Raw genomic sequence first — 242,107 nt, 5'->3', positions numbered from 1 at the left:
CTCACTGTACTTTATGGCAATGACTTGTAATACGGGCGGGCTCCAGCAGCAGGATGGGACGGACATGGCCGTGGACTGGTACCTGGCCGTCTGGCTGCTCCTCACCGTCCTGGCCCTCACCCTCGCCTCCGTCTGCGTGAGGCTCTGGGAAGCCGAGGGGGAGCGGCCCCGGGAGCCGGCGGCTGCTGAAGTGGCCCGGGAGAGCGGCCCTGGGGACCAAGTGGGAGTGGGGCTGGAGGCCACAAGGGGACGGCTGCTGGTGGAGGAGGTCGGGGCGGTCGAGGAGCAGAAGGAGGCGGCTGCCGAGCAGCGGGAGAAGGCGGCGGAGGAGCCGAGCCCCGCGGAGGAGCCGAGCCCCATGACGGCCGAGAGCATTCCCTGGCAGCCGCCTGCTGAGCCCCAGGAGGATGCAGGAGACCCCGCAGCATTTCCCAGCAAGGCAGAGGAGGAAGATCTAGACTCCGGAAAAGAGAAGCTGGTGGTGGGAGAGCCGGCAAGCACAGCAGCTACACCAGCCCCAGTGACAAGTACAGCAGCATCGTTTGAGAGTTCTGAAGGTTTTGGATGGCCTTTGGGTATCCTTGGGACCTGCCTGCTGATTGTGATGGGGATCAGCATGTTGGCACACATACAAACTGTGTTTTACCCCCCACCATTTTGTCTGATCTCAAAAGTTAAGCAGAGTTGGGTTTGGGTCTTGTCTGGGGTTAGACGACGATATGGGAGGACCAAGAGGTTTCCCCCAGGGATGGACAGCCATGAGTAGCAGGGCATGTGGGACAGTATGGGCAAGTATCTAGTCCACTGGGTCCCTCCAGTGCTTTGGAAGCATCGGAGATGGAAGGACAGTGAATTATTTTGAGCCTGGTGGGCCCATGACCCTTGAGGCCATCAGAGCAGAGATACAACATAGAGATGGACTCATGATCAAGGGGTGGACTTAGCAATGGACACTATTGCCCAGGTTATTCATGCGTGTGAACACTGCACACAGCCTCTTGTCTCTGAAAGACTGTTACAAGAGATGGAGCCTGACATCACAGACCAGATGGACTCAGCAGCGTTATAGGGACTGGCCCATGCATTACGATAAGAGTGCACTTAAATAAGTGTGATGGTATATTGAAAATGTGGGATCTAAGCATGAAGTGAATGGCATGGAATAAGGGGTGGATAATGTCCTGGGTTTAGCAGCAGCAGTCATTTTTCTCCTTCTTGGTAGCTGGTGCAGTGCAGTGTTTTGACTTTTGGCCTGGGAACAGAGCTGAAAAACAATGATGTTTTGGTTTGTCCAAGGACTTTGTGAGCCTCATGCTCTGCCAGGGAGGAGGGAAGCTGGGAGGAAGCAGAGACAGGACACCTGACCCAAACTGACCAAAGAGGTATTCCATACCACAGCACGTCATGCCCAGGAGGGAACTGGGAGTGAGCCGGAAGGGCTATAGTGGACTGCAGGGTTGGAGGAGGTATTGGTCGGTGCCTGGTCAGGCTGGGGGGGACGAGTTATCGGTCGGCTGGTGATGGGGTGTTGTATTCTCTTCCCTTGTTATTTCCTTTATCATTATTATTATTGGTAGGAGTAGTGATTTGTGTTATACCTTAGTTACTAAACTGTTCTTATCTCAACCCGTGGGAGTTGCATTCTTTCTGATTCTCCTCTCCGTCCCTCCAGGAGTAAGGGGAGGGCAAGAAGGGGGGGAGTGGATTAACAAGCTGTCTGGTTGGGGTTAAACCACGACATAAGTAAATTCAGATAATCTATTTTAATTTACTTATAAAGACAACCACAGAAATTCCATTAATATAATTACTACTTCATAACCAGCAGCTTTAGCTGTAAGTTTCCAGATACAGAGATAGTCATTATCATCCTTAGTGTGCTTTAATTTCTCTTTTTCTGGAAACTGTTGCTTATACAGAGAAAAGACATTTATGGTAAATAACAACTACTTGTCCAAAATTGTTGAGGCCTGGGTAGCCCACTAAAATAGCATACTTGTTACACAATAATGTAACATGTAAAATGGTTTTCTTATGTTAGTTCAAATTTCTTTTGTGAAGAACCAGGTGATCTTTGTGTAGGTTTTCCTCAGGTGAAAAGTATTATGTGTGAAAGTGATATCCCACACCAGTAGCATTAGAATAGAATAATAATAGAATAATAGAATAGTTTGGGTTGGAAGGGACCTTCAAAGGTCATCTAGTCCAACCCCCCTGCAATGGAGCAGGGACATGGCCAACTAGATCAAAGTTACCCAGACCCACATCCAGCCTGGCCTTGAATGTCTCCAGGGATGGAGCATCTACCACTTCTCTGAGCGACCTGTGCCAGTGTTTTATCACTCTCATTCTAAAGAGTTTCTTGCTCACATTCAGCTTGAATCTCCCCCCTGTAAGTTTAAAACCATCACCCCTTGTTGTTCTGTCACAACAGGGCCTGCTAAAACGTTTCTCCCCATCTTTTTTATAGGCCCCTTTTAAGTGCTGAAAGGAAACAGAAGTAACTATCACTTCTTGATTATTCTTCAGTCCTTGCCTGGACTACAGGAGATGAAGAGAAATGCAGCCAGGACTAACTGGCATTTCCCAGCTGCACAGTGGCAGCCAAGCCTCCAACCAACCTTTCCTGATGCTACCTGCAGCCAGTCTCACCATTTACCCACAGGTTTTAACCTTGTGTACATTGGAAAACAGCCTATGCTTCTGTGATCTCAGTCATTCCAAGGATTTTTACTGGTCAATCCTATCAACTTCACAAGAATTGGATTACATTTGAGAGCCCATGGAAAAGAAAATGGAAGGTTATCAGCCTCTTCTAAAGCAAGCAGGGCACATCATCATTGCAGAGGGGATCACATGCAGCCAGGGTTAAGTGGGAACTTTGATTCCACATTACTTTCTCAACTCAGTTACTAATGACTTAAATGAGTTTTAAAATAAGCTGCTCTCCCCCACCCCTAAACCAAACAAAATTAAAAAGTGCAAGTGCCCTTAGCAGAGAAAGGTACAAATGATGCAACTCAATTTATCAGACTAATCTTGCATCACTTGAAATAGGATGAATAATGTGTGGTAGTTCAACAGGGAACATCTCTTCTAATTACTTGCTCATGAGCTTCCCATCAGCCAGTAACTATTTGTCTTAATTGACAGTGTGTACTCCTCAAATAGCTAAACCTTCCTGCTTTGATAAATTAATTCCATTGATGAACCCTTTGTTAACATCGTATAGTAAATCCAGAAATCACACATTAGTGGGACAAACAGCACTGCACCCCAAAATAAAAATCTGCCCAAAGAACACAAAAGAAAGTTACTGCATATATTTATTTAGAAGCTATGGATTTTGTTAACATTTATTACCCCTTTCTTCAAGCTTTAATTCAGGGACAGTTTCTATTAAATTATATTACTTTCCCTTGGGGTCTTTATGGCAAATACGCTGCTACAGAAATGAGATCAGATTCTAAATGGAGGTGAGAGAGGCAAAGAGTACTTGTAATGAGGTCTGTATAAAAGAGAAAAATGCTCAGCCTTCCATCCAAAATAAAAACAGAATAAAATGCATAACTCACAAGTCTATCTGCTCTGAACAGGACCAGCCTTTGGCACCCAGAAGACAACACGAGTTGTCAAGAACCCCCCTACTAGAAGTTTCAGTACCAAGAGAATACAAGAACTGTCAAAGGGTCTCATTTAGGGAAACCTTTTTTTTTTTTTAATTATCTCTGGAGCATCCCTCTACACCAATTGCCCTGTCAGGAATAAGAATTTTCAATCACTTCTTTCCTTCTCTGTAGAGAACTCTAGTAACTGAACCACCAAACAAAAGCTGTTCAGAAACACAAACTGAAAAGAAATATGTAAGCCCTGGCTACAGATAAAATTGTACAAAATACTGAGTTACAGACCAATCAATTTCAAGATCTCCATGTGCTTAAACACAGATACTTTTAAAACTTACAGAAGTTACCCACAGATTAATGACTAGCAAGACTTTCTTACAGTATGTCCAAGTCTCAGGCAGTAAATTTAGCACAATTAAATGTATTGAAAGTATTTATAGCATGTGAGCTTTAATGTATGTTAATGTACCTATGGGTATTTTTTTGTTTGAACTGCTTTTCTTTAATAGTACGCTCAACTTAGCAAACAGAGTTCCCAGTCATCTGCAGGAGTCATTACTAAGCTTGCTATGGACTGAATGTATTTGTCTTCATCATTCATTAAATGAGATAAATACCTGTATCTCCTTTGTAAAGCACTATGGAGAGTCACAAGTTGAAAATGGTATCTGAAAATGGGCTTACACTGAAGCATTGTTATGTCTGTGACCTAGACTGGGAAGCAGAAAGGAAAGAAACGGAGTGAGAATTTAAGCTAGGTCTAAACCCCGTAGAACTTAATAAATCTGCAAAGAGGTGAAAACACATACTGGGTTCCTGTTTTTGGAAGAAATAAATGACATATCCAACTGTTAAGCTATTCATCTCTTCATCTGGAGGAAACATAGGCAGGAGTATTGTAATAAACTAGGTAATGTTCCAAGTGTGGCAAAATTTTCCTTCCTCGGGTCTTATTTTAGTGCCACTTGGACCTTTCCTATGCCTTTCAGGAAAAAAGAATTAAGGATGGAGGTGGAAGAGACAGCAGAGGGTAGCTTCGCACAGTGGTCTCTGGATGTACTGGCTGTTTGACACACCTGGCTTCTTCAGGATTGTACCATTGCTCTTTGCCATAATGTCTCTTTCAGCTGTATATTGTGAGCTTTGCCAGGGACCCACCAACAGGGCAATCAGGCTTCAGGTTTTTAACTAAAATGCTATTCATACTCTCTGGTGCACTCTCTCAGGCGTCCGGTTCACAAAGTGGAGTTTCCATACCCTTCTCCCACAGTGGAGGTGCCAGGACAGAAACGTGGTACTGGTAATCACCTACACACACGAAGCTCTGCTGTAGTCAGCAACATGGCAATGTGCGCTACTTTGCAACACAAAATCTATCTCTCTACAGGGCCTCTTTTGTTTCCTGTGAAATCCAGGAGCAATGCTCACAGACAGCAAACGTTCAGCTAAAACATATACAACTGAGGAGCCAGAGCAGGAAGCTGCATCTGGGCGTCACCAACGAGTGAGCTCTGCAACAGTATGACCAACATGTCAACCCACCCTAGCTTTCCTGCCTAAAAATGTAGACACAAAGCTGTCCATGTGACCATACAGCTGCACCTTATATTGTGTGAGAGCCAGATCAGAAAGCTGCTGATGGTCATTCTGGTGTACACTGTGGGCTCTGCCAGAGTTTCACCAGCTTTTTAAACTTAAATGCTGTACTGCATACTCTGTTTTTGGGGCCCTGTCTCAGGCATCCTGTTCACAAAGTGAGGGCTCCATCCCCTGCTCCCACAATGGAGGTGCTGGGAGAGAAAGTTCCTGCTGGCAATAACCTAGAAACAGGGAGATCTGCTGTAGTGCCAGCAGCATGGCAATGTGCACTACCTTTGCAATGTAATGTCCATCTTCCTTCAGTGCCTCTTAGATGTTCCCTTGCCAGGTTCGGCAGCAATGTTCAGACTGTCAACCTCCAGCTAATGCATATAAAACTGAGGATCTAGAGCAGAAAGCTGGTTCTGGGCATCACCAATAACCAGTGAACTCAGCAACGGTGTCACCATGTCACTCCACCCTAGCTTTCCTGCCTAAAGAAGTAGAAGCATGGCTCTCAGTGTGAACATACAACTCCTGCTTACAATATGGAGGAGTCAGATCAGAAAGCTGCTGCTTTGCATTCGTCTTTATCCTGTGAGCTCCACCAGGTTCCCACCAAGAGGACAGCACACCTTAGCTTTTTAAAATGAAAAGCTATTTTGCATACTCTCTTTCTGGGACCCTCTCTCAGGCGTCCTCTTCACAGAGTGAGGGCTTCATCCACTGCTCCCTCACATTAGGAGCCAGGACAGAAAGTTGGTGCTGACAATCACCTACACACAAGGAGCTCTGATGTAGTGTCAGAAAAATGACAATTTGCTCTACTTTGCAAAGTAAAGAACATCTTCCTACAGTGCCTTTTTGGTGATATCTCACGAGTTCCAGGAGCAATGCTCACAGACTACGAGCCTTCAGTTAATGCATATACTACTGATAAGCCAAAGCACAAAGCTTGTGATGACCATCACTAAAAACAAGTGAGCTCTGCAATGGCATCACCAACATGTCACCCCACCCTAGCTTTCCCACCTAAGGATATAGGGGCATGTATCTCAGTGAGAGCATATAGCTCCAGCTTATACTATGGAGGATTCTGATCAGAAAGCTGCTGCTTTGCATAAAGATTTAGCCTGATCCCTGCATCAGCTTTCTTCAGTGGATCCTTGCATTTGTATGCATTAGCAGGTGGTTCTGAGTCTGTGAGCACTGCGCCTAGATCTGGCGATGGATCTTCAAAGAGGAACTCTAAGAAAATGAACTTTACTTTAAAAAGGTACTGCACATTTTATGTTGCTTACAGTGGAGCACAGCTCACTCTATGCAGGTGTTTCCCAGCACCAGCTTTCTGCCCTGCCACATCCACTGTAGGAGCAGTGCATAGAGCCTTCAGTTGAATCCCCAGCGGCAACTTTCTGCTCTGGATCCTCCACAGGAGACGCAGAAGCTGTATGTTGGCGCTTGGACAGCCTTGCTTCTACCGTTTTAGACATTAAGCTGAGGTGCTTTGAAAATCTGGTGACACTGCTGCAGAGGTGCCTGTTTGCTTCTAATGCCAACGAGCAGCTCTAGCCTCTGCCTTCTCCACTGTTGAAGCAGAGTTCTATGTTTCCCCTTTGAGAGCCTTCCCTCTAGCATCTTGAGCAGGAAACCTGTGGTTCCTCACTTCTATATGCATTAGCTGGACGTTCTGAGTCCGTGATCACTGCGCCTGCATCCTGTAAGGAAAAATGATATGATAGAGGAAATGCAAGATAATCAATCTTTACATCAAAAAGGCTGTGCACCTTGCTATATTGTTGACACCGGAGGACAGTTCACTCTGTGCAGGTGACTCCCAGCATTAGCTTTCTGCCCTGCCACTCCAATGTGGGAGCAGGAGATAGAGCCTTCTGTTGAATGCCCAGTAGCAGCTTTGTCCTCTGGCTCCTCCACAGGAGAAGCAGAAGCTGTATGTTGGTGCTTGGATATCCTTGTTTCTATGGTTCTAGACTGTAAGCAGCGGTGCATTGAAATTCAAGTGACACTGCTTCAGAGGTGCCTGTTAGCTTCTAACGCCCACTAGCAGCTTTCCGCTCCTGCTCAGCCACTGTTGAAGCAGAGCTCTATGTTGGCCCTTTGAGAGCCTTCCCTCCAGCGTTCTGAGCAGGAAACGTGGGGTGCCTTGACATGCTGGTGACACTGCTGCAGAGCTCGCTGGGTTGCTTCTCACCACGAAGAGCATCTTTCTGCTCTGGCTCCTCCCAGTGGAGAAGCAGAGCTCTATGTTGGCACTTTGAGAGCCTTCCCTCTAGCGTTTTGAGCAGGAAACCTGGGGTGACTCGACATACTTTTCATGCTGCTCCAGAGATCCCTGGTTGCTTCTCACTATGACCAGCATCTTTCTGCTCTGGCTCCTCGGATCTCTATGCATTAGCTGGACGTTCAGAGTCTCTGAGCACTTCTCCTGTATCTTGCAAGGAAACATCAAAGAATCTTGAAAGGAATGTGGCTTTCCATTAAAAAGGCTGTTCATATTGCTATATTGGTGAAAGGAGAGAACAGCTCACTCTGTGCAGGTGATTCCCAGAACCAGCTTTCTATCCTGACACCTCCACTGTGGGAACAAAGGATGGAGCCTTCACTTGAACTCCCAGCAGAAGCTTTCTCCTCTAAGAGAAGCACGAATGTTTGCACTCTGCTCGCACAGCCGAAGACCCAGGAGAAAAAGCTTCTGCTGGGAATCTTCAGCACACAGTGAGCTTTCCAACGGTGGCACCATCATAGCAGTTCCTGCTCACATTCATACCTAAAAGTCCATTTGAATCGTACCTCTTCGGACCTTGACCTAGTCTGCCAAGCAGCAGAGTGAGTGAAGCACGAACGTTTGGCCTCAGCTCCCACAGCCGAAGAGCCAGGAGGAAAAGCTAGTGCTGGGCGTACTCAGCACACAGTCAGCTTTGCAGCGTTAGCTATTTCATCGCTGTCTGTCCCCAGTTTTATACCTAAAACCCCACTTGAATCTAACCACTCCGGTGATCACTCTGGTCTGCCCAGCAGCACACTGAGTGCAGCACAAACGTTTGGTCTCTGATCCCTCAGCTAAAGAGCCAGGAGTTAAAGCTGCTGCTTGGAATCTTCAGCACACAGTGAGCTTCCCAACAATGTGACCATCATTGCAGTTGCTCCTCACTTTCATACCTAAAAGTCCATTTGAAACGTACCTCTCCGGAGCTTGCTCTCAGCTGCCCAGCAGAACTGTGAGTGAAGCACAAATGTTTGGCCTTGGCTCCCACAGCCAAAGTGCCAGGAGGGAAAGCTGCTGCTGGGAATCTTCAGCACACAGTGAGCTTTCCAACGGTGGCACCATCATAGCAGTTCCTGCTCACATTCATACCTAAAAGTCCATTTGAATCGTACCTCTCTGGAGCTTGACCTCGTCTGCCAAGCAGCAGAGTGAGTGAAGCACGAACTTTTGGCCTCGGCTCCCACAGCCAAAGAGCTAGGAATTAAAGCTGCTGCTGGGAAACTTCAGCACACAGTGTGCTTTCTAACAGTGGCACTATCATAGCAGTTCCTGCTCACATTCATACCTAAAAGTCCATTTGGATCCTACTTCTCCAGAGGTTGCTCTCAGCTGCCCAACAGCAGACTGATTGAAGCACGAACTTCTGCACTGTGCTCCCACAGTTGAAGAGCCAGGAGAAAAAGCTGGTGCTGGGCATGCTCAGCACACAGTCAGCTTTGCAGCGTTAGCACTTTCATTGCTGTCTGTCCCTGATTTTATACCTGAAACCCCATTTCAATCAAACCATTCCGGTGGTCACTCTGGTCTCCCAGGCAGAAGAGTTAGCGCAGCACGAACGTTTGGCCTCTGCTTCCACAGCCCAAGAGCCAAGAGAAAATACTGGTGCTAGTAATCATCAGCACACAGTGAGCTTTCCAACGGTACCACCATCAAATCAATTGCTCCTCACTTTCATACCTAAAACCCTGCTTGAATCCAATCTCTCCGGTTGTCTTTTTGGGCTGCCTGGAAACATAGTGAGGGAAGCATGAACGTTTCGCATCTGCTCCCACTGCGGAAGAACCAGGAGGGGGGCTGGTGCTGGAAATCTTCTTCACACAGTCAGCTTTGCAGCTGTGCCACTGACATTGCTGTCTCTCGTCGATTTCAAACCTAAAACCCCGTTCGAATCCAACCTCTCCACTTGTCTTTCTGTGCTGCCTGGCAACACAGTGAGTGAAGCATGAACGTTCGGCCTCTGCTCCCACAGCTGAAGAGCCAGGAGGGAAAGCTGGTGATGGGACTCTTCAGCACACAATGTGCTTTTCAACGGTATCACCATCACTGCGGTTGTTCCTCACTTTCATACCCAAAACTCCATTTGAATCCTACTTCTCCGGAGGTTGCTCTCAGCTGCCCAACAGCAGAGTGAAGCACGAACATTTGGCCTCTGCTCCCACAGCCGAAGAGGCAGGGGAAAGCTGTGCTGGGCATACGCAGCACACAGTCAGCTTTGCAGCGTTAGCACTTACATTGCAGTCTGTCCTCTATTCATACCTAAAATCCCATTTGAATCTAACCACTCCGGTGGTCACTCTGTTCTGCCAGGAAACAGGGTGAGTGCAGCACAAATGTTTGGCCTCCTCCCTCAGCTAAAGAGCCAGGAGTTGAAGCTGCTGCTCGGAATCTTCAGCACACAACGAGCTTCCCAACGGTGTCAACGTCATTGCAGTTGCTCCTTACTTTTATACCTAAAAGTCCATTTTGTCCCTCTCCGGACCTTGCTCTCAGCTGCCCAGCAGCCCAGTGAGTGAGGCACGAACGTTTGGTCCCGGCTCCCACAGCCGTAGAGCCAGGAGGGAAAGCTGGTGCTGGCACTCTTCAGCACACAGTGAGCTTTTCAATGGTATCACCATCATTGCAGTTGCTCCTCACTTTCACACCTAAAAGTCCATTTGAATCCAGCGTCTCCGGAGGTTGCTCTCAGCTGCCCAACAGGAGACAGATTGAAGCGCAAACGTTTGCACTGTGCTCCCACAGTCGAAGAGCCAGGAGAAAATGCTGGTGCTGGTAATCATGATCACGCAGGGAGCTTTCCAACAGTACCACCATCATAACAGTTGCTCCTCACTTTCATACCTAAAACCCCGTTTGAATCCAATCTCTCCGGTTGTCTTTCTGGGCTGCCTGGCAACACAGTGAGCGAAGCACCACCGTTTCGCATTTGCTGCCACTGCCGAAGAACCAGGAGGGGGAGCTAGTGCTGGAAATCTTCTTCAGACAGTCAGCTTTGCAGCTTTGCCACTGACATTGCTGTTTCTCCTTGATTTCAAACCTAAAACCCCATTTGAATCCAACCTCTCCGATGGTCACTCTGGGCTGCCTGGCAACAGAGTTAGTGCAGCACTGTTGCAGAATGGCTCCACGAGCAAATCCAGGGGTCCTTGGAGGCCTCGCGCGAGCAAAGCAGAGTGTAGGCCTCACATGTGCGTGACTTAAGCTGGAGGACACACTGCCCTTGAGCTCCGGGGAAAGTCCCTAGGGGCCGGGTTGCGATTAAGGATCCCTGTAAACAGGAACATATCCGGGACGAGAATGAAATGTAACCTTTTAGAACTAACCAATGCTGTTACGACTAGTAGGCATAATTAACACTGTGTGAATATAAGCAATGTGCAAAACGAATAAAGCAGAAGCTGCTTATCACGCATATTGGGTTGTCGTGTCTTGCTTCTCCTCGCTGTTGGCAAATGGCGCCCGAACAGGACCTTAAGCTGGGAATGGCGAGTGTGAGCGGCACCGGTGGCAGTGGCCGGGGAGCGCGGGCAGTACTACTGCGGTGGTGTGACTGACCCGGGTGCTTGGACTGACAAAAGGAGTCCGCCGCTGGGGCGAGCTGGAGCTGCTACACAGGTGGACGATCCAGAGACGGACGATCCAGAAACCGTGGTTACAGGATGATCCAGAAAAGGACGATCCAGAACAAGCCAGCCGAAGAAGATCACAGTATCACAGTATGTTAGAGATTGGAAGGGACCTCAAAAGATCATCTAGTCCAATCCCCCTGCCAGAGCGGGAACACCTAGATAAGGTGGACCGGGAGGTAGCCCCTGATTTATTACAGTGCTTTTTAGAAAAGCAGAGAATTAAGCCTGTGACTCTAAAGCAGCTAGCATGTCTAGTGGCTGTAGGGAAGGCTAAGGGATTCTTTGTGGATCCTAATACAGTTTTTGAGGAGAGTGAGTGACGAAAGTTTCATGATGAACTATTTGACTCAGTGCATAATGATGATAAAATGGCAAAGAAATTTCATAAGCCACGGAGAGAAGTAATAAGTTGTATAAAAAGATACAAGGCAGAAAAGAAAATTGCTGCTGTAGCAATGGAGAAACTAGGGACAGGCGTCCCCGGTCGGTTGCAGCCGAGGGAATATTACAACTCGTTTTCCCCAACTGGCAAGGCGCTCCCTGTGCTTGGAGCATGGGGTTTCTCGGGGGGGCCCCCCCCCCCGCCCGTTGTGCCTGGCACAGCATCGCAGAAGCCTCCTCGGCATAAGGGGAAAGATAAAGTGAAATGACATGCCTGAAAGTACAAGCAGAGAATACAAACACTGTCACCTCTGACCCAGAGAAAGAAAGCCCCGAATCGAAACTGGAACCAGACACAGAGACTCCGGTAGAACTGGACTTGTACCCTCCCCTTCCTGATCCTGACTCAGACTCAGACGGTTCAGACAGTTCGGCTCGTCGGCAGAAGCGAATCAGCCTCAGTGACGGTCAACTGTGACAGCTGCTGAAGAAATTAGAAGCCCTGGAAACAAAAGAAACCTCTGAACCCTCTGCCCCACCCTCCTACAATCCAGTAGTAAAGAAAGGGGAGTGGGAGGGGGGTGTTGGGCATGGGGTAGGGGATTATGGTGATAACCCTGAGAAACGTTGGTGTAGAATGATCAAAATTGCAATTGTTATGGGGGAATTTTCGGTTATGGGTCCCTCGGCATTCCTGGTGTTTAACACTTCACAGGGGGGGAAAGGAGTGGGAGGCATTGGATTTAAAGGTAGTAAAGAAGATACATCAACCAGTAACATCCTACAGATTAAAATCATTGTATATTCAGGCAATTATCACACATATTTTTTTCTGCATATAACCTAGCAGCATATGATATCTGTACAATAGCTCAATTATTGCTTACTCCCCACCTTCAGATATAATTTAAAGTAAGCACAACAGAGAAAAAGGCTGGATACATGATTACTGCCTTTGCCGCTGCTGTGAAACCCCTTCTACAATAAGGTTAGAGTGATCATGGGGGCACTAAAGGTATGAGATGTTATAATTGTGAACAAGTGGGACATTTTAAAAAGAAACACTGTGCTATAAAAAAAATCAGTTCAGCAACCACCCCCCCCCCCCCCCCCCAGGGTATGACCCCATATACAACTCATTTAATACAGTCTTTCTGTGATACTCATGTACTAGAAGTTGATAAAAATAAGTATGTCCAGGTTTCTATCAACCTTTGGAGACCTTTATAAATACTGCTGGCCACTTCTTCCAACATAGGTTGGCCACCTGTGTTGGAATGAGTGTGCATTTTGATCAGTATAAAAGCCCAAGCCTCATGCAGTGTGGGGGGAAGCAGAGCCTCTGCGGGGACGCCCACTAAAATTGGGCCTGCCACCTCGCACTGTGATGATGTTTCTCAAAGCTGGTTTTCTTTGTTAGTCTCCACATGGTCCTTGTGCCATGTTCTGTATGTGGGATTGTGTAGTGGAAGTAATGATTGTCTGGATTTTGTGCTTCAAACGTTATAGTTGTGTGGACTGTGCTTGTGGGATCCCATATATGTGTGTGTGTGTGTGTGTGCAGACAACATTCTGTGTATTTTTTGTTGTTGGGTTCATGCAAAAGTTTTTAACTGGTAGCAGTTTAACATTTCAGGCAAAAAGGGGTTAATGCAAAAGTGCAGTTGCCAACAGATATTTATGGTTGCTGCTGAAGCAGGTAGGCAGCTGTAGCTGCTGCCCAGCAGGCAGACGTTTGTAGCCGTGCAAAGCAGAGTGAGCGACTTTGGGGGAAAAAAAAGTTATTTGATGATGTTTAAAACAACCTAGAGACTAATCCAAGACTTGGAGGAACAAATAGATCGATTGAAACAAGAACTGCTAACTGAAAAAAATGAGAGAGGTAGTGAAAGCACAAGCCTTACGAGCCATCACCTAAGCAGCATCAGGGTAGCAGATACAAAACCTGAATATGTGTGCTTGTAAAGTAGCTATTGTTAGATGCTGTGATTTTGTGTATAAAACCACCTGTATTTACTAGCCAGTTACTAATAAGAAACTACACCTTATATTGTATAGATTTGTCACATATAAAAGAAATGTCACAATACATCATTCATATTCGAAGCCACAAAAGTCAAGATAAGTTAGCTGAAAGTAACGCAAAAGCTAAGAAACTCATAAGCCATATTCATCCTATCGTCAGTCAATTTGATGCTGCCCAGATGGCACATGCTCCATTCCATCAAAATGCACGAGGCCAATGGCAACAGTATCGACTAACATAGACTGAAGCCACCGGAATTCTTTGGAGCTGTGGCAAATGAATGCCACGCGTATTTCTGACTTTGTTCATTTACGTTATGTACGTTACGGTAAATACGTATTCTAAGTTTGCATGAACTACAGCACAACCTGAAGGTTAAATAATTGACTACGTAGTTTGATTAAGGCATGCATCTGTGGATTGATTGCTTTTGTTTTTGTTTTACTATTGATACCTTGCTTATTACAATGTTTGCAACACTTACTTAGTAGATCACTTAGCAAAATTTTCCTTGTACAACAGGGAACATCCTGGATTGTGCAAAAGAAAAACGGGGGAATTGTGGAGCAGTGGTTAGGTAACATAAATTCTGATTCTCATGAGGTCCTGCAGTCGAAAAAATGTAAGCAGAACGTTGAAACAGGAGCTTGCTGGCCACAAGGAATGCACCGCTTATCACAAGGCATGCACCCTGCTGTTGCAGAGATATGTGTGTAAAATCTAGCTTAGCCAATAGCAATATATAGACAGGCACTTGAAACGCTTTGCACATAGCTCTACTGCTGATTGTAGGTCTGATGTAAAATGTTGGTCGCCTGACGCTATTATAGCAGCTTCTTTTCTCATGCCAGGTGTGGCTTCTGCCGGGGCCTTGGCTCAGTTAAACAAGATAGGTTGCTGGCTTGCTAAACAAACAATTGCTACATCAAAGGCAATTTCTGATTTGTTGTTTAATGTTGACTCTGTAAGACATGCAGCACTTCAAAACAGAGCCGCTATAGACTTTCTATTCTTAGCACAAGGACATAGGTGTAAAGAATTTGATTGAATGTGTTGTATGAACCTTTCTGATCATTCTAATTCAATACACGCACAGCTAAGAACCCTGACTCAGCTTACCCAGCAATTGCAAGTGAGTAATGACCTGGGAATAACTGAATGGTTGTCCTCATGGGGCATTACAGGTTGTCTTAAAACAATGCTATTTGAAGGATTGCGCTTATGTTTCATTATTTTAATCATTATAATTGTTAGAGTTGTTTATGGGTGTTTAATGAAACAGGTGAGCAGATTGACCAACAATGTTTTGCTCACACAAGAAGAAAAAGGGGGAATTCAGTCAGCTGATTGGAGCTAGCCCAGCTAGAGCCGCAGCCGGCACGCTACAGCGACCGCGAGCTTCTACCGAGATTAGGAAAATCAGAGGGGATAGCACAGAGACATCCCGATTCCCGACATTTCCTGACACTTCCGGATTCCCGAAGTTCCAGCAGCCCTTGCGAGAGAGCGGCTGACGTGGCGGGGGGCATTCCCACCCCTGCCCCTTGACTTGAAAAAGCCTTTGAGAGGGCAGCGACACGTCACTGCCCACCAGGTGCAGGGAAGAACAGGTAGGTCATTGTGCTGACCAATATGGTCGTCTCCAGAAAGAGAGCTAGCAGTAAGAGGGCTGTAGCAACTCAGAGACCCCAGCCCTAACCGTGGCTGTTCAGGTCTCTGGATGCAGGGAGTGCCAGAGCCTGCTACTGCCGGGGGAGGGAGGACAGCATTCCACCTGTGTGAGGTGTGAGCAGGTAGAAGATCTGCTTAGCTTGGTGGCTGAACTTAAGGAGGAGGTTGAGACACTGAGGAGCATCAGGGAGTGTGAAAGGGAGATCGACTGGTGGAGTAACTCCCTGGCTGACCAGTTGGAACGGCTCCAGGGAGATACCCCCCAAAAGGGGATGGACCCCCTGCCCTCTCAGACAGAGGGGGAGGGCCTGAGACAGCCCCTGTCATTTAGCTGTCGCCCAGAGGTAGGGGACCAAAAAGATAATGAGGGTTGGAAGCGAGTTCTGGTTCGGCATCGTGGGCAGCCCTCCTCCCTTCCTGCCCCGCTTCCCCAGGTGTCCCTCTGTAATAGGTTTGAGGCCCTGGATCTTGAAGGAGAGGTAGGTGAGGATGTGGTGCAAGGCCCGCCTACAAGGCCACATAGGAAAAAGCGGTCGACTTCACACCTCAAGACTGCTTCTGGTAAGAAAGAAAGAAGGGTCACTGTAGTAGGTGATTCCATTCTGAAAGGAACAGAGGGCCTGATATGCAGAGTTGACCCTCATCATAGGGAAGTGTGTAGTCTGCCTGGAGCCTGGATCAGGGATATCACCAGGGCGTTCCCCAGCCTGGTGCACCCGACAGACTACTACCCGCTGCTGGTCTTCCAGACGGGTGAGGGGGAAGCTGCTTCCCGCAGTCTGAGGGAGATAAAGAAAGACTACAGGGCCTTGGGGCGGATGGTGAAAGACTCTGGGGCTCAGGTGATCTTCTCTTCACTCCTTCCATCTTCTATTGGTGATGTGGGACTGAATGGGAAAATTCAGTCCATAAACAATTGGCTTCAAGGCTGGTGCTGCAGGCAGGGCTTTGGATTCTTTGTTAACAGCTGGTTTTATAGGGCACCAGTCTGGACAATGGCATGTGGGAAAGGTTTATCGCACAGAGGCAAAAGGATGCTGGGGCAAGAATTAGCAGGGCTCATTTGGAGAGCTTTAAACTAGATTCGAAGGGGGATGGGGTTGTAGCTGGGCTTGCCTCAGTGGGACAGCGCTCCAGAGCTGATGAAGACTGGGAGGCCTCCTGTAATCCTAGGGTGAAATCGGTGTGCTCAGCTCGCTCCCTGAAATGTCTGTACACCAATGCGCTCAGCATGGGAAATAAGCAGGAGGAGCTGGAAACCTGTGTTAAGTCAGGAGATTATGACCTGGTGGCAATTACAGAGACGTGGTGGGACAGCTCACATGACTGGAATATAGTCATGGAGGGCTATGTTCTTTTCAGGAAAGACAGGCCAGCCAGGCGGGGTGGTGGGGTTGCTCTTTATGTGCAAGAGCAGCTACAATGCATTGAGTTCTGTCCGGGGACAGATGATGAGCGAGTTGAGAGTCTGTGGGTGAGAATTAAGGGGCAGGCTGGCAGGAGCGATACTGTTGTGGGGGTCTGTTACAGGCCACCGGATCAGGGTGAGGAAGTTGACGAGGCTTTCTACAGGCAGCTGAGAGCAGCCTCACAGTCACAGGCCGTGGTCGTCGTGGGGGATTTTAACTTCCCTGATGTTTGCTGGAAGGACTGCTCGGCAACCCAGCTGCAGTCCAGAAGGTTCCTCCAGTGTATAGATGATAACTTCCTCATGCAAATGGTGGACGAGCCAACCAGGAGAGGTGTGCTGCTGGATCTCATCCTCACTAACAAGGAGGGTCTGGTTGAAGGAGTGAAGGTTGAGGGCTGCCTTGGTTGCAGCGACCACGAGATGGTAGAATTCAGGATCTTGTGTGGTAGGGTCAGTAGAATAGCAAGTAGAATCGCAACCCTGGACTTTAGCAGGGCAAACTTTGGCCTCTTCAAGCAATTGCTAGGGGAAATCCCATGGGCTAGGCTGCTTGAAGGTAAAGGGGCCCAAGATAGTTGGTTGATGTTCAAGGACTGCTTTTTCCGAGCTCAAGATCAGAGCATCCCAACATGTAGGAAGTCGAGGAAGAGGGTCAGGAGACCTGCGTGGCTAAATAGGGAATTGCTGGGTACGCTGAAGTGGAAGAGAAGAGTTTACAGGTCATGGAAGGAAGGGCTGGCCACTTGGGAAGAATATAAGGCTGCTGCTAGAGGATGTAGGAAAGCTTCTAGGATGACTAAGGCCTCCTTGGAATTAAAGCTGGCGAGAGGGATCAAGGACAGCAGAAAGAGCTTTTCAAATACATAGCAGATAAAACTAACACCAGAGGCAATGTAGGCCCGCTGATGAACGGGACAGGTGCCCTGGTGACAGAAGATACAGAGATGGCAGAGTTACTGAATGCCTTCTTTGTCTCTGTCTACCCTGCCGGAGGCAGTCCTGAAGAGCCCTGTACCGCTGAGACCTCAGATGAAGATAGGTCAACGGAGCGGTCTGCCTTAGTCAATGAGGAATGGGTTAAAGACCAGTTGAGCAATCTGGACATCCATAAATCCATGGGTCCAGATGGGATGCACCTGCGGGTGCTGAGGGAACTGGCAGAGGCCATTGCTAGACCGCTCTCCATCAGTCTTGGGAAACGGGAGAGGTGCCTGAGGACTGGAGGAAAGCAAATGTCACTCCTGTCTTCAAAAAGGGCAAGAAGGAGGACCCGGGTAACTATAGACCGGTTAGCCTCACCTCCGTTCCTGGGAAAGTGATGGAACACCTTATCCTTGGTGCCATCTTAAGGCATATCAAGGATAAGAGGGTTATGAGGAGCAGTCAACATGGCTTCACCAAGGGGAAGTCATGCTTGACCAATCTCATAGCCTTTTATGAGGAAATAACACGGTGGATGGATGATGGCAGAGAGGTGGATGTGGTCTACCTTGACTTCAGCAAAGCGTTTGACACAGTCTCCCACAGCATCCTTGCAGCTAAATTGAGGAAGTGTGGTCTGGATGATCGGGTAGTGAGGTGGACTGTGAACTGGCTGAAGGAGAGAAGCCAGAGAGTTGTAGTCTATGGGGCGGAGTCTAGTTGGAGGCCTGTATCTAGTGGAGTGCCTCAAGGGTCGGTACTGGGACCAGTATTATTTAATATATTCATCAATGATTTAGATGACGGAATTGAATGTACTATCAGCAAGTTTGCTGATGACACTTAAGCTGGGAGGAGTGGCCGACCCGCCAGAAGGCTGTGCTGCCATCCAGCGAGACCTGGACAGGCTGGAGAGCTGGGCGGGGAATAACTTGATGAAATATAACAAGGGAAAGTGTAGAGTCCTGCATCTGGGCAGGAACAACCCCAGGTTCCAGTATAGATTGGGGAACGACCTCTTAGAGAGCAGTATAGGGGAGAGGGACCTGGGGGTCTTGGTGGACGACAGGGTGACCATGAGCTGACACTGTGCCCTTGTAGCCAAGAAGGCCAATGGCATCCTGGGTTGTATTAGAAGGGGGGGTGGTTAGTAGGTCGAGAGAGGTCCTCCTTCCCCTCTACTCAGCCCTGGTGAGACCTCATCTGGAATATTGTGTCCAGTTTTGGGCCCCTCAGTTTAAGAAGGACAGGGACCTGCTGGAGAGAGTCCAGCGCAGGGCAACTAAGATGATTAAGGGAGTGGAGCATCTCCCCTATGAGGAAAGACTGAGGGAGCTGGGTCTCTATAGTTTGCAGAAGAGGAGACTGAGGGGTGACCTTATTAGTGTGTATAAATATATAAAGGGGGAGTGTCACGAGGATGGAGCCAGGCTCTTCTCAGTGGCAAACAATGATAGGACAAGGGGAAATGGGTGCAAACTGGAACACAAGAGGTTCCACTTAAACTTGAGAAGAAACTTCTTCTCAGTGAGGGTGACAGAACACTGGAACAGGCTGCCCAGGGAGGTTGTGGAGTCTCCTTCTCTGGAGACATTCAAAACCCGCCTTGGACACGTTCCTGTGTAACCTTATGTAGGTGTTCCTGCTCCGGCAGGGGGATTGGACTAGATGATCTTTTGAGGTCCCTTCCAATCTCTAACATACTGTGATACTGTGATACTGTGATACTGTGAATTGTTGCAGAATGGCTCCAAGAGCAAGGCCAGGGATCCTTGGAGGCCTCGTGCGAGCAAAGCAAAGTGTAGGCCTCACATGTACGTGACTTAAGCTGAAGGACACACTGCTCTTGACCTCTGGGAAAAGTCCCTAAGGGCTGGGTAGCGATTAAGGATCCTTGAAAACAGGAACGTATCTGGGAGGAGAATGAAATGTAACCGTTTAGAAATAACCAATGCTGTTACGACTAGTAGGCATAATTAACACTGTGAGAATATAAGCAGTGTGCAACACGAATAAAGCAGAAGCTTGCTTGTCACTCATATTGGGTTGTCGTGTCTTGCTTCTCCTCGCCGTTGGCACAGCACGAACTTTTGGCCTGTGCTCCCTCAGGCGAACACCCAGGAGGGGTAACTGGTGCTGGGAGTCTTCTGCACAGAGTGAGCTTTTCAAGGGTATCACCATCATTGCAGTTGCTCCTCCCTTTCATACCTAAAAGTCCATTTGAATCCTACCCTCCGAAGGTTGCTCTCGACAGCCCAACAGCAGAGTGAATCACGTACTTTAGGCCTCTGATTCCACAGCCGAAGAGGCAGGAGGGAAAGCTGGTGCTGGGCATACTCAGCACACACTCAGCTTTGCAGCGTTAGCATTTACATTGCAGTCTGTCCTCGTTTTCATACTTAAAACCCCATTTGAATCTAACCACCTCGGTGGTCACTGTGGTCTGACAGGCAGCACAGTGAGTACAGCACGAACGTTTGGCTTCTGCTCCCACAGCAGAAGAGCCAGGATTGAAAGCTGGTGCTGGGAATCTTCAGCACACAGCGAGCTTTCCAACGGTGGCTCCATCATCGCAGTTACTCCTCACTTTCATACCTAAAAGTCCATTTGAATTGTACCTCTCTGGAGCTTGCTCTCAGCTGCCCAGCAGCACTGTGAGTGAAGCACGAACGTTTGGCCTGGGCTCCCACAGCCAAAGAGCCAGGAGGGAAAGCTGGTGCTGGGCATACTCAGCACACAGTCAGCTTTGCAGAGGTGCCACAATCATTGCACTTGCTCCTGACTTTTGTACCTAAAAGGCCACTTGAATCCAACCTCTCCGGAGCTTGCTCTCGGCTGCCCTGCAGTACAATGCATTGAGCACTAATGCTTGGCCTCTGCTCCCACAGCCAAAGAGCCAGGAATTAAAGCTTCTGCTGGGAATCATCAGCACACAGTGAGCTTCCCAACGATGTCACCGTCATCGCAGTTGCTACTCACTTTCATACCTAGAAGTCCATTGGAATCATACCTCTCCAGAGCTTGCTGTCAGCCACCCAGCAGCACTGTGAGTGAAGCACGAACGTTTAGCCTCGGCTCCCACAGCCAAAGAGCCAGGAGGGAAAGCTATTGCTGGGTATAGTCAGCACACAGTGAGCTTTCCAGCAGTATCACCATCATTGCAGTTGCTCCTCACTTTCATACCTAAAAGTCCATTTGAATCCTACTTCTCCAGAGGTTGCATTCGGCTGCCCAATAGCAGAGTGAGAGAAGCACGAACGTTTGCACTCTGCTCCCACAGTCGAAGAACCAGGAGAAAAACTGGTGCTGGGAATCATCAGCACTCAGTGAGTTTTCCAACGGCACCACCATCATAACATTTACGGATCACTTTCACACCTAAAATTCCATTTGAAGCCAACGTCTCCGGTGGTCTCTGTGGGTTGCTAGGCAGCAGAGCGAAGCACGAACTTTTCACAACTGCTCCCACTGCCGAAGAACCAAGAGGGGGAGCTGGTGCTGGAAATCTTCACACATTCAGCTTTGCATCTGTGCCACTGACATTGCTGTCTCTTCTCGATTTCATACCTAAAAGCCCGCTTGAATCCAACCTCTCCGGTTGTCTTTCTGGGCTGCCTGGCAACACAGTGAGTGAAGCACGAATGTTTGGCCTCTGCTCCCACAGCCGAAGAGCCAGGAGTGAAAGCTGCTGCTGAGACTCTTCAGCACACAGTGAGTTTTGCAGCAGTGCCACCATCATTGCAGTTGCTCCTCACTTTCATACTGAAAAGTCTCTTTGAATCTTATATCTCAGGAGATTGCTCTCGGCTGCCCTGCAGTACAATGAGTTGAGCAAAAACTTTTGGCCTCTGCTCCCACAGTGGAAGAGCCAGGAATTAAAGCTGCTCCTGGGAAACTTCAGCACACGGTGAGCTTTCCAACGGTGGCACCATCATAACAGTTCCTGCTCACATTGATGCCTAGAAGTCCATTTGAATCGTACCTGTCCGGAGCTTGCTCTCGACTGCCAGGCAGCAGAGTGAGTGAAGCAGGAACGTTTGTTCTCTGCTCCCACAGTCGAAAAGCCAGAAGGGAAAGCTATTGCTGGGCATAGTCAGCACAAAGTCAGCTTTGCAGCGTTAGCATTTACATTGCAGTCTGTCCCCGATTTTATACCTAAAACCCCATTTTAATCTAACCACTCCGGTGGTCACTCTGGTCTGCCAGGCAGCACAGTGAGTGCAGCGCAAAGGTTTGGCCTCTGCTCCCTCAGCTAAAGAGCCAGGAGTTAAAGCTGCTGCTTGGACTCTTCAGCACACAGTGAGTTTTCAAGCAGTGCCACCATCATTGCAGTTGCTCCTCACTTTCATACCTAAAAGTCTATTTGAATTGTATCTCTCCAGAGCTTGCTCTCTGCTGCCCTGCAGTACAGTGAGTTGAGCACCAACGTTTGGCCTCTGCTCCCACAGCCGAAGAGCCAGGAGGGAATGATGGTGCTGGGCATCCTCAGCACACAGTGAGCTTTCCAAAGGTGGCGCCATCATAGCAGTTCCTGCTTACGTTCATGCCTAAAATTCCATTTGAATCGTACCTCTCCGGAGCTTGGTCTCGGGTGCCAAGCAGCAGAGTGAGTGAAGCAGGAACGTTTGGTATCTGCTCCCACAGTCGAAAAGCCAGAAGGGAAAGCTATTGCTGGGCATAGTCAGCACACAGTCAGCTTTGTAGCGTTAGCTCTTACATTGCAGTCTGTCCTCGACCATACCTAAAACCCCATTTGAATCGTACCTCTCTGGAGCTTGCTCTCAGCTGCCCCGCATCAGTGTGAGTGAAGCACAAATGTTTGGCCTCAGCTTGTGGAGCAATGGTTATTCTCACGAGGGCCTGCACAACCCAGGATTAGAGCTGAGTGAGACAGCCTTGAACTCTCTCTGACTCAGCTGAGCCGGGGAGGCCTGGAGTCGAAGAAATGTAAGCAGAACGCTGAAACAGGAGCTTGCTGGCCACAAGGAATGCACCACTTATCACAAGGCATGCACCCTGCTGTTGCAGAGATATGTGTGTAAAACTTAGCTTAGCCAATAGCAATGGCGTGTGAACAGGTTTATGTAGCCAATGAAAGATGTACAGCTGTCAAGTAAACTATCACCAATGGTATAAATTAGGTGAGCCTGTGCAATAAATCGAACAAGAAGCGTAACTCATATTGGGATTGTCTTCTTGATTCGGGTCGCTCCTCCGACATTTGGCATCCCAAACAGGGACTCGAGGTTGGACTCGGACTTCTCCAAACTGTGGCCGGCCGTTGCAGCAAAGGCACAGACGGGGGAGGCGAGGAGCCGGCAGTGCAGGAATCGTCTACTGGCAAAAGCAGCGCAGCTCGGCTACTGGCAAAAGCAGTGAAGCTCGGCTACCGGCAAAAGCGGCGCAGCTCGGCTACTGGCAAAAGCAATGAAGCTCGGCTAGGAGGGACTGCTGATGTGGCCTGCGCACCCACACCTGCCACGTGTAAGACCGCACTCTGAAATCCACCATGGATCGAGAGGCGGCACTCACACTTTTAGAACAATTACTTGCTAAGCGAGAGGCTAGTGTGAGCACGTGTGAGCACGAAAAAGCTCAGAGAGCTATGTCGGTGGGCGAAGGAGAAAGGACATCTTAAGGACCCACAGCTAATGTTCAGCATTGCTGAATGGAGGGAAATGGGGGACTCTTTGTGGGACGCTACCATAGGGGGGAATAAGTCTGCTAAAGACCTGGGGGTCACCTGGAGGGAGGTCATAAATCAGCTGCAGCAGATGGTGGCAGAGAAGAGGATGGCTATGGCAGCTACTAAGCTGTTGGGATCAGAAGGGCGCCCCCCCCGCCTGATACATGTGTTTTTGACCATCTATTGGCCGATACAGCCAAGGGTGTTATTATCCCTATTAAGGACACACCTGAAGAAGTGGCCAAGGAAACTAATAAAGTTCAGCAGAAACCCTCACAGGCGGGGGAAAGGGAGACCCCTCCGGCCCCCCCTGAACCCACACCAAGGGGCCCCAACTCTCATCCTCGGGAAACTCGCCCGCATTACATGACAGGTGAGTCTGACATCGATTCGGAACCCGACGGCGTACCAAGAGAACCCCCTAAGACCGCCCCGGGACCCCTCTCCCCTCAAAAGTCAGGACCCTCAGATAGATCTGTAATGGACATTGAAAAGGGAATAAGGGAGATGGGTGGAATTCCCGTGGGGGATGTCCAGGTGACAACTACTAATGGGGTATTAGTGAAACCCACTGCAACAAATAGTCATTGGCCTGGGGTTATCAGAGATGCCATTTTGGAGGGTGAGTGGCAAGCAGCATCGGCATTGGCATTCCCAGTTCAGACCATAACAGCACCCCAGGGACAGCCTGGGGCACAGTGACGTCCTTTCGACGGGTAGCAGAGAGACAGCTCTGGAGAGGTGCGATTCAAATGGACTTTTAGGTATGAAATCGAGGACAGACTGCAATGTAAGGGCTAATGCAGCAAAGCTGAGTGTGTGCTGAGTATGCCCAGCACCAGCTTTCCCTCCTGCCTCTTTGGCTGTGGGAACAGAGGGCAAACGTTCGTGATTGAATCTGCTGTTGGGCAGCCGAGAGCAACCTCCGGAAAAGTAGGATTAAAATGGACATTTAGGTATGAAAGTGAGGAGGAACTACAATGATGGTGATACCCTTGAAAAGCTCACTCTGTGAAGAAGACTGCCAGCTCCAGCTATCCCTCCTGGGTGTTTGCCTGTGGAAGCAGACGCCAAACGTTCGTGCTGCTCTAACTCTGGTGCGAGGCAGCCCAGAGTGACCACCGGAGAGGTTGGATTCAAATGGTGTTTTAGGAATGAAATCGAGAATAGACAGCAATGTAAGAGGCATCGCTGCAAAGCTGAGTGTGTGCTGAGTATGCCCAGCTATAGCTTTCCCTCCTGGCTTTTCGACTGGGAGCAGAGACCAAACGTTCCTTCTTCACTCACTCTGCTGTTGGGCAGTCGAAAGCAACCTCAGAAGAAGTAGGATTCAAATGAACTTTTAGATATGAAAGTGAGGAGCAACTACAATGATGGTGGCACCGTTGAAAAGCTCACTGTGTGCTGAAGAGTCCCAGCAGCAGCTTTTCCTCCTGGCTCTTTGGCTGTGGGAGCAGAGGCCAAACATTCGTGCTGCACTCACTCTGCTGCCAGGCAGCCCAGAGGGACCACCGGAGAGCTTGGGTTCAAATGACGTTTTAGCTATAAAGTCGAGAATAGACAGCAATGTAAGAGGCATCACTGCAAAGCTGACTGTGTGCTGAGTATGCCCAGCTATATCTTTCCCTCTCAGCTTTTCGACTGTGGGAGCAGAGACAAAAAGTTCCTGCTTCACTCACTCTACTGCAGGGTAGCAGAGAGGAAGATCTGGAGAGGTAAGATTCAAATTGACTTTTAGGTATGAAATCGAGGACAGACTGCAATGTAAGAGCTAAAGCTGCAAAGCTGAGTGTGTGCTGAGTATGCCCAGCACCAGCTTTCCCTCCTGCCTCTTCGGCTGTGGAGGTAGAGGCCAAATGTTCGTCATTCAATCTGCTGTTGGGCAGCCATGAGCAACCGCTGGACAAGTAGGATTCAAATGGACTTTTAGGTATGAAAGTGAGGAGGAACTACAATAATGGTGATACCATTGAAAAGCTCACTCCGTGCAGAAGACTGCCAGAACCAGCTATCTTTTCTGGGTGTTCGCCTGTGGTAGCAGAGGCCAAATGTTCCTGCTGCATTAACTCTGGTGGGAGGCAGCCCAGAGTGACCACCGGAGAGCTTGGATTCAAATGGTGTTTTAGGAATGAAATCGAGAATAGACAGCAATGTAAGAGGCATCGCTGCAAAGCAGACTGTGAGCTGAGTATGCCCAGCTATAACTTTCCCTGTTGGCTTTTCGACTGTGGGAGCAGAGACAAAACGTTCCTGCTTCATCACTCTGCTGCTGGGTAGCAGAGAGGAAGCTCTGGAAAGATACGATTCAAATGGACTTTTAGATATGAAATCGAGGACAGACTGCAATGTAAGGGCTAACGCTGCAAAGCTGAGTGTGTGCTGAGTATGCCCAGCACCAGCTTTCCCTCCTGCCTCTTCGTCCGTGGGAGCAGAGGCCAAACGTTCGTGATTCAATGTGCTGTTGTGCAGCCGAGAGGAACCTCCGGACAAGTAGGATTCAAATGGACTTTTAGGTATGAAAGTGAGGAGGAACTACAATGATGGTGACACCGTTGAAAAGCTGACTGTGTGCTGAAGAGTCCCAGCAGCAGCTTTTCCTCTTGGCTCTTTGGCTTTGGGAGCAGAGGCCACACGTTCGTGCTGCATTAACTTTGCTCCCAGGCAGCTCAGAGTGACCACCGGAGAGCTTGGGTTCAAATGATGTTTTAGCTATAAAATCGAGAATAGACAGCAATGTAAGAGGCATCGCTGCAAAGCTGACTGTGTGCTGAGCATGTCCAGCAATACCTTTCCCTCTCGGCTTTCCGACTGCGGGAGCAGAGACAAAAAGTTCCTGCTTCACTCACTCTGCTGCTGGGTAGAAAAGAGGCAGCTCTGGAGAGGTACGATTGAAATGGACTTTTAGGTATGAAATCGAGGACAGACTGCAATGTAAGTGCTAAACCTGCAAAGGTGAGTGTATGCTGAGTATGCCCAGCACCAGCTTTCCCTCCTGCCTCTTCGGCTGTGGGAGCAGAGGCCAAATGTTTGTGATTCAGTCTGCTGTTGGGCAGCCGAGAGCAACCTCCAGACAAGTAGGATTCAAATGGACTTTTAGGTATGAAAGTGAGGAGGAACTGCAATAATGGTGATACCGTTGAAAGGCTCACTGTGTGCAGAAGACTGCCAGCACCAGCTATTCGTCCTGGGTGTTCACCTGTGGGAGCAGAGGCCAAACATTTGTGCTACACTAACCCTGGTGCAAGGCAGCCCAGAGTGACCACTGGAGAGGTTGGATTCAAATGGTGTTTTAGGAGTGAAATCGAGAATAGACAGCAATATAAGAGGCACTGCTGCAAAGCTGACTGTGTGCTGAGTATGCCCAGCAATAGCTTTCCCTCCTGGCTTTTCGACTGGGAACAGAGAGCAAACGTTCCTTCTTCACTTACTCTGGTGTTGGGCAGTCGAGAGGAACCCCCAGAGAAGTAGGATTCAAATGAACTTTTAGATATGAAAGTGAGGAGCAACTACAATGATGGTGGCACCGTTGAAAAGTTCACTGTGTGCTGAATAGTCCCAGCAGCAGCTTTTCCTCCTGGCTCTTAGGCTGTGGGAGCAGAGGCCAAACGTTTGTGCTGCACTCACTCTGATGCCAGGCAGCCCAGAGTGACCACCGGAGAGCTTGGGTTCAAATGGTGTTTAGCTATAAAATTGAGAAGAGACAGCAATGTAAGAGGCATCGCTGCAAAGCTGACTGTGTGCTGAGTATGCCCAGCTATAGCTTTCCCTCTTGGCTTTTCGACTGTGGGTGCAGAGACAAAAAGTTCCTGCTTCACTCACTCGGTTGCTGGGTAGCAGAGAGGAAGATCTGGAGAGGTACGATTCAAATGGACTTTTAGGTATGAAACTGAGGACAAATTTCTCTTCCCTTGCTAGTACCTGCTATTGCCAGGACACCAGTTCTGCCTTTGTATCTGGTGTGGGCAGCCCCTGGGAGAGTAGGCTTGTGAAGCTGTCATGCTCTTGTCTTCCAGCTTGAAGACAGATTGCCGCAGGACTTCCTCTGTGAGCTACGGCCAGTCCCCATCCTCTTCCTCCACCTGAATTTTGGAACAAAGGACATAGTATCTTTCCTCAGTGTCCTCAATGAAGTCAGCAGCCTGATGCAAGAAATCATCTGTCCTCACAAGGGTGAAGTGAACAAAGTCTTCCTGTTTGACAAAGTGAGTATAGGGTGGAATCATCTCCCCCAAACCCAAGAGAGTGGACACTGAGCAAGAGGGGAAGATTCCTTCCTGGGCATTGTGGTAAGATGTGCTGCATCTTTCCTTGGCAGGGCTGCACATTCCTCTGTGTGTTTGGACTCCCTGGAGTAAAGCTGCCCCATGAGAGCATTCATGCCTTGCAGAGTGCTTTTCAGATCTTCAACTCGTGCTCCAAGATTATTGCAAAAATAGGGTGAGTGTCTGGTGGGGCTGAGGGAGTGCGTGCTGCCTGGGCCAGCATAAAGCAGAGGAAGAGAGTTGCGTCTAGCTTACCCTCCCTTGCCCTCCCTTCCTTGGCAGGAAGGAAACAGTGCCCTGAGAGGTGGCAGGCAACCTCTGGGCTTATCCCTGGGCAGCCAGGCAGAGTGTCTCCAAGCACACCCTGCTAGCCACCGTGCTGGAATGAGCCCTGGTAAAGGCAAGAGGCTCCTTGGTGCCAGAAGCAGGACCTTCTGGGTGACTGGCCTGTGAACAGTGATGGGGCCTAGACACCTGATCTTACATTGCTGTCATCACAGGCAGTGACATTGTGGCACCTTCTTCCCTCCCTCTTTTCCCGTGGGTCACAGGTCACAGCTCAGGGAATGTGGTCTCAGGAGAAGTGCCCAAAAGTTCCTGCCTGTGCTCTTGTGCTCCTTGTCCTTGCCGCCTGGGTCCTTTACAGCTCTCAATACCCTGAACCCCAGGCTGGCAGGGCAGGATGGCCAGTGGCCCAGGCTAGTGCTGGGGGGAGATGCAGGAAGAGATGAAGCTGGGTGGGCAGGACTGCACCTGGAGGGCTGCTGAAGCTGTTTTGTTTCCCTGTGTGCCAGGACAGTGTCTGTGTCTGTTACCAGTGGGATGGCATTCTGTGGCCTCATTGGCCACCCTCTGAGGCAGGAGTACACAGGTACAAGCATGTGTGTGCAGTGTGGGAAACTGGAGTGAGCTGTTGGGAAGAGGAAGACAGGCTGGGAGAGTGCTTGCCCAACAACCAGCCAGGAATTGCCCATGCAGCACCAGTCCTGGGCTGGGGTGAGACACTGGGTTCCACAGTTGGTTGCTACCCTGGGATCTGCTTAACCCACTGTGGGGCTGCGGGTGTCAGAGGTAGGGCAGCCATTGGTCTGGAAGGGCACTGTGGAGCTGGTGGCACAGGTACATGACTGTGTGCTCTTTCTTCATATCTCTGGTAGTCATTGGCCAGAAGGTGAACTTGGCAGCCCGGATGATGATGCTCTGATACTCTGGGCTGGTGACCTGTGATACCTCAACCTATGCCAGCTCTGGGCTGCCCTCTTGCTACTTCAAGGAGCTGCCAGAGAGAAAGATGAAAGGCTTCAAACATCCTGTCACTGTCTATCAATATGTGGGGATCACCAGCAAGAGGTGAGTGTCCTCTAAGAAGTGTGGATGAGGGGATGGTGGCATCAAAGGTCCAGCTTGGCCAGCACAGAGGAGTTCTGCAGAGAGAGCAGAAGCTGCTCTCCGTTCACTGTGAATGCAACGGTCAGAAACCCTGGTGTGGGAGGCTTTTTACCGCTCTTCCCTGCTGTCTCTTCTTGCTGGGAGTGTGGGAATGAAACCAGAGGAATGAGGAAGGTTTTGTTTTGGTAAACACAACCTGGCTTTCAGGCTCTGTCCAAATGACTTTCAATTCTGCTTTCCGTGCTTTGCTTGCTCTACCACATGCTCTGGTAATACTGACTCAAGAAGGTTTTGTCCTAGCTGCTCTTGAGTGGGAAGCTTTGGGCCAGTCTGGTTCCCATGGATAAAGGTGGACCCTCAGGACCTTCTTCATCATGTCTTCCTCCTCAAACCTGGGCTCTTCCTCTGGGCCAGGATTTGACCTTCTTTTTGGACAATGGTTTGAATGTTAGTCTCTGAAAATACAGGAAGACTTAAACCAAAGGTGCCAGATGCTTGGAATCCCAACCCATTAGGTGACACAAGTCCTTGTTTCCAAGACTCTTGTTTTTCTTGGCCAATACAGTAAAGATATCTGCTAACCAGCAGCTCACCCTTGCTTCTTTCACATGTTTCTGGGTCTGGCCTCTGTTGCTGGACTCTCAGTATATTCTCTTGTCCTGGTGTGGCTGTTGGGTTTCTTAATGCTTAAAGCTCTCTCAGCATGCCAACTTGAACTTTGGTGGGGGGAGGGGAGGGGAAGCATGCAGGGGATAACATGCTGCTGGAAAGAAAAACAGGTACCTGAGGAGCACATCCAGCCCCTCCATGCCAGGCTGCTTCTCAACGTCCCTTGGTTTCTAACCAGCGAACTGACATGTATTTTCTTCCCCCCCCTGCTTCTAGCATATTTGGCATGGCTCTTGCCATGAAGATGCCAGATAACACCTCCTTGCTTGGTATGTGGAGAATGCCTTGCTCTTCTGAACCCCAGTTTCTTTCCCTCAGTAACTTGTATTGGGAGAGGAAAAGCTTTTGCTGGGGATAATGTTGCCTGCAGAGGCCCTAAGGAAGTGCTGGCTGTCTCAGTGCCTACATAGCTGGGGCGGAAAGCAGGGTGAGACGCTTGGTGATCCCAGGCATGCTCCAGACCTGATAGGAAGGTTGGTTTTAACTATGGAGCTGCTCACACCCTGGGGGGCTAAACCAGTCCTTGTCCTTGAGATCAGGAAAGAGATTTCCTTCTGCTAGACTGACGGAGAGTTTTGGTGGTTGGTTCTCCCCCTTGTCCTCCTCAAAGGTCCTTTCTTGGCAGCATCTGCTTGTAAACATGGAAAAGTCAGGCAACACGGATGCCTTTAATCACTCAGCGTCTTGCTGGATGTTTTGGGCCCTGTCATGGGTTAACCCCAGTAGGGAACTCTGCCCCACATGGATGCTCACTCCCCACAGTGGGATAGGGAAGAGAACTGGAAGGGTTAAAGTGAGCACACTGGATACAGACAGCTTAATAGGTAAAGCAGATGCTGTGCAGCCATGACAGGCAAAATCAGGCATTCTTTCGCTGCCTCCTGGTGGCAGGCAGGTGTCCAGCCATTCCCAGGAAAGCAGAGCTTCAACATGCGTATCAAGGACTTGGGAAGACAAACACTGGAACTCTTAATGTACCCCCTTCCTCCTCCTTTTCCTCAGTTTTTCTTGCAAAGCACAGCATCATATGCAATGAAATAAGCCAGCTGGGGTCTGCTGTTGCAGCTGTTCCCCATCCCAACTTCTTGTGCACCCCCAGCCTGCTTTTGCTGGCAGGGTAGCATGAGAAATAGAAAATGCCTTGGTGCTGTGCAAACCCTTTTCAGCAAGAACTAAAACATGGTTGTGTATCAACAGTGATGTGCTCTGTGGTTAGTCGTACGGCCAGGAGAAGATGTTCTAAGTCTGTTTGGGACACAGCTGCCTGCAGCAGCTCAAATCATCCCTTCCAGGCTTGTACTGGATCCCTGAGGGGATTTGCATGGGGCTGTCTGAATCTCTGTGGGATAGGGTGTCTGCTACCACTCTGAGGAAGGCAGAGGTGCAAAGCTGGGACAAGAGGGTTGGAAGGCAGCAGGGGTATCATAGGCTGCCAGATGTGGTAGTTGGAGGGAAGCTGTGGTGGAGGGTGCCAGCAAAAGGGATGGCTCTTTGCTTTCTAGCATGCCCCAGCAGCTCACTTTCTTGCTTGTCTTCACAGGTCAGAAGAAGGAGATTGACCTCTTTGTCAGCTGCTTGGAAGCCTCTAACCGGTTTGGACAAAGACACATACTGGCATTTGAGGGCACAAGGGGCTCTTGGAAGAGCCAATTACTTAATCACTTGGGCCAGTTGGGCCAGTCTGCTGGCTGCAGGTACAGGGTTTTGTCCTGTAGTTTTGGGACACTGCTTCTTTCCATCCCTGACAACCATGGGACACTCCGGCCCCTTGGCCAGCGTGCCTTGGCCTTGGATGGAAGCCTCCTTGAAAAGCCTCATGGAAGAGGCATTCCATAGTTATCTCCTGTGTGCTCTGCTCCTGCCCCTGTCTCTTTGGGCTGCCCAGCTTTGGGGTGTTGGAGGTGCTTCTTGATCTGTGGTGTTTCCTCCTTCACAAAGAGAAGGAAAAAGCCCAAACTCAGTGCTTTGCATTGGATTCCAGATGCAACATATAGCAGGGTGGCCTGTCTCAGGATCCCTGCTTGCCCCTGCCTGTTTCCCAGAAGGAATACTGGGCCAGAAAAGCCTTTCTGTGGCTGAGAGGCAGACTCTCAGCGTTTGCCCAAAGGCAAACTCCACTTGCTCCATGATCACCTCTTAGCTCTGCAAGTCCCTCTGCAGCAGGGAGATAGGGAGACATGGGCCAGCGTTGCAGAGACCAGAAGGGGGTCTGGACCTGGCTCTCCCAGTGGCTTGGCAGCAAGTGCCCCTCTGTGCCCTTTCTCATACAAGGAGTGAAACTCTGGGTCCCACTTTGAGGTGAGAGGCTGAAGAGTTCCCCCTAAAGTCAACTCCAGCTCTTTTGTCTTAGAAGGCTTGGGCCGTTGGGAATCTCAGTGCCTTTTGTTTTTGCATGGCAGGGTATTTGGCATGGAACTGCTAGAGTTCATCATGAGGCAGTTCTTCTCTGCCATGCATATTCTGATGGCCAGGGGGATGGGCCTCCATGAGTGTGAATCATGCAGTGCCAGGGAGCACGTGCTACAGACAAATCTCAAGGGGATAATTGAAGAGAGCAACTACTGCTCCTCAGTGACATTTTCCTTGTCAAGGTGAGAGCGAGAGGCCTCTCTGACCCTGGAGAAGGCTTTCTCCTGGGCCCTTCTGGGTCTTCAGCAGTCTTCTAAGGCTGTTGGAGTGCCTTAGCTCAGGGGGAGGGATTGCAGGGGTCACAGCACATGTTTCCCATTCCTGGCCCTGGGGTGACTTAATGTCCTGTGCTGCATCTGGCAGTGCCTGGTGCCTTGTTCGGCATTCTGGAAGCAGCACTGGAATGAGGCTGGGCCTGACCTTGTGCTCAGGTCATTGCTGTGTGAGTGGTCTGCTGCAGACAGCCCAAGATCCCACAGCCAGAAAGCCAGCTCTTCAGGCCACCCCCAAGATGCAGCTCTGCCCGAGCCTGTGCTTCAGGCTCTGGCTGAAGTCCCACTGTGGCCTCTTGCACCTATGCTGGGGAGAGGGAAGGTGCTGAGGCAGAGCAGAGAGGGCTTGCTCTGCCATCTTGCTTGGTGGGTATGTTTAGCAAGCCCTGGAGCCGTGTTTCTCCCTGACTTTGCTTTTCTGTCTAGTTTCCTGTTTCAGACAAGGTTCGCCAAATGCATGAAATACAAAGGAAAGAGGAGTTGCATTCAACCTGGGCAGAAGTGCTAGAGAAGGTGAGCATTTCTCCTTTTCTCCTTCTAGGTCAGAGGAGGAAAACAGCCCTGCTGGCTCTGGGCTCTGTGCCACAGCAGTGTGAGGGAGTGGGAGGACCTGGTCATTGCCCTCTAGAGCCTGAGAAACCCCCCATGTTCTCTCCATAGCTCGACAAGCATACTAGTAACTTTCCTCCCTTAAAACGGTCCCTGGAGGAGAGAGAATTCTGCATTCCCTTGCCCAAGCTCCCTCCTGCACGGCAGGTGATGTTAAGAGTGACCTGAAAATCTCAGCTTAACTGAGAACCAACTCCAGCTTGAGGTGAGGGCCAGGCCCGGGAAACTTCCAGTGAAAATCATTTTGCTCTGCTTAGAGAGCATGTTCAGCACCCGCAGGTCAGTGCACCTGCACTGTGTGGTGTGAGGGAGCCTCGGGCTATTTCAGGTGAGCTTGGAAACATTTGCAGGCTGCAGGTCACTTTGCAAATTGCCTCCTTCCTTCTCTCTTGCTCCACCTAGCTTTTGCAGTCCTGGAGCCATCCCTCACAACAAGCTCAAGGTCCAGCACAGGGGCTGCGGTCATGATCTGCATTGTAAGGCCAGGCGTGAACCTGGACAGCACCGTGCTGCCCAGTAACTTGAAAGGTGAGGGGCAGAGAGCCACTCTGCTGGCTCTTGGCTGTGCCGCAGGGGCTGGAGGGAGGCTGGGCATCACTGTGCTGCAGAGTTGCCCTCTCAGCTTTGGGGCTGTCCTGGGAAGGTGGCTCCGCTCCAACCAGCAGCAGTCCTGGCACTGTATGCAACCATTTTCCCTTCCTGTGTGTGGAGCAGCTTGAGCCTGCTGGTTGCTTTCCAGCAGCAGGTAGAAGAGGAAAAGTTGTTGGTGCAACACTAAAATGACTCCCTTTTCTCACAGAAGCAAATCTGCTGCTGGGACAAAAATTTGACTTGCCTCTGACTCAGCTTTGAACACAGCTTCTATCTCGCTACTTTCTTTTTGAGTTCCCCAGCTAAGAGTGGTTTCATGGCACGTTGCGGTGGTTTAAGCACAGCCACGCATCTCACTCTGTCAACTCCCCCCACTTCCTCCTCCCCACTCCTGGAGGGATGGGGAGGAGAATGGAAAGAATGCAACTCCAGTGGGTTGAGATAAGAACAGTCCAGTAACTAAGGTATAACACAAGCCGCTACTACTACCACCAATAAGAATAATGATAAGGGATAACAAGGGAAGAGAATTCTGAACCACAGTGCTGTGGGGGTATCACTTTGGTTCAAGCTTTAGCAAAAGGCCTGTAATGGCAGGCCTGGTTTCTTCCACTTCTTGTCCTTTAGACTCTCTCGCAGAGCACAGATCATTCAGAAGGGTCTTTCCTGCAGTGCCTTTGAAAGGCTTTTCCTCTTTCAGAAACTACAACGATGGCACATGAATACCCCAGGTTTTTCTCAGATCTTCTGGGAAGTCTTTTGATCTTTGCAAGAGGCTTAGAACTGTCAGGAATGCTCATGAGGGCCTAACACCTGTAAAACTAAAGGTGTGCCTCATGTTTTGCATGGTGATCTGGTCGTGCTGTTCAGTGCTCTTACATGTAATATGCAACACTGCACTGCAATACCTGTAAGGCATCAGACACTGACTTAGATATTGTCTGAAAGAGAGAGAAGAGATACTGCTTCAGCCCCACGATATGTTTCTTTCACAGCTCCTCCTTCTGTAGACCGCTGAGAAGAGCCTGAGAAGTCCCCAGACTGACACCAGTCACTTCCATGGTCATGTCTGTCCACTTCCTCTTTGACCTCTCTATGTAGTGTGATGGTAAACAGCCAATATGTGCCTGGTAGAAGCAAGGCAGCAGTAGGTTGGCCATAGCAGGGCAGTGATCATCTCCCTGCACTGGTGAGGCTGCACCTTGAGTCCTATGTTCAGTTCTGAGCCCCTCACTGCAGGAGAGATATGGAGGTGCTGGAGTGGGTCCAGACAAGGCCAACGGAACTGGTGAAGGGTGGCTATTAAAGGAGGATTGATCTTTTTGCTTGTCCTCTTTGCCATCATAGATGTTGTACCTTGTTTGTTACAATGCATGCAGTGAATGTTATTCCAAGCTTTTGAGAGACATGTATATCCTGCATTGCTAAAAACAGAAGGGGGAACTGAGTGAGATGTAACAAGGAACTTTGACAAAGTGAGTGTAAGGCAGAATCACCTCCCCCAAACCCAAGAGCGTGGACACTGAGCAAGAGGGGAAGATTCCTTCCTGGGCATTGTGGCAAGATGTGCTGCATCAGTCCTTGGCAGGGCTGCACATTCCTCTGTGTGTTTGGACTCCCTGGAGTAAAGCTGCCCCATGAGAGCATTCATGCCTTGCAGAGTGCTTTTCAGATCTTCAACTCGTGCTCCAAGATCATTGAAAAACAGGGTGAGTGTCTGGTGGGGCTGAGGGAGTGTGTGCTGCCTGGGACAGCGTAAAGCAGAGGAAGAGAGTTGTGTCTAGCTTACCCTCCCTTGACTTCCCTTCCTTGGCAGGAAGGAAACAGTGCCCTGAGAGGTGGCAGGCAACCTCTGGGCTTATCCCTAGGGCAACCAGGCAGAGTGTCTGAGGGGATGTCCAAGGGCTGAGGTGCAGAAAGATGGTGGAAACAAAGGAAAGGCTCTCCAGGATGAGAGAGGGGTTGAGGTCAGGGGGGCTCCTGAGGGAAACACTGCCTCACTCCTGGATCTTCGGCTGTGGGAGCAGACGCCAAAGGTTCGTGCTTCACTCACCGTGTTGCCAGGCAGCCCAGAAAGACAACAGGAGAGGTTGGATTCAAGCGGGCTTTTAGGTATGAAATCGAGGAGAGACAGCAATGTAAGTGGCACAGCTGCAAAGCTGACTGTGTGCTGAGTATGCGCAGCACAGCTTTCCCCCCTGCCTCTTCGGCTGTGGCAGCAGAGAACAAAAGTTCGTGCTTCACGCTGCTGTTGGGCAGCCGAGAGCAACCTCCGGAGAAGTAGGATTCAAATGGACTTTTAGGTATGAATGTGAGCAGGAACTGCTATGATGGTGACACCGTTAGAAAGCACACTATCTGCTGAAGTTTCCCAGCAGCAGCTTTAATTCCTAGCTCTTTGGCTGTGGGAGCAGAGGCCAAATGTTCGAGCTCAACTAATTGTATTGCAGGGCATCCGAGAGATAGCACCGGAGAGATATGATTCAGAGACTTTTAGGCATGAAAGTGAGGAGCAACTGCAATGATGGTGGCACCGCTGCAAAACTCACTGTGTGCTGGAGTCTCAGCAGCAGCTTTCACTCCTGGCTCTTCGGCTGTGGGAGCAGAAGCCCAACATTCGTGCTTCAGTCACCCCAGAAAGACAACCAGAGAGGTTGGATTCAAATGGGGTTTTAGGTATGAAATCGAGCAGAGACAGCAATGTAAGTGGCAAAGCTGAAAAGCTGACTGTGTGAGTATTTCCAGCACCAGCTCCCCCACCTGGTTCTTCAGCAGTGGGAGCAAATGCGAAACGTTCGTGCTTCACTGACTGTGTTGCCAGGTACTCCAGAAAGACAACCGGAGAGATTGGATTCAAACGGGGTTTTAGGTATGAAATCGAGCAGAGACAGCAATGTAAGTGGCAAAGCTGCAAAGCTGACTGTGTGAAGAAGATTTCCAGCACCAGCTCCCCCACCTGGTTCTTCAGCAGTGGGAGCAAATGCAAAACGTTCATGCTTCACTCACTGTATTGCCAGGCAGCCCAGAAAGACAACCGGAGAGATTGGGTTCAAACGGGGTTTTAGGTATGAAATCGAGGACAGACAGCAGTGTCAGTGGCACAGATACAAACCTGACTTTGTGAAGATTTGCAGCACCAGCTCGCCCTCCTGGTTTTTCGGCAGTGGGAGCAGATGCCAAACGTTCGTGCATCACTCTGCTGCCTGGCAATGTAGACAGACCACCGGAGACATTGGATTCAAATGGACTTTTAGGTGTGAAAGTGAGTAGCAACTCTTATGAGGGTGGTACCGTTGGAAAGCTCACTGCGTGCTGATGATTCCCAGCACCAGCTTTTTCTCCTGGCTTTTCGGCTGTGGGAGCATAGTGCAAATGGTAGTGCCTCACTCACTCTGCTGTTGGGCAGCCGAGAGCAACCTCCGGAGAAGTAGGACTGAAATGGACTTTAAGGTGTGAAAGTGAGGAGCAACTACAATGATGGTGGCACCACTGCAAAACTCACTGCGTGCTGAAGAGTCCAGGCAGCAGCTTTCACTCCTGACTCTTCGGCTGTGGGAGCAGAGGCCAACTTTCGTGCTTCACTCACTGTGTTGCCAGGCAGCCCAGAAAGACAACAGGAGAAGTTGGATTCAAACGGGGTTTTAGGTATGAAATCGAGGAGAGACAGCAATGTAAGTGGCACAGCTGCAAAGCTGACTGTGTGCAGAGTATGCTCAGCACAGCTTCCCACCCTGCCTCTTCGGCTGTGGCAGCACAGGCCAAACGTTTGTGCTTCACTCTGCTGCTGGGCAGCCGAGAGCAACCTCCGGAAAAATAGAATTCAAATAGACTTTTAGTCGGCAATGTGAGCAGGAACTGCTATGATGGTGCCACTGTTAGAAAGCACACTGTGTACTGAAGTTTCCCAGGATCAGCTTTAATTCCTAGCTCTTCGGCAGTGGGAGCAGAGGCCAAACATTCGTATTCAACACATTGTATTCCAAGGCATCCAAGAGCAAGCAGCGGAGAGATATGATTCAAAGGGATTTTTAGGCATGAAAGTGAGGAGCAACTGCGATGATCGTGTCACCTTTGGAAAGCTCACTGTGTGCTGAAGATTCCCAGCAGCAGCTTTAACTCCTCGTTATTTAGCTGAGGGAGAAGAGGGCAGACGTTCGTGCTGCACTCAATGTGCTCCCGGCAGAACAGAGTGACAACCGGAGTGGTTAGATTCAAATGGACTTTTAGGTGTGAAATCGAAGACAGAGTGCAATGTAAGTGCTAAAGCAACAAAGCTTGCTGTGTGCTGAGTATGCCCAGCACCAGCTTTCCCTCCTGCTTCTTTCCTGTGGGAGCAGATGCCAAACATTCCTGCTTCACTCACTCTGCTGCTTGGCAGGTGAGCGAAAGATCCAGAGAGGTACGATTCAAATGGACTTTTAGGTATGAAAGTGAGGAGCAACTGCGATGATGGTGCCACCTTTAGAAAGCTCACTGTGTGCTGAAGATTCCCAGCAGCAGCTTTAACTCCTGGTTATTTAACTGAGGGAGAAGAGGCCAAACGTTCGTGCTGCACTCAATGTGCTCCTGGCAGAACAGAGTGACAACCGGAGTGGTTAGATTTAAATGGACATTTGGGTTTGAAATCTAAGACAGACTGCAATGTAAGTGCTAATGCTGCAAAGCCTACTGTGTGCTGAGTATGCCCAGCACCAGCTTTCCCTCCTGCCTCTTTGGCTGTGAGAGCAGATGCCAAACATTTGTGTTTCACTCACTCTGCTGCTTGGCAGGTGAGAGAAAGATCCAGAGAGGTACGATTCAAATGGACTTTTAGGTATGAAAGTGAGGAGCAACCGCGATGATGGTGCCACCTTTGGAAAGCTCACTGTGTGCTGAAGATTCCCAGCAGCAGCTTTAATTCCTGGTTATTTAGCTGAGGGAATAGAGGCCAAACGTTTGTGCTGCACTCAATATGCTCCTGGCAGAACAGAGTGACAACCGGAGTGGTTAGATTCAAATAGACTTTTAGGTATGAAATCTAGGAGGGACAGCAATGTCAGTGCACAGGTGCAAAGCTGAATGTGTGAAGATTTCCAGCGCCAGCTCCCCCTCCTGGCTCTTCAGCAGTGGAAACAGATGTTCGTGCCTGGCAGCCCAGAGAGACCACCGGAGAGGTTGGATTCAAATGGACTTTTAGGTATGCAAGTGAGTAGCAACTGCAAAGATGGTGACTCCGTTGAAAAGCTCGCTGTGTGCTGAGGATTCCTAGCTCTCCCTTCTGGCTCTTCAGCTGTGGGAGCAGGGGCCAAACTTTCGTGCTGCACTAAGTCTGGTGCCCAGAAAGACCACCGGAGAATAGGTCTCAAATGGTGTTTTAGGTATGAAATCGAGAATAGACAGCAATGTAAGAGGCATCGCTGCAAAGCTGCCTGTGTGCTAAGTATGCTCAGCAATAGCTCTCTCTCCTGCCTTTTCGACTGTGGGAGCAGAGACCAAACGTTCATGCTCAAATCATTGTATTGCAGGGCAGCGAGAAGAAGCTCCGGAGAGGTTTTACTGAAATAGACTTTTAGGTATCATACTGAGAAGCAACTGTAACGATGGTGACTCCATTGAAAAGCTCAGTATGTGCTGAGGATTCCCAGCAGCAGCTTTAAATCCTGGCTCTTTACCTTTGAGAGCAGAGCTCATACGTTCGTGCTGTACCCTTACTGTGCTGCCTGACAGAACAGAGTGACCACCGGAGTGGTTGGATTCAAATGGGGTTTTAGGTATGAAATTGAGGACAGATTGCAATGTATGTGCTAACGCTGCAATGCTATGTGCTTAGTATGAACAGTACCAGCTTTCCCTCCTGGATTATCCGCAGTGGGAGCAGAGCTCAGACGTTCGTGCTTCACTCACTCTGCTGCTTGGCAGCAGAGAGCAAGCTCCTGAGAGGTATGATTCAAGTGGACTTCTAGATATGAAAGTGAGGAGCAACTGGAATGCTGGTGACACCGTTGAATAGCTCACTGTGTGCTGAAGCAGCAGACTTAACTCCTGGCTCTTTGGCTGTGGGAACAGAGGGCAAACGTTTGTGCTGCCCACACTGTGCTGCCTGACAGACTAGAGTTACTGCCGGAGTGGTTGGATTCAAATGGGGTTTTAGGTATGATATCGAGGTCATACCTAACGCACATAGCATTGCAGCGTTAGCACATACATTGCAATTTGTCCTCGATTTCATACCTAAAACCCCATTTGAATCCAACCACTCCCGTGGTCACTCTGTTCTGTCAGGCACTACAGTGAGGGCACAGCACGAACGTCTGAGCTCTGCTCCCACAGCCGAAGAGCCAGGAGGGAAAGCTGGTGCTGGGCATACTAAGCACATAGCATTGCAGCGTTAGCACATACATTGCAATCTGTCCTCGATTTCATACCTAAAACCCCATTTGAATCCAACCACTCCCGTGGTCACTCTGTTCTGTCAGGCAGTAGAGTGTGGGCAGCACAAACGTCTCAGCTCTGCTCCAACAGCCAAAAAGCCAGGAGTGAAAGCTGCTGCTGGGCATACTCAGCACACAGTCAGCTTTACAGCGGTGTCAACATCATTGCAGTTGCTCCTCACTTTCATACCTAAAAGTCCACTTGAACTGCACCTCTCCAGACCTTGCTCTCAGCTGCCAAGCATCAGACTGAGTGAAGCACGAACGTTTGAGCTCTGCTACCACAGCAGAAGAGCTAGGAGGGAAAGCTGGTGCTGGGCATACTAAGCACATAGCATTGCAGTGTTAGCACATACATTGCAATCTGTCCTCGATATCACACCTAAAACCCCACTGGAATCCAACCACTCCGGCAGTCACTCTGGTCTGTCAGGCAGCAGAGTGTAGGCAGCACGAACGTTTGCCATCTGTTCCCACAGCCAAAGAGCCAGGAGTGAAAGCTGCTGCTGGAATCTTCAGCACACAGTGAGCTTTTCAACGGTGTCACAATCATTGCAGTTGCTCCTCACTTTCATTCCTAAAAGTCCACTTGAATCACATCTCTCCGGAGCTTGCTCTTCGCTGCCAAGCAGCAGAGTGAGTGAAGCACGAACATCTGAGCTCTGCTGCCACTGCTGAAGAGACAGGAGGGAAAGCTGGTGCTGGGCATACTAAGCACATAGCATTGCAGTGTTAGCACATACATTGCAATCTGTCCTCGATTTCATACCTAAAAACCGATTTGAATACAACCACTCCTGTGATCACCCTATTCTGTCAGGCAGTATAGTGAGGGTACAACAGGAACGTCTGAGCTCAGCTCCCACAGCCAAAGAGCCAGGAGTTAAAGCTGCTGCTGGGAACCATCACAACACATTCAGATTTTCAATGGTGTCGTCATCATCATTGCAGTTGCTCCTCACTTTCATACCTAAAAGTCCATTTGAAACCAACCTCTCCGGTGGTCTCTCTGGGCTGCCTGGAACAGAGTGACTGAAGCACGAAAGTTTGTCCTCAGCTCCTGCAGCCGGAGAGCCAGGAGTGAAAACTGCTGCTGGGCATACTCAGCACACAGTCAGCTTTCCAGCAGTGCCACTTTCATCATCATTGCAGTTGCTCCTCACTTTCATACCTAAAAGTCCATTTGAATCCAACCTCTCCGGTGGTCTCTCTGGGCTGCCAGGCAGCACAGTGTATCACGAAGTTTTCACCTCTGCTTCCACTGCCGAAGAGCCATGAGGCGAAGCTGGCGCTGGAAATCTTCACACATTCAGCTTTGCAGCTGTGCCACTGACATTGCTGTCTCTCTTCTCATTTCTAGACCCAAAACCCCGTTGAAGCGACCTCTCAGGAGCTTGCTCTCTGCTGCCAAGCAGCAGAGTGAGTGAAGCACGAACGTCTGAGCTCTGCTCCCACAGCAGAAGAGCCAGGAGGGAAAGCTGGTGCTGGGCATACTAAGCACATAGCATTGCAGCGTTAGCACATACATTGCAATCCGTCCTCGATTTCATACCTAAAACCCATTTGAATCCAACCACTCCGGCAGTCACTCTGTTCTGTCAGGCACTACAGTGAGGGCACAGCACGAACGTCTGAGCTCTGCTCCCACAGACAAAGAGCCAGGAATGAAAGCTGCTGCTGGGCACACTCAGCACACAGTCAGCTCTCCAGCGGTCTCACCATCATTGCAGTTGCTCCTCACTTTCAGAACTAAAAGTCCACTTGAATCGGACCTCTCAGGAGCTTGCTTTCTCCTGCCTAGCAGCAGAGTGAGTGAAGCACGAACGTCTGAGCTCTGCTCCCACAGCAGAAGAGCCAGGAGGGAAAGCTGGTGCTGGGCATACTAAGCACATAGCATTGCAGCGTTAGCACATACATTGCAATCTGTCCTCGATTTCATACCTAAAACCATTTTAATCCAACCACTCCGGCAGTCACTCTGTTCTGTCAGGCACTACAGTGAGGGCACAGCACAAACGTCTGAGCTCTGCTCCCACTGCAAAAGACCCAGGAGTTACTTCTGCTGCTGGGAATCTTCACCTCACAGTGAGCTTTTCAACGGTGTCACCATCATTGCAGTTGCTCCTCACTTTCATTCCTAAAAGTCCACTTGAATCGCACCACTCAGGAGCTTGCTCTCTGCTGCCAAGCAGCAGAGTGAGTGTAGCATGAACGTCTGAGCTCTGCTCCCACAGCCGAAGATCCAGGATGGAAAGCTGGTGCTGGGCATAGTAAGCACATAGCATTGCAGTGTTAGCACATACATTGCAATCTGTCCTCGATTTCATACCTACAACCCCATTTCAATCCAACGACTCTGGCAGTCACTCTGGTCTGTCAGGCAGCACAGTGTGGGCAGCACAAACTTTTGCCCTCTGTTCCCACAGCCAAAGAGCCAGGAGTTAAATCTGCTGCTGAGAATCTCAGCACACAGTGAGCTTTTCAACGGTGTCAGCATCATTGCAGTTGCTCTTCACTTTCATAACTAAAAGTCCACTTGAATCGTACCTCTCAGGAGCTTGCTCTCTCCTGCCAAGCAGCAGAGTGAGTGAAGCATGAACGTCTGAGCTCTGCTCCCACAGCCGAAGAGCGAGGAGGGAAAGCTGGTGCTGGGCATACTAAGCACATAGCATTGCAGCGTTAGCACATACATTGCAATCCGTCCTCGATTTCATACCTAAAACCCATTTGAATCCAACCACTCCGGCAGTCACTCTGTTCTGTCAGGCACTACAGTGAGGGCACAGCACGAACGTCTGAGCTCTGCTCCCACAGCCAAAGAGCCAGGAATGAAAGCTGCTGCTGGGCACACTCAGCACACAGTCAGCTCTCCAGCGGTCTCACCATCATTGCAGTTGCTCCTCACTTTCAGAACTAAAAGTCCACTTGAATCGTACCTCTCAGGAGCTTGCTTTCTCCTGCCTAGCAGCAGAGTGAGTGAAGCACGAACGTCTGAGCTCTGCTCCCACAGCAGAAGAGCCAGGAGGGTCAGCAGTTCAAAGAGCACAGGCATTAACTGGGGAAAAGTGCTAAATTTGGAGCATGTCTCCTACTCCTTTATCACTGCTGGAATTTTGCACAAGTCATGCCAGAAAAAGGTAGGTCTAGGAGTCTGGTTTTCTCTTAACTGACTATTTGTAAGCTTTTTCTGACCCTGTAAGGATTAATTTCCTAACACCTGGGACAGCAGTTAGCATGGGAGCCGTGGAGCACATAAGGAAACAATCCACTCAGCCTTTCCTAGGAGAGACAAATTTAAAAATCCATGATGCAACATTAAATGCTGGGAAGAAGAAACAACAAACTGAAAAAACTGAAACAACAACCAAAAAAGGTCACAAGCAAAGGATTAAACTCCTACAGCAAAAATGGAAAATTCTTTGTTTCTGAATTGAGACAGACAAATGTTAGTTACATGATGGTGAGGGGAACAGGGGGGCAGGAGAGAAACGTGCCCATCACAGTTATAATGGAAGAGAGTACTGGAGCCAAATGGCCTTAACCATATGAGAAACAGGAAGCTTCTGCAATTAATATTGTCTTTGCTGAATCTCCAGCAAGTGAAGAGAACAGGAAGACTTACTAGGCAACCTGGAGAGAAATTGCCATTGCTTTTCTCACTACTGAGCCACAGTGAGGGTGCATGGGGCAGGTCTCTTTCCTCATCAGGTAAAGCTCAGGCTCATCTAGGAATGAAGAGCAAAACTGAAGTTGCTGGCACAAAGTAAAATCAGTAACTTCTGTATGCCAGAGCCTTGTCAAATGGACAGATTATTTGGCTATATTTCATGACTGAAAATTTTGCAGCATGTTGGAGCAGTGAAAACCAGAAGCTCTAACAAAAGTTTTGTTGCACCTTAGACTGCCTGTTCTCTATGACCATGATCAGTAACATGCAAGGTCATACTTTCCTGCGAGTGTTAATAATAATTATAACAGCAGCAGCCGCCTGAGCCCTCACTTAGAAAGATGAATGTGTAGACAGCACACTTGTGGCATATGCTCTTAGGCAGACCAGAGAATTAAGCTGGGAAAGGCTCCCTCCAGAGCACCTGATGGATGGGTCATTAACACATGTGGCTGTCAGAATAGCAGCAGCCAAAAATGAAACTTTTAACAAAGGAAAGTATACTGTAGGGTGTCATTAATCATAGAATCACAGACTATCTCAAGTTGGAAGGGACCCATAAGCACCGTTGAGTCCAACTCGCTGCTCTTCATGTCTTAACCTATCAGCTATGATATTCCCGGTTTTGTGACATGCTTGGTGTTCCAGACAGCAGAGTTTTCCTTTTCTTTTTTATATCTCACTTAACCAAGTGTGCACTGTCTTCACACAAAGAAAACAGTTTTGGAAGATAGACTGAGAAAGTCGGGGCTGTTCAGCCTGGAGAAGAGAAGACGGCATGGAGAACTCATAGCAGCCTTCCAGTATCTGAAGAGGGCCTATAGGGATGCTGGGGAGGGACTGTTCATTAGGGACTGTAGTGATAGGACAAGGGGTAATGGGTTAAAACTTAAACAGGGGAAGATTAGATCAGATATAAGGAGGAAATTCTTTCCTGTTAGGGTGGTGAGGCACTGGAATAGATTGCCCAAGGAGGTTGTGAATGCTCTATCCCTGGCAGTGTTCACGGCCAGGTTGGACAAAGCCTTGGATGGCATGGTTTAGTGCAAGGTGTCCCTGCCCATGGCGGGGGGGTTGGAACTTGATGATCTTAAGGTCCTTTCCAACCCTAACTATTCTATGATTCTATGATTCTAAGTCTTCCTTCCATAACACAGCAGCTAACAAGAGCTTGCAAGTGGGAATAGAACATGGTAAATGTAAAACTTTTAAAGGAGGGTAAAAAATGCTACCCTAGCTGCCTGGGTTGCCATCAATAAATGGCAAATGCTTGCTTAGTCAATTGATTGTGTATGGGTTTATCAGAAGGACAAATGCATTGACACTGTCCCTGCTGTCACTCAAGGTGATTCCAATGTTGGGTCAAATGAGGGGCCTTTACCTCAGGTGGCAAATGTAAACCTACAGTGTTTGGCTTACCGTGTCTTCTGACTGTAGGCAATAAAGCTCATACATAAATTTACCAGCTGGGAAATGGCATTTTCCCTGTCACAATGGGCTGTTTTGGTCAAAAAACAGCTTCCCACGGTGGCTGCCAAACTGAAAGGCAGGAGAACAGCTCATTTCCCCCTGGTCCTCTGGGCCTCTCTTTCCATCAGTTCAGGTGAAAATACTACGTATTAACACAATTTATCCATCTTGTGTGAAAGGGATATAGTAGTGTAACTATAAATTTAGTCAGCATAGTTTACTGAGGGTAAGGTGAATTGATTTTCCATTCTCTGTCTCTCAGAGCTTATTCCTTGAAAAGAGACAAGTCTGGATACAACCTGGGTAAGCAGTAAATCAAAAAGGCTCTTTTTCCTTGCTGCATAGTTGGATAAGATTCAGTGACCATTGCTCCTGCTTTTCTGTATATTTTTAATATATTTTTTAAAAAGAATGCAGCCTAATGTCCCCTTAGGGATGCTGGGAATAGTAGCAAGGTTAGAAGCTCTGATATTCATTGAATAAGCTCATGTACTACAGCTTAGGTTTCATGATTAACCAAAAATATATTTTTGTTGCTTCTAATAGAATATAAATCCTCCTGTTTTCAAAACCTGGAATCTTTAAGGTTTCTTTTTCAGATTCCTGCCACCCTCTCTCCCCCTCCCCCCCCCCCCCCACGGCCCGGTTTTATTAAGCTTTAGGCCCTTAAATTTCCAAGATTTTCAAGCAAAGGTGGTTTATAAGCAGTCGTAACATTAAAAGAACTAAAAATGTACCAAGATATGTATCAAAACATCTTTAATTCATTTTTGAGCGAGAATAGGGTTGTCTGAGTAGAGGGGCCTTGCTTCAAGCAAACAGTTTTAGTAGTAATAAATCTGAGGGTAAGCATTTGGGGTTACATAGGAGGGACGGTAAATCACCATCTGATGTGCAGAAAACCTCTAATAGCTCTGCAGTTCATTCAAAGAGCTCCTAAAACTGAATGCAGACAGGCAGAGGACCTAATTTAGGAAATGCATGGGGACATGAAGACATGTCCGCTGCCCAGGGCTGCTTCTGAGTGAAGCCTAAAGATGCATGGCTTCTCAGACACTGTGATACCTTGCTCAATTCAACTGCCAATCACTTAAAATCCTGTCCAATGTGAGTGGTGCTTGACCATGTAAATGAAAAGCTGCATGGTAGGGAGCACCCTCAACTTTCTAGAAACTTCTCTTAGTTTTATTCCTCTTAAACTTTGCTCCTGCACACTGGAACCCCGCCAACCACATGTCCGTGCAGTCACATGTGGTACAGAGCAGCAGGGGAAGTGTTTACACCTCTTTGCTGCTACATGCGTGGTGATTTTTTATTTGGAGAAGGGATACCTTGTTCTCACACATTTTGCAGTATAAAAACTGGAGAGCAAAAAGAGTTTGATTTCTCATTTTCTCTCTGTCTTTATTTTTTCATCCAAAAAACCTGTTTTATTTTCACATGCTTTTTTATTCCTAGCACTTTGTAGAAGCTAGACCTCTTACTGGTTTCCCAGAAAAATGTGTTACAATACCAAAAATTACAAATCCAGGGCTACATTAAAATCCCAGTGAACCAAATCAGCTCACCATATTCTTATACCTGGTTACAAAGCAGTTCATTACAGTCTCATACCTAGGATACTTGTGAGCTTGTTTCCATGGCGGTTCGTGATTGAATCACGGTAAATAAGCATTTTTACTGCTTTAATTATTACTAGTTTTTGAACAATCTGGCTTACTCAATAAGAAGGGGGGCACTCCTGCTGCTATATTACCACAAATTACAGCTTATAAAAAAAAATATTGCCAAAATATGCAAACCAGAATATCTCTTGGAAAGAAAAACAGCTTGGGCAAGTTCATGCAGAGGAGATGGGGTTCATACAAATGTGTCTAGCAGTCTGTACTTGGCTGTTTCATCAGGAGATCAGATCCACATCAGTCAGAAAGGAGAACCAACACCAACTTCACATACTTTATATTTAAATACTCTTGGATTTTTAAAAAAGCCCAAACCAAACTTTTGTTCTTTCTCAGTTAAAGAGGAAGAGATGAGTTCTGGGCCAAGGTTTTCACTCTGTGTGTCACCCACAGGCATACTGACACTGTCCTGTTTCCTGAAACAGGAGAGAGGTTTTGGTTATAGTTCGAGGAGAGGAAAAAGCTGAAATGTCCAAAGCTTTAGTAAGATAAAACTTTTGTTTTCCAGTTAGTTATCTCCACTGAAACCAATACAACATGATTGTGCTGAGAAGACTTTGACCACTGCTGGCTGGGTGGTTGCATTTTGCAAATGAACAGCACATACCTTCCTCCTGTCAGCTCAGGATCTGCAGGAACGTTGCTTGGTGCATGCCTGCTGTGGCTTGTTGCTATGCTAGTAGGTGCAGGTTAGGTGCAGTTAGTTCCAGTTTATCCATAGATGATATCTGGCTAATCTAAGCACAAGATGTAAGGGACGGAGGGAGAACATTGAGGCTAGGAAACCGGGGAGCTGTTTTTAGCGCTGTTACCAGTGACCTCTTGTGGCTCATACACTGCTGTGCCGGGAAAGCATTTTTCTTGAGCCAGACTGGGAGACTTAACAACAATCTGCATTGCAGGTGGCTCAGCTGTTGCTCTGCCTATGTTGATCCTCTAGCACCTACATATGGTTTGTCAACCTGCAAGTATGCTGAATCTCTCCTTCCAAGCCTTGAGTGAAGGAAAAGGTAAGTTACATGGGAGATGGCTTTATATGCCGCTAAAACCTTGGGTTTTCATTCTCCCTGAGGCTGTCACTTCTCAGTCACTCGCTCCTGCATGCTGGTAGTTTTGGGGCACCCTAAATTCAAACCACAGGTCTTAACAGGCTTTCTTCATGAAGCCTGTTTATGGACAAAATTTCTGGGAAACTACAAGGTTTTGCTGAGGGAAGTATCACAAACCTCGTGATTCCTTGGACACGTACCTGGAATTTGCATTCATATGAAGTTACTGCAAGATGCTGGCAAAGACAGCATTCCATGTCTTAACACATTTAGGGTAGGGAGAGTATCAAGTGTATGAAATGCCTTCTCAACAAAATTAATGACAGCACTGGCAAATGTGACAAGTCCACCCTGCTTTGATGAGGCTGGGCCTTGAGGTCATATCCCACTGACCTACCCTAATCAATCACTATCCAGTGAGCAGACAAGAAACGAGCAGACCGGAGGAGGAAGCAGGGAGTGCTCCAGAAGCTGTCTTGATAGAAGTTCTGGGAGCTACTCTCAATGCCAGATGCCCATGAACCGGCATTAAGTTTATTGACTGCATTTTCTGGTCAATCCAAAGGATGGTCTGAGTGGAGTGTGAGCCCCAGTAGCTCTACCTAGGTCAGAAAGCTCTCAGCAACTTCTGACAGACTGTGAACAAAGTGATTGTCACAGAGCAAGGGACCTGGGATCATACGAAGAGGTGCCAGGGATAAAAATCAACAAAGAGCTTTTTTTCCTTGAACATTGTCACAGCAAAAAGATGAAAAGCACAGGATGGTTTGTTTAAACTTACCATTCCTCTTAATTTATAAGCAGCCAACTATTATAGTACTGGACTTCAAAATTCATATTGCTGAGACTGGTGCTCTGTCTGCTGCTAGCATGCCTGCAAAACAAGAGTGTGTCCCCCATTTCCTTTTACCAACAGGCATCACACAGAACATGGCCTATTGCAGGGAGTGCAGGGAGTACAGGGAGTATGAGCCATTTAGGCTTCTGTGGTCCTGCTTTCTGCCTGCCAAATGTATATACGTTCCAGTGGCAACCTTTGGGTGTCCCTAAGCTGGGATTTTGCAAAAGTCGTATGGCTGTAATGCACCTAAGCAAGCTAAAATGCTAGAGGATAGTGGACACAGAACAAGCAGAATAGCTCTCCTTGTTCATGCAAGGAAGTGCCACTCTCTTCTGCAGCATGCATATCATCTGTGCCCCATACAGTGGTTTATGAACTATCATCCATGAACAGTTGTCATTGTCAGTAGACAGGTGTGTGCATTAACCAAAGTATGTGCGTGCTTCTTCTGATCTCGGGATGTTTAGAAAAGCAGCCATTGTAGTCTTCCTATCACTTTGGAGTCTCAGTTATGTCTACAGCATTCTGGGGCAGTTGACTTCCAGATTAGAGGTATCTAGTAGAAATTATCTTTTTAATATGCTCCTTAATAGGAGGAGTTGAAGCTCTTAACACTGCTTCATATACGTAGGTTTCCTCTTTGTTTTCCCATTCTGCTGCAGAGACCTTGTCAGACCTTGAAGGCATTGGGGTGATGTCAGGTGGCATAAACAATATCTGAAATCTCTGGGTGAAACAGCACATTGCAAAAGCTCAATGTGGACCATGAAGCTGAAAAATAGATAAAACAATTTACTTAAGAGATTTTATTGCTGTAACTTCCATGATGTGGTTCAATCTACTTGGAGGTTTTTCCAGGAACAGCTCCCAGAACAGGGGTGTGGGGACTCTCATGACTGTTACAGATACGTGATTGTAAGGAATGAAATCATCAATCTGCCAGAAGGCAGCTCAGAGGTAAGCATGCAGTAGGTATCTCTGATGCCTGACCTGCTTTCTGGGGGCAATTCTTTTACATAGTGCCACTGTCAAAAGAATCACAGAACAACAGCATGAAGCCTTCTAGTACTGTTTATATCCCCAAAGACAGAGTAGTAGATAACAAACAGACATCTAAGTACCTATGTTAAAGGAATTTGAACAAATTTGAAGAAATCAAGGCCATTCAAATGACCTTTTGTCATTCTCCGGTGTACAGATTAGTGTTGTAAATTAATCAGTCCCTCAGAGGAATGCTACAGAAGTTTTTGCAGGCAGGTCCCCAGGACATGGCTATGTTGTTGCTTTATCTTTTTTTTAGCATTTTTTAAGTCCTCCAGACTTCACTGAGATTTCCTCCACTTACATACACACAATAGCTTCATGACACATTTGCTACAACTAAGAAAACTTGGAAGGACAAAACTCTAGATTCTTCCAGTGACACAGACTGATCACAATAAGGCGAGAAAAGCCTACAGACGTTTCTCACCTTACCACAGACAATCTAGGTATGAGGTAAATTAGGTGACTCAAAGGAGAAATGAGCCTAACAATGGGGCAGGGCAGCGTGGTTACTGTCACCTTTTACAAAATGGCAAGTAACATTTATAGCAGCAGACAAGTTGGGTGAGTTGTGATATTGACCTGTCAGACAAATGGAAAAATATCTTTAATGTGTGTTTGTTAAAAGTCCCGTTAAAATAAAATATTGGAAGCTAGCATTGACTATATTCCCTGAAACGATCTCAGAAGAGGAAGCATCCACCAGTGTGCATCAAGACTCAAAGAAGGATGGAACTGGTATCTGAACTTTGCTCAAGCATCTTACTCTGGATATTTTTGCTGAGAGAACAAGGGCTGGTATTACCCATCATATCACTGACTAGAATGTGCTTTCATAAAAGTTGCAGGACAGCTGAACCCCCAAGTACAGCAACAAATAAATCCGAAATTAATACTGCAAGTCAGTCAGCAATCTGTGGGACACTCATCAGTGTCATCCCAAAATGGAACAGGGACATTTGGCTCCAGATTCCAGGAAGTTCCAGTCAGTTCAGAATGTCCTATCTGAAGTCCAAGGATGTGTGTCCCAAAGTATCATTTCGTATTGCTGGGTTTCTCAACAGAGCTGTTGGGGGCACTGGTGCTCAAATCCAATCTGCTGCTCACGTCCAAAAGAAGCAGCATGCTTAGGTGATGGTATTCCTCGACAGAGTAATTGGAAGAGTCACTTAAATCATTTAGAAGTTTCTACACAATTAAAACTCTACTATCTCAACTATTAACCTCCAAGTGTCTGCTAGCCTGCTTGAAGATGACATCCCTAGTATACCTGATGAGGGCATGGAAAAGCTGATCGGAATTTTTCCAAGAATAAACAAGTTTTCATTCTTTTATAGGAAAAAGAGGTGATTGAGAAAAAAAAAATAAAAAGGCAAAGAAAAGTAAAGCTTAATTAAACTGTCTTTTATGCCTTAAAGAAGGCTCTTAGCTTGGAACCAGCTTCAGTTTTAAGAAAATAAATGTTACAGTGGAAATACACACCAGAGTAGGGCTGCAAGCTACACTAATATAGAAGAACGGGCAAAACCATGCCCTTTTAAAAACTAACAGGAAAATGGATCTGCGAGAGCAATAATACATCACCGCAGAAAAAGGCCATTTCACTGTAAATTTGTTGTTGCAAATGGCCTGAGGTTTTATTTTTGCATCAGTATGAAAACATTAAATTGAACTCATAAAATACAATCAGGTATAAGAATGTCACAAACCAGTATGACTAACAGATAACTGGTCTTGCAGCCTTACGCACCAGGAAGTGGGATATAGAAAGTTTTTTAGCATTTTTATTTGGTTTGGGTTCTTCTTTTTTGAGGGGGGGGGGGGGCAGGGATTTTTTTTTTGTGTGTTTTTTTATTCCCATCAAAGACACCCACTCTTTTCTCATTTCACTTCTAATTTCTTTTATGGCAGATCAGCCAAAAGCTATCACAAAAACCGACTGCTTGGGTTGCCACAGGTACTCTAACTAATTTGTGAATTACTGTATAAAGTGAACTTGTAGTGCTGGCTTTCCAGTCATATTATTATCTACTTTTTTTTTTCTGCTACAAAGCAAAATGCAAATTAGTGAAAACAGACTAAAATCTCATTCACATCTGCATCAAACAAAATATCTGCCACCCTCAGTTGCTGTGTGGCAAAAGATATCTAGGATGACTGACTCATCCATTTGAATATGGCAAGGAATGATAAGAAAAGGAAAAAGGGCAGAGGGAGAAAGCGATTTTAGGGAGAGATTACAGCCTGAGCAAAACCACAATTTCCTGTTCTCTAACTGTATTCTTTTAATTTTTCCTTCCTAGGTGCATAACTTTGCCTATGGCTTTCTTAAAAAACACTTCATTGGAATAGATCCTCATAATTTGATGAAGGTTTAGAAAGTGGAGGTTTAGATCAGACATGAGGAAGAAATTCTTTACTGTGAGGGTGGCGAGAGACTGGCACAGGTTGCCCAAATAAATTGTGGCTGCCCCACCCCTGGCAGTGTTCAAGGCCAGGTTCGTCAGGGCTTTGAGCAACCTACTCTAGGGGAAGGTGTCCCTGCCTACGGCAGTGGGGAACTAGATGAGCTTTGAAGTCTCTTCCAACCCAAACCATTCTATGATTCTATGAAACAATAAACTGCATCACTATTTACTGTCTCATGACTTCTAATTACATCCACAGAATTGGTCAATGGTGATTGCAAATTTTTAAATAATTGGTGTTACATACATTTCAGCATTTAACAGATCTTCACCAAAACAGACATTTTTCTGATATGTTAGTTAGTAGGCACATCTTGTATTATAACCGTGTTTGAATAAGAATAAAATGTGACATTAAGTTATACGTTGTATGAAAATAGATATGCTGGTTTTGAAAACTGGTAATCACAGATAGCACCATCAGACATTCAGGCTAATGCTCCCTCAGTTTTACACTGCTAGCCCTTACTGTTTGTATGAACTCCATTGTATCAAACTTCTGCACGCTTACTGCAGTCGCGCTGCTTTTGCTTCTTGTGTATGGACACAACATTAGTTTTCTTCTGTCTGCCTGGAATTTTCTAGTGTTTAGGGTTATGTTCCAACTTTAAATACTCATCCTTAACAATGGTAATAGTCTTTCAAAAATCAAGAAACTGGAAAATATTTCATTGTATATGTATTAACAGCTGATATTAATGAATTTTAATATTCATATTATTATTCTTCCTTTATTAACTCTCCTGGTTTTTCTAACTCTTGTGCTGTGCTTACTGTAAGACAGCCAACATTGATATAGTTCCTTCAAATAATTTATACTGACCATTGTCTACTGTCTTTCTTGAAAGGCCTCAGGATGAAAATACAAATACTGACCTTAAGTACAGCAGATAGGAACACTTTCTGTTGACCTGTGGTGAAGCACAGCTGTGTATTATTAGTGAAAGGGGTATCTGTGTGCATGGTCCTGATGGTGGGTAAGCATAAGACTGCATGTAGAGTGTATGTAAAACCCACATGGTCTGCTCTTATCACACTTCTGATGTTTGGAAAAAAGTCAATCAAATCCTACTTTTCACTTAGTCCTATTACAATATCTGTTTATCCACTGTAGCACAGAACTGACCATGATAACAGTCTACTGGTTGGGACTGTCTCAAATGGTTGCATTTGCAACAGCCAATAAAAATAACGTAACTGAAAATGCAGTGTCATGTCTTGCATGTGTCTATTCTGCCTTTAAAAGTGAGAACTAAGTCATCTTTCCAAGTAATGGTAGGCTATGAAATTAAATGAGCTGAAAAATATTTTTAAGGAGAGAGATACAGCGTTATCTTGAAATGTAGAGGTGCAGGAAATGGCTAATCACAAACCTAAGCAAGTCTTGGCTTACATTAATTTCAGGTTCTGTGAAATTTAGATTTACGCAAAAATAATATGATTATACTGGTGTGCAGGTTCTTAAATACCCTGTCTTCCTACCATATATGCAAACATGCTATATTGCACTGACTCTTACCTTTTTACATCTGAGGAGACACAGGAGTTTTCACTAACCCACAGGTCAACAGAAATATTAAATTTACAAAGTCCATCTGCTAGCTTCAGTTTTCAATTTATTTTCTTTTTCCCTTGATTTTAACTTTCAAGATACTTTTAACTGTTGAAGAAAAACCAGTCACTTGAGGCAAGCAGGGGGCTACAGTTTACTTCGGTCAATCACCCAGTTTGAACTGGAAAACTAGGACTAGCATATGAGTATAAAATGTCATTTAAACTTTCTAAATACTAGACTGAAATGCAAAGAAAAACAGTACATAGGCTGCAGGGAACTGGTGTCACCAAGAAAAGTGCAAAGAGAACTCAGCTAATTAACAGTAACAATCATTAAAATGGCAACGTAACACTAAACTGGAGGTTCACTAAAATAATATGAGTAAAACTGGAATTTGTAAGTGGTAAGTAAACTGCTGGAGCTGTGGCTGGTGTAGCCTGGCTTTGGGTAAAACTCAAAGGAAATGGCTAATAATTAAATACAAGTACCACCAGACCCTTTCAACCTATTTACTCCTCTGTAATAATGGCTTTTCATTTAAAACTCATTTAACTTGAATGACCTCATCACACCTGCTGAAGTAATTCAAACGTTTTCAGCAGTAGTTAAAAGTAGCATAGGTAACCTGTTCAGAGATCTTCCTACTGGTGAGAAACTATTGGCAGCAGTTCAGCCTCTGCAGCGATTCACGCTTTTGAATTATTCTTGTCTGACTGGAGGGCACTCCATAGTCTTAGCAGGATGAAATTGGGAAGCATTTCAATTTCTCAGTCACTTTCCACTGTTGTAACTCCATGTAGAAACTAGTTTTTAGGAACATACTCACAGCGTCTAACAGAATTGGCTACGTTCCCTGATTAGATGAAGTCATTAAAACCAAAGTAAATGCTAGCTCAGGGCTTTAACCAATCTACGCTAAGTTTCTCTGAAGTACAATGCCTGCTGCTCAACCAGCCTCTCGCACAGCTTTTTCATTAACAAAATGTTTACTGCCCTTGCTTTCAGTGTACCTGCATGAAGTCTAGATGTATCTTCTGTTGTTCCTCTTTTGTTTTAAACTTAGAGCTAGGCAGTAGGAAGTTGTTTTCCATGGGATTATCTAGCAAAAGAGCTTAAAAAGAAATCTTAGGGAAAAGCATAAATTAGCTTTTGTAGAGAAGTAAAAATTGATAGACTGAGAAGGAAATGTACTACTCTTTAATGAATTTCAGATTATGTGAAATGTGCCATAACTTTATCAACATTAGGGAAATTATATGCAAAGATAAAAATTAAAACCTTCAATTAAAAAAGCCTGAAGTAAATTACCAACACTCTGGAACTACTTGTATTATAGTACCCTGCTGAACAGGAAAGACACATTAAAATCGGATGTAAAATTTGAGGATTTAATTCCAGTTTTATGTTGAATATCTCTGAAGGTTAAGGTATGTCCTTGTAGACATTAAGTTAATTGAAAGTGTGACTGCAGAAAAGCTGCAAAAATACAGTATATTAAGCAAGAGAACAAATAAAGGTTCATGCTGAGTTTAAAGACAGCCGTCCTCTATTTCCCATGTATAGTCACTGTTTTCCAGACATTTGCTTCAAAACATCACATCAGAAATATGATTACAATAAACTTCTAAATGTCCAACTTGCTTCTGGTACTTTATGTCTGCATGCCTGTTTTATGTTAAACCTCACTAAGGCCTTTTAAATTAAGAGCCTCTTTGGAAAGAACAGGAATAAATATGGATTTTAAAGTTAAGAAATAGCAGATACTCTGAATAATCCATCTCTGTAAGAAAAAGCTCCCAGTTAATAGATCCCAGTTCCTGAAATCCTTCAGGATTTCAGTGAAAACTCTAACTCAAAGGGTAGGCTATTTTCTGGCTGCATAAACTTAATGCATGTGGAACAGCTGAGCATTGGCACCCTGCAAGATCTGTGCTATTCCACATACACTAAAAACCCCATTCCAACTTACCATTATCCTTGCAACACACTTCTCAGCCTCTGACCTCAGGAATCGCTCACAACCACAGCAAATGGCCCCTTATGTAACTGAGGGGGAGAATACTGGCAGGACCACACTAATTTTTCCAGTGATGTTACTCATGGATCTCTTGGAGCAATCTCTCTTCCAGAAGAACTCTCTGGTGTGCTACAGACCTGCCCTAGCGAGCCTAAAGGAAGGCCACAGTCTGACTGGACACAAAAGAAAAAAAATTCACATCAAGAACAATCAGCCATTGGAATAATCTCCCAGGGAAGTGGTGGACTCCCCAACACTTTAAAGATTTGGCTGGACAGAGTGCTGGGACATCTAATTTAGGTTATGCTTTGCCTGGAAAGGTTGGACCAGATAATCCCTGAGGTCTCTTCCAACTTGGTAGTCTAAGATTATGTGAATAAATTAGTGATACAGCGGTCTAGGAGAGGGGCAGACTGGACACATCATCTTTAGCACCAGCAATCAGCTGGCAAACAGCACGGACCAGGTAAATGCGTGCCTGTTTCTTTCCTGTCAGAAGCAGACATTAGCACCAGTCCAAATTCTGCCCCAGAACTTGTGATGTAAAGTTACGCTTCTCTGAACTGTTTTTGTACTGTGGTCCCATTTTTAGCTCCTCCACTTTTTTTCTGTTTTGCTTAAAAAAACCCAAACCAAATAACTGTTACCTTTTCATCTGTTTAGCAAATGTGAATACAGATTCTTTTATCAAATTATTTTTTCTTAAATTGATTTCTTTTAAAGAATCCTGTTTAAAGTTCCTCAAAACCATTTTTCTGTTTCCTGCTATGACCAAAGTACAGTACAACTAACATTGTCCTGAAACACTTTTTGTAACTTGAGCTTATGCTTGTCACAAGAAGAAGCAACAGATTAATAGTCTGTTACTTTTCACTCTGCTCTGTGTTCCATTCCAATGGCTTCATTAGTAGGCAGCAACCACTGAAAACTAATCCTTAATTCAGTGATGTATGCTGCATGACTTTGTAACTGAAATTATCACATCAGGTGAACCTACTTTAAGCAATTTTTGGTCCTTGATATAAACCTCACATGCAAGAAACACAGTGCTGTCCTCAGAAATTAGAATTCAGGGGACAAGGAGGGTTTTAAACTGTCAAGTGTGTTAGAAAATGGGCCATGGCATTTAAGCATTTAACATGACCTTAACTGGTTTGAGCAGATTGTATTTCAGCTGCTGGGACATGCAAGAGCTTAATTCAGTAAAGTGGGTTTTGTTCTTGCAAAGCAGCATAATTAACGTCAAGATTTTACACAAGGATTAAGAACTACATTAAACACAGTTCAAGAAATGTCCCATTTTCTCTTCTAGAAAACAAGGAATTATCATTTAATTTATGATGAAGCAAGCAGAAAATTTACTGATTCACTTTGAAAAAGACCCAAATAATTTATATCCCCCAACAGTACAGCACTTCTAACTGGAACACAGCTCATTTTCAATAGAAAGGCACACACGCTAATTCAACCAGAAGCACACAAGACAGAATATCCTTCAGTGTGCAGTTAGGTGACACCAGGAACTTGCCATCTTTCATTCTGATGCTTTCTTAAAAACCTGTTTTTCTTATTGTTACAAACCTGAAGGCAGCTGTGTTGGAAAGTCTTAAACTTACCTAAGTTAAATAAATTTATCCAAGATAAATTTAAGCGACACAAGCACTGGAGAAAAGTAGGAGAAGTGGGTCTGCAGAACTAGTAAGTCACTGTATCAGTCTTACTTCAGCTGTAATTCCCCCTAAATGTAAGACTTTGCTCTGGTGATTTTGCTTGGGTTTTTTTAGTCCTTTTTTTGTTGGTTTTGTTGTTTGGTTTTTTTTTGTTAATCAAAACTTAACTGCTCAAGTTAGGCAAAAAGAAATTTATTGCCTGAAAGTCTCACAGTGGTTTGTATTTCAGAAGATGAGTAGATGCATGAGGAAAAACAAAGTTGTGAAGGAAAAGCAAAAGAAGTAATTTTGGTCTCAAAACAAATTACAGCACAAGCTAGCTGCCTTGCAATGTAAATGTGCCTTCTTCAGGACTCTCCAGTAAAGACTTCACAGGCAATCTGTAGGCCCAGCTTGTGCTTCTGTCACCATTCTTCTCTTGCAGCACCTAGATCAGTCTGCAGAATAACACAGGGTCTTCCAGCAGCAGCTAATTTCACAGACATGAGTATAATGTTACACTTTTAAATCAAATGCTGCAATTAATTTGTAGGATGTTAAACCCACAGCAGCAGAAGACATCACATTAAGTTATTTCTGAATAAAAACTCTGCCTTCAAAGCTTGATAGATAAAATGGTGATTTGGGAAGAGCTATTCTTTCCATGTCCTGTCACACTGAAGATTTTTAATGCAAGAAAAAACTTACATAATAGATACATGAACCTTCTTGCTTCTCCAGCCTCTTACTACAGGTCTTTTTTTACTTGCACAGTTAAATTGCATCAGGTTAATCAACAGCATGAAGCACAACCTGTGGCTTGACAGTGGTAAAAATCTGAGCTAGTAAAAATAGCTGGCTGATAAAATGTAAAGCAGGACAATATCTGTCTATTACAAGTCACATACAACAACTGTTCTAATAAAAGCTAGAGACAAAAGCTTGGTGGCTTTGGTTTTTATTTTTTCCTCTCTAGGACCTTCAAGTTCATACAAAATAAAACATCACTGTTCAGCTGACCACAGTATCTCATAGGGCTAAAACATTTTTTCCATGGTTTTAACACTTAGACAATTCAGAATTATATTCGCAGGTGACTATTTGTGCAACACCTTCATCTTACGCAGTTCTGGTCAATTGAACAATGTGTTCTTTGGTAAATGCTCATTTAACAAGCCTTACCTGTACCTAGTCTTTCACAGGATAATAAAAATACAAAAATCTGGTTCAATGTATTTTTAAAAATGAGAGTGCTTTAGTCTTCTTTAATTTCTAAAATACCTAGTGTGATTTTTCACTTATCCCCAGTCTTGTACCAGAGCTTTTCATTTATCCCCGATCTAAGAACTTTTTTTTTTGCCTTTTTTAAATTTTTTTTTTCTTTTTTGTATCACAGACTGCTGTGTTGGACTGAATCTGTCAAAGTTGCTAACAGGAAAGTTAGCAACAAAAATTGAAAATCAGACTGCATCTCAAACACTTGCAACATTTTCTTAGTACCATTACAGCAAGGAAGTATCCCTTAGTATGGTGTAATATTTGGCTGCAGCTATTTGAGCAATCTGAAGGAAGTGCTTACTTTTTAACTCTTCAGGGAAGCTTAAAAGTGGCTCAATTTATTTTTTAGTCCTCTTTAATTCACAGGAAGAAGCCATACATTTTTTAAGTGATTATTCAATTTCAGGTATCTTTTCTAAAGATACCTGTGGTGTATTTAATATACATCTTCCCTCATTCCTTCAAACACACTTAAGCTGTGAGGTAATTTAGGGCAATATATAAGAACACTTTTAAAAATAAAAGCAAGAGATCAGTAAAAAAAACCAACAAAACATTAGGCAGGATAAATAGAAAAATATTCAGTCTTCCTCTTACTACAAATAGTTTCAGCATAATGCACTTTAAAAAGCAAAGTAATCACATCGCTAAGTCCAAAACTAAGAGCACTTTTCAAGCAAGCCTGACTTAAGCAAGCATTTCACCTGAGTATACATTTCAGGAATATGGGCCATAGCAATAGAGAAGACAACGAAAGCGTCCAGGGGCAGATTGTTCCATGTCATTCTACCCCTTACTTAGAGGGGTACAGGAAGGAATTGGGGCGGATTTACCAAAACAAAACAAAAACAACAAAAAAAGACCCCCAAACAAAACAAACAAACAAACAAAAAAAAATCAAACCTTGTCCTGGCTCCATGTGGGCAAAAGATGTCACTTTCTATAGCAGCGAGATGCCTGTCAACCAGTCATTCATGCCAGGCATGAATGCCACCTCAACCAGGTATTCAGGCCTATCAATTAGTACTGACTCTGTCAGTAATTATCTGCACAAAGGAACTGGTATCCAGGGAGATTTTGAGAAACATTAGCAACAGTGTCCTGCTATCCCAAAGAGACCTTTCAGTCTAAGGAGCGTACTTCAGGGACACAAGGCACTTGCTGGAAAGGCCTGAGATGAAACCTGTGAATTTAGAGGATGGTCCTCTGCCCATTCAACAATAAGGGTATGCCACACTTCCTCTGTAAGACAATTCCAAAGGCACTATGATTTAAAATGTGGCATCTTCTTGCACACATGAAGATTATTCCTTTGGAGAGCATGATTCCACCCTCTCATTTATATGCTATATTGGAAGACTGCAATACTCTAAGTTAGATATTTTTACAGTTGTAAAGATATGTTTTGGGAATGACATAGGCAATACAAGATATAGTTCTTTAGGCTGAAAGCTAATCGGAGTCTTCATCATCAAGGTATTCCTCCGCATTACTTAATGTTCGGACTGTACCTGGAAAGAAACAAAGTTCTCTCAGTACAGGATAAAATCATAAAAAGCTTCACATTTGCAATGCTTGCAAACCAGCACCTGAGAAAGCTGATTCCTCTATCATTTAGAATTGTTAGGGCTACACAGATGGGGCTGTATATCTGGATCTCAAAAGCAGGGCTAAGCCAATAATCACATCTATTTGTGACCTTCAAGAGCCATCTTCTGGCTCCTTGGAACCAGAGCTGGAACTCTTACATTCTATTTTCTGTACACGTTACCACTACATCACAAAGGAAAAGATTGGTGAGTTGGTGGAAGAATCCCTATGGTTTTATTCTGAGTGCTTAGCTGGTTGCCATTCTCTATTTAAAATAAAACACATTTCACTTGTTCTTTCTCCTGCTTTTTTTCTCACAAACATTTTTTCCCAAATAAATATTTCTTAGATCTACTTACGAGCTTTTGAAGGATATTAAGGAGAAAACAGGAGTGTTAATGTATATTCACCAGACGTGTGCACTGCCTGGAGAACTACATCAACCGTCAGGACTGTACAAAGATAAACAGTACGGGCTTTTTGTGACAGATAATTATTTGCCTACAGATTTTGAAATGTATGGGAACAGGAATATGGGTTATATATAACATGTATTATCTTATACTACTGAGAGCCAGGAACAACAATATTCTACTCAGTCACAGCTTTGCAATAACATATTACAATAAAGTATTAAAAATATCAGCTGCACACATAACAAGACTGACATAATTCACAGAAGTGATAATCATGTTATCCTAGGCTTCTGGAAGAGGAAAAAGAAGTAAATTTAAAACTGACCTGCTCAACTGCTTTGATAAAAGAAGCTTAAGAGAGTAATTTTTTTGTTTGTTTGTTTTTGAATGGGAGAAGCAGCAAAAAAAGGGAGGAAAGAGAAGAAACAAATTGTAGAGTGCTGTGCTAAAGGGCCATACTTCAAGAAAGGAGAAATCCCATTCTTCTGTGTAACAACTGTTCCCCCCATTCAGAAGCACAATCCTTTTGCATTCTGTGACAGGATTTTAACAACTTTTAATTCTTAGAATATACTTCTGCAAACATGACACTTGAATGTGTGTGTATACAAACAAACCATAAAACTTGAAATTTAAATGGAGACAAAGTAAACTTCCTTGGGTAAAACAAAATGTTTCACAGAATGACTATGATTGAAGCCATATCTAAACAGGAACAGATTTGAAACTGGGCACAGGAAGACTACTGATATAGGAACTAAATTTCTGGAAAACAGCAATTGTTTCACTCACAGATACTGGAAATACTGAAATACAGAATCAACACATACAGAAGAATGAAGTGAATAACTGAGAAAATGTAAAATACAAGAAAAAGATACAGACCAGTGGTGTCTCAGAGATTATAAAAGGCCAAATTAAGACAGAAAAACAAACAAGAAAGATAATACTAAAACTGCAGTTAGACTGAGAACATGGAACTCTTACCGAGGCATACAAGAAAAGATAGCATGTGAGAGTACCAGAGACTGGTAACAGATGAAGTTCCGGTTGGATATAAGGAAGAAGTTATTTACTGTGAGAGTGGCGAAGAGCTTGCCCAAAGAAATTGTAAATGCTTCATTCCTGGCAATGTTCAAGCCAGGCTGGACAAAGCCTTGAGCAAGATGGCCTAGTGTGCGGCATGCCTGCCCGTGGCAGGGGGCTGAAACTATATGATCTTAAGGTCCCTTTGAACTCTAACCATTCTATGAAGTAAGTAAGAATGATAAATCAGTCAGCCATGAAACAAAATTAATTTAGAGGGAGACAAGCAAATACACCAGAAGCTACCTAGCAGCAAAAAATTAAACATTAATAAAATTATTCTGGACATGAGAATACTCCTGTAGCAGGTGCCTACAGTTGACAAAGATGAAAAGTGCTTCAAAAGAATATTAACTAATATTAGAAAAAGAATATGTAAACAGAAGAAACTCTGCTCTTTGTTATCACTGTTTTCTTGAGTCAAAACTGAAGGAAATTTGTCAGGGTTTTCCGGGAAATCCAAATATTACCTCTGTCAAAAAAGCTGGATAGCATTTTTGCTGCAACTGCTCTTCTTGGCCTTCTAAAGCTGTGGTCATCTATTCTTATCATTTAATTCCCACCGCTAACCACCCACAAGTTAGCATCCCATCTGTTCTCCCTAACCCAGTGACAATACAGTTGCTAGACTGCATACCTCACTTACACAAGCTGTAACTCTGCCTGTGTTTTTAAGTAATTTCTCATTTCATGTGTAATTCACCTGCAGTTCCCACCCTAACTTCAGCCTCCTGAAAGCTACAGGTAACATTAATTATGCAGTACTGAACAATGCAGTCGTTGTTCAGGTTTTTAAAACAGACTCTTATCTTTTGGACACAGACACTGCGCTATTAGGAGAAATAAACTCAAGTGGGAGGAAGTGAGACTATTTTGATAAATACCTGAAAGCATTCTTCCTTTATTTCTCTACTAGGGAGTCACTTAGAAAGACACAAGAATGAGAAACTAAAAAAAAAATATGTATCAATAAGGAAATAAAAGAGGAGCATCCATTGGTCTTTGTTTGGCTTAGTCTGGAGGAATGGACAGGCGTAAGGGGGAACATACCACATTGTTTTGGTCTCATACCTTGTCCCTTGTGGTATGCTGCTTTTAAGGTAGTTTCCATCCTTACTTGCTTTCTGTCTCTTCACTCTGAAGAGTCTGTCTTCCATTTCCTCCCCTTCTATTATGGCTTCCACATCTTTGGAGCTCTTTTGCCTCTTGCTGACACAAGATGGCGTTTTGTATGGAGTCAGCCACACTGAATGTGGTAAACCACAGGTCTCTAGCATAGCTCCACTGAACTGGCACTCTCAAAGAGAACCCTTTCAAACACAACTTTCAGCCCATGTAGCTCCCAAGTGCATTTTACAGCTATCAGCATACCGATATTTGGTCAAAATACCAAGTGTCCCCTAAAAAGGAAAAGAATGTAACAGAATAACAAAACCTGAAATACCTGCACTCTGTTTCTTCTTAAGAAGGGAAGCACAAGTTGCATTGGTTGCCATGTCTAATGCCAGTTTCCTCTCATTGTTCTTCAGATCTGTTCTTGCCCCTTTAGAGTAGAAAGTTTTCATCATGAATAACTATCCCAGATATTTTTTTGGGCAATGGCATTACAGTATGTGTTTCAATAGCAAGGGTTGAACAGTAATGGACATGGGAATCTCATCTGTGTACTGCTCTAAAGTAAAATAAAAACTATGGATGCTCTTCCATAAGCTACAGTTGGCTAGGGAACTCGCTGGCTGCTTTCCCCTTCCAGGAAGCAGATGTCATTGCTGTTCTAGGGTTAAGTGCCTAACTTTATCTGCAAAGCAGGATGAGATTTATCTTGAGCAGGTGAGATGTCTATTCTCCAAACAGCTGCCACAATTTTCTGCAAGGATTACGAAGTCAGACAGGTAAGCTGGCTAGGGACCGTAGCTGGGTTACAGAAAAACACTTAAATACAGATTAATAAACATTCAGCAGTCTAGTCTGCCACACAGATTGTTGAAACCTTGGTGAAGATCTTTACCCTTTGCCAGCAGCATCTCTACAATATCTGCATAACCTTTCCATGCAGCAGCATGCAAAGCTGTGTCTCCCAATTTGTTCTGTGGAGTTAGAGGGAAAAGCAACAGGATTAAAATACAGAAAAAAAACCTTTCAGCTTGTATCAAGCATGACTAACATCACACTTCTACTGCAAGGGTCAGCTGGTTTAACCCACCTGTTGATTTAACTCCAGGTTTGCCTGGGTAAACAGAACATCCACTATATCTGCATAAAACAGGGTGGGAGGGGTGAACAAAAAAATTCAGCAGAAATAAAACAGACTTTTTTGCATTCACAGTCTAAATTCTGATTAAGATTCAAAGAAAGAGTGATCAAAACAGCTAATGAAAATCTGTAGGAGTCAGACTGCATTAAGCAAGCTTTAACCTTTCTTAGAATAAAAATTAGAATGACATTTAAAAAATCTTGGCTTTATTATTTAGCACTGCACTTTTAGCAAACAGACTAACAGGCAAATGAAGAAAACCAGGGAACATTTCAAAAAAATTCTCCAATACCTTTGTGGCCTCCATGGCATGCCCAGTACAGAGCTGTATTTCCAGCTTTGTCTAAGCCATTGACCCCAACTCGATTATCCAAACACTCTCTCAACCAGCTTAAGTTGCCTGAAAGACAAATTCAGTTTTGATGATTTTTTTTCCTCTTTGAAAAGTTAAGAGAACCATTAAAGGCACCCAGTTATTTCTGAAGGGTGTCAGTCCTTCTATGAACTTGTGAGGAAAAAAAGTGATTAGCAGCAACACTTATAATTCAAAAAACAATCAGTCCAAGTCACATCAAACCTTTCCTTCTGCTCCCAGACGACTATTAGATCCCTACATAGTTAAATAGATGGTACTAAACTCTTTCAGTGTGTATAAATCACAAAGTGGCAATTCTACCAGGCTGTGAATGAGTTCAGCTTCTAAAAGCTGCAAAACTGAATAGATAACTTGTTCAAAATACCACACAACCAGACAGGATAAATTAATTTTAAGTATATTATTATTTTGGTAGAAACAAACAAATCACCCTATAGCATTACGCAAATTACGCTTACCACGTTTGGCAGCTTCATGCAGTGGGTTATCAATAGACTCTGCTTGCTCTGCCACTGAAATGAGAAAAAAGAGAAATTTAACTACTTCTGAAACTGAACAGATATTGGGCACCTGTATGGAAATAAAACTTTTGATTTATTCCAGAAGATGTCTCCTACTGAAGAAGGGACAACATGAAGCAGCCACAATTACTAATGTATTAGCAGTTTGCAATCTATCGTGTAAAACTGCTACCCTGCCTACGTTTCCTAGGAGGACTTGGAAGAATTGTGCTGTGTGGTCTGTTCATAGGGCTTTTCAAAGTGGTTTTAGTTGAATCTGAAAAAGCATTTCTGTTCAGTTCAAACAGGTATGGAATATTTATTGTGTTGCAATGCCCAAGAAAATAATGTTTTCTGTGGCTGAATATAATCATTAAAAAGTAAAAAAAGCAAGCAGTCCCATTTCTGAAGGTGGGGAGAGGACGGATCAAAGAAGGTCTAGAGAACTACTCACAATCTGATTTAGCTTCCTGTCCATATGCAGTCCAGTTCATATCCATTAGTTAACAATCCAGTATTGATTATCTACCTCTGTAAGAGGCCACCTGACACTGTATTGGGCTTCCTGACCTCAAAGCTATTAAAGGATTGCCATTATCCATCCCTAGGTCTACTTAAAACAAATGCAATGTACAGACTGAAGGAATACAGCCAAGATACTGCTAATAAGAAGATCTTAAAAAATTTCAATACATTGATTTAGAATACCAAGAATAGAAGCCTCAGTTTCATGTGCCGTCTATAAAACCATCCTTTAGATCCAAGTGCTCTTCCCTTCAAAAATGAGAGCATCTGTTGTTGTTACCTGCACAAGCAAAAACATGAATACTTGAAACATTCAAGCTTTCTGCAGGCAATAAAAATACAAGACAGCTTGTCCAGGACTGATATACCGTGGGGACCTATACTGCAGATGTATTCTGAAATACCCTCGTAGAGGACTCTTAAATTCCAATACTGTGATCAATTTTTGAAAATCAGTGTATCGGTCATTTTTATTTGTGATTTCCTTTCATTGTGAATGACCTTGCAAATGGAAATACAGACATTACCATAGTTGCTTGGAATTAGTCCAGTTCTCCCTTTGCAAGTTCCTTTCCACCAGTTTGTATCACTCTGCAGAGAATAAGGAAAATATTTTAGAAGGGATACGCTGCATCTCAGAAGTATTCAGTCTTACTGGACGTCTGAGACTCACCATGTCTGAGATGTAGATAATATCTCCTTCTTCAAAGTACAGTTCATCTGGCTTAGAAAGAAAAAAAGGAAACAAAAACTTGAATGTGCGTACTTAGGTAAAACAAATACCTTGATAAAGCAGAGTACACTCAGCTCTCCTTTCAAAAGAACAAAAACTCAAGTTCTCCAGCAATTAGTCAGTCCTGATAGTCTTTCATATTGTAGTTTGAATTGCCTACAGCTCACTTTTCAGATCTGTGACCTTCCTAATAACTAAAGGAAAAGATTGTGGTCTTTCCAACAGAGCACTGTGCAAGAAAATCAGTGAAATACATCTTGTGTTTGTTAACTTCATACCCTTTCTAGCTGTGCTCAGTTCACAAAATCTTTTCGTTCTCAAATTATCTTTGTTGTCTTTGGAAGAAAAGCAAAAAATCATGTATATTGCTGATCTTAGATTACAGGTAACTTATACTAGAGAAGAAAGCATGCTGCTTTTAAAAAGAGCTGTACTTAAAAAAGGAGAGTGATGATTAATCAGCCAGATTTATTCACATAATATTCACATAATATTCACACCAGCAAAAAGGTTTTTTCATTGAAAACATAATACAGCAAATCTAATAACCCATATCTAATAAAACCCTAGCAGAACTGAAAAAAAATATTGTTACAGACAAGATTAAAATTACGCTTCTCAAAACAGTTAAATCTAGATGCACTTACCGTTCTGGGCTCAAATGTATACAGGGCCCTGAAGACTTTAACCTGCCCTAAAAAGGAAACAAACAAAATCAATATCAGTATCATACCTTCTAAACATAGCATACACATACAGCCCTCAAATCCAAGTAAATTCCTTAAAGCTGCCTGCTGAACAAATTTGTGTAATGCCTCTGAAAATTATTATCATGATGAAAAGACTCACCCCAGCAGCACAGGTTCTAAAAGAAATGGGCCGACTGATCAGCTAAACATAAGCTGCTTCTTGTCAAGGAACAAGGACTTCACACTCACTATGCAGGTCAACTGAAGCGTTACAATCAATTTCTGAGGCAAAGTGTAGTTTTAGTCACATTCACACACCCACACTCATATATGTTGCATAGATTTCTATTAATAATTTCAGATTTGTCAAGTGATGCAGAATTAAGAATAAAGAAATATAACAATGACCAATGTCTGCAACATATTGTCACACTTGTAATCGTTACAGATCAGGAAAATAATGCAGTAGCACAGAAATCACTGCGTTTAAGAAAAATTATGAATGCCAACATCAAGGCATAACTACTATGCAAAACATTTCTGTAGTTTTGTGTCTCATTCTTTTTGGGGGCTAAGTGTACGTAAAACTATAACCATAAAATGAATCCGTGTAAATATTTTAGATTGCCAAATGTGTATGATTTTGCTTAAGATCTGTAACTCTATCCCATCGTCTTGCCAGAGCTTATTTTTTAATAACACCATGAAATTTCAGTTTGGTTTTACTAGTCTCTCTCTCTGCAGCCATTTCCTAGACATAAAAGGTCCAACACTCTCAGACTCTGCCTCAGAAACTAAACACCTGTACTGTGGCAACAGCCAAAAAAAGGATGAAACTTCTGATCTGTCTGTTATCCATACAGAAATGATGAACCAAGGACATACCTCTTAGATCTAAGAGCTTCACAATGAAATGTGTGAACTGAAGCTGGGAAGAAGTAAAAACAAAGAAACAGACAAGGGAAAGACATGACAAAACAGGATGGGTGATGCAAGAGCACTATCCCTTCTCCTTGGCTTTCTTACATGGGTGACAGATAAACACAAGATAGAACTGCACTCTGACAACTCTGGCGACTTTAACCATCACAAACCAATTTTCAAGGTTTTATGTACGTAAAAGGAGGAAATGGACAACAAGAGGGAAGAGTAAGATACATTAAAAGGGGAAATGAGAAGATGGCAGAAGACAGGGAAAAGCAACAAATACAGATTTGTGTACGTCATAGTGTTTCCTGTAATAATGTACTGCATCTGTGTCAACAGGTTTTCTAAAGCTATCACACCCTGAGGAAAAAAAGAATGGAAACACTGACACTGATGAAAGTATTGCTGACGTGTTGTTTAAACAAAAGGCAATTGGGGAGGGGGGGAGGGGGATGGTGTTTGGTGGTGGTTTTTTGTTGGTTTTTTTTTTAATTCTCCACAACTGAAACAGAGAGTTACTTCCCAAAATGTCAAGCTGTGGTGTCACACACAGCACAACTCATTCTAAAACATTTTCCTGTCATGAAATGCAAAGGTTTTAATCTACAGAACTGCAGGTCTAATTAACTGTAATTTTACGGCACCTTACATGGGAGTAAAACAGTACCCACACTACTGGAACCAATCTTTTAAATATTTCTTCATAAACAGATATTAAACCTGGCTATGTTGCTGCATTTAAGAGCTAATAACAACAGGACGCTGGCATGGCAGTTATTTGTGCCAAATTCTAATAAAATAAAAAAATAAACAGCCTAGAAAATTTAAAATAACAAAATGCAAGGATGCAAAGGGTACATTAAACTTGAGTCCCAGGCCTGAAAATGCTGTTAAATTGTATTTTACTAGGCATATGAGTACCTGTAATCACTTGAAGTACTTTTATCTACTAATGCCCATCCCTCAGCACGCAGACAGACTTGGAGCTTGTACTGGCAGGTGTCCTTTGGAATAAGCAAAAAGTCTGACATCACCTGGTGACTTCCTGTGCTCACCCTTACAGCTTTGCTATGAACTACATCGTAGGATTCATGTAGAATAGAGAAATAATACATTAGCACTGACTGGAACTTATCAAAGTTGACTAACTGCAACTCCCCCCAAGTACTTCTAAAGGAAAAATAAAGTAGAACACAAAAGATACAAGTACCTTTTTAAGAGTTCAAGGCACCAGGCAAACATTAAATGACCTAATTCTCAGCATGAGTAAAGAGGGGATTATTCCTTTTAAAAACAAAGCAAATAAGGAACAGTGTTCCACATTAAAGCTTTTCCTAAGCACAAGGACAAATTTAAATGTTTTTTCTTTTCAATCACATACTTTAGCCACAATGCTATATTTTCCCTTCTCAGAGAATCTGCATTAAAAATCTGCAAAACAACTGACAAATAAAAAAAACTAACTTGTTACACATACCAATCAGATACAAATATTCTTAGCATACAAACTCCCCCAGACACAATTTGACAAACCCTCCCTCAGCAATACAATGAGGTAAAGGAGTCAAACCAATGGTTCTCTGTAACCAGCAACGAAAACCTAATGTTTTATCAGGTTGGGCTGACCTTATGCCCTTCGAATTATTTTGGATAACTTCTGCTATACACTTCTGCTTTTGTGAGGAAAGGAAACTGGCAACTCAGATTTCTGACATGACCTCTCAGCTAAGTGCATAAAAGTAAAGAAACTGAGCTGATAAACAGTAACAATAATTTATATACGCAACTTCTCAACTGAAACAAGATCATTGCTGTGCTCATAATACAAAGTAATAAAATGACCATTTTCTGAAAATACTAGAAGCTTTAGAAAGGGGTAGGGGAGAAGAAAAACAGATCCATCTCTGGACAGCATTACATTTAAGCGAAGGTGAACTCCCAGCACCAAACAGCAGGGAAGATAATTTCATTACCCATCAATTTCTATCACTTCTTCAACCAAAAAAAAATAAACAGTACTTGGTACAAGAACCATTTACTTTAGTTAAGAAAGTAAGCATGTCAGTAAGCCAATACTGACAGGTGCTATCAAAGCTTGGACCCAGTGGACCAACAGCAGTCTTGGTTAGTATTTCATATCCTGCTTCCCCTACAGACAAAATGAAATCTCACTGATGCAAACAGGCTTCTACAAATCAGATACTGATCATGATGCAGCATCTTCCATAGCTGTATTTAGAGTAAGCAGGTCTAGACTACTATGAAAATCAGAATAATTAACTTACTTTACAAAAGCAGATTGGGTATCACTAAGCACTATCAGTGCCTGTAATACAGAGACAGGGATAACCTCTATGCTCTAGAAAAATCAGAAGTGGCCATGGTCACCCATTGATAAATTGGGAAACCTCAAGTCTGTCAACTCGTATAAAGGTCCAAGCTAATTCGGTGCTGTCATCAGCTATCTTCCTCCTTGCTCCCGTAAGACTGCACAGAAGCAGTAGGGAATCTGGTCCTCTCTCTAGCACCAACCTGATTGAAAACAACTAATTTGAATCTGCACATGTAACAGACCAAAAAGTTAAAATATTTAAGATTTAGAATATGGGGTAGAAAAAGAACAGTTTAGATTTCCAGGGTCTCTGCTGCTTTTAGAGGCTTCTCCCAGAACCTGTGTAACTGGGAGTATGAATTCTTATACAGGTTCAGATGAATTTCTCTGAAGGAAGTGAGAGGCATCTTCTGCCTGACCTCACAGAAAGTGTGGTGGCAAAAGGACAGCATGCTGGTTTTCTCAATGCTGGCCTAAGCATCTGCAAAAGAAGTATACAACCTGGCAGTGTACACCAACATTTTGAAGATACAATCTTTTTGTCAAGTCACACTATCAGAGGTAAGCTGCAGATCAGAATAACTTCTGATATGCTGGCATAGTTTGCTTTAGCATCATGTTATGATCTGCACATCTCTTAGGAGACATGCAATTTTATTAGAACGACATTATAGCCAGACTGATTTTTTTTTTCTTCTGAGGAACTTGAAAATAAGGTGCTTCACATCCAGACTTTCAAGCAGAAATAAAACTAGCAGAAATATGTTTTACAAGGACGCAGCTTGTAGCTTTGCTTTTTGTAAAGACAGAGTACAATCAGCATTCTAGGACTGTACCAACTGAGAAAAAAGTGGAGTTCCCACTATTTAGTGAACCATCTACTTCTAAGTAGTGCTTGTTAGAAAAGGGGAAGTGAACAGTGAACACAGGGCATACAAATTAGAGGGAAGGAAGGGGGGGATGGTGTATTAAACAAACAAAAAAAGGTAGGAATCTGTTTAGGGACATGGTGAAAAGAATGCAAAGGGTAGACTGGTGCCAGTGTAGATGATAAACTGGGGTAGCCCAGGAACAATTATGACTGCATCATTCAGTATCTGGAGTGGAAGAAGCAAATAGCATTTGTTTACAGAAAATCAGAACGAAGGTCAACAGACCTACTTAAAGGGAGTAACCCTTTACACTACCTATGTTATATTTCCTCCTGCCTCCCTTCCTCTCAACTGGCATTAATTCAAAACTGATTACCTCAAAGACTGGTCTTTCTCCATAAAATGTAAATGTTGTGTGGACTCTAGGCCATGATCAACAAACCTTACTCTATCTGGATGATACAAAATTAAGTAAGGTTTCTTTAAAACATTAATATACCACTTTCATCTCCCCCAAAGCAGTTGCTGCCCACTGTGTAAAACTAATGAAAAATATGAGACAGAAAACATTGTTCAAGGAGACGAACAGCAGAAGCCAATATAGCTTGTCAAGTTCAAAGTAAGTAACTTTTGTAAACAGGATTAGCATCTAACACACAATGTTTAAGTCAATGAACTCTTCAGAGAAAGAACAATGCAGTCTGAGACACCAAGAGAATTCTTGAAAGACAGAGGGGCAACCCTCCTGTTGCATAACGCTGACAGAGAAGAAAGTCTTTGTTATTTTCAACTCCCACTCCACTCTTTTGTATGTTCAGTAGCAAGTCTAAATAGAAAATACAGCTAGAAAAGTAACAATGCAAAGGCCTAGTAGAAAAGCAAAGCTAGGCACTTTTTTTTTTAACAAGTCTCAAAAAAATAAAAATACTAGAAATTAAAAGCTTTTTAAAGCCTCTAAAAGTAATCATGATCCATTAATCAAGGGCTAACCACAGACCCCAAAATACTAGCTCACATGTTGACAAACATGTCAGATGGTTGTCCAAAACATATTGATGTCAAAACCACTCTCTGTAACTGAAATCCTAATGTGCTGTGCATGCCACAGGATTAATAGAGGAGCCTTCTGTCAGATCAAATGCTCTCATGTACTGATGAAAACCACACTTATTGCCAGTTAGTTTTCCTCTCTCTGCATCTCTTTCCCCTGCCCCCATTTTTAAAGCACTGTCCAGCCATTGAACACTGAGGTCCAAGACCCCTGTGATGTACAGTGAACATCTGATGCTGTACAAAGGATGATTATTTATTTTACTTAACATTATCACTTCCCTGACACATCTCCTTCCATCTCTACCTAGCCTACACTTTGCCCCGCCCACGAACACAAAGGAAAGATAGCAACCTTTTCTACAGCTCTTCTTGAACTGTAACAATTCAGCAGCAAGGCAAGCAGGTTCGCTGTTCCCTGACCCAAGTTATAGCCCAGTTTATAGACTGGACAACTGATAACAGTCAGTGAAGACTAATCAACACAGCTTGGCCAAATGCACTATGCCATTCCACCAACTGCAGTCTAAAAGCCACCAAGGGACAGCATTACACTGTGGTAGCAACTATTTCAGCACAAGCAATTCCTGTATTTATTTTTCTTTAATCAGGACAGTTTAATGCCTATAACCCTGAGAGATTCAATGACAGTACCACACGCATCACTGACATTATAGACAGAATAAAGCCAGACATGTAACTACAGAAACATTCTGCAGTATGCTAGGAGACAGTCCATCCTTGAAAATGGGGGGGGGGGGGGGGAAGGGGAAGCAACAGTTTGCAAAACTTTTTCTCTTCAAAAATTAGGGGTTTGACAAAATTAATCTTACTGCTCTGAAAGCCACTACCAAGAGTTTTATTCTCTCCCTCTGCCTTCTTCAGCTATTTATTTCCACCCATTTCCTTTTGCTGTGTCAAACAGTCATGCAGTAAACCAGCTCAGCAAGTTCATTAAGACATAAAAATAACGTAACATAAGAAGGCAGAGCCCTGATCCAACTTGCCGTATCACTAAATGGAATGGAAAGGGAATAGCAGGGTATGAAGTGGGTAGGGAACTTTTTCTTTTGATGGCAGCCTGCATTTTATCAGATCAAGCCTATCACAAAACAGCACTCCAGCAACATAGTACTAGACCTAACACATCTGCGTTAGTGTAACAGCTCTTGCAGGTTAAGTAGGGCTAAAGCCTTTAACTCTGTAAGAATCCTACATTAAAACTGACTAATCTTTCTACAAATCAGAAAACTGAATTACCAACTTCACTGGGAAAATCTGTCCTTTTTACATATTTGGCTGTTAAGAGCAACACCACACCCCTTCAGAAACCCACAGATTTCCTCAGTACCAGCTTTCTGTGAGAGTCCGCAACAGCAATGCTTCCTCTACTGACTTTCTAATTTCAAGTAAGCTCTTTTCAGAAAGATCTTAGCAAACTGCAGGACAGACAAAATTCTTCCATGGACGAAATTCTACATTCAGAAAGCTTTGAAAGATTTTCCTTCCCTGTATTGTTCAAGGCTGATGGTCAAAACTGGGTTTGCACTTACTTGGCTTCAAATTAAAAACTTGTTTTATTAATTGTCTAGTTAAAATACTCAATTATATTATGTATTTAATTATTTCTAAAAACCCACCAGTATTTCAAATATCACTCTAAGTGCAAAAAATATTGAAATTCAGATGTATTTAGGGATCAGTAATCATAGTTTGGAAAACACCAACTAACTTTTCAGTAAATTTACCTAGAAAGGGCGGAGGAGCAAAGAACTTATGTATCAGTAACTAAATGTACCAGAAAGGGCGACAAGCACACTAACGCCAGTTAAACGTCAAAGGACACACTGCGCGTTTGGCTGCAGGGAATACTACAGTGGGAAGCAGTCGGATGCCGCGTTAGAAGAACATAGGTATCATGCGACTATGTTATAAAACCGCTTTTATGTGTCAACATACTGCTAACCCACGCAATCGCTGGGCAAACGCCGGAGTATTTCAACCCGTTTCTTAACAGGCTAGAGGGTTTCCTTTGCATCCTAGCCTACACCAGCTTCCCCTCGGCAGCCCAGTGCCCGAGCACGGAGGGCCGGGCCGTGCGCCCACGGGGCAGCCAGGGCGAGCCATGGGCAGCCTGTCCCCGGACGCCGGTTCTGGCTGAGGCTCACTCTCGAAACTTCTTCCGAGCCAGAGCAGGCGCGGGACACCACCCAGACCCGCGGTCGGGGCAGTTCCACAGCCCCTTCCAGGCGGAGCCGCTGGAGACAGGGCGGCGGAAGCGGCTGCCTCCCCTACCCGTGCAGCGCAAGGGTGGCTGGGCGGGAAATGAGAAGGGCAGGCGGACAGCCCCGCTCCCCACTCCCTGCTCTAATAGCTCAGACCCGACCCCCAGACCGTACACGTGTCAGCGGGCAGCGGGCTACTCCTCACCGACTGCGCGCGGCCCGTGAGCCCGAAGGCGGAAGGGCCGCCGGGGCCCTTCTTTACCTGGCTTGGCAGGTTTAGGTGGCGGCTTAGACATGGCTGGAGTCGGCCGGTGTGCAGACGAGGCAGTGGTAGTGGTCTGCCTTCAGCTGGAGTAACCCTCTCGGCTGCCGAACCAGCGCGCGGAGGGACGCAGGAAGGAAGGGCGAGGGGAGTGGCGGAACGAGGGAAGCTGGGGCTACAGGCAGCGCCCCCCCGTGGCGGCTGCGGAAGTTCCGCTGGCCCCAGGCGAGGACCCAGCCAATCACCGCGCACGCCGAGGCCCCGTCCCCCGAAGGGCAGGAGGAGGCTGCCAATGGGGCGGGGCAGGGGGGGGCTGCGTGAAGCGGAGGGGTTCGCTCTCGGGGGTCGGTTGGCGGCGGCGAGGACTCAGGAGAGCGGGCGAGTATCTGCATTGTGTGTGTGTGTGTGTGTGTGTGTGTGTGTGTGTGTGTGTGTGTGTGTGTGTGAGTCAGTGAGTGTGTCAGTGTGTGTGTGAGTCAGTGAGTGTGTCAGTGTGTCAGTGACCCGTGACTCGGCGGCGGTGGGTTGTGAGCTGCGCCGTGCGCGGCGTGTGACAGCGGCCTCGTGCCGCGGGTAGCTCCGTGATGGGGCATTGGAGGGAAAGCGCCTGGGCCGGGGCGGTTGCCTCGGTGCTGTCCCGGTGTCTGTGAGCAGCGGCTAAAGTACGTCTGCCACAGAGACGCTGAGGTGCTGGGAGCTGTGGGTACCCCCGCCTCGTGTCCCGGCGGTGGGGTTCGGTGTCCGGGATACTTCCACCCGGCTGTGGCGGGGCCTGGGAGGAAGCATACCTCGGCTGTCACCGCGTGCTGCAGCTCCATCGCGCTGTTGGAAAAACTTAGGGTGGAAGCGGTACCTTGTTGGGGTTAGCACGGGTTTATGTCCTGTTTAAAGATGCTAAACCGAGACCAGGTAGTTTAGGAGTTCAGTGTTACAACATTGGTGAGCAATCTGTCGTTGCAATTGGTGCTCCACGTTATTCTGGGGGAGAAAGAGCTCTGGTGGGCTTTTTCATGCTGGGTTTTGGGTTGTTTTTTTTTTTTTTGCCTGAAGCTGGCAAAAAGTCTGCTTTCGTACAGACAGTGACATAAATTAGAGTCCAAAGCTCAGCATGTGTGTCCAGATGTTGTTTAGTTTGTTACATAGCATTTATTTGTGGGACAAAGGCTAATCCTCTGGCACACAAACCTTACTGGCGATCTTTAGTTCTTTATTTTTCTATGGACTGAGTATCACTGCTTCCTTAGAAAAGATCATGCGTTTGCAGTCTCCAGATAGATAGCAAATACCACAAACATGCAATGCATTGTTGAACTTGACAATGACAGTGCTTTTAGAAAACCCTTGCTTGCTAACTTACAAACTTGCCAGTGCCAACTACTACAGGTACTCAGAGGAACATTATCACACTGGTGATGACTTGGGCTAGTCAGTACGTCTTTTTATTTTATTTTAACAAAAAAAAAAATCTTAAACATGAAAATACCACATCACAGACCTGAGAAACAGCTGAACTTTCAATTGTTGCACCAAATGCAAACTCTGTGTCTGAAGCTTACCCTCACAGAAATAGTGTGGTTTTACTTTCAAACTGATGCCTTAAATACAGATACTGGCTTGCTGGGGAGGGGAAATAGTAATTTTCAGTCTTAGGTGTCATAGGCTTTACCTCCTTAAGCATGACCTAGGAGGACAGACCAGGTGAAAACCGGGGTTTTTGCATGTGGTTAAATAGTTAATGGGTTTATGCTCGTGGAAAACAATGATTGACAGACTGGTTTGACAAACTCTGTAGACTAGTGCTGCTGCCAAGAGAAGCATCCCCGTTACTGCCTGTCTTTCTGCTGCACCATACCTTTACAGGCACAGTTAAATGGATGGTAAACTGGAATTTGCGCTGCTGAAAACTAACATTCTTCCCTTCCCTCCTCTTTTGCAGAACTGTTTTTCAGCTGGACTAGTTTTCCAGTGTAGTTCACTATGGACTGTTCAAACACCAACCGCAGAAGAAAGTTCTGAGAAGAGTCAGGGAAAGGCAGGGTTGTGTCTTCTGGCAGGTCTGACCACTGAAGGTGGTCAGCCAGCCACAGCCCCAGGGTTGGTTACTTGGCAGCAACAGGGGTATGGGTAAACAAATGTAACTGTTTCCAGGGTTTCAGTCTTTGCTCTTTTTTGAAGATGATCAAGTGCTATTTAGTCCGTCTCAGTGCTAAGTCAGTTAAAATGGCCAAAGTGCCTTTACAGTAGCTGTAATGACTCCAGATTATTCTGTGGTGGAGCAGAAGGGAAGCACTTGTATGACTGGCGCCGCTAAGTCTCACGACGCAATGGTGAATTCTCACGCTAAGACAAGGTTCATAAAAGACTCCTTGAGCATACTCTTTGTTATAACTCTCAATGAAATTTTTAAAACGTCTTGCTCAGCATGTCACTTCTTTCTTTTTTAAGATTTTTGCTTGTTTTGCCACCACAGCTTCTATTTACCCAATCTTTTTTATACCATTATTGCTTGATCTAGTGATTGCTTTTCTTGAGGGATCTTGTGGTATTCATGTTGACAGAACTGAGTCTCAGAGTTCCCCCCAAATGGTTAATATATTAAGGCAAATTTGTGATGCGGCGTGAATGTTGCAGGTTTTTTTTTGGTCAGCATTAGAACAAGCAGTTGTTCTGGCTTTAGCCTTGCAAAAAGAAAAAAAAAGTTTTATCTGTAATTGATGTTTCTTAATACAATAGCTGCTTTCATTGTTGCTGAATTAACAGTTTTCCCTGGCTACTATTTTTGATAGTGAAAAGCAAGAACTGAGGAGAAAAACCATGAAGGTATTGGTTATTGGCCTTGGAGGGTGAGTATTAGCAATTAAATTTCCTCTGCAACTAAAGACTGGTCTTCCTTTCAGAATGAAATGATGTAATTTCTATTTCTGAATGAATGGGGGTTGGAACTAGATGATCTTAAGGTACTTTCCAAACCTAATTATTCTATGATTCTGTGTTTTTTTAAAGTAGATTACAAATACAACATGTAATGGTCTCAGCTTATAACATGTAACCCTCAAAAAAGAAGTTAAATGTTGTCTCTGAGATCTCAGGTACCACCTTTCCCTAACCTCTTTCCTGGCACTGCTAGATTTACTGTTGAATCTTTTCAGAGCTAGCAAGTATTTAATGGGAATAAACATTTTTGGGGGGTAGGAGGTAAGGAGGAGGATTGCTTCTTTGTGTCTAACTCTACATAAATATGTGTATTAGCATGTACATATGTTTAAAATATTGATTTTTATCTTGATGCATTTTTCCTGTTTTCTAACTCAGTGTAACAAATGGGGGGAAAACAACACTGGCAGAAAAGCTTAAGAAAATGCTTCCCAATTGTGATGTAATCTGTCAAGATGACTTCTTTAAGGTAACTGTATTGATGGAAAGACCTGATAGGTAAAAGTAGGCTTGCGTAGGCTTTAGTGTAACTTCTGTTTTCAGTTCTCCTAGTGATAAACTTTTAAAATTGATGCTGCTTAAAATAATGTTAACTTCATGAGAAATAAAATGAGCACTGGGGTAACTGAACTTACAGTAGCAAGAACCACTGAATATACTCAGCAAAAAGAAGTCCGTTGTCGTCTTTGATCTTTTTCAAGATACTTTGTGCTAATGAAGTTAACGAAATTTTGTTAACTCTACACCAGTATAGCAATCAGTAGTTCTTTGTCTCTAAAATCAAAACAGAAGGACAACTTTTGCATTGACGTTGGAGTTGTTTGTTAAGGATAGTGAAGGAACTCTTACTTCTGAAGTAAAGCTCTAATGAACTTCTCAGGTATGATTGGGAGAATTTGTTGTTCCAGATTAAACAATATTTTTGTGTTTGTATTCTATTTTAACAGTTTTATACAACATTTTAATTTTGAAGATAAATTTAATCACTTGGATACAGAAGTGTATAACCCCCATGTTTGTAACTGAAGAGTATGTATCTGTGACAGTGGTCATAAAAGCAGCCTTGAAAATACTCCTTTTTTTTGCTTCTTCAGCCAGAGTCTGAAGTAGAAACAGATGAACGTGGATTTAAGCTATATGATGGTCAGTAACTTTGATGCATTGCTTTAAATGTTGTACTGAAATTCTCTTATGCTGAGCTTCAGCACTTCTTACTGTCCACTGAGTGTCTTTCATTGTCTTACTCCAAATCAGTCAAAACTTGGATCTGATTCTGACACCACTATTTCGTGTCAGATCACACATAGAGACCAGATGAAGTTCATGGTTAATGCTGGCTCAATGTGCCAATTTAATTTTATAAACTTCTAGATTCAGATTCACTTTAGGCTAATGCTTTGGTTCAGGTCGTATCTAGTTGTGAAAATTTGCTTATTGGCTAATCTCTGCTGATACTTGGTGGTCACAAAATGTATTACTCAGAATATTGGCCAGACCCTTAAATTGTATCTGTAAACTGACTCTTTCTCAGCTATGCAGTCTTTAGCTCAGTTTCTAGACTTCCTGAAATTGGAATGTGAAACTGGAGAGTTAAGTTGGACATTCAGTTTCAACTATGTAGCTTTAATGCTGCTCTTAAAACATCCTCTAAAATGTGTTTGCTCTTCTGTTACCCAAAAGCTGCCTTCTCTATACCTTTCAGTACTTACTCAGTATGTTCTTACATGTCTACAGAAGAAAACAGGTGCTACATTGTGCTGTTTTGCATTCTTCCAATTCATCCATCCATCCCCACCTTCCAAATACTTGCACCCAATAAAAACTCAAAGCAAAAAGTTTTGAGCTCCTGCTCCCTTCACCTGTGTCAGTGACAATTGCCAGAAGGGTACAGGTCTCAGGGTAAGTTTTTTAAGAAGTTTTGTGGAATATGGGAACAGTCCCTTCTGTTTCTGTTGTCAGGGGAAAGGCTGTGAAATGTGTTCACACACCTTCTGGTGCTACAAAACTCAGAGAGACCACCAAAAATACCCCAGTCCTGGGGACAGCTTTAGTTTCAGGGTATCATCAGTTGCAAACATGGAACTACTCATATGTGTGAGAGATATCTGGGGTTAATCCTGTTCCCTTTCATTTAGATTTGTATGTACATTATTTGATTTTTACCAATTAACCTAGGTTTTGAGGGCTTTTTAATTCTCGTTTTTTTAGGGATGCCTAACTTTCTGTTTCCATCTAGTACTTGATGCCCTTTATATGGATGAAATGGTGAAAAGTATTCGCAATTGGATGAAAAGCCCAGCAAGCTCAGGTGTTGTGACAGAAGAGCCACAAAATACATGTGACAATCTGAAAAATACAGATGTTGTTTATATTTTGATTGTTGAAGGCTTTCTGCTATACAATTATGAGTAAGCAGTAATACATAACCTGGTATATTAAAGCCACATTAAAAAGGAAGAGGGAACTAAACATGTTATTATCTTAGGCCACTTAATGAACTGTGGAATAGAAGATATTTTTTGACCCTTCCTTATGAAGAGTGCAAAAGGAGAAGGAGGTAAGGTTGCTGCTCATGGAGGGTCACTGCGCCCCCTAACCTGGACTGCTTCTTTTATACTGGTTTTATTTTGGTTCTTGCAAAATGTAAGCTATTAAGTTCATCTGTCCTTTTTGATTCACAGGGAAGACTGTGTGGGTATTTAACCAACATTAACAAAAGCATGCTGAAATGGGGGAGGGGTTGTTTTGGTTTATGGCTTGGTTTGGGGCTTTTTATTATCATTATGATTCATTTATTTATATTAGAGCACAGAGATATTAAAATGTTTTAGAAACACTATAAAAACAAATTGTCCAAATAAATGATCTTAAATTATTTAGATTACTGGCTGCATATTGGAGTGAAACCATGTTTAAAATGAGAAACAGTTTAAAAAATACTAAGCAGTCTTATCTTTGGTTGACTACACCACATGAAGATTATTGCTAAAGTAGCAATATTCATGTGCGGGTTTAGTGTATACTTTGTTTAGACTGTGCACTAGTTGCACCTTGTTCTCTTACTTAGATTATTGAGCCAATGTCTGAATTGCCTACAAATCTGGTGCAATACTGTGTGCTTGGAGCAATAGATGTGCACAGTCAGAATCTGCTGGCTGAGTGAAGAAATCTGCTGCAGAGGATTTGGTTGATTCCACTTTGTTGGTTTCTCATTAGACTCACCTTTAAGCACTTTAGTGTCCAGGCTGGATGATGGATGTGACTAGGCAAAACCCCTAGTTATTTAAAACTTGGAAATCTGTATACTGAATATTAAACAAACAAACAAACAAAACCCCCAAAAAGTAATTTGGTTTGGTAACCATGCACTTGGCATTAACTATGCCAAGTGCAAGGTCCTACACCTGGGTCGGAGCAATCCCAGGCACAGCTACAGGTTGGGCAAAGAAGAGATTCAGAGCCACCCTGCAGAGAAGGACTTGGGGGTGTTGGTCTATGAGAAGAACACGAGCCAGCTTCAGTGTGCACTCACAGCCCAGAAAGCCAACCGTATCCTGGGCTGCCTCAAAAGGAGCATGACCAGCAGGTCAAAGGAGGTGATCCTGCCCCTCTGCTCAGCTCTCGTGAGACCTCACTTGGCGTATTGTGTGCAGTTCTGGTGTCCTCAACATAAAAAGGACATGGAACTGTTGGAACAAGTCCAGAGGAGGGCCACGAGGATGATCAGGGGATGGAGCACCTCCTGTATGAAGACAGACTGAGAAAGTTGGGGCTGCTCAGCCTGGAGAAGAGAAGGCTGTGTGGAGACCTCATAGCAGCCTTCCAGTATCTGAAGGGGGCCTATAGGGATGCTGGGCAGGGACTCTTCATTAGGGATTGTAGTGATAGGAGAAGGGGTAATGGGTTAAAACCTAAACAGGGGAAGTTTTGATTGGATATAAGGAAGAAGTTCTTTACTGTAAGGGTGGTGAGGCACTGGAATGGGTTGCTCAGGGAAGCTGCGAATGCTCCATCCCTGGCGGTGTTCAAGGCCAGGTTGGACAGAGCCTTGGGTGACATGGTTTAGCATGAGGTGTCCCTGCCCATGGCAGGGGAGTTGGAACTAGATGATCTTAAGGTCCTTTCCAACCCTAATGATTGTATGATTCTATGTAACACTTTCAGTACAGCTTAAGTTACTTTTTCAATTAAACAAAACCCCAGACCCACAACTTTTACCTTATCTTAAATGTAACTTGATTGGCCGAAATAGGTAAATTAGCAAGAGTCTATATCACAGATTATATTAAAACAAAGGAGCCTCCTTTGCTCCGATATTCATACTGCCTGCCAGTCTTTTTTTTTTATTTTTATTTTGGATAGATGCTGTTATTAAATCAGCTGACACTAGGGGGAAATGTAAAACTTGTATGGAAAAGCAAATATATTTTTGTGTAGCACCAGAGTCTATCAGCCAGCAGATACACCGGGTTACTTCGATGGACACGTGTGGCCTATGTATCTGAAATATAAAAGTGAATTGGAAGAGAATGCAAGTAACATTGGTATGGTATCCCTAATTTTAAACTTAGAAAATGCTAAGTGTGGCGCTTACACAATTACACAGTTATCGTTGGGCTGTGGGGTTGTTTTTTTTTGAATGGGAGAAAGCGGTCTTTGTGGCACTTGCACAGTAGGTTTGGGTCTTTTGCTGGTTTATTTTTTTAGTATATGGGAGTTGGATTTTTTTAATAATGAAAGTGATGAAGTTAAAAAAATACAAAGCTTCTGGTTACTAAATCCATTTAACAAGCTATTGTTTTAAATGGCACATTTGTATGGTGTATGTAATAAGCTAGCACATATGTGTGGCTAAATAGGAAGCTTCTGAGATGACAGCAGATGCACTGTCAGGGTTCTTCAGATCATAACTGAAATCCTGGTTAAGTCACGTAAGACACTTCCTAGTGTCTTATGTATGACTGTGCACTGCAGTCACCAGTCTTGCATGTGAAGTTTCAAAGCTGGGCCAGCTGATGAGGCACCGCCAAGAGCTTGTGTAATGTTCACAGCTATACAGCTCTTGGACTACCCACTGGGAGAATTCAAGTGGCTGCTTCATCAGCACACACATCTTAACTGTACAGTGAGAACGGGAACTGTGATGCCTTTCCTTGACTTGCTGAAACCCTAAAGCTGAGGAATAACCTGAGGTCTTTGACTGCATAGGAACCCTTACTCTACTGTCCTAATGTTATTACCATTTTTTAACTTCTAAAACAAGTTTGTGAATGAAGGAAAGGGAGGTACTGTTCTTGGGGTTTATTTTGTCATCTCTTCTGATGGCATACACAGGAATACCAAAACCTCTGACAATTGCTATTAAAAAATAACTGGCACAGAACTCATGAAAACTTTCTTTCCTCTTTCTTAGTTTATTTGGATGGCACAAAATCCCAAGAAGAGCTTTTATCCAGTTTGTATAATGATATAATACAGGAATTAAAAAAGCTGAGGGAAGAAAGTAAGTAATGTTACTGGAAATTGAATGTGCTTATTCCATTCCAAGTTAACAAGAAGCTAATCCTTTTATATGAAAATACTGCAAGGATTATGTAGATCTATATCCCCTTATGTATCACACACAGTGCTTATACATGTTTGCCCATTACTTTAAGTCATCATAAGCTATAACTTTTTAAGTTCCCTGAAAGCAGATGTTCTGAAATAATAGGTGGATCCAGTGCTATCTAATGACAAAATATTAAAAAAAGGGGGTGAAGTGAAGGAATATGGGGCAAAGCATTAGTGAAAACAGGTGTGTTGTTGGTATTAGTTTCTAATATACAGTGATGTCACGTGCAAACTGAGAAATGACGCTACAGGTTAAATTATGGTTTTTATCTTTTAGATCAGCAGGTCACAGTATGATAACAGAAAGCTTGGGTTCCGTCTGATGCGAATTGAAAGCCCCAAGACTGTCATACTTGGCAAGCCAACCAACTGAGCAGATACTAATGTTATGTGTATAATACTCATTTGGAGAATACAGTGGATTTGTAGTGATTACTGAGTCTGTAAGCCTCAGGTATTGTTGAGTAATATCAACACTGCATTATTATTCAGAATTTCTTTAATCAGTCATGCTTTGGCTGACCTTTGTGTACATTTTAAAGAATATAAACATATTTTTGTATACAAAACTAAACTAGAAAGATGGAGTTCTTTTGGATTAATAAGCCTATTTGAGCATGGATCGATACAATTTTAAATGTTCATATACAAAGGACAGTGATTAATTTTATGAGCTTCTAATCACCGATAAGCATGGTTAGATGAACTGGTTGTATGTTGTGGCAACAATAAGTTGAAGATGGTATGAAGTGTTACGCTGCTTATTCAGTAACAGAAGCTGTTACTGAATATATAACTGAACTTACTTGCTAAACACCTCTGGTGTTTCTCAAGTAATTTATATGTTGTTTGTTGCTTTGAGCAGTTAGGAGTGGATATTTAAAAAAATCCAAACAAACCTGAAGAGAAGTCAGGTTGTTGGGAAAAGATGGGGTGAGCAATATGGAGGACAGAATACAGATGCATCGCTAATGACATTAAGTACATATATTGTGTGAAAATCAAGGACTGGGGCGGCCAGGCTACTACAATAAATGTGTGTATCAGGGAGGAGGAAGATGGAAGAAATAATTCTGGTTAATAGACATAGCTCAGATTGAGATTACAATAACAAATGTATTCAGAAAGCAGCTATGTGAAATGTATATTGAAGCTTTTTTGTAGAATTTGTATATTTAGATAAAATAGAAAACTGGAAAGTTTAATCATTTATGGTGGCTGAGTAATTTATGAATTCTTACATTTTCTTTGAAAACTTGCCAGCTAGAATAGAAATCAAGCTACAGACATGAAAAGCAAAGGGTGGGCTATATGTATATATATGGGCTATATACTGTGTGTCAGCTGAACTGATCAGTGATTGAAATGCAATGCTTTATTGTCAACATTATTAAGGGTCCTAAACCTGTATATATCAAGAGTTTGTTAAAAGAGTAGAGCTGTGTGAGGCTTGTGCTTCAGACAAAGTGCTTCCAAGAACTATTTTGTATTATAATTTTGCAGTAAAAATACTTCAAGATGGATTTGATGGGCTGTCTGACTTTAAACTGTATTTTTGGTTCTCTTTCCCTTTGGAAGGGGGCAACTGTGAGAGATTAGCTAATACTTGGATGGTTATAGGGGGTGAACTTGGGTAGCTACCAGGTGCCTCCAAAGCTGCTTTACCACCTGCAGTGCATCAGCAAGTTCACTAATGAGCAAAACAGGACATTACATAAGTGTGACATGTTAATCAGTGCAGATTGTACTACCACCCCTACAGTGCTTTCCCTTGAGTTTCACCCTCTGGAAGGGCTTCAGTGTGCTAGGTCCCCATTTGATTAGTGTTTGTGTTCCCGAGCTCCTATGCTCCTTAAAGCTATGCTTTCCTTAAAGCCGGAGGTTTCATCCCTGATTGTTGTGCCTTGTCCCTGTGGGATCCACACCTGCTTTTTGGTTATAACACCATGGTCTTCATCATGGGCTGCAGGGGAATCCCTGCTCTGGTGGATGGAGTATCTGCCCCTGCTCCTTCTTCGCCGACCTTGACATCTACAGGGCTGTTTCTCTCACATATTTCCACTCCTTCCTCAGTTGCTCCTGTGCAGTAACTTTTCCTCTTTCTTAAGTGTGTTATCCCAGAGGTGCTACCATGGCCACCAATGGGCTTAGCTTTGGCCAGAGGTGGGTCCACCATGGAGCCCGCTGGCACTGGTCCTATCAGGCAAAAGGGAAGCTTTTGGCATCTTAGAGAAGCCACCACCCCTGCAGCCCCCCTGCAACCAAAACCTTGCCCCGCAAAGCCTATACAATGGGTGAAGGGAAGAAATCTTTTATTCTTGCTTTTCTGTTATTCTGTTGTCCCAAAATCAGGGTCCTTCATACAGTTTACAGAGAGGAGATTATCATACAGAGTGGAGATGTTTATTTCATCTCTGTGCAGATATGGGTGCTAGGTGGTAACTCCACAAAGCTGGCACACCCTCAGTCTGCCAGCTGTCCACTTTTACATGTTTCAAACAGTGAAAATTAGTATTGTCCATATACGTAAGAGTGTAACTACAATCATTGGCTTTCACATTCTCTCCTCTGTTTAAAGGCACAGTATATATTTATGTCACCACATATGTTCCCTGAGGAAGGGTCTCTGTCAGCAAGGGTCTCTTATCTCAGGGGGTGTGATTTTTAATGAAACAAGTTTAGGAACACAGTTACCTTCTGTTTGGCTAGGCTTTTCAAAATTAGTTCTGTCTTCCTAATCTTTCTGGTTACTCTTTTTCTGATGCAGATGGTTCATTTGTCAGTATTCTGCCTCTCCTCAAAGTCTATGAGCTTGTAAGGCAACACTATTTCTCCTTGACATGTTTCTGTTCAGTTCTAAACTGAAGATTTTCAAGCCTGCACAGGCTGTCCTTTACAAAATCTTAACTTCTTCATTGCCAGGTAGCACTTCCACGGACAAAAGGAATAGATGTGCTCCAGTACAGATTTATGTATTTGTGGTATAGAAGGATTGAAATGCAAGTACAGGTTTAGATTGATATCAAGGTGATTTCTTCATGATGTCAAAATAAGGGAAAGAACATGGCAATGTAGTCACCATGAACACTGATGCAGAACTTTTTACCTTGAAGAGCTGTTGCTCCTCTAACCTTCAAAGTCTAAAAGCTGTATTTCTAACATTTACACTGTGTATCATTGATTCAGATGCTGGTTTTGTCACACACACACACACACACACACACACACACACACACACGGGTTTTTGAAAAATGGGGTTGATTGAATAATGGGGTTGTGAATGAGTGACTTCAAGGACCTGAGGTTTTGTTAGCAACTATAGAGATGATGGCTAAGGTAAGCACTGTGCAAGAACTGGCCAGAACCGGCGTGGTGGTTACTGATACGACAGTGATTCTAAAACGAAGTGATGAAGGTGTGGTACAATGTTTTATGATGTAATGTATAAGTAACTCAGTGAATATGTATGTAATCTGATGAATATGTATAAGGACAATATAATCACAGCCCGGTTGATGTTTGGGACAGACACGCTAGGAGGAGCTATTCCCCCTGTCTCCGGGCACAGCAATAAATACTTGCTTGTCACCTTAAACTTTGGTGGCCAGTTCCTGGAGATTTCTCAGATCAGTTTCCTACGTTCTGAAACTACTTCATGTGCCTTTCGGAACAATGCCTCTTTTGTCTATCCAGCTGAGGATAATGTCTGATGGTTTATCTATGGCACTTGCCACTGAGCATCTCTGTAGTCAGAACCATCCAGTCAGGTAACACAGTGTCGAGAGAGCAAGAACAGTGTGAGAGTAAGGAAAACTGGAAAACTTTGAGAGTATTTCCGTTAGAAGACTGGTACTCCTTTTTCCAGAGAGAGGCGATCAGTGTGCCAAACCCCCTTTTCTTATGTTCCCCTCTTACATTACTTGGTTTACTAAAAACTACTGAAACTGATGTGGCCTATTGTGTACAAGGGGGTTAGATAAAATGTACAGGGGGGTTGCACAAGGGGGTTAGATAAAAGGTACAGGGGGGTTGTACAAGGGGGTACTGCTTAAGTTATAGCTTGTTTGACAAGCTCAGCAAAAGCCTTATCAGTCAGTACCAGCACAGACCCTCCTAATGAAGAGAATAGCTCATTAAATCAGTTGGACATAGACCAGACCCATCCGGCTCCTAAAGAGCATGCGTGAGGATCAGAGGTAAAAAGTTCAAGCCTGAGGAAGACTCGTTTACTTCATCTTGAAGACCCCTACTCGCAAGAGGAAGCCTATTTACTCCATCTGAAAACCCCTGCCCAAGACCACCAAGAAGTACTGCGCATGCGTGGAGAGCCTTTTAGCTCGTAATACGAAGCAGGGATAGAATATAAATATATATAGGCTTACTGTGCAACTTAATACATATGTATGACTTTATAGGATAAATGTAGAAGGAAAACGGCACTGAGGTGCACATGCCTTTTGGGGGATCAATCCCCCATGTGCCTTCAGCTGAATAAAGCATACCTACTTTACAACTTTAACAAGTTGTGAAGTTTATTCCGCTATCAAATACTACCACTCCCTGCATGTCTTCTGACAGAATTTAGTAGGACAGTGTTCTCTGGGCTCTCAAACCTAGGAGGGAGGATGACTGGTCAACCCTCTGCATCTAGGAGACCTCTTCTGAAAGCAAGCTGGAGGTGCATGGCCACTTGCCACAGCACATATGAAAGGTGTCAACACCCGGTGAGGTAAGTTGTGTCAGGTGGAGGAGGATGTGCTCGATTGTCTTCGGGGTCAAAGTGCGTTACTGTGAGGAAATCTACCACCTTGCGCCTCAGGCGTTGCTAGGCCCTGCTTAACGTCCCTCCTCGCCCTCCTCTCCCTGCACTCTCCCCGAGGGCTGCAGCGCACCCTGAAGCAGCCCAGCAGGCGCAGCCGCGCTCAGCTGCAGCTGAACTCGTATTTCATGTTTCGGATGACAGCCCCGTAGGAGCCGGGCAGCATGCACCCTCCGCCGAGACACCCCAAAGCTGTTCCTGGCTCACAGTCGCCATATGGACGCGCCACCATGCCCTTTCACACAGGCTGAGGTTATTCCAGAGCGAGGCGCCCTTCCCTTTCTGCGATCGCTGACGCATGCGCATGGCGTCCTTTAACAGAGCGCCAGGCTCAGCCTGGGAGGTCCTGTCGTTAGGCGGGTCACCCGGCCCTGGCGAGCTCCCTCAGCAGGCCTCCTCCGCCCCGCCCGCTGTTGTTTTCTCGCGATGTTGCCTACAGGAAGTGAGCGAGGGAGTGTGCGCCGGCCGCGGCCGTTGGCGGCGGTCGCTGAGGGGATGTCGGCCGCGTGCGCGGTGTCCCCTGAAGCACAGTCGCCGCTGCCGCCGGGCGAGCGCGATCCTCCGGCCAAGGCGATGCGCAGGAGGCTGAGGCAGGGACACCGGGAGGAGTGGGAGCAGTTGTCCTGGGTGGGGGAGGGTGCGGGTGGTGTCGACACCGAGGTGCAGCCGGCAGCATCCCCGGGCGACGGGGACGGGCGTAGGCGGCGGCAGGCGCAGGAGCCGAGAGCGCTGGCGGGGGCAGCTGCGGCGGCTAGGGGAGAGGAAGAGGTGGAGGAGGAGCGGCTGGAGCGGGAGCATTTCCGGAGGATCATCAACGCTTTCCGATACTACGGGTAACCGATACCTACCGCCCTGTGCACAGGGCCCTGGCGCCGCGGCTTTTTTTCACCTGCTGCTGCGCGGGGTCAGAGCCTCGCTGTCCGTGCGGGCGGCGTCTGGCTCCCGGGGAGTCCTCCCTCCGTCCGTGTTCTTTGTGGCCGTGAGCGCTGTGCCGGTAGAGCGGGTTCCACTCCCCTTTCCTTTAGGGATGCCCGCAAAGTCGCCTCGATGTCTTTGTCAGCTAGTAAACATACAAAAAAAAAAAAAAAAATCCAGCAGACCTTGTCGAAGTACAGCGCACCTGGAAAGGTGCGAGAGGTTTCTAGAGGAAGGTCTCTAAGGTGCTTTAAGACGCTGTAAAGTACTCCAAACAGTAGCAAAGAGATGCAAACCGTGTCTCGGTTATTGTGGAAATTTCTGAAGGACGTGTTAGTTTGCACAAGAGATCGGACTAAGGCCATTTGTTGAGTCGGAAAAGACCTTGATGGTCCTGTGGGAGTGAGGTAAAGGGGGGTGGGAAGAACCATACTTAGTATTCGAATCTGTTGAATCGAAGAGGAAACAGAATTTACTGAAGGGGTGGACACTGGCTGCAGAAGTCAAATCCTCTGCAGTTTTTTGGTAAACTGTATAATGTTATTCTAGGTTTGGGAAGCATATTCGGGATGCAGGTACACTGCACATTGTATACTTCAGTTGACAAACCCCAGTCATGTGAATCATTATTATGTGTTGGATAGGCTTGTGAGTGTAACACGGGCATAGTTTGTACATGACAGTGAGGTTCTTGGAAGGAGTGGGTGATTTTTAAGAGTATTTCTTGTGGTTGCACCTTTTACTTTTTTGTTAGTTTTTGTTTTCCAAAATTAGTATTTGGTCACTAGGTTGGTCTAGATGACACTCGGATGTCTCTGTCAAACTGAATTCTCTAATAAAAATTGGACCATACCAAAGGCTTTGTGTTGCTTATTACTGTTAGCACAACAGCCAAATGTACTACTGTCAGAGATGTAACTTTATCCTCTGCCCTTAAAATCTGGGAACATCCTTGTCAACCTTATGCTTAGTTGTGACGGGGTTGTCTTTGAATGCTTCAGTTTTCGTAAACACATAGCAAAAGGATGTGACTCATTTTTAATACAGGAATTGAATTAGATTACCTCTGCCTCAAAGAAATAACTCTGAATTTAAGTGAAATTACATATTTCAGTAAAAATTATTAAGGCAGTAACACACTTTTCAGATGAGACCAGATTAAAGGTCTTGTTTTCTGGAGACATGGATTTAACTTAATTCTTTATGTGTAGTTTTTCTGATTTCAGTGAATTATTTATTCTGCTAGAAGGTTGCAATTCATTGTGAAATGGTGTAGGATTATAGGTCAAGGGCTTTTTTTTTTCTGATAAAACTTTCAAGAAGATGATATTAAGCTAAATAGATATGCTTTATATAGATCATCAGTTTTCTTATTTTTTCTGGCTTTTTTTTTTCCTCTCTTAAATTTCTTTTTTTAAACCAGTGTGGCTATTGCAGTAAACATGCCCTTCTCAGTAGCACATATGTAATTTTGGGGATGTTAACTGGTCAAATTTCCAGACTGAGGTTGCAACTGAAATTGCAGCAGTGGCATCTTACTCCCTCTGATGGCTAGTTTTCCAGCTCTGCTGCTGTATGCTGTCATAAAAGTTTGAGAAACTGCAGTGACTTGGCCTGATAAAATAATTTTCTGTTGCCAGAAGGGGCAGTATCCCTTGTCCTGGCTTCATGACTTCTTGTCTCTGGAGTCCTCATAACAATGGTTCAGCAACTTGACTCGCTAAAGTGACAGAAATCAAATCGAGTGCTATATATACATGTCTCTTTAGGGTTAGCAAGTGAAATGAACTTTGTGGCAGACCTGGTAAGTGCCAGAACAAGGTAGAGGGCAGAACTGTTCTGCATGAGGAGAGGGAAGAGGAAAAAGAGGACCTCTTTCTCTTAGCAGTAGATTAATCTTTTCAATGATTTTTTTTTTTTGTTTTGGGGAAGCAGAAGAGTTATTTTTTAGCCTTGTAACTTGTTTATCCTAGTTATGAGATCAAGTTTACAATACTCATGCTTCAAGGGAGTATGTTGCTAAAAGAATGTAGCTTAGTACTTTACTGTGGCTGCCAGAACACCAGTATGGTCCAGCTGTGACTTTTGCTGTTTTATTGGGAGCAGGTGATTTTGAGGATCCCTGTGCCCACTCCACATCTTGTTATTTCTGTAGGCAAAGATTACTACAACTTTCAGCTACTTATTCAACTTAAATCATACACATGAAACAATCTGGCTGGTTTTGATAGTTTTGTGGGTTGGCTGTTCATTAAATTTTGTAGATCCATGTATTAAGGTGGTGATGATGTGCTCAAAATAAGTGGCTGGTAATGAAACTGAAATAAGGCAATGGTTCTCTTAAACTGCAACATGTTTAAAAGAGAGGTAATGTAGAACTAGAGCTTAAACATTTTGACTAAAAAATTGTTGAAAACTTGTTGTCTAGTAAGAAATTGCAAAGTCTGATTTCTTCCTGTGTCTAAAGAAATTAATAATTCTAATTGGAATAGTTTAGGGTAAATTATTTATATTTACTGTGTGTATTGCTTCAAAATATCTAAAGACCTTAAAACTTTTGCTTTTTAGAACAAATATGCACGAGCGAGTGAACAGAACAGAAAGGCAGTTTAAATCTCTCCCAGCTAACCAACAGAGTCTCCTTCCTCAGTACCTTCCTCATCTTGACAAGATTCGGAAGTGCATTGATCATAATCAAGAGATACTACAGACCATTGTGAAAGACTGCACTCATATATTTGAAAATAAAGAATACGGAGAAGACGTATGTTAAAAATGGACTTTTTTGTACTCCAAATGTTAAATTTTGTCCACTTGGGGATTTTCCATGTTTGTTTTTCACACCTTTAGGTCTCAGACTTTCTTTCCTTTTGCCACCTTTGTTTTCTCCTTTTATGCTTCCCGCCAGCTGTATTTTCTGACTCTTCTTCCACATCTTGTAGAGCTGATGTTTAATAAATCTGTTTGTTGTTCTTGTAGTTACACTTCAAAGCAAAAAAATAAAAAAAATATCCAGAGTTCTAGTTCTACCCTGGATACTCCCCCCCTTCCCACCTTTAACTCTGCATAGCATAAATGGTATTGTCTGTCTTACTGTAGGTTATTTTATGTTATGGCATTCTAGGTCTGATAAAGTTTCAGATAGGGCAAGTATTTTTAATGTTCTCATCTGTAAAAATGTTTTCAGTACTTACCTGCTTTTTCAGTATGGCATTTCTGTTCAGAACAGTTGCGCTCAGACTTGAAAGGCTGGTATAGATGGAAACTGAAGTCCGTTTTTGGTATCTGCAGGAAAGGAGCAGTGATAGGCAGCTCTAATGTAAGCTTCTCAGGTTGCCTCATCAGTACCTAAAGAGATCCTCTTCTCAGGTAAAGCAGTGTAGCCTCTGCACTAGCTAAGCCCTGATTCTTTCCTGAATATAAGGACTATCAGTTGTGCTCTGCTGTGCTGTATTATGTTGTTGGGATTTTTTGTTGTTTTTGTTCGGTGGGGTGTTTTTGTTTTGTTCGGGTTTGTTGCTTGTTTGTTTTTTTTTTAATGTGGAAACTAATCTCTTTGAGTGTTGAACAGAGACCAGCAAACTCAATTTGCTTAGGATTCTAGGTTGGATTTGAGCCCGGGTGTCAGGAGGGAAAGGCAGGTGCTTTGTTAGCTAAAAATCCCAACAGCTTTTATTATATGGCTTTTGTGTACTCCCTTCCCCCAAGACTAAAGATACTCGGTACCTTTTGCACTAATCTTATTTTTCTCTTCCACTTTAATCAGGGAAGAGGGAAGATTACACCAGCTTCAACGTTTGACATGGATAAATTAAAATCCACTTTGAAACAATTTGTGAGAGACTGGAGCGAAGAGGGGAAGCCTGAGAGAGAGTCCTGCTACCAGCCAATCATTAGTGAAATTGTAAAAAACTTTCCAAAAGAAAGATGGTAATAGTATTTTAAGACTTATTTTTTAAGACTTTATGACATATTTTCATGTGATCATACACTGTTGCATGAATGTAAGAATGTTTTATGGAATAATGAAAAGCTTGGACTTGGAGAAATTGCCTTTAATGCAGTGGAATTTTTTAATCAAAGTTGTTGTTTATAATACAAGGTCTTGGAAAATAGAATAATCATAAACTTCACAAAGGAGGTTTACCTTCACCAGGTAAACCAGGAATAATTTTTTTCTTTTTCCCTGCAGTGCGATGTAATGGCATTTCTGTTAGCCTTTCAAGTAAGAGACATCAGGAGGTTGTGAAGTTAATTCAGATGTGCACAGTGAGGTAAAATTTGCAGGTTAGCAGTTTCTGAGTGTGCTGAACATAACGGGAATGACCCCTGTGATATCAGCAAGTATGAGTATTATTGCCCTTCTTGGTGGAGGGAAGGAATAAAGCTCTTAACCTCTACCACAGTTTTATTTCACTGCAGATACTTAGTTCTAGCTTTGCTTTCAGGCAGTTGTTACAAGGTAAATCTTAAAAATCTTTGCAGCATGTGTTGAGGGTAACTTTATACAGTGTTGGCTTGTTAACACCACCAAAATAGTATTTGGCGCAGGGTTTTAAGATAACTTACGTAGAAGTGTGCTGGTAGAATCTTGGGAGATGCTACTCCTGTAAGAATCCCATGTTTAATGGCTCTGGTTTTTTTTGTCAGCCCAGTTGTCATGAAGTACTTTTCAGTGTAAGCTTAGCACAGAGTCACAGGATCATTAGGGTTAGAAGGGACCAACCCCCTTTTCAAGAGAGGGTCACCTAGAGCAGGTTACACAGGAACATGTACAGGCAGGTTTTGAATGTCTCCAAAGAGAGAGACTCCACGACCCACTCTGGGCAGCCTCTTCCAGTGCTCTGCCACCCTCAATGTAAATAAAGTTCTTCCTCATGTTGAGGTGAAACTTCTATGTTGTAGTTTATGGCCATTGCTGCTCATCCTGTCTCTGGGAACCACTGAAAATTTGTGAACTTTGCAACAGATTGCAGGTTAGTTTTGATACAGCTGGGTGTTACTGTGGGTTTTATTCTTTCTCAGTAATGGCTCATAATGCACCTGTACCAATTTGGAAATACCTTCCACTAGCCATCTTTTAATTTTCATTAGTAAAGGCTGTTAGTGGTAACAGAACACAGAGTGGACATGATTGATTTCTCTTTTGCTGTGGGCTAACTTATCTCAGGGTGGATATGCCACTAAAAATGTTCTATATGAAGGTGAACTTTCTGAAAAGGTTATGGTAGAGAACTTGCGTCAAATTTGAAGAGATAACATGTCTGAAGTTGGAAAGTCTTGCCTTTTACATTTATCGTCAGTGAACTTTTATTTCAAAACCTCCAGCTACTTGTAGGAGGCAGTATGTGGTAATAGATTGGGTGACTCTGAAGCTGAGAGCTTTGTGCTGCTTTACCAGGAATTCTGTGTATTGTCAAGCAGAACTAAGATGACAGTGCTTCTGTCCCTATTGTGGTGGTTCTGAAATACCCATTGGGGTTTTCTTTGCCTAGGGAAATCTCAGAAGCATCACTATATAGATGATAGATCTCTACTACAAGTTTGAATTTGTCAAATCAAACATCTTTTTAATTTATAAAATGTGTACTGCATGCTGTCCTGGTTTTGGCTAGGACAGTTATTTTTCTTCCTAGTGTCTGGCACAGTGCTGTGTTTTGGCTTTAGTCCCAGAACAATGCTGATAACACACGAAGGTTTAATTGTTGCTAAGCAGCGCTTACTCTTACCCTGATCAAGGATTTTTCATTCTCTCGTGCTCTGCCAGTGAGGAGGGGCACAAGAAGCCAGGAGGAAGCAGAGACAGGACACCTGACCCAGCCTAACCAAAGGGGCGTTCCATGCCACAGCACATCATGCCCAGTATATAAACTGGGGGAAGGCCCAGATTGCTGCTCGGGCCAGGTATTGGTCAGCGGGTGGTGAGCAGTTGTGTGGCACATCACTTGTTTGGTGTTTTTTTTTCCTTGAGGTGGGATTTATTCCTATTATAATTACTGTAATTATCATATTATTGGATTATTATATATATTTTTTTCCAATTTTTAAACTGTTTTTATCCCAACCCATGGGTTCTTGCATATTTCCTGATTCTCTCCCCCATCCCACTGGGGTGTGGGTCAGAGTGACTGAGGGGCGGTGTGGTACTTAGTTGTTGGCTGAGGTTAAACCATGACCCCTGCATACCTATTCAAAAGCTTAATATTCATGATCATCGTGGATCTGTCATAGCAGTTATGTAAAACCTTTTTCCATTCATGTACTGTTACTTATTGTAACAGTAGAGTCAGTTGTAGACTGACTCTTTTTCATAGTGACCAGATGCTCTCTCCTCCTTAGGTGTGCATGCCTCTTTGAAGTGAGCAGCATAGTCATTCTGAAGTGCCTGTGCTCTTTGTGTGTTGTCAGGCTTAGCTGGCAGTGGCACCTCAGCACTGTAGAAGTAGTTTACTTGCTAGGGCAGGCTGGCTTTTCAGTCTGATTCCTTTTTACAGTTTCGGATGGGAGCAGTTGTTCCAGTTCTGAGGGGCAGACAGGGCCTGAACTGACCATAGTGAAGTTATTCTGGCTGTTTATCAAAGAGTGCAAAGTCCATTTCCTCTGGAGAGGACTGGCTCGGGGTGCTAATGTGTAAAACCAGCCTATAGATGGAATCCCATAGTGCAGCTCTGCATTTCGAGTTCCCTTTTGTAGCACAACGTGCTGAAGTCTCTTGAGATGGTGAGATGAAAGTGCCAGAGAAAAGGTATATTGGTGGCACTGGGTAATGAAAACAGGGTTTGGTTTTTTTTTAGATGTAGTTGATATTGAAAAAGAGAAATAAATGTTTTTAATTCAAAACTGTCAGTACAAGTAACCTTCTTAATGGAATTGTATGTTCAGTTTCTAGTTAACTTTTTGTTAACATTAATTCCATATATTGGAATCATCTGAAAAAGGAGTTCAGATTTTTGAAACTATTCAAATATGTTTTGTGCGATGCACACTGATGTTGTGTTGCTGCTCTTCACAAGATTGGCTTCTATTGCTTCAGCTGGTGTGCAAAGAACAGGAAAAAAGCGCTTTGTGTGCTAGCTCTCCTGGGAAGCACAAGAGTACCAAAAGCAGTGACTGAAAGCAGCTGTAAATTAGAACACTCTTGTGAGCAGGTGTTACTGTTATCTTGTGTTTCAGTCCAGTCTAATGGTAAAAGCTGTTTCTGCCTCCCGTTCCTGTTCAGAAATAATTCCTTCTTTCTGTGTAGTCCTTTAACACAGAATCTGTTAGTAGCATCAACAAACCAGTTTCAAATGAACTGCCATGAGATGAGGTCTTCCTGAAGAACTGATAGATTTCCTGCATTATTCACATTTATATTTAATTGTGTTTCAGCTCACACGGTCTCTATAATATTGTCTGCCTTTTGATGATGCCATTTAAATTTCTTTGATTTCTTGGATTTGAGTGAACTACAGTCACTGCTTTGTGTTGGAGAAAATAGTAAAACCAATAGTTCTTTTATTTCTTGATGGAATATGTTAGTTAAAATATTTTTACAAAACATTTTTTGCATTTTCAACTAAAGCATACTGATGATTTTAATTCCCCTTTTGTCATCTTGATTTTTCTTTCACTTCTGCTGTTACCTTTCCTATTTATGTGAAGGGATGTAAAAATTATAGACTTCTTGTCCAAAATGAACCAAAGAAGTAGTTAAGCTTTTAGTCAATTATCATTCCATGGCCCAGAACAGTAAACTTGGCTATCTTCTCCAGAGTTTTCTTTTATTCATTAACTTGGCCTCTGGAGCCACCTGTAGCTTGAAATTTAAATCTGTCACACTGTCCAGCAATGAGTGCATTTTCCAAGATGCAGGCAGGACAGCTTAGTTTCCTTTTTACTTGAAAACATAATTTATTAGTCTTAAGCCTGGGCTTGGCTATACGTCTTGCAAGTGCTCAGTCATAGTTACGGTGATGATAAAATTTCCGCTTTGTATGATTTTAACTTTACATAAAATACATCTCTCCTTTCAGGGTTTTTAATCTCAAAAATTGTAGCTAATCTAAACTTTGCTTTAAGCACTGGATTTAAGAGCAAGCTATCTCTTCCGTTTCACTCCAGTCCATTGAATGCTTTGCAGGTCTTCATATGGAAACACAAAAACCTCAGCTGCTAAATTTGGAGAAGTGCTCTTCAAGTGATTGTACTGTTTAACTACTTTAATAATTTTATTCAAAAAGTAGTTGTGTTAAAAAAAAAATCTTTGAAAATACAGTTACAATAAAATAGTGAAAATACTATACTGAGGATTGGATCTGTTTACTGTGTAGATTTACAAACATTACAGAGATCAAACATCGGGAAAGGAGTCCCACAGTGTGATTTATGCTGATCTTTCCACTGATCTTCTGTGTATAGGCTTTGTATTTCTTACCAATTCTTATGATTAGATATCTTACCAATTCTTATGATTAGATATCTTACCAATTCTTATGATTGGATAACTTTGAATTGTAGTGATTAGTTTATGAAAATGAGAGTTGTGTTTGATCACACACAAATCATTCTTTTGCTGAACTTCAGTTTATCTCTTCAGCACCATCTGTTTCTTGGGTTGTTTTTTTTTTTAAGGACAATAAGCATAAAATAAGAAGCCCCTATTTTTATAATATATATTTTGTCCATTTAAAAAAGGACACAAAGTTAAAATCTTCATTAATAGCATTAATAAACATCTAAAAGCTAAAAATAAATCGCACTGCAAAATGCAGTACAGTGATGGCACGACAGATTTTAGTTTGCTGGTATTCATTTACTGTGTTTTTAGGAGAATGCTGCAGTTTTGGTAGTTGAGCCAAACAGTACCATGCAGCTCTCTTCTCTGTTCTTTAGCCAGTCTCTTCTCCCCTGTATCTGTCAGATTAATAGAACAATATTTCTTCCCTGTTGCCCCACAGATTTTTAACGGGTACTTGTGGGCTACCCATTTATGTTCCTATATGGTGCTAGATCTGTGTCATAGAAATTGTGCAGCTGCGGGTACTTTGAGGGTAGCTTCATTATAGATAAGTGAGATTATCAGTTATTATACTATTATTGTATTATCAGTTGTCTTTGCAACTGCTGCAATTAGATATCCACTAAAGGAAAGCAGGTTTTTCTAGCCTTCTAAATTATCTTACTACTATAGTAATTAAAGAAAACAGTTTCTGAATGATTAAAAATTAGCTGTTCTAATGACTCAAAAATTAGCATAATAGAGTGTTTTGGAGTGCTCACACTACCACTGGTTTCATATCTAATTTTTTGAAATTCACCAAGAGCTTGTCACTAACAATTCCTTTTGATACTTGAAAAGCAAAATGTGTTTGAGCTTTTCAATTTTTTGAGGGTGGTAGCAGGGAACCATCAACAGTCACTAATTGTTATAGAGTGTGTTCACTACATACCTAGGTTCTCTGACTACAGACTTAAAAAAATGCTTTTGAACCATTTTGGAAGGCTAGTGTCAAATTATGGACATGGATTTGATGATACTGCATTCTATTAGCTGTGCTCTGTATGCTGAAATGAAGTTGGTAGCTGGCACCAGGCCTTAGCAACTGATATGAAGAGTGTACAAAGAAATCTGATTGCTAACAAGTTTCCAGATGGATTTCAGTCCCATAATAAAGAAAGGAAAATAATAAACTGCAAAGGAAAATGCAGTTAAAATCAACTGTTTTCGGAGAGAGAATTCGGAGATTTCTCTCTCTAAGAGAGAAGTTCAGAGATAGAAAAACTATATTATGAACAGAAAGGTACAAAACAATTACAAACAAAATCTGCTCTTATTTTAGGATGAATAAAGATGTAGATTTTGAAATGTGGTTACATTTATATAGCTATTAGTTACCAGGTTATTTGAAGAAAAGTGTCTTTTCTAATCAGTGTATGAGAATCTTGGAAGTGGCTAAAGACTTCAACCAGTTAGAAATACATTTGGGTAGCAGCCTACCACTACAACTATAAGAAGCTTAACATTGAGGTTTTTCTAGCTTCTTCTGGAAAGTGGATTTTTTTTTTTTTTTTCCTCCTTCCAGGTCCGTGTTTTCAAAAATCTAGCCTTCAGCAAGTAATTTTCTCCTGAATTAATCTTTCTTATTTCAGTGGGACTTCAGGCTAGCTTTCTTCTGGCTTTCCTTATAGAAGAGAGGTAAGGAGAGCTGTTGTTTTCACAGGAGTGCTCTTAAGTAACAGCAGTCTTTATTTCCTGCTTTGTGTTAAATGGAAAGCAAAGAATCCGAAAGTAATGGAATGGAAACAAAAATCCTCAATGAGAACTTTGATTTTCCATTTGGGAGGCTTCACTAGGTAGATGGTTAAGCCACAAACCAAAACGTACTATTAAATCTGCTTGTTACTTTTTGTGGCCTTTAGAAGAGAATAATGCTTTCATTTGGTTTTGGTTAATAATCTTCAGAAATGTGCTACTTTTCAGAATTTACTCAACTCCTTCACTCATCTTTATGCTTATGCAGTGTGCTAAATCTTGTAAACCTTTTTTGGCATCCTGAATTTATATGTAGTCAGAGATTCTGCATTTTGCTTGCTTTCATTATATGTCTGGAAGGGCTGATTGTGGTTTTCTTCATTTAGCTGCATATAAATTGATAGGTGTATCTTTTGTCTTTGAAGGTGACATCCAAAAGGCAGGGTAGCCTGTGTGTTCACAGGGTTTTTTTTGACATGTGAAGTTATGAAGTCTTGTTCACAACTGGAAGCTGAAAAAATATTTCCTTTTAGATTAAATATATTTTCAGTTTGGCATGGAAGTGGGTTTTGTTTGCTGAGTGAAGGTTTGATTGCATTGTGATCAAAGTCTAATGCTTAGAATATGTATATATTGCATTTACTGCCTGTAAAATAAGAAAATTTTGAGATTCTTAGTCCTTTACTTGTTGAGCTTGGAAGATGGACAAGGTTTTTCTAGGTATCTCAGTAAACACATTGCTGTGTGTTCTCTGGTCGTCTTCAACTTGATGCCTAGTTACGGGAAGTAAAGTGTTAGAGAGCCGCAGTATACTCTTAAGAAACCTTATGTCACTTAATGTATTCCACTGAAATTGGTGAACGTATGTGAAACAGTTGTTGAGAAGGTAACTAAGGTTTTTGTAGTCTGAATTGCTCATCAGCTTGTGGAAGTTTTCTGATATCAAAATACTTGTTTATTTTTCATGCAGTGTAACCAAGATTTCTTGAATATTTACAATTTATCAGTGGGCTTCAAAGAAAAATGGTGCCATATGCTAATGTTCTTTCTTCAATTCACTTGAGATGTTTAGCTTGATAACTGTAAAAGTTTTCAGGGAAAAAATTGGTGTTTACTTATGTTCTGTATTCTGAATGACAGTTGTATATGTTGAGTCATTTCTGTGGATTACTTTGTACAGTTAACCAATCTGATCAGAACTGGCTCAGCTTGCATTTAAAAAGTAAAGTTATACAGCAAATACATTGTAATATCTAAGTATATGGGAGTGGGGAATGCTCACAGGACCTCTGTAAGTTTTGTTAAGAGGTATCAGATAAAGACTTAACTATTATTTTTGTTCTGTTGCAGGGATTTCTCCAAAGTTAATATCCTGGTACCTGGTGCTGGGCTAGGTAGATTGGCGTGGGAAATAGCTAAGCTCGGTTATGCTTGCCAAGGAAATGAGTGGAGCCTCTTTATGCTCTTTTCTTCTAACTTTGTACTCAACAGGTACATAGATTATGTTTTACTTGCTGATTGAAACCTAAGGAGGCAAAATTATAAATGGGAAAAACTTTAATAAATAAAACTCACAAGAGCACATTTGTAAGTCTTAACATAGGACTTGCAATGTAAAATGTAAAAAATTACAATTTTTAGGGTGTAATAATGAACAAAAAAATCAGTGGGATAAATGTGGGAGGGAAGCCTTGTATCTGAGTCGTTAAAATTATAGAAGGAAGCATGTATTTTGGGTTATGAGACTTAAAACCTCTATACCACGTATTTTCTGCATAATCTTGAATAGGTTTTATGATTTATTGTTTCTGTAAAATGTATGCCTGTCTTACTGATGTCAAACACATACTAGATGATACGTGCATGATAGTTGGTGGTGGTCAACAGAAGAAACCTGTTAAAGTGTCACATTCTATACTGAAATTGTAGGCCTTGTTTGACATGCAAAACAGCCACTTAAGCACACTGAACCACTTCTTAAGCGAATGGCTAAAATAATAGTCAATAATTCTACAGTTATGCTGAGGTACTAAATTTGAACTTAGTAAATGTCACTGTATACGTTTGACTTAAAGTGACATTATTGTACTTAGTATCCTGTCACTTGCATTTGAAATTACTGGTTTCATAATGAATTTCTTATTGAGCTACAAAGGCAGCAAATGCAACTATTCCTTTAAGAAAGAGGCTGGGAAGACCAGGTGGGCAAATAGGGAAGACTTCTGGGGTAGTGTTTTGGGGTTTTTTTTGGGGGGGGGAGTTGGTACAAAGTTCAGACAGACAGGATTTGCCTGTTCATCTTCCATCAGAAATGATGCCGCTTTCCTGAAAACACCTGAATTCTAGACTTGTATTCTGTCATGATTATAATGATGTTTTGGAGCCCTGTTTGTTGACTACCCACCACACACTGTGATGATCTTAAATCTGTTACAGCTTACTGTTCAAAACCAACAAAAACACTATCGTGGCTGCTGCATATCTGCTTATAGCAGTAGTGGTCAATGTGATAAAACCAAGTATTTGCTATAGGCTTATTTGTCCTTTTACTAACTTAAATGACTCTCATCTGGTGGTGAAATTGGATATTGCAGTTGAGCTAATCTAATACCTTTTAGCTACTGAAAGGAGGTCACACTCTTGTCATCCTTACCCATTACAGCTCTGCTGGCTCTTATGCTCCTCGGAACTTCTGAAGTAGCATAAAAGTACTAATTTCCCATCTTTGGGAGCACTGATTGCCTGTCATAGTGATTCAGAGGTGAAAATTAACCTCACTCCCAACTGATATATTTTTTGTCTTCCTCAAATACTGAGGCTTTGGCCTATATGTGGAATTCTGAAAATCCAGGCTTAGCTTATGATAGTAATCATTCTTAACAGCTAATGCTCCTGTGGTGTTTCCTATTCATATAAGATGTATATCAAAGAAGTATGCATTAGGCTTGCTAATGGTATTAGATTTAAATTGAGCATTGCTCAGCTGCTGTAATCTCCATCTTTGCTGGGCCAAGGTACCAGTTACAAGTTTCCTTACCAGCATGGAATAGAATATAGCTAACCCAACTTTGAATTTCAGTCAGTTCAGTTGAAGTCCAAGTATTCCTTTCTGCTAGATGTGATTGTGGCCTTGGGATGTCTCTTAAGAAGGTTTTGGGGACTTTGGGGATCTTTCATTTTAGTCTTAAGTGGCTGTTCCCAGTTATCCTACTGAAATGGATAAGTTTACCTTCCTGGAACTGGAAGAAACAGCAATCATGAGCTGAAGTTACCAGTTAAGGAAGAGTGGTAAGAAAGGATTTTGAGCATTAGTTTTAAAATGCAGTCTTACATTTTATTTTTTTTTTCCCAGTTGATAAAAGCATGATGATTTTGCTAACATGCTACAGTTGGCTGTACCTACATTCACTAACCCTGGTTTATTTTTAGGAAGATGAAGTACTGTTTTGAGTGTCAAGCCAGTGACTACAGTGGGCTTTTAGATGTGGTACAGTGACTTAAGTCTTCTGTACACAGAGTGGTATCTGCTGGTTTTTATGCTTTAAAAAAAAAAAAATTTAATGCTCTTAAATTTTCAACTTTTGTTATTGTGGATAAAGTTACATAGCATAGTATGGAGAGAGTATGTCATGGCGCAACTGTGGTCACTGTAAGTATTTGACATTAATTAGAGTGCATTATTCCATTGAGGAAGCTCTAATTCAAAACTGAAGTGACCCTGGAGTATCTTAACTGCAGTGGCTTCAAGGCTGCTGCAGTCCTTGCATGAGTAATTGTGCTTTTTCTTGTATGGGTAAGGTTCTCACTGCTGGTGTATTTTTCTGGTGTTTACATAAGCTCTGGATATAATGACAGATGGCAGAGGTGATCACTGGTGATGTACAGACATCTTTCATTTCTTACGTGTTTTGGAAGAGGCAAAAGGGAAAAGCATGATCTGTTATCCTCCCCCTGGAAAGCATAATGAAGTTTTCTGGCAGTTTAGAGCCACAGGACATGTGTTACTTCCCTTTGACAACTGACCAGAGGGGAGGCAATGCTAGGGTAGGATCTATGTGGAGGAAGCAGGGCAGCTGTTTGCTGACTTGCTGTTTTCTGCAGCTGGAGATACAGAGCACAAGGTCAGAAGCCTTGGTCTAACAGACCTTTAGTAGCAGTAGCCCCAGTAGTCCCACTTATTTGTGGGAAGGCTGATGTAATTTAAAACACTTTGCATCCAAGTCAGAATAGGGTTGGTTTAAAAAAACTTCAATTAATACCAGTAGAATTCATGCTAATAATCTGCTAATCTTTACTTTCTGGACTTTATATAAATCACTTTGAGAAGGCCACTTAATTGTATTTGTTCCATGCTCATGAATGCCTTTGGATGAAAAGCCAATTAAGTATTTTTTCTTTAAATCACTGCTCAGAAGTAAGATTTGACCTACCCATCTTTTCCAGAATTGTCTTTTCAAGTAAATATTGATCAGTAAATGCCCCTGTGGAAAATAGTAAAGTGCCGCACACTTTACATCTTATTTGACATAATACATTTTCTGTTGGAAGGATATAATTGTAAAAGTCTGCAATACTTAGTTTTGAAGTATAAATTTTGATAGAAGATAATTTTGAAGTATAAATTACTGAACACTTTACATCTTATTTGACATAATACATTCTCTGTGGGAAGGATATAATTGTAAAAGTCTGCAGTACTTAGTATAAATTACTGAAGATGGGAATGGAGGTTTTTAAGTTTGAATATGGAGAGGGGTTGGTCTTTAATATTAAATTGGGAATTCTTTTTGCAACTTTTCAGAAGTCTATGTGAATATACTTCATGCTCACAAAAAAGCAGCTCAGAAAATCCTTTCTAATCTACTGGGATTTCTTACTTTCTTTACCTTCCCTTTTTTGTTGTTAAAGAAAAACTTGACTAAGAATGTAAGGAGAATGCTAGAATGGTTAACACAGCTTTTGATGGCCAACATGTTTGAGGGTTTTGGTCTCTTTTTTTTTTTTGTTTTGGGTTTTCTTTGAGTTTTTGGGGTTTTTTTTTGTGATTGATTTTTGGGGGTTTCTGTGGATTGGTTTGTTTGTTTGGGTTTATGGTTTTGTTTGGTGTTATTTATTCATCTATTCTTCTCATTTTTAACCGCAATAGAAATGCCTTTCTTGAAGAAAATGATGGCCATGTTATTGGGACTTTTTCTCCTCCTTTCTTTTCCTTTGACTGAATATATACAATCAGATTAGTTAAGGTTGGAAATGACCTTAAGATTATCTAGTTCCAGCCCCCCTGCCATGGGCAGGGACATCCACATTGTCCCTAGTCTGTCTTTTGTTTGCAACATACCTATAGAAACACTTTTTCTTATCTTTCACATCTCTTGCCAGACTCAGTCCTAACTGGGCCTTATCTTTCCTGACCTTATCTCTAGCCTCCCCAACAATGTCCTGGTATTCTTCCCAGGCTTCCTGTTCTCACTTCCACCTTTTATAAGCTTGCTTTTTCCTTCTGAGTTTTCTAGCTAGCTCTTTATTTGCCCATGGCCATCCTGGCCTTCTTGTCCCATTTTCTTATTGTTGGGACACAACACTTCTGAGTTTGGAGTAGGTGATCCTTGAATATCAACCAGCAGTCTTGAGTCCCCGTGCCCTGTAGGGCTTTATCGCATTGGAACCTTACTGAGTTACTGAGCAGGTTCCTGAAGAGGCCAAAGTCTGCTCTCTTGAAGTCCAGGGCAGTGAGCTTGCTTACTTGTAGCATTCATTACATGTGCAGATGATTACTGAGCCCAGTATACTGCTGCTCAAGTACAGTTTGTTCTTGTGTTTTGTTTATTTATTTATTTTGTTTGTTTGATCTGTTGGTTTGATTTTTATTTTTTTTTCCATTTTCTGATGAGATAGAAATAATGACATGAAGAAGGTAGTAAAATGTTATTTCAAAGACTTCTACCACAGATGTTTTCTATCCACCAGCCAAATGAGTGCACTTTCTATAACCTGGTAGATTACTAGGAGTTTATGAAGTGTTTGATGATTTCTGCTTCAGTGGACAGATGTATCCTCTGTTGTCTCTGAAAGAAAATGGCTTTACTGTTTAATTACAAACTGATCCTACAGGACTGTGGGAAAAGCTGCTTTTTCTACTTTAATGTTGTATTTTACCACTTTTAAAAAGATAAGAATTGACCCAGTTTGTCATGTCGACCCACAAATTTTACTTTACAAAGACATGTTTACTTAGCATAATTGCAGTGCTCCAGATGTTACTAACTTAAAATGACATCTAGAGCAAAACTGCTGTTTTGCAAAGTGGAATGTATTAATTTCTTTTTGAAATCGAAAAGCATCCTTTGAGTTAGCATCTGGAAAATGCTTTTGTTCTGTGCTTCAAAACCCCAGTGAAGGTGGTTTACAAAAGACAGAAAAGTCTAGAATGAGAACAGATGTTCCCAATAAAATTTATGGAACTAACGTTATTAAGTTGCCTTTTTTTTAATAGAAAAAAAAAATTATCCAGAAGGCTTACCTTTATTAAATATACTAGATCATTAATGTACTTAGTCTTACAAAAGAATCCTCTGCGTTTTCTTTCCAGTGGAGAAGTTGGAGAAAATGGTAAAAAGTGTGTAAAGAAAATTTTAAAGCTAAAAAAGGCAGTTATTATTTTTTGTAGCTAATTTGTGTGTTAGAGTAAAATTGGGCTTTTTTTATCAGTTTGTAAATTGATAGGCAGTTTGAAGTGTTCTGAACTAGATGAAAATCTTTAGGAAATATGTAGCTTTTTATCAACAATATTGATATTAGTGACAGTCTTTGACTCCTGTATGGCTAGGTAATAGCTAAGTAATTAGTTGAAACTGAATTGTGCTGATTTCTGTATTTTGCAGATGTTCTGAAATTAACTCATGTAAGCTTTATCCCTGGATTCATCAGTTTAGCAATAACAGAAGATCTGCTGATCAGATTCGTCCAATTTATTTCCCTGATGTTGATCCTCACAGTCTTCCTCCTGGTTCAAACTTCTCTATGACAGCAGGGGATTTTCAAGAAATTTATTCTGAGTGCAGTGAGTAAATACAGACTTCTAGGCTATCCATGCAGCTATCTTCAGTGTATTTGTTACGGGACAGTTTATGAATAAATAGAACAGAACTGTATCTACAAGCATTAAGCAAAAAGTATTAACTACAGCAAGATCTTCTTATTCCAAATCAGCTTGTCTTAGATATGAAAAAATATAGACACTTATTTGCCTAATAAATGTTTGCTGTAATCTTTTTGGAATAAGACAGCATAGCAGCATTATATAACGGTTTAGTAGATTTAGAAAAGTGATGTTACAAAGGGAACAACATGACTAATTCTCTTTTTTAGTGTATAAAATTAATATTTTTTTGTGGATGCAAACTTTTTGTAGTAGTAAATTGTAAATGAAAAATATACTTACCGTCAAAAGTAAATACTTTTGAGGCACTTTATGTGCCTATTTAGAAGTCATTCTTTTTTCCTTATACAGAATTGGATTATCACCTCAGACCTCTGTTTTCTGTTGCTACCTTTCTGTCCCTATTAAACCCTTTGCCATTTTTCAGTGAAATTACATGGCTCTTGATCTGTGCTTTATTGTGCACTGGACTTCCAGATATTTTCTTGCAGGGGTCTTTCTTAGAGTTGTTTGATTTTTCTGAAAGCTGTGTCTTGCGCTAGAGCATCTGATACTGGCATAAATTGAGACTTTTAATTTTTTTATTTACAGAACTTTAAATTTGTGCAATTTGAAGGATAAATGTCTAGAGAAAAACAGGGAGACTCAGGCTTTAAAAGATAGACTTTGAAAGATCCTGCTTGTTACATTAACTACTAAAAAACAGCTGGAGAAATACTTAGATGCTGAATAAAATGTTTCAAAGCTGTGTGATTTGTGGAAGTACATTTCAGTCTGTACTTCACAGACTCGTGGTGTTCTCAGTGTTAACTACAGAGGGCCAAAATCACTGGGTATTTTTACAGCTGTATTTTTAACAGTTGTAATGAAATTCATAGGGTAGGTGAGTAATATCATGCTTGGGCTTTATATAAAATGCATTATAATATTTACATTTTACAGTATATATGTCCCATTTATGTGACATGTATGAACAATTTTAAGTGCATAAATGATAAATATGTATATTTTAGAGTCTTATGTGTATACACATACACATATAAATAGGTCACATGAACCCAAGCTTAACTGTTACCTTAAACCAAAATATTTTAGTTACTTGTAAACAAAATTGAGAGCTTTTAACTGTTTTTAATTGAAGTTAATGCTGAGTGTATAAACAAACACTGGGGTTAAATGAACTTTTGCAGGGGTAGAAACTTTGAAACTAATCTCTGTGTACATTTTTTTATGCAGATACATGGGACTGCATAGCAACTTGCTTTTTCATAGATACAGCACACAATGTCATTGATTACATTGATACTATATGGAAAATCCTGAAGCCTGGCGGAATATGGATAAATGTAGGCAAGTGTGACCAACCTCTCTTCCTGCTAGCCCTGACTTACGTTTGATCACATAACAGGCATTTAGTACTTGAAAAGAGCTGTGAGGAAGAATGTGTTTGTGCTGAAAACTGTAGAGCTAGAAACATCTAGGGCTTGGAAGCTAACTTGGATGTGTTCAGAGGATGTCCAGGTGTTTGCTAGTTACAATCAAGTCAATGCCATATGATTTTTGAATAGGGAAGTAAATCTTTGTAGTGGCAGGTTTTGCATTCATGCATCAAACATTTGTTATTTGACAAATGTAGTGTCCTGTATTCTTTTCTTTGCTATTTTTCTAAGAAAAAACTTGTTCTGTGTGTAAATACATCCTTGCATTTTTTCATAATCTGTTGTCTAATTTGCACTGTGCTTCTAATCCTAATTTTTGGGGATGAGATCTATATGTTCATTGGCTCAAAAGATGAAAGGCTTAATTTAAGTCCTCCGTGGTAAAGGAACAGCAGGAAAAATACAGAGTTAAAACATACTGTGTAGTAGAAACTGATCAGTCACTACACCAGTCCTGGTCAGTGACAGAGTGGAAGCAGAGCTCCTGAGTAGGCTCCTGCCTTCCATTCTCAAAGGGCAGCAGTGCTACTAGACTGAAGAAATCTTAAGATAGAGAAAAAACAATCTGGTAGGAAATGAGACTTTGTCGAATAAGCAGCTGAACTAACTCTATTTTGCATTGACCCTGAAATTCATTATAAAAATACGTGTGATAGAAAAACATTCATTTGGCTGTATTTGAATATGTGAGTCTGGATATAAATGTTCTTTGTACTTTCAGTATGTACTTTTGATTTTTCTTAAAACGTTTTTGCCTTTTTTTAATAGCTGTTTCCCTTGTGTCTTTGTACTCTAGGTCCTCTCCTTTACCACTTTGAAAACTTGGGAAATGAACTTTCTATAGAATTAAGTTATGAGGATATAAGAACTGTTATACTAAAATATGGATTCCACATAGAGGTAAGAAGATGCTGTAATTTGCAATGAGCAGTATAGGTATAAACCAAACTGCTTTGAAAAAACATTGACCTTAAATTTAACTCTACATAATGGCATATACTAATGACTTCTAGGAGAATTAAATGCTTGTGTGTTGCAAGTTATTTGCTTTCCTCATTTTTAAAATTACATAATAGTCCTTGAAATCTAGTAAGTACATAGCACTTACCTTCTTAAGGGTAACTTGAATATTTCTTGTAGAGAATGTGTTTTGAAAATGGCTTCCTTTTTATCAGGTGGAGGAAGAATCCGTACTGTCAACTTACACTGTGAATGAACTCTCCATGATGAAATACTACTACGAATGTGTGTTGTTTGTGGTGAGAAAACCAGAATAGAAGTGGTCTGAATAGTTCAATAGGGGAAAAAAAAAAAAAGTTGTCTTGAAAGCTAGAAGTGAGAATCAAATGGACTAGGTGATGTCTGGACACAACCTCAAATCAAGTGGTGCCTTCTTATTCCTAATAGGTTTTAGATAGTGTCTATTTTCTTAGTATCTCTATTGCTATCCAGACATGTACTATGCCATGCATATTTGTTATATACTTGTGAAAATGGAGGAGGAAGTGTTCACATTACACTGTCTCTGCTTTGGACGGCATTCAAAATAAAAGCAAAGTTTTATTGAGAATGAAGTTTAATGTTTGCCATAAATAAACTTTGCAAATGCTGCTTCGTTTTCTGTAGATTGATTTTATTTTTTCTACTTACTGATATTAGGAATACTTAAGAGATGCTTATTGTACTACTTGTGGCATAGGGAAGTTATTTCTAAGCATATACTTAAATTATGAAGTCTGAAATGATTGGAAAGTGATAAAATTATTAGTAATAGATAAAACAGCCATCAGAACTATTAGACCATTTTCTGTGGAACTCAGAATGAAGTAGATTATTATACAAATTCCAGTATTTGACTGTGCTACTGTTAACAATATAATCAAAACAGAACCCACAGACTGAAACTTTTGAAATGGTCTGTGAAAACAGAGTACTGTGTGATGAAAAAGTAGCATGTCACAGAGAAGTAGTATGTTAACCTCAGTTCAGGAGTAACACCAATTTTGATAAATCTGCTAGTGTTGAAACTGAAATATGTTAGATGCTTTGCAATCTTAAAATACATGGATTTTTGAGTCACCTAGTTAATGTTTAAGCCAAAACAGTGGAGCAGTATTTTTATTCTTGTTAACATAATTAACAGAGTCATGTAATGCCTTGAGCTCTTTTTTTAACGTTGATAACATAGCAGATTTATCCATGCTGTATGCAGGTAGTGCAACAGAAAAATCCCTCAAGCCAGGGGGGGAAGTTACATGTATGTTGTATGTGCTGTAACCTATCCACCTCTACCCAAGTCAGCATATGCAGCCCAACTGGTATATATAGCTTTCTTGTAACTTCAGGCTCTTTACCCTTGTGACTTAATGACTTCTTGTTGCTAATGTGTTTTTTTTCCCTGGCAGATGTGGCATAGGTGAATATTTAATCTACACATCATGCTACTATACAAGAGGCTGAATCTTCTGTCACTTAAAAGTGATGTACATGAAAAAATCTTAATTAATAATCACTGTGCTGACAAGAGGTACCATGTTAGCCATTTCATTTTCTTAACATATTGGTTACCATAAGTACCATTTTTAACAATTTGAAAAATTTCTTAAATGTAAAAATATTATGGTAAGGAATCAAGGGCTTTTTGTATTGGTCATAATGGCAGTGGACAACAGCTTGCTTGTTCTCCATTATTTCTGGTTTGGTTTGTTTGTTGTGTGGTTGGGTTTTTTTTTTTTCATGGAGTTGTCCTAATTACATCTCTTCAATAAATCTGTTACTGGCTTTTGGATTTTTCCCGTTACGGCAAAAATTTTGTGCCTTTGTTCCTAAATTGAAAGTCTGCAAGGAGGAAAAGGACAAACTTTATTTTTTTGATCGTTTCAATGCTGTGTAAGAGAGCAACATGCCCGGATATACTTCAGGATCATGCCACTTTCTGCTCAGAATTGTTACTGCGAATAAAGGCTTCTCGTCTGCAGCAGTCTTCAGTTACAGCTTTGCTTTAACTAGTCTTATTTGAACTCATTAAAAGCCCCCAAAATGAGCAGTCGGAGATCTGTGGTGCTCCAGGGCAAATATGTTTAAAGCTGAAACATTGCCATTGCCATAAAGTAGGTGAAATATAAAAGCCCCTCGACACCTAATAATAATAGAAAGTTGCTTTAATTTCCTTGTTGAGAGACTCTGTGCTTCTTTGCTTTCTTTCTGATTTTTATTTTTTCTCTTAGATGGAGTATGATTAGTATTTTGCCTGTATTTCAAGCTCCTTGAATTAAGATGTTAGGTGAATGTGGATAATGCTGTTGCTGAATAGTTTATGTATCTGTCATATTCCCCAGTTTCTGCCTCCTACCCAGCCTGTAGTTACACTTAAAATGCTGTATTCCTGTTCTGCACAAACAGGCACTGAGCTCTTGCTTTCTTGTAAGTTGTGGCTATCTTTTGTTCTTTGCCACCCTACATTGTCACAAGTGCCATTTTATGTGTTGCTTCTGGAAAATGTTTTTATTTCCTTATGTCAGGTATACAGTGATGTGCTATTATTTATCATCTGAAAAATGCCAGTTTTCCCCAATGTCCTCTTGAATTTTAATGGTTGCATTAGGAGTTGGAAGCAGAATAATGATGTGAATAAACTGTATGAGTTGGCTGTGTTTTATACTTGAGCTCCTGTCGGCGTTATTAAAATTCTAACTTGTATTTTATTCATGGGGATAATTGTGTATTACTGAATGTGATTGCATTCTTCTATTCAATTGTATACATGGGGATAGGGGGGAATGCTTGAGGCATCCGTCAGCCGGAGCCAAGATCATTTAATTTACTTTACTATTAAACTGTATGTGGTATCTGGTGTAAAATAAAATGCTGCATAATCTTCAGTGTACTAACACTCCTCATACGGAGCCGTAAGGTGTCCTGTGTTTCTGTGTATGTGCAGTGCGCCCTGGGATGGGTGACGACGGTAAGGAGGGGAGGTTTCACGGTGTTCTCAGTGTGGGAACGGCTTCTTGGACATTAAGCTTTGCCGTAGACTTGATCTGGCTCGTGCTCGCTGTCATCTCATCCCTTGCCTCCGAGCGCTGCTTCCCGAGCCCGCTCAGAGGTAACTGCGCGGCTGTGCCCCGCCCCTCATCGCGCAGCGTTGCTGGAACGCCCCTTCCGAGGCGGGGGAGGGGGAAGGAGGAGGTGGGCAGGGAACGCGATGCGCATGTGCGCTGCACGGCGGAGTGGCCGGGTGCGCGGTGCTGGGGGTCGCGCACCTCCCGGAGCCGCCGGCTCCATGGCCAAGCGGCACGCGGAGCCCTTAGTGTGTCAAGTGCCCGTCAAACGGGTCCTGCGCGAGTCGCCGCTGTCCCGCGCTCCCGTGCCCGAGCGGCGCCCCAGGGCCGAAGGGGCTGGCGCCGGCCCTGCAACCCCGAAGCGGAAGCTGGAGGAGGCTGAGGCGCCGCCGGGCAAGCGTCCCGGGCTGCGCGGGTGCAGCCCTCGCGGCGAGCAGGGGGACGTAGGGGGAAGGCGGCGGCGGCGCGGCGCGGCCGCGGTGCCGCAGGACCTGCGGACGGAGGAGGGACGCGCATGTGGCCAGGGCAAAGAGCACGCCACCATCGCTGAGGTAACGGAGCGGGGTGAGAAGGCGGGAGGCCTCTCGTGGAGCATGCCGCGGGATGCCGCTGTAGGCGGGCCCCGGCTGCTCGCCTCAGGGGAGAGAAAACTGCGTGAGCGATGTTGGTGGCAGCCGAGGCGTTACCGTGGGGCCACGGCAGCAGCCCGTTTCGCCGGCGGGGGAGGGCGACGGGGAAGGCCGCAGGACGTGAGAGCGGAAAGCCCTTCACCAACGCCCCGCAGTCCGCCCTGTGCCCCCGGTGTTAACTGTTAATCGGCCTCTTAAAAGTTTGTTTTCATTTCTGCTCAAGCAAAAGAAGTAGCATTTCTAGCTCCTCCCTGCCCTTCCTTCCTCCCGAAAAACTGATGGGAAACAGCTTGTAAGGAGTTAACGATAATTAGGTTTCCCTTCAGCCACATCCCCATCTAAGTGTGTTGCGGAGCTTAAAGAGTTCATTTTGATAGTGTCTGTGCTGTTCGCGGGTCAGGTTTACTACAATATCTAACAACCTTTTAACTTACTGTTTGGGATGGCTGTTCAGGAGCAATAGCAGAGCTATCTTTTACCTGAAACGTCTGGTGAAGGCACTGGTCAGGGGAAGGGGATCAGGTATTTAGTGATCAGAATGTACTGGAATGCACAGTGAGTTTCTTAAGTTTCTGATTTACTTTTTAACTGCATACATTCTTCTGCCTGGTCTTGGCTACAATTTACACATTAGGCCAGAAAACAAAATACTGTACTAACAAAATTCTAGTTTTGCAAAAAATACTAGGTTAGCTTTTACAGCTGTCTAGAATTTTGATGTATGTAAATCCACCTTTCCTCCCACCTGGACCTTTTAAGTAAGACCGAAGTATTTGATCCAGGAATACAGAAGCGGCAGAAAGTCTATAGTCAGGACATATGGGCTTTGAACTCCAGTTTTAGATTCTGGTTTTGAGAAGTCAGGGACTTTGATTGGAAAACACCCACCTATGATCTGTAAAGAAAATGGAGGCTTTTCTTTACAGAATCATAGAATAGTTAGGGTTGGAAAGGACCTTAAGATCGTCTAGTTCCAACCCCCCTGCCATGGGCAGGGACACCTCGCACTAAACCATCTCGCCCAAGGCTTCCTCCGACCTGGCCTTGAACACTGCCAGGGATGGAGCATTCGCAACTTCCCTGGGCAACTGTCCTGGGTTTAGCAGTAGCAGTCATTTTTCTCTTTCCTGGTAGCAGGTGCAGTGCTGTGTTTTGACTTTCGGGCTGGGAACAGAGCTGATAAAAATGATGTTTTGGTTTGGCCAAGGACTTTGTGAGCCTCATGCTCTGCCAGGGAGGAGGGGAAGCCAAGAGGAAGCAGAGACAGGACACCTGACCCAAACTGAGCAAAGATGTACTCCATACCACAGCACGTCATGCCCAGGATGTAACTGGGAGTTACCCGCAAGGGGCGAGAGTGGACTGCAGGGCTGGAGGAGGTATCGGTCGGTGCTTGATCGGGCTGGGGGGGCAAGTTACCGGTCGCCTGGTGATGGGGTGTCGTATTCTCTTCCCTTGTTATTTCCTTTATCATTACTATTATTGGTGGTAGCAGTAGTGATTTGTGTTATACCTTAGTTACTAAACTGTTCTTATCTCAACCCGTGGGAGTTGTATTCTTTCTGATTCTCCTCTCCGTCCCTTCAGGAGTAGTGGGAGGGCAATAAGGGGGGGGGGGGGGGAGTGAGTGAAATCTATCTGGCTGGGGTTAAACCACGACAGCAACCCATTCTAGTGCCTCACCACCCTAACAGGAAAGAATTTCCTCCTTATATCCAACCTAACCTTCCCCTGTTTAAGGTTTAACCCATTACCCCTTGTCCTATCACTACAGTCCCTAATGAAGAGTCCCTCCCCAGCATCCCTATAGGCCCCCTTCAGATACTGAAAGGCTGCTGTGAGGTCTCCATGCAAGCTTCTCTTCTCCAGGCTGAACAGCTCCAACCTTCCCAGCCTATCTTCATACAGGGGGAGCTCCAGTCCCTTGATCATCCTTGTGGCCCTCCCTCTGGACTTGTTCCAACAGTTCCATGTCCTTTTTATGTTGAGGACACCAGAACTGCACACAATACTCCAAGTGAGGTCTCACAAGAGCAGAGTAGAGAGGCAGGATCACCTCCTTCGACCTGCTGGTCACGCTCCTTTTGATGCAGCCCAGGATACAGTTGGCTTTCTGGGCTGCAAGCGCACACTGAAGCCGGCTCATGTTCATTTTCTCATCGACCAGCACCCCCAAGTACTTCTCTGCAGGGCTGCTCTGAATCTCTTCTCTGCCCAGCCTGTAGCTGTGCCTGGGATTGCTCCGACCCAGGTGTAGGACCTTGCACTTGTCACAGTTAAATTTCATGAGGTTGGCATCAGCCCACCTCATAAGCGTGTCAGGGTCCCTCTGGATGGTATTCCTTCCCTCCAGCGTTAACAACCAAACCACACAGCTTGGTGTCCTCGGCAAACTTGCTGAGGGCGCGCTCAATCCCACTGTCCATGTCAGCAACAAAGATGTTGAACAAGACCGGTCCCAACACTGGTTCCTGAAGGACACCACTCGTTACTGATCTCCAGCTGGACACTGAGCCGTTGACAACTCTTTGTGTGCGGCCATCCAGCCAGTTCTTTATCCACTGAGTGGTCCATTCATCAAATTGACGTCTCTCCAATTTTGTGACAAGGATGTCACGTGGGACAGTGTCGAACACTTTGCACAAGTCCAGGTAGATGACATCAACTGCTCTACCCCTGTCCATCAGTTCTGTAGCCCCATCATAAAAGGCCACCAAATTGGTCAGGCAGGATTTCCCCTTAGTGAAGCCATGCTGGCTGTCACCAAGCACCATGTTGGTTTTCATGTGCCTTAGCATGCCTTCCAGGAGAATCTGCTCCAAGATTTTGCCAGGCACAGAGGTGAGGCTGACTGGTCTGTAATTCCCCGGGTCATCCGTTTTCCCCTTCTTGAAAATGGGGGTTGTATTTCCCTTTTTCCGGTCGTCGGGAACTTTACCTGACTGCCATGATTTTTCTTGGGCTTTGCCTTATGGTGTTTTCTTGGTTGGCTGGTTGTGTTTGTATGGGGTTTGTTGTTTTTTTTTTTTGTGATGGATGGTAAAACTGAAGCACAGAGGAAGGGAAAGTTCTATGGCCTATGAAATTATACATCCTTTTTAGGCTGTACCTTTTAAGCACAAGCATATATTTCATTTTTTAAGAGAGAACAAGCAAAGGAAATTAAACAAGTTATGCAAGCCTCTACAGAACAGTTTTACTTCATCACAGATACGATGCTGAATTCTTTGCTTTTCCCTAGGGTTACTAGGCATAATTTTGTAAGCTTTAGCAGTGGTAGGAAGGCAGTAAGTCCATTGGATTTCCACACAATAAAGAATATTCTGTATAAAGTATTTTTGTAGGACTGTATGTTTTAAAGGGTTGGTTCTGTAAGTACAATATTTGTTCTGTAGGTACAGTTTTGGCTTTAAAAATAAAGCTTGCATAACATCACGCAAGAGTGTTTTCCATTTTCCATGTGTCCTACCTTTGCATGTTTTCAAATTTTAAGAAAGATATTTCAGATGGTGATTTTTACACCTTTCTAAAAACACAGCTGTAGGTTGGGATTATTCTTTGCTGTTTTGTGGATTCTGTAGGTTCATTACAGTAACAAACATGATCAGCACGCTGTTAATTTCACAGTTTTTGTTAAAGTTACAAGCAATGCCAGTTATACTACAGTTGTCCTGAGAATAAATATTATTTGAGTTTTACTTGCAAGCACACCTTTTGCAACTAGAATTGCAAAATTAACACTGTAAAAATCAAACAGTTTCATCCAGATACTGAGCTATTGTATCTCTGAGCGTGTGTGTTACCTAGTGCTGTGAGCAGTAACTTACCAAAATGTAAGGGAGTTTGGATTAAACATGGGGAGAATCTGTAAGAGTAGCTGACAGTTTCTAAAGCTCCATTGCTAGATATTTTTTTCCAAAGAACTTGTTAGCCACCTGCCTCTGTGTGGGTGACATTGCCTAGCTTGGAATAGAGACTGGAAAATCTTCTCTTTCACTTTGTTGTTAATGCTGTGCAGTACAAAAATTACAGTTTACAAGTATCTTCATGCAAATGTGTACAACTACTTATAGTTTGGCTTTCTTCCAGTTTCCATGTAATCAATCCTTCTGTTCCTGTGGCACTAAATCACTTAATTGGTTTTGGTCTCAATTCCCATTAATGGCAACTTTGGGTCTTTAATTATCCCTGAAGACAATCTTTTCCTAGTGAGCAAATTCACATTAGTAGTAGTCTATAGGCACACACACTTCTCTTGCTGCTATGAAATGTCTACATCCTTCATGCCTCTCTTAATTATTACAAACCTTGAATAACACAGGGGGTTTGTTGTGAAAAAAAAGTTTATCTAGTACAGGAAACTGTAGTTCACAAGAGGTTTTTGAGGTAACCAGTAGGAACAGATAGTCTTTAAATGGAAAGTATGGTGAATTTACATACTTCTTTCTCTTGGGGAGTGGGGGGAAGCATTATTTTGCAGTATCTAAGAGGGTCTAGGGACAATACTGCTGGTTTTGAGCACTAGATTTTTTTTATTCTGTTATAATGTTAGGAAAAATACAAAGCAGTGTTATACAGAAGTGCGTTATTCTAGGTGTGTGGCAGCAGTCAGTGTTTTTACATACCAGAAGAACCTATGCGTTCAAGACCTAAGGAATGACTTAAGAATCCTATCATGTCCATAGAAACATGCACATAGTGGCCACTGCTTATAACCACAACATTTGTTTATAAACATACAGTGTGCTTTCTAACACACATAAATAATTTTTTTAAAAAGTGCCGTAGTAATGTAGTAGATAAGTACGTATTCCTCCAAGGTTTTTCCGATGCTACTTAACAGTTCTTAAACTTTATCCTCCCTGCCCCTAGAAGAGGTGTTGTTTTTTTTTTTTTTTACAGGTACTTGAGTACAAAATGTAGATACAGAAAAGAAGAAACAGAATGTGGTAGAAACACTACTCAATGCTTTACTTTTGTTGCAGGTAGCATCCTCTGAATTGATGTAAAATAGCTGAACACATTGTTCTGAATACCAGCTTCTAAATGGGCATGATATTTGTATACCATTGTGAGAAGAAACAGTAGTGAATGGTTTTGTATATGGAGTCCAATAATTGCACAAGTTTTACAGTAACATTGTGTGCAAATGCTGGAAATTTAAGAAATTAGTGGAGCTACCCAGAGGTTGTACAGTAGTTTATATCAAGAATATTTGAAAAGAATATAAAGTAAATGATGACTTGGTGGAAATTCTGTATGGTGTTTTCCTTAGAAATAGCTCATATTTTTTCTGTGTAAAATTATAAAAACTTTTAAGATGAACAGCTAAGTAAGTTTTCCTTGTTTCAGGTTTTTTTTATAAAAGTTTCTTTTTATTATTTTGTACTGCTGTGAAATATGTTAACATTTTTTCTCTTTTTGGTTTGTCTCTTTTCAAAGCCAGAAGAAGAATTCTGTCAGTATAACTCATTCCTGTATTGGAGAACACCATTGCCTGCTATTGATTTGTCTGACATTCAGAACCTAGATGGAGAGACTCCATCAGAAACTAAAACTCCTCCAAGGACTGATACCATGGAGACTGAAATGGAAACCTGATCAGTTGTTCTGTGGTTGTACATCTACTCGCAGGAAAATTGTTTCCGTTTGGATTCAGTTTTTTTTTGCTTGGAAGAAAACTAAGCATGCTTTTCTGCCTTCTTGAAGAAACATCATTATGTCAGTCTGCAAAAGGAAGTGTGAGTTGTCCAAGTGAATGGGGTAATTACTAATGGGTACTTAATAGTAAGCTGTCTGGAAGTGTGTAGTTTAGGCTATAGTGTCTGGCAAGAATGCTTGAAAACATGGAGGCAGGCTAAAAGAAGACTACAGAAAATTAGGAGCTTTGGATGCAGTTAAAAGAAGTAGGTATGTCACGTGCTGAAACAAAGTGGAAGATCATTTTGCCTATCCTGAACAAAAAGGTATAACTGTGGTACCCAAAAGTGAAACATTTATCATGTGAAATAAAGCACACAAACTGTAGTAGTGATTAGTGTAGAGATTTTTAATGTTGTTTTTCTGGTTGCTTTTGTTACATACGTGATAGCTAAACCAAAAAAACAAGAGCCTACCAAAACTAGATGAAACATTCCCTTTTCTATGCAAACCAAAACCAAGTGTGGAAGAGAGGAGGGGAAAAAAAAGGGGATCTTTTCTTCTGTAAGCTGCCACTGTTCTGAAAGTTTTTCATACTTTCCTTGTGAAAAAGTTTTTTCACCTTCCCCTGTTCAGATTGCCTGAAGCAGTCAGCTTTTAGGTTTTTGGTTCATTCTCAAGTTAATGCTATTCTTATTCTATATAATGTTAGCTCTGAACCAGCTGGTAGCACTGAAATGGCAGGTGCCCGTGTCAACAAAAGTTAATACAATATAAAATTACGACACAAGACTTTTCAAACTTAACTGATTGAGGTGTTTTTGCAGACTGTGGATTTTGCAAAGAATTTTTATAGAAGTTCACTGAATTAGTGTTTTGTTTTTTTTGCTGTGAAATAATAAATTTAATGTTTGTCTCCTGTAATTTATTTACAAGTTGAAGTACATTTAGAAATACTTGTTTCTAATAATAGACTTAAGTTGTATGAGTCAGACTTTGCAAATGTGATTTGTCTTTAAGGATAGAAAACACTGTATTTTTTCTGGAGTTACTGAAGAAGGCAACTTGTGAACTTTATTTTTTTTTTTGATAATGTATTTCTAATGATGCTAAAGGAAAATAAAGTTTTGCCTGTGTGTATTTGAAAACTTTGGGAATATTACTGTGTGAAGTTCCTGATTTTATATCTTAAGATTGTTGCTTCTGTAACTTTGTCATTTTGTTAGGTCTTTTTGCTTAAAACAGCTTGTCAGCCTTCTTAGTAAACATTTGGAAACTTTTTTTCAGTATTTGTGCTATAAGGTATCTCTGTGTATTCACTGCTTATTTGTTTAGATTGTTAGGGTCTTTTAGTACCCATGGAAGAAAGGAGGTGACTTACTGACTCAAGCCTTTCATGGTGCTTGTTTGGATATTCTCCTGCCTGCTTTCAGGTTAGCTGGATACATAATTAAACAACATTTATTTTTCTCACACATTTTTAATTACATTTTTAAACTCCAAGTGCATAAACTTGTCATAGGAGGTACTTTAAATTTTTTTTTTTTTTAAACAAAATCCTTTTCTGGCAAGAATGCAACTCCTATTTCACAGTTCCTATAACTAAACTAAACTAACGAGGAAATAGTTTTGTTAATTCATTGAGGTGTTTGGTTTGGTTTGGCTATGTTTTTTTTACCCTAGATAATACATGCATTCTTATATTTGTGAGATTTAATTTCACACCATTCGGTATTCTCAGGATCCAGTACTTTGCTAGTGTGAGATGTTCCTGCCCATGGCAGGGGGTTTGAACGAGGTGATCGTAAGGTCCTTTCCAACCCTAACTATTCTGTGGTTAGTATCTTGCAGACATAACTTAGGTCACTCTCAAATCTTCTTGGAGCTTTATACACAGGAGGTATGTCCTAGGAATAGGACAGGTTCAGCACTTTAATGCTGAAATGTGTCTTGAGTATATTCACAGGACAGAAGAGGTTTTATTATTGTCTTTGTTCCATAACAAAATAAATAAGCCCTTTCCAACAAATTAGGCTTGCACTGTGTTGCAGGCCATATGCTTACTTTGTTTGTAATTACGCTGTAGGCAAGCACTTTCCTCTTAGCCTGTTCCAGTCATGGGCTCTGGGTTATGTGCTGGAATGTTACAGCTACTTCCAGAGAATTTGCTGAGCTGATTAATTTTTTCCATTTGTCTGTTTGCTAACAGAGGCAAATTTAAAAGCCTTGGAAAACTTTTGAAATGAGTCTGAAAGTTTGGGTTATTCGAAAGGCTGGGCAAGGTAAGGGGGAGAGATGCTAGATGATATGAAGTGCATTTGAGCTGTCAAAGGGTGTGATTGAGACATGTCATTGTTCAGTGTCTGGTGTTTCCAAACACCATGTGTCACTGTGGACTACCAACACACTGGTTGTGACTTCTGACTCCATTTTTCTAAAGGGCTGTTGTTCAAGGGCCGTACATAAGCTATAAGTAAGGTTAAGATGTTTTGCTTCGCAAGTACATTTGTACCCAGTGAGAAGAAAAAGATCTTTTGAAATAACAAAATGTCAGCACACATTCAAAGATAAATCAGGAGTAGCATAATACTTACTAGCTGACGATCTTCGTTTGAATCATAGAATCACAGAATAGTTAGGGTTGGAAAGGACCTTAAGATCATCCAGTTCCAGCCCCTCTGCCATGGGCAGGGACACCTCACACTAAACCATGTCACCCAAGGCTCTGTCCAACCTGGCCTTGAACACCGTCAGGGATGGAGCATTCACAACTTCCTTGGGCAGCCCATTCCAGTGCCTCACCACTCTTACAGTAAAGAACTTCTTCCCTGTATCCTATTTAAACTTCCCCTGTTTAAGTTTTAACCCATTACCCCTTGTCCTGTCACTACAGTCCCTAATGAAGAGTCCCTCTCTGGCATCCTTACAGGCTCCCTTCAGATACTGGGAGGCTGCTATGAGGTCTCCAGGCAGCCTTCTCAAGGCTGAACAGCCCCAACTATCTCAGCCTATCAGATATGTTCTTAAACTTTCAGAAGAAAATTGTCTATATGCTCTGTACATAATTGGGAGTTTGCTTTTCCCTAAAACGTTTCCCTCTAAAAGGAAGAACCACTGTCACAAATGAAAAAAACATACGGCGTAACCACAGAGACCATCTAGGTACTTCACAGTTTGAAAAGGGTGTTGAATCTGGAAGTAGCCCCAGTAAGGTTATGGGCATACTGATGAGAAATGCTGGAGTTAAAAATATGTTTCAGAGCACATTTAAGTAGCACACCTGCCTGCCTTTGTAAATTTTCTGCCTCGTTCTGAACTTAAAGCCTGTTTTATGTGGTCTGATTCATGTTTATTGACGGCTTGCACTGTATTTATGGTTCCTGAGATAGAAAAAACCTCCAGGAGCTTTTTAAAGCTCACTCAGAATCAGAAAAGGGAAGAACTACTATGAAAAGCAGGCTGCGTTGGTGACGAGGTCTTGTGTAAATTGACTGTGGGAGGGGGGTTGGAACTGGATAATCTTAAGGTCCTTTCAAACCCTAACTATTCTATGATTCTATGACTGTGGTAGAAAAAAAGAAAGAAGGAAAGTGAGGGGGAAAAATTGGCAATGGTGAATAAGTGGCTTAGCAAAGTGGGTGCAAGCATAGTTGGCCAGCAGGCCAATGACATGAAGTAATAATTTCAGCACTGATCCTTCATGTAGAAAATGAGTCTGATGTGTGTTTCCAGGTGCCACCAAAGATAGTTACTGTCCAGCATTTGGCAGTTAATTATGGTTACAGCAGATTCATTGCGGGGAATTCATGTCTCTTTTTGTGAAAGCAGTTGATGGCTACAGTAAGCGACGTTAGGCTGCACAGACTTGTTTGGTATAGCAAACCTTATGTTCAAAGAAGCATTTCAAAATAGCTGGTATGCATGGTCTGGCTTAATTATTTCCATGCCTACAGTTATAACCTTGACTCTAGGTGGCAATATACATACACAGTAAACCACAATGAATCTGGAAAACGTTTGGGTATGCTTTTATTTTGAACTGCTACTGAAAATTCGACCAGTGACATCATGAATATTAATAATTTCCTCGCTGTGACAGATAAATGGAGGCAGATCAAGTCACAAGTTCCTGATTATAAGGTGAACAAGGTGTTCACCATAACTGGACTAAAAACATTTTGGCAAGAATTCTTTGTTCCTCTCATTTCTCTCTCCACACCCAAAAAAAAACCCCAAATCTCTCAGTTTGTTGGCACTAGTTCTCAGGACTGTATTCATCAGTTAGAACTGGAAAGCAAACTTCAGCTGATTGTGTGTTGGATGGATAAACTTCAGTTGATGGCTGAAAGCTACTTGAAATGTACTCGTTAAAAATGAGGAAAAAAAGGTAAGTGCTAATTCATAAGAAACTTAACTCATGAAGTCATACTTAAATGTTGATACAGAGTTAACATATTTGAAGTGTATGAGAAAATTTCAAACAAGGTTTTTCAAACAGTCATTAAAAGGTTGCTTATTTAAAATTCCTATTTCAAACTTCTTGTATTAGAGAATTTGATACTGATGAAGCAAACAGTATATTTTAATTACTGATATTTAATTTGCAAGTGAACTCATTAGTGTTTTAAATGCTCTTGGCCAAAAGAAAAACTTCCACCATTCATGACTTCTTAGTGACTTCTAAGGACTTACTTAAAAATCATTTTTGTTCCTTCTCTTAAAGCTCGTAACTGTTTCATTACTGAAGGGAAAAGTTTTCTTATTACAGATAAGCTACTATTCCCAGGGCAAAAAATTGCGAGGGGAGGATGGAGGCAAAGTCAAATTTTTGTCTAAATTTATTTTAAGAATTACTGTGGTGGGTTTTCCTGGTTTTGTTTTGTCTTCTTTCATAATACTGAATTTTTGAAAGAAGGGATATGGACTGGCTAAACAATTTTTTTCTCCACTTTTCTTATATGAATACCCGGGGTTCATATTTAGATTGGAATATGATGAAATAAGTGGCTTACCAAGTATGAGATTGAGAAAAGTAAACAAAACCACTATTGTACTATCTTCAATGAAGCGTAAGCCAGAGGAAAATTTTCTCATGCACAACTATGAATGGAAACGAGCCACATCTGTTCTCTGTTCTCTGTCACAGGTGAATTGCGTAATATCCTTCATTTGAACTGCACACAGTGCTCTTGTAGAATATGAAATTTGTTTTCAGTTTCTTTTACTTCCTGGCATTTTAGAAAACGAATTTTGCTTCTGACTACATAGAAAGCAATTATTATGTAAGCACTACTTTGTCATAAAACAAGCTACCAAAATCCTATGGTTTCACGATTGTCAGTTGTAAACTAAAATTTTTTTTTATCAAATAATGACAAAATGTTTCATCTGCATATCCCATAATAATGTTTTTCTGCTTCTACCTTTGAGGAATTGGAGAAACCTGTGATTGAAAAGAGGAGAGTCTCCAGACAAACCTCTGTTTCCAAATGTGTAATGTGTAAGTACAGAGATACCAAAGACAGCTTCTTGTTTAAATTGAACCCATAAAAAAGTAATTCTAAAGTATGATCATGAAATACAGTAGGATATGACAGGGAAAGGTACGGCTAATAAGCAGAATATGTTTATACGTTGGACATTAATAGTAATATCAAACCTGGAAGGGAAATAGTAAAATGTTTTCACTTCTGTGACATGGCAAGTGTTCAGGGAGAAATTGTAACAGTTTTGGTAGCCAGTATGTTGGCTTTTTTTCTTAGAGTCCACATAGGCAGTGTGGACTATTAAGAAAAGAAACCCGTGCAGAAGAAAACATGCAATGTGGACTCTATGCCCAAAGCTGGACATACGCCCATAAAGTTCTTTAAGGATACAGTTTGGTCAGTGGAGTCCCTCTGAATCAAACAAATAGGTAATGAGAATGCTGACTTGTGTAATTTTTTTTATGCCAACAATAGAGTAAAAGGTAGAATATGCTCCCCATTATCTTTCTCATTATTCTGAGCTGTGAAACAGATTCTGGTACCTGAATTTCAATGTATTACTTTCTCCCCCATTTATGTTGTGCAGCTTATCTGTGAATATACTGCATTTGTCAGTGCTAACTACTGCCATCTCAAATCGTGCTGGGTTTTATCTCTGTTGGGTGAATCCATATGGTCACTTGCCTCTTGTGCTGCGGTGGTCCTCCCATCAGGCTGTGCCTGATGGGGAGCCCTTGCCCAAACCCTGACAATTGCTAGGACAGCCTGTGAAACCCAAGAGCCAAGTGGTTTGGAGTTGTTAGCAGAGCACTCATTGATTGTATCTTAAAGGCACGATGTCAATACGAATATAGATGTGCCTTCAGATGCCCCCAGCCTTTGGAAGACTGGACTGGGATAGTACTTTCCTCCATGAATCAGTCCATCTTACATGGGATAATCTGGTGTTGCTTTTAAGTTTCTGCACAGGTGTATTCCACCCTGGTAGCATGTATGCTCAGTGTATGTGGCGGATACCCTATTAAGTGTTCTCAGGTTTTCCTTTTGCCTCCAGCCATAGGTCAATTAAAAATAGATGTCCTTTGTGAAGCACTGTGCTTTGTATACATATATCACTGTTTAACCCATATTTTTTGGGAAAATAGGTTTTGGTTAGTTCAAAATGGAAAGGTCATATGGATAAGGATCTTCTCTGTCTCAAGCAGGAAGTCTGTCTTCTGCTGAAGCTTGAAGCATTTGCTTTGACACATCTTTTGAGTGTGGTTACTAACACTAACCTGCATCCTTCCAGTTCTACCTTCTGTGTAGTCCAAGTTGTATTGTATATGGTATAAAAAAGAAAAGGAGATAGAAAAGACCATGCTTTAAGAATTGTTATAAAATGAGGATTTGAAAGCTCTGGGGTCACCTCTAGAGAAAGAGTCACTGAAGGCTCCATATGCCTGTCATTTGACCCAGGCCAGGGAGCTGACAAATGAGAGTTTACGTCTTCTAGCAGTACTCTGAAAGAGTTTGAAAAATCTACCAGTCAGGGATATAGGAAATGGCAGAACAAACTGAAAAGGCAGTGTTCCATAAGACTTCTACAAAAGTCCCATGACTTCTTAGACGTAGGCATTGTGTTAACTCTTAAGAAAGGCTCCCCAGAAACTTCGTATTTTTTGAGGTGTTAACAGTTTAGCTACACATAGCATCAGAGAAATCAGCTAACACTTAGGTTAAGAACAGCAACTGGTTATCCTTTTATTCTGTATCTTCCTTATGGTTGTCTCCACATAAGCATATTGTGCTTCTCCATCCCATAATGTGAAGAGTTTATTCTCAAGAGATGGAGACTGCTGTGTCTTAAAGCTGTTTAACACAATCCTACACTGAGCCCTCTTGGGCCTTCTTCACTCGTTTTCTGCCTCTGTTGAGAAAATTGAGTAACAAGAGACCAATGACATCATCTGAAACAGTAATTTTCAATTCTGGACTGTGACATCCTGCCTTAGGAAGTATTATGCTGGTTTCCATGACACTTATCACCAGAAGCACAGAAGCTGCTTAAGATTGTAACAAGACTAAACTGTACTATCACATTTTGTTCTTTGGACCTGCACTGACTGCAGGAACGTACACAATGTGTTTCAGGGGAACTCATGGTTATTTGCGACTGTGACCATCAAGCTCACAAAACTTACCCCACTACATTCCTGGCAACTTACTACAAGCTCTTAGTAAAACCTTTTTAAAAGCTGATTTCTCTCATGTAACAAATTCTGCAGAGAGTCCTGTTGACTTTAAATAATTCTTCATTATGATGTCTGAAGTATCTTGAAGGATTTTGAGCCATTTTCAGGTATCACTAACTACTTGTTGCCACCACTGAATGATCTGGTTAAAAAACAAGCCCACAAAACCATGAGACGAACACATGGCATCCTGGCTGTATTCAAGACTATCCTCATTCTTGCCTCTTGTTGAAGCACATTTGTCATGTAAACCAGTAACTGATGGACATTTTTATGCCTGCCTGGGTTCTGTCAGCCTTAACTTTACCTAAAAAGATCAGTTTATTTGTGATGAGGGAAGTCATGTTCTCCTTCTTAGAAAGTATTTGCTAGCAGATCAGTGTCTAGTATCAGTGTGAATTGGGCAGCAGGAGGGAAAATTTACTGCAATGAAACCTGCAATAATTGTTGCATATTTGCATACTGTGAAATAAGCAATAAAGCATGCCCTAAGCTCGTTCCAGGAGGTTGCCTGTACACACCATAACCTGAAAAGAAAGATGAAAGCAGAAGATTCTATTCTGTTATAGTCCGTCTTCTGCGTGGTAAAACAAGATTTAAGTTTTTCACTATAAAGAAAAATAACCTGCCACAGTGCCTTTCAAAGCATGCTAAAGCAGTAGTTGAAACAGTCATCATCTGGTGAGCATGCATTCAGTGTATCCGCTGCCAGCCTTTGGTGCTGGACTAATGAGACTTCTTTTTTCATGTGGGAAGATAAAAGTAAATAAGCCTAGTGGCAGTATGATTTGTTGTGGGACAGGGAAAAATCTAGAAGCAGTCTCTACCAGTGTTATTCCTTGCTCCTCTCTTTGCTTCTTCATCAGTTCTTGAAGATCTGCTAGTGAACTAAGGCAAAGGTTTGTAGATGGTCTTACAAAACTCAGTGTCTTCAATGTGTTTGGAGATGATGAAACAATGAATGTGGGAGTTCCTTTTAAAGCAGATCAGTGCATAAGATATAGGTTACTTCTGTCTTTTTAATTCCAGAATCTGGACACACCTTTAGGAGCTGTGATTAAGCACAGTTGAAAATTATAAACCAAAATTAATATACTTGCTGGATAGGAGGTACGATCTAACAGAATACAGTGAACAGTGGGTATCTGGGTATTTGCAACTTTACAGGCCCCCCATGTAAACAGCATAAACAAAGCCATTGCTGTTTTGGTAAAAGTTTCTGTTAAGAGCATTATCCTCCTTTAAGACTGGTTTTTGGTAGCAGATTTTTGGACTTTGAAAACAATGGAAGGTTATGCATGAATTAATGCAGTCATACATTGACATGCTGGCATTTCACTTACTCAGGACATGAAAAGCAGGAGGTGTGATGTGTAGTTCCTAACGAGCTGCCAAGAATTGATCTGGCCTCACTCCTGTTGAAGTGACAGCTTATTATTTATGAAAAAAAAAAGAAGCATAAAGGATGGACAAACAAGATAGCGCTGATCTCAAGGTAAGCCTGTAGAAATGTAAGACTGATATTCTGCAGCAGGACTGCAGGAGAAAACATCTCAACAGTTCTGGTATCTAGATGTAACAGGATAGTTATGTGGACTTTGAGCTACTAAAATGTCTGTTATAAAACATGTTTTCATATCAGTGAAGTGCTAGAGAATTTGGTGTGAGAATTTGCAGCAACATAAGAATCCTTCTGTATGGCTTTGCAGAGCAGATTTTTAGGTCTTCGTAATAGAATACAAATGGTGAGTCTTGATTCCAAGTAAGATAGGGAATTTCTCATGTCTGAAAGAGATACGCAACTTAGAAATGGCAGAAATTCAGAATTAAGAAAATGCTTGCAGTCAGAGGAGTATGTGCACCTAGCTGTGCCACAGTTGAAGTGCAGAGCATCTGCATGTGCGGGGATACGTATGTTTCAGGTTTCTTACAGGGCTCAGATTTATATGAAGAGTGACTGATGCATGTTATTGAAAGAACATTAATTTATAAACATCAGGGAAACTAGTCAATTTGAGCTGAAAGTTTCTGTGCTGACTCAGGATTACCTGTTTGAGAACATTCAATTGAAAATAATATCTTAAAAGGTGTAACTAGGAAAAGAATGAACATGCCGTTCATCACCTGCTAAAATTTCTAGCAATGTATTCTGTTATTGAAAGCTGTAATGCTTTTCAAGTCCTACTGTTTAAGAAGAGCAGTGTAAGAAGTCTAAAGACAAAATGGATGCAGTGGAAGAAGCAGAAACATACATCTGGCAGGAGACTCGCAGTAGTTTTCTTATCCTTGTGTTTGAAAGAATAGTTCATGTGAAACCACTGCAGAGTTTACCAGGTAATGTTCCAATAGGCCCTGAGGCACACCCCAGAGCTGACCAGCTTTTCTGCTGTTTTCTGGGGTGCTGCTGAGCCTTGGGGTTTGACCTGGCAGTGGGAGTATCTTCTCCCTGGCGCTCTTGGAGGCTCTGCTCCCAAGCCCCCTCCACTAAGATGATGCAGTCTGAAGGGAGAGCTCTCCTGTAGGGAAGGAAGAGGAGGAGGGAGAGCTGGGCACCACAGAGGAAGACGAGACTTGGCTGGGAAGGAAAATTAGACCAGAAGAAGGGAGAAACATCTAGAAAGACTACATGGATAGAAAATAATGGTAATATCCAGAGGCAGGTAAACACTGGAGCTCACAGTCAACAGTGGAACAACTGAAACCAACAAAATAAAAAAAACAGTAGGGAAAATACAGAGAGGGCAGAGCAGAGAAACAAACAAACTGCAGGCTTGACTGGTTATTAGGAAGAAGGTATTTGAGGACTGAGAAGGATTTTTGAGTCAAGTTTGAGAAATAAGTTGGAGCAAACACAGAAGACTGGAAACAAAACGAAACTCAGAATAAGGGGAGAATGGCTATATGCCTGTTGTGTTAGTCTGCGATAGGTACAACCAACTATAATTGCTGCACGTGCTTGTTTTGGTCAGATGGCTGTGATCCTGCAGGGCACAAAGATACCTGCTGAACGGAGTGTTGAGGTTCATCTTTTTTCTCCTCCTTGTTTTGTCAGTGTGTAAAAAGGGCTGCAATAATAGGAAGATCAAGAACCAGAGTATTCCAAAGCTTGGGTTTGTATTTTAATTTCATCACTTTATGAAGATTTTTATTAATAAACTAGTCATGTACTGGGTATTTTGTACACTGGTTGAGCTGTTCATCATATTGCACTGTAATACAATTACTGTTTTTCACCTTTTGCTTTTCCGTAACGTGTTGATTACATATGATTCAAGTCTGCATAATTCGGGAGAGAATTGTTGGCTTCCTCTTGCACTTCCCATTTATCGTGACTGCTGTAACAACCTTATGCGTTTTCTTTTCACAACACCCTAAAACATAGCTAGGGGAAGAATTTGGGCTTTAGAAGGGAAGCTGAAATGCAGGCGAAGTCGAGCCAAGAACCGTATGCCGAGTTTGGGATCCTTGTGATGCAGTCTCTCGACGTGGGGAAAGCAGAGCCGCCACTCAGAGGCCCCACGTAGGAAGCCTCTCCGCGTGCCCTGCGGCAGCGTGCACCTTGCAGCGCCGATGCAATAAACCGATCGGTCAAATCCCGAGCGCAGAAGCCGGGGGTAAAGGACGGCGCCCCGGAGCCGCCGCGCCCCGCCAGGGCACAGCCCGCCCCGCAACCCCAGGGCGCAGATCGCCGGCGGCATGGCGGCGTGGCGGGACCTGCTCTTCTTGCAGCTGGGCTCCGTCTGCCGCGGAGGCTGGGACTGGCGGGGAGGCGGCTGGCGGCACCCGTCCCCTGATCGCTGCGCAGGGCCGGAGGAGCGACGGCCGCGGGCACACCCGCGCTGGTCCCGGCAGGGCGGACGCGACGCCGCGGCCCAGCAGGTGAGGGCAGGGGGCGGCCGGGGGTCTCACCGCGCTCCGCACTGGGGAGGACTGCGCAGCCCCGCGGGGCGGTGGTAGGTGTTCGGGGTGGCCCTGCTCTGGGAAGGGGGGCGGTGAGGTAGCCAGCTAAGGCTAACCACCCACCTGCTGCTCTTAGTCCGGCAGCACACGCCGCGCTCGCCGTGTCACGGGTGGCACTTGAGCACGTCGGTCTGTGGCGTCGGAGTTAGCTGAAAGAAAGGCGAGGACACTTGGGGAGGGAGCACACCTACCTGCTGGACTGACGGGCTGATAGCAAAGAGAAGCTCCTTCAGGCTACATGGGGCTGTTCTGCCAGTGATTTTATGTTCTGGTTGTCGGTGCTTATTTCCCTGTGCTTCTGCAGATGTGCACTTGAGTGACTTTATACACACACACCTGCTTGTGTTCTAGTAGCCACGAGTGGCTTCCAGCAAAAAGGGTTGCCCCCACAGCAGGGCACAATGGTTTTGTGGTAGCGTGGAGTGCCATGAGGTTTAGAATGGAGAGATGTAAAATGTAAGAAAAATGCTCTAGTAAATTTTCACCACTTTCTTTTTACCATGGTGCTGACTGAAGCTTTTTTTTTTTTTTTTGCCTTTTTTTTTTTTTTTTTTTTAATATAAAGATGAAACGTGTGTGGTTCAGATGTTGGGGTTTTAAAAACAGCACTCTGTGATTATACGCAAAATTGTGATACTGGATGGTATTTCACACGGATCATGCTGTAGCAGCATGTCTGATGTATCCATTTCTGATGTACTTGCTGGTATGAGGGGTACGTTTACAGTGGAATATTCCTTGTAAGTATTTATTAATACAGTTTTCAAAATATGCAGCTATCTGCTTGTACACTAAGAAAAAACAGGCTAGTGTTTTAAGTTGAGAACACCTGAAGTTAAACCACAGACTTGTTTTCTTGGTACTAGGATGAAGCAGCCAGTTTTTAGAGATTTAGTGTATTTTGGATCTCCAGGAGGAATTGCAGTGTCATCTGTAGGGATAAGCTTATACTGGTATAAGGCTAAAATTAATTTAAAGAAGCATCATCAGTGGCTTTGGTGGTGGGTTTGTTTTGCTTTTTATTGGTTTTTTTTTTTAATAAAAAATGTGGCCTGAAGTTGTGAAATTAGTTTACAGACTTTTCTTTCCAAGTTTATTTTATACCAAAGTAATTTAGTTTTATTTAAAGCAAGAATAAGCTTATATAGTGGTATTAAAAATGATAAACACCAAATAGACTAGGTTATATTTAAACCTAAGTTTTCTTAATTGTTTTGTGGCTTAATAAGGGACAAATGCTGAAGCTTTCTTGGCTGTTACAAGGTCATTGGCCCCATAGTGAGTGTGCTGAAGTATGTTGCCCCTGGAAATAACCAGTATCAGGAAGAAAGCCTAAGAATCATATAGAACCATACAAGAGAAAGACATTTCTCTCTGGGCTCCACTTTCACTTTTTTTTTCTTTTTAAATGTAGTAGGGACAGGGAGCGGACAAGGTCATTCTTACCTCTCCCCACCATGCATGAGCACGTAAGTGGAAAGCAGTAAGTCATATAGTAGTTTTTTTAAAAGAGTAGGTAAATTTAAAATATCTATAGCTTATAGAAGAAAATGAGGTTTTGGTGAACATCATTCTGTACACGCAGCACGCACAGTGCTCCACTGTGGGCTGAAGGTAACATTTTCACAAACATCTAAACAATTTATGTGCATAAGGCTCAGTTTTTAAGAATGTTGTTGGCATGTATGAACATGGTTCCCTCTGGGACCAGTCAGATTGTGTACATTGTGGCTGCTTTGCTTGCATAGAACCTAGGGCTGGGCATCTGCAACCGGTCACTCCTCTCTTATCCCAAGGAATTCTTGTTCTTCTCTGTGTAACCACAGTGGGAGATGCCTAGAGATAATAGAAAACAGGTTTTAATGGTCATGGGGCCAGAACTGTCCTCACTTTATTTTATTGTCTTTAAAGTGGGGTTGTGGTACAGGTTAGGAAGTTACGGGAAGTGTGAAGCAGTAGGAGGAGGTCAGTCCCTTCCTTCTGCCGTCATCACAACTCTGAACGTGGCTGGTGTTATAAATAAGGTGGCACAGGCCATGCTGGGTTACATGTACAGGGTTCATCAGAGTGGATCTAATCTGGTTACATCTGCTAAAGCTGAACAAAACCTTCCCAGGAGGAAAATCTACGTGAAGTATGTGCAAGTCTCTTCCTACATCTTTTTCTAGATAAGCCACTCCTTCATCCTGCCTTTTCATGACTCAATTGTAAATTTATTTTCCGCTCAGTAGCACCATGTCAGCTGAAGAGGTGGGTCCCCCTACATATGTTCCCTAGCAAGCTGATCTATAGGCTTTTATTTTAGGTGCTATCCGAGGAGGCTGAATGTCCAAGTTGGGTAATCCAAGTTTCTGAAAACTGCACTAAAGAGTTTGAGACTCTTCAGGCATTTCACAGCATGACTGGACACTCAGGTGGCCATGAGTTACCAAGTTTGATTTTCCCTTGGTGTTGTTTTCAGACTGGCTCTATCAGTTGTTGTGTAAAGCTTCCCCGATTCTTGTAGTACGTAAGCATATTTCTCTGTAACACACATACTAGGTGAACCCTTGTGATCCATGCTGTATTCTTTGAATTATCAGTTCTTCTGCTTTACATTCTTACCGCTAAAATTTTGCCTCAGTTTTTGAGAGCTAATAGCACCTTCTCTTGCCTGTCCTGAAAGAAGAGAGGCTCCTTTGAGGGTCTGAGTAAAGTGTAAGCTTCAAAAAGGCAGGATTTATTAAGCACTTGTCTTCATCCTTTCCTTGAGCTGGCATCACTGTGCATCTCTGCCATAGCGTGGTTGCTGGTGTGCACTGTTTTAAGTTGTCCAGTTCCTTCTCTCTGCTTGTAGGGGAACAGACAGTGGCATCTAAGAACAGTTTGTTGCTGTTATTTTCATCGGGGCAGAAGCTGAGTGCTGTGGTGCTGCATGTTGATAAATACAGGTCAGAAAAAGGGGTTTTTAAAACCTATTGGTGTTGTGGACATCTTGTTGCTACTGTTGCCAAATCAAATGTCCTTGGCTTGCTAATTAAATGGGTGTGTCTGGTTCTTCCTAATCATTAAGTCAGTGATGAGAATTGGGTTCAGCCCTTTTCTGTGTTGTCAGTAATGAGGAAATTCTTCACGGGCACTGTGTCAGGGCAGATGTTCTCCTCCTCGCCTTCACTGGTTTCAGGTGTAATGGTCTGGAACTTGGTAAACAGCTCCTTGGTGTCAAAAAATATCATGTTCTCATTATAAAAGTGGTTTCCTAGCTGCCATGTGGTGCTAGGGATTACACAGAGGTGATGAGAGACATGGTCACATCTGCAAGGGGTTGGTAGCCTGTTCTGACTGCAGTGTCAGTGGGGTTAGGCTGCATTGCTGAAGTCAGACTGTGGATACCGATTTTTCACCAGCCTGGATGAGGTGGGACAATACCAGGTTTGATCACAGTCCTGCTGCTGTAAAGTACTGGTTTCGTTTATGTTATATTGGCACAGTTTAACACCCAAAGAGGCGTAGATGAGCTTCTGCTGATGCTTGCAAAATATATGCCATGAAGCTGTGGCCCTCTCATAGATACCTGTCTGTCTCTGCTCTGGCCCTTCCCTCACTTCTCATGCTGGTGCAGCTCACCAGCGCATGCAAACAAAGTTGCAGCTGGACAGCTTGGTGAGTAAGGCGTGCTCCCAGGAGGCTGGCTGGCCTTTGGGGACAGCAGGATGGGGCACAGGCCTTTTAGGCTGCAGGGTAATGTGTCTGGGAGCACAGCCCGGTGTGGTGGGGACCAGGAGTCGCAGCCTGGTTTGGTCAGAGGGAGAAGTGGTGAAGGCTGCCAGGTTGTCCTGTGCAGGCCAACATAAACATAAACCGAAGCTGCTCCTTCGTGCCTGGCCCTGGGGAAATCCAGGCCTTTGGGGGTCCCTTGAACTGCTGTTCCAATCTCCAGAGCAAGAAACAGATGGTAAGGCTTGAATGTGTCTTGGCACGTGAGGCCAAAAGGGCAGAAAGACCCTGTGGAGAGCCCAAGGGTGTGTTCAGATGGTCTCTGTGGCAAAGGGGCAGGAGGACGAGTCTGTCTCAACAAGACCCCAAGCGGCTGCTCCCAGCCTGAGGCTGGCTCTTCCTCCAGCTGGGTTGAGGTGGCTGTTCATGAGTTTGTGCTGGTTGGTAGGTGAATGGTGTGACTCCTACTTAAAAGCAAGGCAGCACTGTAAAGAAAAGGTGTGTTTTTTTTTTTTAGTTTATTTGGTTGATTTTTGCACTGTGGTGAGGTGGGCAGAGCTGAAGAGAGTGCTGAGCCATGGCCAGCTGGGAAACACAGGGTGTGACCATACCTTCAGACTCCTCAGAAATCATCCAGGCTGTGCTCCCTTTCTCCCTAGAGGATGGGATTTCAGTCCTCTGACAGTCTGCCCATGTTGCGGTGTGTGTTGAGGGCTGCTGTACTCAGCTGTGAAGCCCATGAAGATTTTATTACTGTGTGAGACAATCAGTGGAGCAAAAAGAGCAATGCTGGCAGGAGTGACAGCGAACAGTTACCTGGCTCCAAAAGTGAGCTGTGTGGGTGGCTCTCATCCCTTAAATGTCATGGTATTACAGTGTAATACAGATGGTATCAAGCTGTGACTTACATGCTTCCTCCTCAAGCCCTTCATGCTTCCTCCAGCTGAGTGTTGCAATTTGCATTTGTTTTCCACTTTAGATACTTCAGATATGGCCTGTCTTCAGAGTCACTATTCAGTATTAATGCCCATGTTGTGAAAATATAAAACAAACAAAAGAAAGCTCTGGGATTTGCCAGCAGATAACATTCTTCTCTTCCTCCTGCTGGTTTAAACTGTGAAGAACTTTGTGCTGTGTAATGTTGAATCCTTTGATGGAGGAATGTAACAGCAGTGGGTGGTTGACCTCTGTGGTCGCTCAGTGCCAGATAGGTGAGATGCAGTTTCAGAAATAGAGAGTTGATTATCTCTTTGCCAGCATCCAAGTGCTGAACAAGGAAGCGTCTTTGATGAGGAAAGAGTTTTGTATTTAGTATTTCCTGCATTTTCTTGTCATGACCCCACTGCTGTTTGCATTCAGAAATACTCTTTCAATTGTATTGTGTGGTGTACGCTGAGATCAGAAGCAGTATTCTGGAAAGCCCACTGAAGTCAAAGAGTTTTTCTTTATGGGCTAACTTTGGGAGCTAAATACTGGAAACATTTTTATGAGCCTGTCCTGGATTTAGCAGTAGCAGTCATTTTTCTCTTTCTTGGTAGCTGGTGCAGTGCTGTGTTTTGAGTTTCGGGCTGGGAACAGAGCTGATAACAATGATATTTTGGTTTAGCCAAGGACTTTGTGAGCCTCATGCTCTGCCAGGGAGGAGGGGAAGCCGGGAGGAAGCAGAGACAGGACACCTGACCGAAACTTGCCAAAGGGGTATTCCATACCACAGCATGTCATGCCCAGGATGTACCTGAGAGTTACCTGGAAGGGCTAGGGGACTGCAGGGTTGGCGGAGGTATCGGTTGGTGCTTGGTGGGGCTGGGGGGGTGAGTTATCGGTCGCCTGGTGATGGGGTGTTGTATTCTCTTCCCTTGTTATTTCCTTTATCATTACTGTTATTGGTGGTAGCAGTAGTGATTTGTGTTATACCTTAGTTACTAAACTGTTCTTATCTCAACCCGTGGGAGTTGTATTCTTTCTGATTCTCCTCTCCGTCCCTCCGAGAATAGGGGGAGGGCAAGAAGGGGGGGGGGGAGTGAGTGAACAAGCTGTCTGTCTGGGGTTAAACCACAACAGAGCCTTTCATGTAAGGCCCCAGTCCAGAAAAGCACCTAGGCATACATACTTAGATTTTAAGTGCAGTTGATTAAATGTGAAAGAAAATGCCATAGCATGCTGTTAGTTGAAGGCTGAATTTATGCATTTCTAAGAAGCTGACACCCTCCATTTGTGCCATGGAAAGTAAAGTCTCTCTTAAATATGACTGAAGATTTTTATCAAGGTCTGTTATCCCTGTCAGACTTAGGTCTGCATTTACCCTGCTTGTACAGGTAATTTATCTTCTGTTAGTGTAGGTCATGTGTCTGTGAAAATCTGAGAACATGTTTACAGTGGCTGTCTTTGAATTAATACTAGGAAATAATTACATAAATTCTGCTGTGACCTGAAATTACATGTTATCTTTAAAAGCAGAAAACAGAAAAACATTTCTGTGCTATTGAATCTGCAGTCTGCCAGGCCCTGTAACTGGGCATGGTGAGCTGGTGAGCAATGGTGGAAGCGTTCAAATTAAATTTTTACACAATATTTTTGTAAATATGTAGTGCTGAAAATTTTAACTGCAAATTCAGTTACTTACAGTTGCGGTATTTCCGCAGATTTGCAGAGTCCTGAACGCTTGGGCAAAGCAGCAGGTAAGAAAGACTGGATAAGCAGAAGAGGCTAGTTGGCAACAGATGTAATGATGTACTGTAGTGATGCAGGTCAGGGGAACCACAGTGTGCCTGTGTTACAAAGCCAGGCTGTTGTCTTCTGAGAGGTTAGCCTGAACACAGGGAAATTCTAGAAGGCCTGAGCATGTGTTGGAAAACTCACTCTGGGTTCATGTTTTACAGTGCATGAGTCTGGAGTTTTACAATGCATTTCTATCCTGTGTGATTCCGAAGTGTTCTTTGTTACAATCAGTTGTTGCATTACTACATACCATAAACATGCATGTAATGGATGCTGAACCAGAAAGTGCCTGTCCTGAAAAGCTTTTGTAGACAGCCTGTTAAGTTGGACATCTCTTTAGTACTGGCAGTAATTTACAGTTGCCATGGGATGCAGAAATACTGCTGAGGTCCTTCTTTTTCAAGTAAGAATTGTTATGCATGATACCTGCAAGTCCACCTTACCTTTTATAGCTCAGGAGTTTCCAGGGTAAGCATTCAAGAGATGGTAATGTGCTTATAGGCAGAGCTCTTGTGAAATAGTGTAGAGTGTTAACTCATAAGAGCTGTAGCTGCGTTTCAGGTATCTCATGTTCTGGCAGGTGACTCACTCTGTGTGTAGTTATTTTTCAGATTGATTTAAGACATTTTAGAACACTGTGCTGAACACAGAGGCTAGATTCTTGCAGTAGCGGTAATAAGGGGAAGTTCTTTCCTTCCATTCACTGTGTATTTGAATAAGGGTTGGTCACATGCAGCATTACACCAATTTCTCACAGTTACGTTTTCAGCTGAGAATGATGTCTCCCTCATGCCCAGGCACTGAAAATCAGTTTGTGGTCTTTTTGGGTATTTCTCATTCTTGCCATGAGCCGGAAAGTTTCCTTATAAGCATACTGGAGTCCTGAGGCACATCTGTTAGCCCCAGGATTATCTGTTGCCGTTTAATGAGTATTTGCTTTCATCTAATAATTCTGAGGGTAATAAATAATTTCTTAACTGGAAACAGTGAAGGCATAGGAGAGTGGTTGGGTGTAGTGGATTCACTACACACAGTTTGTGCAGAGCTGAAGTATGCTGCTTGGCAGCACCTTTCAGCTCTTGCAGTAGTGTTTTGGTGAGACACAAAATAGAAATTAGTGTTTTCTGTTCTTTCTACTTTCCAGCACAACTGTGCTTTGCTTAAATGAACTAACCTTTGCTTCAACTGGCTAGTCATGATGTGATTTCTCAGTATCTGACCCTGTCTGGATCTGCAATGTGTCATTAAAGCCAGTTACTGCTATTTTGTCTAGTAAATCATTATATTTCAACAGTGGATGAAATTATGCTGGTATAGAGATACATGCCTTTTAATTTTCTTTTGCAGAGAACTCAACAGTGTCCAGAGCAGCATGCAGTTTCATTAGAAAATGCATTTACATGTGCCTTTCACCCCTAAAGGGACATACGTACAGCTAATTGTACCAAAAATTTGCTGTCTGTTTTGGCAGCATAACCTAGTTTTCCTGAGGTTAGTACTCAACCAGTGAACAGTGCTTATTGTCTGGTCTTGAAGGGGCTGAATATTTCCTACAGATCTTGGTTTAGTAAAGCTAATTCCAGAGCAGGACAAATGCACATTGACCCCTACTTATCAGTGTTTAGTTGGTGCAGTGAGTCTAAAGGCTTTGACTCTGGCAGGTCCTTTCTGAGGGGGTGGGGTGGGCTGGGGCAGAAGAAAGCAGCAGCAGAAATAGAAGTGTTCCCCCGTTTGTGCTGGAGGGGTAGGTGGTGAAGTGAGTGCAGACCCCAGTATGGCAGGTGATCACAGACTGCATTACTCTCCAAGCACTGTGTACCTGCATGGTGATGCTGGGGGGATGGTGGCACGGTGACTGATGTTGCTGATGGTATCCATGGATTTTGGAGGACAGTTTACCTCTATGCTAGGCTCAGCTTTTAGGTTTTGTGTGCTCTTACTCCCTGTCAGCAAGGATTTGAAAGAAATGAGTGGTGTAAGTATTTCTGTGAATTTTATGCTCTGGTCTATTTCTGTACTTCTGAAAAGCTTAATTTTTTAATGTTACTTACATGTAACCAAATTTGACCCGACATTGTCCCTTTAATACCATATTATGCAAGGATCTCAGACAGTAAAGATATTGGAGAAGTGATTAAAGGCAATTTTCTAAAAACTGCTGATGTGCCTTAAATTTCAGAGCCAAACTCTTGCCACTCCATTGACTAAATCAGTCTAGAAATCTCCAAAGCCTCTTCTGTGGCAGGGAACTATAAGCAGGAATCCTAATCCTCAAACTGGTGAGAAATGAGAAGGCAAAACTCCCAACTCCCAGACAGAGGTCTCAGGACTTAATGGAACGAAAATTGCAATATGAACTTGGCTTCGGGTCTTCTGTATATAAGAACAGAAAATTGCCAGTTGGAAGGAATATGTAGGTGTATTTTTGTCTCCTTTGGGGTTTGGTGGTAGAAAGGATACAGGTTGTTGCTGGCTGAGGTGCATGTACCTCTCTCTAGTGATGGGAGAAGTTTTTATTTGTTGTTGAATTTAAGGATGACAGTTTTGAGATGTTATCCAGAGTTTTTACAAAGCTGGGAATCAAGAGCAAACAAACAGCAGTTCAGAAGCTTCCTCTTTTCATTTCCACTTGCCCAGCCCTGAAGTCATGAATGACTGTAAAAGCATGAAGGTTTAAAACCCTTTTCCTGACTATACAGTTAGCTTAGAAACTAAGTATACCCCTAAATTAATAAATGAATGCTGTTGCTATGGTGTAAATTTTACATACTACATGAAGATTTCACCTTGTATGAAATTAATAATAAGGATAAATGTGTCTCACAGTGTTCCAGTTTTTAAATTTGTTCTTCATAGGATGAAATACAATGATACAGTCTGGTGCGGGATTTTTTTTGGTACGGTTGGTTGATTGGAATTTCAGTATCTATATTTTACATAGTTTACCTGTTCAGGAACTTCATTAAAGAGAAAAATGGTGGACTTTGCAAACAGTTTTTTTTTTTGCTATATTCATGTTCATTGTTTGCGAGGAATATAAATGTGAAAGTTACAGGCTTTGTCAGGATCATATGCAGATGATACGCTATCTACTGCTTTTTAAAATGTAAAAATTACTGGATGCAGGGAGGTATAAGGCTGTAGCATAGCCAACACTGGCAAACTCTTTATATAAATAAGCAAAGATTAATGTTGAAATGTCTTTATGGGAAGATACCATGTTGTGACAAGAGTGGCCTGATGAGCTGTGGCATGTGTTGGTCACTGGCCTTACTGCCTCAGCTGCAGAAAGGCATAGGTGCTTTTAGGCAAAATTGAAAAAGGGTACGCAAAACATACAGAATTTTAAGCACTGATATTTTTCTTAACCCTCAATTTCCCTCCAGAATCTAAAAAAAAATAATAAATTCTTTAAAACAATATATGTTTTTTAGCAGATAGCTTAGATATTAAAAAAGCTGCTAGTAGAGTAGCCTTTACATCTCCCATATTAGATGTAACTTCAACTCATACAGTGTATTGCCATTACTGAAGGCTGTAACTTGTATTTGGTTTGAAATAACCACGCCAAACAGCTGTTGTGTACCAGATGACCTCTCCTCCCTTTAAATGATTGATTTGTGTTTATCTTGTGTCTTGTAACTTAATGATGAGGATCACTGAACTTTGGAGATAAAGACTTCTTTGACACTCCTTTGCTAGTGTATTCACACATGGATTAGCTGGTGCCTTGCTCAGCTGGCAGTATGTTTTGCTGTTCATGTCGAGGCTGATGCAATGTTTCTCTGTTACCCTGGGCTGCATATCTCCAGCACTGGCCTTCGCACCTGGAAAGACACCCAGATAACACTTGATTTCCAGAATGTGGCATGCTGGAGGAAATGTAGTTCAAGGGAAGCTACCCTAGACTGCAATGCAAACAGCTTGCTCAAAATTACTTGCAGTGTTCTTGCTAAACTGAAAGTGACAAGAGTTGGGTGTTCTCTCACAAGACTGAGCATGTTGCCTCAGCAAATGCTTTAAGGCTTTTCAGCCTTTTGACCATTCTGTCACACCCTTTCTTGTTAATGAAAAGTTTAATAAAGCTCATTCTTAACTGAGGCATCCCATAAACCAAAAATAGTTTTTGTTCCCCAGTTTTGCTTGAAAATAGTAATGGGTTGCAGAAACATCAGAGTCCCACGTTATTGTAATATAGAAACATTTGGCTGTTTTGCTTGGTAGCTTGAACAATGAGAATAAGTGCCTTAGGAAGCATGAAACAGTACTGACTACTAACAAGAATACTACTGACGGTTTTCTGAGAGCAGTATGTGATTTCCCTCGGGTATTGAAATTTGCTTCACTGCTTCCAAAGATTAATGGATTTAATTTCTTGCACCTTGACTTCGGTCGGTCTCTCTCTTACTAAGATAACTAATTTTCTTGCGTGCCCATCCTCTGTCCAGCCCTGAGGATCTTTCATATTGTTACTCCCTTGTTTGAAGCTCAACCAGACATCTTCACTTAGTTGCTCCAAGAAGAATACACATGCACATCAATACCAGCAACTGCTCTTTTGTGATCTGTTTCGTCTTTGTCAGTGAGGGCCCATTTCAGAGTACATTAAAACCAAAGGTAGGACTCTCATTAGTCTTGGTAGGGGCTGGGTCCCTACCTGCAGACAAGCTGATAATTCAGGTTGCTTGTGGCCCTCTGTAATTGCATGACTAGCTGGGAAATTATGCAGGGGTATTTAGGGATGTGAAGCCAAAGTTAAGAAAACCCTCAAATGGACCTGCTTTATTAAGAATCATAACTCCATTCTGGAGATAAGAGAGATGAACTCTCTTTTATAAGAATTGTTGCTGAACTCTGTCATAAAAATCCCCCAGTGGTACTCTTAAGAAGTTGAATTATTGGCGTTTTCATTGACTGAAATCTTTTCTAAGTTACTGTATGAAAGACACAATTTGGAAACAAATATGGAGACAAGTACTTACCATAAGTATTCTTATAGGGTAAACATTTTGCAGATTATTTTATAGCTGTTTGTTTTGTATGCCTAATGGTAAAGTAGGACCCTGCTCTGCTGTGTCCTGGAGAGACTGCTGTCTGTTTACAAGGTAGACAACAGACAGAGAGTGGCATGAGCATGAGAAATGAGACAGTAATGGTCGGTACAGTTTTATTTACTCTTACAATAAGATGTCTGTCCCTTGTGTATTTATTGTGGAGGTAGTTCCCTTTGACAACAAAAAGAATCCTTTGCTTCCAGTAATTACTAAATTCAGTCTCAGAGATCTCAAAGTTCAGCATCCAAAAACTATCATTTCTTTCAGGAAATTTGCTCCTGCTAGGCTTGAAGAGAAGAGGTTCGAAGACTGACAGTCAGGTTGTTTGAAAAAAATACGATACCACAGTGACTATTCAGTTTACTTGTCTGCAACAGGCATTGCTGAGACACTTCACAGTGTCACAGGAGACCAGTGGATGAAACTAACTTAACACACTCTTGAGCTGTAGGACTAGTCTTTGGTCCCTGCTTTTGTATTTGACTGTAGTCCTAGTTGAATAAAGATACAACCAAGATGAATCTATTCTTAAGTCTGTTAAGAAAAATAAAAGAAGGAATCAACCATCTCTTTCAGGTAAAAAGAAAATCTTGCCTTTTTTTCACACAGCTTTAGGAAGATAGCTAGTCTTCTGACAGAAGGGAAGTGCAGTTCCTTAAGCAGTCCTGATTAATTTTTACCATTTCCTCTATTGTACGTGTGTTTGACAGATCCTCTAAATAGTTTTCATGTTTATTAGTGAGGGGTGGGGATAAGTTTTAATATTGATCTTTCTGTGGAGCTTTGTGAATCTTGGGTGTGAAGGGCTAGGACTGTTCAGAGCTGTAAATTCCCCTTACAGTGTTTGGTTTCATCTAATATCGTGATGGGAATCTTTCTGTGTTACAGCCATGTAGATGTTATAGTGCAATTTTTGGCATGATATGCTTAAGTTCAGGAATACAATTGTGTTTGAAATGTCTTTTCAGTCCCCCAAATCCTGGATTGAAGAGGTCTTCAGTAAAAGAGAATGTGCACAGATCGTTCCCAGTTCAAAAGATCCTCACAGGTAAAATAATGAATTTCTCTTATTTTTTATAAAGAATAATTTCTTATGGATGTTGTGTGTAGCTTGGATGAAGTTCTTTGCAGTTTTGCGGTGCTGTCATTGCTGATTGCTTGTGTGTGTGGTTTTTCATAGTTACTGTCACCAGTACATTTTGAATTAGAAGTTGGCAACAGTTGACCTTTCTGGGCTTCTTATATGTGATGCTCTCTGACTGATGACTGAAACTGTAGTATGACATCCAATTGAGAGATTGAGTCACATGGAGTTACTGCTGCACAGGAATTCTTAATCCTGTAGCAACATCTTATCCCTTCCTTAGAGTAATGCCTACTGCTGTTCACAGGCTTCTGAGATAGAGGTTTCTGCCCAGGCTGGTGGAGAGTGTGAAAAAAATGAGGAAACGATCGAACCTGAAATCTGTGCTCTAGAACCTGAGAAAGCAAACATAATTGGCATTCCACATTGCTTATCCAGTGGATGGTGTTGGATAATTAAACTCAGTGATATCATATTCTGAGAATGTAAACTTGTGATAGGGATCATATTGGTTTGAACACCTGAATAGTGTAGAGTAGCTAAGAGAGATAACTCATCTATGAAATGCAGATTTAATGTACAGTCTGAGATGGGATGCACCCGCGGGTGCTGAGGGAACTGGCTGAGGTCATTGCTAGACCGCTCTCCATCATCTTTACCAAGTCTTGGGAAACGGGAGAGGTGCCTGAGGACTGGAGGAAAGCAAATGTCACTCCTGTCTTCAAAAGGGCAAGAAGGAGGACCCGGGTAACTATAGACCGGTTAGCCTCACCTCCGTTCCTGGGAAAGTGATGGAACACCTTATCCTTGGGGCCATCTTAAGGCATATCAAGGATAAGAGGGTTATGAGGGGCAGTCAACATGGCTTCACCAAGGGGAAGTCGTGCTTGACCAATCTCGTAGCCTTTTATGAGGAAATAACACGGTGGATGGATGATGGTAGAGCGGTGGATGTGGTCTACCTCGACTTCAGCAAAGCGTTTGACACGGTCTCCCACAGCATCCTTGCGGCTAAATTGAGGAAGTGTGGTCTGGATGATCGGGTAGTGAGGTGGACTGTGAACTGGCTGAAGGAGAGAAGCCAGAGAGTTGTAGTCTATGGGGCGGAGTCTAGTTGGAGGCCTGTATCTAGTGGAGTGCCTCAAGGGTCGGTACTGGGACCAGTATTATTTAATATATTCATCAACGATTTAGATGAGGGAATTGAGTGTACTATCAGCAAGTTTGCTGATGACACTAAGCTGGGAGGGGTGGCCGACACGCCAGAAGGCTGTGCTGCCATCCAGAGGGACCTGGACAGGCTGGAGAGCTGGGCGGGGAATAACTTGATGAAATATAACAAGGGAAAGTGTAGAGTCCTGCATCTGGGCAGGAACAACCCCAGGTTCCAGTATAGGCTGGGGAACGACCTGTTAGAGAGCAGTGTAGGGGAGAGGGACCTGGGGGTCCTGGTGGACGACAGGGTGACCATGAGCCGACACTGTGCCCTTGTGGCCAAGAAGGCCAATGGCATCCTGGGTTGTATTAGAAGGGGGGTGGTTAGTAGGTCGAGAGAGGTCCTCCTTCCCCTCTACTCTGCCCTGGTGAGACCTCATCTGGAATATTGTGTCCAGTTCTGGGCCCCTCAGTTTAAAAAGGACAGGGACCTGCTGGAGAGAGTCCAGCGCAGGGCAACTAAGATGATTAAGGGAGTGGAGCATCTCCCTTATGAGGAAAGACTGAGGGAGCTGGGTCTCTATAGTTTGGAGAAGAGGAGATTGAGGGGTGACCTTATTAGTGTATATAAATATATAAAGGGGGAGTGTCACGAGGATGGAGCCAGGCTCTTCTCAGTGGCAAACAATGAAAGGACAAGGGGTAATGGGTACAAATTGGAGCACAAGAGGTTCCACTTAAACCTGAGAAGAAACTTCTTCTCAGTGAGGGTGACGGAACACTGGAACAGGCTGCCCAGGGAGGTTGTGGAATCTCCTTCTTTGGAGACATTCAAAACCCGCCTGGACACGTTCCTGTGTAACCTTATCTAGGTGTTCCTGCTCCGGCAGGGGGATTGGACTAGATGATCTTTTGAGGTCCCTTCCAATCTCTAACCTACTGTGATACTGTGATACTGTGATGTAGAATGCCAAACAAATCACCCAGTGTATTATCCAGGAGTATGATTCTGAGTGCAGAAGAGCACACAGCCTGTAATGCTGTTGATGAAAATATTTCACAGGTGAATGAATACTTTATGAATAACATTACAGATGTTTTCTTTTATACAAGCGTGTATTAATTATGCATCTTTTATCACAGGTGTCCTGCAGGATGCCTGGTGTGTCAGAATTTAATCAGGTAAGAGTGCATAAATGTATATCTATGATTTTTATAATGACCTGAAATTAGTGATAGTCATTCTTAGTCAAGGAGGTAATTACAACAAAAATATCCTTCTTCTTGTATTGTGAGAGCAGCATTTCTGGGGGTATGCTGGAGAATATTTAGCATTAATCCGGGTGAAATAACTTGTATGATAACCTTTCCTTATTTGCAATAGAAAATTTTATCCAAGTACTTTGTTGTGTGTGTATGAATCTGTCTTAATCTTCTTCTGAGGAACGAAAAAAAGAAATGTGCATTTAGGTGGGAGACAATTCCAGCTATATCTTGGGTGTTACGAAGGAGAGTGAGACAAAATAGACCTCATAGGAGCTTTCCAGTATCTGAAGGGGGCCTATAAGGATACCGGGGAGGCAGTCTTCATTAGGGACTTGTAGTGATAGGATAAGGGTTAATGGGTTAAACCTTAAACACGGGAAGTTTAGATTGGATATAAGGAAGAAGTTCTTTACTGTGAGGGTGGTGAGGCACTGGAATGGGTTGCCCAGGGAAGTTGTGAATGCTGCATCCCCAGCGATGTTCAAGGCCAGGTTAGGCAGAGCCTTGGGTACATGGTTTAGTGTGAGGTGTCCCTGCCCATGGCAGGGGGGTTGGAACTAGGTGATCTTAAGGTCCTTTCCAACCCTAACCGTTCTATGATTCTGTGATTCTATGAAAATAAACAGTAAGAATTATGGAAAAAGGAAGAACAAAATGAAGAGGAAGGAGGGTATTAGAAACATCCCTGATGACAGGTTTTCTGAAGGCTTTTTCATCTTGGCAGAGGGCATTTTGAGTCCCTGCTTTTGGGAAGGCAAGCAACAAAAGCTATATCACTTTGGCATTTTTAACTCATGCATGGTTTTTTTTTCAGACAGATAATATTTTGTGGTTCATATTAATTAGTAGTTTTCAATCTAACTGTCATGGTTAAAGCCCAGATGGTAACTCAGAACCATGCATCTGCTCTTCCCCTTCCCCTTCTTATCACCAGCTCTGGGTTGGATGGGGAGGAGAATCAAAATAATGTAAATCCCACAGGTTAAGGTAAGAACAGTCCAGTAACAAAGGTATAATACAAAACTACTACTAATAATAATAATTATGATAACGGAAATAACAAGGGGAGAGAATATAAGACTAAAAATGGAAAGGGAAGAAAATAAACACAAGTGATGCACCACACAATTGCTCACCACCCACTGACCTGAGGACTGATCTGCACTTCCGTGTGACTCCCCCCAGTTTATATACTGGGCGGACGTGCTGTGGTATGGAATACCCCTTTGGCTAGTTTGTGTCAGGTGTCCTGTCTCTGCTCCCTCCTGGCTTTTTACACCCCTCCTCACTGGCAGAGCATGAGACTGAAAAGTCGTTGATCAGGGTAAGTGCTTCTTAGCAACAACTAAAACATCAGTGTGTTATCAGCATTGTTCTCAGAATGGAGTAGAAACACAGCACTGCACCAGCTACTAGGAAGGCTTAGCAGCTACACCTTCAGCTGTTACAGCTGAAGCCAAGATACCAACATTTTGAGACTACAACAGTCCTGCAGTCTGCTGCCTTCCCCCAGCAGAGTGACCACGTTGTTATTTGTTCTGGGAAGCTCTTTGATATGAAAATTAACCTGGGGGTGGGTGGAATACCAAACCAAGATTAGCTTTCCACCAAATCAGTGGAAATGGGAACCTCACAGAGCAAGTTTGCTTTTTTCGCTCAACTTTCTCAGTAAGGACATCCCCTACCTTTGTGGATTTTTTATCTTGTAGCTTTTTCATTCACTTGTCATTTAGCATTTTCATTCTGTTTAAATTAATGTGAATCTTACTTGTTCGTCTTGTCTGTATATGCAGAACATGTGTGTGCGTCTGATGTTCATTTCGGTCAGCCATTATCTTGAAAGTATGTTTTCCCATATGTTAGCTGTTCTTGTTTTCTTGTGTATCTTAGGGTGTACACAGAACTTTGTTCTAGGGGAATTTTTGTTCCTAACAAGGGGAAACAATTTTCGCATAAGTGTTGTAACTGGTTATATGGTATTTATTGGATCAGCAATGAAACAGGTTTTGGGCCTCCTGAGATCTGTAATTTTCCACAACATTCCAAAAGTCATGTGAATGTACTTGATGCCTACTATAATTCAACCTAATATTGTAGACAAATGAAATCTGTTAAACTTTCCTTACATGCAGAGAACTTCCAAGGTTTGCAAACAGTTTATGAGTGGGGTTATGCAACTGTTTGCTCATACTAAGTAGAATAACTCCCATTTAGTAGTTGCTAATAAAATTTGAGTAACTTACTAGCACCTTTGCCAATGCTTCTAAGTGTGTTGAAAGGCCTCTATCTACTCTTCAGTGCAGTGCTCATGAACACCTCCCAGGTGGCACATGCATGAATATGTAAGAATGTGGTGGCAGGCTTCTGCAACCTTACACATCTAAGATGTTCTCACAAATTGTCTGATAAAGAATCATAGAATAGTTAGGGTTGGAAAGGACCTTAAGATCATCTAGTTCTAAGCCCCCTGCCATGGGCAGGGACACCTCACACTAAACCATCTCACCCAAAGCTTCATCCAAACCAGCCTTGAGCACCGCCAGGGATGGAGCATTCACAACTTCTTGGGCAACCCATTCCAGTGCCTCGCCACCCTTACAGTAAAGAACTTCTTCCTTATATCCAATCTAAACTTCCCCTGTTTAACTTTTAACACATTTCCCCTTGTCCTATCACTACAGACCCTAATGAAGAGTCCCTCTCAGGCATCCTTATAGGCCCCCTTCAGATACTGGAAGGCTGCTATGAGGTCTCCACACAGCCTTCTCTTCTCCAGGCTGAACAGCCCCAACTTTCTCAGCCTATCTTCATATGGGAGGTGCTCCAGTCCCCTGATCATCCTCGTGGCCCTCCTCTGGACTTGTTCCAACAGTTACATGTCCTTTTTATGTTGAGGACACCAGAACTGCACACAATACTCCAAGTGAGGTCTCACAAGAGCAGAGCAGAGGGGCAGGATCACCTCCTTCAACCTGCTGGTCACGCTCCTTTTGATGCAGCCCAGGATACAGTTGGCTTTCTGGGCTACGAGTGCACACTGAAGCCGGCTCATGTTCATTTTCTCATTGACCAGCACCCCCAAGTCCTTCTCCTCAGGGCTGCTCTGAATCTCTTCTCTGCCCAACCTGTAGCTGTGCCTGGGATTGCTCTGACCCAGGTGTAGGACCTTGCACTTGGCATGGTTAAACTTCATGAGGTTGGCATCAGCCCACCTCACAAGTGTGTCAAGGTCCCTCTGGACGGCATTCCTTCCCTCCAGCATATCAACCAAACCACACAGCTTGGTGTCATCGGCAAACTTGCTGAGGACGCACTCAATCCCACTGTCCATGTCAGCGACGAAGATGTTGAACAAGACCAGTCCCAACACTGATCCCTGAGGGACACCACTCGCTACTGGTCTCCAGCTGGACACTGAGCCGTTGACCACAACTCTTTGTGTGCGGCCATCCAGCCAGTTCTTTATCCACCGAGTGGTCCACCCATCAAATTGATGTCTCTCCAATTTAGAGACAAGGATGTCAGTGGGACAGTGTCGAAAGCTTTGCACAAGGTTTTGGTAGATGACATCAACTGCTCTACCCCAGTCCATCCATTCTGTAGCCCCATCATAAAAGGCCACCAAATTGGTCAGGCAGGATTTCCCCTTAGTGAAGCCATGCTGGCTGTCACCAAGCACCTTGTTATTCTTCATATGCCTTAGCATGCCTTCCAGGAGAATCTGCTCCAAGATTTTGCCAGGCACAGAGGTGAGACTGACTGGTCTGTAATTCCCCAGGTCATCCATTTTCCCCATCTTGAAAATGGGGATTATATTTCCCTTTTTCCAGTGTTTGGAAACTTCACCTGACTGCCATGATTTTTCAAATATGATGGCCAGCGGCTTAGCAGCTTCATTTGCCAGCTCCTTCAGGACCTGTGGATGGATTTCATCAGGTCCCATGGACTTGTGTACATTCAGGTTTTTAAGATGGTCTTGAACCAGATCCTCTCCTACAGTGAGCCCAAGGTCTTCATTCTCACATTCCCTACATCTGCTTTCCAAGACTTAAATGGTATGGTCAGAGCATTTGCCAGTGAAGACTGAGGCAAAGAAGTCATTGAGAACCTCAGCCTTCTCCAAATCCTGTGTAGCTAGTTCACCGGAGAGCTTCTGGAGGGGTCTTACGTTGTCCCTAGTCTGTTTTTTATTTGCTACGTACCTATAGAATCCTTCCTGTAATCCTTAACATCCCTAGCCAGGACGGATGCAGTCTGTGAAGTACTGCCTGCTAGGGCGTTGGATTTTGCAGTCTTGGCTACTGCAGTTACTTTTACCTCAGTGTTGACCCTCCAGGATTCCCCATGTTGCTCAAGCTGTGACTTTTCCAGGAGTCTGCTTTTGTGTTACTAACATTGCTCCCTCCACTAGTAGTAAGTCTTTGAGGCAAAGTAAAGCCATTGAAGACACTGAATCAATGCATATGATACATTCGTAGAATCCCAGGGTAACACAATGGGCTGGGATTTCAGGAGGTCTCCATGGATCATGATCCCATGCCCACAACAGGCTCAACAGGGGGAGTCAGATGGTGGTACTCAGGACTTCACCAGTTGGGGTGTGGAAGCCCCCAGGCTGGAGTGAGACCACCCTCCCCAGGCCCCGGCTCCACTGCTGTCCTCCTGGGGGAAAGGCTGCTTCTTCCCTCCAGCCTCGGCCTCCTGTGTTCCACCTGTGCTGCTGCCTCTCTCACTCCCACCACTCACCAATTTAAAGAGCCTGGCTGCATCTCCTCTGTCCCCTCCCATTCTGCCAGTGATGCTGATGGGTGGCTGCAAAGCCACTGCTCCTCCCAGATGAACCAGACCTGGTCCTGCAGCCTCTCCTCACAGGGTAAGGGATCCCAGCCTCCCCCTGTCCATGCCCTGTCCTCAGTTCCCATCAGTCTGACAGCGTTGTTCCTGTCCTGGGGATCCAAACTGGAGGTGGTACCCAGGCAGGGGCTGACAAACACCAAGCAGAGGGGACAGTCCCTGCCCTCCCCTGGCTCTTGGCCCATGTCCTGCTCACACCACCCCAGGAACTGCTGGCCCTCATTGCTGCCTGAGGACATGGGTGGCCCAGGCTCACCTCACTGCCCACCAGCGCCCAGGGCCACCCCTGAGCTGCCACCTCACAAGGCTGTACGTACACTCCATCCCCTCCTCGGTCGCTGATGGAAATGCTGAAGAGTCCAGGCCCTGCACAGACCCAGCGGAACCAGCTCAATACTGGCCTCCAGGCAATGTCCAACCCACAACCACCTCCCTTAGCCCACCACCCAACCCAGTCCTCACCCACCACTGTGTCCTCCTTCCCAGATCATAACCTCACAGCCTGGACAGGAGGATGTTGGTGGAGCAGTGCTGAAAGCCTGGAGCAGAGGCAGGCAGCATCCACTGCTCTCCTCGTTTCCCCACGATCCTGTCGCAGCCGGCAGTCAGGTGGGTCAGGCATGATTTACCTGTAGAAACTCGCTGGCAGCTGCTCCTATCGCTGCCTGCTCCCTCATGTGCCCAGGCGTGGGCTCCAGGAGGACTCGCTCCTTGATTTTACCTGGGGCTGGCAGGGGGCCACCCAGCCTGCAGCTTCCCAGGCTGCTGCTGCCCTGTTCTGCAGGCAGGGATGACATTTGCCTGTCTCCACTCTTTGAGACCTCCCTGATCTCCATGACCTTTGAGAGCTGACGGAGAGCAGCTGCACAAGGACGTCAGTCACCTCCCTCAGTACCTCGGGATGCAGCCTGACAGGTCCCAGGGGTGTGTGTGTGGGTCAAGTGCACCTGAGCAGTCCTTAATCACTATCCCTGGCTGGTAGCTCCTCTCCTTCTTGAGCTCTTCAGGTATACATACAGCATGAAACTTTACATAAAAAAAGTCCCAACAGCTGTATGTAATCTTCTGCTTTGGTTTTCTCAACTTTCCTGAGAATCTCAGTCTTGGCTTTTGACCTCTCTGGTAGCTCAGGAGTCCTTAGCACCTTGTCCATTCCTACTAGACAGCAAGACAGAGAGAGCATGCCAGCTTGGAGCAGATCATAAAGTCTTTGGGAAATACCAATCCTTCTGAGTTCAAACCTCTTGCTATGATAATCTCTGAGGTAAACCCAGCTGTGCAAAGACCTTGCACACCTTTCGTATGCCTACATGCAGTTCTTCCACTGCCTGCTCAGGATAACTGAGCTGTTCTGAATGTAGCTCATGTCTGGTTGCATTTATATATAAACGTTAAATATGTAGTACAAATGATGTTAATTAGTAAACCAGTTTGGTGTTCCTTAAGCTTCTCAGTTTCAAGGTTACTACACTGATTTGTCACAGGATCAGTTCCTTTCCACAGGATCTCTGCTTTGACTCAGACAGTGTAATGTGGTATGTGAGTAATGTAAGGTGATGTAGAATTTAGTTCTGACTGGTATTTGGTTTTCTTTGTTTTGGAATGACTCATGGTGAAAGGCCTTGTTATCATGAGGCCACTCTAGGAGTAGTGCAGTGACCACAAGATGTTTTGAGGGTCAAAAGACAATAGGATATCTTTGTTTTTTTCTAATCTTTGATCTAAAGATATGATTTTTTTTTCTGACATTTGCTCTTTTACCCTTTTTGGAGTCTCCCCAAAAAGCCAGCAGAAAAAAAATGGAGCAACGAGGCTGTAGAGACATTTGTCCTCTGAAGACCAATCATAAAATCAAACCCATCTCTTTCTTCTGGTCTTTCCTTTGACATAGAGAGGGAGGGAGAGTCATAAACAAGTATGGTCATTGGCCTTGTGCTTCCTGTGGGTGGATTTTACCTAAATCTGCATCCCTTGTGTTACCTGCTTTGCAGCTACATTGCTCTGAAAGTCTTTTAATTTAGATGTGTCTGCACAGTAGTCTGCATGTGGCTTCTGAGTCCACATGTGATTTGACAACACAGTCTCAGCAGCGATCTCCTACTTGTGTTGATCCCTCACTGTCTTCTGAAATAGTAATTTAATTACACATCTGGAATTGATATAATGTGGCTTGTTCCAGCTTGGATACTTTTGTTTAGTAAATGAGCCTTGACCTGCTTGTCTTGGTTTGTGTACTAGGAGGTAAAATTACATTGTTTTTTGCTTTTGGTGTCGTCAGAATGAGGTCCTTAGATTAATAGGTTGTTTCAGCAGTTCCTATGCTCCCTCTCCTAATCTCTGTTGGGTTTGTTTTTTGTTATGGTATTTTTTTTTTTCTGCTGCTATCACAGTGCAAATAGTTGTGGAGTCATGCAGTGAGCCTGATTGGGCAATATTTCTGGTTAGAGTGGCTTGGCAGTAAAACCCCCAACACGATCTAACCCCCCGGGCTAGATCATTTCCTCTGTTTTTATAGGGTTCAGATGTGAGCACATGCCTGACTTCTTTCTGGCAAATCGCTGGATTTCTGGGATATCTTACTGTATGTCTCAGCTAGGGAAAAGGTGTAAATTAGCTAATCCATATTGAATTAGCTTGACAAAATGTGGGCATTTTTGGTAGTACCTATTGCCTTCTGGCTAACCATCATCATACATGTGACAGTAGGTCTCAACTCTTCTGTAGTGTACAACTCTTTAATTCTCTACTGAATAACATTGTTTGAGTTGTTCTTCTCCAGTCTGCTTTTGCAGGGCATTGAATCGATCAACTGTAAATTGCCTCTGTTAAAAAAATGGAGTGCAAACATAACTTCATGGATTCTGTGTATCAAAAAGTGCCTTTCTAAAGCAGGTTGCTTCCTTAATTTACTTATGGTTGTTTTGGGGTTGTTTTTTTTGTTTGCTTGTTATTTTAAATTTATTTCTCTTTCACCCATTAGTTCTCACTCATCTCCACAGAAAACTGTCTCTGAATGTACCTCTTCAGGATTTTGCAAATGTTTACATCTATCCTGCCCTTAGATCCATAAGTAATACATCTGAGTCTGAACATGGTTGTTGAGTTCGGGTTGTTGGAGGCCATTTGATATTTTAAAAAGAGTTTAAGGGAATAATTTATCTCCATTCCTAAGGGTATTTGAACTTCTGAAATGTCTAAAGGAAAACTGGACTGTCAGATGTCACTATAAATTACACTGAAGTTAATTTTGTAGAAGAGACTGGATCACATCAAAGCCTGACGGTATTACCAATTGAATTTGGAATTTGGGTTATTTATTCTGTTGCAAACTTTCAGTGCTAACCAAGCTTCTGTTAAATTTCCCTTAACATTGCATTTCAGGCCATTTATTTTGTATATTTACTCTGCTGGCATCTTAAGGGTTAGTAAAAAGTTCACCCTAAAGTTTTCTCTAGACTGACGGTTGCTTCTCTCCTCCTGATTAATGATTTTTCTTCTGTACCTAAAATAACCTGTGGTAATAGTCGTTGCAAGACTTGGTGTTCGGTGATATCCACCTGAATTGTTATATATGAGACCAATAAATCTGAGCTGCAGATCAGAATTGCTACATGGGACTCTCAAGCAGTTACAGAATCCTGCAGCATCACATCAAGGTTTGGGTTGGACGGGACCTTTGAAAATTATCTAGTCCAAACTCCCAACTGCTACTAGTGTTCCTCAAGCAGAGAACAAGTTCTGTATCCAGTAAAACTTACTTATGATCTAGTGCCGCGTCATTTTGCCATTGTTGAGATTTTTTTCAGCTAATTTTTATTACATTCTGTGTCAGAAAGCTACAATATCCTTCTTTGCAGAAAGCCTTTTGGCCTATTCTTACTAGATTCAAGAGTTACATGTGTGTTTGATGTAAAATAATTGTTTTATTTTTAATGTGAGATGTTGCTGTGGACGGCTGATTGGAGATCACCCAGGAGTGGACTGTAACTGGCCTGTTTATCAGGCTGCCCCACAGAGAGATGGTGAAGAATGGTCTGTGCAAAACCACACAAAGATAAGTCCAACAGATGCGTTTGGTACGATCAATTTTCAAGATGGAGATCACACTTATCATGCTAAGGTAACAGATCTGGTTTATACATTGGTTTTCTTTGTATCATTTCAGCAAAGGCAAGGCAAAAAGTGGTTTTGGGTGACTATCAGATTTTTTGCCTTAAGAGAGCAGTGGGAATCTAAAAGTAAGTCAGGTTAGAGTGTGTGTATGATATTTTTGTATTGAACTTCACCGCAATTAAGCATAGTCTGTCTTGCTGTCTGTATTTCTCACTGATGTATTTTTATGCTGTCACATTAGTGGTATTGTGAAAGTGCTAATCCTGTACAAAATCTTTAATAAATTAATACTGAGAACTTCATAAGATGTAAGATATTGCGGTTTCTTCTTTTGGGGTATTTAAAGGATGGTTATTTTACCCATTATTTTTTCTTCAGTACATTAGGCTCTCTTATGACAGCAGTTTGGAACAGCTATTGCATCTGATGGTTAAGGAATGGCAGATGGAGTTGCCAAAGCTAGTAATCTCTGTTCATGGAGGCATTCAAAATTTCAAGCTTCCCTCAAAGATCAAGCAGGTTTTTTGCAAAGGATTGGTGAAGGCTGCTGAGAGTACAGGAGCTTGGATAATTACAGAAGGCATCAACAGCGGTAGTGCAATTACTTTTCTTTGTTTCAGTCTTTCTCTGGTGTTTTTTCTCTGCATATGAGTATATGAATTTAGAGTGAATGTAATTAAGTTGTTTGATAATTTGTGATATTTTAGCACAAAATTAAGAGCTTAAGAGCAATGTATAGTTCAAAGAGTAACAAAATGTTCATCTGCTGTTGACAGACTATTTTAAATAGTTCATTATTTTTATAGTTTTATTATTTTTCTTTTCAGGTTTTAGAATTTTTTATTATAGAGCATATTGTGCATGTAACTGAAACACTGATCATAGATAACCAGAACTTATTTGCATTTAATTTAATCTGCTTCATTGAAATATTTAGGCTCTGAGGACTGTGGTGTTTTTGAAACAGTTTTCAAATCTAAATTTAGCTCAAGTTTTATAATTAATGAAGTTTTGAATTAGGTAATTCATTAATTAGCTTACTCATCTGTGAAACTCTCTATAAGGTACTATCAAAATATGTGGGGGTCTGTAAGTCATGGAAGCAAAACACTTTTGCTTCTTTAGCAACCTGGTGACCTTACAGGAGAAATGCCCTGTGAATTTGTGTTAATAATAAATTTTTATGGAGGTATAAAGCACCATTAGCAACATATATGAGTATTATTAATTAGAAATATGCTTTGAGTTTGAAGCAGTGGTGCATTATATCTGAGCCTTACAATTCTTGCAGTGCACATCAAATATACAAGTTGGGTGGGATGGTTTGATTCTGATTAAACCATAACCACAGAATAAATTATACTATGGGAAACCCTTTAATTGGTGTCCTGTAGCAGGTATCCAAGTGTAGAAGAAAAATGATGATTTAATTATCTGTTTAGGAGTGTCCAAGCATGTAGGGGATGCGTTGAAAAGCCGTGCTTCACCCCACCTGAGAAAGATCTTTGCTGTTGGGATTCCACCATGGGGTATCATTGAGAACCAGAGCGATCTCATTGGAAAAGATGTGAGTTGTACACATTTCCTTAATAAAAGCCTTCCTGTTCAGAGGGTTTTACAGCTTTTTTGCATACTTTATTTTCTGCTGGCTTCATTTCACTAGTTTGATATTTTTCTTCAGTAACAGGTTTAAATTTTAGACTAGGTTTACATTTTGCTCAGCAATAAGTTCTGTGGCATGTTGAGGCACTGTATTTTGGCCTTTGTATGTAAATGAATAGTTTTAAACTATTTCTCTTCTTACAGGAAATTTCCATTCCTTTTTGAGAATTTGTAATTAATTAGGCAATTCTTTTGTGGTTGCAAATGATGTATTTTGTATTTTCATGTAATTCAGGATGAGCAATCAGGTTAATGGTATACACAAATAGGCTATTAATATGCATGATTTTTATTCATAAACTAGAACTTTATGTGACTGCCAATGTGAAGGCACAATCTACATGGCTTTCTAAAAACACTTGACGAGTATGGTGAAAACATTTTAAGTAAATGATAGCTCACATGTTTTTAGTGGAAATAGATTCACTGAAAATATGCCATTGTATTTCATCTGTTGCAAAGAAGGGTATGCAGTGACTCTGACTGAGGACTGCAAGCCTATTTAGAAATGCTTTTTTGTAGTACTAATTGTGGTTTTGTTGCTATTAATATTCAAATAAAAACCCATGTTTGAGGAGATCTGCAAAAAGTGTGGTAGAGCCTTTCAGAAGATCACAGTATGATGAAGAAATACAATACATAGGTTGTGAATGCTCCATCCCTGGCAGTGTTCAAGGCCAGGGTGGACGAGGCCTTGAGTGGCATGGTTTAGTGTGAGGTGTCCCTGGCCATGGCAGGGGGGGTTGGAACTTGATGATCTTAAGGTCCTTTCCAGCCCTAACTATTCTATGATTCTATAAAATGGTGATATTTTGTTGGTTTTTTTTTGAAGATCTTTTTATTTTGGTTTTCTTAGGTAGTTTGCCTGTACCAGACACTTGGTAATCCACTCAGCAAGCTAAGTACCCTCAACAGCATGCACTCTCATTTTTTAATGGCAGATGATGGGACTGTAGGCAAGTATGGGAATGAAATGATGCTCAGGAGGAATTTGGAGAAGTATATATCGCTTCAAAAAATGCACGCAAGTGAGTACTGCTGATTACTTTTCTATGTGTATAGGTAAATAAATGGATATTGACCACATTTCAAACACTGTCAACGTCCTTCCATGTAAGAGCTATTGGAAAGGACAGATTGATATTTTGAAGGAAGTTTCTTCTTTGTAGTGCTAAGGATACTTGCAATTTTATCAGGAGGTTTTAATGGTCTTTTTGATGTGGTTGCAGAAGTTCTTTGAAAATCTTAAAAAGTGTAAGTCAAATTAGAGTTGGTGAAGGCATGATTTCTTCTCCATTGAACCATATGTGAGACTCCTTCATAAGTATTTATTTACCAGATATTCTGACTTTTTTGTGTGGTGTGACTTAGACCTGTTTGTAACTGGTTAGGTGTGTTTTGAAACAGGAATGGGCCAAGGTGTACCTGTAGTTGGGTTGGTGGTGGAAGGAGGCCCCAGTGTGATCCTAATGGTGTGGGAGTACGTGAGGGCCAGCCCAACCGTCCCTGTGGTGGTCTATGAGGGCACTGGCAGAGCTGCAGATATCCTGGCTTTTACCCACAAATACACGGGTGATACGGGGTGAGTACTGGCATAACGCTCCTCCTCCTTGGACCTCTGAGATAATTTCTTATGGTTTTAGTAATGAGCCTGCCATGGTCTTTTGCTGGCATTTACTTCTGTGAAGTGAGAGCAGTTTCTTCCTTCCCTGTCTCAAACTCTCAAAGCAGTGCTGAAAGAATTATTCTGCCCAATTTAAGATGGCACTGGTTTTTTGTTGTTTTTTTTTTTTTTTTTTTAAGAGGAGAAACAAACTACATCTAGCCATTTTGAGCTGTTATGTTTTCACCTTTGGTAAGGGGTACTGTTGGATTGCCCCAGAGGGTCTGCTTGGGTTTCAAGTCAATCCTTTCTCCTGCCATCAATATTGTATAAGTAGATTTGGATTTGGGTTGCGTGAAACTTTTGGGACTAGGGCTGAGGTTAGTTGCTGTAGGACCCTCAGGCTGGGGAATGAGAAGGAATAAGGTTCCTTGTCTTTGGCTTTGGTTTAGTCAGTCAGTGGTAACCGTGGTTTGTCATACTCATCTAGCTGTTACGCTATATGCAGCCTCAGCTGCACTCTGTTAAACCCACCTTGGTGAAAATTTTACATCCAAACTGGAAACAAATACACATATATTTGTATAGCAAATTAATATTTTGGGGAAAATTTTTCAAAGCCAAAGGGCTGTTAAAATAAAGAACCAAATTTTACAAAGATGGTCTGGGTTTGTTCAAATAAAAAAAAAAAGAGAGAAAAATTTAATAAACTTTATATCCTAATTATTTATTTATTATCTTTTCTAAACACTCTTTTGGGGGGTTTTGTGTTTCTCTAGTGTGTTCTTTTGAGAACTTTTTCCTTCTCTTGCTTTTTCTTTGACATTTTTTACCTTTAAAAAAAAATCCTGCCATTTCAAAAAGAAATGTAAATATGTATGAAAAGGTTAACAGGAATATAAATGAGGGGAAAAAAGATGGGAGAAGTATGGAAGCTAATGAACAATGAGGAATTTAATGTTATCCCTATATGTTTATTGAAGAAAATAAGTTTGCTAAACTTCTGGTGATTTTTAGCTCTATATTCACAGACAATCCTGTGAGAATTGTATCTTTTTAATTGTTCTGTTTCCAATAGCCTATATATATATATATGTCAGAAGTAATGCCTGATTAACATAAGTTTCGTCTTTTGCTGAGGTGTCGTTTGGGCTGATAAGAATTAGCCAGAAGTACACTTTTTCTTGGTTGTGTATCTGTTTTTCAGGGAGCTGCGCCCTCACGTGAAGGAGGAAGTTTTAGTGATGATCCAAAACACATTTAGCTTGGGACAGAAACAATCCAGTCATCTATTTCACATTTTGATGGAATGCATGGAGCACAGAGACTCTGTGAGTGGGGTTCATTCTCTGAATTTAGGATGTCTTCATTTGCGGTGGGTTGGCATGGGCACAGCAGTTGTAAAAGTGATGATGTTATCCCTAAAATAAGATTACACGAATGTGTCTGGGCTTATTTATGTATTGAGTAACTCCACATAGCCTGTTTAGTTAACCTTTAAAATCTCAGTGCTTGCTTATGAAATGACAGCCTTTCTAACTTTACTAAAAAGTCAGACATCTTTGTATTCACAGGAAAGATCAAGTAATTCCTACTTTTTTTCCTTCTTTATTAGTGTCTTATTTGTAAGTTAAAAATGTTTCTATTTTTCTACTTATAGCAGAATTGTACTAAAATTTGTCTCTTGAGTATTAAAGTGTACCTTTGAAATGTGCTGGCATGTTAGAAGCTGAAGTGCTTATTTGCAAGTAGAATCATACAATGGTTTGGGTTGGAAGAGACCTTAAAGATCATCTAGTTCTAATCCCCCTGCCATGGACTGGGACAACTTCCACTATACCAGATTGCTCAAAGCTCCCCCAGCCTGGCGTTGAACACTGCCAAGGATGAAGCATCCACACCTTGTCCAGGCAACCTGTGCCAGTGCCTCACCACCATCACAGCAAAGAATTTATTTCTAGTATCTGACCTATATCTGCCCTCTTTCATTTAAAACCGTTACCCTTCTGTGGTAGTTTAAATCCAGCCGATAACTTGCAACCATGCAGCCACTCATTCACTCCTTCCTTCTTCCATCCCACCTTCATCCTATCACTACACTCTCTGATAAAGAGACCCTCCCAATCTTTGACATACCACACTTTAAGTAATAAAAGGCTGCTAGAAGGCATCCCTGGAGTCTTCTCTTCTCCAGGCTGAACAAAAACCCAACTCTTTCAGCCTGTCATTACAGGAGAGGTGCTCCAGCCTTCTGATCATCCTTGTGGCCCTCCTCTGGACATGCTCAAAAAGGTCCATATCCTTCTTATGCTGGGGGCCTGAGAACCTAACATATGGAGGTCTCATGAGAGTAGATTAAAGGGGGAAAATCACCTCTGTCTACCTGCTGGCCATCCTTCTTTTGATGCAGTCCAGGATGTGACTGGGTTTCTGGGCGGCAAGCACATTTTGCTAGTCATGTCCAGTTTTAAATCCATCATTAGCCCCAAGTGCTTCTCCACAGGACTGCTCTCAGTCCACTTATCACCCAGCCTATATCCCTGTTTGGATTGCCCCATGTGCAGGACCTTGCTCCTGGGCTTGTTGTACTTGACGAAGTTCACACAAGGCCACCTCTCGAGCATGTCAGCATCCCTCTGAATAGCGTCCCTTCCCTCCAGTGTATTGATTGCACCACACATCTTGGTGTCATCAGCAGACTTACTGAGGGCACACTCAATCCCACTGTCTGTGTCGCCAGCAAAGGTGTTAAAAAATCCTGGTCCCACTACCAGCCAATGAGGGACACTTGTCACTGGTCTTCACCCAGACATTGAGCCTGCATTGACTGCAACTCTTTGAGTGTGACCATCTAGCCAGTTCCTTATCCACCTGCTAAATCCATGTTTCTCCATTTACAGACAAAGGTTTTGTGTGGGACAGTATCAAATGCTTTGCATAAATCCAGGTAGATGATGTCAGTTGCTCTTCCTTTATCCACCAAAGCCATGGGACCATTGTAGAAAGCCACTGAATCTGTCAGGCAAAATTTGCCCTTCATGATGATGCGTTGACTGTCACCAGTCACCTTCTTATTGTCCATGTACCTTAGCACATTTTCCAGGAGGATCTGCTCCATGATCTTGCTGGGCACAGAGATGAGTCTGGCCTGTAGTTCTTCCTTTTTAGGCCTGTGTCTTCCTTTTTAGCCTTTTTAAAACAGGGGGTTGTGTTTTGCCTTTTCCATTCACTGGGAATTTTACTAGTCCATTACAACTTTTCAAATACAATGGAGGACCAAGTATTTGCTATGGGAGTAATGACAATTGTAACAGTAATCACTAAAATATGTGTGCTTTTATTCTTCTTTGTTTAATTTTTTGTTTCACTTTGAGTGGCTGTTGTTAATACTGAGTAGATATCAGCCATACTGCATTTTTACATTTCTCAGATTTAAAGGCTAGTCAAAAGCAAGTAGACTCCATTTGTTATGGATTAGGTTGATTCCAATTTGCCTGGGATGCCATTGCATTAAAAAGCAAAATGGTACGTTTTCTATCCGAAACAAAGGAAAATCATGTCTGGGAACTTTGCCATTGTTTGTGTTGAAATGTGTATGATTTAATCTATCACAGCCCTTACAAAGAAGAAATAACTACAGACTTCTCTGCCTCACCTCAAATAGTATACTTCTGCAATTCTAACAGATAACCATATTTGATGCGCTGTCAGAAGATCAGCAGGACATTGATTTGGCAATTCTGACTGCACTCTTGAAAGGTACCTATCTAAAAATACATGTTTTCCAAAGCAAAAGAGTGACACCAATGTGTGAAAACCTCTAGTTCCTTTACTTGTTTCCTAGGTACAAATATGTCTGCTTCGGATCAGCTAGATTTGGCATTGGCCTGGAACCAGATAGATGTTGCCAAGAAACACATACTGGTTTATGGGCAACACTGGAAGGTACTATTACCTTTTATTTTTAATAGCAACTTTACACTTCATTGTGATGACTGCTTTTCCATGATTTGTTGCTTGGAGTCTCTCTTCTGGAGTAATCATTTTTTATTTTGGAGAGGTGTTATTCTTAAAGTTGCAAAGTGTTCAACTGCAGAGTGCACAGATGAAAAACCAAATACATTTGTTTCTCCAGAGACAAGGTGATTCCTGTAGTTTCACTGCTAGCTCTTCCAAATAGTTTCAGTGGTCCTTCTGGATACGTATTCATCAAGCCAGTGTTGACAGTCATTGGTGGTCAAGGATATTTCATTGTAGCCCAGAGTACTCTACTCCAAAGGAGTAAACTCCAAAGAAATATTGCTTTTGTTTTCCTAGCCTTAGACAGAAATACAGAAATCACAGCCCTTTATGGTGTTACCAGGTAAAAAAATAAAAAGGTAGAATTAATTGTGGTAACATGGCACCAAGACATTATTTCACATATTGTTTCTTATGAATAGCTGAAATCAAGGCAAGCCATGATTTAGTCCTACATTAACTTTTATACATGTGGAAGAACACGCAGACCTATAAAAAGCACAGGCCTGTGCTTTTCAAGTTTTCAGATGTAGTCCAGTATTTAAGTATAACCCTCCCTGAGTGAATTTTTATGTACATAACATGCTTTTTATAGATGATAAATATAAAATGGTATGTACCTCAACACATACTATTCCCATTTGTTGTAAGAGTAAATGTTTTCTTCAAGAAATTATATCTTATGCTCCCAGAATTACTTTAGAGGTTTCCTATTCCAAGAATTACAAGGCTGATTTTTCCAGTCCTGATTGCCTTTTCTTCTTTACAATGTAAATTCTAGAAATGGGCAGTGGCTATAATTTCTTTTTTTTCAGTGACTGTAGCTGATTGTTTGACACAACAAGAGAACTGAGTTTATTGATCATTAGTCCATGTTTTCCTGTGGTGTATAAGGTTGAATACATGGAGGACTGTGCCTGAGATGCCTACAGTTGGACAACCATGAATTATAGGATTTTTTTTTTTGCTGTTATTACCTTTTTGGGCTGAGTCCACTAGCTGTGAAATTGAGATGATCATGTCATATTCGTGCGCAAAACCTGGTAAAAATGGTTTCTGCTGCCCACTGAAAAGTAAGGAAGGAAATTGCTGGTTTCATTTTCAGGATTTAAACAGTGTGTGAATAATAAGGGATGTGCCAAACCTGGAACAATAAAGTTAGAACAAAATGTTGAATAGCTTCCTGCTATGGGATTCTCATTCACTCTGTGAATTGAATAAAACTAAGCCCTTTGGGGAAAAATGCAACTGAGCAATGAATTCCATTATTCATGGTGATGAATTATTTGATAACTTTTGAGTAATCAACTGCATAACCTTAAAAGTATTCCTGTCCAGCAGGATGTTTGTTGTTATGGAATGTGGAAAAGATTTCTCTATACACAATGTGTGCATATATTTGCCTTTATGATTTTTTTTTACAATACCCTGTTATGTTTTGATCCTTTGAAGAAAACTTATTTTTCACAATGTGTTCTTGCATTGTTTTACAGCATGTACATTTTTTTAAGTGATATAAAATCATAGAATTGTTTAGGTTGGAAGATACCTTTGACCTTTTAGGATCATTGAGTTGAACTGTAAACTTAACACTGCCAAGTCCACCACTAAACCATGTCCCTGAGTGCCACATTTACTCATCTTTTAAATACATCCAGGAATAGTGATTCAAATAATTTCTTGGGGAGCTGATTCCAATGCTTGACTAACTTTCTGGGGGAAAGAAATTCCTAATATTCAATCTAAATGTCCCTTTGAGCAACTTGAGGCCACTTCCTCTTCTTCTGTAACTTGTTACTTGGGAGAAGAGACTGAAACCCACCTTGGTACAACCTCCTTTTGGGTGTTTTTTGTAGAATCCTTTTCTTCAGGCTAAACAACCTTAATTCCCCTAGCCACTCCTCTTCATTAAGACTTGTTCTCTAGACCCTTCACCAGCTTAATCGGCCTCTTTTGGTTGAGCTACAGCACCTGTATGTCTTCACTGTAGCACAGAGCTGAAAACTGCCTGCAGTATTGGAGGTGTGGTCTCACCAGTACATAGTACAAAGGGACAATAACTTCCCTGGCCCTGTTGGCCATCCTATTTCAGATACAGGCCATGATGCCATTAGCCTTCTTGGCTGCCTGGGCACAAGCTGGCTCATGTTCAGCTCTGTCAATCAGGAGCTTCAGGTCCTTTTCCACCAAGCAATTTTCCAGCTGCTCTTCCTCAGGCCCGTAGTGTTGCCTGGGGTTGTTGTGACCCAAGTGCAGGACCCGGCACTTTGCCTTGTTGAACCTCATACGACTGGCCTTGGTCCACTGGTCCAGTCTTTCCAGATCCCTCTGTAGAACCTCCCTTCCCTCAAGCAGACCAAGGCTCCCACCCAACATGGTGTCATCTGCAACCTTACTAGGTTGCATTTGATTGCTTTGTCCAGATCGTTGATAAAGATATTAAACAGAACCAGCCTCAATAGTGAACCCTGGGGAACACCATTTTTGAGCATCTGCCAACTGGATTTAACTGTTCACCACAACTCTTTGAGCTGGACCACCCAGCCAGTTTTTTGCACAGTGAAGAGTATGCCTTTCCAAGCCATGAGCAGCCGGTTTCTCCAAGAGAATGCTGTGGGAAATAGTGTTAAAAACTTTAGCAGGTAGAGAGATCTTAAACTGAGGGTTAAATTTTGGTGGCTGTATTTTAATTTGATGCCTTCTGCTCCTGAGTGGAGGCTCAGGGGAAACCTTACCACTCTCTACAAATACCTGAAAGTAGTTTGTAGTGAGGTGGGTATTGGTGTCTTCTCTCAGATGATAGGACAAGAGGAAATGGCCTCAAGCTGCACCAGGAGAGGTTCAGACTGGATATTAGGAAAAATTTCTTCACTGAAAGGGTGATCAAGCATTAGAACAGGCTGCCCTGGGAAGTGTTTGAGTCGCTGTTCCTGGAGGTATTTAAAAGATGTGTAGATGTGGCACTTGTGTATGGAAAATAACAAATAATAGTTTCCTGGTCCCAACATCTTTAACACAGTAGATTTTAGAGAACTATTGCATAGTTGTTGTCTTCCCACTTCTCCTGGCTTTTCCAAGGTGATTATCTGTTCAATGCTCAGTTTTTCCATGTTTCTAACAGCCTTCTTTATTCTTCTGTGTATTTTTTTTAAGGTCTTAAAGAAATATTTTTTGATAGGCAAACCAGCACTGTACTCAGTGGCTATCCCCATACTGCCAAGCTCCTGTGCTTCTGATAAGTTTGAAAAAGATATATGTACCTGTTCACATCTATTTCAGTGCAATAGTTCAGCACCATTTTGAGTGAAAAGTTATTGTCAAGTAATAAGTATGTTCTCTCCTTCAGGTAATACGTAAAGAGCTTGTAATAAACAGGTTTTATATCACTTGCTGCTTCTCCAAGCAAAAGTTAGAATGTTACACATTCCTGACAGTTTTTCTTTTCACTAAACACAAGAAAAGGTCTTAATAACAGTGTTTTCTTCATGCATTGTAAAGAAGAGGAAAAAGAAAAAAAAGGAAGAGCACAGTTTTAAAATTTGCTTTTGGCTTAGTTGCCTTCTTGAGAAGTAGCCATCTGACTGAGAGGATCTGCCAGACCTGCAATTGTCAGGGTCTGCAGTTTGTGTGTAGTTATTTTGGTTCCTAAATGTTTAGAAGGTAAAGATTGTAAGCAGCTGTAGCTGTGTTTCTGCGTAAATGTCAACTCAGTCTCAAATGGACTTTATAACTTATAATGTCACCCTAGTAGTTACTAGATGGCTGTTTAAACCTCTTTAGACACATTGCTGGTGCAAGGAATGACTGCTGGAGGAAATTTAATACAAGAGTGGTCACTTTGAAATATTTCTGGAAGAAACACTGATAATTCAGAAACAGTGCACAAGTTTTCACATGTGGCAATTCTGTAACATTTATTGGTCATTTTTTAACATTATTTTCACAAATATAAACATATATGTGGAATGGACTTCCTTCAGGTGCCAGGTTAGCACTAGCACCTGCTTCATACCTGCCCCATTTGTATGCCAGTGTCCTCATTCTGCTCACCCCACTGCATTTTCTGTTCATATGTGTTCCGTAAGAATTCCTTCTGTGGATTTATATGAACCTCCTATGTCCAATTCCTTTGCTATTTTGCATGTAGAAATCCTGCTGAGCTCTGTGGAAGTGCCATGCTTTCACCGTGTGGACACTGTTGTAGGTAGAACTCTTCTTTGTGGTGTCTTTGAGAGAGTTTATCCTAATGCAGATTCTCTGTCAGATTTGAAAAGAAGTCTGCTTTAAAGAACTTCAAGTTCTACAGAGAGATCTTGAAATACAGCACCTTGAAATGGCTTTTGTCATATATCAAAAAAGAAAAGCTTCCCTCCGCCTCCTGCATTATCATACGTTAGCTTCTCAAGTGAATTAAAGAGTAGGGAATGTGTTATCAGAGTCTAGTTGTAAAGTTAGAATTGTAGAAGTCTCTGCAGACGCTGGGTTTATGGAGACGCAGTTTTACTCCCACACGCTGTTGGATTTTTTACACAGATGATTCCTCAAGCATGTTTTCCTTTTGTACTGTGCACTTTAAATATGTGTAAAGACAAATCAGGCTGTTCAGGAATGTTTTATTCATTTCCAAAAGAAGATAATAATTTTCTAAGCTCCTCCTTCATCTCCATCCTTGTGGAGGTTGGTGCCTTGGAACAGGCAATGCTGAATGCTTTAGTGATGGACCGTGTGGATTTTGTGAAGTTGTTAATAGAGCATGGAGTGAACATGCACCGTTTTCTTACCATATCTCGTTTGGAGGAACTCTACAATACAGTGAGTATTTGAAAACCACGTACAACTTTCGGTAAGAATGCCTAGAAAACATGCTGTTTTGCTTAGGAGACTTGATATTTAGGCCACATTTTTAAGAAAAAAAAAATTAATGGGTTTTGGAAATTTCTTATTATAATGTTGGATTTTTGGATTGGTATCACAGCTTCTTATTTTAAATTCTTTGACATGAACCTGACTGAGTACTCACCTGAGGCTCATGAGAAACATGATTTTAATCTGGTGAGTAAAACATGCTTATCTTGCTGAAAATGATTTGTTGTTTAAGCAAAGTGATACCAACTTCTCTGTAGAATATGTCAAGACTTAAGATAGTAGAAGTGTAGCAGATTAGTGTTGAAAAGGTTTTGAAGAGGTTTGTGGGAAGAGTTTGAATCACAGGAACTTATTCTGAAGATTTTTGAGCTGCTTTATTTTACTGCATTGATTTTCTAATGTACGATGATGTTTGTTTACTGTCTTTTCACACCACAGAAGCAGGGACCATCAAACCTACTTTTGCATCACCTAATTCGAGATGTGAAACAGGTAATAGACACGGGAAATTCTGGGGAGCAAAAATGATAGCTTAGAACATCAGTGTCCATAGGCACACTATACTAACTAATACAGGGGAATTTTAGAAGTGATGGGTTTGTTACTATGCTTCTGTATCTACTAAATGATTTTATTTTCATCCCACTGATCCCCCTAAGCAATTACCTAGCATATTACTACTGAATGCTCCAAAGGGTCCTTCCTATACCTTAATTTGAAAGCCAGGCAGTTTGTGTAGATCAGATTCTCTTTCTAAAGTTACTAAAGCGACATTATGAATTGATTGTGCAAACCACAGACTGAATTAGTGCAGTAATTATGGTCATGCCTTTAAGCTTTTCTTTTTTTCCCCCGAGCTAAAAATGTATTTCCTTGTTGAGCAGTAACAAAAAGATACTGTGACAAAATACTGTATTATTTTAATGCTCTGCATTGCCTAGGAGAACAGAAGGTGGCAGTGGATGACTATGGCATGGAGCACTGCCTCCATTAGTAATTTAGTAGCAGCTTTGTTACTTAGGTACACAGTTAATTTATTTTGTGTTTCTGTTATCTATATCAACTCACAGTGCTGATTAGGAAGGGATGAGCTGTTCCTTTTGCATCCAGTCTCCGCTGCAGGAGATGTCTAAATCCAAAACTAGATTAATTGGCTAATTCTTTCCTGGGTATGAATGTTAAGATAAAACACAGTTATAAATCTGACTATTGGCAGACTGTGTTTTCAAGTAGTGGGATTTCTAGTACTGCTTTTCTTATTGTGAGTAACTTTCGCGTCAGTCTCATTGGTGACTTGGTAGATAGGTGTAAGGTATTCTGGTCTCCATAGTAAGCTATTTTCTGTATTTTCCCAGACCGATGAGCATATCTGAGATCTTATGTGATAGATCTGGAAGATGTCAGTGTTGAAAATGCATTGAACTTTTCCAGGCTGAGAAATATGTCCTTCTCACTGATACTGAAGTGATTTGCTCCTTGATATGACCCCTCTCCTAAACCCCGTGGCCTGGTTACATCTCAGGACACTATAGGAAAACTCGGGTTGTGATCTAAAAAGGGAAGCTTTTGGCACTTGAATTTGAATAGTGGAATTTACATAGAAAATGGGTGCACAATTTCAAAACTTACTTTGCTGTTGGGTAGGCTAAACTCAGTGGGACCTGCAAACAGGATTAAAAGCCTTTTTCACCTGAGCTACTGGAAGTATGAGTGAGTGTTCTGTGGATCGGTTGTGCAGTTGCAATCTTATTAAATATGGTAACACAGTAGCCAGGACAGTCAGCAGAGTGATGTGACCATGGATTTCAGAAAGTTTTCTCCATTAGTGTCACCAGCTTTGCTGCTGCTACATTTGAATGGAGAGACATGGTGGTTTTCCCTGATAGCATAAAAAAAAATGCTTCTTAGTGAAGACAAGTATCTACAAGCATAGGTTGTCGGAAATACTTCCCTAATTCTCAATGGCAGAGCTGACAAGCTCTGTCCTGTGAGACTTGCTTTTGCCCCAGTGTGCTCAGCCTGTTGATTCCTTCTGTTCCCAGGACTGGGTGGCCTTAGCTGGCTGTACTGAGGCTTGCTACTAGTCTACTGAAAAAAACCTCAGTCTAATGAAGAAAATGACTTTTCACAGTCTGAAAGACATACCCTGTTAGGAATACATACCGCCTCTGATTGCATCTATGTAAGGCCCATTTTTCACTTCCAAGAATTGTGGTTTAAGGTTTTTTACCAATGAGCATTAAAATCTGCATGGAAGATAATCTGTTTTTCAGAGAGTTTGTTACAAACCTTTTATCTTGGAAGAGCAGTGACGTAAACTGAGAAATGGTGCTTTAAACCATTAAAACCATTTAAGCAAGAGACTCAGAAGGTATAACTAATACACATGCAGCTGCTGTCCTAGTTGTTATGACAGTCTTGAGCCTCTTCAAGAGATTGCCAGTCTCTGGGAATTACTCTACAACGTCAAATACATGCTTCAGCCACTTCTTAATTTTTAATTACAAAACTAGTTCAATGAGCTAATCATACCATGATAGTTTTCTCTTGTTATAAGAAGATTTTTATCAGTCTCTCTGGCTGTTGGTAATTAACCTGAAGAACGGTTACCTGTTGAACGCAGCTGATCTTGTGAACACTGCAGTATACATCCCTATGGTATGGGGGTGCAGTGGGCTATAGATGTCACACTTTTCAGGCTAAAAATGTGGACATGCCTGTGTTCTCCCTCCTACGGGAGTTTCATATGCCTAATGAATGTGTACACTTCCCTGACAAAGGCAGAAGCTCTCAGTTGCATCTTTTTCCAGACTTCCCTTATAGTAGTAGGGCTTCGACATGGTTGAATGATGCACGTAATACCATCATGAAATGTGTGTGACATTTGGTGTTTCAGAATACTCTTTCTTTGGATTACAAGATATCACTGATTGATATTGGGCTGGTGATAGAATACCTCCTTGGTGGAGCTTACCGGAGCAGCTATACAAGGAAGCATTTCCGAATTCTCTACAATGACCTCTACAGAAAACACAAGGTAAGTTCTGTGAAATGGCTACCAATGTTGACCAAGAAAAGTCAAAAACTGGCTCAGGTTGTCATTATGGTTCGTGTCTTGAGATGATGCTTGTCTGTCTCATTAATCTCTTGCCAGCTGTGGCAAATGAAGCAGGCAGTCACTCTGCAAACTACTCCCTGTCCCCCAAGACCACCGGTGATTGTTAAAATTTACTATTAGGTCAGTATATTTACCTTTGTGACTGGTAGCCAGGTTGTGTTCTTGGTCTGTCATCCATCAATAAATATCAGCAAGGCTGAACCAATCACCTTTTTCCTTTTACAAAGCAGTTGCATGTTTCTGGCCTTGCAGCTTGAATCATGTCACAAAAATAGTGAATTCAACAGGCATTGAGCTAGACTTCGAGCATGCCAGCGTAGCATAGTGAAGAGCAACATGGAGAACCCTGACCCTACTTTTGAGCAAATCTCTTACCTTTTAGAAGCAGCTCAGTGCTTGTGCTGCATCTTCCTGCTTGGGCCAGTGAGCTTTGTTTGCCTGGCAGAGATTTTGCCGTTATACACTGGTCATCACAGGGGAAGCCTCATGCAGGGTGTGCCAGGCTGCATCCATGATGCAGTGGCTTTGTGCAGGCAGAGGGATTGCGCTTGGACGTGCGTGCTATTCTGCACCTTCTAGATGCTTAAGTGTTTCACATTATGGCATAGCATTGCCCCATGCCTGCATATCAGTAGTATCACCACTACAAACAAACAAACAGACAAACTGCCTCAGAACAACAGTGTGCAAACATACTAACCCTTTACTTTTCCCCATCAACTTTCCAAAACCAGTAACTTGAAACCAGCTTAGATTTCTCAATAAATTAGCTGAGTAACACTGCCAACATCACAGAGGGAGCTGATTTACTGCATAAGAATTCTCTTCAGTTGTCAAAGGACAGCTGAGCTTTGATTGAAGTACTTCCATATATTGAAAAATAAACAACAAAACCCTCTTATCCCCATGTACTGCTTTCATGACTAATAGGAAAACTTCAGGGGGATCAGAGAAAATGAGAAGAAATAATGAAAACTCTTCCTTGAAGTGAATAGAAACATAGAGCTTTCAATGTGTCACTGGCTTAATGCAATGCTTAAAAAGAGATATTTGAGAAGTTATAAAGTTCACTGTATCCTCATGAAGTAACACCTTAACAGGGGTGGGTTACGGTCATATAACATGATCATATAACTAGGAACCACAGGGAACAGTATTAGTGATTTAGCTCTTAAAATCCTTCCCTCTGAGTCAACACTGAACAAAATGCCCAGGGATGGTAGACATGCTGTTCTTCAGAGGAAATGGTCAGCAAAAAGTTCAGAGAACTTCTGTCTTTAGAGGACTTCTGGCACTTCTTATCGTAGACGTTTGAAGACTTTCCAGGTTGGATGATTCCAGTCTGGTGCAAGCCATGTTGTAATTGGTAGATGCTATTGGGGAATTCAGTATTTTGATTTCAGAGATTCAGAAAAATACATATTTTTAAAATTAGGTATGAAACAGGGTATTTTTTTCCTCGATGGTATAATCTGCAGTGGTGGTTACAGCGATTGCTGACTCACTAGTCTTTGAATAACATCAGTTCCTACAGATACCATTGCAGTCAGAGATAAGTACAGGCAAACTTAATCTCTAATTTGCATTTCTTTCCTTGTGTTTTATGGTATGCCTTTGGATCTAGAGAGTGCTTTCCAGCTTTTCTCAGAGCCTGTCTCATTCTCTTCATGAGAGTAATCAGTCGGGTAGCAGAATGGGATCTGCTGAGAGTACTTTGCATTCTCAGTTCTTCAGAACAGCACAGCCTTACAAATACAAGGTAATATAATTGCTTATTCTAGACTTTGCTTGTTATGTATTAGGCTGCTAATAATTTTATTGAGAGATTTTAGATATATGCTGGGCAGGCTGGCTGTTATCATAATTCTACTTAAATTCTAGTGGCATCAATGTTTTACTGTTTATTGTTCATGAAGTATGTCTTGCAATTTTATTGCGGATATCAAGCTCAGATGCCCCTTGTGATTCTGTTTAACTTCCATCTATTTGTTTCTAAGGGCTTTTGTTCACTGAAATGTAGTATTACCTTGTTTCTGAACATCAAGCATGTGTGAAAACTCTTCTTATTTGGAAGGAATGGTAGGAATTCTCTGACTTTCCTGATGTTTTCTCATGGTTGATTATTAAAGTGTTACAGTAAGCTGCTTGTGCCAGGGAAAGTTTAGATTGGATATTAGGAAAAATTTATTCACAGAAAGTGTGATCAGGCTTCCGAGAGCAGTGGTGGAATCACTGTACCTGGAAGTGTTCAGAAACCCTGATGAGGCCCTCAGTGACATGGTTTAGTGGTGGTCTTGGCAGTGCTGTGCCTGGACTTGATGATCTTAAAGGTCTCTTCCAACCTAGGTGATTCTATATCTGGAAATCATGACAGAATATTTTCTTTCAGAGAAATAATGATAAAAGAGCAAAGATGGCCACATAAAATATCTGACAGACAAAACAAAGTAGAATGAATTGAAATGGCTGCATTGGAATTAGTGTGAGCCAAATGAACCCATTATAGCACTGTGGTATCTCACTTGTATCAATAGAATTTATTTTTTTTTTTTGCCTTTAATGGAGAAATATCCAGACATGAATATATAGCAAGTTGACATTGCAAATATGGAAGACAGTAAAAATCATCTGTAAGTATGACAAGTTATAGAATCATGGAATGGTCGGGGTTGGGAAGAACCTTAAGATCATCTCGTTCGAACCACCCTGCCGTGGGCAGGGATGCCTCACTCTAGACCATGTCGTCCAAGGCTCTGTCCAGCCTGACCTTAAACACTGCCAGGGATGGAGCATTCACAGCTTCCCTGGGCAGCCCATTCCAGTGCCTCACCACCCTCACAGTAAAGAACTTCCTTATGCTTAACCTGAACTTCCCTTGTTTAAGTTTAAACCCATTGCCCCTTGTCCTGTCACTGCAGTGCCTGATGAAGAGTCCTTCTCCAGCATCCTTGTAGGCCTCATTCAGCTATGGCTGAAGGTCTGCTATGAGGTCACTACACAGCCTTCATGGTCTGTTGTGTATATTTCGATCTACGGATTACTTTTTCTTCTATCATGACAAAAGTAGGAGAAAAGAGTGAAGTGAATCTTGGTATCATGGGGTTTGGAGACTTCCCAACACTGTGGAAAGGAAGGCTATATATGACATGGGTACAGAGCAAGGAGCGTTTTCCCTTCACTAATGTTACCAGCTTCTTAGCATTGGTAATCTGAATGTGATCATAGCTGTGGTTTATGACTTAAACATATATAATGATGAAATGGTTTGCTCCTTCTAATTCAGACTTGTATGGATTTTTATTTTCATGAATCTGAAGTTCAGCCATTCTGAAGATTCTCTTTTTTTGAAAAACAAATTTATAGGAAAGAACCACTGCTTTCCATAAGTGTAAGAAGAAATCAAAAGAGGGTATAAGCTTTGCTGAGAACTATGAGTCATCTGGCTTTATATACCCCTATAATGACCTCCTGGTTTGGGCAGTATTAATGAAAAGGCAGAAGATGGCAATGTTCTTCTGGCAGCATGGAGAGGAAGCCATGGTCAAAGCCGTTGTGGCTTGTAAACTCTACAGGGCAATGGCACATGAAGCTGAACAGAGCAACATGGTGGATGACACTTCAGAAGAACTCAAGAAGTATTCAAAGTATGACTTTTCCATTTGCTTGAGTTAATTATCTGCAGTGCTTAGAATGGTTAGATATTTTTGTAATCCACTAAGAGTTTGTAAGGTTAGTGGTACCATGGACTATCGGGTGTGAAATAAATATTTTGAGATGCATGCTAGTCATATTATATAATGTATCGGTCTGGTCAAGAGTTAAAGGAAGGCTATTAGCATGTTAACTAGTTGTTTATTTGAAAGCTAAAATATGTGAGTAATGCATGCTTTACTGTCTGGTAAATGGTCAGGTCGAAGACTGAGATTTCCCTTATAGCTTCCCTTCCAGTTCAACTTGCTAAAAAGCCATATGTCACATATGCGTTGGACTTTTCAAACCTTTACCATCTGGTAATAAGCAAACTAAAATTAGTGCTTAAATGCTGCTCAGTGTAAGACCTAAAGAAAAACATAAGCTGAAATAACTGAGTGCATAAAAAAAGAAGCAGACCAAGAATTTCCTTAGTTTTAAGTTTCACTTCGTATTTTCTGGTAGTTTTTCTTCTTAATGACTTACTTTTTTTGCTCTCTAACCATCATGCCTCAGAGTACAGTAAGATGTGCTGTCTTGCTTTGTACGTAGCTACAATGCTTAATTTAAAGGAAAGTGTATCTTCCTTGAGGAATCTTCGCTACTGAGATGTTTAAAGAGTTAGTGTCAAAGAAGAGACTTTTGCAACTGCATGCAATGTTTGCCCACAGTGGTAATGAATCTGATGCTGAATGAAATACACAGAACTTCGTATGGTCTGTTTTGATCACTGAATAGGATCATGAACAAAATAAATAAAACCCCATAAAACAGGATGAGCCTAAATCTTGTGAATAGGGCTAAATACTTAGGTTTACTCCTGAAATTACTTTTCACTAGATACATTGATAAAACAATGGGAAAAATGGGAGAAGGCATACTTACTGAGATTGTTAGCTGAGTTTTAATTAATGGACTTCTCAAACCAGCCTCTTTGTAGCAGTGATTCTGAGTTCAATGGATCCCTGTTATATGAACTGTTAATTCCTTTCTTTAGAGAATTTGGGCAACTTGCCTTAGATGTGCTGGAGAAAGCATTCAAACAAAATGAGCAGATGGCCATGAAGTTGCTGACCTATGAACTAAAAAACTGGAGCAACTCAACTTGCTTAAAACTAGCAGTGTCTGTGGGGCTGAGGCCTTTTGTGTCCCATAGTTGCACACAGATGCTGCTGACTGATATGTGGATGGGACGCCTGAAGATGCGGAAGAACTCCTGGTTTAAGGTAGCGTCAATCTAGCTGTTCAGATGCTTCATACATGTCTTGTGGTTATGAACATATCTAATGCAGCTTCACAGAGATGTTAAGCATGGTTTGGAACGTGCAGAGAGAAGAAAAAGAGAAAAGAGAAAAGAAAGCAGGGAAGGAAAATAAAAATACTTGCTTCTGGTTTACGTCATTGCAAAAGGAACTGTGGGGTGGCATTAGGAGAATGTATTTTGTGAGGGTATTTTTGCTGTTCCCATTCTCTCAGCACCCTTCAGTCACTTTCCACCTGCTCTCACTGCCTTGCTTTGCTGGTTTTCTGGCAAAGCTGCTGATTGGAGGAATGCCCTCTGGACATAGGGACCAGTATCTAAAGTATCCCCATATACAATGGCACTCTTCAAAGCCACAAAACAGTCAAGAGCAGCACATTAGTTTGGAAGCTATAGGGGTGTGATACAGAGATTCCTTAGATCAGTGGCTCCTTCCCAGGCTAGAATTTTGCTAGGTTTGTGCTGACTATGGTATCAGGTCTGTGGTATCACTGCTGAATTATTTTCCTGAAACTCCTGTATCTCTTTTAGGTCATTATGAGTATTCTCCTGCCTCCCACCATCTTGATGCTGGAGTTTAAAAGCAAGGCAGAAATGTCTCATGTGCCTCAGCCTCAAGACTTCCACCAGTTCACATGGTATCATGGGGATCAGAGCCCAGTCAGCTCTAAAGATGCTTCATCTCTGGTTAGTCTGAATTTTTGTGTCAGGAGCTGTCTGTTTACCTTCATACAATCTTGGGAAGTGAGGAGAGGGTGACCACCTGGAAGTGTCAGGAACCAGCTCTCAAGAACTGTTTAATCCCTAGCTGGGGAGACTGAAGTGACCGTGGACAAGTCACTTATCTTCTAGATGTCACTTCTGTACTGGTCATAATGAAAAAATCCTTCCCAGCCTTAAAGAAATATAATGAGATTACAATTATCTGTCATTTACACAGGTATTTTAGAGCACAGTCTATTCAAGCTGCAGATAAATACCTATGTAATTTTGTATATCAAATAATCAAAGAATGGTTCCATATCATACAAAAAAAAAAAATCACATCCATAAAATTCAATTCATGTTGCTCAGTCAAGCTGTCCAAAGCAGGGGAGCAGCAGAAGTGAGGCAGTTCAGGTCTTGAACTCTCAATGCAGAATTTCCTGTCCTTTTTCTTGTTCTCCACAAAACATTCCTTGAACAGAAAATTTCCAAAAGTTTTCAGCATGAGGTAGACAGCGGGCATAGAGATTTGACATCCAAAATGATAAACGTTGGTGAGGTGCTAACCAGTGAAAGCAGGATTGTCAAGTGGTGAGAGGTGTTAGGCTATCTCTTTGCTTTGCTGTGCTGACCTTACAGCAGGTAAGCATGGGACCTTCTCAGTTAACTTTCAATTTGTGTAGAATAAAAAGCCGATTGTTGTTGGGGGCTTTCAGAGCAGCATGGTAGGCCTGCCAATGTGCACAAACTTGTGCTTTTTTTCCCTGATGCAGAAAAATGCTGGAAGCCATTATCTCCTCCCGTGCCTTTCTAATATAGCTCAAAAATGCTTTTTACGAGGTTAGGTAGAAGCTGTGATACAGAGGACAAGCCAGTTGTAATTTGCAGCACCCCTGTGGTTTGACAGAAGGCAACAGCAATGTGTGTAAGCATTTTTCTGACCTGCCACAGGCTGGGTTGCTTCCTTCCTGGGCTAGCAATAAGCTTAACTTATGTTTTTGTCTATTACAGATCGTTGTTTAAGATGAAAGGCCAAGCTGCGGCTTTTTCTTAAATACTCTCATATGAAATATAATAGAAAAAATAACAGACAATTTTAACAGTGTTCATGTGCCATATAGAGCATCTTTCACATACTATCATGAGTTCCAGTCACCTTCTGCAACTGGAAATTGCACTCTTTCATGGGACAGTTCTCTCCTTCACGTTGGAGGATCTGATGTTAACAGATTAGGATGATTCTGTTTATTAAATTCTCCAGTTCAGCACTTTTCTGAGTCTAGTGTGATGAAAAAAAAAACCCAGTTTTCCCTGATAAACCAAGGAAATGTTAGGTAGTATGGGTAACTATGTCACATAAAAAATGGTGTAGTATGTCTAGTAGCAGTAAGTTTTAGCATTGATAATAGTCAAGGAATTTGGCCAGCATGAAAACAAAACTGAACAAGGCAGTTTGGTTCCCTCAGCCTTGCCCTGCTGTTTTTATAGTTTCCCCAGGCCTCTCTCATTTGTCTCTGAAAACTCCTTTTAGCATCTTACAGTTTTATCAGTTGCCCACTTCTGTGTGTCTTTTTCGCTTCTTAGGCTTCAGCAGCAATCAGATATTTGTACTTTCACAGTGGTACTTAGACGAGTGTCGAATTCTGAATACAGAATCAAATGCATTTGCTTTTTTATATATTTTATTTTACTGAAGGTATTAAAGAAGTTAACTTTATTTTTGTAGGCAGATCTTTGTAAGAGAATACTTATTTCATCCTCATCTTCTAATCAGGTGTACACTATGTCAAAAATAGCAATTAGATTCTGTATTTAGAATTTCACTATCTTGACATTTTCTGTGCACCTGTATACATGAGCGGAAATGTGGTGCTCATTCCCTTATTTTAAAATGTCTCACAGTTGTCAGTGAAGTTCTAGCTAATGCAGTTATGTCATACTGGGAGTTGTTACTTACCTGTATTTCACAGTTGGGGAAAGTGAGACATAGGGTGATTGACTTTGCTTAAAGACTGGAAGAAATGTGTGTCAGAAACCTGGGTAGCTTCAGGTCTGCTGACACCCAGTCTGCTGCCTGTAGTCATAAAGCAAACTCTAAATGAGTATTTATAATGGAAAAGTGTGCATGTTGATTATTGCAGATGAAATGGTTGTAACCAGACAAAATCAAGTTACAGTATTGGTTTGTATATTCAGAACAAAACTTAAGCATCTGTGCCTGTCTTCTCTTTAACATGACACAATCTTTGCAATCGTAGACCATGATTTCTTACTTTTAAAATATTGTTTCCTTTTAAAGAAAGATTATGATGTGGAGAAGGTTGCTGAGAAGTCTGATGAAAGCCAAGTAGACAGTGGACAAGGAAACCTGCCTGGGACTAGAAAAATCTATGAGTTCTACAATGCACCAATTGTCAAGTTCTGGTTTCACACGGTTGGTCATCATGCTGAAACTTGGAATGCCAAAACCATCCTTTGATCTTTCAAATACCACTTAATGTGACTTTTACTTTGCTTAGCATGGATTTTCAGCCACTTAGTCGTGGGAGTGGATGGGAACACACTTGAGTATTTCTCTCACAATTGAGTGAAAAGTTTTCCTGCCAAACTCATGCAGCTGCATTAAAAACACAACCAGAAATAGAAAAAAAAAAATTAAACAGAGCACAGCTGTTTACAATGGTTAATTGCACATGCAGAGGTAGATTTGAAGCTGGCCTTAAATACCTTGAGTATCTCACAGATACTCATTTCTGTTTCTTTAGGAGCTGTTTCTGAAGGAGTGAATATTAATCTATAGACCATTTGCTATAGAGAAATATGCATTTATTAAATCAAATTTAGTAATTAACCCTATGTCAGTAGATTTCAGGATGTTTTAAGATTAGGCTGCCTGTTGGGTCAGGCCACTATGAACATAAACTGTTACTTCTTTAACAGGGTGTGGCTAACTTCTTTATAACCTGTTAATCTGTTATCTCAGATACACTTATAGCATGTTCTGGTACCTTTAAAATATGTGCTGATACTATTCTTCCTCTGTTTTGGAAGGCACTGATTAACCAGCAGTGATTCAAGTAGAATGATTACTTGCACCTGTAGAAGGTTAAGATAAAAGCATAACACTGCCTTTGCATTCAAGTGGTGTGTGCAGATAAAAGAGTGTGTCTCATATATGCATTTGGAGCCTACATGAACATATGCTGCAATCGTCCAACTTTTGCTCCTGTTTTTCAGCACTAAAGTACCAATTTCTAAGTGATGTTTAAATGTATTCCCATAAACATACTTTGGAGAACTGGAGGAAAGATTTTGACCTCAAAAATGTGACAATGACCCACTAGTTTGAATACATATAGTCAGGCTAATTACCTGTTAATACATTTGCAGAAATTTGATGGAGATTTTTTTGTGCATATGGGTTGTATATGGTGTGTTTTGCAGATGGCGTACATGGTTTTTCTCATGCTCTTCACTTACACTGTATTGGTGAAGATGGAGCCAAGACCAAGTATGCAAGAGTGGCTTGTTATCATTTATATTTTCAGCACTGCCATTGAAAAAGTCAGGGAGGTAAGCTTTTTCATTCACACTTCTCACCTATAGAGAATATACTGTAAACCAGAGAATAAAAATAAATTGAAGAATGCCAAATCCTCCATTCTTTTTGTAGATAATTTAGCAGAGGAAAGAATTATACAGGACATTTATGTCTGAGAAGTCTTCTTCTTGAAGACCAGTACATAGGTTTTGAAAATGCATCTTAAAGTCTGTCCTTAAATCTCTGTTCAGTGAAAAGCCAGTGAAAAGCTGCAGGTTGCTTGAGAGTGATAATGCTGAACTGAGATTTGGAGCCCTTAGGCACTTGTTTCATTTTCTTTTTTTTTTTTTGCAAGTGGACCATTAGATTTCTTACAACAAACGTGGAATTTGTCTCTAGATATTTGAGTGCTGACATTGTTGCCAATTAATAGGTGTTATGTGTTGAATAATCTGTGTCTCTCTTATCAAGTGTAACTGACCCTCTAAAAATGAAACTGGAAATAAAACACCCACCATCAACTTCTAATGCTGTGCTCATTGAGCATGGAAAAATGACATTCCAAACAAAATTAACTGCAATTAATTGCAGTTGATTAAGTCTGAGCTTCTGAACACAATCTGCACTCCAAACCTGAGGTTGGAGACGAATGCAGCTGTGTATTTCCCAAATTATTGCATGTTATTGAACATACCTTCACTGAATCAGCACATAGTAAACCACAGTAGTGTGAATTGTCTTCTTTATGACATTTGAAATGCTATACTTTTAGAGGAATAAAATGTAAAAAAGCAGCCAGTTCTGAATGAAGGATGCTGTTATAACAGATCATTCAGAAGACTGTGACATCAGTATGAGAGAGGTGAAGAATTTCAAGGGATAGCAGAAATGCTGATAATATAGTGAAGTTTGGATAAACATTCAAATTCTGTGTCTGCAAGACATAAAATCTAAAAAATCAATGTAAGGATTGTCTAATTGAGTTAAAAATTAAACGTGAAATAGCAAGCACTTCAGAAATCACTGTTGTGCTGTTTCATCATGTTGATGGTGGGGCAGTGGAAACATCAGATGTTCTATACATTAACATTTATTGGAGGCTTTGAAATTCATGTCTTCTATTTGATTTTCTTTGTACATGTACTAATTCTGGTCTGCTGGCAAAGACTTTATAGGACACCGTGTCTTACACGTGCAGCTAAGTCACTGCTGAGGGCCTTGTTATATGTAACTGCAAACCTCTGTTTCTCTAGATTGTATCAACTAATTGTTAAAGCCTTAGGCCCTGATCCTGCAACTAGTTCCTCCTGTGAGTTAGTCCAGCTGAATTGAGTAGGTTCACTTATTTACGCTAATGTCTTCATATGCATTAAATTCTTTCAGGATCAGGGCGTAACATTTCAGAATCTCACCTTCGCGTGGAACTTATCAGTATGATCTTCCATAGCACTGCGTAATTGGTTTCTCTTGCGTAATGTGCAGAGGTTTTATTTATGGTCTCTCAAAGATTCCACTTCACACATTTGCGCAGTGAAGCTTAAAAACCCTTTGGGGCACCTCACAGTTCAAGAGGTGAACATTTCATTCTTTACCTTGCTGGTTGCCAGCACTCCTTTTTTTAGCATGTCCTTGGTGGAATACAAGGATCTTTCTTTATATTTTCAGTCTGAAATAAAAACATTGGTTATTTTTCCATCAGCAAGGTTAGGCTGGTACTTTCCATGACTTAGGGGCTTACAAAGCGGCTGCTGCAGTTCATGACCATTCCTCTAGAAAATGCTCGTTAATTTGTAATGGTACATATGCATAACAAGTCTATACTGGCTGGTTTTTTTCTGCCTAGGAGCATGCTCTTTACTGAATAGGTTCAGGCTCAGAATTGTTCTTAGGTGTGGCATACTTGAGCAATTACAAACTTCAGTTGTCAGTGAATGGCAATATGCAGTACACAGGACTGCAAAAATTAAAAAAAAAAAAAGAAAAGATTGCACATTCTCAAACACCATAAAACTGTTTGGACAAAAAAGGTTAAAGAATGTGTCTGTGATTTTAATTGAGTTTTGTTTTGTTTCTCCCTTCTTCCTCATTCTACTCAGGTATTTATTTCAGAACCTGGAAAATTCCTCCAAAAAGTGAAGGTCTGGATTTATGAATACTGGAATTTTACTGATTCTATAGCTATCATCCTATTTATGATTGGTTTTGGCTTGCGCTGGTCCAGACCCCCTGTTCAAACTGCAGGGAGGCTACTTTACTGCTTGGATATAATATTTTGGTATGCTCGGCTCCTTGACCTTTTTGCTGTGAATCAGCATGCTGGCCCATACCTGACAATGATTGGAAAAATGGTAAGTATCATGCCTTGGAGAATTAGTTCTGTAGTTAAGGCATCTATACAGTAATGTGTAAAGGTCAGAAGTGGCAGAAAAGAATGATGGTCAAAGGAGAGGTCACCTAATTCATAGCGAATGTATTACCTGAAAATACCATGTCTTTTTCTATTTGTAAGTTGACCATAATTAGATTTCAGTACTCTCTAATTTATTCATTATTTGAATTTATTCACAAAAGCCATTTTTGCTTAGATCCTAAGAGAATGTTTGCATTGGAGTTGAGTTTCTGATCCATCTTGATAATAGGAGAAAGAAAAATCACTGTGTCTTGCAGACAGGCTCACTACTATAGATAATTCCCCTAGCTGCTGGAAACCGGCTCATTAGTATTTTACATTTTGATTCAAATAATTATATCCCATTTTAGCTGGCAAAATTTCTCTGAGATCAAAGTTAATCTTTTTTTTCTCTTTTGGTATAAGAACTACTGCTGAACTGCAGCCTAGTCTTGAGGGATATCTGCAGATTCCCACTGTAATTTCCCTCAGTTATTGGAAACTGTGTTATTAATACTTTTATATTCTGTCTTGCATAATAATTCCAATGCAGTGTTAGAAGGCAAGATAATTTTCACTGCTATTCCTTGCTCTCAGTTTGGAGGAAATACCACTGAGGAAAAAGCACTGTCATAAGGTCTTTATATTTTTCAAATCTTGCTTAAGATCTTAAGAGGTACTTGAGAGGCAAGCAGAAATTTTACACTTCTTGGTCCGGGATGACTCTAGCCTCTACAAAACACGTGGGTAATCCAGGTCATAGAAATGTTATTTTTACTTCCTTTAGTGTACTGAGATTATTAGCCCTGTTTCTCTGTTGTGATTTGGAAAAGCAGTGATACTCTTCCTTAAAATGTATTTCCTTTACATATAATTAGTACAGCTAATTCTTTCATGCACACATATCTTCCAGACAGCAAACATGTTCTATATAGTGGTCATGATGGCCATAGTCCTGTTGAGTTTTGGAGTGTCACGAAAGGCAATCCTTTCACCAGAAGAACCTCCTTCTTGGACTCTGGCACGAGACATTGTATTTCAGCCTTACTGGATGATGTTTGGTGAGGTCTATGCTGGAGAAATAGATGGTAGGTAATTTTCACAGTACAGCTCAACACCTTCAATTTAATATGTGCAGAAACATATCTGCTTTGGGCTACTAGAGTTCAGACTACATACAGAGTTTATTCTTTCTCAAGACAATTTTGATTCCACTATATATGTCCTTAGTGACTAATACTGCATGAATAAAGGTGAGAATATTAGTTTCTTTGTTAAAAATAAAGATTAAGCTTTAAAACCTTAAACTTTAGCTTTTCAAATTAAGTATATTGCAAAGCTCAGAGCAAAGCACATAGGAACTAATACTAAGCTAGTTCATGGTCAGGGGATCTGGCAGTGAAATGAATTTCTAATTAGGCAAATCCAGAGCTGCTGATCTCTTGGAGGAAGGACTACAAAGTTCCCTTAAAGGAGTAAAACATAAAGTGATAACCACAAAAAGGAAAAACAAAGAAGAAAAATATTTTTCATCGGTGTAAGAGTTATCTGGCATCATTCAAAAAACAGATAAGCCAGTTGAACACAGGAAAAATATAACCAATGATTATGGTTTTGACCTTGTCTCAGTAACAGAGAAGAACCAGGCACTCCAGGAACTATTTCAGCATTACAGATGGAAGGCATTCTCATGCTGCCAAGTGATGGCTACAAGTAAAACTGTCCCTAAAATAGAAAAGTGGGTATGCAAGTAGATATATATATTTAACACAAGTAGTTCAGCATAGACCTAATTCATTAACATAATTTTAGGTATTACATCTGGTATTATTTCTGAAACAGTCACATGATGGCTACGTGTTTTGGTTATATAAGTCATAATTCTTTTAATGAAAGCACAGTGTTAAGTTTCACAGTTTAATCCATTTAATCACTTATTAATGCTAAAGATTTGAAATTTGACACTTCCCAGATAAAGCTATAATTTTTCTAGTGACTCTTTATGCTGTGGAATATGTCATCAGTTTAGGGCTGCTGCCTTATAAATGTGCTTTAAAATTTGAAACTATGGAAACTATGGAGCAGTACTATCACAAAGAGGTCTCAGATCTCCTTTAAGTGGAGGTAGACTTTTTAGTTGGGAATTTAATATGTATCTCTGTGAAAGTAATAAGGACCATTCTGTTTCTTGCAGCAAAGGAGGAGCACATGCCATTGCTGTGCTTTGCTCTGATTTCCATTCTAATCATGCTCTGTATGTTCTTCACTTTCAGTCTGTGAAACCAATGAAGACTGTCCTCCTGGTTCCTTCCTCACGCCGTTCCTCCAGGCTGTCTACCTCTTTGTGCAGTACATCATTATGGTCAACTTGCTGATTGCTTTCTTTAAGTAGGTACCATGGTAAATTGATGCCAAAGCAAAAGCAACTAATAGGGTTCTGCCAACAATTCCGAAAAAACTTTTTCACCAGAAATGCCCCAGCAGGGGGCATGTTGATGGTGGTTCTTACCCATCTTCCATGGGGTAAGCTGAATAAAAAAAGCACAGTGGAAGCAAGAGGGTGGGAGGAAGGGGATAGTAAGCAGACACCTAAACTGTTCTGTCATTTAAGCAAAATCTAACTCTCTGAAAGTGGACAACAAGCTGGCAAACAAACAACATTAATTCAGCTCTGAATTAATTTGTCCTTTCTTCCTAAAAGTTGTATTTGCTGTGCTGAGAGTGTCTTGGGCTACCCGTTTCATCATAGTGTAGCCTAAGACTTAAATTGGCAGGTAGATGGAGAAGGTATTCAAAGGAAGAGAATAACGACTGTAGAAGCATACTCTTCCTTTAGGAAATAATTTGAAAATTCCTGTTGTTTGGTGCAAGTTGGTGTGTTCTAGAGTGAAGCCTAAATGTAGTAGTTTTATGTCTTTTTAAATATCTGCTGTCAGAATAGGAGGGTCTTTATAGTAATTTTATAATAATTTGTATTACACTATAGTAATTAGTCAGTGTCTTTATAGTAAGTCTAATCTTTCAAATTTTAACAGGAAAATCCTTGTAGTGGATCAATTTATTTAAAATTCTAGTAAAGAGTGGTCTAACCCAAGCAGTTAATTTTTTTTTCCTGGGGTCCTATTTCTGGTGAAGAAAACTGTTGTAAATCAGCTGTAGGTTAAAAAAAAAAAAAAATCAAACGGAGAACTGTAGTGATTAATATTCAAGAAAAGTGAATGACCAAAACTCATTCTATTCCCACTTCCAATTAGAAATCCCTTTCCTGAAATTGTGGTAAGGCATCCTTTTTTTTTTTTTTTTTTTTTTTTTTTTTAATGAAGCTGTGAAATTATAATTTGAATTATTTCTGGATTTAAACCTTCAGCAATGATGATATTAAATCTTCTGCTTAGTGACTTGATTGTTCCAGAAGTGGGACCAAAAATGGTCATGAGCAATATATTTAATTATGCTCCCAGAAGCAAAGCTCATGTTTTTGTAATTATATATTGGGTGTATAGCATGATGGTGCAACTGAAGTTATGGAGCCAGGGACCATAAAGTTGCTTTCCTGTGCTTGGATTTATGATAGTAGATACAGAAAGTTATTCAGTGCAGCAATAGTCATTCTTAATAATATCATGGCTCCAAAGAGTACCCTGCAGAAGAATTGTTTGTGGAGCTGCCTGTTGCAGCAAATATTTTGTTTAGGGGATTGCACAGAACTGTTTTATTAATACTCTTCCCTTAGCCTGACTCCTACATTTAATCTAGTCCAAAGAGGCAGACAATGTTGAATTCTCAGTTAAGCTATGTATTAATGTTTAAATAATCTGGCTGAGATTTCAAAGCCACTTCAGGGATATTTTTTGCCCAGTTCCCATTAATGTGAATGGGAATTGGATCTCCATATCCTTTAGGCAGCTTTGAAGATCTCATTCTCAATGCAGTAGCTGCAGGCACATGCTACTGCTGTGTTAAATGAAAGTTGCTAAGCTGATTTACCGCATTGGAGGGATGGGACTTTTCTTCAGTGTCAAATTAGATCTGTAGACAAACATCTTGTGCTGTATTGGGAGTATTACTCACAGGAGTGTTTCACCCTCCTTCCCTCTCTTATCTCTCTTCTCAGTAATGTTTATTTTGATTTGAAATCCATATCAAACAACCTCTGGAAGTACAACAGGTACCGCTACATTATGACTTACCATGAGAAGCCATGGCTGCCTCCACCATTCATCCTTCTGAGCCACATTGGACTTCTGATAAACTGCATTTTCCACCATCAGCCTCCAAATGAGCTGGATCAAGAGGAAGGCGATGTTGGACTAAGTAAGCAGAGCTAAACTGGGGACCAAACAAAATAGCTAATGAGGAATGTTTTGCCAGCCTGCCATCACTTTGTAGCTCAGTTTGTCAAAGAAAAAAAAAAGAGTAGGAGTAGGCTAGCTCTCTGGGTAGGAGGCTGTTTTTATTAGCAAAACTGAATTTAACCTGCCTGCCTAAGAACTCTTGTAAGAAAAAAATGACTAGGGGAATGCTTTCCTTTGTATTTGGCTTTTGCTGTACTGCATACTGTGCTTCAGTCAAGACACATCACAGCTCTGAGCTGAAATAAAGTGACAGCACCTTATTCTGTAGGAATGAATAGCCTTATTTTGAAAGAAAGTAAACAATGCTGGAGGTATATGTTCTGTGCATTTGTCCTGAAAAGACCAACAATTCCTTTTTAATTGCCAAGAGAAATTAGCCACAGAACTACTTATACAGAGGAGAGACAGTGATGGCAGATGCAGAGAGAGCACAGGGACCTCTCACTTCCTCACTGCTTCCATCCCTTTCTGCACTGGCCCATCACTGCACCTGAAGCACACCTCCTTCACTCTTCCCAACTGGACTTCTCCATCCCAGTGTCCTTCATAATGCCCTTTAAGGTGATGCCAATTCCAACTGTTGCCAGCTAGGAGCAGCCCTAGCTATTTTAATATAGATCAAGCACAAATCCAGGTGAAGACTGAATTGAGAGCAGTCCTGAGGAGAGCTTGGGAGTGTTGACTGATGGGAAGCTCAGCATGAGCCGGCAGTGTGCACTCACAGCCCAGAAAGCCAACTGTGTGCTGGGCTGCATCAAAAGGATTGTGGCCAGCAGGTTGAGGGAGGTGATTCTCCTCCTCTACTCTGCTCTCATGAGACCCCACCTGCAGTACATCATTCAGCTTTGGGACCCGTAGCACAAGAGGGACATGGGCCTGCAAGTCCAGAGCAGGGCCATGAAGATGGTCAGAGGGCTGCAGCAACTCTCCTGTGAAGACAGGCTGAGAGAGTTGGGTGCTTCAGGGAGACCTTAGAGCAGCTTCCAGTACCTAAAAGGGGTGCAGAAGAAATCTGAGAGGGACTTTTTACAAGGGTGTGTAATGACAGGGCAGCATGTAATAGCTTTAAACAGAGGGTAGATTTTAGACAAGATATTGGGAGTAAATTCTTCACTATGAGGTGGTGAGACACTGGAACAGGTTGCCCATAGAAGCTGTGGATGCTCCATCCCTGAAGTGTTCAAGGCCAGGTTGGATGGTGCTTTGAGCAACCTGGTATAGTGCAAGGTGTCCATGCCCATGGCAGGAAGTTTGGAACTGGATGATCTGTAAGGTCCCTTCAAACCCAAATCATACTGTGATTCTATGATTCTGTTGCAGGCAGGGACAACAAGATTTTGGGATGGGAATGAATACTCAGTTGTGGAGCTTGATGGTTGGTGTGATGAGGCAGGAGAATGGGGAGGAGAAGTGGCTGGTGGCTGTAACCTTATCCAAAAAAACACTGGGAAAGGCTGGCCCATAGTATTATACAGCTTCATCCTTCCTGCTGTAGTGTACATCACTGATGTCCAAGAACAGGTGAGCATACCCTCCTGGGTTATGCTTCACTCTGCTGAACATGAATCTCTGAAGATACCTGGCACACTCACAGGTGGTTACAGATTTTGAAAAATGGGCTTAACTAATCAATGCTGAACTACTTTACTGTTGCTCTCAGGCTCTGCTCCTCCATCATGATGGGATACATCAGACTGCCTTTGAAGTATCACTGCTTATTTTGTATGCATGAATAGTGTAAGTCACTGACATAGCATAGAGGGTATCTTTCTTCTAAGGTACAGTAGGCACAAGAAAAACTGAAACACTGCTTTGCACATATAAAAGTCCATCTAGCAGAGAGAGACATTTTTCCTGTTTAGGTACCTTTTCTAAATACCTTTTCTATATGCCTGTGTATTACCTGGTACATTTCTTCTACTTAAATTGTGATGTGATTATAATTAACTGGGTTTAGTAATGGGTATCCAGTGCCACCCTGTGGAAAATCAATGAAAATACCGAGGTACAGAGAGTAAAATCTGAGGCAAGAGTACAGATGGATTAGGAGGGAAAAGAGTCTAGAAGGTGATCAAGTCTTATTTGGAGTTGGAGGGGTACCCCAGAACACTGCAGTGGGCTTCCCTGCTGCGCTGTGTTTTGCAGGCTGGTACTATTTAGTTGTGACAAACTGGCATGTTGCTTGGCACAAATACACCTCTAGCAAGTACAGTGAGGACTCTGGCATGTGAAAAAGAAAAAAGAGACTTGGAAGATGCAGATTTCGGATCAGAGAAGCAGTTTGCCACTGCATGCATTTCTTCATACTTACAGTCAATCTGTTCTCTCAGAAGTCTCGGTGCGCTAGAAGAAGAGCATCATGAGCAGCCCATACTGTGGAGTTCGAAATTTTCGAATGTGTTCTTCTTTCTTCACCCAGTAATCTTGCTTAATGTTTTATACATATGAACATGGGAAGATATTAGGTGAAAAAAAAGCTTTGTAGCTTTGAGTACCTGAAAGGACTGTAATTGTTCTAGGTGACTAGACCTAAATGAATGCCTGGACCAAATTACAGTGAAACCTTTGTAAGTCTCACATACCTATACCTAAGTCTTATGTGTCACGCAGGCATAACAAAATACAAGAAAAAAAGATTGGGAGGAAATACATGTTTGTGAGCAGCATTTGGGGTATGTACTTTTGAGGCTTTAAAAGGGAGTACACTGGAATTTTTGTCAGTGTGGTTTTGCCCCCTGCCTAAGGAAAGATAAAACCCATGTTTACCTGTATTTGAGATGTTGAGTCTTCATACATAAGCCCAAATTCATGGAAGTTACATCTGACTCATTCTTCTCAAGGGAGGGGGAGGAAAGTGGTCCAACAGTTTTCTGTTTTTATCATGGGTGCTTATAAACAGTTACATTTATTGGCATGCTTCATACGGACTCAAGTTTCTTTTGTTCAGAGCTGTATCTGAGTGATGAGGAGTTAAAGAAGCTCCATGACTTTGAGGAACAGTGTGTGGAAAAATATTTTCATGAGAAGAATGAAAGCCTGAGTTCCAGTGACAGTGAAAGGATTCGTCTGACAACAGAAAGGTGTGTTTTGTTGCAAATTTGTGCTCTTTATATACATTTGTCATATAAAAAAACTTTGATAAGCTAATGCTTTTGGAGCAGGTATGGCCACTGTGAACAGGAGGATCATTAGCATGCATAGGCCTTGCTAATTTGATTGAAATGTAACTTATCTGTTTGAATGGTATGACGGGCCTGGCTGGGATGCCTTGCTGACAGAATTGCATCCCCAGCTATGTACAGTGCACAGGTAGTTAAATGGGTACAGTAAGGTGTTGGTCAGTTTCACTTTTGCAGAGTAGGTAGCACCACAAAATACAGAGTATGGTATACAGTGCATGTTATTATTTAAAGGCTTAGCAGTGTAAGAACACTTCAAGAGTATTGCTTGTGTTTGAGTATAGCTGCTGTTTACAGAAATAACCATATAGCCATTATAGCATTAACTGCAATGTAGTTAGTGTCTTTGCAGAATGTCAATACACAACTGTCAAAGGGGTTTCAAAAGTCTCAGTATTGACCTAATTTAGCTTTCTATTGAAACCAGTGGCAGACCTGCCATTACGTTTAATGTGACGAGTTAAAGAAAGTGAGTACTATAAGAAGTCTTAAAGAATGTTAGTACTGATCTCATCAATAAATTTGTTTTGCCTAAAGAAAGATAGCTTCTTAATCTTTGCATATTCATAATCTTATTTTCTGCATACTAAAATAAAACATGCAAGCAAAATGAATGTTCCATGCAAAAGAAATGAAATAAGTAGCTTTGTTCATACATTGAGTAGATTAGAGCAAGAAGATTTCATCTAGTGGATAAATATAGACCTGGAGAGGATTTTTTTCCTGAGTGCAAAAGTTAAATACACTTCACAGCATTGCATAACATTTATACAAGAAATTAATTTGAATGAATAAAATATTTTGGAACACTGGTCTTTGATTTTAGTCAGCTACTGGTTAGATACTATGTCTTTTAGTTACTCAGTGACAAAGGAACAACTTTTGCATATTGCCTGCAGCTAGTTGTCATTAGTGTTAAGAGGACCAGAGAGTGTATCTTCAGGAAATTTGAAGGTATTTATTTGGTTAAAATAGTATAATTCCAGGCCAGGAATTTCTTGCACTGGGGATTTGAAGACCAGAAAAAAAAGGGTTTGCTTTTTGGGCAGTTGAATTTTACCTGAAGGTGACTGATGAAGAGACTGTTCCTAGAGCTCAAATAGGTTCTTGGGAAGACCCTTTTCCCAGCAGTCTTCAGTATTTGAGAAATGTAAGAGTATCTGAAGATTTGTGTGAGCCATGTTCTTATGCTTACACAAGAAATGTAGAAATGCGACATGACTGAGTGACAAGAAGTATACTTTACGAAACTGACAGCAGGATGCAGCCTTGGAAGTGCATTATGATGCATTACAGCTGTAAATGCGAAAGTCAGTGCAGCATTTCCAAAGCTGTGTTTTGCTGTCCATGTTTAGTAGTTCTATGGAAACAAATGGACACTAATAGGAAAATAGCAGTTTTTGGAACAGAAACTCCTTGAGAAAAAAGCTTGTTTCCTTTAAAAGTCACTGGCTGTTTGCCCAGTAATCTGATTGACGTTTTGTAAGTTTGGATTGCTTTTTTCAAATATAGGTGTTCATGTGAATGGAAGTCACCATTAAAAAAAAATAAAAAGGCTGTTTGAAATGTGAACTGACTTTTTAAAATGCAGTAATGGCTTCCTTCATCATCTGGCAAACAGAAGTGAAGATCTATGTTTTGGTATTTTCATGATATTTTCTTTTTCCATTTAGAGTGGAAGAGATGTTTCTGCAGCTTAAAGAAGTGCATGAGAAGGTATTTTGTATCAAGGAGTCTTTACTTTCCCTGGACAGCCAGATAGGACATTTACAAGACTTGTCTGCCTTGACAGTGGACATCCTGAAAGTGCTTTCAGCTGTAGACACCTTGCAGGTGGAAGAAGCCTTAATGACTGACACAAAGCTTCAAAGCTGTAGGAAGCTGCCCCATAGCTGGAGCAATGCGCTCTATTCCAGGACCTTGAACAGCCTGGAGTGTTTGTATGACAAGAAATACCACTACTACAGCATGCCATCCTCCCTTTTACGGAGCTTGGTAAGGAGTCAGTGGCCATCAGAGTGCAAAGACCATGCATTTAGGATGGAGAGTAACAAGGTAGAGGACAGCTCTCAAAAGGTAGAAATAGAAAGTGACACACTCACTTCAGGAGTATCTTCTGAGACTAAATCAACCCCTAGATATGGACAATTTTTGCTGGTGCCCCCTGATCATCAGGGAGGGTCTTTCTCTGAGGATGTCACCTTGAATTTGTCTTTCTTGAGCACTCCTGACAAGTACAAGGTCCATGCATTCAGAAGTGAACTGAGTACCATTGTCATGCAGCAGAATTTGCAGAGTGTCAGCCTCGTTGGAAAAAAGCCAGAAGATTATGAGTGGAAACAGAGAGACTTTGTTATTCATTTGCCATCAGAAAAGACTAATGCCATAGAGGCTGATCATTCTCTTGGTCCTCACCCATCACTGGATATTGAAGAGAGTGCAGCACCCTTCTGTGATGACAGGTTAAAAACTAAAGGTGGTTATGTGAACTGGGGATTTTCTGAAGGTGATGAAAAGGGGGTTTTTAGCTCAGAAACAAAGAAGAAGGCCCTGTGCATACATTCCACCTATAACAGTGACTGCAGTTGCACTGGTAGTCCTCCCAGACATGTCCAGATAAGAGAATCAAAGTCCTTCTGCAACTCAGAGAGGTCACATCGCCGCAGCTTCATCTCTCACAACAAGCTGAAACGAAGCACCTCCTTCTGGATCAGCCCACTCTGGAGGGACTGGAGTTTCTGCAGGAGCAACAGCTTACAGTCCACTAAGAAAGAGAAAGGAGGGAAAGCCTGCAAGGCCATAGGTGGTAATTATAAAACTCTACACCTATAGGGTATCTTTTACTGGAGACCCCAAGACATGATAAAAATGTTTCCACTGCATGTAGGTGTTGCAGTTGAGCATAGTAGCAGAGAGTCTAGATTTTCTTTGTGCTGGCTCTGACTGCTGTGGGGAATTGCTGAGTGTGCTTGCTAACCAAGCAGCACCACGCTTATTCTCCCCATGGATCCCTGTGGCTGTGGCTACACAGCCAGGGTGAAAGAGGCACTGTGCTTGCTCTGAGTCAGTCTCCTGCCCTGGGGGTTCAATGCATGAATTGCAAGAGCTAAAATCAGTTACACAATCCCTAAGAGGTATATTAGCAGATCATAAGTCAGATGAGTGCATGGAAAATGAAGCGGTATACATTTTTATAGCCAGTTTAAAACCATCCCTGTCAACCACCAAGTTTGCTTACCAACACCTAAAATACATCAGAATCCAGTTCTAAGTATGAATAGTATGAGATGATGGATAACATTTGTTGTTTTATATCTTGTGATGGTGCACATCTTTGCACTGAACTGCATGAGTATTAGCTTTGCGTGTCCCAAGTCTTTCTCAGCTTGCTTTGAAGAAGTGCCAACTGTCAGTCTTATCAGATCTTCTCTTAGTAAATAAAAGGGTGGTAGCATAATGGTGTTTTTTGACTTTCCCACAGAGTCTTTACAATCCAGTGAGGTACACCACAGTGAGGCAACAAAAGCACAACAACAAAACAGAGACAGAAAGTCTGGGAGAGAAAAGAAGAATCAAAGAACCCTTCAGGTGCCGGTATGTGCAGATGCAGGAGAATCACATACCCAGTAGCTGTCTTTTTCATTCATTAAGATTAGTTTACTTGAAATACATACATTTAAAATGCTGCACAAAAACTGGGGCATCTTTTTGTCAGGCTTTGGTTTAATTTCCTGTTTGTTTGAATGTGTAGGATTTCTTTTTGGAATGTGTTGAAGTCTGTGGACTTTGCTAGATAGTATACCAGAGTTGTTACTGATTTTACATGGAAAGGAGTCAGTCCTTGCACTTTTAGCTGGCAAGAGGACTTGGGAAGGCCTTGTATGCTCTAGGATAGACTAAAATAGTGGTAAGTGATATCCATGTGGTGTGCAACTATAAACAAGCAAGCCAGGCCTTGTAATGTTGTCTCCTGCCTACAAGAATCCCACAGTCTTTTCTCTGAATTTATCAAACATTTAGCACATTGCAGACAGCATATTGATTATGTCATACGTATGGGGCAACTTTTATAACTGTATATGTGTGCACATACATATAAATCTATTTATAAAGTTATAATGAGATTCCTAAAATATTTATCAGCTGTAAAGATTTATCTCCATTTAATAAGATAGAAGCTGAAGACTGATTTATTTACATAAGATGCTGAGGTCAACAACAACAGATCTTAGACTTGAACATTGAGACCTAGTAATACCTCTGAAGGTATTCAGGGGGACTTCAGACTTTGTTTTCAAAAGCTAAAGTGCTACATCATTCATCAGTAGTATTTGCTAGACAAAAGCGATTTGTCTCCTGCAACTTGTAACAACAAAAATAGGAAATCTTTTTTCTCAGCTGGGAGTGATTTCAGTCATCGGCATTTCAGTGGTACTCTGAAAGGCCATGTCAGAAACTGTCAGAGGAACTGTAGAGGTGCTAGTCATCCTATAAATCAAGTGTCACTTTGTGTCTCGCCAGGTGATTAGAGTGGATGGTTGTCCCCAGAACACCCAAGTGAGCTCAGAGCCTGCAGAGACCAATGTCTGGGATGAGCAAGAGAAACACAGCAAGAACTGGCTCACCGTGTCTAATTTCAGTCAGTTAAGTATGTGATATTTTAGAGGTGATGAAATCCAGACAGCTTTTAAAAAGCAACAATAAATAAAAATCCACAAATTCAAAGTCTCATCCACTACTTTCACCTCATGGTATATTTTTTACAGAATTAGGCTTAGGTTGCAGGCACATGTGACTTGCTTATTTACTGCACCATTGCAGAGGCAAAAGGGACGTAGGTTGGATGGAAGGTCAGTTAAATCTCTCTGGGAGTGCTGCCTGTCTGGTGTGGAAGATAGTAGAGTACTATCTCAGGGATAAGTGGGAAGCAAGGAGGATGGTATCCTTGCCTCCTCTCCTGAAGTGTCTTATGTCTTTTAAAGTGGCATCCTTGCTAATTGAAAAAGATAAACTCTTGTGAGCTTCACTCATTTTTGATGAATTTACACTCACAGGCAGTGCTACGATACTGTATCTGCTGGCAGACCCTCTGCATGCGTTATTAATTACTCACTGCTCTGAAACACATCCTCCAAAGGGAAGAAATGAATTCTGTATAATCTCTGTTGGAATGAAAAGGGAATGGCATTCTTACTCTTATTTTAGTAATTCTTCAGCTCTTTCGTTCTCAGAAATCCTTTCCATAGTTCATAGTATCTTTCAGCTTTGCTGTTGCATGTCTTACTGGCTTCATCCTGTGAGCTGATGGGAGAAGCACCAGGGAATGCTGTGACTCAGCACAGCATGGTCTGAGGAGGACTGCACTCCTCTGAAATCTGCTGACAAAATGGAAACAGTCCGTTTTAACCTTACGCAATTCTGTTGTTGCTTTTATAGCCCATTACACATTTGCTGGAGGAATATGATATATAGGTGTTTATTTTATAATACTACATAGATGTTTCGTTTGTAGCAGTAAAGATGTTCATTTGCACTCTGGAAATAGCTGACACCTGCTTTTTTGGATAGGTCTGGAACGTCTCAGTTGTGTGCACCAGAAAATGAAAAATCAAGACATTGTTAGGCATACCATACCATTCTGTGATTACCTGAGGCATTCTCAAGAGGTAAGACCGAGGACTGCACATTCTAGTCCATAGTTTCGGCTGGGATGAGGTCTGGGTAGCTCTGTTGATGTCCCTGGACTTGACACTGTGCGTTGTTTGTTATGAAATACCTCTTGAAAGATGGGAAACTCTGTTGTCTGCTAGCACAGTGCATATGTGCAAGTAAATGGGTAATTTAATGGCTGTTAACACTCTATTAAGATTATTTAAGTGGGATATTAAATTATTAAATTACAGATTTGATTTATGAGTATGAAGAAGTGGGTCAGAAATAACACAAGGATTGATGTTTCATTAAGTAATGAGCAAGAACCCAGGTTGGGTTTGAACAGTGGGTAGAAGTGATGAGCAAAGTGAAGTAAATTTTGGAAAGTTAGCTACATAGCTCTTAATCTGTCGCATAGAGATAGTTATTTCTTGCAAAGTGGGAGTTAAATATTGATAATTGCAAAGTTTCGAATTTTTAACCACTGTCTTAAAACCAACATATCTTATAATTTATCAGAATTAATTTGCAGCTCCATAATGCAAAGGCCCTTTGCCTGTGTAAATCAACATGGGCTCATTGACTTTGATGGAGCTAGACCAATTTGTATTTCCTGAAGACTGGGGGTAGGAATCAGGATTATAGAAATTTCTGTTTTAAAATGGTGTAGCTAGTGGAAGAAAATGTATCTTTCACCAGAAGTATGAAAGAAAATTAACAAAGAATAAATTAAGAAAAGTAATTGTGAAATAATCCTTTCCTCTTCCCAACAGCACCTTTTCTTCCCTTTTTTACTTATAGCACTCTTGGTTATTAAATGGTGATCTTTATAAGTCTAACTTATTTTTCACTGTAAATTCTACGAGTTGCCTTTTTTCTTTTCTAAGGAATAAAAATACATTAGTTTCAGATCTGCTGTTCTAAGTCTGTAGAATTTGAATCCCAAATACCAGGGAAGAGAACTTAAATCTAAATTTTTGAAATGGCAGGGTTTTGAATGAAAGAGTGGGGAGAGGGAGAGAGAAATAGATGTACTGATTTTGTATTCTGTAAAACTGAGCTTGGAATCTGAATCAATAAATCTTGATTCTGAATCAATCTGAATCTTAAATCTGAATAAATCTGAAAAACAGTGTCAGACAAGCAAAATAAAGGTACAGCCAGGAACACTGTGTGAAAGGACCAAGTAATTTGGTTCTTCAAAACTCTTATTAAGATATTTTGTGTAAAAATCAAGGGTTGGATTTTTAAAGTCCTCAGAAAAATTCCAGTGATCACAGCAGGATTGGGGTTAGGCTGGAACTAATCAATTCTAGAGCACCAACTTCAAATTATTTCTTCTTTCAAGATACAGCTTCCAATACCCACTGAGTTGCTGTGCCTCTCCTTAATTCATAAAGAGTTATGAGAGTTTAAATATATCACTGAGGTGTAAATTGTTGCTGTTCCATTTGGAGTCTGATACAGTTTAAAGAATATATATTTCCTAAAGAGGTGCTTTTCAGATTTACCCATTAAATACCAGTGGTTCAGAAATCCCTCCTAATGTGTAGGAGGGAGCAAAGCAAGGGTGTATGTAGGAAGGTTTGGGCTTTGTTAAAGTTTTTTTTTTTTTTTTCATTTGCAAAGCAAGTAACAAGGTAAAAATATGAGTGAAATTAAAAAATGGTGAGTTACGTTTCAGATAATATTTAAAGCTGTATTTTAGTTAATTTATTTTTAACCTTGGATGTTTTCAAATTTTTTGCGGGGGCTCTTTTTCTGAGGATTGAAATCTGCCTGACTACTATTCAGAAGAGTAATACTATTTCTGACTAGTATATTAGGAGGACCTGGCTGGCCCAATTTCCCCTGATACATCTGGAAGCAAAATAAAAGACTATTTGAGTACTTGTTTTTAACTATAAAACCTGGAAAATATCTGATCTAAATGTCACTGGAGAGATGCTCAGTGTGTTACCTTCTTCTGTTATAGAGATTTAGGTGCCTTTTATTTTCAACAACTGTAAAGCCTATCCCTAAATTGGAATTTTCTAATGTAAAGAGAGTTCTCTAATACTGTCCATATTAGACAACCTTTAACATGCTTTTGTGCATGTTTTGAGATACAGGTGGGTATCTGACTATTTAATTCAAATGTATGAAGACATCATGGAAAACTGTATTGTGAGCAAATCAGTTCCATTTTAGTTTAGGTATAGCAATGTTGTGATTCACCTGCCTGCACTGTCATTATTCATGGAAATGATAAGTATTTTAATAAGTGTTTTAAGGATTGTACCTTTGTGAGTTGTGCAATGTGTATATGACAGTCGTGCAGATTTTACCAGTAAAAGTATCTCTCTTCATTACAGGATTTGAGTAACAGCATATTTGGAACCATCAAGAAACGTAATCAGAACAGGAACTCATCGTATGTATTATTAGTATATTAAGATGCTCATTACATGCTTTTAGAAAGAGAATTCTGTACTTTCTGCAAGTTACCACTTCAGTTCTGCAGTATACTTCAGATGAGAAATTTATGTAAAATTAAGAGTTATGGCAATTCATCCTGGGTTTCTTTAAATTAAGCCTTATTAATGGAGACAAAGGAGATCCGTATAAGCAAAGTATATAATTTTGGGAGGAATGCACACTCCTTTTTATCCTAACAATATTCTAATCTAATTCAGTCAGTAGAATCACCATAGCATCTTTAACTAGCCATTGTTCCAATCTAGTGAGCATGAAAAGTTGTATTTGCTTTTGCTGTGCAAATTGCATGTTTCCTTTTTAACAATTAAAATGCTAGCAGCTACTGAAAGTGTCTCTCATTCTTTGATTAATCTCTTTTGTACTGAGTCTGCACATGTACAAAATATTTTGCTTGGATTTCTTAATGGATTTTCAATAGTTATTAAGCTTTGATTATATTTAGTGAAAGTGTACTGATTTCAAAAGTGGTTTCAATCTTACTGTGGATTTTTGGATTTTTTTCCCCAGCTTGATCAATCATTATCTTAACATTGGATAACATTCACATGCAGTGCTATGTTCCTTTTCCTTTTCTTTCTTACTTTCATAGATTCCTTTTATGTTTCTCTTACTTAGTAACACTGTGGTTGTAATAAATGAAAAACGCTAGGAAGCTGTCATATCCCATGTGATATCACTGTGGAAAGAGGAAAAAAGATACTTTGTTTTTTGGTTTTTTTTTTTAACCATACTGAGGGGTTTTGGTTTTTGGATTCTTTTGGGTATGTGTTTTTTTTGTTTGTTTTTTTTTTTTGTTTGTTTGTTTGTTTGTTTTCTTTTTTTTTTTTTGTGTGTGTGGTTTGGTTGTTGTTGTTGTTGGCGGTGTTTTGGTGATGGGTGTTTTGTCTGTTTTACCCAATTGTTTATAGGCAGTAGGAAAACCTCATGCTTACTAGCAGGACATACAGGCTGTTGAGTGGCCTGATTCTGTCACTTAGCCCATTGTCTTTAGTAGGATCTCTCTGGCCTGTGAGGTGGATCATATCCTCTGTTTTTTGTAACGAAGACTGCTTTAATGTTAACGCTGATGCTGTCATCTTTCTGCAGCCTTGCAAATCCAAAGGACCATCAGTTTAAAAAGTCTGGTTTTGTGCAAGCAATGGTAATAGTGTATGTAGCTCTGAATACATCTTAGCATTGATTAAAAAATGAACAATTGTGTACGTGATTGAAGTGGTCTTTAACTGACACTGTTACTGGAGTGTAAATGATTATGAACAGTGTTGCAGGATTGTAAAAGGTAAAACCTTTGTGAGTTTTGCTTTCACATGGGTTACATCTCTTTATAAGTGTTAGCTTAATGATAGAAATTTTGGAGTAAAATAGCCAATGTTTGTTTTAAAACAGGTTGAGAACTTCAGAGGAAACTGAAAGTAAGTTTTTGGTTGCTTGTCATTCATTTTAATTTTTCTCTGCAAATCTCACTCTGTTGATTCTGAAGTAAAAAGTCCAAAAGGAAGTTAATATAGTTGGAGGGTTATAGGAAAATGTTCAACTATTATCTCACAGTATCGTAGGATGGTTAGGGATGGAAAGGACGTTAAAATCATCCAGTTCCAGCACCCTTGCCATGTCACCCAAGGCTCTGTCCAACCTTGCCACTTCCAGGGGTGGAGCATTCACTACTTTGGGCAACATGTTCCAGTGCCTCACAGTAAAGAACTTCTTCCTTAAATCCAACCTGAACTTCCCCTGTTTAAGTTTGAAGCCATTACCCCTTTTCTTATCAAATATATATGTTACTTACTAATTTGTATTTTAAAATGAAAGATGTTTTATGAGGATATGTTTTCCTTATGGTAACTGCAAAATCTTAAAAGAAAAAATTGTTTTTTACTCTAGTCTTCCCAGTAATGTTGTCCTTTTCAGCAGGAAGAAACTATTAAATGATGGTGCTTTCACCCCTGGCAGTCTAAGAGACCTCCTAGGTTAAAGCAGGCAGTATACCTGAGGATAGACAGAGATATAAAATTTTAAATATATGCATGATTTTTGAAGTTGAAGTTTGGTGTAGTTCCTCTGTTTGTGTGTTTTCCCTGAAATCATGCAATCAGTGAAGGATTGAATTTATTATGAAATGGCCAATAAAGAAATTCAAGGTTATAGTGAAAAATAACTTTGTTCAGCAACAGTAGAGTGTTAGTTAACTTCACTTCTATTTGTTGCCTTTTAGTCTATCTTCCAGTTTTCCTGAAATGCCACTTAGCTGTAAGAGGCTGAGCAGCTGGGCATCAATCTCTTTTTGAGGCTAGCTGTGGTGCAGAAATTAGTTGCTCTTAGACTATCTTCCCTTCAAGTACTTCTCTGTGTGGGTCTGGCTGTGCACGAAATGCTGCTGTACAGAAGCACACTGCTGCAGGCCTACTGAGTTGTGGGGCTAGTCTCTAGAGTGCACCATTACTTTGATTAAAATCCAGTTTTGCCATCCTCAAAAGGAATGGCTTAATGCCAGTTCCCTGCTTCGTGTTTTTTGTTTTACAATATACAAACTGCAACAAAACTAGTCGGGTCCAGCAAGAAAGAGAGCAAAAGGGACCTTGAATCACCAAGGATGCATAGTGGAAATGCTGTATCTTCCCCCAAAATCCATTTATGTTTTTTTATTTAAGATGTCTTTTGCTAGAAAATGGAATATAAACAAAATACACCAAGAAAAACAGTGTAATATTCAAGTATTTTAATGCAGATTCAGTTTTGATTATCTCCTTTTTCAGAATTGCAAGTAGTACATTATACATATTTACTGAAATCTGTCATTTTGAAGAACTGTTTTCCAATAGAACAAAGTGATTTTATCTAATTGATTGAAACACGCTCATGAATCTTGGTTTTATTAAAAAGACTTTATATATAAACCAAGATTTTTGGACCAGGTTTGATCTGTCTGTGCCTGTTAAATATGTAACCACAGAAATTGTTTGTCTATTTAAGTGAATTTTTAATGCTATGGGTTAATGGGATAGGATTAGTATAACTTTGGTGTATTAGTATAGTTAATGGAATGTTTAATGTCTGAGGATGAAGTCGGAAAAATCGTGCCTTTGGAAGGCTGTGAAGCATGATAGACAGCAAAGTGCTTTTAATATCCCAGAGGTGTAATTGGCTTAGAGAAGCTACGTGTCCTTGAGGTTAATTGCACAAGTTTCCCACCATTTCCCTGAATAAATAAGTCATCTGGCTGTATTACATTGATGACTGAAATCTGCCAATATACTGTACATTATAACATTGTTAAAGCCTATTCGTAATTCTTCTCTTTAGAATGTTGAGACAGTAATTCTGATTAATCTGTTTCATGAGAAACTCTGGGATGGAAGGAAATTAAAAATCATGCATTTATATCTGTTGTAGTAATTAATGTAATGGTCCTTTAAACATTGTTTCAGATATGTTTGCCTGCTTGAAAACATCTCAAGATCTGCATCATCACTACTCAGGTAAGCAGGAGAGACCAGAATGGTAGCTAAGTAATTTGAGAAATTAAAAAGAACATTAGTTCTTCCCTTGTCATCTTCCATGATTTTAATTTTGAAGAGTTGTACAATTGTCCACTGCTAAGAAGGTTCTTTATTAATTCATGCCTAACACTCCAGTGAGGAAATTATGAATTATTTTCTTGCTGCTAATTGCTCAATTCCAGTATTTCTGGTAAATCCAGAGGAGAATGTAGATAATCTCTTTCAAACTACCAGCAGAAACAATAAATAATGCTCCGATTCCTGGGAGGGCAGAAGAGCCACTCATTTGTTTGTAGCTGTCACCTTGACACCTCCCACATCCTCCTTTGTACTTTCTGGAATTGGTTTCTTCAGTTAATTGGTCCTGTACTACTTAATCTGTGTTTATATACCTATGAACTCCTGGAAATTTGGCAGGGAATAAATCATTTGAATGCTAATTGCCTGCAGTCCTGTCTTTTCCTGAGCTGAGTGTGCACAGGTTTTCCCGCAAGGTTAGGATTTTGTTTTTCCCGGAGGAGAGCTGAGCAGAGCTTGCCAGTAGATGTCTCTGTTGCCCACAGGACTTGGCCGCCTTTAAACGGAAGTTTGGGGTAATCCAGAAGCATTATCAACCTCCTAAAGTTCAAAAACCCGCGATTTTCACTGGGAATAACACCTCCTGGTTTGTAATCAGTGTACAGGAGTAATTTCTCTGACATCGTGGCATTGTTGCAGTGATTATTTTGGCTCACACCAGGCATGCTATTTGAGATTAGGTAGGACTTTTTAGCACAGAGAGTGGTTACCATTATGAGTTGACAAATGACTTGAGAGGTTTCCAGTGAAGGTTTTCTTTCTTCAGGAAGATTGTGGTAGAATTTAGCCAACTAAGACTAAAAGCTTGATATTGAAATCCTGCACCATATACTGTTTATGCATTATTTTTGCTATCATGTGCAGGCAAGGACAGTTCTGCCTCTCTGCACACCCCAAAAAACTTGAGTTTTGACCCAAGTTCAGCATCAGGTGCATGTCCATGTCACATTGCTTCTCAGGCCTCTAGAGTGAGTGCTAGCAGGATCTGACAGACAGCACAGGTCTGTCAGCTCCCCTTTTCACATCCTTGTTCATGCTATGCACTAATTTTATGACTAGAACATGTTCCTAGTGAGGCATCAAAGGAGGACCGTGCTCCAAAACTACTCAGCCATGTTAACCAATGCTTGTCACATTTGACATATGTAAACAAGCCTTACAGCGGAGTCTGAAATGCAGATCTTCTCAAATGAGTACCTTAATTCATGGGTTGTCATAGTATGGGTTTCCTTTGCTTGCTCTTCTGGGCTAAATAATCTCCAATTAATTTCTGCTTAGAGAGTTAATCTTAAATAAAGAAGGACAGATGATGTCTAGCCTCTGGAAGAGTCTCCCATCAAGGCTTTTTGGTTGCTCTGCAGAGAAACACAGGTTTGTTGTGGTTGACTGTCTGCTTTGGATGCTAGTTTTGTCTTCAGCCATCAAATAGGGAAATGAGGCTGTCAGCATTGTAGCATCTGAGTTGCCTTCTTATCCTAGTCTTACCCTCTTTGTGGCTTACTTCACAGCTTTCTTCCCCTTCCTGATAACTGAAGCCATGATGAAGACAAATCCATAAATATTTAGATAGCTCTATGAAGTTTTGAAGGTGTTTGCCTGAGAAATAAGCTTGCCAGTTAGGGAGACATAATAATGTTAGGGATGTTGTTTGGTGAGGAGCCCAGATGAAGAGATAGTGCTTTTTTCAGGGGAAGCTTGGATTTTCCTGTGGTGCCTTGTTAAATCCCCAGGTACTTTTGAGCCTGATGAGACAGGCAGTGAGGGCAGCTGGGGCCAGTGCATCTTACTAGCAGTGTGAATGTTGCTGCACTGGAGCTGACAGGAGGAGGAAATGGTGACAGCCCTTGGTGAAAGGAGGAGGATGAAGAATTAGCAGAATCAGTTCTTCCAGCCAGTGTGTAGGGGGCTTGTCCTGGAAAGCCTGTTTTCTTGGAAGAAGGGAATCAGTGAATGGGGGAAAGAGTGGCAGCTAATGCATGTGACATACCATGAGTGTGCAAAAGGGATTTGCTGTCTGGGTAGAATGGTGATCAGATCTGACATAGTATCACACTGCACCCTCTTAGGCTTTCTACACTAAAGTGCCACCAGATGTTTCTGAAACTCAGCCAGCTTGTTTATTCACACAGTAGTGAAATCTATGTTTTTTGCAGCTGTTGAAAGGAACAACTTAATGAGACTTGCTCAGACCATACCATTTACACCAGTTCAGCTCTTTGGTGAGTACCAACTTCCTGGTTATCTTATTTATAAACATTATAAGTGCATTATCTTTTAAATATGTTGAGTAATTTCCTTGGGTTAATTTCAGCAATTCTTTTTTTCTGAAAGAGGTGAGCCAAGGTAGAACTGTAGTCATGTAACAATTTAGAGACTTTTGAAAGTCATCCGGTCCGACTCCCTCTGTGGCCAATTGAGAACATGTTGCTGAGGTCCTGTCCATTTCCATTTTGAAAATGTCTTTAAATGGCAATTCCTTGGCTTCTCAGAGTAATCTTTTCCAGTGTTTGACTGACTTCAGTGTGAACCTAGTATTTTTCTCAGTATTTGTTGGTGTTTCCCTTGTTGTAGCTTGTAACCTGTTGGCGTTCATGTGACCGCTGTCAACTTCAGAGGTGAATCTCACTCCATCTTCTCTATAGCTATCATTAGGATAGCTGAAGACAACAAAAAGATTCCATTTAACCTTAATACCTGCTCTGTCTCTCTCTACCCCTCTCTCTCTCACGGTCACACTTTCTCTCATGTAGCTATAGGTATAGACTATCCCATAAAGAAGGTAGTGGTTGAGAGGGCACTACTCCTATATCTGGTATGGAAGACTTGTAGTATACCAAGGAAAAAAGAATTGTACTGTAACTGAAGAGTGGTAGAGAATCCTATATGAATTGTTTGGAAGAGTTCTGAAATTAGTGTGCAGTACTAGCTTACAGCAGGAGAAGCTCTGCCTTTAGACGCTTGAGATCTAGGTGCCTTCTTTTCAATGGATAGAATATTTTGTCTCACAGCAACTAATTGCTCATAGGATTTCCTGGGACTAGATTGCTGCAGGTAATAATACAGCTATGAGCATAGTGAACATTTTAAACTTTGAAGCTCTCAGGAAACACCTTTCTAGGTATAAAATTGTCAATAATAAAATGAGGAATGAATGTAAGATTAAGAAAGTTGTCTAGTTATAGTATCTTTATTCAAGTGTCTGTCTTTTATGTAAGACACTGGCTCTCTGTTGCTCTATTTTAAATTAAAATGTGTGCAAACAGTGGTGTTTGACAGCATTGACACTTGTGCTAACTAGTGAAGGCAGGCTTGGGAGCAGGGAGGAAATCTACTTGTCTGAACCCAGTATACCATTCTTTGCCATTCTGTGGTTGTATTGCATCACTCTTGCTGGTGAAAGCCTTTCTTACAAATTAGCATTGAAAGTAGTGTGAGTTGCAAGAAGGAAATCTAAGTTTAAAAAATCAGTTAACTTTTCTGTATAGTTTACAAATGATGGCAACAGAAAGGTGTCTCACTTATGCTGCAAGAGAGAAATGCTACTACCAGTACAAAGGGAAACAGTGTGACTGAGATAAAGCCCACCAGGTTTGTTCTGCTTTCAGAAAGTTGTTACCAGCAGGAGCAGATCATCTGAAATTTTGCACAGGATAAATAACATTGGAATTTATAGGAAAAATAGGAATCTTAGTTTAAAGCACCAGAACTGTAAACGTCCAATCAGTTTGCTTTAGCTTGTTCTCCTAGGATTCCTTGCTCCAAGAAAAGTTATGTTCTTTTCAGTGTAATTTCCCTGGCTCATTGTGGCCAAGTCACCATTTTTGGAACAATGCAGCTGTCCATTTCTGTTGAAAGGTGGCATTCTCCAGCTCTTTATTTTTGTAGTCAATAACTGTTAGAAGCAGTTTGTGTTTGTTTGACTCGTTTGGTTTTCTGTGGGTTTTTTTTTTTTTTTTTGTTGGTTGGTTTTTTTTTGTGTGTGTGTGTTTTTTTTTTGTTTGTTTGTTTGTTTTGTTTTTAAATTGGCTGAGGTCAATTTTGAGGAAAATACTGTGAGTGTTGCATGTATCTTGATTAACTTAAACAGCCTGTTCCACACAAGTGCATAAACAGAGGGAGCCACAGTCAGGATATTTAAGATTCATACCCTGAAGATAAAACGGTAACTCCTTAAAAATAGGTACTTTCAAAGCTCAACCTCTCTTGAGTACTCAAAAAAGTGTGGCAGATGAGATTGATATTCTTGTCTGTATAAATCAATGAGTTTTGTTTGTGAGGAAGTGTCCAGGAAGTCTTAAATTAGTCTCTTTTTAGAGGTTTAATACAAGCTCTTTGGACCACTTGTGCAATCACAATAGATCTTCAGCAGAATGTATGTAGTAAGTGGTGTAAGTTTAGGCTGGCAAAGTTTTCACACAGATGAACAGTAATGATAAAAAAGCTCTTTTACAGTGTGTTTTACAAAGGTGTGTAAAGTGGTCATGTTATTTTAAGACAACAAATCAAAATGCATTTCTCTCCTGGGCTGCAGTGTTTGACTTCTGCTAACAAAACTTCCATTTGTTTAAGATGGAGAGGAAGTGACCGTCTATCGGCTAGAAGAAAGTTCACCTATGAACCTTGATAAAAGCATGTCTTCCTGGTCCCAGCGTGGTATGGCTGCAATGATCCAAGTCTTGTCAAGGGAGGAAATGGATGGGGGTCTGAGGAGGGCTATGAAGGTCATCTGTACTTGGTCTGAAAATGATGTATTGAAGCTGGGACAAGTATTTATTGTGAAGTCTTTTCTGCCAGAGGTGGTCCAGACTTGGCAAAAGATCTTTCATGATGGCACAGTGTTGCATCTCTGCCTGAGGGTGAGTTCAGACCTAAAGGCACACTGACTGGTGTAGCCTTATGTGCCTTAAATACTATACTCTTACATGTGAATGTCTTCAGCATGGTTGACATGTGGTTTGATGTTATCTTTTGGACAGGAAAAAGCTTTTGAGGAAGATATATTTCCCATTTGTAAACTGTATACAATCGTGTCCATGTGTGTGCTTGTGTGTGTTTTGACAAATTCATGGCATGTGTCTCCATGAAAATGAAAATTATGTTTACAACATTATTTTCTCTAGGAGATCCAACAGCAAAGGGCTGCCCAGAAGTTAATCTATACCTTCAATCAAGTGAAGCCTCGTACTATTCCTTATACTCCAAGGTAAAGTCACTGTCTTTAAGTATTAGGTTTCAAAGGTTTTCTTTTCAGCTGTGTCCTGATCTAGTGTAGCCTTCTTTTCCAGTGGGCTGGAATATAAGAGGAAAGGTAGGCAGCTTTGAACTTTGTCTTTATAGCTACATGTGATGGCAAGACTTAAGTAAGAAGTATCTTTTATACAATAAACATAAACAGTTTGGTATAGCTCATTTACAAGGTCCGGCACCTGGGTCGGAGCAATCCCAGGCACAGCTACAGGTTGGGCAGAGAAGAGATTTGGAACAGCCCTGTGGAGGACTTGGGGGTGCTGGTCGATGGGAAAATGAACATGAGCCGGCTTCAGTGTGCGCTTGCAGCCCAGAAAGCCAACCGTATCCTGGGCTGCATCAAAAGGAACATGACCAGCAGGTCAAAGGAGGTGATCTTGCCCCTTTACTCTGCTCTCGTGAGACATCACTTGGAGTATTGTGTGCAGTTCTGGTGTCCTCAACATAAAAAGGACATGGAACTGTTGGAACAAGTCCAGAGGAGGGCCACAGGGATGATCAGGGACTGGAGCACCTCCCATATGAAGACAGGCAGAGAAAGTTGGGGCTGTTCAGCCTGGAGAAGAGAAGGCTGCGTGGAGACCTCATAGCAGCCTTCCAGTGTCTGAAGGGGGCCTATAGGGATGCTGGAGAGGGACTCTTCATCAGGGACTGTAGTGATAGTACAATGGGCAATAAGTTAAAACTCAAACAGGGGAAGTTTAGACTGGATATAAGGAAGAAATTCTTTTCTATGAGGGTGGTTAGGCAGTGAAATGGTTTGCCCAAGAAGTTGTGAATGCTCCATCCCTGGCGGTGTTCAAGGCCAGGTTGGACAAAGCCTTGGGTGAGATGGTTTAGTGTGAGGTGTCCCTGCCCTTGGCAAGGGGGTTGGAACTTGATGATCTTAAGGTCCTTTCCAACCCTAACTATTCTGTGATTCTATGATACGGTAGGATAGAGTAAATCAGGTTTTGTTGTTTGTGCATAAACTATATTTTCTGATAAAAGTACTTTTTTTTGAGAGTTCTCAAACTGAAAAAAGCCTTTGCGCTGCCCACCGTTTGTTATCTCCTGCTGTTCACATGCTCCAGTTAGGGAAGATGTGTCTTTCTTTCTGGTATATTTGCTTTGCATCATGCTGTGTGCTGACTGTGAGAATATTCATTATCCTGCCAGGTCCTGATAGGCAACATTTATATCTACAGGTTCCTGGAAGTTTTCCTCATCTACTGCCGTTCAGTGAACCAGTGGCTGACCATTGAGAAGTACATGACCGGCGAGTTTCGGAAATACAACAACAATAATGGAGATGAGATTACCCCCAGCAGCTTGCTAGAAGAGCTGATGTTGGCCTTTTCTCACTGGACCTACATGTACACCCGTGGGGAGCTCCTTGTCCTTGATTTGCAAGGTGACTTGTAGCAGAGATCACTATTTGACACCTAATGTAAAGCAATTACCTCAAGAAATAATGTAATACTGTGGAATGGTCCAAATTCTGTTCTCATTGCCATACTGTCAAAGCTTAAGAAACCCTTGAGTATCTGTTGTTTGGCACTGAGAAACGGGTATCCACAGACACTCTAGATTAATGTAGATGTAAAGGGAAAATAATTTGACTTAAATACATCTAGGTTGAATGGGCAAAAGAGCAAGTAGATAAAAGTGTGCAGGAACATTTCAGCCAGCAGAAAAAGACCCCACTCCACAGTTAAGATATTTTTATTAAGATATATAAATAATCCAGAGATTCAAGCGTACCCACATGTATATGCACATGATATGTGTATATCTGTCAGAAGTGGTGAAGTGCTATCTGTATATTTTACTGTTCATATTAATAAATCTGTAAGCAGTTTGCATAAGCTGCAAACCTGAATGCTATTCACTAAGGCTTGTGACTCCTTCAAAGAGCATGTGATGACTTTACTGTACATGTGTAAGTGGGAACATGGCATATTTTAAAGAGATAAAACAGTTGACAATGTTCAGAAGATGAACATCACCCATCAAACAGTACAAACACTATTGTTTGTCATTTCTGTCAAGAGAAATGTGTATGGATAGACAACGACTTAGCTTCTGGATGCCATAAAATGTAAATACGTTGTGAATTACAAGAAAGACATGCTTATTATGCAAAATAAACCTATAATTCCATCTTTGCCTTCATTTGGTTTTATCTGCATATGAAAAAAAATACAGGAAGATTGTGCCTTCACCATAGCGTACTAGAATTTTTCTGAAGTTTGCTTAAGTTTATTATACAACTCTTGACAGTTCCAGACCAACTGTGTTGGCTCAGACATGGGGAATTTAAACATCTATGTAAATCTCATCAAGACTGGAGCTTCAATTCCCATCTCAAACAAATGAAATCTGCTCTAGTTTTTGCCTTGTATTTATCTTGTAGTTCCCTAATCTGGAGTTTAGGAAAAGTGCAAGGGCTGCTCCTGTTGGAGTTCTAATAGGATTAGTCTATATCACAATTTACTATATAATGCCTGGGCCATCTCCGCATACATACACACCACATTTTGTCTAATTTACATCAACTGAAATGACCTTCATTGAAAAGTGTTGCAATCTGGGGATATTTCAGTCACAGCAGAATAGTTTGCTTGGATTCAAGAAAAAAGCGTTTTGGTAAAATGGTAGTATGTCATCAATTTGGGGAAAACTGTAACATAGATATTAGCATCAGGTGTCATAAAGAAATAATTTATTTAATAAGCCTCTGTGGCCACCCAGAATCAAAAAAGAGATGAAAGATCCAAGCATCTGCAAATAACAGAGTTGTGGCTTATGTTTGTTACCTTGAAAAGAACATGTATCTGAGAGTAGATATTTTGATATCCATAAGATCCGCATCTGATTAATACCTTTACTCCAATTTAAGTAGCAGTCTTAGAGTTGGTCACATTTTGCTTAGTTTAGTTTCAGCATAATATTTAGTGCATTTGCATAAGCCTGCCATCTACATAAACCTCAAAGCAACTGAAGTCAGGACTGTAATAAGAACGCTATATGTTTGCCACTACCTAACAGATGTTTATACTCATTGCATTTTCTTTTTAACTCATGATCACTTTAACTATGAGACAGTATGAACATGGGTATTTACATTTTTGGAAGTGCCAGATTATGAAATAGTGATTACCTTCCTTTGTAACATTCAGGTGTTGATTTTGTTGTAGGTGTTGGGGAAAACCTTACGGATCCATCTGTAATTAAACCTGAAGACAAGAAGTAGGTTTATTTCTGATGAAATTCTCATTTGCTTCACACGTTCTGCTAACAGTCTGTATAGTTAGGGTGTTTTTTATGATTTGTGAGAGACATAGTTTTTTTTCACACTGTGTTTGAGTTGAATGAAGGTATTGATGACAGTGGAGAGACACCATACTCTGCTGTGCTTAGAAAGGCTGCAGGTGTTCCACCTCCCAATGTGTGGTGAGTGGTGTATGAAAGGTGGGAAGAGCCTGTGTTGCTGTGCTAAGGGCACAGGAGTTTTCCAGAGCTGTGAAGGGAGAGCAGGAACAAGAGACAGAATACCCTGTAAATCTCTTCACAAATTTGTACTGAAGGAGATCATCAGTAACTTAAATGTTAAACCCGACTGGTTTCCCCTGCCCTGGTGGGGCACTGTTGCATGGACTATATGGGGCCACAGTGGTTTAAGAGGATGAGGAAAGGGATTCTCGGTCTCTGATCTTTTTGATAGGTTCTAGTGGTACATTTAAGCTTGCTACACATTAACAATCTCAAAGCCATGATATGGAGATGATAAGTCATGTGTGAAAACTTACAAAAACTAGAGAGACTACAGAAATAGCAGTCTGCCTTTATGCATCAAATTTCAGAAGCAGAACCATGGCCATTCTCCCATCCTGTAACCTTGCTCCTAACTAGTATTTGCTGTAGCGAAAGGAGAAGCAGTGGTGTTGATAGTTGCTGTCCTGCAGGGACCTTTTCTATGGAAATTCTTTCTAAGCCCATACATATCTCCAGCTGTGCCTTGGCACCTCTGCTCCTCCACTGTCTTGTGTTCAGCTTGGCTCCCACTTGGTCAGTTCATGTCATCTGGCTGAAGAGTTTTCTAATGTTTGGAAGGAAGATTTAAGTATGAATAGTCTGATTTAATACAAAGCTCAATTAACTATAGAAATATCAGACGACTTGCCTAGAACTGACAGCAAGTTAATTTTGAAAGCAGGCTCTTAATTCTGTGACCATTATTAATATTTAATTGCTAAGATTAGTAATAAATGACTGTATTAATATTTGATGATTTTTAAATTATAAATGTAGGTGTATCAGCCACATAATATTTATTTTGGAAGCAACATCAAAAATACGCCAAACACCTCACAGTGACTAAGTTTTTACCCTAAGTGGGTCATAGGACAGAAGGATAGCTTAGGATAGAGAGGCAGAGAGGTTGGTTGTGTAGTTGTTCACTAATTTTCAGCAAACATTTTAAAGTATTGCTACAGATGTATGGAAATCTGGTTTGCTACCATTCAAGTGGTAGGATAAACTGTAATAGCTATTACTGAAGACTGTGGCCAGTCACTGACCACAGTACTTCACCTGGCAACTCAGCTTATCCTCTTTAAAATAGAAATGATATTTATCTATATGCTCTTGAAGTGCATGTTTATTAGTGTTCTGGATTATTTTTGTTATTAAATGATTTTGTCATGCGTACTAAAATTTGATCACACAGATCTTATTTGCAGAACTTTTTATTGTTTTGTTTTTACCATCTGCAAAACAAGTAAGTCCTAGTTCAAGAGAAGTTTTGATTAATTAATGAAGACCAGTTTTGTTGTATGTTCGGGGAAATCTTCAGAACAGCAAGTTGTGAAACTATATTGTTTTGATTCAGTGATCTAAAAGAGTAAGACAGTGAAATGATGGATGGTTTCTGTAAACAGTGAGCAGATACCCAGCTCTAAGAAACACTTGCTAAAATAGTCATAACAATAACAATGTAAAAGCACTGTCTTTGCTCTGACCTTCATTTGCTCACAAGATAAATATTTCTGGCAGTACCAAGACCTGTTTGAAGTTTTCATTTGTAGGTAAGATATTTAATCAAATCATGCGTGCTGCCTCAAAAGTTGCTTTGAGCTCATGCTGTCTTAGAAGCCTGAGAGAAAATAGATGGCATCTGTCCGATGGGAGTGATTCAAACTTTAGCCCTACTTATGTTTAAATTATTAAAGTTTTGCGTCTGTAATTCCATTGATTTAGTGGCTCATGTATTTACCTTCTAATGAGTCCTTTCTTTCATACATACCGCATGCCTGGAAATGGACTTTGTAATGGCAAATTACAAACTCTAATTCTGTGGTAGTGCATTGTGGCTTGGTTTTATATATAGCACCAAGACAAAAATAACAGATTTCTTTGGAAAGTATGTCAGATACTGTGATGTCTCAACAGATCCCTAGCTGATGTAAATTGGTTTAAATTCATGGATACTTAACATAGGTTGAAGATCTGACCATGTGCACTTAGAATGCATGTGTGATCAAACAAGGCGGGTGTAATGTTAACGAAAGGATTTCCTTAAAAACCAGAAGTAATAAAGGCACAGCAGCAAGATTATGACAGTGCAGTCCCTGCAGACTCCTGTACTGCCTGGCTGTTGGGAAGAATTGCCTCATAAGCAGTATTCTGGATGCCTTTTTTAGTGTTGTACTACTCGCCAAATCCACAACAAAGTCCACGTTGGTAAAGCTTTCATGGATACTGTGCAGATTGTCTGTAGTGCAGCTTTGGAGATGAGAAAAATAGTGGGCTGAGTTTAAATTGGATAGAACTAATGCATTAAGCCTGCTGAGAGGGGTGAGAAAAGGGATGCTGGTAGTCAAAAATCTCATTACAAATATGTGAAAAGGAGTCAGAGGTGCTAGGTCTCTTACTCTCCCTTTTGAAAGCACTCAAGCAGATAGTGATAGGCTGCAGGTTTTAGTAATGAGCAGAGACCATGTTTGCTGAAGCTACTTATTAGCATTTGTTTTGAAGAACAAATCTATTCAATTTTAGCAAGCTTTGTGCTTCCAGCCAAACAATTTATGGTTGAATTGCTGACAGTAGACAAAACATCTGCATGAACTGAACCTCTGCTGTAGAAACGTGCACAAATGAAACAGGTGGGCTGGAAGCTACCTCTACAAAAACATACTGAATAATGATTTGGGCACCTCCCTGGGAAGATGCTACTTGCCGTGAAGCCCCCCACAGTTCTGTACCTTCCTTCCATCAGTAAGCCCTGTTAAATGCCTTATCCTCTGCTTTGAGTATTTGCAGCTCTAGACTATAAGAATCACTCTGCTTCAGCACAGTCTATGTTAACCTGCCTGCTGGCCAGCAGCAGTCTGGTGCAATCTGATATGCATTAATTAAGCATAACTAGTAGGTAAGGTTCGGCACAAAAGGAGGAGCATGTTTTGTTTTTTTAAGCCCATTAGCTGACATTAATGCACCTGCTTGGGAAACAGGAAAGCTGGGCTCAGTATTTTTCTCTCCTTGGAGACAAAACCAGAACTTGAATAACCAGGGGAGTGACCTTGTTTGTAACATATTTGTAGGATTAGAAGGGACCTGAAGTGTTCAGCTGGTTCTTCTGCATCTGATCATTCCTGGCTTCATAGGTTGTGTACAGACAAATCTTCAAGTTTTCAAAGGATGACCTTAAAACCTTCACAGACCTATCATTACTGTCTGAAAGATTTTTCCTGATTTCCATCTTGAAATATTTCTTTCTGGTCCTGTTTACTGTCAACAGATAGAAAAAAAAAATAAAATTACAGAAAGCTCAAAGTTAGTAACCATCTTCTCCCTCTATTTTTGGTTGTGGTTTTTTTTGTTTTGTTTTTGTTTTATTGTATTTTTGTTGGGTTTTTTTTGTTTGCTTAATTGTTTCCTTTTTTAGTTTTGTTTGTTTGTTTTGTTTTGAACTTTGTTTTCCTTTTTAGGCTACTCCCTAATGTTTTCACGTGTGCCATGATTTCTAGCCTGCTGGTCATTCTTGTTATTTTTACCAATTTACCCTCATATTTCTTGAAATAATTTTCCAAATTTAAATGCAGTATTCCTCTTGAACCATTGCCAGTGCTAGATAGAGAGGGAAGATTACTTCAAATATGTTGCAGACAGTATTCCTGTTCACCTCACAAAAGCATGAGAAAATTATCAGTCCATCTTGTGCTATTTGCTGCACTTTGCATGGAATAAAAGATCAGACAAAGTATCAAAGTGGTTTTGTAGCCTTGGAGTTAGTTAAGTCCTCTCAATTTCCTGTGCCTGCCCAAGCAAATAATTATGGTCTATTCTTACTGGCAGATTATACCAAGGGATAGAAATGACTGTATAGCATCGTGTCATTTAAAGCATATGTATGGCACTTAAATAATATTTCACTTCTTGCTTCATTTGATGTACTAATTTGCAGTAAAGGCTGATTGGACAAGTCCTTCAGATGATCCAGGAGACAGTCTTTAGCATATGCCAGAAATTAGAGAGATACTAAGCTTTCTATAATAGTTTTGGCTAATCATTGCTTTTTTTCTGTGTGAAAGGGGACAGTGTTATAGTTCAAAACTGCTTTCTTTAGAGAGAATATATTTTGTTAGTGTGGATTAGATAGATTTGCAAGAGTTAAAATCTTTTCTGTAGCTTTTCAGAGCTGTAATTGATTTCACATTTTAAAATGTGTTGTTTACACTCTGTATATCATTAAAATAAAATACTAACATTCATAAAGTTTCTTTGGAAATGTTTCTTGTGTGCTGTGTTCTGTGATGTCTAGAATGTCATTTAAATTCTTGAGAATAATGGTTGAGCGGTATTAAAATTAATGAACACTGATCTTTCAAGAATCTGTTGTAACAAGAATCTGTTATAATTATGTGGTACTTCTAATACATGTGTGTGCATAGCTTGCTTCTGTTTGTGATTGTGGCAGCTGCATTCAGAATATGCAATATACTTCCACAAATGGATCTTCTAGTAATGTTGCTGAATTGGCCAGAGTGCAGACACATGGAAATGAGTATAGGAAGAAGCCAATAAATTTTAAAGCTTTGCTTGTCAGCAGCATACTGTGTTTTTTTTCTGTAGTGCATATTGATGTGACTAGGGCTCTGCTTCCTTTTGGCTTTGTGTTCTTAAATAAGGTAATAGTAAATCACTGCAAGCTCTGGTTTGTTCCCAGGTGCCGACCGTCAAAACTGGGACTGAACCATTTGCTTGATGAGACTCTGCAACAGAGTCAGATTCTAGCATATGTTATCTAAATGTCTCTGTGCCCAAATTTTCTTAGAGCATTTTTGTAGGAATTGCTGTGTCTGTTCAGTCTCCCTTTAGAGCCTATCTCAGATGCAGCAGGAGGAAAAGTGGTGTGGGGTATATGTAGGCTAATACCTTACCAGAACCGGCAGTTTTCTTGTCCTGGAGCTAAGAAACTTGTGATGTGCGTGTACTAAGCTTTGATTGTCTATATGCAAAGAGCTAATGTATCTCTGATTTAAAAAACAGAAAACATTATCATCTCTCTCCCCTACAGTTGCTTTATTTTAAGTTCATTGATTATTTAATGATATTTCTTTTAGATCTGGAAAGATGGTATTTGGACCAGCAAACCTAGGAGAAGGTGCAATAAGAAACTTCATCACAAAGCATCGTTGTAACTCTTGCTGCAGGAGGCTGAAACTTCCTGGTATGCAAAGATTTTGAATCTATGTATAACTTTTTAAGTGCGAGGAAGTAAAGACCTAAGCATGCTATAAGCACAAGGACCAAAACTCTATTGAGCTGAAAGATTATAGCAGGCACACTGTCTGTTTGCAAGGGTGGATATGAGCATATTGCTCTTCTGCCCAGGAGCTGTACAAGGGTTGGAGCTGATCAACCTGATGTTAGCGTTCAGCCTGAAAACTTTTACCCACTGAATTGTTTCCTTTGCTTTGCAAAATGGTAGCTCATTTTTTCAGTCATCGCTACAGGTAACATCAGCAATAATTTTAGAATGAGAAAGAGTAACAATCTGAAAATTGGCAAGGGGAAACTCACTGAAGGTTTCCTGGCCATAGGGTAGGATCCTATACAATGCAGCCTTTCCTTCTGCTTAGTTGGATTGTCTATTTGTGTTAGATTTGGTAGAATAATGCTTATGTTTGATATAGGGCAGATTTTAAAAGACACAAAACCAAACTAGATTGCCATGCTGGATGAATTTCCACTCACCTGTTTTTTTCCTAGGGGAAAGTGGTTTCTCTTTAGTACCTACATGGAGGAGTAATTGCTGTTTGATTCTGAAACAGAAACTGTAGTGTTACTGGTTTTTATTATTTGTGTCTGTGGCAGCTAGAGGTAATAGACGGAAAGATCAGCTGACAATACAGTCAGGACAGGTTCTTTCATATCAGCTCACACCATTTTTGGGTCCCCCAGGGCTCTTATTCCCCTTTCTCTGATTTGCACTGCTGCAGATTTTCTTCTTCTAGAAATAACTAAGAGACTGCCATTGTCATCAGGTTGGACACTGCCTGGGGTGTATCTGCTTTTCAAACATTTGTTTTGCTGCATCATTTTATTTATTTTCTTGCCATAGATTTGAGAAGTGACTGCACACTGGAAAGGGTCAGTCCAGCCTTGGGAACAGAAATGGAGACAAGCACCAGAGGAGCTGATGATGCAGATGAGCCTTTGGAGTATGATACGCGGCTGTGAAGCAGTGGTTGTGAGCAGAACCCATGTGCTTCCGTGTTCCTGCTTATCACTGCCGTGGGTCAGTCCAGAAGAACAAAATGCAGGTGTCTTGAGTGTAGCATCTGTCAGTAGTTTTTTGTTTGTTTGTTTGTGGATTTTTAAGTGTGAATTATCGTTCCAAGTGGTGCTTTCTTAGGAAAATGACTGTAACAAACATATTTCCAAGGAGGAGTGACTAGATGTTTCTCCTCTTCAGTAAATAACTGAATGTATACACATATACAAATCATTACTTTTCAGAGGCAGACCCCACTCCACCCCATCTTTACTTTTCTTGGGCATAGGAGGCTCTCCAGGAAGTTGCAGAAATATTACTTTCTCTATAGTGTTGATTTTGATGCAGAGACGAATGAAGAATATATGAGTAGTGGGTTAGTGTTTTAAACATTAGTCACTGATACAGCAAGTAGACTGAAAAATTTTGTGGGAGCTTCAGTTTGAATTCTTTTCACATAACAGGAACAAGTTGAACAATAAAGGATTAGGTAATTAGACCCACAAGCATCATTGACCTTCCTCATTTTGAGTTCATGAAATTGATAAATCTATGCTCTTTAACACAAACATGAAAAATAGCCTTGAATGTGATTCAACTTTTAACTAGGACCAGCCTTTCTTTATAATATTTTAGCTTCAGCATGTTTTAAAGTTGTAATTGGCAACAAAGATTTTAGAAGTCACAAAGAATAATATATTCGATTTGGTATGTAGCTTCTTCTTGTCAGTGTCTGGCTGTATGTAGGACCTTCATTTAACAGTGGTGCAGTTATATCTATGCTTCTGCAGCATCTGCTTCTGTTTCTGTTGATGTTATCTGATTCGGTAGAAGTTCACAAAACACAAAAATCAACTGTGGAATATGATTTTTTAAAAGATTGAAATGAAGTGCTCAGGAGAAATATCTCTAATACAACCAGTGTTGTATTACAGTTAACATATATCATTAAAACAACTTCGCACTTTTGTATTGAGTAGAAATACCTAATGTTGAAATGTAAGTCAACAGAAAACTTTATACTTGAATAAGAAACAAGATCATATTTCCACTACACCTATAGTAAATCTTAATGACTAAGGGAGCTATTTGTTATGATCTATCATTCATTTTTTATAGTTAGAAAATGTCTATGTATACATAGGTATTGAAAGTTATGTGTTCCCAGTTTTCATATTGATTATGGTATTGAAGATGGCATAGAAATAATCACTCACACTATGTTATAGAAGAATAGAACAGTTAGGGTTGGAAAGGACCTCAAGATCATCAAGTTCCAACCCCCCTGCCATGGGCAGGGACACCTCATGCTAAACCATCTCACCTAAGGCCTCGTCCAACCTGGCCTTGAACACTGCCAGCGATGGAGCATTCACAACCTCCCTGGGGAACCTATTCCAGTGCTTCACCACCCTAACAGGAAAGAATTTCCTCCTTATATCCAATCTAAACTTCCCCTGTTTAAGTTTTAACCCATTACCCCTTGTCCTGTCACTACAGACCCTAATGAAGAGTCCCTCCCCAGCATCCCTATATGCACCCTTCAGATACTGGAAGGCTGCTATGAGGTCTCCACGCAGCCTTCTCTTCTCCAGGCTGAACAGCCCCAACTTTCTCAGCCTATCTTCATATGGGAGGTGCTCCAGTCCCCTGATGATTCTCGTGGCCCTCCTCTGGACTTGTTCCAACAGTTCCATGTCCTTTTCATATTGAGGACACCAGAAGTGCACAAATACTCCAAGTGAGGTCTCACGAGAGCAAAGGGGCAGGATCACCTCCTTCGACCAGCTGGTCACGCTCCTTTTGATGCAGCCCAGGATAAAGGGTGGCTTTTTGGGCTGCAAGTGCACACTGCTGGCTCATGTTCATTTTCTCATTGACCAACACCCCCAAGTCCTTCTCCACAGGGCTGCTCTGAATCTCTTCTCTGCCCAGCCTGTAGCTGTGCCTGGGATTGCTCCAACCCAGGTGTAGGACCTTGCACTTGTCACGGTTAAACTTCATGAGGTTGGCATCAGCCCACCTCATAAGCGTGTCAAGGTCCCTCTGGATGGCATTCCTTCCCTCCCTCCAGTGTATCAACCAAACCACACAGCTTGGTGTCCGGCAAACTTGCTGAGGGCGCACTCAATCCCACTGTCTATGTCAGCAAGAAAGATGTTAAACAAGACCTGTCCCAACACCGATCCCTGGGGGACACCACTCATTACTGGTCTCTAGCTGGACACTGAGCCATTAACCACAACTCTTTGTGTGCAGCCATCCAACCAGTCCTTTATCCACTGAGTGGTCCACCTATCAAATTTATGTCTCTCCAATTTAGAGACAAGGATGTCATGTGGGACAGTGTCGAACACTTTGCACAAATCCAAGTAGATGACATCAACTGCTCTACCCCTGTCCATCAGTTCTTTAGCCCCATCATAAAAGGCCACCAAATGGTCAGGCAGGATTTCCCCTGAGTGAAGCCATGCTGGCTGTCACCAAGCACCTTGTTGATTTTCATGTGCCTTAGCATGGCTTCCAGGATAATCTGCTCCAAGATTTTGCCAGGCACAGAGGTGAGACTGACTGGTCTGTAATTCCCTGGGTCATCCGTTTTCCCCTTCTTGAAAATGGGGGTTATATTTCCCTTTTTCCAGTGTTTGGAAACTTCAACTGACTGCCATGATTTTTCAAATATGATGGCCAGCAGCTTAGCAACTTCATTTGCCGGCTCCTTCAGGACCTGTGGATGGATTTCATCAGGACCCATGGACTTGTGCATGTTCAGATTTTTAAGATGGTCTCGAACCAATTCCTCTCCTACAGTGGGCCCAAGGTCTTCATTCTCACAGTCCTTGCGTCTGCCTTCCAAGACTTGGGTGTTGCGGTCAGAGCCTTTGCCAGTGAAGACCGGGGTAAAAAAGTCATTCAGATCCTCAGCCTTCTCCAAATCCTGTTAGCTAGTTCACCCGAGAGCTTCCTGAGGGGGCCTACATTCTCCCTAGTCTGTTTTTTATTTGCTATGTACCTGTAGAATCCCTTCCTGTTATCCTTAATATCCCTAGCCAAGTTTAAGTCTAACTGGGCCTTAGCTTTCCTAACCTGGTCCCTAGCTTCCCAGACAACATCCCTGTACTCTTCCCAGGCCACCTGTCCTTGCTCCCACTTTCTATATGACTCTTTTTTCATTTGAATTTTCCTCAGGAGCTCCTTATCCATTCAAGGAGGTCTCCTGGCCCTCCTGCTGCACTTTCTTCTAGTTGGGATGCAACACTCCTGAGTTTGTAGCAGGTTATCCTTGAAGACCAACCAAGAGTCTTGGGACCCCTGCCCTCTAGGGCTATATCCCATGGAACCTTACTAAGCAGATTCCTGAAGAGGCCAAAGTCTGCTCTTTTGAAGTCTAGGACAGTGAGCTTGCTGCATGCTTTTCTCACTGTCCTGAGGATCTCAAATTCGACCATCTTGTGGTCACTGTATTCAAGGCTGCCCTGGAGCGCATTTCCAACAAGCCCTTCCCTGTTGGTGAGCACAAGGTCAAGCATGGCACCTCTTCTTGTTGGCTCCTCTATTATTTGCAGAAGGAAGTTGTCTTCCACACAATCGAGGAACCTCCTGGGTTGCTTGTACCGGGCCGTACCATCATTCCTACAGATGTCAGGGTGGTTGAAGCCACCCATAAGAACGAGGGCCTGTGAGTGTGAGGCTTTTCTGTCTGTCTATAGAGTGCTTCATCTGCAGATTCCTCTTGATCAGGCAGTCTGTAACAGACCCCCACAGTAATGTCTCCCATAGCTGTTTTCCCTTTAACCCTGACCCACAAACTCTCTGTTCAGCTGAGATGCTAGTTCCCGTGAGCATCCTGGAAAGATTTTTCTTATTTTTTATGTTTTAAAAAATAGTTTAAAAGAAACATATATTTTAACAGAAAACCCTGTTAGAATATACCATTCGTTTCGCAAATATGTACTTTTTGGCTTTTTTGGAAGTAATTAAATGTATCCGAAGGTTTAGGTTGGCTGTGAAATAGATTTTTTAGCTGTATCTCTACAGAATGATGGTGCCTTTGCTGGTAAGGTAGTAGTTCTGCTTGCAGTGATTATCATCTTAAAATTTGGCTTTATGGAAATATGGACTTACATGCATACATATATACTTTAAAGGCAGAATTTTCTCTACAGGATCTCTAACTGTTAGTATGACTTCAAATCCAGTGAAGTTAAATGACACATAAATATACCTTTAAAACCAAGGACAATTTAAGCTCTGTCCTGATAGTGTTGTTTTCCTCAATCATTTCCATAAATTGTGAACGCATATATATATATAAAACACTAAAAATAAACTCCACAGAAGGCTGGGGCTGAGCACCTTTTGTTTCTTTTAAAGTTTTGAAGATATACACAAGTCATACTTCTGGTGATCTTTTCTTGACAACCCTCCTTGTTGCCTTCAGGAGTGAGTAGATTCTGCGTTAATAGCAATACTTGTGAGAGCTCTTACAGTATGTAGCTCAGGGTAGATTAATCTTCTTCAGTCATGTTAATTCCCATGAAGTTACCTACTACCTACAATTTTTCTTGAATTGGGCATCCTTGCAAAATACTAATCTGTGTTAAAATATAGTTGACAGAAACTTGTTTGATACTTTATTTCACTCAGTATGAAATATGAGTGTGATGAAACAAGAAAAGGAGGCGTTTGGAATTGTTCCATTATATACTGGTATGCTAGCACTAAGTTTCCTATTCATGGAGACACTAAGCTGAAAAATTCCAGTGATTCTGCAAGTGATTAATTTTGCCTCACCTTTCTTTTTGCATTTTACTGGGGAGGTATGATTCCAATTGTACTAAACTGTAGATTCGAATATTTGGTTAAAGACCCCCTTCCAACTTTGTCACAGTTCAGTAATAAGTTATAATTAAAATAATTCGTAAAGTTTTTTTTTTTTTGAGTCCTTGATGTATTCCATACTACAAATTCTATGCATTCTTTTGATTGTCTTTTGATGCCTACATACTGACCTCAGATTGAATGAAGCCCATGCCACTGAAAACAGGAAAAAACCCATCAGCCTTTAACAGACAAGCCCCACACTAAAATTATGGTGCATGTGGAATGAAGGATGTGCAGGACAGGGTTCTTTCTCTAGCTGCTTGGACAGCTAGTGTGGAAGAGGAAATATTGCATGTCAAACTACAGGATTTTCTGATTATTAATTTCTACGTTTGTTTTTGCTTAAAATCACATACAGGATTTTATTTTATACTTCTGGTAGGTTCAGGAAAAGAAGTCCTGCTTACTTTGCTCAAATAAGTTAGGCAGTAAAGTTCTGGGGGGAAAAAATTGAAACCAAAGTGTTTATAAACTCACATTGTAATATGAGCTTAAAATAATCTTACTTAGGAATTCAGCTGAGATTACTCAAAGCAAAATGTGTTTGTGGCAGCTGTTGCATTGGAGATGTAGTTTAAACATGAAGAATATTCAGAAATTGCAAACCTCATTCTCAGGAAGGCTTTTTCATTTTATTCATAGTTGTGGTATATTTGGGGTTATTCATTTATTGTTAGTGTAATAAAGACAAAAGGGATATTGCATCTGTATTTTCTAGAAGTGGATTTATATCTGTTGTGGTTTTGTCAATCTGTTTCATATTGTTTCAAAAGAATAAAAAACACATTTTCAAAATGTTTCTGTTCTTGACAGGTGTGGAATGAAATAATATGTTTCCAAGCACTAAGGGAAATAGGTGAAAGTAACATACAGAAAATAATACAGTTATTTTTATTTTTAATCTCAAACTAATAAACAGAAATTAATTTCTCATGTGTTTGCCAGTGCTCCTTTTGTTTTAACGATGTCGAAGCATTAGTTTCTAATCTTGCAGTCAGTATGCTTACAGCAAGAATATTTCTACACTGTCCCATAAGTAAAAGTCTCTTTTTACAGAAGCAGAGAATAGATATTTTATGAGATGTTTTCATTATTTATTAGATCGTAATTTAATAGATGTTCAATAGACTCTAGATTTTTTCTGAGTTGCATGCTAAATTTTAAAAAGCTTATTTACTGACCAAATCACTGTTGCAGATTTACGAAAAATAAACATCATTCCTTTAACATGGCAGTCTTATTTTTTATTCTGATTCTAGGTCTGTGATGTAAAAAGCATGTACAGCCAGTAGTGTAAACAAGGAGCTGATATAAATAAGTGGTGTTTCACTGCCTTCATTGTCAGATGTTTTATTTTGAGTCAGCTACCTTTTGTATCTGTCCTCCATTCTTAGGATGTTGATGCCAGTCACTTCTTGCTTGAAAAAGTCATCTCAGAAATAAAGAAAAGCCTGTCTTGAATGACCCAGGCATTTACATCAACTGATCACACAGAGTTGTCACCCCTTGACTTGTTGCTAGACCTTTTGCAAGATCTGTTATTGCTTTTCAGCTTTTCAAGATCTTGTTAGATCTTGAATTATTCTGGGAAACAGTTTGATCCCCAAATTAATGGCAACTGTTGCTGGGGAAGAAAAATTTCAAACTAAAACTGCAAAAAAAGCTATTTTCCTTTTTGATATAGAAGAGTGTGTAAACAGCTGCAATGTTCTGTTCATTTGCCTGTTTGGCTTCATGAGTTCTGTTTGCAAGGCAGAACAAATAAACAGGACAGAGAAAATACTAGTGGTTTAAATAACCTCTGTCCATTTACATGTTGTTTTAAGTTGTGGTGAAGTGCTAAAGACAAAAGAAGAAAAATGGGTGAAAAGTCCTGCAGAAAAGCAGTGACTTTCTTGCCTCAGGAAGTCTGACTGAGTTCTTTGTGTCAAGGATTTAGGTAGATTGCTAAAACCTTCCATTTCTCAGGTTGTCATTGAACAAATACGATTTAGGTGTAGACATTGTGCAAGCAGTCCAGTATATCCATGGCTGGGAGAATGGAGGAGAAGATGAAAGAGGACAAGGAGAAGGGAGAGGAAGAAGTAGATGGGGGTTGAGGTACAGAGAGCAATCTCTGACTTCTGAGCTTTTCTCCTGCTGTTTTACCCAGCTGAACTCTAATCTCATGGAGATACTGCTGACATCATCTTGTTTCTGTGCTCTGTAGCATGTGACAGGCTTTCCCAAAGCAGATTATTTGTGTGTATCTGGATGGCCTGGTCTCAGCAGGTGTGTCTTACTTCATGGTGAAAAAAGTGGTGCTTCTCCTCAGTTTATCCCTCCTATGAAATTTGAAGTATTACATGACCTCTGAGCAGCAAACTGTCATGTCACATGAACTAGAACAAATTACTCCATTAAATTAACACTGACCCTTAACCTCACAACACACTGGAGAGTGAAACTTGGTCAGGCTGTAAGATTGTGCCCAAGAAAGGAGAAGAATATTCAGATAACCTCTGTGGAGCAACTTGGGTTAGTAGGTAGCATTGTGTAACCATCTTCCACAATACAAAGTATATCTTTCAGCTGAGTTGACCACTAAACACAATTTAAATGTTGAGATTAAACTCAAGCTATAGGTTGCCTTAAATCAAACCAGTAGCTGACCTCCCCTGAACCTGCAGCAAAGTGAGAATGTTGGACCCAACTGAGCTCAACTTACTGTTGGACAAATTAAGAGTAGATGACTACAGATTATCCCAGCCTGCACCCACATGGTGAAGTATTTGAACTCTTGCGGCAACCCTCTCATATTAGGCCTAAACTGAGATTAAATAGCCATAATGGACAGAAGAGCTGTGACCACTCTCAATCTTTAAGAAGCACAAAAGAACTGGGGTTGACCTGTGAAGAATGCTCGCCGAGTACAGCAGCAGAATATGGCCACAAAATAGTGAAGAGAAGAGAGGCCTAACATGGATCTTATCTTCTGTGCGTCAAATTAAGGGACTGGAGAGCATAAATTTAAGAGGTCTCTATTGCACAGTAACTGATGAAGGAGAGCAAGGGAGGCCCAAGATGGTCTTCAAAGGCTCCATAACAACAAATGAAAGCTAGAGATGGCCAGAAATTACCCCTGTGCTATTAACCAGATTTAAGGTTGGCCTCAAGTGACCCTAAGGAAATTGGTGTGGATTAACTCCAAGTAAGCTCTGGGCACCACAGGAGGGCAGACTGATCTCAAATGGTAACTTTGCGTAACTAACTGGAATTAAGGTTGATCTCAGATGACTCACATGCAAGTTAGTTAGTTCTGAATTTGACTTCACATAGCTTGTGGAATGAAAACAAGGCTAAGATGTTCCTGGGCAATTTATTGGGTGTAAAGCTGACCTTCGATGACCCCAGGCACAAAATGAGAATAGCATTGACCTTAGATGTCCCCCAAGCAGATCACTAGATATCATGCTGTACTCAGGTGATCCATTTTAGCTAATTTCCTAGCATGCCCAGCTCAGATGAGCCCTGGGCTCAAACAAGGAACAGTTGTGTCTCAAGTGACCCCTGTAAGTAATTAGAACTCATGTTTACCCGAATTTATCTGGGCAACAACCATCAGGATTGACCTCAGATGACCTTGCAAGGAGAGTTGCATTTCAGATTGAACTCAGATGACCTCAGACATGAAACAAAGGCTGTGATTGACCTCTAATGATTCCTACAAACCAAATGATGTCCAGGTTGACCTCAAATGACAAACTAAGCAATTAACTGGATCTCAGGTTACCTTATATGACCTCTGGTACTAAGGACTGGCTGCACTGACCTCACATGAACCCTAAAATGCTATGTGGTTGACCTCAAGTGAACCTTGGCTGCTTAATTCTCAGCTGACCTTAAATGATTGCCCTTACTTCAATTGAAAACAGTGCTGACCTTAAAGGACTTCTGTGGGGGTAACTGGATGTCAAATGGACCTTAGATGATCCTGGGCTCTAAATAAGAGCCTAGTTGACCTCAGACAATACCTTGCATATACCTTATTCTCATGGTGATGTCAGCTAAACCCCACCCCAGACAGCTTAATTTGCCCTCAAGTTGACCTCAGATGACCTTCCTGAATAGCTATGGTGACCTCCAGTGGTCACGGGGCATATTAGTTGACTGTCATTTAACCTCAAATTACCCCAAGCAGGTACTTGGGTTTCATGTTCACCTCAGATGAGAGCTTCTAACTGTATCTTAAGGTAATTTCAAATGACCCATAAGGAGGAAATGGGGACTGATGATTGGCCTTGAGTGTTACCCAAATAGGTAAGTGGCTCTTATGTTGATGTAAAATGACCCCAGACTCTTGGCCTGAAATGATCCGCACGGAGCTAAACGAATCTCAGGTTTGTTTGTAGTGACTCCTAGGAAGCACACAAGGACTTTGCTAATCTCAAATATCCCACTGTCAACTGGTTGCATCTCAAGTTAACCAGGTGATTCCTGGACAAAAGATGAGGTCTCTTCACCTTGAATTGACATCAAGGTAGACCTCATACTATACCCATGAAATTCACTGGGTCTAAGTTAGATGACCTACTAGGCAGAAAATAAGGGTTGTGATTGACCTTACATGATTCCTTGCGTAGGTAATTGGCTCTGAAGTTGACCTGGTCATGCAGTGAGAGCTGGCTGACCTTGAATGACCTCTGTGCAGCTAATTGCATCTCACATTGACCTCAGTCAATCGCTGTAGAGCAAATGACAGCCAAGACTGTCCTCAGTTCAGATAAACATAGATTAGCTCAGTCTGTAATTGTCTTCTGAAGTTCATCTAGTCCACCTCTCTTCACAAGGCAGTTACAATTCGATCATGTTGGTCACACCCTTTACCAGGTAAATTTTGCTTTTTTTCCAACAGAGGTGATTTCACAACTTTTCTTGGCAACCTGTTCTTGCTTTTTTCCTTTAAAAAAGGTTCCCATGCATTCAACTGTTAATTTCCTTCATTTCAACCTGTGTCCATTGCACTTCTTGATGGCTACATTTTCTGCTGACTTCATTCCTCCCTGTTCATGTGTTTGCTGCCAGTAGCTCTGATTGCCAGGCACTGCTGTAGTGGTGGGGCAGCTCTGGTGTTAAGGCACAAAGAGGATGCTGCAGGTCAGTGTCTAGCTAGGCATGGAGCAGGTGCAGGTAGAAATCAAGCTTGAGGGCCTTGGCTCTTAGGGGAGGAGACAGTGTCCTCCAAAGGCCCCTTGCCACATAGCTCTTTTCATAGCAATCTTATCCCAGATTGCTGTACCAGAGCAAATGCAGTTTAGCTACAAGTGACGGGAAGAGATTACAGAGCCTGCTGGCACCCTAAGGCCCTGACATACTTTTTTTGCCACAAGTCACTCTGTTAACTCTTGTTAGCTTTTTAGTTCACTAAAAATGTAGAATCATAGACCTTCTATTTATTTCACTAAAAACATCAGGTCCTTTTCTCCAAAGCTGCTCCTAATCTAGCTGGCCTTTAGCCTGTACAGCTTCATGGAGCTAGTCCATCCCACGTGCAAGCCTTTACATTTGCTTTTGTCACACTTCACAATGTTCCTACTTGCCCTCTTGTCGGAGAGACACAAACAATCTGTCTCTGTAAAATATTTGATGTATCAAGCACTTGTTATCCTACGTTAACTTGCTAAGAGCACACCCTGTTCAGTCATGCTGGTTGTCTATCTGTATTTTTACATACTTTTCGGCAGACATCCTAACAACTCTTGGTCTTGGCTTGCCTGTTTGAGATGATACCCTGTGGCTGGTATTTGGACCTGTGAACCAGAAGCAAACTGGACCTATGGCTGACTTCAAACAACTCCTGAGTTGCAAAAAAGATTTGTTTTCTGCATGGGACCACAGTGCATCAAAATGAGGGTAGTGGTTTACTTCAATATGGTTAGCACTTAAAGAATCCCTGCCTAACAAATCGGTGTCGTATCTGAGCTCCTTCCTCTGCGTAGTGTATTTAAGAGGAGTGCAATGAGAGAGAGCTGGCTATGAATCCCAGGCTGCACTTACTCTCAGGTCACAGATTCATATAAAAAAGACGAAGTCCTTCTATTTCCACGGTCCTTTTACAAGACAGTGCAGTTGTGCCTGACTGCAGCTAACTGCTCTGTACACAGATGCGGCAGGAACTGATTTCTGTTAACCCCAAATAGCAAACTGTATCTCACAGTAGCTGCTCTTTACTGGTCACTGGTACAGAGAACTGTACCACTGTGTTGCTTGAGACAACCTCAAATCACAAAATTTGTCAGTGTTTGATCTCCACTGATCTCAGCAGAAGACTAATGCAGTATTTGAACTGAATATGTATGAAAATTTTTGTTCGTTTAACTACATTTACCTTCTTTACGAAACTGTGGCTCAATAGCTGACCTCTGATAATCCCTGTGTAGTGTATGTAGAAGGTTTTTTACCTGTTTGATACCTCTTTTGATACCTGTTGCTTCTGACCATCAGTCTGGAGCAATAGTTAAATTATTCTGACCTAATCATAAAGTTTAGGGCAGGTGGGTTTGATGGTATGTCTAGATTTGAAAATAGGGCAGTAAGTGTCCCTGTTTGGGGTCTACACATATTTTTGGATATTATTAACATTTGGATGTCCTGGTTCAGTGAACTGGGTCAGTAATTGACATTCATTGAACTTTGATCTGTGAACTAGGGCTGGCATTGACTTCCAGCTACTCAGCGCCGGCTGCATATGACCTTTGAAGGTGTATCCAGCGAGGAAAGTCTGTGGGACTTTATGTGATCACTGTGAAGATGGTTGGTGATAATTCATTTCAGCTAAATGGAATGTAACTGTTAAATTTTACCAGTATTTCCTGAGTAGCAAAATGGACTAGTAGCTGAGCTTTGGGATCATGACCCCTGAGCCCAGATGTGGGACCTAGAATATTATTTAATTTCACATTCTCCCTGAATAATTAACTGAGGGAGTAATTGACCTCATATGAGTCCTTTAAATTGGAGAAGTAAATGACCCTGTTGTGTCCTAAGCATCAAAATGGTGCAGGGACCTAACTGTAATCTGCATCCATTCTTAACCTCACTTGACTCCATTACAAAAGTTGGTGTCAGGATAAGATCTCCATTAATATCTGCTCTCTCACATCTGAATTTTGAGATTTAAATCAACACATTGAAGATTAATAACATCTGAATAGCCAACAGAGGCTGGCAGCTACCAGCAGGGAGTCTGAGCACCAAAGCATGTTGGAGCTTGTGCTGGGTTCCGCTGTAACAGTTGTTTTTCTCCTTCCTAGTAGCTGGTGCAGTGCTGTGTTTCAGTTTCATTCTGAGAACAACGCTGATAACTCTGATGTTTTAGTTGTTGCTAAGTAATGTTTACCCTGTTTACCAAGGACTTTCTCATGCTCTGCCAGGGAGGAGGGGAAGCTGGGAGGAAGCAGAGACAGGACACCTGACCCAAACTAACCAAAGAGGTATTCCATACCACAGCACGTAATGCCCAGCATATAAACTCAGGGGAGTTACCTGGAAGGTTGGATCACTGCTCAGGTCCGACTGGACATCATTTGGCATGTAGTGAGAAATTGTACTGTGCATCACTTGTGTTTATTGTTTTCTTCTTTTTTCCTCCCCTTTTTAGTTTTATTTTCTCTCCCTTTGTTATTTCCATTATTATTATTACTACTACTAGGAGCAGTAGTAGTAGTAGTATTTTACTTTGGTTACTGGGAATTTACATTCTTCTGTTTCTTCTCCCCATCCCACCCAGAAGGGGAGAAGAAAAGGTTGGGTGTGAGCAAACGGCTGTGTGGTGCTGAGTTACTGGCTGGGTTTAAACCACGACAAGCTCAACCTCTGATTTCTACTGACTAGGACATATAGTCTGCAGGTGGCTTCTTATGCATATGAATAGGAGGCCGGGCCAGGTGGCAGCAGTTCCTGAGGTCCTGCTACCAGCTCTGTGGTGGGCTGTCTGATGACTGCTATGTGGTTTCTCTATTATAGTGTCTCACTGCAGTTACAAACTCAACTGAGGACTCAAAATGTCATTCATAGTTTTGCATTAGCCATTAAAGTCATCACTTTCACAAAATTATCAGTAAAAAGCAGGACTAAAGGAAGCCCATAACTTTGCCATTGACTTCAGCGGAGCCAGGATTTAAACCCAAACTTCAGTTTGTAAATGAATGTCTATTAGCCATGTATTAGCCATCTAACCCTCTCTCTGAACCTCTCATATTTTCCTCTCCCCTAAGACCCACTTGGATTTATAGTTTTTGAGTACTATCAGAACTTCCAAAATGCAAAATACCATTCATTCTGAAGAAAGAGCCTCGAGTGAAGCCACAATAATATTTAAACCAGCGTATCTTATTCTGTCCACCCTACAATGTAAGAGCATCAGAATTATCTAGGTGTTTAAAACCCTCTGTTTGTGTCTAATACATCCTTCAGAATCCAGATTAATCTAGCAGGTTTCCTACCAAGGCAGACATGAAATTAACTTGGTATTTGAATTATGGACGCATTTGTTGCGAAGTTCTGCGTTTTCTGCTTAGAGTGCTGAATAACTTTACATCAGGTAAATTCCTCAGAGGTATTTCTGATGAGTATTTCTGGTAGGATAACTTAGGTTAGGTTGTCTACTAAATCACAGAGCAGAACTGGTCTCTGTGATCCAGCCTGCATAGGTAACAGTGGTCATCTTTTGTCAGCTGAAACTGACTTGTTTGGAGCTTGTGTGGAGCTATATGATTCTCTAGATTGTTTTGATTTCAAGATTAACCATCCTAGCAACACTTTTCTGATGACTGCATATTCTTCACGAGTAAAAATAGCCTTACAATAATAAACCTGAGCCACAAAAAAATCTCAGATAGCATAAAGTAAATATATTGTCCTTCGCTGCTCCTTCATCATCTAAAGAAACTACACTTTCCAGCTACAAGTATAACAGGTGATACCAGCCAAAAAAGACATGAACAGTACAATCACAATATACAAACTGATAAAGTATTCAACACCAGCCCTAGCTTCATGCTAATTAGTATTTGTTACCTTGCTTTGTTTCAGAAATGGAAATGCTTTTCTCTCCTACATTCAACAACATATCAAATCCTTTGCAAAATGTCTTGTATTGTGTGATACGCTTTCACCCAGAAAGAAAGAAAAGTTTCTACATCAGTCCTGTTAGAAACTCAAACTCTCATATGCATTACTCCCTTTAGCTAATCTCTCTTTGAATGTTTAATGTTTTATTTGCTGTAATAAATGTTGAACGTATGGAACACCAATCATATTTCTTAGGTGAATCAAGTATGTTCTGATAAAATATAAATGTGTAGCCACTGGAAAAGACTGAAGGTCAAAATGAAAAAATGTCTCTCCCCAGGTTAGACATCTCCCCTCACACACTTCATCAACTACTGCAGTCACTTTACTCCAACAAGAATATTACAATTGTAGGGTGTAGATCCAATTACTGTCACTGCAAATGTGTCTGTGCAGAAAGGCCTACTGCTGTGCACTAGTGTGCATGGCAGTGTATGGAGGGGAGAGTTTGATAAGGGTTGGGATAGAAGACTGGTATTGCTTTGTGGGGCAGAAGTAAGGTGATAGAATTTGACTGGAAGTACACCAGATTTGTGTTCTTCATTTAGTGAAATTCTAGCATTCAATAGATTGCGAGCTAAAATTAATAGACTTTCTAGAGCATTACATAAAGCTGTGATGTTCAAATTAAATTTCTGTAGACACATGTATATTACTATCCTTTAAGTACATAATAGATCATTATGAAACAAATTGAATAGGCTAAATATCAGCACAGAATGGATTTGCTGTCTTTTTCCTGTGCACGAATGTGTACACTAATTGGAAACCTTAGAGAATCCCAAGAGAGAAATCAGACAGCTGTTTACCCTCTGTGTGGCAGCAAATTTCAGATAATTGCTACCCACATGCTTGTTTCCATTTAATTACTATGACACAATTATTTATGTGAATAAGGATGAAGTTGTGCTTTTTGTGGCCTTTAAATGTAACAGTGTTGATTCAGATTCACTGAAACACCAAAGAAAACAACAAGAGTAGTTTTAAGTTTTGTACTTTTCTCCATCAACTGTGTTTGATTACTAGGAGGAAGAACTGGAAACCAGCACATCAATGATGCACAATTTAGATTACTGGATAGACACTAAAGATTTCCATTTACCACCACTGACTGCCATTAGGCAGGCATCAGGCCTTAGTTTTCTTAGGGTATGGCACCTCCATAACAAAAGGCTTACTTTTGCATTACTTCGCAGTTAATTTGATGTATTTTTGAAGCCTCTCCTAGTTTCTATTCTTATAGCCTCCCTTAGCAAGCAGAGAAATTCAACACCACTTTCCTTCACTTCAGACTATTGCTCTTACCCATGTTCATTATTTTAGGCAGTCCATGTTACTGTTCCTCACCTTCTCCTCTATTGTGCAATCTTCTCTCTGTCTCCATGCCTGGAGAATGATCTCCATATAACAATCTTTGATACACTTCCCTCTGCTTCTACATATTTCATCAATTGTGGTCTTACTCTTCTACTTCTGCCCATAACCTTTCACTGCCTTATCCATCATACTACCTCCTTGCCATGGGATCCAGTCCTGGATCCTATATTAACATCTGAGTCTGGGCCTCAGTCATGATACTTTGGTCTGATCACAAAGGAAGGCAACAGTGCAAAATTTCAGCCTCACCTTGGGGACATGTGCTCAAAACAACAAACAGATGAGCAAGCTGCTACTGTGTTTGCTGCTTTGTGATTTTTGTTCGAATGCAAACGCAAATATTTTTGTTCTTCCTTCATAGAAGTCCGAACTACTGCTCTTTTATCCATGGGCTGAAACCTCTATGGCTCTGTTGAGAAACAAGCTGAAACTTTTTATCACTGTAATAGACATTTTAGCTCTTTTCTCAACAGCCTGTTTTTCTAGAAAGCCAGATGAAATGTTTTGTAGCCAGAAATGGGCCACTGTGTTGTAAAAGACTGAAAAAAAGGAATTGAAATCTTAGCAGGCAGCATTATTTCTTTTGTCTCTTCAGCCCCCTCTTGAGATTTATTTTCTCAGCTGTTTCATTGGGATTGCTATCTTCCAGTCAATACTTGCTGTAAGTGCTATAACTGTCATTACAACAAACTTATTACTATTTTCTCAAGCAAACTGAACTTTAACTCTCCCTCAGAGATGGTGGCAGAATGACAGACTGGCTCCTGTGAAACAAAGAGTCATTTAATATAGGAACCCCTCCCCTCTATTCAATGTTCCAAGTGTGACCAAAATATTAAACAAGACACGTATGCATTAGTTTGTCAGATATTGAGCATCTCCTCTGTGTCCTTCATAGAATGGTGTGTCTTGAACAGAATCCTTACCAAAGGTAGGTCTGTTTTCATGAGCTTCACTGTGTTGAACCCCATAAACCTAAAAGGAGCACCACACACAGTTCAGGGCATGAGGGTAAACTTCACTCCCAAGGAAATCCGCTTTAACTAGTTAAGCCAAACAGTCAATAATACACAGTGGTGCATACATACATCAATGTTTTCATGAACCTCCCATGTGCTTGTTTGCCACATCTTATTCATTGCTTCTTTCTTTATTGTCTTTCTTAGTCAAAAATTGTAGTTAATAAGACTTAAGGACTGAGATGTGCCCTTCATGCATATGAAGCAGTAATACATAGTGTTCTTTGTTTCCTCCTGAAAACTAATACAAATCTGATGTGCTTTTCACCACAGATTGCATTTCAGTGCTGGTGGAGGCAATTCTTATGCTCAGACATTTAACATAGTATAAAGTGCATAAATTGTCTTCTGTTGGTATCTCTGTTCTTTAAGGGTAGGCAAACTTAACAGCAATCTGTTTGTTGAAATAATACAGAGGGTAACAAAGCACATTTTCAAACAGAAACATCAATTATTATCTGTCAATGATTAACTTTTTTATTTGCTCTGTGTTTGGGTGTTAAAACCTTTCATTCTGTTTTTCAGGGCCGGGCACACAATTTACACAGCCTTTGCTCTTGTCTTCCCAATACTGCTGCTTACATGAGCTTGTACTTGAATGGTGAGAAACATGCATTACTTTTTTTGCAAGGCTCATACCCAGTAGTTTTTGGCACCACATCTATCCAGCACTGTTTACACAACCAGCTACTCCAATAGTGTGAGTTTGGGCTTTTGCTTTTCGTATAAAAAAGCAGGTTTTATGGTGCACACATACACACACACACACAAAACCCTCAAAACCACCACCAAAAAAAAACCTATAAAGGGTTTTTGTAGACTGTCATGTCTGCTGTTAGGAAATAACATTATAAACTGCAAAATCTGCAAAATCTTGTGGTGGTCACTTTTGGTTACAAATTCCTTCTTCACAGATTAGTCCACCTAGCTGCCTGAGCACAGCAAGGGAGCCTGGCCCAAGGAGTTGTAGCACAGCCGTGGAAAAGAAATACGATATTACAAAGAGATCACTCCTCTCATCCTCAGAAAACCAAAATCAAGGGTAAGGCAACAACATCTAATTGCAGCCTGCAGGGGCCACAAGATGGAAGAAATTATAGACAGTGCTGGTGACAGCTTTCCAATTAAAATTTGACAGATCTTGTAAAATAACCATTTTCTATACCAAGCATCTGTTTTGTTCCTACCCCAAGCAGAAAGCCCAACAACACCACCCCTCCGCAAGCCTCAAAAGCACTACAAAAATAAAAGCAGAGATATAATTACTGTAGTGGTGTAAAGAGTCAGGTACTTGTGTTTTCAGATTAATTACTGTAGCAACTTTCAAGGCGGGGGTACAGGTTTTTTTGAGCAGCTAAAGCTTATTTCTTGCTAATGAGCTCTGAGATGTGACACATAACAGACAAAGTAAATAAATCACTTACAAAGAGCAGCTGGTATAGTCTGAAAAGTATTTTTTCTTTTTTGGACCTATATCTCATCCTAGAGCATCTCTGAAGTTGAGGATTCAAACACAGTAGCTAAGGCAAGTTTAGATGTCCTGTGAGAACAGAGCTGTAGCTTGAATCCAGCCTGAGGTCCCAGATGTACTGTGATTTTGACAGGCTTCTTGATTCTGGAAGCATCTCCAGGGCCCTCTAACTGTCATAGCTTAACAGCTGCCTGCCAGTAATTTTCTGGAATATTTGGAATAATTACATCCTCTTCCTCTCCTTGGAACAGCAGAACTGATGTTACCTTCACCCACAGGTTGCAAAACATCTTACAGAGCTGCATGAAGCCTGTCCTAAATATTGTCAGTCTCTTCAATTTTCCAAGTTCAAGCTTGTGCAGAAATGTTTTCTGTGCAAGATGCTCTTTGTAGCAGTCTAAATGAATATATAGGGAGTTCTATATGCTCACTTCTTGCTATAAACATCCATTGTTCATTAGATACCATGTTCTATTTAGTTTTCTCTCTTGAATTTGCAATTGCATGTGTTTTACTTCCTTACCTAGTGGAAAGTCCAAAAATGCAGACATTAACTGGTTATTTCTGGCAGCCTGCCCTCTGCTCAAAAGATAAGGCACAAGGAGTAATGTCTTTTCATCTTCTCTTGATGTTTTACACCATACTGAATTGGAAAATCCTAGTAAAGATAAAGAATCCTTCACCTCGATCTCAATCCTGAATTCCAGTCCTCAAGTAGATGTTGAACTCAGGTTAGTAAGAGGGGTGAATTAAGGCACCGAGCTCCCATGCTGACTCCAGGAAAGCTTTTCTTTGAATTTATCCATTATCTAAACAGCTCTGTTAACCAAACCTATTATCCTTCCCCTTGTTTTTCAAGTTGAGAAAGAAAAAGCAACTTCTTTAATGGCCCATAGACTGATGATTAACATTTTACATGTCCCTGCTGGTAAGTAAAAGAACTGCTTTGTGGACAGTGAAAATGCCAGAGAGAAGGAAGCGGGAGTCAACTTATGTTATTAAGCTGTACTGCTTCATTAATCACAATCTTTTTTTATTGCATTGCTCAAAGCCAAATCCATTCTACTTCTCAGGAATGGGTTAGATCAAAACCAAGTGCTCTTAATGCACCTTTGACATCTGGCCTAGCAGCTGGCTATCTGCTAATATTGCTCTCAAGAAATGTCAGGAGCCACATTTACTGTGACCATTCTAGCCCTTCTGATTTAAGGTACTGTAGAGGGCAATGAATTACCTTAAAGAAGCTCCTCTGGAAAGGCCTAAGTTTTATGCTGGACCCCTGCCAGCCTCACTACTTCATGAGTATGAACAATCAGACAATTGAACTGATTTGACTTTGCCACTCCTGGAGTTTCATTGCCTTTAACCTTGGGATGTAATGATGGTAATGCCATGCTAAGTGCCTCTCCTACCAGGGGGAATAGGGTCTGTCGGCTCAAGTAGGGCACCCATTCTTGTTAGCTGAAAACTGCACTGATTTGCAGTGAGAGGGAAAATAGATTGAGCATGATTAATACCACTTTGAATGCAGCTTATTTTCTTTCAAGGCTTTTGAAAGTGGGAAGCACTCAGATGTATTTATTTCTTTTTTAATTTTAAGCTCATTACTAAGCAAGGGTGTGCTTAGCATTTTTTTTTTTCCCCAAAAAATTCTTTAATGTCTAGTAAAGACTCAATAACATCAGCCTAAAAACCCTGTACACTCCTGTCGTCAGGTGGAACAATGATGACTTGGTTTGATTATGGGCTGCATTATATATGGAGGCAATTGTTCCTCTCTGATGAAGGTGCTGTGAGAGGAGAGTTTTCTTCTCCTAGCAGTGGAAGGTAAAGAAATAGGAGCCGGTCAGTGAAACTTTTCCTTCCACATCAGGGAGGACATATTGCAGAGTTCTCACCTTTTCAGCTGGTCTGTTGCCCACTTTCTTTTCTAGCTATTTTCCAGTGCCCTCTCATGTTGAGACCTGCTTCTGCCTCTTTGACTTGGAAAGAAACTGGGAGATGGGATGAAGACAAAACTGAACAGCAATTTAACAATCTTTGGGATAACTTGGCCCTTCTCAGACTGAAGGGCTTTGACAGAGACATCAACTTTCTCCACAGATGTTGTGGTCAGAAAAGGCTGTTGTACTCTTCTGCTCTGACCAACAGGAACCAGAGACTCCTGCCCAACACTACCCAGGTTATTGAGTAGGAGCTACTGTGCTTGCTGGTGCCTCTGCAAGGACCCTACATTCTCTTTCTTGTCATATTGTAAACTAAAAGCTCTGACTGATATTTCCTAGCAAATCTCAGTGCAAGAGATGACAGGGGTTCACACTGCAAGAAGTGAACATAAGTGCATATGCTGGAGGGACCAGCATACATTTATTGCTGCCATTCCTACAAAAACACCCACAAAGTGGCAGCAGATGCTGGTGACCTGCAAGACCCCAAAAGCTTGCAGCTGTCTTCACCAGAAGGTGACGACAAAGCATGTAATTCTCACATTACAGTTAAAGAGAAGAATGAAAGCCCTTTGGGACAGCTGGGTCCAAAAAGCTCTGTCTATATTTGCCTGCTGAGGAAGCAGGCAGTGTTAGGGAACATCTCTGAGGCCTGAGTCTTACCAGCAGTGGGGGAGAGAGATACTGCTTACTCTGTGGGCTGGATCCAAGTCCAGAAGGTGAGTAGATACGTTAGGACAGTGATGTGCTCTGGTTGAGAATTCTGCCTGACAGTGGGATGAACCTTGGCACAGGGTTGTGTCAATAGGCAGTCAGTGGCTTTTTTGTGAAGGAGGGAGAAATGTCCACAGAAAATTTGCACTTCTCAGGCCTCTCTCTGTTGCAGGAATACACAAATAACACTTCTCAAAAGCTTCTGTCTCTTATCAAATAGCAATGCTTATTTCAGGACATTTAATAACACGGCTGGGACTTCCACTCTGCAAATAACTCATCTCTATGAACTCCCACTTGATAGATGCTTAGATGAGTACGAGCAACTCACAGAAGGAGACTCATGGTAGCTGGAGTTGGGATGGGACTTATAATGAGGACATGATAGTGGGAGTTGATGGCTATCTGCTCCCATTGGAGATAAATGTGTTAAACTCATTGTTTCCAGGAGATGTTTAGCCTGGAGAAGAGAAGGCTCAGGGGGAAATCCATCGCTCTCTACAACTACCTGAAGGGAGGTTGTAGTGAGGTGGGTGTCCATCTCTTCTCTCAAGTAACAAGGGATAGGATAAGAGGTAACAGCCTCAAGCTGTGCGAGGGAAGTTTTAGATTGGATATCAGGAACAATTTATTCACTGAGAGGGTGATCAGGCATTGGAAGAGACTGCCCAGGGAAGCAGTGGAATCACCATACCTGGAAGTGTTCAAAAACTGTGTAGATGAGACCCTTCATGCCATGGTTTATCAGGTTGGACTTGATGCTCTTAAATGTCTTTTCCAACCTAGTTGATTCTGGTTATTTTAAGGACATTCAAATTCAAGTTGAAGTGAAGAACCACAGAGAGTCAAACCTGGTTTAATTGGTAGGGGAAACTAGGGGACTCTTCTGGAGAGTTAGGGCTGCCGTAGCACCTGAACTACAGTGCAGTCTTCATCTTCTTACTGAACTTAATTATCTCCTTGTTTGCCACTTATACCTTAACACTGCTTCACCACTTCCATGTTCCCCTAAATTTTAATGTCTAATTTGTTACAGAAACCTGCCACTTTCACAGCATCCTCTGTTTCTCATCAACATATTTGAGAAGAGCAGCTCTCCAGATGACAACTTTGCATGTCGAATTGAGCTCAGTCACACACAATATTTTGCAGGAACACAGGCTCTGATTTGTTTCACCCATATCTAGTTGGTTATCCCCAGAACAGACATGAAAAACACAGGGAAGGAAGAACAGTGCTGTGACTGATTCAAACACTGCACAGTGTCACAGAGGCATTGATGAGCCAAGCTTGGAGCTCACTCAATTACATGGCACATTCTAATTGCTGGTTTCTGAGAGTGAAGTGTTAATTTTGGAACTTACCCAGATGTTTCCATGGGGATCCACCCACACTGCCTAGCTGCTGGAACTGCAGCATGTGCATGGAGGTATTCAGCTAGATGTGATGGAGGGAATGTTTCTTCTAATGTTTCTTTTAGTTTCAGGTGAGTGGTGCTATATAACCCTATCTTTATGGGCTATCAGGGCTGCAGTTAGAAGTAGGTGGCTATAAAAATTGCTTAATGTTGTAATCTGAATTTCATAAGGAGTAAAATTTAACTCAGCTGCAGTGAATGTTATTTCAATGCCTTCTGTTTACAGCTGCCTTCCAAGGCTAAAAAGCACTGCCACAGGCGCAATAGACAACCAAATGGCTGGTGTTTGACCTGTGGTCTGGAAATCCCTGCTTAAGCTAGAGTACTCAGTAACTAAGACCAGTGAAACAGGACCAGCATATGTGATGATGAAAGGTAATGAGATAAAAAAATTTCCACCTGTTCTGGATGCTTCCTTGGCATTGTCCCAGTTTGCAAGCTGTTTGGCCAAAGGCAGATGAGAAACAAAATTCAGCAAACAACCTTCATAAGACAGAGGTGCTCTTTTGTTCACTCTGTGGGTTTGTGCAGCCAATGTCTGGAGTCTGGACTTCAGTGGGAGTTTCTTTAGCTTAAACAGACTGAATTTATGCAGAAAACTTCATATTTGGTAGCAGCTATAAATATTTCTAGCCTGCCATAATTTAATTTTATACTTGAAAATATTCAGTTTCTGTACATATTTCTTCATGTAAATTTTATACTCATATGACGTTTTTCTGCCCCCACCTCATTGTCAGTTAATGCTGATGATTTCAGAGTAAATATGGGTAAACATTCCTATAAAAGGACTGTTCTTAACTATCAAATACATCAACAATTCTTTGATTCATGGGCTTCTATTTTTCTTCAGCTTACTTACAGATGTTTTCTAAGGGAATCATAGTAAAGAAATTATTATTATTTTAAACCCTCTATTTAAAAATAACATGATAGTGTTATTTGAAGCATATGATTGCATGGATACTTTGTCTACTTAACACTGGGAAAACACAGTTTCTAATGGAAGAAAACAGACTGGCCCAATGTGAAGTGTTCCTGCCTCCACCTCTTTAGTGGAGACAGGGTGAAATAAATATTTTTTACCCTATGCTGATCTTTCCACCAGAGAGCAATCTGTCAATGACTCTCCATGTTTCAACTCTTCTCCACATTGGAAAGAAACAGCTGCTCAAATAGAGGTCCAAGTTCAGCACAATACTGGAAAGAGGAGCTCTTGGGAAACAGCTTAAACAGATACTGGCAAAAAGTTTTACGCCTCAAACTTAGCTAATACACACCATTCATCAGCTCAAGTGGATTGACTTTGTAAATTTAAAATAGAGGAATCAGAGTTATTCTCTGTGCTTTTGATGCAGGCACTTGATGGACACATTTTTGGTCACATTTTGTAGTAAATAATGAGTTATATACAGCCATTAAACGACTGAAGTTTAAATGGAACTTCTGTTGTTGGTCTTCTGTGGCTTGTGTTCTGATTCTTAGTCTTTCTATGGAAAATCATAAAAAGACATACTATTTTCTTTTAAATTTAATGAAAAAATACATGAACATTATTCTTGGACAAAAGCTAAATACAGCACTGTACCAGGTACTGGGAAGAAAGTTAAATTTATACCAGCTCAGAACAGGACACTATAATGCAGTGTAAAATTCCTCACAGGAATTTTGCTATTTTTTTTTGTTTTGTTTGTTTGTTTTCACTGAAAGAACACTAGACCCAATACTAATTGCATTTTGCTTTTTACTCTTTTGGGTGCATATGCCTGTAGCAGTGTCAGTCAAAAAAGCCCCTTTTTGGTGGATAACATCTCTCCCTGGGGGCTAAAGTTCTTAATACCTTTGAAAATGCAAAACATATTTTGATTGTACTCACTGAATATTTTCAAATTAAAAGAAAAAGAAGAAATTTAAAGTTCTTATTTCAAGAATTTGAAGTCTATTGGTTTGGCTCACTGGTTATACAAGTCATGGTACCTATGCTTTTCTAGTGTTTGCAGAAGGTGTTAAGTGGTACTGGATATCCTTTAACATGCAACATTGAAGGTTAGGATTTGTAACTTTTGCAAACAGATGCAGCTTCTCAGCAAGCTGTTTCAGTGATATGACAGGATTGTAAGATTTTCTCTTAAGGATGAAAATGTTACAGTTCAGACTAACTTGCACAGAACACGTCACTCTTGAGACACTAGAACAATAACTCACCTTGGAGAGAGGCAGAGTGGATTTCATTTGTGACCCAGATGGCAGCAAGAAAATGAGGTTGTCATTGCCAAGACAGTATGGGTTTATTTGGTAACATCTGGAAACCTTACAGTAAAGATGAAGACAGTATGAATACCTTAAAAATGCCAAGAAAAATAGACAAATATATTCACAGATGCCAAATCTTCTGCTTGCCTAAATTTACAGGAGTAGCCAATGATCAAAGCCAGCATCCTCAAACATAGTCTTTAAACTTGGTATTCTCATTTTCCAAAAGGCCTCTTAATTACCTATATAAAGGTATTATCATTTAGTTTGTTGACTGAGAATATTAATTTCTTAAAGCAGAGTTTTTTTGCAAAGCTTTTGGCTGGTAAAATGTTCAGTACTTCCTGAAGCTGTATGGAAAGCTACATTCAGTTATTTAGGCACATGTCTAGGTGTAAGCTCAGGGAGCAGGTATTGATTTCTCCAGATAGGATATGAACTTAAAAAGAACACATCAGCTAATGCCACTGATTCTCCAGGGACTCCTCAACATCATGGCCTTCAACTTCTGTTATAAGGCAGGGAGGGTGGAGAAGAAAATGAATAATATGGTGGTTCAAAGACCTTCAGAAAAGACAGAAATAGGGGATTGCCCCTTTTTAAGTTACACTGAAGTGTAAGACATGGCTGTTCAGCATCCATACCAGGGAAATACACAGACTGGGGAATAAAAGGGAGAAATTGTCTACTCCCTCCACATCTGCTGGGAGCGTCTCCAGAAGCATCTAATACAAAGCAGTATGCACAAACCTATTTTGTAACCTGGACAAAGAAAATTAATATTCCTCTCCCTTTTGTGGTAAAAAGATAGGTATGTTGATAAGGGCAGCCTGGTCTTTTAAAGATGAAGGTAGGACGAGCTGTCTCCTAACATCATGACCTCCCTGCCAGCCCTCTTACATTCCGTTTGACATCACAGTACTTCGGAGTGCACTGCCTCAAGAAAAAAATTGTTGTGCTAATTACAAACTCAAGAAATGAGAAATCTAACTTATAAGCCAAGACGAAATTTTTACTGGTAAGAGAGTAATATCTGTATATATTTGCTAAAATTTCACAGTGTTTGGTCATCAGCCGTCACATGGAAGCAAAGGATATGCTAAACCTCACCTATATCAGTCATTGGGTTATTTAGAGGAGTGCTGCAAAGTTTATCGAGCACTACTACAATTTTTGTGATGCTATCTTTGTAACTGAATGCATTTTTAAATATCAAAATGCAACAAAAACAGGAGGATAAAGGATGCAATTTATAAAACCTTCTGAGAAAGGTTTTTATTAATCTGAAGAAATACCAGGCAAGCTCAGCATTTCCTCAAAATTGCTATTGGTTAATTAGTTGAAATAAAAGCACCTAGCACACCAGCTTTGTCAGGACTGAGCTGAATCTGCTGATCAGGGAAGTAGTTCCTTAATCTCTATCCTGCAGTTATTGTTGTGAGGATTTTGATGGGAATTCACAACAATTATTTCCAAATCACTGATGGTGCCTAATCTTTTTATTTTCATACATGCAAAATTCGAGGCTTTCATATGAAGCACGTATGCTATATGATTAAACTCTATTGATACCTGAATACCAGCACACATTTACATTGGAATTGCTCTAGTTATATAAAAATGTCCATATACTGGGGAAAGCTGTAAGACAGCTGAGACCTAGAGGAACATCAGGAGGTGATCAAGGAAGGCACCCAAGAACAATGCAAACAGAACCAACACACCTGTCTGCCCAATTGAGCCGTTACAGGTAGAGTACCCAGATGAAAGATTTGCTCAAGATTTCTGAAGAATGACAGCTACGCACACAGTTTTAATGCATGTCTGTAGGAGGAGCTCATATCTTTCTAAACTTGTTCAGTATAATTAGAATAAAAACCTTCTGGGATCAAAGTCCCTTCATCAGGACTAATTGAAGCACTTAAGTCTACTGTAAATCTCACTTCTTTCATAGATACAGATCATTAATGGTACAAAAGAAGTCCTGCATAAACAGGAAAGTAAGTAAATATTTTCCAGGAACAGAAGCATGGCTTGTAACACAAGGATGATACCTGCCTTCCATAATGAACAGGCATTTCACATTTGCCGCAGAACAAATCAGTCTTTGTCCTCCCAAAGCAACCTGCAGTCTAATTTTAAAGTATCTTTTTTTTCTTGGGGCCTGTGGTGGGAAGTGAGGAGAACAGCAGAGGAGAAAGAAGGAAGAGAGGCAGAAAAATTATTTAGCCAGATTTTGATTTATCCAGTACAAATGCTGGACTATTTTTAGAATGTCGATGACATTTCATGAGACAGTTCCTGTTATGAAGATGTTGCTTGAAGTGCATGGTAAATTATGGTTGAATACATCCATAATATATCATGATCCAGGCATTTGCATGGGTTTATAATTAAGTGAAAACCTGTAACTATGTAATTTTTCTGAGACTGACAGCTACTGTTATTTCCTGTTTTGTCTAATGCATTTCACCACTGCTTTTCTTGAAAGCATATAATAATCCATCTATCTTTGAGAAACTGTAATGTGTAAAATGTATATGATAGTTCATACACATAGGAGAAAATCTATTGTAGGCCTGGGCATACTTAATTTACATTGACATTTAACTAGCACAGCAGACTAGTAAGCAATACACTGTAAGACTTTGTCCATAACCCTGTTTCAGAGTATTGATCACTGTGCTATTTGCCAGTCAGAACCTATGAAAGGTTGTTTCCATCTTTCAGGAAAAGTAGATATTTTAGTAAAAACTTTTTTCTCAAATCAGATTAGAAAGATAAGGCAGTCTTAAAATGTCAAAGAGAACAAAACAGTAAGAAAACATGAACTGCATAAACTCTGTTGATACAATTTAAGAAAAACACTGCTTCTAATTTTCTAACTGAAAAAACCCAATTGGTTAGTATAAAAAGAGTACCTCTGATGCTATGACACTACACATTTAAATACAAACAGCATATTGTAGGGTTCCCTGTTTTGTAACATTTAAATACAACAGTCAATGTGCTTCATATGCTAGTAAACTGTTCGGCTTCATGATATCTGAAATATGCTTATATTACATTTGTCTGAAATTATTTTGGATGGGTGTGAAATCTCCAAATGAGTCTTGAATATCTAGGACTTGAAAATCTATTTACTTACTGCATCAGAGAACCCCCCATGTGCTTGCTTGCATTGTGATGCAAGAAACATCTAAAATTATAGACGGGTAAAAGTGTATGCATTAAACCGTTAAAGTCAATAACACTATTAAAATGTACTTAACTATGCAAAACAAGGCCTTTAGATACTGTATTTTCAAATTTACTCCTGCTTTAGATATACCTTTGAAAGGTTCTAACTTCAGCTTCGACAGCTAGCAGT

The 242,107-nt window shown here is 41.6% G+C and overlaps 5 protein-coding genes across 10 annotated transcripts; 4 read left to right on the top strand and 1 right to left on the bottom strand.

Annotated features, from left to right (window-relative positions):
- Positions 1 to 57,463: 57,463 nt before the first annotated feature.
- On the bottom strand, positions 57,464 to 74,477 carry OSTF1 (osteoclast stimulating factor 1). The gene is made up of 10 exons (XM_061366039.1): positions 74,382 to 74,477; positions 66,672 to 66,718; positions 65,965 to 66,015; positions 65,819 to 65,882; positions 64,725 to 64,778; positions 64,183 to 64,290; positions 63,840 to 63,889; positions 63,645 to 63,723; positions 63,081 to 63,179; positions 57,464 to 60,055 (listed from the first exon to the last, which is right to left on the bottom strand). Exons 1-10 carry the CDS (start codon positions 74,413 to 74,415, stop codon positions 59,997 to 59,999), a joined length of 645 nt encoding a protein of 214 aa, XP_061222023.1. The 5' UTR covers positions 74,416 to 74,477; the 3' UTR covers positions 57,464 to 59,996.
- NMRK1 (nicotinamide riboside kinase 1) lies at positions 70,368 to 84,456 on the top strand. 4 transcript variants are annotated; one of them, XM_061366040.1, is made up of 9 exons: positions 70,368 to 70,533; positions 77,168 to 77,224; positions 77,694 to 77,784; positions 78,410 to 78,458; positions 79,552 to 79,723; positions 79,801 to 79,872; positions 81,753 to 81,859; positions 82,729 to 82,818; positions 83,206 to 84,456. In XM_061366040.1, the coding sequence occupies exons 2-9, from the start codon at positions 77,196 to 77,198 to the stop codon at positions 83,223 to 83,225; spliced, it is 630 nt and encodes a 209-aa protein (XP_061222024.1). In that variant the 5' UTR covers positions 70,368 to 70,533; positions 77,168 to 77,195; the 3' UTR covers positions 83,226 to 84,456. The 4 variants fall into 4 exon arrangements, with proteins under 4 accessions (XP_061222024.1, XP_061222027.1, XP_061222025.1 ...); XM_061366043.1 differs by lacking the exon at positions 70,368 to 70,533 and adding an exon at positions 75,915 to 75,924; XM_061366041.1 differs by lacking the exon at positions 70,368 to 70,533 and having other exon boundaries at positions 77,175 to 77,224; positions 79,524 to 79,723.
- A 3,697-nt stretch (positions 84,457 to 88,153) lies between these two features.
- CARNMT1 (carnosine N-methyltransferase 1) lies at positions 88,154 to 111,380 on the top strand. Of its 3 annotated transcripts, XM_061366037.1 has the most exons (9): positions 88,154 to 88,580; positions 91,231 to 91,426; positions 92,429 to 92,592; positions 100,247 to 100,387; positions 105,778 to 105,956; positions 107,292 to 107,405; positions 108,291 to 108,394; positions 108,670 to 108,753; positions 109,900 to 111,380. In XM_061366037.1, exons 1-9 carry the CDS (start codon positions 88,174 to 88,176, stop codon positions 109,912 to 109,914), a joined length of 1,404 nt encoding a protein of 467 aa, XP_061222021.1. In that variant the 5' UTR covers positions 88,154 to 88,173; the 3' UTR covers positions 109,915 to 111,380. The 3 variants fall into 3 exon arrangements, 2 of the variants coding, with proteins under 2 accessions (XP_061222021.1, XP_061222019.1); XR_009727342.1 differs by lacking the exon at positions 109,900 to 111,380 and having other exon boundaries at positions 107,292 to 107,401; XM_061366035.1 differs by having other exon boundaries at positions 108,670 to 111,380.
- A 324-nt stretch (positions 111,381 to 111,704) lies between these two features.
- CUNH9orf40 (chromosome unknown C9orf40 homolog) lies at positions 111,705 to 119,113 on the top strand. The gene is made up of 2 exons (XM_061366015.1): positions 111,705 to 112,106; positions 117,627 to 119,113. The coding sequence occupies exons 1-2, from the start codon at positions 111,705 to 111,707 to the stop codon at positions 117,783 to 117,785; spliced, it is 561 nt and encodes a 186-aa protein (XP_061221999.1). The 3' UTR covers positions 117,786 to 119,113.
- A 10,099-nt stretch (positions 119,114 to 129,212) lies between these two features.
- On the top strand, positions 129,213 to 215,514 carry TRPM6 (transient receptor potential cation channel subfamily M member 6). The gene is made up of 39 exons (XM_061366014.1): positions 129,213 to 129,423; positions 141,941 to 142,020; positions 144,355 to 144,393; positions 153,271 to 153,451; positions 153,823 to 154,036; positions 154,887 to 155,011; positions 155,963 to 156,134; positions 156,514 to 156,688; positions 157,917 to 158,040; positions 160,396 to 160,468; positions 160,554 to 160,654; positions 165,407 to 165,541; positions 166,034 to 166,087; positions 168,492 to 168,632; positions 170,338 to 170,472; positions 172,077 to 172,357; positions 173,401 to 173,629; positions 174,196 to 174,351; positions 176,669 to 176,803; positions 177,814 to 177,942; positions 180,007 to 180,258; positions 181,213 to 181,387; positions 182,573 to 182,687; positions 184,414 to 184,613; positions 187,602 to 187,734; positions 189,507 to 190,639; positions 191,315 to 191,427; positions 192,355 to 192,481; positions 193,402 to 193,499; positions 195,840 to 195,898; positions 197,350 to 197,375; positions 199,389 to 199,439; positions 201,692 to 201,757; positions 204,108 to 204,394; positions 204,659 to 204,741; positions 205,973 to 206,178; positions 207,965 to 208,016; positions 213,392 to 213,498; positions 214,393 to 215,514. Exons 1-39 carry the CDS (start codon positions 129,241 to 129,243, stop codon positions 214,509 to 214,511), a joined length of 6,264 nt encoding a protein of 2,087 aa, XP_061221998.1. The 5' UTR covers positions 129,213 to 129,240; the 3' UTR covers positions 214,512 to 215,514.
- Positions 215,515 to 242,107: the final 26,593 nt, after the last annotated feature.

Source organism: Neopsephotus bourkii, unplaced genomic scaffold (assembly GCF_033783945.1).
Source record: "Neopsephotus bourkii isolate Nb327-2 ecotype Australia unplaced genomic scaffold, CSIRO-AGI_Nbou_v1 NB_1293, whole genome shotgun sequence".
Classification (NCBI taxonomy): Eukaryota; Metazoa; Chordata; class Aves; order Psittaciformes; family Psittacidae; genus Neopsephotus; species Neopsephotus bourkii.
This window is presented reverse-complemented; position numbering and strand designations above follow the sequence as displayed.

Excerpts from the sequence above, each read along its gene's own strand:
- CARNMT1 (XM_061366035.1), top strand. The coding sequence starts at position 88,174 with ATGTTGCCTACAGGAAGTGAGCGAGGGAGTGTGCGCCGGCCGCGGCCG. Across the intron at positions 105,957-107,291 it reads AGAAATTTATTCTGAGTGCA|ATACATGGGACTGCATAGCA; the intron begins GTGAGTAAATAC and ends TTTTTTATGCAG. Across the intron at positions 107,406-108,290 it reads CGGAATATGGATAAATGTAG|GTCCTCTCCTTTACCACTTT; the intron begins GCAAGTGTGACC and ends TTTGTACTCTAG.
- CUNH9orf40 (XM_061366015.1), top strand. The coding sequence starts at position 111,705 with ATGTGCGCTGCACGGCGGAGTGGCCGGGTGCGCGGTGCTGGGGGTCGC. Across the intron at positions 112,107-117,626 it reads AGCACGCCACCATCGCTGAG|CCAGAAGAAGAATTCTGTCA; the intron begins GTAACGGAGCGG and ends CTCTTTTCAAAG.
- TRPM6 (XM_061366014.1), top strand. The coding sequence starts at position 129,241 with ATGGCGGCGTGGCGGGACCTGCTCTTCTTGCAGCTGGGCTCCGTCTGC. Across the intron at positions 172,358-173,400 it reads GAACTCAAGAAGTATTCAAA|AGAATTTGGGCAACTTGCCT; the intron begins GTATGACTTTTC and ends TCCTTTCTTTAG. Across the intron at positions 182,688-184,413 it reads TTGCTGATTGCTTTCTTTAA|TAATGTTTATTTTGATTTGA; the intron begins GTAGGTACCATG and ends CTCTCTTCTCAG.
- NMRK1 (XM_061366040.1), top strand. The coding sequence starts at position 77,196 with ATGAAGGTATTGGTTATTGGCCTTGGAGG. Across the intron at positions 77,225-77,693 it reads TTGGTTATTGGCCTTGGAGG|TGTAACAAATGGGGGGAAAA; the intron begins GTGAGTATTAGC and ends TTTCTAACTCAG. Across the intron at positions 79,724-79,800 it reads TTTCTGCTATACAATTATGA|GCCACTTAATGAACTGTGGA; the intron begins GTAAGCAGTAAT and ends TTATTATCTTAG.
- OSTF1 (XM_061366039.1), bottom strand. The coding sequence starts at position 74,415 with ATGTCTAAGCCGCCACCTAAACCTGCCAAGCCAG. Across the intron at positions 64,779-65,818 it reads ACTAATTCCAAGCAACTATG|TGGCAGAGCAAGCAGAGTCT; the intron begins GTAATGTCTGTA and ends TTCTCATTTCAG. Across the intron at positions 63,890-64,182 it reads ATGCCATGGAGGCCACAAAG|ATATAGTGGATGTTCTGTTT; the intron begins GTATTGGAGAAT and ends TGTTTTATGCAG.